The sequence below is a fragment of the Drosophila rhopaloa genome, unplaced genomic scaffold (assembly GCF_018152115.1).
Source record: "Drosophila rhopaloa isolate 14029-0021.01 unplaced genomic scaffold, ASM1815211v1 contig_3, whole genome shotgun sequence".
NCBI classification, from domain to species: Eukaryota; Metazoa; Arthropoda; class Insecta; order Diptera; family Drosophilidae; genus Drosophila; species Drosophila rhopaloa.
The window spans coordinates 10032061-10308469 of NW_025335123.1; the positions used below are offsets into that span (position 1 = coordinate 10032061).

General features: G+C 43.3%; 36 protein-coding genes and 1 long non-coding RNA gene across 56 annotated transcripts; 19 read left to right on the top strand and 18 right to left on the bottom strand.

The window, feature by feature from the left end:
- Positions 1 to 11311: 11311 nt before the first annotated feature.
- LOC108049826 lies at positions 11312 to 12577 on the bottom strand. Its single transcript, XM_017131155.1, has one exon. The coding sequence runs from the start codon at positions 12525 to 12527 to the stop codon at positions 11562 to 11564; it is 966 nt and encodes a 321-aa protein (XP_016986644.1). The 5' UTR covers positions 12528 to 12577; the 3' UTR covers positions 11312 to 11561.
- Positions 12578 to 23902: 11325 nt separating this feature from the next.
- On the bottom strand, positions 23903 to 32096 carry LOC108049825 (cholecystokinin receptor type A). Its single transcript, XM_017131154.1, has 5 exons — positions 31230 to 32096; positions 25071 to 25271; positions 24715 to 25008; positions 24481 to 24655; positions 23903 to 24416 (listed from the first exon to the last, which is right to left on the bottom strand). The coding sequence occupies exons 1-5, from the start codon at positions 31819 to 31821 to the stop codon at positions 23903 to 23905; spliced, it is 1776 nt and encodes a 591-aa protein (XP_016986643.1). The 5' UTR covers positions 31822 to 32096.
- Positions 32097 to 34431: 2335 nt separating this feature from the next.
- LOC108049881 (coactosin-like protein) lies at positions 34432 to 40500 on the top strand. Its single transcript, XM_017131265.2, has 3 exons — positions 34432 to 34794; positions 39854 to 40177; positions 40234 to 40500. Exons 1-3 carry the CDS (start codon positions 34744 to 34746, stop codon positions 40348 to 40350), a joined length of 492 nt encoding a protein of 163 aa, XP_016986754.1. The 5' UTR covers positions 34432 to 34743; the 3' UTR covers positions 40351 to 40500.
- A 308-nt stretch (positions 40501 to 40808) lies between these two features.
- On the bottom strand, positions 40809 to 42904 carry LOC108049877. Its single transcript, XM_017131258.2, has 4 exons — positions 42678 to 42904; positions 42062 to 42612; positions 41202 to 41934; positions 40809 to 41141 (listed from the first exon to the last, which is right to left on the bottom strand). The coding sequence occupies exons 1-4, from the start codon at positions 42755 to 42757 to the stop codon at positions 41060 to 41062; spliced, it is 1446 nt and encodes a 481-aa protein (XP_016986747.1). The 5' UTR covers positions 42758 to 42904; the 3' UTR covers positions 40809 to 41059.
- A 105-nt stretch (positions 42905 to 43009) lies between these two features.
- LOC108049878 (serine/threonine-protein kinase S6KL) lies at positions 43010 to 61546 on the top strand. 3 transcript variants are annotated; one of them, XM_017131259.2, is made up of 9 exons: positions 43010 to 43510; positions 44873 to 44979; positions 45040 to 45256; positions 45319 to 45442; positions 45508 to 45606; positions 45681 to 45839; positions 48283 to 48371; positions 60581 to 60868; positions 60932 to 61546. In XM_017131259.2, exons 1-9 carry the CDS (start codon positions 43298 to 43300, stop codon positions 61037 to 61039), a joined length of 1404 nt encoding a protein of 467 aa, XP_016986748.1. In that variant the 5' UTR covers positions 43010 to 43297; the 3' UTR covers positions 61040 to 61546. The 3 variants fall into 3 exon arrangements, with proteins under 3 accessions (XP_016986748.1, XP_016986749.1, XP_016986750.1); XM_017131260.2 differs by having other exon boundaries at positions 43011 to 43510; positions 44876 to 44979; XM_017131261.2 differs by lacking the exons at positions 48283 to 48371; positions 60581 to 60868; positions 60932 to 61546 and adding an exon at positions 47375 to 48027 and having other exon boundaries at positions 43011 to 43510.
- Positions 45846 to 48027, top strand: LOC108049880 (autophagy-related protein 101). The gene has a single exon (XM_017131264.1). The coding sequence runs from the start codon at positions 46320 to 46322 to the stop codon at positions 46974 to 46976; it is 657 nt and encodes a 218-aa protein (XP_016986753.1). The 5' UTR covers positions 45846 to 46319; the 3' UTR covers positions 46977 to 48027.
- LOC108049879 (protein bangles and beads) lies at positions 49037 to 52406 on the bottom strand. Its single transcript, XM_017131263.2, has 3 exons — positions 52368 to 52406; positions 52108 to 52238; positions 49037 to 51079 (listed from the first exon to the last, which is right to left on the bottom strand). The coding sequence occupies exon 3, from the start codon at positions 51076 to 51078 to the stop codon at positions 49744 to 49746; it is 1335 nt and encodes a 444-aa protein (XP_016986752.1). The 5' UTR covers position 51079; positions 52108 to 52238; positions 52368 to 52406; the 3' UTR covers positions 49037 to 49743.
- Positions 61547 to 62145: 599 nt separating the features above from the next.
- Positions 62146 to 67516, top strand: LOC108049867. 2 transcript variants are annotated; one of them, XM_017131241.1, is made up of 13 exons: positions 62146 to 62641; positions 62712 to 62761; positions 62832 to 63027; positions 63088 to 64081; positions 64155 to 64289; positions 64355 to 64566; positions 64626 to 64697; positions 64771 to 65048; positions 65106 to 65286; positions 65342 to 65590; positions 65648 to 66067; positions 66121 to 66297; positions 66359 to 67516. In XM_017131241.1, the coding sequence occupies exons 1-13, from the start codon at positions 62606 to 62608 to the stop codon at positions 66509 to 66511; spliced, it is 3153 nt and encodes a 1050-aa protein (XP_016986730.1). In that variant the 5' UTR covers positions 62146 to 62605; the 3' UTR covers positions 66512 to 67516. The 2 variants fall into 2 exon arrangements, with proteins under 2 accessions (XP_016986730.1, XP_016986731.1); XM_017131242.1 differs by lacking the exons at positions 65106 to 65286; positions 65342 to 65590; positions 65648 to 66067; positions 66121 to 66297; positions 66359 to 67516 and having other exon boundaries at positions 64626 to 64692; positions 64771 to 64836.
- A 693-nt stretch (positions 67517 to 68209) lies between these two features.
- On the top strand, positions 68210 to 87056 carry LOC108049866. 5 transcript variants are annotated; one of them, XR_001769561.2, is made up of 12 exons: positions 68210 to 68918; positions 75551 to 75823; positions 76229 to 77176; positions 77242 to 77338; positions 78460 to 79375; positions 79433 to 79939; positions 80251 to 80358; positions 81520 to 81798; positions 81859 to 82011; positions 82069 to 83085; positions 83156 to 83352; positions 84602 to 87056. XR_001769561.2 is itself a non-coding variant. In XM_017131238.2 (12 exons), the coding sequence occupies exons 4-12, from the start codon at positions 76556 to 76558 to the stop codon at positions 83214 to 83216; spliced, it is 3759 nt and encodes a 1252-aa protein (XP_016986727.1). In that variant the 5' UTR covers positions 68514 to 68530; positions 68752 to 68918; positions 75551 to 75823; positions 76229 to 76555; the 3' UTR covers positions 83217 to 83521. The 5 variants fall into 5 exon arrangements, 4 of the variants coding, with proteins under 4 accessions (XP_016986725.1, XP_016986729.1, XP_016986727.1 ...); XM_017131238.2 differs by lacking the exon at positions 84602 to 87056 and having other exon boundaries at positions 68514 to 68530; positions 68752 to 68918; positions 83156 to 83521; XM_017131236.2 differs by lacking the exon at positions 84602 to 87056 and having other exon boundaries at positions 83156 to 83521.
- Positions 87057 to 87793: 737 nt separating this feature from the next.
- On the top strand, positions 87794 to 96410 carry LOC108049868 (zinc finger protein 358). The gene is made up of 3 exons (XM_017131244.1): positions 87794 to 88340; positions 88519 to 89111; positions 96310 to 96410. Exons 1-2 carry the CDS (start codon positions 87860 to 87862, stop codon positions 89097 to 89099), a joined length of 1062 nt encoding a protein of 353 aa, XP_016986733.1. The 5' UTR covers positions 87794 to 87859; the 3' UTR covers positions 89100 to 89111; positions 96310 to 96410.
- LOC108049869 (vascular endothelial growth factor C) lies at positions 96374 to 102126 on the top strand. Its single transcript, XM_017131245.2, has 5 exons — positions 96374 to 96658; positions 98888 to 98966; positions 99040 to 99066; positions 99409 to 99899; positions 101452 to 102126. Exons 1-5 carry the CDS (start codon positions 96374 to 96376, stop codon positions 101542 to 101544), a joined length of 975 nt encoding a protein of 324 aa, XP_016986734.1. The 3' UTR covers positions 101545 to 102126.
- A 648-nt stretch (positions 102127 to 102774) lies between these two features.
- On the top strand, positions 102775 to 115740 carry LOC108049882 (nascent polypeptide-associated complex subunit alpha, muscle-specific form). Its single transcript, XM_017131266.2, has 6 exons — positions 102775 to 103181; positions 103627 to 104232; positions 104298 to 105552; positions 109556 to 114847; positions 114910 to 115140; positions 115203 to 115740. The coding sequence occupies exons 1-6, from the start codon at positions 103176 to 103178 to the stop codon at positions 115391 to 115393; spliced, it is 7581 nt and encodes a 2526-aa protein (XP_016986755.1). The 5' UTR covers positions 102775 to 103175; the 3' UTR covers positions 115394 to 115740.
- Positions 105616 to 107803, bottom strand: LOC108049884 (sulfite oxidase, mitochondrial). Its single transcript, XM_017131267.1, has 2 exons — positions 106597 to 107803; positions 105616 to 106534 (listed from the first exon to the last, which is right to left on the bottom strand). Exons 1-2 carry the CDS (start codon positions 107504 to 107506, stop codon positions 105720 to 105722), a joined length of 1725 nt encoding a protein of 574 aa, XP_016986756.1. The 5' UTR covers positions 107507 to 107803; the 3' UTR covers positions 105616 to 105719.
- A 223-nt stretch (positions 115741 to 115963) lies between the features above and the next one.
- On the bottom strand, positions 115964 to 117715 carry LOC108049885 (L-xylulose reductase). Its single transcript, XM_017131268.2, has 2 exons — positions 117306 to 117715; positions 115964 to 116454 (listed from the first exon to the last, which is right to left on the bottom strand). The coding sequence occupies exons 1-2, from the start codon at positions 117611 to 117613 to the stop codon at positions 116034 to 116036; spliced, it is 729 nt and encodes a 242-aa protein (XP_016986757.1). The 5' UTR covers positions 117614 to 117715; the 3' UTR covers positions 115964 to 116033.
- A 901-nt stretch (positions 117716 to 118616) lies between these two features.
- On the top strand, positions 118617 to 120484 carry LOC108049871 (U4/U6.U5 tri-snRNP-associated protein 2). 2 transcript variants are annotated; one of them, XM_017131246.1, is made up of 4 exons: positions 118617 to 118730; positions 118791 to 118844; positions 118908 to 120060; positions 120118 to 120484. In XM_017131246.1, exons 1-4 carry the CDS (start codon positions 118709 to 118711, stop codon positions 120371 to 120373), a joined length of 1485 nt encoding a protein of 494 aa, XP_016986735.1. In that variant the 5' UTR covers positions 118617 to 118708; the 3' UTR covers positions 120374 to 120484. The 2 variants fall into 2 exon arrangements, with proteins under 2 accessions (XP_016986735.1, XP_016986736.1); XM_017131247.1 differs by having other exon boundaries at positions 118623 to 118730; positions 118794 to 118844.
- A 157-nt stretch (positions 120485 to 120641) lies between these two features.
- LOC108049873 lies at positions 120642 to 122351 on the top strand. 2 transcript variants are annotated; one of them, XM_017131251.2, is made up of 3 exons: positions 120643 to 120896; positions 120948 to 121376; positions 121480 to 122351. In XM_017131251.2, exons 1-2 carry the CDS (start codon positions 120744 to 120746, stop codon positions 121347 to 121349), a joined length of 555 nt encoding a protein of 184 aa, XP_016986740.1. In that variant the 5' UTR covers positions 120643 to 120743; the 3' UTR covers positions 121350 to 121376; positions 121480 to 122351. The 2 variants fall into 2 exon arrangements, with proteins under 2 accessions (XP_016986739.1, XP_016986740.1); XM_017131250.2 differs by having other exon boundaries at positions 120642 to 120896; positions 120948 to 122351.
- Positions 122352 to 122404: 53 nt separating this feature from the next.
- LOC108049872 lies at positions 122405 to 125337 on the bottom strand. Its single transcript, XM_017131248.2, has one exon. The coding sequence runs from the start codon at positions 124106 to 124108 to the stop codon at positions 122645 to 122647; it is 1464 nt and encodes a 487-aa protein (XP_016986737.1). The 5' UTR covers positions 124109 to 125337; the 3' UTR covers positions 122405 to 122644.
- LOC108049789 (zinc finger SWIM domain-containing protein 8 homolog) lies at positions 125336 to 138814 on the top strand (the record flags this gene model as incomplete). Its single annotated transcript, XM_017131104.1, has 8 exons — positions 125336 to 125909; positions 131927 to 132169; positions 132230 to 132393; positions 132833 to 133143; positions 133205 to 137926; positions 138008 to 138346; positions 138411 to 138560; positions 138643 to 138814. Coding segments are annotated over 8 exons (6570 nt in total), but the record flags the coding sequence as incomplete, so codon positions are not given.
- Positions 138734 to 139468, top strand: LOC123037949 (midnolin homolog). The gene has a single exon (XM_044460835.1). The coding sequence runs from the start codon at positions 138734 to 138736 to the stop codon at positions 139466 to 139468; it is 735 nt and encodes a 244-aa protein (XP_044316770.1).
- Positions 139469 to 145476: 6008 nt separating this feature from the next.
- On the top strand, positions 145477 to 146866 carry LOC108049933 (actin-related protein 6). Its single transcript, XM_017131338.1, has one exon. The coding sequence runs from the start codon at positions 145602 to 145604 to the stop codon at positions 146796 to 146798; it is 1197 nt and encodes a 398-aa protein (XP_016986827.1). The 5' UTR covers positions 145477 to 145601; the 3' UTR covers positions 146799 to 146866.
- LOC108049934 (iron-sulfur cluster assembly 1 homolog, mitochondrial) lies at positions 146855 to 148368 on the bottom strand. Of its 2 annotated transcripts, none has more exons than XM_017131340.1 (5): positions 148196 to 148368; positions 148051 to 148104; positions 147459 to 147534; positions 147310 to 147384; positions 146855 to 147245 (listed from the first exon to the last, which is right to left on the bottom strand). In XM_017131340.1, the coding sequence occupies exons 1-5, from the start codon at positions 148277 to 148279 to the stop codon at positions 147142 to 147144; spliced, it is 393 nt and encodes a 130-aa protein (XP_016986829.1). In that variant the 5' UTR covers positions 148280 to 148368; the 3' UTR covers positions 146855 to 147141. The 2 variants fall into 2 exon arrangements, with proteins under 2 accessions (XP_016986829.1, XP_016986828.1); XM_017131339.1 differs by having other exon boundaries at positions 147310 to 147387.
- A 242-nt stretch (positions 148369 to 148610) lies between these two features.
- On the top strand, positions 148611 to 149591 carry LOC108049795 (uncharacterized protein C24H6.02c). Its single transcript, XM_017131113.2, has 2 exons — positions 148611 to 148908; positions 149280 to 149591. Exons 1-2 carry the CDS (start codon positions 148696 to 148698, stop codon positions 149589 to 149591), a joined length of 525 nt encoding a protein of 174 aa, XP_016986602.1. The 5' UTR covers positions 148611 to 148695.
- Positions 149592 to 149603: 12 nt separating this feature from the next.
- LOC108049794 lies at positions 149604 to 150828 on the bottom strand. Its single transcript, XM_017131112.2, has one exon. The coding sequence runs from the start codon at positions 150639 to 150641 to the stop codon at positions 149604 to 149606; it is 1038 nt and encodes a 345-aa protein (XP_016986601.1). The 5' UTR covers positions 150642 to 150828.
- A 625-nt stretch (positions 150829 to 151453) lies between these two features.
- Positions 151454 to 171747, bottom strand: LOC108049855 (E3 ubiquitin-protein ligase HUWE1). Of its 6 annotated transcripts, none has more exons than XM_017131201.2 (19): positions 171489 to 171747; positions 169911 to 170415; positions 169052 to 169291; positions 168765 to 168986; positions 168188 to 168459; positions 167612 to 168108; positions 162320 to 167436; positions 159065 to 161897; positions 158514 to 159002; positions 158115 to 158455; positions 156972 to 158048; positions 156762 to 156897; positions 154112 to 156691; positions 153648 to 154049; positions 153348 to 153536; positions 152960 to 153281; positions 152715 to 152880; positions 152457 to 152647; positions 151454 to 152307 (listed from the first exon to the last, which is right to left on the bottom strand). In XM_017131201.2, exons 2-19 carry the CDS (start codon positions 170175 to 170177, stop codon positions 152205 to 152207), a joined length of 15444 nt encoding a protein of 5147 aa, XP_016986690.1. In that variant the 5' UTR covers positions 170178 to 170415; positions 171489 to 171747; the 3' UTR covers positions 151454 to 152204. The 6 variants fall into 6 exon arrangements, with proteins under 6 accessions (XP_016986690.1, XP_016986688.1, XP_016986687.1 ...); XM_017131199.2 differs by having other exon boundaries at positions 159065 to 161915; XM_017131198.1 differs by having other exon boundaries at positions 159065 to 161915; positions 167612 to 168105; positions 169899 to 170415.
- A 400-nt stretch (positions 171748 to 172147) lies between these two features.
- Positions 172148 to 173647, bottom strand: LOC108049817. 2 transcript variants are annotated; one of them, XR_001769557.1, is made up of 3 exons: positions 173232 to 173647; positions 172485 to 173170; positions 172148 to 172430 (listed from the first exon to the last, which is right to left on the bottom strand). XR_001769557.1 is itself a non-coding variant. In XM_017131145.1 (2 exons), the coding sequence occupies exons 1-2, from the start codon at positions 173562 to 173564 to the stop codon at positions 172625 to 172627; spliced, it is 879 nt and encodes a 292-aa protein (XP_016986634.1). In that variant the 5' UTR covers positions 173565 to 173647; the 3' UTR covers positions 172148 to 172624. The 2 variants fall into 2 exon arrangements, 1 of the variants encoding a protein (XP_016986634.1); XM_017131145.1 differs by having other exon boundaries at positions 172148 to 173170.
- Positions 173648 to 174149: 502 nt separating this feature from the next.
- Positions 174150 to 179298, top strand: LOC108049901 (ATP-binding cassette sub-family F member 2). The gene is made up of 5 exons (XM_017131299.2): positions 174150 to 174396; positions 175976 to 176644; positions 176710 to 177215; positions 177279 to 177815; positions 178042 to 179298. The coding sequence occupies exons 2-5, from the start codon at positions 175984 to 175986 to the stop codon at positions 178171 to 178173; spliced, it is 1836 nt and encodes a 611-aa protein (XP_016986788.1). The 5' UTR covers positions 174150 to 174396; positions 175976 to 175983; the 3' UTR covers positions 178174 to 179298.
- Positions 179299 to 179521: 223 nt separating this feature from the next.
- On the bottom strand, positions 179522 to 181931 carry LOC108049902. Its single transcript, XM_017131300.2, has 2 exons — positions 181635 to 181931; positions 179522 to 180639 (listed from the first exon to the last, which is right to left on the bottom strand). Exons 1-2 carry the CDS (start codon positions 181805 to 181807, stop codon positions 179781 to 179783), a joined length of 1032 nt encoding a protein of 343 aa, XP_016986789.1. The 5' UTR covers positions 181808 to 181931; the 3' UTR covers positions 179522 to 179780.
- Positions 181932 to 182544: 613 nt separating this feature from the next.
- On the top strand, positions 182545 to 184912 carry LOC108049920 (CDP-diacylglycerol--inositol 3-phosphatidyltransferase). The gene is made up of 5 exons (XM_017131321.2): positions 182545 to 182757; positions 182992 to 183126; positions 183722 to 183875; positions 183948 to 184099; positions 184167 to 184912. Exons 1-5 carry the CDS (start codon positions 182706 to 182708, stop codon positions 184346 to 184348), a joined length of 675 nt encoding a protein of 224 aa, XP_016986810.1. The 5' UTR covers positions 182545 to 182705; the 3' UTR covers positions 184349 to 184912.
- Positions 184913 to 185143: 231 nt separating this feature from the next.
- LOC108049921 (mitochondrial inner membrane protease subunit 1) lies at positions 185144 to 186659 on the top strand. 2 transcript variants are annotated; one of them, XM_017131322.2, is made up of 3 exons: positions 185156 to 185410; positions 185710 to 185787; positions 185869 to 186659. In XM_017131322.2, exons 1-3 carry the CDS (start codon positions 185312 to 185314, stop codon positions 186277 to 186279), a joined length of 588 nt encoding a protein of 195 aa, XP_016986811.1. In that variant the 5' UTR covers positions 185156 to 185311; the 3' UTR covers positions 186280 to 186659. The 2 variants fall into 2 exon arrangements, with proteins under 2 accessions (XP_016986812.1, XP_016986811.1); XM_017131323.2 differs by lacking the exon at positions 185710 to 185787 and having other exon boundaries at positions 185144 to 185410.
- Positions 186660 to 187360: 701 nt separating this feature from the next.
- LOC108049941 (nudix hydrolase 8) lies at positions 187361 to 190311 on the bottom strand. 2 transcript variants are annotated; one of them, XM_017131350.1, is made up of 4 exons: positions 190175 to 190311; positions 188986 to 189337; positions 188796 to 188917; positions 187361 to 188290 (listed from the first exon to the last, which is right to left on the bottom strand). In XM_017131350.1, exons 2-4 carry the CDS (start codon positions 189162 to 189164, stop codon positions 187617 to 187619), a joined length of 975 nt encoding a protein of 324 aa, XP_016986839.1. In that variant the 5' UTR covers positions 189165 to 189337; positions 190175 to 190311; the 3' UTR covers positions 187361 to 187616. The 2 variants fall into 2 exon arrangements, with proteins under 2 accessions (XP_016986839.1, XP_016986838.1); XM_017131349.1 differs by having other exon boundaries at positions 190163 to 190311.
- An 815-nt stretch (positions 190312 to 191126) lies between these two features.
- LOC108049818 (SRSF protein kinase 1-like) lies at positions 191127 to 196033 on the bottom strand. 2 transcript variants are annotated; one of them, XM_017131148.1, is made up of 5 exons: positions 195905 to 196033; positions 194791 to 195086; positions 193391 to 194645; positions 192562 to 193138; positions 191127 to 191966 (listed from the first exon to the last, which is right to left on the bottom strand). In XM_017131148.1, exons 3-5 carry the CDS (start codon positions 194338 to 194340, stop codon positions 191238 to 191240), a joined length of 2256 nt encoding a protein of 751 aa, XP_016986637.1. In that variant the 5' UTR covers positions 194341 to 194645; positions 194791 to 195086; positions 195905 to 196033; the 3' UTR covers positions 191127 to 191237. The 2 variants fall into 2 exon arrangements, with proteins under 2 accessions (XP_016986637.1, XP_016986636.1); XM_017131147.1 differs by having other exon boundaries at positions 191127 to 191969.
- A 5424-nt stretch (positions 196034 to 201457) lies between these two features.
- On the bottom strand, positions 201458 to 203210 carry LOC108049842. Its single transcript, XR_001769558.2, has 3 exons — positions 203109 to 203210; positions 201794 to 201894; positions 201458 to 201735 (listed from the first exon to the last, which is right to left on the bottom strand). It is a non-coding gene; the product is annotated as an uncharacterized LOC108049842 (long non-coding RNA).
- A 1212-nt stretch (positions 203211 to 204422) lies between these two features.
- On the top strand, positions 204423 to 209984 carry LOC108049937 (protein piccolo-like). Its single transcript, XM_017131343.2, has 4 exons — positions 204423 to 204534; positions 204593 to 206218; positions 206446 to 207576; positions 207643 to 209984. The coding sequence occupies exons 1-4, from the start codon at positions 204496 to 204498 to the stop codon at positions 209881 to 209883; spliced, it is 5037 nt and encodes a 1678-aa protein (XP_016986832.2). The 5' UTR covers positions 204423 to 204495; the 3' UTR covers positions 209884 to 209984.
- An 8414-nt stretch (positions 209985 to 218398) lies between these two features.
- LOC108049790 lies at positions 218399 to 220480 on the bottom strand. The gene is made up of 2 exons (XM_017131105.1): positions 220295 to 220480; positions 218399 to 219667 (listed from the first exon to the last, which is right to left on the bottom strand). The coding sequence occupies exon 2, from the start codon at positions 219599 to 219601 to the stop codon at positions 218399 to 218401; it is 1203 nt and encodes a 400-aa protein (XP_016986594.1). The 5' UTR covers positions 219602 to 219667; positions 220295 to 220480.
- Positions 220481 to 226096: 5616 nt separating this feature from the next.
- LOC108049832 lies at positions 226097 to 229115 on the top strand. Its single transcript, XM_017131163.2, has 2 exons — positions 226097 to 226325; positions 227776 to 229115. Exon 2 carries the CDS (start codon positions 227817 to 227819, stop codon positions 228999 to 229001), a length of 1185 nt encoding a protein of 394 aa, XP_016986652.2. The 5' UTR covers positions 226097 to 226325; positions 227776 to 227816; the 3' UTR covers positions 229002 to 229115.
- A 6324-nt stretch (positions 229116 to 235439) lies between these two features.
- Positions 235440 to 236008, bottom strand: LOC108049841. The gene has a single exon (XM_017131175.1). The coding sequence runs from the start codon at positions 235998 to 236000 to the stop codon at positions 235443 to 235445; it is 558 nt and encodes a 185-aa protein (XP_016986664.1). The 5' UTR covers positions 236001 to 236008; the 3' UTR covers positions 235440 to 235442.
- Positions 236009 to 262771: 26763 nt separating this feature from the next.
- Positions 262772 to 263416, bottom strand: LOC108049836 (transcription elongation factor S-II). The gene has a single exon (XM_017131166.1). It carries the CDS (start codon positions 263369 to 263371, stop codon positions 262880 to 262882), a length of 492 nt encoding a protein of 163 aa, XP_016986655.1. The 5' UTR covers positions 263372 to 263416; the 3' UTR covers positions 262772 to 262879.
- Between the last annotated feature and the right edge of the window lie 12993 nt (positions 263417 to 276409).

Here is a 276409-nt window from a genome sequence, read left to right on the forward strand (position 1 = left end):
GAATTTCCTGAAATCATTTTGTGTTGTTGGATTTGCAAAAAGATTTTTTACCCATAACTTTTTTTACAGAACTCCGATTTCAAAGTGTCATAATTCTAAATGATTGTGGTTTAAGTCTCTAAAAATCTGCGATTTTTCATCATTTTCAACCCCTTTCCAAATTTTCAAAAAAATGGCTTGCAAAAAAGTGACCAAAAACCTAAACTTTAAAGCCCATAACTTTTCCTACAGAAACCAGATTTCAAAGTGGCCTTTAAATGCTTGTGGAGTAATTCTCACAAGTGTTGGGTTTAAATCTTGAGTTAAGCTTTTGGGTGGTTTTGTTGCGATTTTTATGATGGTAATGGTTATTTGGTATATCTTTTAAATAAGGTGGCTTAACTTTCTAATAATATGAAAAAAAATACATTTTTTTGCCTTATAATATGTTTATTACTCGCTAAAGAGGTGATTTTAGTCAGGGAATCACGGTTAAAAGCGTTTTCTATATGTTTATCACAACTTCTGCCGTTGGTGCCCAGTGTGCCCTTTAAGAGGCCCCTCAAAATATGCAGCACCTCCAAGGGAAACCATTCCGTATCTGCCTGTCATGGCTCTTTGCATACACTTAGCATATACTTTTTCGTATCTCCGATGACTCGAAAAACCGCGGACAGAAACTGATCCTGACAGGAAGTTTTGCGTTGTTAGACAGCAGTTGAAACTTCGACAGGCGAGCCAATTTAAGTGTAATTGAACTGCAGAGTGGGCTTTATAGATATTCAACAAGATATAAGCCCGGCATCTTGGGTGGCAACACAGAGACTTAAATGTTTTTTAGGTCACCTATATAACACTTCATATTCAAGATTATTTAAGGAGTGATTTTAAAGCAGATACATGAACAAATGAATATTTTTGGCATAGATTATAGCCAAGCTGGGGATCAGCAAAAACGTAATATTTAAAGCTGCGTTGTCCCCGGAAACCATGTGTACAAAACCCAAACGGAGCGCCAAAAATTGCACCTTTGCAGTTGTTTTCACGTGTTTGCATTCGAAATTAGAAAACTGGTAAACCGCAGACCTGCAGAATTCGCCGTGTTTCGGACATGTGTTGCCCCAGATAAGGTGTCACTCCATTTCCATTGCCAGCGAGGTAAACAAAACTGCCACGGAGCGGTTCCGACTTTTAAGCTCACTTCTAGCCCCTCAAGGAAAACATCCATTCTATGTATTACCTTGGGGAATGGGGATGTGGAGGCAGCCATTAATGACTGAACAGCCTTGTAAGTTCCCCAGCAATGACTGGGCGAAAACAAAGTTTGACAGCAAACATCGAGTTGGCTTAACAAATTCAATTCCATTGGCACAACAAGCATAATTAAATAGAACACGGCGGATGAAGTGGCGAAAGTGGGAGTGGATTCCGGGCGATTCTGCAAGGCTCCCACTCGACGACATCTGTCTCGGATTTGGGCAGCGTTTAATCCGCTTAGCTAACTGGGAATGGCCGATGACGACTGGTGGTAGTGGTTTCTGGAGGCAAATTGCAAAGAAAAACGGGAAAACGGAAAAGTTTTTGGTCATTGACAGACGCATTAAGAGTTAAATTGTCCGCCCAACTCCAATGGCTAATTACACTGCCAACAAGATGTCGCACATCCGCTTCAATCAACGTTTGGCAAATCCCAAATGATTCATGGAGTGGTGTTGAAGCCATCGAATTAGCCGGAGAAAAGAGGTGAAAAAGCTAACACTTATGACAGACTTTAATGGACTTTTTCGGTCTTTTCTTTTTTGGATTGCACCCTGTGAACGTGGCTATTACTTGGGTATTTTTTAAGGGCCAAGACTCAAGGGCATTTGCATGCAAGTCCCGACTAAAAGCTTCATTTCCGACCAGGCTCAAAGGTAAACTCATATCCGCTGCGTTCGTGCGAATTTGCCGCGAATCCAATGGCCAAATCGAAAGAGTTTTGGCCATTTTGAGACGCTTTCGTTACGACTTCTCCTATGTATGCAAGTATGTTTGTATGGTATCTGCCCTTTGCTGTCACTTTTCAACCGCTCCGCCTCTGACGCTCGCATAAATTGGCAAAATTTTAATTTTCCACTAGATTTGCGTGGATTTCCTTGGATTCCTTTCCTTTCGCTTCGCTTTGCTTTGATTTTGCCAGATTTGTTGTGTCTGTGTGTGTATATGTGTGTGTGTGTGTGTTTGGCGAGGGGACAAAAAGGAGGCGTCAAATTTATGACTACATCTCTTTGAGGTTTCTTTTTTTATCTTTTGTTTGCGTTTCGCTCGCTTCATTTGGAAAAACTTGGCTCCGGCTTGCTTTTCCTGGTTGGCATCCCCTTCTATCCCATCCTCGTCCCTGTCAGTGTCCTGTCCCCTCGCCATCCTGCCAAGGGATATCAGCTCTTCCTTTGTATTTCCCAGGCATATGACGGATATTCGTAGCGTCACCGACGACAGTTTGGGTACGGCGATAAAATTGCCAAGCGAGTGATGCCCGATACTCCTATTTTTCCGTCCTGTTTTAAACAAATTTTGAGGTCCAACCCATTGATGCATTCAAGGCATGACAAAAAATATTTGTTAGACAAAATAATCGTATTTGGTCTGCCCTTAAGCTTTACAGCATATTACTCATACGTACTGTTGCCCTTAACCTTTACAGCATATTACTCATACGTACTGTTGCCTCTGATGAAATAATTTATTTTCATTTAGCTGGATTTTGACACTATTTTTAAGAGATTAAATCATTGACAAGCTAAAAAATAAAAATAATTTAACTGGCTTACGTATCGTATGAGTAATTTTTTTTCAAAACTTTTAGGATTAAAATATAAAATTGAAAGCCAATCATCGAATAAGTTTATTGCACACAAGAATCTACCCATTGATGCATTTAAGGCATGACCAAAAATATTTGTTAGACAAAAGATCGTATTTGGTCTGCCCTTTAGCCTTACAAATTATTACTCATACGTACTGTTGCCCTGTAGCTTTACAGCATATTACTCATACGTACTGTTGTCATTGATGAAAAAACTTTTTTTCATTTAGCTGGATTTTGACACTATTTTTAGGAGATTAAATAGTTGACAAGCTTTCAGATTATTGTGCAATGTTTAAACAAATTAAATTAAGAGCTAAACATATTTATTAAAAATATCTTTGAAACTTAAAAATAAAAATATTTATAAATTGTTGAACGCTTTGTTAAGATATATACTTGCACTTAAAACGAAATTGAATTGAAAATTGCAGATTTTCAGAGAATCGAATCACAAGTCTTTAGAGGTATGCCACTTTGAATCGGATTAAATTTGGTGAAGTTCTGGACTCTAGAAGTCCAATTTTGGGTCACTCTATTACATCACATCGGAAAATTAGAAAGAACCAACATGAAAATGGGTCAAAATATTGATAAACGCTAAATTGAAAATTTTGAATGCAGATTTTCCGAGAATCGCATCACAAGTCTTTAGAGGTATGCCACTTTGGAATCGGATTAAATTTGGTGAAGTTATTGATAGAAGTCCAATTTTGGGTCACTCTTTTACAAGACATCGGAAAATTAGAAAAACTAACATGAAAATGGGTCAAAAATTTGATCAACGGTAAATTGAAAAGTTTGAATGCAGATTTTTAGAGAATCGAATCAGAAGTCTTTAGAGGTATGCCACTTTGAAATCGGAAGTCCAAGGGTACACAAAATTAAATATTACAAATTACCATTGAGTAAAAGGTAGCAAGTTATATTATTAAATGTTCACATGCTTTCAAGTGTTTGGTGGGACTACTACCATGGCCAAGGACGATGGATGTCCTTTCTTGGTTGCACACTAATTGCACATTGTGGTGGAAGCAGGAGATGACAAATTACAGAGTGGGCTACTCCGGTCCGATTGAGTTCACCAAATCAATACGCGGCGCAGATTCAATTCGTGATCTTATTTGAAGTGTAGCAATTGAAGCTGGTGACGTGCTGCTCGTCAATTTGATTAATTCCCAGACCTCTGGCAAATGATATGGAAAGCCGCGTGGCAGGGCGATGTGGGTGTTTTTCAACTTGGTCCTGATTTATGGATGTGCTAAAAAAGTCTGAATGCCAAAACTTTTGCCCTGGCAGCCAACTGAGGCGCAAGTATTTTTAGCCGGGCAGGCCAGGGATAATGAGCGGAGTAGGAGGCTGGGGACAAAACAAATTACGGCTGATACCCGTGGCAAGCGTCAAGAGGCATCCATATGCCAAATGGGCTCATTAGAAGCCGGCGAATTCAAATTAAATCGGGGACCCTTGGCAACGAAAGACGAGCCGCACGATGGACACTGTAAGACTTTGGAGGCGCCACAATGAAAAATCCGACACCAAAGACAGACCTTAAATGGGGCTGAGTGATGAGCCATGCCATGCTTCATGGTGTCATTGGGACAGAGGTGGAGGAGGATGAGCCCAGTTGCTCCTAGACAGCATTGCGACAGGTCCCGTCCTGTATGCACTGCCTGGAATCCACCAAACATCCGCTTGAGCATCCTGTCCTTGATCCTGGTCAGTTCGATTCCAGATTTCCCGTTTTCGGGTCAGTGAAGAGCATTGAAAACACCAAACTAGACTTTAAATTAATGTACTTGATACAATTAATAATAATTATGGGTTTCATGCAAAGCCAACCGGAAGTGCTTAATTTCCACGAAAACGTTTATGAATGGGATATGATATTAATCCAGATAATATTACATATTATTTAAAGCATGTTTTTCTCAGAACTTTTGTGTGGCACGAACGGATGCTTTTACAGTTATTCATCTTTTTTCCGAGGCTTCATTGTTCGACTCTCAAAGGTTGTTGAATCCATTATACTAAAGAAATAGTAATTAAAAAAATTATCAAAATGATTTCAACAATTTTCCTGTGAATATTAAATAGTCATCGAGCTGTATTTTTCGCCGAGCAGTTTAACTGCTTCATGAATATTTATGACTTCAACACCTTCTCTTCCTGCCCACCCACTTCCTCACTGGGTAATCAAATACAGATAAATTTAGGACTGTTTGTAAGCACTTTGGCCAATTCGCAGGGGAGGAGCAAGGGGATCCTGCACATCCTGTGCACGCAGCGCGTGTTTGTGCATGCAAATCTACTAAATGCCTTATGTGGTTCGAAACATTGCCTAGTAGGGATAGACGAAGGGGGGGATGTGGAATTGGAGGAGACGGATATCGGATCCCATTGTGCATAAATTGATGCAGCGTTTTATTCCAACTGCTGCAGGAAAGGAGCAGGGGCAGGGGCAGGAGGAGCAGGAGCAGGAGGAGGAGGAGCAGGAGCAGGAGCAGGAGCAGGAGGAGGAGCAGGGGCAGGAGGACTTGCGAGCGCATGTGTGTGCATGGCAAGTAGTTACGACATGCTGACTGACAGGAGCACAAAGGCTTTGGGCAGCAGGATGGCAGAGTGCCAGGATGCCAGGATGAGGGGCAGAAGAGCCAACTACAGCACCCACTGGCAATGAGTATTAATGGGGACGACCGCGACCTCAATGAATAAGGACATAAATGTCCATTAGTGCGGAAAATAACAACTTGCCGGATGTCCAGTTACCAGATTCAGTGACAGACTATTTGTCTTTAAAACCTTTCTTATTTTGGTTTCACATTTTCAATAAATAATGGATATTTTGTGCCATAGAATAGCCGCTTTTTCCCATCGATTAAGTCTAAGAATGTCACAAGATTCCGGTTTCGGAGCCCAAGTGCTTCGTTTGCCTTGCACTTAATTTCCTAATTAATCTGCAGAAGAGGCAACCGGATAAACATTGAGGGCCTTGAGTGGCTTGTGCCAGTGGTAGTCGGTAGTCCGCCTTCAAATGAGTATCCCCCGTGAGTGGAAATGTGGAAATGTATTTAACTTATCCACTTTACCCCATAAAGTCGGGGCGGACTCCCTTCCCAACCGCTGTGTTGTGCCGTGCCACTCTGCGCCACTTACAGACACTCGACAACTTCTGCGGAATAGATCCAGCCGCAGGATCCCCCCCCTCAGAATCCTTAAAGACATTCAATGCGTTTTAAATTCAATGCGCTTTCGGCTTGGGCTCATGCATGTTTAAGCGCTTTTGCCGTGTAATCAACATGTATGGCTTATACTTTTATGCCATTAGGAGCCGCACTCAAGTCCCCCGGAGCGGGAAAGCAGAAGAAAGTCGGGGCGGAGAAAGTCCCCTGGGGGGGTTGGGCTGTAAATTAAATACAAAATAACGTAAAATACACTTGAGGCAGCCGCAAAGTATACGGAGGAAGCACAAGTTATGGGTATGGTGGATGTGCCACCCACTTTTCTGGCACTCCCAAAGCCGCCCTGCGGCCATTGTTCAACGGAGATTTCCTTTTTATTACGCGTAAATGAAAGACATTTGTCGTTGACTGGCGCCCAACTCGGTGGGGGGGCAAATGTCGGAGGTGCCTTCTCCTGGAGGAGATTATCCATCCAGGGCACCCAGAGAAACATGCCGTAATTAGATATTGTTAGTTGGTTTAATTCATAAAAGTATTTGCATTTTAAATTCTAAAATACATTGAGGCTCTAATTTTATAAATTTATTGTTTATTTATATATTCCCTAGCAATGGGGTAAATGCAAAAGGTTATAGTATAGGTTAAAAATGTTAAAAAAAAAAGTTTTTTTTATCTAACTTAAACAAAAATGTATTAAAATTAAAAAACAAATTTAGATTAATTTGTTTCCGCTGTGTTAAATAGGTTTAAAGAAAAACACATGACATTGGTCAGATTAGAGCCTTACCATTAGGATAAAAAGTTTTTTTTTAAATCCTATGCTATGCTAACAGCAGCAGACATTTGTTCTCTGTGTGTACTTTGCATAATGTTTCTAAGGTTCATGGTAAGCTGGGCGATAAAAATCGCCTTACGGCTGGCAGGCGACTCTCCGTCCTTCATGGAGCACCAGACATTGTTGACCAACACGCGAATGATTAACAGGCAATCGAGGCAATCGACGCAATAACGCGGCAACCGAGGTCGAGACGCCTGCGACACCCCATGAAACTATTTTAATGGAACGAGCGTGTTTGCCAGGGGCCCGGAAATGAATAGCACATTTTTGATTTAATTGTTTTTGTGCTATTCGTGGCAGGGGGACGCACACCCCATCATCCATTTCCATTGATTTAAAAAGTTTTACTTGTTCATTCCGATGATTGTTTGTTGCTTTGTTTGTTTGTCTAGTTGTTTATTTGTTGGCCCAGGAGATGGGTATGCGAAACAAAGGAAATGCAACTTCATGGTGAAAGTAAGGGTTATGTTTTATGTTCACTCCAAGGGCTGAGTGTGGCTCCTTCCTAGCTGCCGATGCTGATTCAGGCCCAATTAGTTATAAAAACCCCAACAGAGCGCCCCGGAAACATGATGCCGCAACATGTTGCCACTTGGGGCGTTACCAAGTGAAGAGTTTTTAATGACCGAGATCACAGAAACGGATGCCGGCTGCACGGCAAAAGAGCAAAGTTTACGATGAAAGTTGAATGCACAGAAGTGGAACACCCACCTGGGCAGCAGCACTTAAGTAGTGGCAAGTAGGCTTTCCCTTTTCCCTGGTGTCCACTGTACATGCTGCTGGGCACTTACACCGCCGTTTTCCTTTTGCCATCGTTACTTACTTGTCGACACTTGGCAAGTCTCGAGGCAATGTACCCACTATGCACCCACTCCATCCTGCTTCTCCGACCTGCGTTAAAGCCAGCATTTGGCACCTTCAGAAGACTTACCGGGAACAGGAACAATGGCAGCCACGGGTCGGTGGATGGGGACTAGGCCAGGTCACAGAGACTGCCTGCCAACATATCCGCCGCAATGTGAAATGGAAAGCCGTTTGCGACATCAAAGCCCATCTGAAATGGCTTAGAGCTCATAAATTACCAGTCAAATGGCGGAGCATTTAAATTCAACACGTGCTTCCTCCATTGCCTGCTTATCCACCTGCTATATGGCCATTATTTTGTGCGACTGCCTCCGGTTTCCGTTTCCGCCATGCGAGAAATTCAAAATTGCCTAAGGCCGTCTCCAGAATCGATGCAGAATTGGGGAACGGCAATTAGCGATTCACAACTGCCGAGGACACCGAGTGGATCAATCGATGTGGGTGCGCTTGGATGGATGGGTAGTAGTAGTCCTCACACAGTCGACTGAAGCAAAAGATGCTTGACGATTTAAAAGAGAACTGGCAAAATGTCCACGGCGCAACAGTGCGTATGAGCAATTCCCAAATAGTTTCAGTCTTAAAACACGTGCCATTACCATCAAAGCAGAACCTCCAACCCAAACCTCATTTTTTCCAAAAAGTTCCAATGGCCGACGACAGATGTTTGTATCCCACACTAAGATTGATTTCCAATCGCATTACGAGTACTTAAAGCTGCACCCGAGTGTCTCGGTTTCGACCATCAATGCAAATTACTGTCCAACGGGGTATTCTATAATTGGCATTCCTTTCGATCGATTGCCCACTCCACACCACCTGGCATCACTCATTCCCGGAATCTGATTGCATTGGCATTGGTCCGCTGGTGAAGCGACTGCTCCTTGGAAGCTCCGGCACCAATGAGCAAAGGACGAGCAGCAGGTGGACTTGCTACTGGGACAACATAAGCCCTGCACTTTGCAAATTTCCCATTATCGAGTCAAGAAAATATAAATAAAATATTTAATTTTTTCAATAACTATCTTAAAGAGTCTCACTGAATGAAAATTAAGGGCTACCATTTTTATGAGGGTAAGGTTTTTGAGTCAACTAATTAAAAGGCTTTAAGAATCTTAAAATATAAACAAAATAATATAAAATAAAATAATAAAATATAAATAAAATGGCAATCACCCAAAACGCAATAAGTTATACCATTGTTTGTTATAAAGTGCACTTTATTTAATCAAAAAAGGGGATTCATTTGAGAAGTGCTCACCAAGGTAAAGCGTATTTCTCAATTCAAGTTCAACTTTTTTTCTGAGTGTGTGGCATTGCCTTCAGATCCGATAAAGTGGATTGCAAGCCCATCAACACAAACGGTGATTAATGCGTACTGGCTGACTGTAAATACTTTAAACGTTCTGAAATGAGCCGTCGAGTGCAACGAATCAACAAGGACTCAACAGATGACTGTTGATTTATCGAGTGGGTATTAAATTAATGCAGCTATTTCTGCCATAAGGAATCCCCCATTCTGCTCAGGTAATCAAAATGTTACGGCTCCAGAGCAATTAAAGTCGCAACATGACTGAAAATAGACGGTTGCTGCATTACATTGGTATTCATGAATATCATTTAAATATGCGCCGCACTTCTGGCCCCGTTTTTTTTTTTGGCACATCATTTCCTGTGCTCACTTTTGCCACCGCGATGCCAACTTTTTCTGGTATGCAAATGAATGACATGGCGATGACACGGCAAGTTTAGTGACTGCCGCAGACGAAACAACTACTGTCATCATAAGTATAATGTACATAGTGAGTATCCTCATCCGTGTATCCTTGTCATTCCCATGATTATAGTCATTTCGTCTTCAAATATCTGCGACGGTTGCTCACTTTTGCAGCCATTAACATGCCAGGCACAAGGAAGGAATGAAGTTGACTAGAATATCCGAACTATACATGCCCTGTTGGAAATTAGTTCAAGATACGTTTCAAACTTGTTATTATATATCTGTATATTTCATTTAAATGGCTATGCTTTTAAGCCAAAAGAATTCCAATAAAATCGTATTACACAGCTAGATAGCATATTTTAATGCTATGGATTTTATTTAGCTTTGAACTTGGGTAATCTAACACGATTTCATAGCATTAAGCCATAGCATCTTGACATAAATAAGTTTTTATTTATATATTGTATGGTTATGTAAAATAAAACCTATTTATCGTAAATAAAAATCAAGAACATTTAAATAAAATCAGATTACAATGGATAGATGGCATAATCGTAGAAAGCTTTCTTGATTTGTTATTAATCTTTGCTTTAAACTTGAGCAATTGCATTTAATCACTTCAATCCATAGTACCTAAAATTAGGCTCCTTTAATATAGTAAATATATATCAAATATCTTCGGCTTTGATTGGGTATAACTAACCTGAACGATACCCTGCACTTGATGTATTTTATCAATAGTCTGAAATACCCCACCCTTCCCTGGATATTTACCATAAAGAGGCGGAAATAATAAAATGCAAAAATATTATTTTTTAATTAAGTCGTAATAGCAATGTCTGTTTGGCAGGACGAGGCTAATCGAGGGGGGCCTACGTCTCCGCCCCCGTCTCCGCCTCCGCCCCCACCCCGCCCACTTGCCAAATGCTGGGTGAATGCTAATGACCTTTTCAAAAACCGGGGGATATGGAAATGCCGCTTTTGGAATGGATAGATACGGGATACGGGAATAGGGGGATACGGGAGGCCAGGAAGACAGGCAGGACGTGCTCACAGTTTTCGACAACGCGAACGCAGTTTGCATATTTTCACATCATTTTGCATTTCCTCAAGGACAAACTGGTGCTGCGAGTGGGCGTGGGCGTGGGCGGAAGGACAACCGGCAAATTGCAGGACCATTACACCAGCAAACCGAGAGGAACGACCATCTGCCACAGCAACTACATATTACCCAAAGTGGGCCGTCATCTAAACAGTAATTACTTGTATCGAAGCCGCTTGGCCTGACCGCAAATTTGAGGTCGTTTCCCTTTTGCGGATATTCGTCACTCATTTAATCAATCAATTAATCAAAAGTTATCGGTGGAAAGGCGATTGAAAAGATAAGGGAAACACTTAAGGGGCTTATTGAAGGGAATTAAATTAAATTTTCACGCTAATGAGCATCGCATCTGAGTGGTGAGGGGGGTTGAGGCCTGGGGGGGGGGATTGAGGGATGGGTGTGCGGTTAGGGCTAAACTGTTCCCTAATCCTGCGTAAGTGTGTGTGTGTTCTTTTCGGGGGTAATTTCGTAATTTGTTCTGGCAGCCAGAAACTAATTTCGTCGGTGGTTTTTGGATTTGCGGCAAGAGTTCGCAAGTTCCGCGTTTTGGCACACAGACTTTTCATCATCATCCAGCTTATTCATAAATCATGGCCGGACTCGACGACCCGCTCCCGTATCTTTCCACCTCATTTGGCCAGGCTCAGGAATTAATCAATGTTGAAAGGAGCTCTCGACACGGGATGTCCTTCACATGATTACAGAGGCTGGAGGTCTGCGAGCATCAATAGTAGATTAGATGGAAAAGGTAGATATGTCCCGAGTAAATAATAAATACAACTTTAACAAAGGAAGACTTTGGGTTGCCTTTTTGATTTATGTTCAATTTTCTTGATGGACACAAATGTCAAAATAAACATTGACAGCAGGAAACTGCAATTCTGGATCATATATTATTTGGATAATTTAGTTGTACCTTAAGACCTGAAATGTTTCTCTAATTTCTTGATTTATCAATGAATTGGTTTTGTAGTGGGCTTTTATGGGCCGTCATAGATCTTCCTTTTTGTAAATTGAATAAATGAAGATTCCTAAAAGATATCTGGAGTGGGTTCGCTGGACCGAAAGGAGCGCAAACCGGCTGGCATCTTCTGTCGCTGATCCTGTCCAGGACGACGCGATCGCTGCTCCCTGCGGACACTCCAGTGCAGGCTGTACAGCTCCTCATCCTCCGACTGGTTGTCGTCCTCCAGGACGGAGGCCATCCTCGAGGTCGTCGGCCTCTCGCTGTCCCGATCCCCTTGCAGCTTCTTCTGGGCCAGCTTGGTCTTGGATATGGAGTCGCCGGGAAGGGCCTGCAGTGCCGGCGGTGTCTCGGAAAGGACCTCCAGGGAACTAGCCGAAGTGCTCTGGTCCAGCACCCGATTCTTAACCATGCTCCGTTGCATTTGTGAAATGGACAGACGTGGCATGGTGAACTCGAGAGGCTTCAGCTGTCCCTCCAAGCGCCTCCTCACCATTCCGATGATGCTCGGTCCCGAGCGACGTTCCTCCGGGTTCCCAGCACCGGACTCACGCCTGGCCAGGGACTTCAGCTTGAATCCTGCCAAGAGTTTCGCGTACTTATCAGTTTCTTCCTCGGGTTTTGAATCGGGCTCTGCGTCCCTTTCGGGGGCACTGATATTGGCGTCCAAGAAGGCGAAGCGGTCAACGAAGAAGGGCTTCTTCGGCTCACTTCCCACTCCGGGGGTCATGTCGTACTCGATCCTCTGCAGCTTGTACACATTGAGGTGGTAGCGCATGCTGCGCACCCGGCAGCGTACGAATTCGGCACTCAGGTGGCTGCCCATCTGGGCGGCGATCTTCTCCCAGGCGCTGCGCTTCAGCTCCGCATCCCCGTGCTCCGGCAGCGAGGTGTTCCACAGGCAGGGCTGCTCCTTGTACAGGTCCACCAGTCGCAGGTTGAACTCCTCCTCCTGGCTGGAGGGCAGTGAGGGGGCGGCGGTGCGCATGGCCAATAAGCGGCGCTGCCGTTCGAGACGTCGTGCCTCCATCATTTTGCAGCTGCCTGTTTGTCTTTCTACGGAACGAAGTGGGACGAAGTGAATCCCAGGGCCTCCTGCCCGGGCTGTTTCTATGGGGAAATTATCGAAACCATCTCATAATATTAACTTTGAAAGTCTGTCAGCTGCCACTGTTATTACGAGTGCTTGAAAAGTGCAAATTGGCTGTGGCAGGAACATGGGAGCATGGGAACATGGATGGGAACATGGGCCGCAGGCAAAGTGCAAGAGGTTGGAATGGCATCACTCACATGCTTCAATGCCTCCGCATAATTTGTGCAGCAAAACTAAAGACTCAAAAGACATCAGAATGTGGTAACTGCATAGTTGCCTTGCCCCAGCAGCAGGGGCCAAAAGGAAGTGCGTCTCATGAAAGTTGCAACAAAGGACATGCGTGCCATCCTCGCGGGGGAGTAACGAAAGGACTTGGCACTTGAGTGACAACGAGGCTTCGAAGAAAGCTTGCCAGCGCTGCCAAATAGTCCCTTTTCTGGTACAGATTTCCAGTTGTTTCTTTTCACTTTTCCTACTTTCCCACTTAGCGACATTTTCTTTTGTAAAACTCATCTCCTGGCAATTACGAAACACTGTAAAAAAAATAAGAGCCAATTCGGCTCTTTTATTAATTAATTCTTATTCTTTTACATAAATTAAAATATTTATAATTTTCATTTCCCTTTAATGTTTAATCATAACCAATTTTCAGCATGTAATCTAGTAAAGAATGATTACTTGGCCTCCAAACTTGGAATAGAATTTAATCCAACTTTTCCTAACTTAACTTGAAGTTAAACTCTAACAGGATGTTACGAAAACATGTGTTTTCCCAGCTTAACGCCAAAACTTAACATAAAATTGAGACATCAGTGGGGTAATTAATACAGAATAACACACTCATTGAAGTGTGTGTAATTTTTCCCGCTGGTTACACAGAAACATGCAACACTAGTGAAACTTAATACCTGCCCCAGTCAAATACGTCGACGATTGGCCTTCCTTCGCCCATCGACGTGGGCAGGATCCGTGTCCGGTAAATACCCGATGTCTCCTGGGTGTGAGCCCGGCATTTAATTAATTCCGGGACGCACTGGCTCTTCGACACCCACGGAATGCCAGAGATTGCGGCATTACGATACGCGCCATGTCGTTCGTCAAATGCAAATGCTATGTTCTTTATGGCAAATTTAAATAAGCAAATTGCGTATGTGTGTTTGCCAGTTAAACGCAGAAAAGCCACGGGGAGAACGAACTTATTTAGGGGAATTTCGAAATTTGCAATTGTGCCGCCTAACGAACGTGAGTAATTAGGCCTAATTGGCGTTGGGCCGCGCACGTTTGCATAATTCAACAATGAATATTGGGCAAACAACGCAGTCCGGAAATGGAAGTCAATGAGGCGGGGATTTGATTTGATCGCTTCGCAGAAGGACTCCACTAATTGCACACAGCTGGAAGAAAGTTTGTCGCTTAGCTCACAGAAAAAGTACACCCAGAAAAAGCAGGGCACTTTATCTATACTAGTACTTAAAAAATAATGAAAAAATTGTATAAAAACTAGTTTCCTCTGTTAAGGCGATAAATTATGTAAGCAGAAGTATTTTCCACCAGTGATGGCAAACAGTTGATTGCATTTTTATTAGAAATATACAAAAAGCATCTGTACAAATGTTTAAGGTTAGAAATGAGGCAATGTTTTAAAATCTAAACTTTCTTCGATATTTTTTTTTATTTTTTGTCACTATTGTTTTGAAATCCCCAAAGGGTAACTAAAAGAATGCAGTGAAAAATTGCCTCATCTTTTGAATTGAATGCAATGAAATTCTTTTTTTTTTTTTTTTTTACTGCAATCTGTTCAGTGCCTTCTGAACTTAACCTAGCGTAATTAACGAGAAAGAGTTTTATGGATACATAGTAAACCTTAAATAACGAACTTCTATACTCAAAATATATTGTTGCATTCTTTTAGACATCTTCATAGTTCAGTGGCACTTCCCACGATGTTTTCTGATTATCCGAGTGTATTTGGTCAGTATGAACGTTGGCCTTAATCCCGGAATGAATGCTAGTTTCGACCCAGAAGTTGGGTAATTTGGCAAAGACAGCCTTTGCTGTCGAACTGCGAACATGAGTGATTACTGCAGCTTCCTTTGATGCATGACCTTGACAACTGAATTGGCCACTTGTGGCCGGGCACCACCCACTGTAATTTCTGATGGAATCAGTTAGAGAAACCTGGGAACTCTATTTCTAGATTAGAAAACTCATTGGCCAGAAGAAACCGGACATTGTGCGGCCAATTAGTTACATCAGTTTTAGTTTTTCCATTCAATTCTCATCTGCACATGCGATTTCAATGCAATTTTTGTATTTTGCGCTTGCGACTTCGATAAGCGGATTAAAAGAGCATTTCTTTTGAAGCATTTAATTGCCAAAAACATTTAGACTAATCGTTTGCACAATTTCCGATGGACCAATTCACTTTGTTGACATGGATGATTATGAGCGACCAATTTCCTAATTTATTGGAGCAAATATTATCAGTATACAAATATCTAACAGAGCAAATGGAGCAGTCAGTATTTGCCTTAAAATTTAAAAGGACATTAAGTGCAGAAGGACAATAAGAAAATCGTTTAACATATGATTTTAGAATCGCAATAGAAAAATATTCTCTGACCAAGATAAAAGACATGAAAAGATTAGTTGACAACAGTAAACTAATGGATAAAACTATTAAAGTTCATTGAAAGCCAAAAACTATGCTCCTGTTCATTAGTCTAGTTATTCAACGCAATTAAGTAGCATTTTATTAAGAAATTCATGCTTAGCCTTGACTTTTTTATTAACCGCTGGATAACTTTTACTTCTCTATTTTTGTTTTGTCGACTTTTCAGCTACAACTTTGGCTAATAATTTGACCGCCAGGTTGTGCCCATACTGTCAAGCCCTCGGCTGCCCTTTTTCGTCCTGGAATGCCGAATAGACAAACGAAAATTTAATAAAGTCAGGCCGAAGCAAGTGCCCACCCAGGCCGGTAATTGAGTTTTGATGGTCGAATGTCAGGCGCCTCGTCCGGCCACATCTGTTGCCCCAGCATGTAAATAAGGTCCTGGCCACAAGTAGCCACACAGATTCCCGGCATCCCGTTTGCCTAACGACCACCATTTGTTTCCATCGGGTCGCAATATTCGAGTCATTGTGAGTGGGGGTCCCTTTTGCCCCACACTCCCGAAACGGAGGTCCAAATGCTGCAACACATATTGCGACTCCAATCAGGAGGGAGGCGGAGGAAGGGGCTCCGATCCTGGTAGCTATCCACTGGGCAACACCGATCTCAGTGTGGAAACACGAAGCACATGTACACATGGCAAAAAAAAGTCCAACTTATACAAGCAAAACGATTTAAAATTTAAATTAAATTCAACAAGAGAAAGAAAGAGAGATGTCAATACATTCATAGATATATATATATAAATGGTAAGTTTTCGGATTTTATTAAAACGGGGTCAACATTTAAAAACAGATCGTCCAACTAATTAAGCATAATTTTTTCAGTGTAGCTCCACCATATATGTATAGCATGCCCGGCGAAAGAGGAGGCTTCTGAATTGTTTACTCCCAGCAAATAGCGTTTAAACTAGATGCACTGCAGCGCACGGGATTTGGCTGCCATTGCGAATGCATTTGGGCCAAAAGCGATTTCCCGAGTCAATTGAGTTGTTTCCATTTTCATTGACAGCCCTTGTGGCCGGAGGACAGCCGCTGTGGAAAGATCTGCAGGGTTTACTGGGCAAAAACCAAATGAATACTGATGCACTTAAAAATATAACCAAGTACAAATTTACCTTGAATGGCGGAAAGGACTGAAAGTCCTGTAACCATGGCTTCTAGATTTATTTCAAGAATGAAACATATGAATAATAACAGAAATATAACCACGATTTTAATATTAAGGCGTCTCTAAAGATGAAGCTATTTTTTCTCAGTGGCCATATAAATATTTGCAGTTGCCAACGAGTTTTTCCGGTCGACATGCGTTGCAATTCGACAAATCATTTGTCGGCGAAAAAGGACGAATATCGGGACATAGCGTATCTTGTATTAACAAGAACACTATTTGCGTGGCACCAGTCAAAGACTTTACTTTCCATAATATTTTGGCTCGAATTCATTACTATTCTAGAAACAACAGGATTTGCGGGAGCATTGTCATTTAATATATTTGGTGGCTCTAGTTTTATATATCAGTATCACTAGAATCAAAAATAAATGGATATTTAGCATATATATAATTCCTTTAAATATATAAAAGCTTCAAGCATTGAATTTGACTGCGAGTTCACCGGCAGGTGTTGTTCTATTCTGGAGGAGAAAAAGGTGGGCGGGGAGGGGGTTGATAAGGGATCCAAATCCAAGACAGGAAATCAAATATACCCACAGCTGGCGCCTTAAAAATGAGATAACAAGTTTGTAATTTCGGCATAATTGTGGCCTTTTTGGGGAGGGCAGCCTGCCCATTTCACTTCTTCGAAATTTTGGGGCTGTTGAATTAATAATATTAAAATCAAAATCGCATATTTTTGTCTGTCGCTGACTGCTGCTCTGCACATAATTGCCAAAAAGTTTGTTTTTCTTTCTTTTATGGGGAGTTGAGGGTGGGGGGGTGTGCGATCCCAAAGCAACAAGCTCACACACACGTGCTCACAGCAAGCCAATTAAACGATTGTCTGGCGCAAACAGCGAATTGAGCCGGCAAGCTGATAACCTTGCCACATTCTTGAACATTTGATATTTCACAAAACACGGACACTAAAGTCCGCAACAGCCTTTCATGCAATTCGCCATTTGCCAATTGAAATTTGATTCATAGCCAAGAATATCCAATAAACGAATTCGAATTGATTTTCATTTTGATTGTGTGACTATGATTGTGATTTGGCCGAAGTTTAAACATAACATTTTATTACGAGTTAGACTGTTGGTGTGGTTTTTCCGTCAATTAAAATTGAATAGCTTTAAGTAATGATTTTGTTTTGCATGAATTGAAATGAAATTTCTCATCTTAAATTAAACTATTTTATCGAGTTTGTTGCCTTTAACTGAGAGGTTATTTTCAATTCGCCCGCAAGACATTTAATTTCCATTCCACTGCATTCGGGATCGAAGTCCCTCTCGATTTCATTAAAAACTTTAATGAAACTGTCGCCATCGTCAGCTAGACAAACAAGGCAATAAACATTCCATGACCCCACTTCCAGCTGGTTTTTCTCGACAGTTGTGCTTTTCTTTCTCTGTTGGTCTTGTCGATTCTGCTTCAGTGGAAGAGACAAAGGACACTTTCAGCCGTGGGCAGTAGGCAGAAATATTTATTATACTGTAAATATAATAAATAGAAACCTTTGTGGCAAAATCAAAGTCGACTTCCCCAAGGACATGTGCATACGAATGTGTATGTACGCGTACGACATAAAAGGTATTTTGTTGTTTTTGTGTGGCACATGTTGAATTTGATATGTCATTGTGCGGATTTGCAGGGGATTTACGAAATTAATTGAGGTAAGAGTGTGCCAAATGTGAGGTGACAGTGTCAATCCCTGAATAGTATCTCTTTATGGTCCCAGCAAAGTGAGCAGCATTGAATATAACGACTGCTGAAGGAGCGAAGTAATTAAGAAAACCGCACAATTAAACGCCTTTCCATCCGGCAAAACTGTGGAAGGCCGACAAGCACGGCGCTTACGAGAGTGTGACCCGCAATCCATTTACCCCGGACTCGTGTGGCTGCTTTGTGCGGATCTCATTAAGAATTCAATAAATTTATCAAAAATATTTCCGAAAGAATGCGGTTTTTTGTTGCTTCGCAGCGAGCCACCCGACCATTTGCTCGCAATAAATGAAAATAAATTGTATCCCGCGAACAGCGGGCACCAACAACTCATTTAAGTCCTGCTGCCATGCAGCACAACACATTCGGCATTAAAGTCCTGCCAAGTGAGAAAGAACCAAACGGAAATGGAAATGGAAACCTCCCGGCTCCAGAAAGGAAAACTCTGATGGGAAAGCCGAGCGGAGGACGGAGTGCCAGTGAGAAATATCGGCACGATTTGATTTTGCAGACAATGTTAACGATGATGTTGGTGTCGATGCTGATGGAGATGGTGATGGTTGATGTTGGTGCCCAGGCCCATGATGGTCCTGATGTTGATTTATCGCCATGGTCCCGGTTACACAAAGCATCCGCTGGGTTGTGTCAAATGCCCAAAGCGGCCGAGTCGACAACTTCCCTGGTCAATGTCCCAGGAAGCCGCACATTGGTTCAGCCCCGAAATAAATACATATATATTGTACACATATAAAATCCTAAAAAAAAAAAACCAAACTGCTAAGTTAACACAAATCAGGCCGTATTACCACATCCTCCGTATTCCTTACAATTGCGGATACAGCCCAAATAAAATGTGCGAATAAGTACTGGAGTACACGAGCTCAGTACAACAACTATTACGCTGAGCCTTACCAAAGCGCCTCGGCCAAGTGTGCCGACTTCGTTTGGCCATTTCCGTTTTCGCATCGCTGGTTTTCACTCTTTAGCTGGGCGAAATATATTTTCGGCCAGGCACATAAAAATGTTGTAAAACAAAGCGGTGAACCGGGAAGTGTGTGCTTGTGTGTGTCTTCCGGAAAGAAGCGTCAACTAAATGCCTACAACGTGACATAAGAATGACAAACGGACTTCCATCCCTGCGATAACAAACTTTAGGACTGAACCTTACCAATTGAAGTCATTTCTTAAAGGGGCATGCCTCTATGCCTGTAGTTTTGTTCTTTAAAAGTCTGAAATAGAACCAGAAGACATGACATTAGTTAATCTGACTCTGAATCAAGGAGCTGACCTTGGACTAGCTATAATATAATATATAAAACTAGCCAAGTTATGATTAGCTGAATAAAGGATTTTGTTTCGTTTATTCTGCTTTTAATCTATATTGGATTTTGTTAATGCCCACTTTGTAGGAGCTATTCAAAAAGAGCATAACACAATGTGGTGAAGAAGATCACGTGCCATTTAGCCACATATCCAAAAGTCATGTTCTATAAAAGACATATATAATTATAGTACTTGCACATTTGCCACAGTGCACACTACCTGACGACTTATAAAATGTAATTAATTTGCTTCGTTTGTAGTCATAGGATAAGCCACTTATTAATGTCACTAGTAAAATTTATTAAGTTTGAGCTAAATAAATACTGCTATCTTACCATTACTATTATTGGTTTCTTATCAATGTTCACCGAGTGGTTGCCCAGTTTGAATGTTGCTAGCAAAAAAGGCCAACGGACTTTATTTAAATTGCAGTCACTCGTGTTGCCACAAAACAGAGCATTTCCCTTTGTGGAGCATATGTATCCAAAAGGAGACGGAAACCACCCATCATCCGCCGACCGCCCATTGGACAGCAGCTCAATCTTGGTAAAAATTTGTCGCACTGGAATTTCATTTATTCTGTTGACTTTGACTTTGTTGTGGTTCTGGGCCATCATACCAGCATTCTACCCTGCCCAAAAGCGAGGTGAAACTATTTGAAGTCAGAGGGAGGCAGATGCCAGCCAGACCGGAAGCATCGAAACAGAGTTGGAAACTTTGAATAAATCGCATTACTGGCGCCAAACTTGTGAAAGTTTGATCCAATATTTAGGCCTTATCAAATTATTGACATGAAATATTCATGCCGTTGATAACCAGCTTAAGCCAATATAAATGAGATTCGAATGCTGTTAACTTTATTCTTGGATGGGTTGGAGGACCTCTGCCGTCTGAGATTGTAAATTAAAAACCAATCCCTGGCGTGATCTCTCAAGTGGAAGACCCCCTTACTTTTGGGAAGACGTGTGAAGCGGGATTCGAGTGCACAATCAACAAATGCGAATCAAATTGCATGGACGTCGATGCCCCGAGGAGCAGCCACGGGGCACTTGCTTTGGTCAATCTAGGGAATGTGGTGGAGTGGAGTGGACAACAATTGGGGCTCATCAGGTCCTGCTCCTCGGTCAAAGTCCTGTTTTGCAGGAAAGTTAAACCAATTAATAGCTCGGTTCGTTACATGGAATGGGCAGAAAAGGGCCAGCGATTAGCCGGATGTGGCATCTGTTCCAATTGAATTCCATCATCTGACCCCGCCCGCAGCACTAAAGTTATTCCATTTTATTTTATTGCGTTTATTCTATTTATATTTGCGAATGGCCAGGCATCCGAGGCTGACAATTGTTCTGTTGGTGGTGTCAGCCCAAAGACATTAGGCCGCATTATTTAGGCTTTGGCTTTACATAATCCCCGCTTGTCGCTGTCGCCTTCGCAATGCGCCTTCTCCATCGCCATCGCCATCGCCCCCCAAACGACTGTCAGCTGTGGCTTCTCGGGAGGATTTCGGGATAGGTGAAGGAGGCAGAAATGTGCGTGATGTGTCGGGAAGACAAACACAAACACGTCAATGCCATAAGCAGCCGGGAGCCACCACATCCGGAACAATGAGCCGACAAACAGGCGGACGTGGGACCGCCAGGACCTCCATCCCCCCCCCAACTCCCCCTTTCCATCAGGATAAATTAACAACCCAGATAACGCCATTGAGCGTCTGATGAGAAATACCCGTAAAACTTGATGTCGCCTCATTGCGAGCCGAAATATTAAGTGGGCGTTATTGGGTAAGCAATCAACAGGAGAAGTCTTCAAGTCCTTATGATAAATTCATCGATTTGTGAGCTGCTGCTGTAAGATTTGTTAGACAGAGGTTTATGAATATTCAATAATTTGCCAAGTTCATTTTGGTGCCGTTTCGATTATCCCGTATTTATTTCCTCGACTAGATAAATTGTGGTTGGGGATGGTAATGATGGCTTCGGCCGAACAGTCAGGAAGATAATATCGAATAGGGCCACACAACATCGCTTGACTCCAAGTTTTCATGGCTGTCACTTGTCACTAGTTTAATGTCCACCTCCTCTTTCCCACCCACAACCATTGGCATTGTCCCGAACGCCTGGCGGGGTTTAATCAGCTCTTTATAGTCGAGTATATCGGATCCCCAAGGTCTCGACGAATACCTCCGCCCCGTCGAAAGTGAAATTTGCGTGCGGTTTTGATTGTTTTCTCCTCTTGACCCCGTTGGCCGGTGTCATCATCATCACCTCCATTGCCGTGGGTGGGTTGGCCACTTCCTCTCTGTTTCCTGCTCCCACACGGATCATCAAAACAAGCCGCCGAGCCACTTTACGGACAGCCATGGTGCTTGTCTGTGCCCCAGTCGTATGCCGATTGGCCAAAGGCATTCCACTCGCCATCTAGCCAGGTCAAGAGCGTGTCGTGAATATTTATACGTATTTGATTAGAGTCTCGCAGGAGGAGTGTGGATGGCCGAACATCTGCGAGTTTGATTGGATCAACTCCCAGGATACTGACGGAAAACAGAATTTATCGTTTAACGGACACTATAATTTAGCGAAAGTCGCCTCAACTTGGCCAATGTCGCTTAGAGTGACATGTTATTTCTTTTATTTTTTTGGAGAGTCAAGGCCAGCTCCTCACCTCGAAGTTCCCGGGGCTGAATAATCCTCTGTCAAAACTCAGCGACACTGCCAGTTGCAGTTTGACACTCACACGTCCCTGAGCTCTGAAACTTTCTGCCGTTCTTGCATAAGAAGTCATGAATAAAAGAGGAAGGCAACGGCAAACCCATCATCATCATTGGAGCCTCCACACCCACCACAACACCACCGCAGCGAGAAGTTCTTCTGGTTCGGGGGCGGCATCAGTTGAGATTGGTTCATGTCAAAGTCGCCGCACAAAACTACGAGTCGGCCAAGAAAATAAAATAAATTAAATAAAAGCCAAACTAGACGCGGTCGTCTAACGATGTCAGATGTATCTGGTCAGCAAACAGTGTTGTCCAGGGTAAAGAAAAAGCCGATAAAAGGCGAGGTATCCAACATTCGACTCCTTCGGTTGGGCGTTTATGGGGAGGCGGCTTGATTATAAGGATGTGTCTCGCATGTTTTCCGGGCAGGCGGGCCAGACCAGCCTTTGCCGGAGGATTCGCCATAAATTAAATTACCCAAAAACCCAAAGCAGATTTGCTACGACTCGGCTGGCAACAGCTCGTTTAGGGCCATACATCTTCCGGATCTTCGGGGCCATCCGGATTTCACGAGCGAATGTAGGGGGGGGGGGTGGACTTCCTGGGGGACTTTTCTGCATACGACGGCACTTTGGCCGTCTGTCAGTGCACATTTGCCTTGCCAAAGTTAAAGTTATGTGCACGAATAAAACAAATTGCAGCTTTTCGCTTCGCTTCATTACTCTTCGCCTACGTTTTGGCCAATTTCTTAGCCTGGCTGCCAGCTTTTCGTCGTGAAAAATTGGCCGGAATACCTTTTCGCACGCCTCTGCATAATGGGATATTAATAAGGATCTGTCTTAACGGGGAAAATGAGGATAAGTCCAAAATGGTAACAAGGTTTAGCCTGCAATGCAATTAAAATGGCATAAACAAAATGTTTATATTCCTCTGATTTATGTTAATATATGTGAAGACGAATGGGTTTGGAATTTGATAACAGGATATAATGATATAGATAACTGATTGTGGAATTAAATAAAAAATAATTCCATGGAAAAGTGATGGCTGATGGCAGAAAGTAGTTAAACAAATTAACTACTCATTGACCAATTATTACTAATGAGACATTCTCTTTCTCGAGCCTTCGTACCTGACTCCTGTACAGGACAAAGCGGATTGCCAGTAATTTCACTTAAAAATAATCATTATGACCCTCTTTTTTTTTTATTTTGGTCAGGGTGCAGAGGCGTTGGTCCTTAATTGTCGACTCAGTTGCTGTGTGAGGACTCGGAAAGGCGTCCAACCGAGACCACCTCATGCAGGACAGCTCCATAATGACGAGCGGACATAAGCGGCTTTTGCTCAACTTTACTTGCCGCCCCAGGCTGCAATTAAAATTCACACTCGGGGCCCTATGAAATGTGGGCGAAGGCAGCGGGAAAAGCACGCTGAGTGGAGTGGATGGCACAGCCATGGAGCGAGGTCCAATTAACTTCTGGATACCCGAACCCCGAGGACACTCCAATCTCAACCAGCGAAACTGCATAAGTTTTACTCCGTTTATTTGCGGCAACCTTAGGAAGTTCAATTGAAACACCGATAGACTAGTTTACGAGTACGATCATAATCACAAGTAGGTAAAAAAAATACGAGTGCATGCTCCCCTAAAGCACACCCATCGTCTATGGTACATATTTACAACGATTCCTGGTGATGATCCTGGAGTGAATCGCGGGGGCAGTCCCTTGCAGCTTACAGCTGCGGACTTTCGGTGGCGGCGGCGGTGGCGCCACTGGTGTGCACCACCGAATTGAGGAGATCGTGGCGCGACCTGGTCCGCCAGGTGCCCGTGCCCATGGCCAGGCCGGGATTGAGACTGATGTTGGTGGCGTTCGGATAGGCGACTCCGCCCGGACCCGCCTGGCTGGCGGAGAGTCCTCCAGCGAAGCCACCACCTCCTCCTGCTCCTCCGCCTCCTCCTCCGCGGCGCCAGGGCAGACCCTTGAAGGTGTCCACAAAGGCGCGCCGGAAGCTGGCGTTCATGAAGCAATAGGTGATCGGATTGCAGCAGCTGGAGGAGTAGGCCAGCAGCTGCAGGAAACTGATGGCCGTGTAGTCCACGTACTGGTACATCACCGGGCCAATCAGCATGGTCATCGTGTTGATCACGTACAGTGGCGTCCAGCAGATGAAGAACTCCAGGACCAGGACGAACAGCATCTTGACCACCCGCTTCTTGCTCTCCAGGGTCTTGGCCTCGTTGGATCTGCGGAAGGGAGAAGGGAGTGGCATTGGCAGTCCGGGATCAGGTTGGATCCAGGCTCTCCTACCTGCGAAGGGCTGCATCGTGGACGCGAATGCTCGGCGAGGAGGTCTTGGCCAGCGTCACCGTGGTCGTGGTGGTGGTGGTGATCACAGTTGGAACCGCCGCTCTTGTTGTCGTCAATGTTGTCGTTGTTGAATTCGTAGATCCCTCTGCGTTCCCATTGTTGTTGTTACTACTCTCTGTTTTGGGTAGTGGGTTTAAAAGGAGGAAAGTCCACGGATAATCCCCAGTGACCTACCATTATAGACTGCGGTGGCGGTCAGGACGAGGATGCAGTTGCTGCTGCCGCTTGGGCCCGGAGTGGGTCCACCTCCTCCCCCACTTCCAGCCACTGATCCCGCGGACACCGGAGCCGACTGCTGCAGAATCCGGCCGCTGTCCTTGGCCATGCCCACGTAGAGGGTGCGCGTGATCAGGATGTAGGCCACGCAGAGCACCAGCAGCGGCAGGAGGAGCAGCAGGACGTCCAGCAGGATGGTGTAGAAGAGCTCGTATCCCTGGTCCGGCCAGGTTTCGCGGCACTTGCAGTAGCCTGTGGGTGGAAGACACACATCAATTGGACTCCCAACAAGGGGATGCCCGGGATGTGCTCACCTGGTCGACTGGTGGGTAGCAATTGACTGAAGACCGCTATGGGCGTCATGCACAGGATGCCGCCCAACCAGATGAACCCGATGATCTTGTAGGCGTGGCTGATCGTCTGCCAGGATCGCGAGCGGAGTGGATGGCAGATGGCGTAGTAGCGCTCGCAGGATATGGCCACCAAGGTCCAGGAGGAAACGGCCACCGAGGCAGCTGAAAAGGCACGGGAAAGGGATAAGGGATACAGGATAATATATATACAGAGAGCCTTCAAGGAACTCCACAGCCCCACTACCGACTTGCAGAAATGTGTCGCGACGCTTCGTGTTAAATCGACTTCATTAGAAAGTCCTTTTTGCCCGCACTCGTTGCATTTTAATTACACAATTTGCATATTAAAACCAGACAAGCTCCCACTCCACACTTTCTTTGGATTATTCTTCGCCAGAATGTGGCAAACAGTACACGATGCAATTTGCAGAAACTGCAATTAAACAATTCCCTCGGCACTCTGTTTCTTTCTGCCCAGTCTCCTTTTCGTTTCCTGCCGCCTGCCATATAAACCTATTAGAGGATTCCCTATCAAAAGGAATTTACACCCACACTCTACATTCCCCTGGGTGCGATTTCAACTGACAAGTATCGATGGTATGATACATACACAACTGCGGTTGTATATGGGAATGCGATAAGTTGAATCCTAAAGATAGGTACTCGAAAACGCAGAAAGTTAAACCTCAACAAAGCTAACTTAAGGTTAAAGTTTAAAAGGCTACTATGAAACAAATGTTGTATTTTATTAAGATGGTTTGGAATTTGTTTTTTCTGTATTCGAATGGGAAGTTATTATATTTTTTTAATTAGAAAATGTCCCTCAATATTTAGCTAAAGTCCCCCTTTTACATTTTAACTACAGAGATCACAGCTTTATCTTGGATTTAGTATTCGTATTTGTTAATTAAAAAGTCAAGGTCTGAATTTTAAAAATAAAAATCGTAAAGGGCTTTTGAATATCGGGAAATGAAATTTCATTGAATCCTCTTTTCCACTCAACTAAGGTCCACCCCAAAGTGCCTTGACACGACTGGCTCGCGACGTCGTTGTGCTAACCCCCTGAAATTGCAGTTTACTTTCGATAGACGTCGGTGTGTAAAGCCCTAAGCCAGAAATACCAGGGAAATGCATGCCCAGACTTAAAACAAACACCACCATTTCCATTTGGTTTCTGGTCAACTTTAAGGCTTTTCTGCTAAGCATTTTGATTGATTTGCCGCGAAACGTCTCGCCAACTAAATCATTTCGAGATGCCAATACAATCCGTAAGAGCTTTGCGTGTGCTGGCATACTTTACATACCCCATCACCAGCCCCTTACACAATCCACCACCCCCTCCGCCCCTATTTTGTTCGTAATTCAATTGGCAAATGCAAAACTGACGGCAAATGACGAACCCAAATTGAATTCGATGCCACCCCCGTTTACGTCCAAGCTGTTTTTCTTTTGGCAACTGATTGAATTTGATTTGTGCGGAGAGCGGGCAGCACGCCTTTAAGGCCAAAAAAGGACATGGATGAGGAGGAGAAGCATGAGGAGAAAGATGTAACACGAGAGGACCAGACGTGTTGAGCATATTACGCATACGACACGCAGTCCTCGAGCCCCGCATAAATATGCGACTCTGACAGGCCGGAATTTACAAGCGTCAGTTGGGTGATAAAATTTGATTGCCGCAAATAAAAGGAGCACACTCAGCAAAAAGTAAAGATATACTTCTGTCTTCATTTCTGGTAAGTATTCATTCAATACGTTTTTTCCTTCTTTAACAAAGCCATTTTCCTTATCAAAGAAGAAAAAAGGCTAGAGCTACATGGACTTAACATTGTATTAGTAAATCTTGATATTCTGCGCTTATACCCTCTGACCTATGCACTTCAACCAGCTGCGGAAAAAACTTGACATTAACTCGACAGAAATAAGAACAGATAATTGAAGCTTAGAGAATTTCTCAAAGATAATAATGTAACCAAATTGTCTACTATTTTTCCTTTGAAGAGGCAAAATTCGTAGCTGAGAAACTTAAAAACAGTACACTTTTATACCCTTGCAGAGGGTATTATAATTTCAATCAAAAGTTTGCAACGCAGAGAAGGAGACATTTCCGACCCTATAAAGTATATATGTATATTTTTGATTAAATATTATGGAATTTCGGTTTTCATTAAATTAAAATCGGCCAACAAAATCATATAGCTGCCATAGAAACTATGGCAAAATGCAGCCGAAAATCGACATAGCTTCATTGTTTTTAGTAATATAGATTATATATATATATAATATAGTCGATTTGTAATAACTGCAAGGATTTATAAACTTCCGCTTACCGAAGTCCTTCCTTTGTTGTTAAATATAAATTAAACTTGTATGAGGAAATTGTACACTTTAAGATAAATTTTTTTCGGTGCGCAAGAACATTGACATTAACCACAAAACGACCGCAAAATGTTGCTTTGACCAGGTATTGTAGTGGAGTAAATACACTCGTACGTTTATGGTGCTCTGGCGGAGAAGAGGATTGCGTGTACTTGTCGCTCGAAAGGAAGCTGGTTCAGTGATTATGGCTGCAGGGAATCCACTTTCCTGGATCGCCTGTCGCTCAACTTAGCAGATTGAGTGCTCCACAGATGATGAAACAAATTGCCCAAATCCTCGCACAACAACTGAAATCGCCTAGGTAAATCAAAAACTCTCAGGGTTGTTTCCCAGGCAAGTCCTTAAATTAGTTTTTCGTCATTTCAAATGACTGACAACTAAGTGCGTTCTCTGATGGAGGAGTGACTGGGCGGAAAAAACTTCAGAACCGGTGGTGTCAACAGAGACTTCGACATGTGACATGACCACACTCTAGCCGAAAAGTGAATGCTTGCTCGGATCATGGTGTTTAAATACAAATTTCCCTTGCAAATTGTGCACGCTGTCGGCGAATTCAAAAAGTATGCTTGTATTCATTTCAATATCCATGGTAACAAACAACAAGTTGGGGGCGAAACTCATTTAAATTCAATGATTCGGGCTGCTCTCGAATGCATTCGTTATAATGCTGGGATTTCCAAACGCGAGTTGGGGGGGGAGGGTGTGGTCTTAAATCTTAAAAGCCTGCCAATTGAAAAGTTTGGCGGAAAAACGAAATCAGAGTTTGCCCAAAATTCTATTTAAGTTGAAAGAGAAACAAAGTTGCTAAAACGCCCGTCGCTTCCTTTTTATTGAATTAAGTACTCCAAAGTGGCTAGGTGGTTGGGCGCCAACTTAGCTAAGTTATCCTGGGGGTGAACCCCCCCACCACCACCACCTATCCCATCCCATCCCAATCCCCACATGTCTGGAGCAGAATAAGCCGAGCGAGCATCTCAGTGATATTAATATTGTTTTCAAGTGATTCATTCTGAATCTTTGCCGCTCTGCGGGCCACTTCACGTGCACAAGGCATGCGGGCCCAATGAAAGTTCCTGCCGTAGCCAAATGTGCATTAATTAAAAAACTTCATGCTTTACCAATCCCAAAGGCAGCAGCAAAGTTTTCCTAACAAATCCGTTGAAAGCGACAAAGTTTGGGGCACTACGTTTTGGGCATAGCCATGTCCAAAGGGAGTTTTCTCCTTGGAAACAGTACTCAATCTTTAGCTTGATAACAACAATTAGCAGAGGAGAAAGAGAGCTGGCCGTTGGCTAAAAACTCATCATGCAAATGGGGCACGCTGGCCAGGATTTCAAAGGCCACCACCCCCATTTTTTTCTGCCCAGCAAACACTTAACCCGGACAGGTGGCTTCTGAAAGTCCACTATTTTCGTACATACTATATGTGCGTTTAAACAAGACACTTTTTGCCTTTCATACAATATGTACAGTTTACGCAGCCTAAACCGGATTCCAAGGATAAAAAATAAAAAGAACAACGAGCAGCGGCTGAATTGGTTTTTGCGCTTAACATTAAATTTGACTCCGTGCCCCGGATGAAATGAACGTTGGCCAGCCAGTGTCCTTTTTTGGGGCTCCACCCCCAATCTGAAACAATATGTGCACACCCTGCCGATCGCACTTGAAACAGCAAAAGGTCCTGGCCAAAAGTCGAACTTCAACTCGTTAAAGTATTTTCAGATTTTATTGCTACTGACAACTGTTCCAAAAAGTGCCGTCAACTAAGTTAATCGAAAATCAGGAGAATGAAAGGGAGGAAAATTACATAGTTCTGCAAAAAATAAGGAAAATATTTTAATGGAAAAAAAAAAACTTTTATTCATTTCAAACTCTTATTTAAGAAAGTTAATAGGTTTTGTATCGAAATCTACTATGATTAATTAATTATTATTATTTAAATTTTGTTGGTATATTTTAAAGAATTTATTATTAGTGCTTATAAAATTATCGTTATGAAGCCAATATAATTAAGTTATATTATACTTGATAAATGTTTTTTCTGGAAATCTACAATCATTTTAGTATTTTCTATATTATAAAACACTAAAAATCTGTTAATTAAATAAGCGTTTTGAGGCAATTTTTGCAATATTACACTATATTGTATATATGTATACAAGTAGGCTTAAATTAAAGCAACTTGGTTGAATGTAATTTGGTGAATCATAATTTTTGAAAAGATCAATGGTTGCTAGGCACAAAATGAAAGTATGTGAGGAAGGAAAGCATAATTTAAAAAATAAAAAACTGGCAGCACTGGATGCGGAGCTGACCTTCTGCCGATGGGACATTGTCTTACCAGTCCACCAGGTACGTTGACTCTTAAGCACCGCAATTTGAGAAAAAGTCCGGAACGGTGACGCCCACGCATCGTTTGCGGCCCAATGACTCTCGTTCACTGAGTGCCCCACATGTCCCAAGGGCACTGGGTGCCATTAGGATACTGTGTTGTGTTGTCTTGGGTTGTGTTGTGTACTGTTCCGTTCTGTTATGTTTAACCTGTAATTGCATACCCTTTTTCCGCGACCCCTGTGTCACCGTTGCTGCACGTTGCATGTTCCCCAGTGGGAACACCCACCCCCCCTCCATGGTGGTTATGGAAATGGTTATTTAATTTCCAGTCTGTGACGGGGATTGGGAACAAAAGTATGCAATGCTTTTTGCACACGCACACCCGCCTTAAATTGCGCAGCCAAGTATGCTACATTTTTTGTGTTCCATAGTTGCCTTTCCTATGCGAGATCCATATCCCATCCATCCATTCTGCTCACTCATCCCAGTGAGGAGCAGGATTACATCCAGCTCGCTCGGAACTTTTCGCGTTACGCAATGGTCCACAATTTCTTGTTTGCAGTGCGTAAGTAAAATTTTCGTGGTCCGAAGTCCTAAGATACACACATATATATTATATATATATATATATGTATGTATATATATGAAGAGGCTTTGTTGCTAATGCGTCTTACACATAAACAATGAGGAACTGCCCCGCGGTGTTGAAAGTCCATTTAATTGTCTGTTGCCTCTCAATGACGCCTCCATCTACAAAAAATATCCAGCTGCAAATGTCCTTTTAATCGCGCCAAACTGTGGTCCTGACAAAGTCTTTGATATGAAGTTATGTTATGGCCGTATTCTGCTTTGGCTGCCAAAGAATCATGTCCTGTCCTGTCCGCACTCCGTCTTTAATAAGTCCCAATATTATGATTTGAATTTATGTAGGGAATGAGCGTTTCTAAGCCCGGCAACATGCGACACGCACAAGTTTATACAATAGGCTACCAAAAAAAAAAAGGGGTAACCAGAGGCAATGGAAGCAATGACAATGTGTGCCCACCTCCTCTCCAACTTGTTGTTTCCTCGTGGATTTTATGAGCATTCCCTAGGACAGAGCCAATAAAACGATACACATGCGACGATAATCGTAAAAAATTATTTTAATACTCCCACTTACATGAACCTCCCCAAGAAAAAATAATAAAACAACAAAAACCAGGAGTCCCCCAATTCAGCCATCTACTCACATGCGACATAAAAAGGACTCTCAACTTATGCATTAGTAATTCCAGCTAATTGAAGATAATAATTGGGCCATCTAAGCTAATATTAGGGGGCTCCAGAGGGACTGGCCGTTACATAAGCCAAGCGGTTAGGGAGCCCACAAAACGTTTAACGCTGGCGGGGATTGGGATTACTCACCTTGCGAGAACTGGAAGAGCTTGCAGAGGAACTCGCCGAAGATGAAGTGGCGCAGCAGGGTGCCCACCAGGGTCACCGGCATGCAGAGCACGCCCAGCAGCATGTCCGAGATGGCCAGGTTGAGCAGGAAAACGTTGGTAATGGTGCGCATGCGACGGTTCTGGACCAGAGTGGAGATTACCAGCAGGTTGCCCAGGACCGCGAACAGTAGGATCACACTGTAGCTGGGGATCAGCCAGACGGGCATCTCCGTGGTGCTGGATGCCGCGCTGGAGCCGGAACTCGGACTGGGACTTGGACTTGGACCGTAACTGGAACTGGTGCCGAAGGATACGTAGGCCGCCTCGGTGGCCAGGTCGTTTTCCAGTTGCTGGGTGACCAAGAAGTCGTCGGCGTAGCTAGTGCTATTGCTGCCACTGCCCCCCAAGGAGGCACTGGAGCCATAGCCAGACCCGGTATCGTTGTACGGACCCACGGTGAGGGACACTATGTGACCCGCCGCACTGGGCGCATTGGCATAGTAGTCGAGGAGCGCCCGGTACGCAGCCGCCATGGCCTGGTCGACCTGGTCCCCCTCCTCGTAGTTGAACATCCCGGAATTGGGAACTGGGAACCGGGAACCGGGAGCCGTAACCCCTGGCAATCACTATCCCCTGGTCATATTCCGCGTTGGGTCACCAGAAAAAAAAAAACGAAAAACGACAAGAAAAAAATATATGCACCAAATACAGTCACACAATTACAGTTGAAACGGCGACGCTTGCGCGCAGTCTGGCGGGGATTGCTCCGAGGACTCTGAGGAATCGGGGGACACGAGGAGGCGGCTGGCAGGAGATGGCTCGCCTGCTACCGTTGCGAGGAACGCGTCGTGGGCAACTGACGACTGGCGACTGGCGAGCGCCTCCGCAGCCTTCTGCATTGGGGCATCTGCTGCCCCAACATGTTGCGTGGGCGACGCCGAGCGGCGCAAACTCACCAAACTCGGCAACTTGTGGCCAGCAGCATGTTGCCGGGCAGCTCGCGTGCTCCTGATTGGGACAAATTAGCCAGCGGAGCCACTGCGTCCCAGCCCACGCTCCAGCAAATCATTGAATCAGTCGCATTCCTAAGGCAGTTAAGTCTAAGAAAACAGCAGGCACTCCACTTTCCCCCAGATAACGCGGCTTGCTATTTGCACAAATGTTCTTTGCTAATTCCATGGGCTGCATGTGGGGGTTCATAATTCGCTTTGCAGTTTAACGCTTACCTCCGAAAGTCTCGACTTCTTGTTAGTAATCTTATTGTCCGGTAATCCTTACTCCTCATACCCTTACAGTGTTTTCATTTGTAGTGATTTATTGGTACTTCTGCAAAAATCAACATTAAAAGTTCGATCTTGTTGGTCAATTGTCTTTGAAAAATGTGGTAAACAATTAGGTTTTGATGTCACACGATTTATTCGAATTTTCAATGACGCCTTATAAAATTTTCGAAAAATTGGTTTGCAGAAAAATGTAAACAAAACTGCACTTCCAAGCTCATAACTTGTCTTACAGACATCCGATTTTAATGAGGCATACCTAAATTTGATTGTGGTTAAATTCCCAAAAAATCTGTGTTTCCACTTTTGTTTTTATTTTTGGGTCGATTTTTCATCATTTTAAGCAATTTCCAAATTTTCGAAAAATGGCTTAGCAGAAAAGTGACTTAAATCCAGAACTTCCAAGCCCATAACTTTTCTTACAGACATACGATTTCAAAGTGGCATACTTCAAAATGATTGTGATTTGATTTCCTAAGAATCTGTGTTTTTAGTTTAATTTTTTTTTTTTGGGTCGATTATTCGTCATTTTAATTTTCGAAAAATGGGCTTGCAGAAAAGTTACCTAAAACCTGCACTTCTTAGGCCATAACTTTTCATACAGACATCGGATTTCAAAGTGGCATACCTTAAAATGATTGTGACTCAATTCTCTAAAAATCTGTGTTTCCACATTTTTTTTTATTTTTGGGTCGATTTTTCATCATTTTAAGCAATGTAACCCCTTTCCAAATTTTCGAAAAATGGGTTTACAGAAAAGTTACCTAAGTCCTGCACTTCTTAGCCCATAACTTTTCTTACAGACATCCGATTTCAAAGTGGCATACTTTAAAATGATTGTGACTCAATTCTCTAAAAATCTGTGTTTCCACATTTTTTTTTTATTTTTGGGTCGATTTTTCATCATTTTAAGCAATGTAACCCCTTTCCAAATTTTCGAAAAATGGGTTTGCAGAAAAGTTACCTAAGTCCTGCACTTCTTAGCCCATAACTTTTCTTACAGACATCCGATTTCAAAGTGGCATACTTTAAAATGATTGTGACTCAATTCTCTAAAAATCTGTGTTTCCACATTTTTTTTTTATTTTTGGGTCGATTTTTCATCATTTTAAGCAATGTAACCCCTTTCCAAATTTTCGAAAAATGGGTTTGCAAAAAAGTGACCTAAAACCTTCACTTCTAAACCCATAACTTGTCTTACAGACATCCGATTGCAAAGTGGTATACTTTAAAATGATTGTGGTTAAATTCTCTAAAAATCTTGGCTTCTATTTTTGGGTTTATTTTTCGTATTTGCCGAAAAGTGTCCAAAACTGTATTCTAAGCCCATAACTTTTCTCACAGAAATCCGATTTCAAAGTGGCATACTTTTAAATGACTGTGGTTTAATTCTCGAAAAATCGTCGTTGAAATATTGGTTTTTATTTGTAGGTAAATTGTTCGTAATTTTTATGATGGTGAACCCCTTTCCAAATTTAAAAACAAATGACATTGCAGAAAAGTGTCCAGAGCTAGTGACTTCAGTCTCTAAAAAACTGCGTTTCAGTTGTTCGGTTTTGGTGACCCCTAGCCATGAATTAAAATGATATCATACCCAAATTTCTCTGTGTGTATGCACAAAACACTAGCCAACTATCTGGCTTGTTTTGGTGATCGCGGATACCCTGCACTGAAAATGAAACTGAAAATAAAGCCAAATGCGGCGACGGCGTCGCAGCTCGCCCCCTCTCACTTGCTCCCCATGCAGCTGTCTCTGTCGCGCCCGCTGGATTCTTATCAGCTGCCATGGGGCCTCTGCCCGGCCGCTGCCAGCGCTCCTCCTCTCGCTCGCACCCACGGCGACTGCGCCGCCGACTTCGGCGGTCGGCACTTCGTTGGAGTTGCAGACGCCGGCACCGCCGCATTCGTGAGATACAACTCGTGGTGGTCGGACGAAGTTCAGCGGCTGCTCTGATATCTAGAACTGTGCTGGTTCCGTTTCCCCCCCGTCTTTGTGCTTGTTTTTTTGTTTTTTGGCGTTGTGTATTTTTGTTTCCGTTGTCTTGTCACTTTGCCACTTTGTCACCTCTCCGCCGGACTACTACAACTCCGTTCCCGCCGACAGTCGCAGCAGCCTCTTTCCGATCCGAAGATCTAAGAGCATCCCAGATCCACATCCACACCGACATCCACATCTACATCCAGAACACCGAACTCAGAACCCAGAGCACCAGCATGTCGGACGGCATCGAGGTCGAGCAAATGGTGGAGAGCAAGCCGAGGAGGGTGAGTAGTGGGGTGGGCATGGGTCCTGCTCCAGGGTCCACGAAATGTGTGTGTATACAGGCAGGGGACGACCGAAAATTAAGAATTATAAAAGATTGGATGGGGCAGCCAGAGAGCCACGGAGAGCAGACCAGAGACATCTCTTTGAATGCACACAAATAAAAATGTTATAAGATGGGAAGAACCATTTTTGATTTTGTCTCACATTTAAATATCTACCTTTTTTAAACTGAAAAAAATATTCAAATTCAATTATCGGCAGTGAGATTAAGCTATTATTTCCAACTTAAAACGTATACAAAAAAATTGCAATGACCAGCGGTGGGATTGAACTCAGGCTTTGGGATAATAAATTATCTAGATCACTTTAAACTTAAATAATAATAAAAATTGAAAGACCAGCGATGGGATTGAGCTCGGGCGTTAGCCTCGAAAATGCATCAAAATCATATGGCAACCTTTTTTTCCCTGTGTATAGACAGACTGGAGTTGCTGGAGCCCAGGCGTGTGTGTATCTCTCTCTGGGCATGCGTGAGTGTCTGTAAATAACTCTGACATTGGCTCGCCGGCAACTCCACAAGAACCGGCCCAGAGGAGCAGGGCCAGGGGCGGGGGCACGAGGGGCAGGAGGTGCAGGAGGGACAGGAGGGACAGGAGGGGCTGGGTTTCTCGAGGCATCATCTCAACTTAAAAACTGCGGGGGCGGATGCAGATGCAGATTGCGGGGGCGACTCCGACGCCTTCCACGCACTCGATGCATATCAAGTTCAAGTGCGTTAGTCGGTGCACTTGTTCGCCGACACCATCGATACCCAGCAAAGATGCCCTGTGGTTTATGCGGCCGCTCCGTCTCCCTGGCAAACACGTATACTTTTCCCCAGATTACGGTTGTTTAGCTCGGCCGGCAAATCAGCCAGGGAACTAAGACCGTAATAGGAACGAAGAAAAAAGTTGCAGCGCTTTATCTTTGCGTTTCACCTGATCTGGCAAATTCATGTGACTTTATGTGCACTTCAGTTCGGTTCATAAACCTAATCTCTGGTTATGGGTTAGTCAGAGCTGGTTGGGCAAATAAATAACACCATTGGTTTTGGGGTTTCGTGGGCAGTAGGATTTGAAGTTGGCGAAATAGCAATACAGTGGTTCCACACCCTCGAATGTTGTGCGACAAGCGCTTCCTGGCGCGCCAATTTTGGTCATCCACTCTCCGAGTCGTCGTCACCTTCGGCCGGTATGAATCACGCACTCAGATCCCCCTCCTCCAATCCGAAACTCTCTCCTCTCTCCCCCCTGCTTTTTTTCTTTTTTAAAATCCAGCGACTGGGGCGTGAGCAGCGACAAAACAGTTTGCTCCTTTGTTTCCTGCGTTGTGGAGAGGCGAATCAGAAACAGAAACTGAAACTACAACAAAAAGAATAAAAAATAAAAAATAAAAAGAACACCCGCAGCAGCAGCAGGCATTGACATATCGGCGGTCCCAGACCCGGAGCAAGTACGTCATTGCGACTGCGCCGCGACAACTGGCAATTTGTCACTACATCGTTTTCGTTTTCGTTTATTTTTTTTTAATTTTTTCATTTTAGCCTGTCCAAGGCGAAGCGGTTAATAACCGATTCAAAGCCATTTATTCGTTATTTTCTAATTACCCCTTTTGATTAAAAGGCATCTGTGAGTCAGTCGTCGTTTGCCTGCATCGGGTCACTTTTCCCCTTCAGAACATCCCGCATTATGCAGATACTGTATCTGCTTTATTTCCTCCTTTTGTTGCCCCTGATTCAATCGCATTATTTGGAATTTTTCCTGTCTCTTATCTGAAATTCATTAGTCAACATAAAACAATTTCATTCCACATGTGCAATGTACATAACGAAAACGAATAAAACACGAAGTAAGCAGCAGTGAAGACCAATCGAATGCTCTAACTTTGATGGTTCATACTTCATAATTTCCTTTATTTTCTTTATGAGCTCATTGCATATCGACAATCATAGTTATTTTGACATATTACCGCACGATATTATGATATATTACGCACATCGAAAAAGATAGCGCAATAGCGTAGATAAAGCTGGTTGACTTCTCAATCCTAAGATATTTATTTTGATGTTGACTTTGACTATAAATATGCATTGAATCATTCCTAAGATTATCAATTTGATTTCCTGTGATTTTCTGTTGTATTAACAATAGCTCACTGCAATATTTGTTATGCATTTCGCAGAACTGTGATACCTTCAACAAGGGTATCAACATTTGAGTTACATGGCAAATCAGTTTTGAGCACCTGGCGCGGATTCAGTTTCGTTTTCGTTTGCAATTTTTATTTTAGCAGTAGTAGTATGCTTGGTTACGTTTAGCTGCAGTTTTAGCCATGTTGATGCTCCGTAGCCCCACTCATTGCCAGTATTACAGGCGGCTGATATTGATAGATATTGAAATAAATATATGTATAAGCAGTAAGCAATGCAATGCACTGTATGGATGCACATATGGGCATATATGGCTCATTACGTAGCTATCGGACATGGTCGCATGCCATTTCAGTCGATCGAGCTGCCTGGCAGATGGCTTTCCTGCTGCGAAGGTGGCAAATAAGTTGGATAGAACGCATCGGCTTGGAATATAATTATTTATCATATAATATTTAAAAAAACAAATACGATTTCCTGGCACTGGGCGACTGCTTATCGCTCTTAATATAAATCTCTAGTAGAGTGTGTCATGACACTGGTTTTCCTTGGAACTAGTCCCTTTTAACTATGATGAACAAACCCAATTTCTAATGACTAAGCGCCAACCTCTAGTGGATTTTTATGGTGTGTAAAATTGAAACAGTCAAACGACCGAGCCCCAGAGATTATTGCCAGATTGGGGATGGCTCGATTTACATGACCAAGTGGGTGGGTCCAATAACTTTCCGTAATAAATCAATTTGGAGTAGTGTCTTCCCTTATCAGAAATTGCCCCAACTCCGGAGGAGGGGCTATCCTAGGCCTATCCGGGCGGATCTTTGGGGGTGCAGTCGAGTCCGACGGACTGGTGTGATCTAATTTGTCGTGTTTGTCATTGTGCCAGAGGGAGATAACATATGGCGGTACTGTGTGGTGCGCCCGTTATCGGGCTTATCGGCTGGAAACTTAATTTCAGCTAATTTTAGCCAACAAATTGGCTCACGTACAACGAACAAACGGGCCACAGGAGCACCTACATATCTCCTATCTGATTTTTGGTTTGGGGGGAAATTTTGGGTTTTCACTCAGTCGGTCGGTCATTTGCTGCAACGGTTTCTTCTTCGCCGGCCATCCGCTCTTTTTTATAATTTTTTTTTTGGCACAGTTCGCGTCCGCATCATTTTTGACTAATTAATTCAGAGCCACGAAACGGGAGCTTCCGAGCTGTTACACAGTTCTATGTGTATATAGATATAGATATAGATATAGCCAAGTTCTCACCGAGAGCGATGCGTTGTGAAAGTCGTCGCACGAATCTTCATCTTTGGGTTTAATTGTTTGCCTTTTGATATTTTCGGCAGTCGTCGCTTTTCTAATTGATTTTTCTCACCAGACGCCGTACTCTCCGGTCATTGAACGCATTATGGAGCGGGCTCCAACCCGATCTCTATCTGTATTTCCATCTGTATCTGTATCTGTATTTCTATTTGTATCTCCATCTGAATCTGTATCTGTATCTGTATCTCTGGTCCAGCTTCAATGTCTATTTCTGTTTGTGTTTCGCGGTTCCTGGCTTCAAGCCCCAGTTATGGCAGCATTCTCTTTGTTTGTTGTCATCCCGTTCCGAAACAAAGTCACTTATCAAATCTCTGACCTGCTTTCTGTCGGCTACTGATTGAAAATTGTCACGCCTAAATTGCTTTTAATACAGCGATCCGCTTAAGACAATAAGATGACGAAAGCATTGGGCACTGCACTTCGTGGAAAGAGGGGCGTTCTCCGATCCATCTGTAGGTTCATTATATTGTATCAAGGGCATCGATCCCTCTCCACGCTTTCCAAGTTACAAAGCTGGGCCTAAGCGCTGTATTATCTTTTGTAGACTCTTTGTAGACGAACAGCAAAAGTATTGATGTTTTTCAATGATTGCATTTCTTCATTTCAAACAAAATGCATCTTAATAAAAGTACAAAATAGATAGGGTACTTAATTATAAAAACTGTTTTTAATAAAAGAGCAAGTTAAAAACTATCTTTACTTTTTAGTCGATTGATAGGAATTTGATCATTTATTTCGTTTTCCAAAAATCAGCATTGAATGTTTAAGAACATCTTATAAGCCATTTCAAGTAAATTTAAATATCAATGAAATAGAAAAAAACACTTTCCTGGGTTTTGAACCGGAACCCTCATAATTTTGGGACATGTGCAACGTTACCCTTCCGATATGATTATCAAAAACGTTGGAACAATATAACATGCGGGTATCCATTTGAAATTGATCTTATCATTATAAATCCACAGTAACGAGCCCTTTCCAATCGTGTTAAAAAATATATACTAACTCACTAATTGGGAACGGCTGGGTAGATTTGAATCCAATTTTGTTTCACTTGTTTGTAATTGCCAGAAGGTTTTTACGAAAGAAAATTGTTAGCTTAACATATACTATATGTGAGTTGCTACATTTTTAAAATACTAAAAGCCCAACAAATTGCTTTCCGTGAATCTCTATGTACATAATGCAAGTGGGCGATGCATTGGCGTGCTCTCTTTTTGGCCGTTTTGTGGTTGCCTGACACGGAAACGAATCGAAATGAATTGAATAAAATATAAGATATTAAATCGAAAGCGAAAGCGAAAGCCCCCAGATCGGATCTGACTCATGTATGGAGGCGTCGAGAGCACTTGGCCGCCGGTTGAGTACACAAAACACATTCATGGTCGCTCATTATCGCTGGCCAAGACACGATGGGTGATGGCGATGGTGATTCGCTTGGACGGAGCGAGGCGGACGTGGAACGCTTGACCAGGGCGTCCACTTCCGTCTGGGAGATGGGGATCCTGTTAGCCCTCTTATAACCCATCCACTTCCTTCTCTGCCCGCAGATGCCGCTGGCCACGTCGCTGGAGAAGGACTCGATCCGCGAGGCCTACGAGGATGTGCGCTCTGATCTCACGGACACCGAGTGGGCGGTGTTCAAGTTCGACGGTGCCCAGATCATCGTCCATGGACGCGGCCAGTGCTTCGAGGAGTTCCGGCAGCAGTTCGGGGATTCGGAACGCGCCTTCGGCTACATACGCATCCAGATGGGCGACGAGATGTCCAAGCGCAAGAAGTTCATCTTCCTGACGTGGATCGGCCAGGAGGTGGGCGTCATCCAGCGGGCCAAGATGTCCACGGACAAGGCGCTGATCAAGGATGTGCTGAACGTGAGTAGCTAGAGAATCCATCCGTGGACGTAAGCTAATCCCGTATTCCCTTGCAGAACTTCGCCGTGGAACTGCAGGCAGGCGTGGAGGCCGAGCTGGACATCGAGCTCTTCCGGGAGGCGTTGAATCGCGCCGGCGGTGCCAACTACGGCACGGGCATCCGGGATAACTAAGTGGCCGTCAAGTTACTTTATATAATTTTTTTTTTTGCATCTCTCAACCGCTTACCAAACTGATCCTTTCTCCTTAATTATTATGAATTAATTTTATGAAATTTAAAAACTGTACATTTATGTAATATTATACAAGCAATTGTAACATTACGTCCCTCTCTTACTTACTTTAAATCAATGCTGATTTTGGCACTGGGAAGAATGGTATAAGTAGAAGAAGTGTGAAGGAAAGCACGAATTCCCTTAAGAATGCCTTAACTTAACTTTTTAAATCATTGTCTGTTAAATTTCTAAACCTTCGATTTCGTAAGCGATATTATTCAATATATGCTAGCTTTACGCATAAAAATTCAGTAGATAGAAAACCAGTTCTGCTCGGAAACCCTCAGTTCAGTAGTACAAATTATAGGAAGTTAGTATCCCCCAGAAGATGACATTGTGTCAAATCAAAGAAAACATTTATATTTCTGGATTGTTGTTTTCTTTTCAATTCATTTTGAAGTTGACCGAGGATCATCAACATGGATGGATCACCTCGAAGCAAAAAAAACACATGGTTTTAACTCGCTAGTTTACTAAACAAACGCCGGGTGGACTGATTCGTATGGGTCAAGCGCGCCTAAAGTTTAAATTGTTGGCCTTAATACTAAGGAGATGACGAATAATGTAGCTGGAAAATTGCCTAGTTGCCAGTGTCCGCGGGCAATGCCTAGTGGTCCCGGAATAGCACCGAGTGGAGCGCATCGATGTCCACCTCCACGCCGGACGAGTTGGTGGTCACGGTGCGAGAGCTACGGAAGATAACTTTGTTAAACAGACCCCAGTGGTGACGCTTGGGCAACTGAACTCACCTGGCGGAGTGCGCCGAGCGGTGGGAGGAGTGTGGATTGACCAGCACACAGTGCATTGGCTGGTCATCGAACTCGCGTTGGTGGTACGCATCCACGGCCATTTCAGCATGTTCCAGGGACTTGTAAATGACCTCGGCGGTGCCCGGGCGCACTACATGGGCATCGTACATCGGTCCGATATCGCTAAAGAGCTCGCGTATATCGGCAGTGGTCACGTTAGCATGCAGATTGCTCACCAACAGCCGATACCCGGCCTTGCTGTTCGATGCCCCCAGGGGCAGTGTGGGTGGCGAACGGCGCATAGTCATCGGGTGGGCCATCGAAAGTGCACCACCAGCGCCGCCGCCGCCTCCAACACCACCACCACCTCCTCTGTTCTCGTTGGCATAGATCCCATGAGATACGCGACGATCCGGCTCACCGCCAAACAGACGAGCCCGCAGAGATTCCGGCAAATTGTTGGTGTTTACCATGTTGCGCTGACGGCGCTCAAAGAGCTTCTCGCTAGTGTCCGTGCGCCCAACCACCAGCGGGGTGGGCAGTGATGGACGCTCGATGCGATTGCGGGCCACCTCGTATATGGAAAATGGATCGCTGGCTATGTTGTTCTTGAGCGGAGCCGTAGACATCTCCACATCGTCGTCGCGATTGAGGTCGAAGCCACCAAAGGTGTAGCGCGGCGGCAGTGGCTGGCTGGTGTAGTGGCCAAAGTGCAGGGTGCGCGTGATTTCCTCTGAAAAAAGATAGAGTTGTAAAAGAAGAACTGGTGGAGGCACCGATCAGTTTTGGTCGCTACCAGAGTAGAATTTCGTATCAAAACTACTCCAGTGACCAGAACTGCTCGGAATCTACCGGCTTACCATCTTCGAGGTCCTGCATATTATCATGGTCAACGTAGCCACGTGGACCGAACGGTTTGCCCGGTTGGTTGGGTCTGGAATTGTATTGGCGACGCAGTCCCGTTGGTTTGTGTACAATATCAACGCCCGCAATGCCACCACCACCACCACCTAGACCCACGAGCTCCTCGTCCGAGTCCCACTCCGCCTGGATAGTGCCGCCTGGGCGGTTCGACATGGTGATGGTGCGCTGCCCAAAGTGTCCCATGTGCACCGATCCGCGGGCGTGGCGCGACGTGGGCATTGGCTCCCCGTCGGCACTTGTGGTGGGACCCAGCGGACGACCCTTCTTACGATCCAGAAGCAGCTGGCGGGCATCGAAGCCCGACTCGCGCCTACTCTGGTTGAGTAGATCCCGGGCGTCGGCTATCTTGGCACGTGTTTTCTGGATGATTTTGTTCCGGGCATCGAAGGACCGCTGTGCCGGCGGATCTGACTGGGAGCCACCTCCTCCTCCTGCCTTGAAAGCGGGCTTGTTGAGTACACCGCGCGGCTTAGTGTAGTTGGCATTGCTGCAACGGAAAACGCATGTAGTGCAACGCCATTTTTTGGACGCTCTATTGCTTTTGGGACTTACAACTTCTTGTCAATGGGAGGACGGCCGCCGTGGCCGCGCTTTCGCTCTATGATCTCGTCCAGACTCAGCTCGATGTCCATATTTTCCTTCTTTTACTGAATCGCCCCTTCTGATCAACGCAGTGTGGCTATAAATTCTTATATTTAAGTACGGACTGGAGACTAATTCCTACTCCGTTTGTAACAAAATAAAATTTTACAAGCGCAGGCGTTTTAGTGTTGGAAAAGTAGAAAACTTTAGTGCTTGTTGGGGATGGATGTCTGTACTATCGTGGCAGCCCTGAACGATGACATAACGATAACGATAACATTTGGTGTTATTAAACACTACACTGCTACCTCATTCGCACCCGCCAACAACAACAAAGCGTAACATATCGAACAAGAAAACAGCGGAATAGAGCCAGCTACCAAATATTTATATTAGATTTTTCACTTTCGGCAAAGAAGTGCGCGCTTTTATTGCTTTTATTCACACACGCAGTCAACCACACACACGGTGATTGCGCAATTCCAGTGGATCGAGAGTGTGGTGTGTGGCGGTGCGGTGTGTGTGTGCGTAAACAACAAACAACAAACAGGCGAAACAACGGGAATTGATTGGAACGAGTGGAGCTTTTGATGGGCAACTCGCAACCGCGGAATGCGAGCAGAAGCAGAAGGACATCGCAGTGGCCCCAAGGAGCAGCAGCGCAACTAGGCGCCACCGCCGATCACCAGGAGGAGGCGGAACAGCAGCAGGAGCAACAAATCCCCCCCATTCCAAGCCATTCCCCGCCAGACGAGGAGCAATCGCAGCCGGATCAGCAGCAGCAGCCACTACCAACGCAGCAGGTAAGGAGTAACGAGACATGGGGTGGAGTGGGTGGCGTATATAGGACAGGCTGATAAGGCACCTACATACATTAGTACATATATCGGGGCAATAGTGTTGGCCATGTTTTCCCCTTGTCATCACGAATAAATACTGCGTCATTGGGCGTTAAGTTCGCATTTTCCCCATCCAATTACGACGCGGCTTTTGACCCCTGACACTCCTTCTATCACCCCCCCAAAAAACAGCACGTGTGTGGGCGGTCTTTTCCGCACTTTTCAAATGCGCCGAGTATTTCCGCATTCGCGTACGGGTTTCATAGTTTCATGGCCATGCCAATTGAGCCTCCCGCTGCGCAAATTCTGGCGCCCCGTACATAACACACATTACAAACGAGAGGCGCTATCGAATCCGCCCTCCCGCGTGCTCCTCCAGCATCTGAATCTTTGGGTCGTGTAGCCCACATGGAGATCCAGATCCAAAGAGCTATCATCTGCACATACGCGCGGGTTCCGTGTGCGTGTGTGTAATCATACGGAATGGTGACCCTCAAGCAAAGAAATACTGGGCACAGTCGTGGTCAAAAATATTGGTATAAGTCCCTCAAACAAACAACCACAAATAGAACAAAAAAACTCTAAAACTCAACTTGCAAAACATCTTTTTGAATTAGTGTTATTTGGTTAATATTAGAAATCTTAAAGACTACATATCTACAAATCAACAACAAAAAATACCTGGCTAGAAAATACCTGACTTAGCTTTATCTTACTACCTAAGCAATTTTCAGAAATATGGTTTGTGCTAAATCATTTAAATAATAAAAGTTTATTATTTTCCATAAAATGGTAAACCAGATGTGTATAGAATTCTGCACTTTCTTTTTGAGTAAATTGAAAGAATAGAAAAGAAGTCTCAAAATATTTGTACCTTGCCTGCCACTTTTAGTTGTCACGACTGTATGGGCTGATTTCGATTTGCTCTCTCGCTCTCTTTTGCGATCCGATCCCAGCTGTTCGATCATCGATGGCGTTATTTGTTTGCAAATATTCACAGGCCATAGCGCACGTGTCGTCGCCCAGCGAACATCGCAGATCCGCCTCTACGCCTCCGTAGAAATTCGTAGTCAGATAGATAGACAGATAGATAGTTCTGCGAACTCGTTGGCTGAATTTCCCGGCGAAATCGAGTCGGGTAACCGTCGAAAACGACGCAGGTAAGCCGTAATAAACCGTATTCAGGCCGTTTTGTTGGCTTCGGCCGCTTAGCAGATAGTCCGCTCCGCGTGTTCAGTTTGTAATACACACATATGTGCACACATTCGTTCGCTTGAACAGAAGAACAACACCTATTCCAAGTCCTAATAATCTGCCTTGTTTCAGCAGCTTTCCACTTGGAGTCTTGGCAGCCTAAGCGGGGGACGACTCAATTGGAGCTTCTCCGGGGCCCGGAACTCATTTCGTCACCGGAACAAAGCCACGCGAAAGAGGTATAATTTCGTTAACCTGCTCTTGCATGGCCATTATAAATAAGACTCCGATTTTTGCAGCTTGACCTCGCTTCATGGCTCTCGCAGAAGCAAGACACAGTGGCACCGGCCTCTGACCAACTCAATCTTCAACTCGCACTTCAAGGAGTCCAGCCGGAACGATCTGTACCACATTGAGCATCTGGTGGCCAAAGGAGCCTTCGGCGTGGTCTTTAAGGTGTGCAGTAAAAGCGACAACAGTCTGTGCTACGCCCTGAAAGTGCTAAAGAAATCAAAGGTTGTTAAAAGATAGATTATGCTACTAGCGGGTATTTAGTAACATTTCTATGTTCGTTGCAGCTTATCGAGGACAACAGCGTGCGGCAGATAAAGGACGAGGCAGACATTCAGAAGGTCTGCGGTCATCATCCGTTTATCGTGAAGCAAATTGATCTGTGGCAAAACCGCCACAATCTACATATTCGTACGTTTGAGAGGGAATAATATTGACTATTCCGAATCTTTACTTAACATTTCAATCCTTTGCAGTATCAGAGTACGTACCCAACGGCGAGTTGTTCTCAAAAATAACCCACTTCTCCATTGATCTGGTTCGATTGTACATTGGCGAAATAGCACTTGCTCTGGGTGAGTTGGCACAGGCATTCATTGATAATATTACCAAAACTCACTTTCTCGGTTTGCGTTTTATTTTTGTACAGATTTTCTTCACAACGCCGGTATTATCTATCGCGATGCCAAGCCGGAGAACATCCTGCTAACGCAGCAGTTTCACATAAAGCTTACCGACTTCGGCCTTAGCAAGTGGCTCAAACTGGGGGCCAACACGCGCACCATGTGTGGCACTTTCAAATACATGGGTACGATCTAATCCAACTTAAACATAACAAACACTTAAATAATAGAACTAGCTGTTAAGCGGCGCGCCGATCCATCGCAATCCAAATCGTTCAAAGGCATTTCCAAAAGAAAGCCCAGAAAAGCAACTTAGAAGCAAAGGGAACAGAGCAGTATAGAAAGTAGAGCACACATAACCTCCTCTTAACGCTAGGATACTACCACTTAAGTTATAAAACTATGTACATTTAAAAAGAGAAAGGTTATTTAACTACAAATGCAACTGTGAGCATTGAAAAACAGTAAACTAGAAAGGAAAAGGAAAGATAAATCAGATTAGACTAAAGAGGCATAACAAAGTAGGCAGGTCGGAAAGGGAGCAAGGGAAACCAAAGGAGGAACGGAGTCACAATACCGAACTTACACTGTACATAACCAGATCACACAAACCCAACCCCAAAACCAAATCCATTTTCCATCTCAAGCCGAAAGAAGTTATCGCGATGAACGCGCGTTCGCAGGTCTTCGATCTGACCATGGAGGGTCGTCAGGTGGACGAGGCGGTGGCCACCATCTTTCACACCGTCCTCTTCCACCGCTGCCTGGGCAAGTACATGTACACGGGCGACGCCCAGTACTCGATCGGTACGGTCGGCTACACGGACGTCGATTGCAACTTCATTGACTTCACCTACGTGTGCTGCACTTCGGACAGTCTGACGCACAAGGTGAAGCGGGCCATCAACTCGTTCAGCGAGAAGCTGCGCTCCAACGAAAGCTGCGGCTCCGGCCAGATTAGCCTGGAGTTCTTCGAGAAAAAGAAGAACCGCTGGCCCTTTCCGCAGGAGTCGATCCCGTGGGAGGTGTGGACGGTGCACCTGGACCTGATCAAGCACGAGAACGAGGACGAGCGGCAGCTGTGCCGCGAGAATGTCTCCGATCTCCTAACCGAAAAGGTCATATACATCACCGAGCTGATGAACCGGCACGACTACGTGCCCAAGACGCCCAGCCAGACCGAACTGGACCTGATCTTCGACACATCCTTTCCAGACGTGCAGCCGTATCTGTTTAAGTTCGACTACTCCACTTCGGGCTCGGCTGCTCCGTCCATGGGTAATGCCATGAAAAAGATCATCAAAGAGACGCTCGCAATGTGACGGGCTGGCGGATCGTGATCCTGTCACCACCTTTGTGTGGAAATGCCAATCACTATGCGGCTGTCCAGACATCGAGTTAATTTATTTATGTTTTCTTTTTTTTTGTTTTTCAACCGTTTTTGCATACTGTATGTACTGCAGCTTAGTGTTTCTTGGTCGATTTATTTATCATTTACGAGGGTGATAAGATAAAATACCGAGTAGTCATAAATTTATGGCATGTCCCTGCTGAACTAGAACGTTTTTTATATAGGCTTTTATTTTGTTTTTTCTGCCTTAATACATTTAGTTGTTATTGCTTTAGTTTACAATAGATTTTAGTGACCATCACGAGCATGATATGAGTTACTCCTGGACGTCTTGTCCAACGCAGGATTTAAAGAGTTCATTTATTTCAGGCAAAAGAGCAAGACGACGAGATGTGTAGATAGCCGTGTATAGACAATGGGAGATGCACACAGAGCGCATGGGAGTTCGACATTTTAGGCTACCAATTGAAACCCCACCAAACCTCCCTTGCTCCAGGCCAGCATCAGAGCAGTAGCCTCCATGTGTAACTATGCTAGGTGCGGCATACGCTGAATGCTATCGATTATCCATGCAAAACGTTCAAAACCAAGCTTTGAGCTCCACTAGCAAGCAATTACCTGTCAGCAGAGCAAATATATCGTGTTAATTCTATCCTAATCGCCAGTGTAGATAATGAGAATGATGAAAGCTAAGAAAATATGCGGTGTGTGAGAGAAAAAGGAGAAAACCCATAACGAATTCAGAACCCATCTAATCTTGAGATCGAGGCAAGTAGCGGTGAAGCGGTAGAGATGTATGTATAAAAGATTGTGATTGTACTTGTAGTGCTTAAACGATAGTACCGACTCTATGTATCCATAGAGATCCAATATATAGATGTGTATGTATGTAAATCAATGTTTACCTGTATGTCCAAGCTATAAAAGTAATCGATAAATGTACTTTACGACTTAACTAATATTGTAAAATCGAATTAAGCAGAATAAATCCTTTGAAGCACACGTTCAAAGTAGAAATGTAATTGGCCTTTCGAGCATTATCTCCAATAAACCATCAAATCATTTCGACCAGCCATGTATCGTTCCAAGTTCCCAAGTCGTCCGCCATACAAAAGTATAGATTTGAACTATTTATACTACACCTCCTATCCGTATGTCCGTATCATCCGGATTCGGCCCGCCGAAGCAACCATTCTGAGAATAGTGCCATCACTACTGCCTCTTCACCATTTGTTTGCGGGTGGGTAAAACGTTCTCCCCCTCTCGTCTCGTTTCAGCCCCGGAGATTCTGTGCGGCGAACCTTATGGCCATGCAGTGGACTGGTGGGCCTTGGGCGTTATTGCCTGTCAGATGCTGACGCAGAAGGTAAGCGACCAAAGCCGGTAGTCTAGTCGGTAATTCAATCGGTAATAACCGTTCAGAATGCGAGCATACGCCATCTCGGCACTCGCATTTGATTTCCGACGCTATAGCTAAGTAGATCTGAAACTGGTTTGCACTGCATGTACACTGCATCTATGGGGAATACTCGGTATTGGCCGGTCCACAATGAAGCTCTACATCCAAGCTGGGGTGCCAGAAAATTGGACTAGCCATTCCAGCTGTATAACCAAGTATTGTCCACTCTAGTACTGTCTACTTGGATTTTACATTTAGATTTGTTTGCTTTAGGTTGTTGGCAAAGTCATCTTTCAATGATTTTATGTCCTTTAGTCCGCGAGGGGTTTTCTTTGTTCTTTGTAAAAAAGGTCTCCTGAAAATTGCGAACAACTGGACAAATTTAATCAAAATCGGTCCAACTGCTCTCAATTGCTAAGTTACTATACATTTTTCACAACAGATATATGTAGATTCCTATTTCCAATATTCTGTTTTTCCTGAATATTTTTATATATAGACTATAGACTATTATTATATTAAGTCTTCTGTCTTTTCCGAATCCCCAAGCCGAGATCCCATACCCGTTTAATCGATTTTGCAAGTTATTTTTGGATGATGTGATCCCCAAGAAAGTATTCACACATGCTGAATTTTAGTTTTTCGATTTTTATTTAAGAATTTTCTCAGTCTATATAAAATCATATATACTTCTTCTCATATATACGTTATAACACTATCGTTATTAAATGTAGTTTCATTATGTTAGAACTCAAATAAAAAAAAAGGATTTTCATTTATAATGTATCGAAGGCGATACTCGAGTGCTGGCTTCGTTCAGGGATTATTTAAGAAGGACAGTTGGACAGGCTGGTCTGGGATTGTGAAGGGTTGGGAGTGGGGGGGAGGGGGTTGAGTGGTGTTGATGCGGTTGCAGGGTTGTTGTCTTGCAATGACTAAGATTTAATTAAAATTACATTAATTAAATTATAATTATAAGTATTACTTTATGCCATCTTAGCGGTTTGTCCTGTTTGTGTGTGTTGAATTGTTATGCCTACGCGTGGGTCCCTTTCGATCCACTTGGTTCTATTGTTCCGGGCGCCATCTTCAGCTCCTCCCTTCATATTCATGGTTGTGTCATTTCTGCGTTGTGTCATTTTGTTCTGCTCCATTTACAACTAAGGATACCACTAACTACGATCGTAATATTAAGACGCTGCCAATGCGTAGCAGTGGTGCGATTGCGATGGTCTGGAGGGGTTCTGGTGGTGCCAGTGGTGCTAGTGGTGCTAGTGGTGCTGGTGTTGCTGGTGGGGGAAGGCAAGGCAAGGTGGAAGGTGTAAAGCTCTTACTATCCCTAGTTCTCCTTCGATTCGCTGCTCTCCTCCGACTCCTTGGACTCCGAGGAGTCATCGACCTTGGAGTCGGACTTGTCCGACTTCTCTTCCGACGACTTTTTTGGCTCGGCCGGTTTAGCTTGGGCATTGGGCTCGGCAAGGGTTTCCGGGCTCTTCTGCTCGGCAACTGGTTCTTCATCGATCTTCTTGGCCTCGGGCACGGCAGCGGCTGGCTCCGGAGCTCCGGCTGCCACTGGTGCTGCTGGTGCTGCTGCCTCCTCCGCCTTCTTCTGCTCGGGCAAGGACTTGGCGGCGTTATCGGTGGCTGGCTGCTCCTTCTCCTTCTCCTGCTCCTTGACGGGCTCCGTCACCTTGGTGGCGCCGGCAGGGGCCAGTGGGGCATTGGTCTTCAGGACGGGAGCGGCCTCGGCGACGGTCTCGGTGTTCTTCTGCTGGTCCACGGGCTTGGGGGCCTCACCCGACTTGGCCTGGGCAGCCTGGGCGGCGGGAGAAGCAGCAGCACCAGTAGAACCAACAGCAGGGGCGGACTCAATGGACTTCTTCTCGGGGGCAATCACCTGGATGTTGGTCTCCGACTTGGCCGGCTCCGGGACGGCGGTGGGTGCGGCTTCGGCGGCCTTGGCGGGCTCCTCCGGGGTAGTCTCCTTCTTGGCCTCCTTCTGCTCGATTTCGTTGATCCTCTCCTGGCGGGCGGGCTGCTCGGGGGCGGCTGTCTCCTTGGCGGCGGGCACTTCGGCGGGAATCGCTGGCTCCTCGGCGGACTTGGCGTCAATCTTGGGCTCCTGGGACTTCACCTCGTCGACCACCTGCTTCTGCACCTCGGCATTGGCGGCTGGGGCCTCGGGAGCCAGTTCAATGGCCTTGGTTGCCTGGGGCTGCACCTCGCTGGGCTCCGCCTCCGTGCGGGCCGTCTTCTCCTGCTTCTTCTCGGCTTCCACGGGGATCTCCTGGGCGGCGGGCTTGGCCTCCTCGGGCAGGGTCTTCTTCTCCGGAATGGCTGGGGCGGTCTCTACGTCCGGCGCACTCGACTTGAGCTCCACGCTGGTGATCTCCTTGGCCGGCTCAGTGGTCAGCGGAGCGACGGGAGCGGCGGTCTCTTGAGCGGCGGCGGGAACGGGGGCGGGGACGGCCTTGGCCTCGATCTTGGGCTCCGCCAGCTTCTCCGGCTCGGTCTTCGAGGGGGCGGGCTCGGCGGCCGTGGTCAGCACGGTCTTGGTCAGCAACTCGGCCTTGGAGCCGCTATCCGGCTGGATGGCCACCTCCTCGTCGGGCACTGGCAGCGCCCAAACGCTGGCCAGGCACACGGTGGCCACGAAAAGCAACTGGCACTTCATTCTGCAACGGGACACCAGAACAACAGGATGGACTCGAATTAGTGTGGGAGTGGTGGGATGTGGTGGAACCCATAAAGCAACCTCAACTTGCCGCCTCACAATATGACCCTCACTGAGATTTTCAGCTGGACTTTCTATTCCCGTGGTAATTCCCCAATCATCGTTTCGTCTTCCGCGGAATTACGCTGCGTTTGGCTCTTTTGTAATTCGATTAAATGAAATTCTACCTCTGAATTGAATTGGCTGTCGCCGCAGTTCGTAGACCCTGCGATGCCCGTCCTGGCCTGGCGCCTCCTCCTTTTCTCCCTGCCAAGTGGCCCACATTCGCGGCACTTAATTATTCAAATGTGGCGGCACTTAAACGCTGATGATCACTTAAGTTTTCAGTGGCCAACTCGGTCCATCTGATAACAACGACGGCTCGGCTGACTTGCAAATTTGAGCTCTTGAAACGGCCATCTGGCTATTTCCCTATGCTAATTAATTCGGCCGTTTAATGGCCATCGATAAACCCTAATTTATTTAACACAAGCTTGGACCTAACGGTAACTGGATTCCCAGAATAGAAATATGGGGTTCTTGAGCCCCAAAAATAATAATATCACCATCTACCATCTACATACATGTATATTTATTTAAATCTATGCCTGAGTAACCTATTGTTTTGCTGCCAACTATGTTACTATTGCACTGGCCACATGCATAATTTCGTGGGTGTTACGTAACTTTAGCTGTTGGTCGAGAAGCCGGGTCCCCGAGCCAAGATACGATCTTTATAATTTACGAGCAGCTCTTGTTGGCCAAAAACTGCATTTAGGTCCCGCCAAGACTTGGCAATCGAAACTCGTTAAGAAATGCTGCTGGATTTGCGAAACCCGAACCGGGTGTCTGTTTTGCCCCGGCATTTTGGATGCAGTGTGTCTAAGGGATGGGCCACAGATGCAGATAAGGCAGGCTGGGCCCCTTGTTTTAAGGATATCACCCCGATACCCCAGATACCCAGATACCTTGGCCTTGGCCACCACTCACCTTAGATTGAAGCAGCTAAATCGTCGGTTTAAACAAACTGTATTTGCACTGCGTATCACACAGATACACTTATTGTTATCGTTTTACGCTTTTGGCTTTTTCGGGAATATTCTAGGATTTCGTTTCGCGCCCTGCAACACACGCACAAAGTGAAAAAAAAATGGGGTTTTAAAAAAAAATATGGATATGGAGTCTTATTATTATGGTTATGGTATTCTTAATCCACTGCGCTGCTGGCCTGGCCTGCCGCGTGTTCTCACCGGTCAGTTTCAAGAAACACTTTGAGTGGATGCCAGCGCGCCGGGGCGTTTATATACACTCGGCGCCGGATCACGAACGCCCGATGCCCGACGCCCGACGTCGGCGTCGGCAGAGCGGTATAACCATAGACAGCGTGCTAGGCACGAACGTCGCAGCAACAGCAACAGCAGCAGCAGCAGAATCCGCAGCAGCAACGGCAGCAGCAGAAGCAGAATCCGCAGCAGAGGAATCAGCGGATGGGGAATGCGCGTACGTGAGCGTGCCCCGCAGGATCCCGGGACATGGATATTTTTAGTCAACGCAACGTTCTAAGCCGGCTGACAGAACCCTTTCTCCATAAATAGACAGCAAATTGTTCACAAGCGCTGTCTATTTTTAAAGCGAATGCAATTTGTAAGTCTTCCAGACTTGTGCAGACCGCAGACCCATGGATATCTATTTATAACCCCAACCAAACCAAGAACTGGCCAGGATCGCTGCTGATCGATTGCCATAAGCGTCATTAAACGCAGCACGATTTTCAAATGCAGTTGGAACGATAATATCAGCAATCAGCCAGGGCCAAAGAAAAATGCTTAATTGTGGTTCATTGCAATTGGCGAGGGGGGGTTGAATGAAGGGGGAGGGGATGTGAGTTTGTCGGGGCGGCAGAGGAGTTGGCAAAAAACCGGTATCGACTTGGCCCAGGCCAGGCCAACATGCCTACCTATCTGCTAGTTCCACCACCACCACCACCACCATCACCATCGCCAACGCCAAGAACTTTTGCAATCGATCCAAAGACGGACTTAGCCTGTGCCGAGGACCAGGCCAAGTCCCTCTTCTGCATTCGATCCGGCCGAGGAACATCATTAACATAATCAAAGCAGGGGGTTTCCGATCGTTGATTATCTTAGAATGATAAATGCCTTTGGGCAGAGCCCCCCCCGAACAGGCCTGCAGATTCTTTTTATAGACTGCAACCAGATATACTTCGTAGCACCAAAAGGATAGATATAGCTGCGTGTCCCGTGGAAAGTTCCACTCCCTGCCAGAGATTAGAAATTAGAAATCAGAAATCAGAAAGCAGAAAGCGGTACAAAACGCGGGCGTGGGGGCTATCAATTGTTGTCGCTTACAAAATACACATCCATCGCATTTTCGACTAGTCCCAATTTGGAGCAACTTAGAATGAAACAGTCACCAAGATATTTAAGCAAAAGAAAAGACGATGTGTTTCCAACTAATTTTTGATCATTACCTAAAAAATCAAATAATATCATTTAAGTCCTATCATATTATATCTTAATGTATCAAATACAATAGATTTTTTATTTAATGAATCATTAAAATAGTTTTCATCTGAATAGATATTTACATAAAGTTTTAATCTTAAGAGATCATTTCATATCGGTTTTAATTTAAGAGATCATTTCATATCGGATGACCTCAATATTTCAATTTCATTTTTATGTTTTTTTTAATAGATATTTTATCATATTGAACCTGAACTCATGTCAGTTTTTCTTTGGGTGTACCCATGTACAACCCATGCTCTATAGAAGATACGACTGCGTCGACGTCTCTAAGGTCAGACAATCGTTTAGCGGAAAAGTTCTGGGAGAGCTCTTAGTTAAACGTGCTCTGATTGAATTTGGAAACACTGCGATTGAGAATGGGCATGATACTACTAATGGTTGCGAGATAGTTACGGAGATGAAAAAGATAGGCGAAGGGAAAGCCACTTTAGGTCCGCTGTCGAAAATGTTTGGACGCGACCCATCTGTTTATTTACGACCCGTTTGGGTTCGGTCTTTTTGGTTTTATGGGCCTATGGATTATCGGACTGTTCGGTCTACCTGTTCCGTGTCTATATTTAGGCAGGATCGGTACCGTCGTCGGGTACCTACTTAAGTAAGAACGTGTGCAATTTGTGCAAACCGATAGCCTAAATACCCAGAACCCGAAAACCGTTATGACCCACCACCACCACCAGCAGTCGTTTGCTAATTTTGAAGGTCGATCGACGGCGCTGTAGATCTCGTCACGAAAAATAAATCTCATAATCTTTAGATATTTACGTTTAGTAAAATCATGCATAATTGCAATTATTAAGTTGCTCAATGATTTCCATGGATGAACGGCTGAGAAACAACAACTCAGCCTATGTGAACTATGTGTTCATGGAAAAAGATGACGTATTCTAATGGTTGTGGGGGCTACAGTGCTCCTAAGATAAACCTAACGTCTTTTAAAACCGGATCTTCATTTAATTGCAAATTTCAATTAGTTTCATTGTTTTTTATTTATTTTGAAAAATTCGGCAGCTAAACTCGTCTAAGTCCTTGGATATTTATAGTCCCACTATTTACACACTTAGCAGAAGATCCCCCACTAGCCATTTAATTGCTCGATCTAAAAAAAACCACGCCCTGCTGGAGTGCAACCAAGTTAGAAGAAAACCTGGAGGGACTTGGACCACTGAGTCCCAGCCAAAGTAGGCAATGCCAATAAAACAAATGAGAAAATAAAGATGGTAAGCCGAAACTCGTATACCCTTGCATATGTTAGCAATTTCGATTGTCTATACTTACATTAATTCCCCATTCCTTTTTATCGTTCGATGTATGCCATTAACTTTTAAAATAAATATTTATTTGAATTTCAAACCATCGTTCTTTTGGCAGATGTAAAATAAAATTGAATATACTTTTCCTCTGGCAGGTAAAGTGTATAGAAGGCAACCTTTTAAGGCTAGAGAGGTCCTTAAATAAATGGCTAAGGCAGCTTTAAACCGCATGTCTGAAATGATAATACCCCTTAAACAGGTTTCGGTAGGGCATCCTCAGTAGAAACCTTCATCCAAGCCAATACCCATACCCATACCCATTCCAACGCCAAATCAAATGCAACTTTTTGGCGTTGAGCTGGTCGATGGTGGAAAATTGGCCCGCAAATGGGTTGGGATTGCTTTGAGAGCTGGTCGCCGATCCTCGCGTGTCGCGATCGCAGAGGAGACTTATACTGAATAAACAGGAGAGGGGGGGGGGGGTTGAATGCAGCGACATGGAGGACAAGCAGCACTTGCCTGCTGGGCCAAGTGGTCAGTTAATGGTTGCACTGGTCTGCTCATTTTCTTGCGACATTTTTATGCTCTTGACTTGCATAAATATTTGCGAAGCCCGCAAAAGGGAGCCTCTGGACGTAGATTTTCTGCAGGCTGCACAACTAAAGCAATAAATTTGTGCGCCGCGGACACGACTTCTCGTTGGCTTGCCAACTTGGATGTGGATGTGGATGTGGCTGCAGATGGAGTGGGTTCGGGTTTGGGTTTGGGCTTGGGTTTTGCTTTGGTGCGGGGAATCGCCACGCTATACTGGTCTGCTATCATATAATATAAAATGCACATGCGTTGCAATCAACATTGTCCTGGTCGTCAACACAAAAGCGAAAGGGAGAAGAGCTAGCATAGATCGAGGCAGGAGCATTATCATCATCATTATCATTATCATCCTGAAAGGTAATTACACAGGTCAACATGGGTTTTTTTTTTTGGTATTAAAGTGTTTTCGAGTCTTTGGGAAAGAACAGTTCATTGAAATACACTTTGGTGAACTCACTTTTAGCTGGACTTAGTACCAGAGAAACTTCGAACTTGAGACACCTTGTTGCCCAGTGTTTTCTGCAAAAAACCCAGTGCTGCATGCCGCATCCACGAACGAGCCACATACATACTCGTGCCTCTTTTTGGTCCCAATACCAGTACTAGACCTGCGATCAGCAGTGAAATAGTGAAGCAGCGGCAGCGTCGCCTTTGTACGAGTATCTCATGGATACATAACTCTTTGTTATTGGCCTTGAATGTCCTAAGCACGGAAAAGAGGTCATTGTCGCATAATACGCCGCCTGTCCAGCGCTTGCCAACCGGTGGACAATGACAGTGGCGATTCCAACCCATCCCTTTCCCTTACCCATTCCCATTTTCATTCCCTACTTATTCCCCCGGGGGAACTGCGAAATCTATGCGCACTTTTATCCTCCACCTCGGCGATGTTCGCCTTTTCTGTTTTGAAATTTGTAATTAAAGTAGACACGCATTTTAATGACTGTAATTGAAAAGGGCCCAGCCCATTATGGTCATGTGGTAGCGCGGGTTCTGGAGGCGATCAAAGAAACCTTTAGCTACTTTGGATGTGCATGTGCATCTGCATATATTAAACATGCATTTAAATAAATGGCTTGAAACATATTGATGGCCAGTCGATGGCTGAATAGACTTTGGGCCATCGAATGGATTTGAAGCCAACTCATATTGGCCAGATCCCAGAGCACTTCCTGCCGCGTTTGTTTAGGGGCATAGGGGCTCATCACAAAACCGCAGTGGTCATCTGAAATTATATCTTGCAGATTGTTTTCGGTTTCTTCTACTGCTGCGCACTTTGTTTTGTCAATCTCTTGCTCTTTTCTTTCTTCTTTTTTTTTTATTTGGCTGACTGCGCAAGATGCGATGTACGGTCGATTAAGACAATTATCTCTAGACATTAATTCTAGGAAATATAAAAATAATAATCACTATCAAGTTTTTTGCTCGCACTAAACTTTGTCGCGACGATAATTGGCCAACCATCAAACCATCAAACCATCCAACTGGCGGCTGGAGGAGGTATTCGGTTGATGACCTATGATAGTTCAAACGAAAGATGGATTCCAGCAACCCATGACTGGGCCAGGGCCAACAGAACTCATGATTCTATGGTCTAGTTAGCCAAATCAAACGCAGAAATCAAATCGAAACTATTTGCCTACACAGAGAGAATGAAACGGTGTTCATATTAATATCAAATACTAGTTATAGTTAGGTGTTAATAATTCGGAATTATTTTGGTTTTTGTGAGAAGGTTTTATTGACCTGCTTTTAGAGAATAGGAATGTATAACTCTAAGTCAGGTATTTCCTATATGTTACAAATCAAGTTCAAAGTTTACTCAACACAGAACAGAATGCATTAAAAGACATATTTTGATGCTTGATTAAGCTTGATTTAAGCATTCTAAAATGTCAGATATTTGTACCAGTGCTCTAATAATAATATAAAGTAATTTTAGAACTTGAAACGCCACATAGACAGATATTCATAATAGCAAATATAAGTTGGGAACAATAAAAATTAAAGTAACACCTCTGGATGGGCATTTGAAAGGGATTTGAATTCTTTTGTGTGTTGTTCCGAGTGGAGTGACAGTCCCTTCTGGCGGTCAATCCGGCTCACGTGCCGGCAATTACTATTACCATGCGTCACATTGTCAGCGATAAAACAGATATAATATGGACTGGGCAGAATTGGCCAGCGTCTGCGGGAACCAGAGCAGAATCAGTGGAGCGCTCGTCTCATTTCGCAACTTGTTTTCGAATCAACGAACCAGGAAGGTGGCATGGCCATCGCAGTCGTATTCGCAGTCCCTGTACCGATGATCATTACCTCTTCGCCTCGCTCCGCTCCGCTCCTCCCTTCTCACCACACTCGTCTCTGATTTAATTTAATTTTTCTAAGCACAACCCAAACTGTTTCACTTTGTCAACTTTTCGTTGTTTGTCAGTTGGCGGCCGCAGCCGCATTGATTAAGCTTAATTTGTTGCTCCAAATGCAGGTCAAACCTTTCGAAATCTCTGGGCATTAGGCCAGCCAGCGTTCACTGCATCCTAACCGAGTGGTTTCCCTGTATGGCAGCGATGAACTTTTGCGACTGATATACGCTTTATAATCGTGTGTACTATGTGCTCAGGCAATCACCTTGAATCCGGAATGGATCTAGATGACTAAGGGGCATTCGCTGACATTTCCCGAATGCCACCTGTTCTTTTTTTTTTTTTTTTTGCGCCGCCGTGAAAGTGTCAGTCTACAAGCATGCCACATAAATGCCACATTTTTGGGTCATGCCTGAGAGACACCCACTTCGACAAGCGCAGTGCAAGTTAAGTTCAAGTGCGTGCATTGCTCGGACTCGGACTTGGGCCATCCCCATCCTCAGTCGCATCACCTAGCCCTCCACCACCATCCAAATCCCCATCCCCATCCCCATTCCCATCATCATCCCATCACACATGTACGAGTATTCAAGTGCAGCCGCTGTAATTAGCAGCTAGTCAGTGTCAGTAAGTGGCTTTTACATGACAATTGCGTTTGTCAAATTAGATTTGCATGAATTTTGCTGTTCTATTCAATGGGGAGTTGCTGTGGATTTAGCGACTATATGTGTCTTATCGAAGTGGCCCATACCGTGTTTTCTAACTAAAATTCCAACCATAGAAATCTTTCACGCTTTGACTATGAGGTTTAAGAACCAACCAAAAAACTTTATACCGAAACCAGTGAAAAACCTAGAACATGTCAGAAAACAGTTTAAAAAAATATCTTCTTAATGAGAGATAATCTCGAGACTTCCATGATCTACTTGGATTTTCAAGCGATTTGCTTGTACTTTTCTCGTTTGGTGCTTTGATAAGTATTTGCCCGTCGATCTCCCATATCAGTCCTCCCACTTTCCCGCATTATTCCCATTTGAAAACTAAAAGGAAGAACTAAAAACATACTCGACAAGTGAGAGTGCGAGTATTACAGCACTCTCCATAGCGACAACGACAATAAGTCCAGCATCAGCAACATCAACTCAACAAAAATTGTCTATTTCTATTTTAAAAGTAGTCGGCCGCTAATTGAATCCAATTTGCATGCATTAGCGTTCGTATAGCCGAGCTGAGCTTTGCCGGATTAGTTGAGCAGAGTCGATCTAAGACATAGGCATCCATAATATGGCTCTTATCCAATATCCAAGTTGGGTATCCAGATTTCCGACCGCCATGGATATTTTCGTAATCACTGTAATTGCAGCTCTTTTGCCGACTCATTGCATGCATTGACTGAATTGAAGTGATTCTGATCTCTCTTATGGGGCGCCAAACTAAAAAGTTTATTGTTATGTGATTCTTGAGTATACTATAGTTATTTTTTAGTCATCAGTAACATTGGTCCACAAGAAATATATTATTATATGCAAATATATAGTGCTCATAGCGGAATGCTTAACATTCATTTTTCTAGGCTTAAAGAGCTATGATCAGCTAGGCATACTTATTGGTGACCCCGATTCTTTCATTAGTTTCTCAGAATGGTGACAAATACGTGCCTTTTCTGTTTATATATCGAAACCAGATTGTCCAATATGTAAAAGTTGATGTTTTATTTTTCAAGTTAAGTTATGTTTTGGTGAACCCGAATATTTATTGTTTTGCTGTGCAGATAAGTAACTTGCGTTAATGTTCTACACATACCATCTTAGGTTTTTTAAATATTTAGTATTAGCATTTAATTTATATTAAGCTGGATCTACATGTTAGGTTTTATATTGGGTGCATTTTCGCTACATTTCTTGTCATTTTAATATTGCATTTAAACGTACGAAAAATTGATAAAAATATTATAACCAGCTTTTAATGGCAGAATATACTAACTTTTGTAATCTGATTAAATTAAACCTAAATGGGATAAGATAATGTGAGTAATTGGTATTGCCTTAATTTGGATTCAAAAATATACAAGGCAATTATATTTTAATAATATAATGAATATATTATTTTTGTTTCTTTTGGTGACTTATGAAATCGATAGTTATAGCTATTTTGTACAAGTATTTAAATTACCTTCATCAAGAATTTATAAAGCCCACTGGAAAGTAACTAATATACAAGGGTATACTGGGTGTCGTGTCCAGTTTCTGTTTATTCTAGCTTATTGAGTTCCATGGCAAAAAAACTCAGACCATGTGCGGTTGGCTCTGTCAATGAGCTGACGTTTGTGATTTGCGTATTTGCGTGTTCATGCGTCTGTTCCGAATTGTTTGGTTATTTAGATATGATTCAGGGCGCCACCATTAGCATTGTTCGGTTGGTCGTGTTGTCACCGGACGCTAATTATTATTTTTTAGAATAACTGACATGCGGTGAAAACAAACAGAGGTGGCTCATCGCTTTAATGCCGTGTGTATCCAGGGATTTAATACATGCCAGATGTTTCCGATCTTCGGTCTATTAGTTGTATACCTTTATATTTAGGGATACATTCGCAAGGGGCTTCTTAAACGAAGGTTTGTGACTTGACTATTCACCAGAGCCGCATAAAAGTATACCTTAAAAACCTTATGCCGATGTGAATTCCTACCATTATTCTCTATTTCAGTCCCCCAACATTAAACGCCACCTTCTGCGTCGCCGGGAAAGTCTGGAACCGGAGGACGGCTTGTCCAATGCCCCCTCCTTTGCCCAAATCAATGGTTGTCTGCAGGACAGTGACAGTGACAGCGAGGACTTCCTGCCAGACGAGGTGAAGGACCTCTCCCACGAAGGAAAGGATGTGCTGCGCAAGCTGCTGACCATCGAGCCGCGACAGCGAATCCGGAGTGTGATGGCGCTCCAAAGGATTGCCCTCTACAAGGGCTACAACCTGAGCTCCAAACAGCTGCTTAGCGTGAGTTTCGCTTTCTCAACCCACTAGGATGATAATCCCCTCTACCATTCCAATTCCCTGCAGCTTTCTGCCCAAGACATTATAGCCAGAGATGGAGTCCGCGTATACGAGGACAGACAGTTCGATCAGCTTACCAGCCAGTGTGCAATGAAAGCGTTTCTGGACTTCTAGTCTCCTCGTCAGAAGAGCCAACCAAACAAAATCACAAGAACTTGATGTTCAGCCATATTAAACATGAACGATTTCCACTTATTTTGGTACTATTTAAACTTTATCTTTCCATTAAATTTATTAAAAATATTCCAATTACCAATTTGTTTAAAGACTCTCGACTCGATTAGCTTATGCCTTAAATTTTCAATTTTAAATTTCTCTTGAACAAATTGATTAATAATTGTAAAAAAAAAACTGATAAACTAAATAATGCTCTTTTCCATGGCAACATTACAGTGATACAACTTATATAAATGAATGATAATCGGGTTTTTATAAAAATGTTTATGGTGATTCCAATTTAAAAGCCAACGTTTTTTATTGATCGTTCAGTGTTAATTTTCCATTTATTTATTCGAGCTTGAGAAGTAGTTAAAACAAATACTGTTATTTTAAACGAAACCGCCAAATTAAATGTTGTTATTGTACTTGAAAATAAAATAAATTTTACATTTAATAACATAAGAGAACCTAAATTGGGAATGATTAAAATATGGATTATAACTTTCAAGATAAATTAGTGAAATTTTAGAAGCTGGGAAATAATTTAGGCTTTAAAATTACTTATTACAGTCAATAATCTTCAAAATTGCACATATATTAAAAGCACTTAAGCTGATTTAGACCTTTAGCTTGGGAAGCTTAAATAAATAAATGTCTACTATATCCTTTGCCCTCTAAAGGATTTCGTTAATTGCAAGTGTATTATAAATCAATGTCTATTTGCTTGCTAAGCTCAAAGTTCGGTTATAATGTTCTATTTAGTGATATAAGCTCTATCCAAAGAAGAAACCCAAGTTTTCCGTATCAAATGTTGTGGTGAACTCAGTTACGTCAATGGATAACAGCCAGTGAGTTTCCTGTCCAACGTCATAAGACTCGTGCGTGTTGTTTGGCCAAAGATTCCATGGAAGAGTTAGTGTTCGGACGTGGGTGGCCAATCCACCCACCCACGTACATTTTCCGCTTTTCCCAAAGCTTTTCCGCTGAAGCTTTGTCAGCTGCTGCAAAGCTCGTTGGTTGGACGTCAGGATGTGAGAACAGCCGGAGGAGCGAGAGCGATTCGCAGCGAGCGAGGACTCGGACTCGATTCGGACTCGGACTCGGACTCGGACCTCGACTCGCTGGAATTGGAATCCTTGCAGAGCTGCAGAGCGGCAGAGGAGCGGAGGCAGCAACAGCAGCAACAGCGGCAGCGCAGTTACAGTCATTGGCAACAACAAATACATACACATGCACAACACTCGCACATCGATATCCGTATCCAGAAGAGGTCCTTTCTAGAGGCAGGAAAAAAAGTGGACGCAACTCCTTGTCGGATCGGGTGGAGCATGGAAATTGGTCACTCCTGGTTCACAGCTGGCCCAGTGACTCGCAGGTGCTAGGAAAACATCAGCCGCTCAACAACCCACAAAAGCACACGAACACACACTCACCCACTCACAAACACTCGCCCACTCGGCCAGGATACATGGCTCTACTCGGGATTAGGCAACTACCAGGTCACTGAAAACGGAGGAAGCCATGGCACTGGTGCACACGTTCCTGGGCACCTGGGAGGTGAGTTACTTCCTGACACCCACCCTGTTCTATCTCCACACACACACTCGACCATCTTCCGTGTTCCCAGATTGTGTGCTGCACCTTCGAGGGAAAGCGGGAGCTGTCCGGCTTGGAGGGGTAAGTGGTCATCCCAAAAACATGCAACGCACACACACCTGCTAACCTCCACCCCCACCCCACTTCCTAGCATTAAATTCCGATTGGACGATACCAGCGACATTACCTGGTACAATGACCTGGTCAGTCCGCTGCCCGAGTCCAAAGACTGCGGCTCCTTCTGCGAATCGGCCAGCGTACTCTTCAGTTGCGAGACCTTCGACGTCCATGAGATCAATCCTCGCCTCGTTTTCGGAGCCTTTGCCGGCCACAGCATTGAGTTTAGCGTGAGTATCCTTGAGCGGTAGATCTCCTTCGGGACTCCAATCTGTCTCACCCTTTCGCAGACCAACACGCTAACGCCGACTGATACACTGGTGCTGAGCTGCGAGAACTGGTATGCCGTCGAGTGCAAGCGCCTGCAGGATGGCCAGGCTGCTGGCCAGGAGAAGCAACTGAGCTTCGGCGAGGCCCTGCAGGAGTCCTACTTCAGCGACGTGGTGGTAAAGAGCTCCGGCGGACTGGAGTACGCCCTGCATGCCTCCATACTGCGGCTCAACGGGTTCGATTGCAGCATGTGCGTGAACAGTGCCCCGCCTTCGGCGACCGTTCGTCCGACCAGGACCTGCCACAGTGGCCCAAACACCCCGAATCCGATAAGGATTTCCGTGGCACCGGCCAACGATGACGGCCATGACAAGTCCCTGCCGCGGTTGAATCTCTCGCCCATTTATTTGCAACCGCCCTGTGACTTCCAGGCGATGCCGTCGTCCGGCTTGGGCGTCCAGCGAATGCATCAGTTTAGCAGCAGCTTCAACTGCTTGAGCAATGGCAATGCCGGGGACTCGGAGGCGTCGGTGGTCAGGACCACGAATCTGTTGAGCCTAGAATGTGGCGGTGGCGGGATGTACCGCCTGCCGCCCACCTCGCATTCCGATTCGCATCTGGAAACGTCACAGTCGCATTGCAAGAACATTTTCAACTTTTGCCAGGACCTGATGCTGCAGCCCACACCCACACCCCTGCCACCGACCGCTGGACTGGCCATCTGCAGCATCCGGAGGCCACCGCTGTCGCCGTACCGCGCACGCAGTCCCTCGCCCTTCCCCAGCTCCATGGACACGCCGCCGTCGTCGCCCCTCACGCCCGTCGGCGTCCTGTGCAACCTGCCCACCTTCCTCCTGGGCCCCATCCTACACTGGCTGTACACGGAGTCACTGCTCCCGGACCTCGACGAGGACGTGTGCGAGAAGCTAATCGGCTTTGCCGAATCCCAGCCGTCGCTGACCAAACTAGTGGAGCCGACTCGCAAGTACCTGCGACTATTGAGACTCAAAAAATGTGAGTATTACAGGCCATCAACTGTATTACCTTACTATATAAACTGGCCCAAATCCTTGCCGATAACTTTCAGTTGTGGTCAACGTTACTATGGATCTGCACGGCATTCTCAACAGGGTTATACAGTGCTTAAATCCCGGAAATATTACCCGCGATCCAACGCAGCTCTATGCAACATTTCAGGATGCCTTGCGCGAATGTGCCATTGGTAAGTTCAGTGGGCTGTTTTCAGATTGCAGGACAAGATCTAGATAGGACTAATTATCCCTGCAGGCTGCGCCAAGGTGCTTCAGTTCTGTAACATTTTCATTACGGATGCCACACACATGACGCGATATCAAAAGAACGAAATTGTCAAGTACATACGAACCCGCATCCCAATTTTCATGTCGCAAGTTCAACAGCTGCTACGGAACGTACTGGGAGTCTTTGTCGGTCTAAGTGTCGACGAAAAAGCCGAATTGGTGAATTATCTTGTACCTGAAGTGAGAGCACTCCAGTGATTGTAATGGAATTATGAAAACTGATCTACCTTATCCTACAGATCGAATCAACCTTATTTGTACTGACCGCTGTGATAGAGGAAATCAAAAACTCACTGGAAATCATGTGTAAGGTGAGTTGGGGATAGAATTGTTAAGGGTTTTAGGGGCCTATCACCTGGGTATAAACTACTTCTTAATTTGTAGGACCTGAAGTGTTCCCACTTGGATCTCCCCCTACAAGAACAGCAGGCAGACGATGCGATTGTCATGCAATTGCAGATCTCGGATGGAGGCGAACCCTCGCCACGACCTCGTCGCGGTGCTCCCGTGGGTCTAACGCTCTATGACAATCTCACGGACAAACAGCGCCTGAGTTCGGCGGAGAATGACCTGAAATTCGTTCTCTACATGTACGAAGTGCGAAAAATGCGCGACATCTACGGCCGTATTGTGGCGGCCCTTGAAATAATCAAGGACAAAAAGTGAGTTACTATCGTTTAATCATCGGAGGCCATCATCATTCACTTTTACTCCTGCAGGAGCACCTTCTGCGAAATGGATTTTTTGAGCAAAAGTAGCACAATCAACCAGAACCTCGAACAACTGATCATGGACATTCCCGCTTACATCTTCATAGTGGAGAACCTATCCGATCGACTCGACGACAAATTGGGTTGGAAGGAGTTCAAGTTTTGCTTCAAGCTGGCCACCAGTCAGATAGTAAGTGATTGAGCTATTCGTTATCCTGGATGTTCCTACCGTGTATTACCCACAGAATGGCGTCATTGCAAAACTACTGGATCACAAGGATGCCCTGCGGGATGCTATTAGCCAGATATGTTCGCTGGTGCGAAAACAGGAATTCACTCAGTCCGTAATTGAGCTGGGATTGCTGGAAGGCTCCAGTGGGCTGTCTAGCAATTTAAAAATGGCTGATCACGAGAACAACCTAAATCAGGGGCTTTGCGATAAGGAGGCGATCTATTTGGATCGCAAACAATACTACGATTATAATAGCATTAAGGTAATTTGTTTGTTGCTTAAGCTTGTATCTAACTAACGATTTGCTGTACACCCCAAGTTGAATCTCATTCGCCACCTGTGTGAGCCACCTATTGCGGCCAGTAGCAATCTCTCGAAGAACGCCCTGCGTCTGCTGCACTCCACCCAGCTGGCCGACATGGAGTTCGAGGTGCACACCTTTGCTGCTGGGAAGACAGAGACCGCCAGTGGGGAGTCGGCAGCGAAGGTCCTTCAGGTGCACAGCTTCAAGGCGCATCGGGTGATCGTTGCCGCTCGCTGCGAGTGGTTCAAAAAGGCCCTGATGTCGGGCATGCAGGAGTCCATCAATCGAAAGGTCATCATCACAGACACCTCTCCCGTAATCTTTCGACGCCTGCTCCTCTACCTCTACGGTGCTCCCATCGATCGAACAGTGGGCGCCGAGCAGGTGTGCGAGCTAATGCTCTTGGCAGATCGTTACTCCATAGATGATCTTAAGGTGAGATCGGTACGTTGCAATCAAGCTACAACTAATCTACACAAAACAAACAGGAATTGTGCGAAAACACCCTATACTCTTTAATTGACGAGGAATCCGTGGTCTGCCTTCTGGGCATTGCGGATCGCTATATGGCCACTGCTCTGAAGTCGAAATGTCTTTCTTTTCTCTCGCAACATGCGCAACTGACCAAGTGTGAAATGTTCAAGGAATTGCCCCAGACACTTCAGGTGAGCGTATACTTATGTCGGCTATACCCAACGATATTTGACCACGCTGTTACCCTTTCAGCTAGAGGTTATGGATTTGATACATTGGTTTGGACGTGTCTCAGAGCCGTGGAACGATCGGGGATTCAAGCCGCGCAGCAGCTCGCGCCACAGCCTCAAGAGTCCTTCGAAGCCGCGCTCGCGATCCCGCAAGTCCTCGCCCTCCTACATGTGACGCCGACAAAGCGCCATTGAACACACGAATGCCAACTTCTTGTGATAATTTTAGAAGACTTCGCAATCCAGATCCGGATAAAATAGTCAGTAAGGAGTAGGGGAGAGCATGGTATATAGGACGATAGCTCAGTGAGTTTAGACTTTACAGGGCGAGGAGGAGGTAGTCGAAATCAGTTACAGGAATGACCGGGACTCTGACTCTCGTCTCTGCTTTGGTGAAACGCCACCGGAGCAGAACGACTAACCACAATATCAAGCCAAATAGCAAGAGGCAAACATGACCTGATTTTAATGAGTTTTACTTAGTTCACTAGTAGATAGATAGGAATTCGACGTATAACTTGCATTCAAATTTCTCTATAATTAATTGATTTATGTAGGGAACCTGTTTTCCAAGACCACTGGGTGTTGGGAACCAGTTTGAAAACTTTGATATTGCATCCGGACAACAAAATTACATTTAAAGATCGAATAGATTTAGAAAACGGATAGTAACAAGCAATTGGCAGATACGTTATGTAAATACACAAATGATTAGTATAGAAAGGCTTTTCAAAACCACTCCTTTATTTCGATATTTTTCCTTTTGAGGTCCACTTGTGAGGTAGGTTAGTTGTACACTTGTAGTCTGACCGGTAGGTAGAATTTAGTCCTTTGGAAAAGCCAAAGTGAATAATTGTTTTGTATTGGGCGAACGGAATATTGACAAAATGCATAATACAACAAAATTCGGTACACCGAATATTAAGTGCTACACTATTGTAAAATAACTAGTGTATTTTGACATATAGTGACATATTCAATTTAACATTAGACTATTAACCGCGAGACCTATTCTCATATAGTCTTATGGGTAGGGGACGGATTTGAGGTAACGACAGCAGCGTATTTTTTCATTAAATTTGAAAGCGTATCAAATTAAAAGAATATATGTACAAATATTATGTGTAAATTATATTATTGTACTAATTCAATACATTTCTTGTTGTCTTTTTAAAACATATCACAAAATAACTCTTTTTATTAGATACCAATAATAAAATGTACGTATGTAAGTAACGGAAGTAAAAAAGAAAGTTGTTTGAAAAGTTGAATGCTCCAAATGCGTATTACGGCAAAAGTTTGATTAGAGTAAAGCAACCACCACTAAATTTCCAAATGAAAACAAAAGTTTAAAAACAAAAAAACATTATTTTACTTGGAAATAAAATACGTCCCATAAAAAAACAATTTTTTTTTTGGTATTGACATTATTCAAATTAGTAACGGACAAAGTTTGAAATATGTAATAAATCGCCAGGATTAAAGTAATTCTCATTACTTTGATTTCATTCACTCGCTATAAATTGAAATACAACTTTAGAGATGTGATGAAAATTAGCGAAGTGTCAAAAGCTTATTACGAGTATTACAAATATTTAAATTGCCAACGGTCGATAATAATCTACTTGTACATTCATTAAATGCTCATTTGTAGATGTGATTCACATAAGCAAAAATAATATAAGACACAGTTATTCGGGTGTAACCACTATTTCAGTTACCAACATTCGTGATTATCGCGTTATATTTCATCGCCGGAAATTAATAACGAGTATTGCACTCTATACAATTACAGAAAGTTTTGAGATGCAATAAAAAGGAGCGTTTTCTTTTTGCTGCTATCGCCATTTAAATTTCTAACGACCAAATCTAGGGATATGTAATAACTCGCCAAGAGTAAAGCAGCGAGTACAGAAGTCGCCATAGAGAAGGGCGGGAATTTTCCCCTTCCAGTGGCAAAGTTTGGGCTCCCTTGCTTTCCAGCGGAACGCAGGCACTGGTTTTCCCGACTGCCATGCCATAGGGCTGACCGCAGCTTTTCCAACCAAGTGCGCGCTGGGGAAAACTTGCTCTCTCTCTCTCTCGGCGCCACTCTCTCGTCGGCACTCTCTCGTCACCGCTCGGAAACTAAACTTCTGCTGCTGGCGCAGGAAAATCCATTTTCCATTTTCCTACACGCGGACACTGGCTCAAAGTATCGTGTGCGGCGGACGTCCTTGTCGTGCGTGCCTCGATTGCTCGCACCGACGGTGTTTTTTGAGTTCAGGGAATTGAATTGAGCAACATGGAAACATAACTGGCGAGGCGGAATAACAAGCTAGAATACCTCGAAACTCTTCATTTGCGAACTCGAACCGATATAGAGTGGTAGTGGTGCATTTAAAAGGATGCATTTGCATTTGCTTTTTTTTTCAGTGAGGTTTTTCCTATTTTTTCCATAAATTTCTGTGAGAGTGCTGTGCAACGAACGGGAATACGTAGAAACGATTTTTTTTAGAAAATCGCGAGAGTCCCCGAAGAAGAAGGCCAAAGAACAGAAACGCAAAGGAAAGGCGAAAACGAAGGAAAGGCAGCGCAATAAGGTAGCAAAAAAAATGTATTTGTTTGTGTGCGAACACCGTTAGTTATGCTAACATTGACAGTGAAAATGTGAAAATATGAAGAAAATATGTTGTGCTATCGGTTCTGCGGAAAATACAAAAAGTGCCAAATAATACATTTTCATTTGACCCAGACGCTCCTGTGTGTTTGTGTGTGCACACTAACACACAATATGGTGTGGAGAAGAAGAAGAGAGTTAGAGTTGCGAACCAGCTGCTCGGTGGACGTAAATATTTAATTGCCCACTGGGTATACTTATGTATACATACAGTTGTATAAAAATACGGAAATTTGTGTACATGGTGATTTTGTTTATTGTATATTACTGCAAATCGAATTTCAAAAGGTGTGAGAGTCAAAAAATCAAAAGGAACTTTAGGCCCACTGTAACTTCCAATGTCAAATAACTGTTTTGAGCTAAGTTTTCTCCCTTTGTTGTTGTGCTGGTTGTTGATATTGTTGTTGCACACACACGCTTACCCTCGCAAAATCATCATCAATTACGCCCCCTCCACAAAGTGTGTGTGTGCTATCTTTTGCGCCTATCGAAGCTCTCTCTTCGCCCACACACACACCAGCAAATGGGCACCCGCACTTGCACACACACATCGTCCTCCTGTAGGCCCACTTTCTCTGATACTGTACCGTTTTAGTTTATTAGCTTGTATTCGTATTCCCCTTCGACAGTGGTGTTAGTTGGCCAGAAAGTCTGTAAAAATGAGCGGCGGCATGTTTGCTGACTCGATCTACAGTAGAGCTTCGTAAATGGTACACAAGTATTTCTACGTCAGTTAAAACCCAACAAGCCCCGTTAAGTTTTTAAAAAGACAACTGTTATCGCAGTTTCAGCTCGGAAGAGTTTTAAAAACCCTTTTTAGTTTGGTGTGTTTATTAACTTGATCTAAAGTGGAGTCTAGTTAGGGTGGTTGGGCTTTCGTAAGTTATCAAATACAGTCAAGAATTTTAAGAGACATCTGATATCAAAGGTTTAGTTCGGAGGACATTGTTTAGATTCTTTATTTTTGTAATCCCCTTTATAAGGTCAATTTATTCTAAATTAAATTTCTTTATAACCCAAATATTTGAGAGGACAATTTAACATTAACCCATAGAGATTTTTGATTTCCAGCAATATTCGCGATTTTATTCCCTTATCGATTCTTTTAGCCATGCCTCACTCTGATCCACATCGGCTATTGTTTATCTTTTCTTCTTTGTACGCACGTGAAATATTTTTCAACAGATTCCGAGTTGTGTGAGTACATGATGTGCGTAGTCATAAGTTATAGGAAACAGCCAATTACTCTCTCTTGGTAAAAAAAATGTAGACGCCTAGTCGATCTACGAACTGCTCTTTGGTTTAGATTGGACCCCAGACCAATTCCAAAACATAATAATATATTGAAGGATAAATATTTTTGTGGTAAATTAGCTTTTCTTTTATAGCGATTGAAAATGATGCTTATGAACCACTTAACTATCCTTTCAACTATATAGACCAAATCTATTTGATTGCTCATTCCTATCTAACGATATCTAAGCTGAAAGAGTACAAACAAATTTGCTCCGGGCGGCAAGTACATACCAAATACAAACTTGGAAGTGTTGATGCCCAAGTGTACACTGCACACTGTTATTTTCGCATTTACGGCGTAATTACTCAGCCGGATCATGATGGAAGGCGGCGGAGCGATCGCCACAACGTTCATGTATAGACAGCCGTGTTCAATTAACTAGTGCCCTGCCGCCCATATTATATGACAAGTAGAATTCTGATTGAATCCGTTGTTTATAAACTTGCTCCATAACATTGTCTCACTTTTAAATGACTAATATGTTGCTAATTTAAAGAATTTTGTATACCACGTAAGGTAAACATCAGCATTGAAATTTATTATGATACAATATACATATATATGTGTTCCTACAACTAATTTAAGTCAACTAATTTTTTTGCATAATGGAAATTGTAGCACCGATACGTCTTTAATATAAACAAGAAAGGAATCAAACTTCGGCAAGACGAAGTTTATATACCCTTGCAGTTGTTACAAATCTACTATATTTCGATTTCTATGCCTATATTACAAAAAACAATGAAGCTACATATGTCGATTTTGCGCTGCATTTTGCCATCGTTTCTATGGCAGCTATATGATATTGTTGTCCGATTTTAATTTAATTAAAACCATAACTCCATAATATTTAAATATTACCAATCCCAAAGAACAAAAAGTAATAATTTAAAACAAAAAAGTTATAATTTTTTGGAATACTTTTTTTCGATTGTTCCTATGGGAGCTATATGATATAGTCGCCCGATCCGGCTCGTTCCGACTTATATACTACCTGTAATAGAAAGACATCTTTTGGAAATGTTTCAAGCAGATAACTTTAAAACTGAGGGACTAGTTTGGGTAGAAACGGACAGACAGACATGGCTAGATCGACTCTCCTGGTGATGCTGATCAAGATTATATATAATTTATGGTGTCGGAAATGTCTCCTTCACTGCGTTGCAAACTTTTGACTGAAATTATAATACCTTCTGCAAGGGTATAAAAATATGTAAAAATGGCGGTTAATTGTTAAAATTTTTGTATGAAAAAAAGGCGAAATGCCACACAAAACGTAAAAAAAGTGAAGAAAACAATTAAATGTCAATAAATTCTTTGCAAAGAGTGGGCTCAAAATGTTAAATATTAAACTAAGAACCGTTTATGACATTATAAACGGCGCGAAAAAAGAAAACAGGCTGGAATTACATAGCTCAAATGGCAGACCCGAAAAGCTTTCTCGACGAGATTGTGAAAATTGTTAAAAACAATTGAAGCAAACAAGCCTTCGAAAATTGGAGAGTGATATTCGAACACACTCTCATAATACCGTATGCCATGAGACCCGATATATGTGACAAGAAAGAGTTCTATATAAACATTTTACAAAATGAATTGACCAGAAGTGCCCAACATTTTGGCTTCATTGATCCGGAAAACAGTTTTTGCTGTCAAATACAAGCTGTACCAGGACAATGATCCAAAGCACAAATACCATCTGTGCCGCTTCTTACACCTTATAACACCTTATAACTGTAGAAAAGGTTTTATCCGGATCTCAATCCTATCGAAAATTTGTGGACATTACTTAAGAAAAAGGTGGCAAAATGTCGCCTCAGAAGTTAAAATTGTGTTACCCCTTTTTTTCATTTTGCAAGCATTTAGTTGCCATACTTTATGTCGGTTAGAATAAACACCGAAATCACACAAACAAAACTTTCATATTTAAGATTTTGTAGATATTTCTTTATGTTGTTCTTATTAGAATACAATACAATTTTGTGATATTTCCTTTATAGTATAAAACACAGTTTGCAGTACACAATAAACAAATTGATGCGATGTGGTTACATTTTTGGTACCAGATAAGGGGGCATATCTATTTAATACGGACAGAATTTGGTTATCAAAATAGCACTTGTTAATCTAATTAATATTTAAATGACATAATACGTATACGTAACATCAATTTTACCTGCCAGTATCTGGTCTATATCGAGCTCTATTGTTATCTTGGTAGTTCAGAGATTAACGAATAAATAGCCTAATTAAAGATGCTAATCTTGGGAGCTGCACTCAATCGGTTATTAGGAAAACGTTCTTGCTTAGTTTTGGTGCACTGATGCACTGGGGAGAACAAGGTGGGCGTTGCGATGGCGTCAGTGTTTCGGTGGCCTTGACCAAAGTTATGTGTGGGCAGATTAAATCCTCAAAAGAACGTAAACAATGGGGCATCTTAAAGTAATCCTTTAACAAAGCCCCCTGCTTATGGCAACTCAAGAGCACAGCAGCCAGCTGTAATCGCATCAACTACGCCGTGCGCACTGCACTGCACGGGATGGTAATCAATATCAATGCAAAGATAAGCTCCTACCACAAACCATGGCCATAGGCATCTCCAGTTCTCAGTATTCGGTATTCGGTATTCTAGGCTTCACTGCTAAAGCCGACTAAATGCTTCTTCCGAGTCGATTTGCATCTCATGCCTGTGTGTGCCCCAGACTACAAGAATATGGTACTTTCGCATTGTTAATTCCGACATACCTTGTTTACCCGTTTCTCAAGTTGGTTAAGATGCATGTACATAGGTACTTATACTTATCAGGACATAGGGCTGTAACACCTGGAAAATATATTTGGATGTCTCATAATTATGAATGTGACTTTTTCTCAGGATCATCCAAACATCAGGGAAAGTAAAAATGTTTCGAGGAAATTTCTAAAAGTTCGATTTTTGTTCCTGTGTTATCATAGCTCTTTTTTGAAAGCCTATAACTTTGGATGGTCCTTGGTGAGCTATCTTTCTGCTCCCGTGTGTAGGCCCAATATTTGCTATGCAAAACGTCCAGCTCATTAAGTCTTTGTTTATTTGTTTAGTCAGTTATTAAGAGGTCCACAGGTGTAGGCAGACAAACGAAACGAATATTTGTTTATTGTTTCTGGCAATTTATCATCTGTGGCAACCACTTGAATAAAAGTCTCATTGCTGAATTATAAAGGTCAGATTTTAGACAAAGCAATATGGGGGGGAGGTGGTGGTAGTTGAGAACTTCATTAACAAATAAAACAAAGTAGGAACTGAGAAGTATAGAAAACTCATATAATAATAAAATGTGGACAAAACCGATGTGCAGCAAATTAATAAACTTCTTGTAACTGTGCGAGTATGTAACAGCCGATGAACAAAAAAAGGGGGAAAAAAAAACCTAAGGGCGGCCAAAGAGTCAACAACAACAATAACGAAGGCAGGAAACCTCCCTCGCAAACGGAAACTCATTTGCCAACAGTTTGAAACCAACTTCCGGCCCAGTAACGACGACAACGACAAGGGCAGCCGCCTGGGACAAATGCATGACAAAAGTCACATTTAAAAAGAGAGTAAAACGGGTGACGGGCCTTAGAGGACGTTCCGCGGTTGTGTGAGGTGGCGAACATATATCGGGACCAGCACGAACAAAGCCCAACAAAATCAGCCCTTGCTATCAAAATTAGAACAGCAAATCTGGCCAAATAAATTAAATATAGTTAGGCAAGCTTTGAGCGTAATTCATCTTTACCTCTTTAGATTTATACTCTGGTACTGGTTATTCAAAAAACCCTTTAAATGCCATAATTATAGTCTAAATATCTAGAAATGGGTATTAATTGGGGCATTCAAGACATCCCAGAGGGCATTTATTGGGATTTAAAATATATTACTCATACGTACTGTTGCCCCTGATTAAAAAAAATTTTAATTGAGGTGGCGTAGGTTTATATAATTTAAAAGAAAACAAAATATATTTCTTGATCTCTGTTGTTGACTCTTATTTCAACGAGATCAGATTAGAATGGCGACAAAATTTAATTCGTATGAAACTCTGAGTGGCTACGTGTCGTATGAGTAATTCGCATTTAAATCTTAAAATAAAATTGGTTGGTCTTTGAATAAGTTTGTTGCCTACCAAAATGTACCCCTTGAGAAATTTTTTCTTTTTTTTTTTGGACCACTCTAATGCGCACTTAGTCCAGCCCGCCATTTAGTCCTGTCCGTTGAGTGGTTTGCGTTCGCTAAGTACGCACAGCGAACATCTTACATAATTTAATTAAATCCTTTTTAATTTTTTAGAGGAAGAAACTCTTTGCGTTGTGTGCCTTCTAATGCTTTGCATGTCCGCTTGATTGACAATTTAATGAATCGATGCGAAAACGCGCGGAAAGAGTGCACTATTGATTGGATTTCCCCTGCGGTATTCAAATTGGCTTTAATGTGGAGGAGGTTATTTGTGCTGGGAAGGCTTTTAAAATACTATTTCAAAGTGGTATATAATAACCAATAACCCAATATCCTCCCCACTATTACCTAGTTCTTAGGGGCGTTGTTCATTGCAAATTTATAGTGTCTTATTGGTGTCAAAGCCCTTATTTCTGCCAATTTCAGCCAGTCTTTGTTATTTTTAACTGCTATCATTAAAGGACGCCCGGGCCCAGTAAAGCTGGCACATCGGAGTCGCACGCAAGCGATTCGACTTATTCTTGACTGGAACGGAAAGAGGTCGATAGGGCAAAGTGCGTGTGTTAATGACAAAATGGTTACACAAGTTCGCGGCGGGCACGCATCAACAAATAACGAAAAAGGAAGTTAGCTCTATGAAAGTCTGTGCTTAGATACCCTTGCAGCCTACAGGATATAGTCGTCCGATATTTAACATATTCTCCCAAAGTTGTAAATAAAATTGTTGTTAGCAATAGTGCAAGTGAAGAACATTAAAAACTAATTGCGCTATAATATGTATTAGAATTGTTTCTTTAAAACTGAGTTGGCCAATCGGTATAGAAACAGTCAGACAAAGACTCTTCTGTTTAAGCGTATAAAAATATATATATACATATATACTTTATCTTATTAAATTATAATACTCTTTGCAAGGATGTAACTTAAAAATAAGCTACTTTTTGTTTTTAGGTAGTCTGAAGTAAAATGAATTTGCACTTAAAACTAAATAGTGTTCCTATGACTAAAAACTAGATGTGTAAGAAACGAAAGTGCATTGAAATTGATGAATTTTTGTAATTAGCCTTTTTGAAGGTCTCCACCGGCAGCCGGCACCACGACCTTTAAAAACCTGACGCTGAGAACCCGACACTTGGAGGCCATGAAAGCGTGCTATGTATGGATGGAAGTAAAAGGAGCCCCAATTAATGCAAAGATCAATTCACCATCTTGCCGTGGTTGCTAAAGGAAGCTGGCCGAGCAGAGGGCACTCAAGAAGGGCTTCAGCGGCGTCGTTGGGGGCGTCGCTTTTAACGGAAGGAAGAGGGAAGCCAACCCGACCGAATCATGAAACATTGTAAGTTGGCTGCGATGGTGTGTTAACCAATACACAAGTTTATTTAAGGAGTAAACAAGGCCACGGTTGAAGGTGCTTAAAGAGATGCGTTTAGTTTATGGAAAACTTTCCACCTGTGGGGACATTTTCACTGGAAATGCATAATGAAATTACAGTTTTACAGTAGGTTCAATGAAAACAGTTTTCTAACGTAAATAATTTTGTTTTGATTGAAAAAGTAATGTCAATAAAAACAAATTTCATTTAAAATACAACTTTGTCAATGTTAATAAAATTGAATTTTGCTGCCAGCCATGCGTTTCTTCTTAAAAAAATAATGAAATGTGCTTATGTGCACAACTTTGCCAATATATTTGTTCATTCAAACTCTTTTGCATTTTAATTTGAACTTGAAAATGCTTTCAGCTAATATTTCCATACACAAGGACATGATGGAATTCGGATAAGTGCAACCGAGAACAACGTACAGAATTAGATATAGGACATTTTCAACAAATAATTCATTTAGTGGTTATAATGCGCGTTAAAGATCATGAAGCGAACCGATATTGACAGCCACGGAAGATCGCGTAAATGAAAGCCATCTCTTGGGCAACGCAACTCTGATATATATAGGACACCCACACCAAAAAACCTCTCCCAGCGGAACACCAAGGACCAGGAGGAGGAGAAAGAGGCCGTCGGGCCAGAGACGGCAGCGAAACCGCCGCCGCAGCAGCGGGCACAGCGGTCATGGAACCACCCGGCGGAGTGCCGCCGGACAGGGATAGGCAGCTGGTGCTCCGGAATCAGTCGGCTGCCCTCGTGCCCGTGGTCGTATCCGCACCCACTGCACCGGGGGCCATCACGCCCAGCCCGCAGCCACCGGCACCGCAGGCGTCGTCATCGTCGTCGCTGCTGCCCAGCAAGCCAACTAGTCTGAGTCTTCAGCCGCATGCCGTGCTCCAGGCCATGCAACAATTGTCTCCCTCCGCCGGAGGCAACAACAATGCCACAGTTGCCACGGCCACCAGCAGCAGCAGCGGGAATGCCAACAGCGGCAACAGTCCCGCCCTGGCCTCCACCGCCACGGCCATATCGGCCACCACCCAGGCAGCCACTGCCTTCAGCGGCAGCTCGGTGGGTCACCACCATCCGCAGCACCACCACCAGCATCCGCACCCGCATGCCCCACCACCACAGCTCCAGCAACCGCATCCGACGGCCACTGCAGCGAGCACAGCGCCACAAACCCACCATCACGGCTCCATATCCGGCACTGGCTCTGGCGGCGGACTCATCGGTTCCAGTGGCGGCAGTGGCAACCCGCAGCAGGCCATCGAGAAGCTATCGCGACCCATGGCATTCGACAAGGTGCGTCCTCTGTGATGATCCCCAGTGCTCTGTTTCAGCTACATAACGTATTTGTTTATTCCCAGATGGAAATGCTGGTGCGCGAGATGCAGGATCAGGAACATGGCGTGCCCGTGCGGCAGCAGAAAATGTTCCTCACATCCATACCATACGCGTTTATGGGTACGTTGTCTACTATTTAGTTTTTTTTGAAACCTCCAGGTCGGTTAATGCACATTGTTTACGCTGTGGGTTTAACCTTATTGAGCTGAAAAATCGCGACCTATATTTATACCCTTGCAGAGGGTATTATAATTTCAGTCAAAAGTTTGCAACGCAGTGAAGGAGACATTTCCGACCCTATAAAGTATATATATTCTTGATCAGCATCACCAGGAGAGTCGATCTAGCCATGTCCGTCTGTCCGTCTGTCCGTCCGTCTGTCCGTCCGTCTGTCCGTCTGTCCGTCCGTTTCTACGCAAACTAGTCCCTCAGTTTTAAAGCTATCTGCTTGAAACTTTCCCAAAAGTTGTCTTTCTATTGCAGGTAGTATATAAGTCGGAACGAGCCGGATCGGGCCACTATATCATATAGCTGCCATATAACTGAACGATCGGAAATGCCATATCTTTGGTGTTTTTAAAGTTAGGAAGTTGGGATTTTCTATGGGTTTTATTTTTGGCTAAAAAATCCGACCTGCCAAATTTCATAAGGATCGGACGACTATATCCTATAGCTGCCATATAACTGATTGATCGGAAATGCCATAACATTGGTGTTTGTAAAGTTAGGAGGCTGGGATCTTCTATGGATTTTATATTTGGTTAATCAATCCGACCTACCAAATTTCATAAGGATCGGCCGACTATATCTTATAGCTGCCATATAACTGAACGATTGGAAATTACATAACTTTGTTGTTTTTAAAGTTAGGAAGTTGGGACTTTTTTTAAGTATTAAGAATGCATCATATGAATAATTTTGGAGAATATAATTTATAGAATATTCTGCAAGGGTATATCAACTTCGGCTCCGCCCGAAGTTAGCTTTCCTTTCTTGTTTTTAATTCAAATAACAAGATAAAAAGTTTTTCTCAGTGTAATTTATTTTGTTATTTTTATTAATTTATTTCTCCAAATACGTCTTGCACCAGCACAAAAAAAGTAGTTCGTTTACAATATTGTCTCACAGTCTCTTACACATCAACATAATAGGAATATTGTAAATGATTTTATTTTAAACATATCACATGTATAAGATTAATGGGTTACTTATTGTCTATAACCATTATACCTGGTGTTTAGGATACGATTTAATTGAATGGCTAATGGACCGCTTGCAAATCGAGGAGTCGGAGGCCCTAAACATTGCTAATCAGCTGTGTCTGCACGGCTACTTTTTTCCGGTCAACGACTCAAAAACGCTGACCGTGAAGGATGATTCGTCGCTGTATCGGTTCCAAACGCCCTACTATTGGCCCTGGCAGCACAAGGCGCCCGACAATGTGGAGTACGCCATCTATTTGGCCAAGCGATCGCTGCGCAACAAGCAGCGCCATGCACTGGAGGACTACGAGGCCGAGGCCCTGGCCTCGCTGCACAAGAACCTGAAGGGCAAGTGGGACTTCATCTCGATGCAGGCCGAGGAGCAGGTGCGACTGGCCAAGGAGCGCAAGAAGGGGGACAAGATCGTGGGAGACTCGCAGGAGAGAGCTTACTGGAGAGTTCACCGTCCACCGCCTGGCCAGTTCACTCCGTTGGAGCCCTGTCCAGTGCCTTCGCGCGATCGTCAGGGCCTCAAGCCCAATAAAAAAAAGACTGTCGAAGACATGCAGCGCGACGTTGACTATTTAAGCAAGTCGCTCAATCGGACGCGTATGAAGATGTCGCAGGCCTGCGAGTCGCTCGTTTGCTATTCGGAGACCTTCACCGAATACGACTTCTTTCTGCAGCCGGCATTGCCCTCCAATCCGTGGGTCACCGAGGATATTACATTCTGGCAGCTGAACAACACCTTTGTCGACATTCCCACAGAGAAGCGTGTGAAGCGCTGGGCCATTTCCATTGAGGAGCTCGTCTCCGATCCCACGGGCCTGCAGGAGTTCACGGGCTTCCTGGAGAAGGAGTACTCGCACGAGAACATCCGCTTCTGGATAGCGGTCAATCGCTTGCGCCGATCCGCTCACTCGCAAGTGGCGCGAAAGGTCAACGAAATCTACGAGTGCGTATCATCTCCCATTTTTTCCTTATCCCATCTATATGTTTATATATATTGCAGGGAGTTTTTGAAGCCGGGAGCACCCTGCGAGATAAACATTGACGGCAAGACAATGGAAAGCGTGCTGCGCGGCCTGAAAAATCCATCGCGATTCACCTTTGACTCGGCCTCGGAGCACATATACATGCTGCTGCTGAAGAAGGACTGCTACCCACGATTCATCCGATCCGAGCACTATAAGCGCCTGCTGGACACGGGCATCCAGCCGTCGTACAAGAAGCGGTTTTTTAACTTTGGCGGCGTTAGCGGAGCCAAGAAGAAAATGACAGCCGCCCTGAGCAGCCAGCCGAATCTGGGGGATGCGGCCAAAGGAGCCAGCGGCACTTCCAGTGGCAGCTGCTCCATGATGCAGGCACCACCGCCCGGCAACCTGTCCCGGCGCCGTGGCAGCGATCGTAGTCTCACAGGCTCCGCCCACGAGCTGGCCGTCATCGGGGTGAACAAGGATGCCGGCTCCAAGGTACCGCACTCTCATTCCCAGAGTAATCTCAGCGAAATTCCCTTCAGGTAAGTTCAGATCCTCGCGCAGTAGGAGGTGTTTAAAATGATTTGATATTTTGGAGCGAGCTAATTTTTTTCTGATTTTTCGCAATGTTTGATTTGCCTGAATATTCAAAGTGAAAGAGCCAAGCTATAACATCGTTTTTATTTTCGGTAACAAACGTTTTCGTTTACATTCAACATATCGTATATACAAATTAACTCTTTCACAATGCGCACGAGACATTGAAGCGAAAACAACTTGAAACCCAGTTGAACAATTGATACTCTAACAATTGATTATATCATATATGTCATACGTCACACACGCACTGCAGTAGCGATTCAATTTATCGAGGCGATATGCCCCAGCGCCACATGGCGGTCATGGATGTTGGGATCTATGCGGCCTACGGGAATCGCGAAAGTAGTTTGCAGGCACTTCCGTAAGACATGTTTATTGATTGGTTTTGCGAAACGCTTACCACCTGTACCAAATACAATCTTTCCAATCCTAAAACGTAATGCTAGTGTTTTCTTTCCATTTTTGTTTGTCGTTCGATCTGTGCCCTGGCCCCACCCTTTCCAATATTTGCCTTCTTTTGCCTTCTGTTTCTTCCTTCTTGTCGCCTCTTCCTCCCAATTTAAAAAACAAATGGTTTTAACAAAGATGCTGATTTTGATATTAAAGTAAATAGTTCAATGTTCTATATCCTTAGTAAAACAGGCTTCAATGTAAGCAACAAAATGTATTAAATCGAGCTTTTGAAAAATGATATTAAAAAGCCAGAATGTCCAATTGATGGGGGAATGGGCGACATGAAATTCTTGTGTAAACTTACTTGTTGTGTAACTTCACCGCAAAAACCTTTGTTATAACCGATACTCCGGGCACATTGACAGGAAGACTAGTTCTACTTTTGTATGTATGTTTCGCTTTAATAAATAAATTAAAGAATAATCGTTTAAATGTAGATCAATAGCTCGTCCGACTCTAAAAATGAGACTCCACAATGTTTTATTTACTTGTAATGATTTATTAATATATATTTTAAATCTGAAATGTCGACCAAATGTTATTTAAATAGGATTAAGAATTTCGAGGGATTTCAGTGGCAATTACTACTGACATTCAGCAAACTTTAGCAGTATATTAGCTATTAGCTTTTGAGTTACAAGTCGAGTACCGGGTATCTGAAAGTCGGGCCCTCGACTTTGCCATTCCCACCTGTTGTTTCCTGTCATCTGTCGAGAGAGTTCCTAGTTACCCTCGGATTCTGTATCTCACCACTGTCACTGCTGCGATCCTGTATGCCTCGCCTCTTTTCTTGGCTTTATCAACTGTCTCCGAATATAGTTTCAATCGTTTCTATGCTCGAATGTTTGCTGTTGTTATTTTGTGTGTTCTGTACTATTTCGTCAAAAAAAAAAGGTTACGGATGCTTCTCCCATGCGCCTCTTACCCTTTATCTGTTACCAATTGTACATATGCATATATGTAAGTCTACGTGTTGAACACCAGCATTCCTTTTAACCACCGTCTAAGTGTAAAGATGAATATAGAATACAGAAACTGCCATAATGTCCGTATGTATATTGCCCCGCAGAGAAACGCCGAAGACGAAGACCACCGCCCTCGACACCACGGAGTCCACGTCGTCGTCCACAGCTCTGGTGGTGGCATCGAGCAGCGCCGTCTGCCCGTGGGACGAGCCAGCCGATCCAGTCCCGCCGCCGGCGACGCAGGTGAAGTTATCGGTGTGTCCCTGGGAGGTGGACAGTGCCACGGAGCCGGCAGCGGTGGTGGCGGTGGCGACACCTACTCCGGCCGCAGGAAGATCGTCGAAGATCTCATGTTCCGCCGTGCAGCCACAGCGGTTGAATAGGTAGGGGCGCACCGGAAGCACCGCAAGTTCCGCCAGCAAGTAATTACATTTTATGCGCAGCACTTCCTCGGACAACAGCGACGTAAATGACCGAATGCAGCGGAATTTGGGTATTCGCCATCAAAATACCGTGGACAGTGGTGAAGCAAGCGTAAAGCGTCTGATTCCGAACTTTCCGGAGCAGCGCCGGGCATCAGTCTCATTTACTCCTAGGTAAGTCAGCAGGTTTATTCTACCCTAAAATGCTAACTCTAATGTGTGCCTTTGCAGCCGTACCCCGGATTTCCAGCTAGGACGGACTCCAACGACGACATCCTCGCCCACCGTGGTCACCAGCAGCCCTGCTCCGCTGCAGGCTCGCAGTGCCGTCTACGGTAGTGGCTGTGCCATCGCCAAGGATCCGCCATCGGGCTCTGATGTCGATGCGGAACTGGAGGAGGAGCTCAACAAGTTGTCACTTGGCGGGTCCTCGGCATCGGAGTTGCCGCTCCTGGTAGTACCCACCCCCACGCAGACCCCGCCGCCCATAACCAAGATCACGCCGCCGCCTGGAGAGTGCGAGGATCGGGCGGCGATCGGTTCGACAGAGGCCCTGGATTCCGCCGGGTCAGCACAAGCACAAATCCAGTCGACAGTGGCCACGGTCAAGGAGGTCCAGATCGAGCTGATCGAGCAGGGCAATGGTGTCCATACAGAACCAGGAAGTCCGCCCACCATCAAAGTCCTGGAGCTAGAAGTAATTACGCTCGTATCTTCTGAGTCCGCAGCCGATCCAGGCCAGGATCAAGCACCGACAACAGCAACCACCACCACCACCGAGGATCCCGTGTTGGCGGACGAAACGGAGAAGTTCGTCGAGATGGAACCGCCGATCCTGGACGAGCTTTCACCCACCACCGACGAGTACCAGGAGGGACTGCAGTTTGGTGGCGATACCAAGGACGCGGTCGACGACTTTGACAGCATAGACGTTGGCTACATACCGCCAGCACCCACCCCGGCTCCCTCTATGGCGCCCCTGGCCGAACTGGACGTGGACACGGTGGACGATGAGCCGTGCGAGCCGTGTGAGCCACCACCCATCCGGGAACCGGTGGTCACCTCGACCTCGGCCACGGCAACGCCCACATCCAGCAACGAAGATGCGCGCAAGCGGCGCAAGAAACGAAACTCGGAGAACAAGAAACTTAGCTCGCAGGACGAAAAGGATAAGGAGGCGCGCGAAAGGGCTGGCGGCAGCAGCAGCTTGGATGCTGATCACAATGCGGTGTGTCCCTGGGAAGACGAGTTCGTATAAAGCTATTTCTATAATCGCTCTATTACCTGGCTAAGAAATGTCCCTTCTCCTCCTCCGCAGAAACGTCAGCACCAACGACGGCACCTTCGTGAAGACATACGCCACACTGGGATACTTATGAATAAAGCCAAACCTGTTCAAGACGGTGGTCAACAAGTTGCTGAAAAGGAAGCCATACAAGAAGTAGGGCCTGGGTAGCTAAGTTTATTTTACGGAGTATCTATTATAATACGTACATGCAAACATATTATGTAAATGTAAGTATTCCAATAATCGAGTGTATATGTAAATGTTAAATGCTTCTCATGTTCTTAAAACCACCAAACGAGGCACAGTGGGTTTATTGCTGAAAATTTCAATATAAATTAACAGAAAACGGTCTATGAATGAAACACAAATGAAATATATACTTTATCTACAGACGTACATACTTATTTACAAAACGAAGTGGCTGATGTGGCTAACTAGAATTACAAAACAAATAGCGACAGTGGCAGAGATCATTTAAATGAAATGAAAAATAATGTGTTAAAAATTGAATAAACTCCAGTCAAATACCGCCTTCTGATCAGTTGTAAAACGAAAAATAAACGGAGCTTAGATTCGGCGGCAGACATACTTTAATGTATACAATGTATATGATCTTTCTGCGCATGAAAACCCATTTTCTATAGTTTACTCAAAGCTATATAGACATTTTCAAAGTCTAGACAGTAAAATGCAAGTTATAGCCAAGATTGAGAATAATAGACCCAAAAGTGTGTAATAAAGTTAGGACAAATATTAATTTTGCACAAAATGTCAGCGATAGCAGTGACTTATTCTTCCCAAGAATAGGCATGGTTATCCCAACAAAATTGTGAAAATCAATCCTAAGGGAATTGAGAGGAGCTAGTAAAGGGCGAATTCTTGTTTTGAATACCCAAGTTATTTTCAAGGTTCCTTGAGCTAAAAATACCTGCGATTGGCGGTCGGTAATGAGGACAATACAAACCTATACTATTTAAAATTGTGATGGTGATCTGTTTAAGCACTTATTGCCCTTTGCCAACTCGAAAACCCCTGACATATTCAAATACTAGTACAAAGTGTTAGCCCGGATGTGAATTGGCCCATATATGTTTCCCATGCGGCCGAGTCACCCACTATAAATTTTACCACAAAGTCCCTTGGGTAATTATATGCACAAGTTGCTGCGCAAGTAGGTTTTTTCATCGCTAGCTAATTTGCTTTTGTTTATTTTTTGCTTCAATAATGAAAAGCCGTTTCATTTCACGCGTACATGCCAGAATTCACGAGCCCCAAATATATGTGCAGTGCAAATGAAACACAGTTGGAAATCTCAAATGTTAAAGAGAAATCCCCAAGTCTAGATTTTCCTTAATAAATCCTCAAAAGAACCCCTATGTTATTTAAAACAAAACTGACTTGCGCCAATAACTTGTGCGTTTTAAATTATATGTAAACTGTCCTACGACTACTTAGTAATTTTCTCTATTTGATTAGAAATGTATTTAGCTGTCCGCCCAAACAATCGCAGAAATCGAGCTATGCTGTATAACACTAACAACTTAAAGCCAACATCGATGGGAGTGAATCGTGATGGCCCGCATCTTTATGATCAAATTGCATACTGTTTCATTCGAACGTGTTAACCTTACAAAAAAATGATTAGAAAATCAAATTAAGATGAAATCCTGGTTGTTCGCGACTAATACCTTTATATGAATCGAAAGAAGATATAACTTATCGAAGAACTATTACAATCTAAGTATATTTCTATTTTCATTGTGCATATGAATTAGCTACTTACTGTCAAACCCGTTTTGCTGGTAAACAATCTTTATATGGGATATCTGAATTCTCTTTGTGCTTTCTAACAAAAAACAAAAAAAAAACATTTTTCAACTACTTCAATTAACAAGCAAAACAAAACTGTAAAACGATATGTACCCAATGTACCAAAGAAGAGATTTAAATGCCGAAAACCTAAGCGAATCCAAGTAAATGTTGCATAGATATTACGAAACGAGGGGTACATATAGAGAAATAGGGACGATATGCCGAGTGTAGGGCGTGCGTACAAAATATGTACATGAAACCACCGTTAACTTTGCTTAATGCGAGCCGAGCAATTAAAAAGTTAAAAAAAAATATATAAAAAAATAAAATAAATCAGCAGCAGCAATAGTTCCAAATTGTTGTCAAAATATAATAGCAGCTTTTAGAACAACACCAAAGAAGTTGTAGTAAATGCGGAGGAAAATTGTATTGTTGTTGTTTTTTATGTACATTTACTTTTTTGTATTACCGTTGTTGTAAGTCAAATATGCCAAAAAAAAATAGTTTATTAAGAGTTTACAACAAAATTTAAATGCAGGCAAGATATGAATTACTTTAACGCAAATCGCAAGAAAAAAGTTCCGAATGTTTTGAGTAGTCAATGGTAAATATCTTTTACTTGCTTATACTAAGTGTTCCCATACATATTTATGGGATCCTTGCCGAAACAGAAATCTTGAATAAATAAAACAAAGCGCGGCTGTCGACTTTACTTTTACCGGTACTCAAACAACTACAAATCCAATAAGTTACTGATTTAATTATATCACAAATGGTTTAGCTATTATTAGATCGTATTTAATTGTTACCTGATTTTATGTGTTGAAACTTAGACAATTATAAACTATCCGAGTTAATATGTGGCTTAAAAATTCGATGGCTAAAATTTATGAACGTTTGATGTGCATTTACAAATTTTCTCACCTATCTCGCACATTGAAAAAATTGTCCTAGTGATTAGAATTTTGTCATTCATAATAAGTTTGTAATTTCTAAAATTGAGACTTTAATTCCTTTTTAGTACCTTTGCAGAAATGTTAATAATTTAAAACATATATATTTTTTTTTATATTCATTTAAATCTAAAATAATTTTAGGAAGTTACAAAATTTGTGCCATGAAAAATTTGTTTATAATAGAATTGTTAGTTTCGAAAACCACTTCTTTTTTTATATAAATTAAATTAGAGTATTGAATTTAAATGCTCCTAATTTCCAGGAATATATTTTTAAGATTCAAAATATTGTTCAAAAATGTAAAAAATATTTCTGGTTTGCAAAGTGAACTGGGTTTAATGATGATTTTCTAAAACTTAGGGCGATTTTTGTTTTAATTGCGTCTTGGAATGGTTAATAACATAATTTTAGCCGACAGTGACTGGAATTCTAAACCAAGAACATTGAATGTGTATTTAGTTGAATAATATTTGCTTCTTTGAGTACCGGGTAAACATAGAACTATACATAAAGGGTCCGATGGAATGATTGAGCCGCCACAGCGCCATTTTGATAATAAACAAATAATTCGATAACTAACGTTTAATAAATTACATAAGTACGTACTACTTCACGCGACAGGTGGGTGGCATTTGCCCTACAAATATTTACTTTAATTTCTGGATAATTAGTGCTCATATCACTGATTAGAGAACAGGAATGCGCAAAACAATATGCTTAATACATAAGATTCCAGAGCTTTTAGTAACGCCATGTAAATTCTGGGTCATGAATACAGTTGTGAAGAGTGTAACCGAGGCGTTTGTTATTATGTATTCAAGTCATTTACTATAAGTGTATACAGCTTATACTATTACAAAAGTGTTAAAAACATGAATTATTTTGAGAAAACCAAAAAAAAAGAATATACAACAAAAATGTTAGTCGGTAAAAAAATCAAATGTAAAACAATTTAATGTAGACTGTACCAAAAATTCAAGGAAAATTGAATATCAACACTCCATCACGCAAATAACTAAAAGGAAATTCGCAAATTGAATAGATGTTGATGGGAAAATTATTTGCACAGTGCAGAAAAACGTGTTATAAAATTATTATACTATACAAAAAATATATATTATTGAATTATGCTGATGAAATTAAAAACCATAAAAGTATGTAAAAAAATTCAAATACAAATGATTTAAATGAAGTACAATAAATATTCAAGTGACGAAAATGTACGCGTTGTTCTATTTACTCAAAATGGCATTATTTTCAGGGCGCTTTACGGACTTAAAAGTGGAATACCTCGTCAAAATGTTGATCATTTTTAAGCTTTATTCAATCTTTTACAATTTTAATGAGTTTAAATATCAGAAAAATTGATACAAATTATAAAAGTTAGTTTTCGACTATAAATTCTAAGAATAACAAGATTTAATTTTTCATAACGGAACTATTAAAAAAAAGTTATAAGATCCTAACTAAAGTTTTTTTGTGTTTTAGAGTTTTCCACAATTTTTAAGATAAGTTCAAATCAATTCACAATTAAAAACGAAAATTTACTGGAACTTAAAAGTAAGTTTTAATGCTTTTTAAATGACAATAAAACCAAATAAAATAGATTTACATTTAACTTATTATTCATTCTTTGAATTTTTCCAAGGAAATACGATTTCTGCTTACTAGACCACTGTCAAATGTATGAAAATTGGATATAAAATACCAAAAAATAAACTTCCATTAAAAACGGATTTATTTTCTTTTATTAAAACTTATAGATAATTTGAAAATGTTAAAAAACGAATTAATTTGAATTGATAACGATACGTTAGAGTGACCGCAAATTTATTATTTTGGTATATTTGGTGCCGAATATTTGCATTTTGGTATTTTTCCCCTTACCACCTGATATCGATAAACAGCGAGTTGAGTTTGTTTTGGTAAATTCAATTTAAATTAAATTGAATAATTTGTGCTTGCCATGGAACCGGCCGCCATCCGCCCGAAGCCGTCTGGATCTGGCAACCGCGGAGCCCTGCGGCTGGCGGCCAAGAAGGCGGGACAGAAGCGGATCTACCACTGCGGCGTCTGCTTGGCGGGATTCCCGCGTCATCTGGCCACCAAGCGGCACGAGCAGCAGTGTGAGGCCAAGTTGAGGCGCCTGTTCATCTGCCGGCACTGCCTAACGCTCTACGGCGAGGAATCGCGGCTGGAGCGGCACCGGGAGCGGAAGCACGCGGACGGACAGTTCCTCTGCCTGCAGTGCGCCAAGCGGTACGCCTCCGCCACCTTCCTGTACCGCCATGTGATCAGCTGGCACGGCGAGCAGTCGCTCTTCTACTGCGCCATGTGCGCCGACAACTGCAACGACGTGAAGACCTTCAGCGGGATGCGGGAGCTGCAGGAGCACGCCGAGGAGGTGCACCGCCTGTGCTCCCTGGAGTCCACGGCCAGCGAAACAGGTCGGTCAAGGCAATAGTATGTGGAATATAGCCACACTTATGTTTATATCAAAGATGACATATGTACATAAATATTTAAACTTAATTTCTCAATGGTTTGGGTTTAAAAACTCGATCATGAAGCACAAGAATATACATATGTACTAAATTGTAATACAATACAATACAATCGTTGCAGGCAGCCTGGTCGACGATACCGAAGACCTGGAGATGCTGGAGGAGAACATCGAGGACATCCTACCCAGCATCGACTGGGACGACGACCTCACCTTTGGGTGGCCCATGGACCTGGACAAGGAGTCGTGCATTGCGGATGCCACCAAGCCGAGCGTCTTTGTGTGTCCCTTCTGCGCCAACGGGTTTTCGGGAAGCTTGGGCCTGGTGAGGCACCTGGAGCAGGTTCACGAGCGCAATCCCCTGGACTGCTGCTACTGCGGAAAGAGCCATGGCAGCCGTGAAGCCCTGCGGTCCCACCTGCAGCGAGTCCACGTGCTGTTGCGCGGTCATGTCTGCGACGTTTGCCGGGCGGACTTTGCCACCGCCGATCATCTGAAGAAGCACGTAAATAGCCGGCACCTGGCCCACCGCCCACACGTGTGTCCGACCTGCGGCAAGGGCTTCGCCCAGAGGTGTCACCTCACCCAGCACATGACCACGGACCGGGGCCACGGTCACGGCAACTTCGTCTGTCAGCTCTGCCTGTGGCCCTTCTTTCGGGCCATCGATCTAGAGCGGCACGTCAACGAGAAGCATCCTTAGGAGCATCAAAAGGTCAGACACTCGGGCGGACATTAAAGGTATCTTCGATTCTATAACTGCCAACCTTATAGAGTTAAAGTTACGTTAAGAACAAAATCAACATTTTATATACCTCAATCTCTCAAAGAAAGATCTAAAATTAGGTAAAGTTTGAAAGATCCTCTAAAAAATACTAATTTAAGATGACTGATAATATACAGGGAAAGACATCATATCGGAAAAAAATGGATTAAGAATATAAAATTGATTAGGAATTGATCTGTTTTTGAAGCAATACGAATTTCTCTGATCATGAATGGTAAAATTGAAAGGGTTTTATATGCATTTAAAAATTAATATTTAACTAAGTCTAAATCTATGGTAAATAATAGATTTAATATTTCATTTCAATTCTACTTAGGAATACACTTGAATATTAATCTACAAGAAGGTATAGAAAAATCGGGAAAAATAAGAAATTGGAAAGGTTCATATGCACAAAGGAATTAAAACTAAGCTAGTAAAATTTATAGAACCCAATGGATATTTCTGATGGTAGTATGTGGAATATACATATGTGCCCTGTAAGAGATTTTTCCTAAAACCTATTTTATTAACATATCTGATAGGGTATAGAAAGGTCGGGAACACAAGCCCCACGTGTTAACAGTGGATTTAATCACGTACAGCCGCTGTTAGCTAGCAGCTGATCCGGGCCCACAGCAGCCCCAGATCGGGAGAGCGGTGAGCATAGCGGAGAGCGGGAGAGCGTGGAGCTACGGCGATCGCTACTGCTGTTGTTATTTGGGATCGTGATTGTGATAGGGGCACAGTAACTTGGCCCACACCGACCACACGACAGTTTTGAACGGAACTTGCTGGTGCCTGGATCGCAGTTCGGCCGATCTCCGCGAAGTTAACACTACATATACCGCTCTCGTCGCCGTCGCGCTCAAATATTTATCACAAAATACAAAACATTAATCCGTGCATTTATTTTTTTTTCTTGTTTTTCCGTTGCGTATTAACTGATTTGTGTGCTGGTGATCCCTGTATAAATATATTCAGAATTTTGTTAAGTGATTTCTTGATTTTCAAGCCGTGTTTGCATACAGTAAGTTTTTTTTTGTTAAATTATTTAAACGCGTGCAATAAACACAAATAAGTATCAAAAACGAACAAGCCAGCGACCCTCAAGTTCGGCTAACATTTAAACTAAAACAGCTTTTTGTTATTGTTTATATGTTTTTCCACTTCTGTCCCATTGAAGCCGGGCCTTTAAAAAGCTCTCTATAGCGCATAGCCTCTTGTTATTTTGTTTTGAATAGCTTTCGACCAAAACCAGAACAAAGTTTTATCATTAACAAATGCAAAAAAAAAAAAAAAGTACAATTGCAATTAACGTTTTTTGATGTGACTGTTGAGTTATTTCAGTGGGACTGTGGAAAACCCCCCGTGAAAATGGTTGCGCTTGAGTTCCCTCTACAGATACAATACAAAGTCTAAGCCTGGCTTTAATCGATATTCAAATCAAAATACGTCAAATCGCGTGCGGGATGGGGATTTCTGAATCATTATTGCGTTCGGTAATTAATGCAAGTGAATCTAGCTTACATTACAATATATCAAATTGTTTATGGCCAAAGAATAATGGTCTATCGCTAATAAGGTTCAGCAATATATTGACCTATTAAACGCATTCCTTGTTTTGTTCAATTATTAAACTTGCTTAATATACAATATTCACATTATATTGTGTAGATTTATGATTTTAGGAATTATGTTGTGCTGAAATGAAAGATGTGTGTATTCTGTATTTTTTCAACACTATTGATTATAAAACTTTTTCGGAAAAGTCAGATCTAAACCTAATATTGGAATATTATATAAACAATTATACCAGGTTTTGTTTTGCAAAGCAATCACGTACGACGGCAAGCTCTATAAATTTCTCTACAATTATCAAATCAGAACGTGTTATATATAAACTATATATTAAAGGTATATATTAAAGGGTATAACTAAAAGTAGACTGGATTGAAATGGCAATTAAATTTATAGTTTTCATTTAAATAAATAACATGTAGATCAATACTGGCCCGATCAAGTTTACATTTTTCCAGTACAATTTGAAAATAAATTTGAAACAAATGACTCATTGAAATTGTAAGTCGGTTAATCTTAAACTCACATTCCAAACAGTTCATTAACTTGTTTTTTACTTTGCCTGAATAAAAACCAATGTGATTTAATTAATATGAGATAAGTTCATATTGGTGGAAAATGCAATATTATTTTTAAAAATGTGGCTCATTGTTTTGAATTTTTATTTTCACCTTTGTCAGAAACTTGACTATGTGTTACCTTTAGAAGTAGATAAAGTAAATATTGCAATAAGGTTGTCGGCTTATATTTCGTAAACATTTTGTATATATTTCCTGCTACTGAAAGTTGAAATCAGTTAATCTTTAACTCGCATTCCAGACGGCTCTGTTAACCGATCTCTTTGGGGAGCCTCAAATCCATAATTTATCTTGTAGAACCCATTGCCCTCCTGTCGCCCCAAGTTTAGCCTTCTGTTGTTTGTTGTGATGCTACCCATCAACATCATTCCATGGATGCAGTGGAATTATTATCATGTCTATATTGTAATTGATTTGCCTGAGCGAATGGCCAGACGAGGAGACAAGCTCTGGGCCTCTTTCCTGATCTGCCACGCCCCCGCCACCGTCGCCGCCCCTCTCAGCAGGCTTATCATTAGCGCTCGAGTTTTTCTTTTGTTTTGGAATTCTTTTGCAGGGAGCAATTGCCCGGTCGAGGCACTCCCTTCGTATAATTGAGGACCGCCCAAGTGGAGATCTAAATCCCGAGATGATTCCTTGCGACTCTCGCTTTTTCTTCCTTGAATTTATTTTTCATATCTTTATCGATATATTTGTGTGACGCATCGGATAACAATGCTTCGGAACTGGAAGAATAAAACCCGCTGACACCTGCACAAGCTAAATTAAGATAATTTAGGGCAGTTCTATAGACAGTGTGATACCTAATATGCGTGCTTCAAAACATAATAGTTTAAATAATAGTGTTCTTTTTTTTGTGCGGATTTAACCAGAAGTCATGAACATGTCCTGAATAACTTATTTTTATGAAACTTAATTCTTTTAGAGTAAGATGAAATTTGGTTTTAAATGACTCCTAAATCAATATATTTATCAGGACCTTTTATTAGATTATTTTGTTATATTTATTTTTCGATTAATAACATTGGTTTGCTTTTAAAAAAATTAAGATACCCTTTCTGTTCAATTCGAAATGGATATTACAAACAATCAGAAAGGGTAGTAACAAAAACCTGTCGCTTTCGCAATAAGTATTTATAATTTTAAAACGTGCTGAATTTTGTAATCTGTACGCAGTTAATGTCTCGCGCTCTCTCTGTTCCTCCCTCTGTCCCTGTCTCTTTCTATCGATCTGTACTATATTGGCTGACGAAATGCTTAAGTAGCAACAGACACTGATAAGCGGGTTAAAGAGACCTTCGATATGACAGGTTATGTAATCGCTAGCTTAACAGAAGCACTTGCCACCGATCCTGAAATAACAATATTTTATAAGCTGCTTGAAAACTCTGCTTTATTAATGTATTCGCAAGTTTCTTTTTACAATTTATGATATTTTTAAGATACTTTAACTGACTAAACATGTAATGTGATATCGGCAGAATCAATATCCTATTGTTGAGTATCCTGTCGAAATTTGAACGATTTAATTTAGCGTACTTAGGGAAATAGACTTATGAATAGGGTAATTAGCCAAAATCCCCAAATCTCCCTCTGTTAAGTCTACATCTGTTATTTTGCATTTAAGCTTGTGCAGCAGGCGCCAAAAAAAAAACCAAAACTGAGAGCAGCAACAACAACAGGAAGGCAAAGGAATGTCAAGATGAATCACACAGGTGTGCGTGACACCTGGCAACAGAGAGAAAGATAGAGAGATAGAGAGCCAAACAGTGGGAGAAATACGTAATAATAACAATAAAAGAAACAATAACAACTGTTGGTCTGTCATATCAATCGGCATTTGCTTAACTGTTAAAAAGAGGCAAGAAAAATGGGGAAAAAACAATAACAGAAAGGAACACAATGATAGCAGACGTGAGTGTGGGTGTGTGTTGATTGCACCCAACAAATAAACACTTGTCTGCTCAATACGTATTTATACTCATTACACCTAAAACACAAGTGCAGAATCTTACATAAATTAAAAACCAGCGCAAACTCCTCGGGTCCCGTTACAAGGCGAGCTTAAAGCTATTTTTAACACCATCCGATCTTTCCCTCTTTCTCCCCCTCTTTCTGCTATCTCCCTTCCTGTGTTGTTGTTTGCTCCACTCTCTTTACTTTTCTTTGGGTACCCTTAAAGCACAGAAAGAAATTAATATCAATTTACAATTTATTTGCAACACTTAATATTTAATATCATGTTATAGACCGCGAATTCTTTAGCTCAATTGATTTAACTTATATATTAAGACAAGTTTTTAATGAAATTTTTGTTTTTTTTTCTTTTAATATTTGTTATTATTATTTACAATAAAATAGGCTTCAAAAAGAAGCCTTGGGAAGCCTAAATTCGAAAATAATAGTACCTGGTGACCCCGATTTAGCATTATTCACACCAGGACTTTAGTTTCTTTGTCCTTAACTTTAACTTGCAACCAGGGTTTGCTAACCTTCTGATCCGCAATCAGACCTTTCTTTCCTTGCATCGCCAGTCTTTTTATTTTCTGCTCAATGGGGGAGCACGATTCCTATGTTTACTTTTCCTCTGCTTCCTGATCTTCTATTTTTTGTTTTGCATGAATGAATGAATTGCAAAACGCTGCTGCGTTTTTACTAAGCTGATAAAGCGCCTTGACCAGTAGTAGCCGAAGCTATTCTATATCTGCCACAACAGTTACTGGGGCCTATCACTAGCGCTAGGCGTGCGTTCCGTTATCGACGGCCCAACAACAAATTGAGCAGCTGAAAGGGAAACGCGAACTGACCTATAATAAGAATTTTCATGTTTAAGCAGTACGCAAAAAAGAATAAGAACAGCAGAGAATGAAAAGAATAAAAACAAATAACAAAATAAATTAAATGCCACAGCCACATTGGAGCCTGCACTCAGATTAAAAATTTAACCGTTTGATCAAAGATTTCATGAATTAAAAGCTAGCATTTTAATACGAAATAAGTTTTTCCATAAATAATAATATATGTAAGGTTTGAAACAATCTCTTTTTCTAGGACTGACTTTTATGTTTCAAGTTGAGATAATATCCGCGAATTCTTCAGTTGAGAATGACTCGCCTCTATTTCAATATGTTTATGCTAATCTAAATAACCAAAACGCGAATTTTCTGCTTAAATAATATGATCTCATAACAATTTTCGTGTAATTAGTATGAGTTTTGTTTCAAGTGCATAATCAGTAACTGAAGTTTACTCCCATATGTGCAGGAAATATTAAACTTCGTACGCATTCTGCATACAAAATGAAATACCAAAGGCATATTGAATGCAGACAGGAAATTGGCCAAAGTCTTCGCCCAAAGAATACCCACTCGAAACTCCTTGATTGTCGCCGATTACACAAGAATCCTGTCGCCTTTTGCCGGCTTGGTGGGCGTTAATGGCCACAATTGTGTCTGATTTATGAGTCAGGGCATGGCCATTATAAAAGAAACGGGCAAACAACCGGCGAACAAACGCTTTTCATTCATAGCCAAATGTGGCAGTGGCAGTGCATTGTTTAATACCGTGTAAACATTTTGAAAAGTGGGGCATTTTGGCACACATTTTTAATAGACTTATGATAAGTTTATAGAATTCACGCGATATTTATGATTCATTTCTTGATTATACCAAGCTTTATTAATGCGAATTTTTTATTTAATTTTGAACTAGTCATTTAATGGCCCACAAATCATTACAGAATTAGACATGGCTTCCTCTTAACTTTAAATTTATGAGCCCTTAAGATTGTATAGTCTCAAGTTGTAATAAGTTGTATTCTTTGTTTTAAAAATTTGTTAAATGACTATTAGCCAAGTTACATTGTTGACTTATTTTATAGGTATATTTGTATGGTTTTGATAGTGCCCAAAGGGGTGTTTATCTAGTTGATCATGACTAACGTGTGGCTTCCTGTCCTTACGGCTGTATTGTCATGCAGTCGGCGGACTGATTGTCTCATTGATATGCCTGACGCACCATTTGGTACCCTCGGGCGGTGTATGCTTATGATAAGACTTTTTGTATCAATGTCAAGTTAGCCATAAAGAGTTTTGTTGCCTCGTTGGTCAACATCGCATTCATAACCGATCTGACCCCAATTCGAATGGTAAACGTGCCCGCCCACCTGTCACCTCCACCTGTGCACACCCACACCTACGCCCGCCTGTTTTCTCAGCTCAAAGAATTGACATTGTAAATCGAGAAACCAGAAGAAGAAAAGCAAATTAACCACAGCACAAATAAGATGAAAGCCTAGGAAAACAATACAGATCTCTGACACTGACGTTTTCCCAAATCGCCCTGTAAATCAACTCAAGTCGTAAATCATTCGGAGGGAGTCTTGATAAAAGATACTTTTTCACACTTTTTTAACGCTCGAAAAAAACATTGAAATGCTTTTGGAGTTCTAAAGGGTCCGAAGCCTTCACAAGAGTATGCCTGCTTTTTGAATTATTCAATTCTTAAAAGAATTTCCTAAAAATAAATATATTTTGATTTTAGTTTTTCGGTTTTATTATCAAAAATGCAAACATATATACCTGATAATTTCTCATTTACCAACTTTATGTTCACATCCGCAAATTGTAACTTCCGCTTTTGATAACACACTGCTTGATGAAGAATTTAATGAACAATCATTAATCTTATAATTCTGTGAAATTTTGATAGTTGGAAATTCGTGTGTTCCATTTTATCTATGACTTTTTTCCGAAAACAAAAAATGATTTTAAACATGATGCCGATGAATAAGTACAAAGTTAAAAAGTTATTCCCAGAATATAGAAAAAAAAACTCACAATATTGTGTTCTCGTTAAAATCTATGTATTCCGAGAAAAAATATTTTTCTTATCTTAATATTTAATTGTACATATAACTCAAAGAATAATAGATTTTTAATTAAAAAAAGAAATTAGCAAATTCCTAATGTTTTTTTCTTTCTTTTCAGATTGTAAACCAATTCTGTGACATTTTGTGTAATTGGGAGTCAGTTTATAGAGAACCGCTTGACCATGTCCCGATCCCGAATCCACGAACCTGTGCAGCAGCCCCTGCTCGTCCTGCCGCTGCTGCTCCTCCTCCTGATCGTTGGCAGAGCAGTGGGCGTGGCACACGCATCCTCAGCCAATAGGCTCCCGTCGCAGCGCTTCTTCTACGCTGCCTCCTCCACCTCCTCCTCCTCCTCGCAGACCAAGGTGCGCCTGCTCCGCCAGGCGGACGACCCGAGTACGACGCCGGATGCAGTGGAGGGCAGCTGCTGTCAAGGAGCGGCCGCCGCAGCCGGAAAACCAGTGACGGTAAGAGGAGATAGTTGCCTTTGGTCGATCTTACGATACTGCCTCAGATACTTGAAGCCAATAGTCAACTTATTTTCTGGGACGAAAGATTTGTACAAAAAATGAGATGCAGTTATTAATTTCAATAATAGGGTGATGAGTCTGAGCATTAGTTAAATAATAAAATACATTTTGAAAGAGAAAAATAAAAAAAAGGTTCCTTAAAAAATATATTAATAATAGCAAACACTAAAGCTTAAAAATAAAAATTAACTACCTTTAGTTCCTTTTAAAATTTGATTGGTTACTAACGCAATGTTTTAAAAAGGTACCTTGTTTCAACTACTATTCATTTTCAAATTTTCGATCTTTGGAGAAAAGCCTTTTAAAGTTTGTCTTTTATTTACCAAATAATACCTATAATTTCTGGCGCGATCCCATCTTATGCAGCATCCAGATGGCGCCACTGTGCCGCCTAGAGACATTGCATATTTGGGTCAGCATCATCGCCGTTGTTTTGTTTGCAGTTTGATAAGGCGCAGTCTCACTGCACAACCCCAACTCGTAGCCCGATCCCAGACCCCAATCCCAGACCCCAGAACCCAGACCCCAGACCCCGGCCCCCACCCAAGATCGGGAGCAATTCGTGGACAGTGGCGCCGTTGTCTCAGCCTCTCACGTAGCGAAAAAAGTGGAATCGAAAAAATAGAAGTATATACATACTTGCATTTAATTTGAGGCCAAGAAAACGGGGACAGCTCATACATTAATTTCTAGTGTAGAATAATTCCACCTTTGATTGCAAATTAGTCCTTCTGAACATATCAAGATCCCTTGGAGACATTTTTGTTATGGATAAATAACAATTATAAAGATTATTTCAATTAACTTTCGTGGTCCATTCTTAGACCACGAATATAGTAGCAATTATTTTCTCCCAGTGAATGCCTTTTTTGTGCTTCTGTCTGCGTCTTTGGCATTGATAGCGGTGTTCGCCTTGATTCCAAAACAAATAATTCGCACTACGTTTTTAATTGGGCGTTACTCACCGCCCTCCGCATCCAGCACTTTCTATCCCCATTCCCCACCAGAAGTTTTGTTTGCGTCAGTGCCAAGGTAAATAAAAATGATTTCCTTCGCCGGCGAAGAAAGCTACATATGCGGTGGAAGGGTTTCGGCATTGCGATGGAGTCGTATTGGCTGGGTAAACAAGTGGGGGATCGCTTTGTGGGCACTCGGCAAATAGCTACACAGAAGTCGAAACAATAAGGGATCCGATACCGGATGGCAATTAGTGTTGGGCCAATTGTTATTTCACAGAAATGCGATTTGCTTCCTGGAACAGAAAAATTGTCCAGATTACGTTTATCAGTTGAGAAGCACATGGCGTTTGGAGAAATGGAATTAAGCTTTCTATAGGGAATTATGAGGGGGAATCTATTGTTTCTTTTTTTAATTAAATTTGTCTAACGAAATGTGAAAACAAACAGTTGCACTTTAATTTGAAATATAATTACTCTTTTGGCAATATAAGATTGTTATTCAGCTCCAAATATTAGCGAAACAACGATTATGAGACCGCAAATCTACATATTTTCTTTCAATTTGATATTGAAACATTTTTTTACGAACTGCTAATCTTTTGAAGTTCGTCAAAATCAAGACTGTTGGTTCAAAAACTTTTATACGCGTTCATAAGTTACAGACAGGTTATAATACACCTCAGTTTCTTTCTTTGTGATGATTATAATCACTGGAGTTAAAATATGCCATTTCCTCGGCGATCGTTTGTCATTTGCCCTTGAACTTTCTCCGTTTTGTGACGCAGCTGTTGCTGTTACTATACCCCTGATTCCCCAGATTGAACAATTAACGGCTTTGAGTCGCAAATGTCGCTAATGAATCATGGCCAGAACATGGACATGTGGCTACCGTCACATCTACGTGCAAATTGGCCAAAACCAAATCGACGGCGCCGAGAACTCGGCACGCGGGCACAATCCACTTGCTCCTCTTCCGCTCGGAATGGGATAACCAAATCATTTTCGTATACCGCTAAAATACCTAGGTGACGCACGATGGTGTTGATATATGTACACTTATTTATTCAAACCATTTCTATGCAGTTGACGTTCGTTTTGCCACGGAATTCGGGGGGGAATTCGATCCGTATGTGGAGTAGAGTAGCCTATGACTAAGTTGAAATGAATGTTTTGGTTCGAGCTAATCCATGTTCAATTTGATTAACAGCTTCCAGTGGAAGTGTCTGCTGAGTTGACCAACGTGACCACCGATTACGATGTGTCCGGCGAGATTCCATCCTCCAAAGGTAAGTTGTACGGAAACAAGAAATATTAAATATATTAATTAATTATTTTTCCTTCTATTTTTCTTTTTTGCAGAAAACTTTAAGCGCAGCATCTCAAAATGTAAGAGATTTGCAAGTATTTAAAAGATTAGAATAGTTAGAAAATATGTTCGTGGCCCATGAAAATTTTATATTTATATCTTTAACCTATACAAATCAACAAAGTTGCAACAGCGAATCCTTAATCCTTAATTGTAGGCCAATGCACCAACTTTAAAAACAATTTTTAAATTTTAAATAAGTTTTATTAATTTTTATGAATCATTTCTGTTGCATATTTTTCAGAGTAATTAGTCTTTGCATTTAAAACGAAACAGTAAACGCGAATTCCTTAGCACTTTGATTGTGTTTAAATCATCTCTATTATACATATTTAAACTGATTTCGTTGTGTTTTTCTTCAGCCACCGTGAGGAACGCGACGCCGGCGAGCTGCTCACCGCAACCGACGATCGTGGAGCTGAAGCCGCCGGCGGAGGACGAGGCGAACTTCTACTACTCGCCCAGCTGCACGCGGATCAACCTGTGCAACGGCTGCTGCGCCTCCACGCTGCTCTCCTGCCAGCCGACGGATGTGGAGCAGGTGCAGCTGCGCGTGCGGAAGGTGGACCGGACTGCGACCAGCGGACGGCGGCCGCTCACCATCATCACCGTGGAGCAGCACACGCAGTGCCGCTGCGATTGCCGCACGAAGGAGGAGGACTGCAATGTGTACCAGTCGTATCGCAAGGATCTGTGCCGCTGCGAGTGCCACAACACGGACGCCAGGGACAAGTGCCTGGAGCAGGCCGAGAGCAAGTACTGGGTGGACGACAACTGCACCTGCGTGTGCCGCTACAACCAGAGCTGCACCACCGGCACCGTCTTCGATGAGACGCTGTGCAAGTGCACCGACGTGAGTGGCTCCCGATAGGACTCCACCTCCACCTCCACTCCCCTGAGGTTCCATGGGCAGGCATTGGTTTCGAACTGGTCTGGTCTGGTCGGGGAATCGGTTGTGCTCGTCCTTGGTTGGTTTGCGGTTCGTTCCTGGTGGTGGCTCTCTAGCTTAAGCTTTTCTCCACACACTACCAGCTAGGCAGCACAAGTTCCTAGCGTATTTATGGAATAGTACTTATCTTTTTTTTGACAATTGCTTTGGCGATTCATAAGAATAATTGTTGGTAGAATTGTAGAACCCATTTGTTAGATTAGAATAGTTTATAAAAATGGTGCTTTAAGAAGCCTTGTAAGTATGTATATATTTGGATTATCTAATTTCCTCATGAAGAGAGTAAAATATTTATAATTCCATTTCGATTTGTCCTTTTTATATATATTACATGTTCAATACATTAAATATATATCAATTAATTTAGTTAGTTTCCTTCCCAAAAGTATTATTTTCTAAACTAAAACATCATATCAATACTTACAATTTGATTTTTTGTTCTGTTCCATTAGCTGTACCAAATATTTATAATGACATTATCCAAGAATACACTAAATCTAAATAAGTCGTTGGTATAAAAGTTTACCAGAAAATAATGACAACTTAGTCTTTGTTTTTTATATAGGGGTTAATCAGTCTTGATCAACAGATTACTGATAGTAATACAAAACCAACCCTTGATATTTGAATGTATTTGTATTATTTTATGTATTTAATAACATTTTCTAAAATTTCACCATTATTTTGATGTAGAAGTCATCTGTTAATATAGTTAAATGACTGAATAAATTTCTAAAATTTGGTAAATATAGACTTATTATTGGTTTTTAGCATATTTACATTTTTATAGGCAACTTTAACACTTGTGCTATCAGGATTATCAAGTTACTCTGTTTTGTTTTTATTGATGCAAGTGTTTGAATCTAACTCAGTCTGTTTGTACAACTTATTTGTTTGACCAACTGCTGGAGGCTTATGGACTAAACTAAACAATCCAATCCACACTTTATTTCTTCCACCTAATTTAAGTTTGTCTTCGTCCTATCACTTTTCATATGTTTTTACTTCTGTTTCTTTTGTGTTTCATTTTAGATAAAAAATGTCGAGTATTATTCGTAGAGTCCACAAAATAAAGCATACACCACACATAAATTTATTCGATTGAAAACCTAACTTTTTGTGATATTGTTAAATTACCTTTCTCGAAACTAAAAACTTAAAATTAGCTACTTTTGTTAAGCGATTGGTTACGGATACAAAAGAAAAACAATGTAACATATAGCTGAGTTGAGGCAAAAAAAGGGAGAAGGGAGTTGCATTGTGTGAGTACTTGTCGTGCTTAAATGTTTATTGAACCCGCAAAGAATTATTAATTCTTATATCTGCATGTCTAACCTTCTCTGCAAACTAAAAACACAAATATTTCGATTGCGCCCTTCCCGATTTCCCGCTTAATGATATATATTTTCATCTGAATTAACTGGTTAATTAATGGTTTTTAATTTTTCCTCATTAGCCAGCCGCACCCATCAATGCCTTGGACCGCAAACGCTTTATTGTCCAGGCCGTACAGGTGGACCCCGATAACACCACCCTGTACAGTGTTTGAGGGCTATTGGGACAGCGAGGAGTACGAAGGAGAAACGCCAGCTTCCTAGAGGGGAATTCCCGAGTACTGATACAAAAAACTACCCAAGAATTGCACTAAGCGTGTTGCCCATGTACTTTATAATATTTATAGTTATTGATTAAACCTAGGCTATAACTATTGTCCCCTTAAAACTAACTCACAGTATTTTTCCCTTGCATCTGCGGCACAAAGAAAACGTTGAGGGGTTTCACAGAAGTCTCTGAAGATTTGCTATCGCTTCACAATGTTTCTTAAAATCCAAAATAAAAGTGTACTTTTAAACATATTTTCAAGAGATTTCTGTGCAACGCCAGTTTATTAATTTTTATTAAATTGTTTATGTTACTTTTTAAGCGCCTTCTACTTTGTCGCGGCATTGTACACATTTGTTCATTTCTGCTTCTTTAAGTTTTAAATCATCAAAGAATAATTGTCCACAAATTTAATGCTGTCCAACAATTTGCCGTACTTCATTTGTGCGTAACCATTTTTTTTGTATAAAATGTTAGCCCTAAGTTTACGTAAAATAAAATACAAACAAAGTATTGAATTATTAAACTACTTTAATGTGTTTTTATTGACAGTACTTGGTTTAATGCAAGAATACTTGCTGATAAAGATTGTTGGGGTACAGATTTGGAAGTTTGGGGAATAAAACCTTATACTTATATAAATTATTATTAAAATGTTGTAAATCAAAGATGTAAAAATACACAAAAAATAAATATTTTTACAAATTAGAATAGAATGACTTATATCGAAATGTTTATTGAAAATCTATTTCTCTTCAAAATAAATAAAATATCTTTATTTAAGACCAGCTGCGAGTGTGATTTGAAAGTCCGTTAACTAAATGTTGAAGTCTCAATTATTTTTGATAGCGCCATCTATGACACATGTATCGAAAATCTTCCTTTTTCAAAATAAAAATATCTTTATTTAAGACCAGCAGCAACGTGTGAATTTTGTAGTCTCAATTATTTTTAATAGCGCTAGCTATGAGTCATGTATTGAAACCCTATTTCTTTTCAAAATAAATAATATTTCTTTATATAAGACCAGCAGCAAAAGTGATTTGAAAGTCCGTTAAATTAATTTTGTAGTCTCAATTATTTTTGATAAAGCCATCTAGGAGTCATACTGTAAGATGGTATTTTTCCTTACTGCGAATACGGTTACTCTGGCCAAAACATTCCGCCCACCGATAACTTCCACGTTATCGACAGTCGTCCACCTCTAGCGAAAATTTCATGCGCCAAAAAACGTAAACTAAAGGAGTTTTATTGGAATTGCTGCGATTTCAAGGACACCCATCTGCCCAATGTGCAGCGTTACGCAAAACTGAGACCAGGCCCACCAGATTATTAGAACTGCTGCAGTGCATCCTGCGTACGGCGACGTGGAAAGGAAAACGGAACGTCCACCTTGTGGGTGGTGGTACAGCAGCGCTGGAAGAAGAAGAAGCGGCATCGCTGCAGTCCAGTTAATAAACAAACGCATAGAAAGCCCGAGAACAGGGATTGAATCGGCGGCAGGACAGGATGTCCAGCTGGAAAAAGTGAGAGTGATCTTTGCACTTGAACCTGCAACACAGGAACATCGAGATTAAGATGCAGGTGAGTGGGCGGAACCAAAACAAAACATTGGAAATGACACAACTGCACGTAATTTAATTGATATCCCGTTTTTTTTGGGTAGGATTCTTGGAATGTAACGGCTATAAGATTCCTATTAACTAGTGATTAAACGAAATATTTTATTTTGATAAACATATGTACATATGTAGGTAGCCTAATCCCAGTAGCCATTGGCACAAATGTCCGATTTGAAATATATTTCTCAAAAATCCATTGAAATTTTAAATCTTATTTGTATGAGTTTTCTGGAGTAGTTAGCTTAACACGGAGCTATCACATCATATTAAAATTAATAAAATCAACGCAACAAGATGAAGGTGATTAAAAGAATGGAAAACTTACCATTCGCTCTAGCAAAACTGAAAAAGGACCACTCCATATCGGCAACTGTTAACTAAACCTAAACCCTTACCCTATTTTCCAGCAAATGGACGACCCGCCATTGCTGCCCGTGGGCACGGAGGTGAGTGCCAAGTACAAGGGCGCCTTCTGCGAGGCAAAAGTCAGCAAGGTGGTGCGCAACATCAAGTTGAAGGTGGCCTACAAACAGGGACTGGGCTCCGGCATCGTCTCAGATGACGCCATCAAGGCGCCGACGGGCCAACTGCGCGTGGGTGCCGTGATGGAGGTGCGCCATCCGGATCGCAAGGAGATCGTGGAGGCCACCATCACCAAGATCCAGGACTGCTCGCAGTACACGGTGGTCTTCGACGACGGGGACATCACCACGCTGAGGCGGACAGCCCTGTGCCTGAAGAGCGGCCGTCACTTCAACGAGAGCGAGACGCTGGACCAGTTGCCCCTGACCCATCCGGAGCACTTTGGCAATCCCGTGGTGGGCGGACGCAGGGGCAGGCGGCGCGGGCACCTTAACGAGGACAGCTCCGACGACGACGACGAAAGTGACGCCAAGGAGGTGGTCAACGAGAAGGAGGAGAACATCGGCAAAGTGGTGTGCGTGGAGACAGAGTCCAAGAAGAAGGACAAGGAGAAGTGGTTCCCGGCTCTGGTGGTGGCGCCCACAGCACAGGTAAGTCTACTCGGGATGGCATCAATGAAACACAGACCTGATTTCAATATTTCTTTCCCATCCAGGCCACCGTGCGCATCCGTGTTAAGGACGAGTACCTGGTGCGCTCGTTCAAGGACGGCCGCTACTATACGGTGCCCAAAAAGGAGGCCACCGAGTTCACCCGCGAAGTGGCTAGCAAACAAGATGTGCCTGCTGTGCAGGCGGCACTCGAGTTCCTGGACAGTAGCATCCTGCCGGCCCACTGGGACAGAGACTCGCTGTTCGGCCTCTCGAACATCTCCAGCGATGACGAGGGCGAGATAGACTCGGACTCCTCCGACGACGAGCCGCACGAAGAGAAGGATAGGTTTGTGGCCCAGCTGTACAAATACATGGACGACCGGGGCACGCCGCTGAACAAAGTGCCCTCCATCCAAAGCCGGGACGTGGATCTGTACCGCCTTTTTCGGGCGGTGCAAAAGCGAGGTGGCTACAACCGCGTCACCTCGCAGAACCAGTGGAAGCTAATCGCCATGCGGCTGGGCTTTACGCCCTGCACGGTTAGCGTGATGAATCTGGTGAAGCAGGCGTACAAGAAGTTCCTGCAGCCATACGGCGATTTCCACCGCAAGTTGGGATGCTCCATGCTGATGACCTCGCGCAACTCCAACCGCAGCAAGGGCCGAAGCCTGGTGCGTGCCAACTCGGTGGCCTCGCCCAAGCCCATGGAGACCCAGAAGACGGAAACCATCAGCAAACTGGCCCAGCCCAATCAGACCAATGCGGTGGCTTCAACTTCGACCTCTGCAGCAGCAGCAGCGGCGGCCTCTGCTGCCCCGCCGAGAGCTGTATCCACTGCCTCGCAATCCGCCGCCGAGGAGTCGGGCAACACCAGCGAGTCTAGCGTGGTGGTGGAACCGCCCAAGAAACAAAGGAAGGGCTCAGCGGCCAGCAGTCAGCAGGGCAAGGTCAAGAGTATGGTGGAGAAGTACGAGGAGAAGTCCACCGCAGGACCGAGCACTTCGGCTGCGTCAGCTGCCGGCGGATCGGGAGCCAGCGGGTCTGCAGCCACACCAGCCACTGCGGGAGCACCTTCCACGCTGGCTAGCTCATCCTCAGCCACTTCTGGAAGTTCTGCTCCCATTGCCACTGCTGGAAGCAACAAAGATGCCGAATCAGATCTGCCGCTGGCCAAGATCAAGGCAGCGGCTGCTGCAGCCGCTTCGACCAGGCACAGCATGGAGAAGGAGACCAACATCAGTTCGGGCAGCAGTGCCTCTGCCTCAAGCAAGGCCAATTCCACGGAGATGCAGCGCAGTCGAGATGCCTCGCCATCGGGTAAGTGAAAACAATCGGCAAATAAGGTCAGGGTTAATTGGGATCAGGAAAAACACTTGTGCCTGTGTTGACAGAAATCGATTCTTTATTTGTGTATGAACAATCCTTAAATCCCATGTTTCTAGACAGAAACCTTCATGCTCCTCCATAATATTTAAGTTATTTCTTCAGACAATCTTCACTTTGACCTTGTGATAGGCATTGGCCAAAACACCGCGTAGATTCCAGATGTGCTCGAACTTCTCCGGCTGCACATTGTAAGCCGAGTCGACGGCCTTGGCCCAGATCTCCACGTCTCCGGCCTTCCTTTGGGCCTCGGAAATGGGCAGGCGAGCGGTCCACAGGGACCAGCCGTAGTGCCTGCCATCGGGTATGTCCTCCTGCTCCAGTTCGGCCACGTGCCAGCTCAGACCCTCGTCATTGGTGAGGTCCACCCGCACTATCTTCCTGCCGCCCCCGCTCCACGCATAGCCCCTCACCGTGATGTGTCCCTCGTCGTCGTCCACTTTCACCCTCGATCCCGGCTGGGGCGTGCAGATGGCCGAGGTTACCGGCATGGCCTGGATGGCCTCGGACTTGCCGAAGTCCACCGTGTCCCAGTCCGTGCTGGGGCTGAAGCCCTTGTAGTCGTTCTGCTGCCAGTGCGAGTCCGACTCCTGATCCGCCACTACAATTCGCGTCAGCCACTTCACATTGCGGGCGCCCACTGTGCCGGGTACTATAACCCGGATGGGATAGCCGTGATCTCGGCTCAGCGGCTCGTCGTTCATCTCGTAGGCCAGGATGACATCTCCCCGAGGATCCAGAGCTTTGGAGAGCGGTATGGATGCCCCGTATGGGTGGGAAGTGGGATCCAGGTCGGCGCCTTCGAAGATCACGTGCTTGGCCTCGTCCGGTTGCACGCCCTGCTGCTTGAGGACGTCGCAGAGTCGGGCTCCCGACCACTTGGCATTGCCCACGGCACCGGCGCCCCACGAAAGGCCTGCCGATAAATGGCGATGAGGTTTATGGAAAAGTCAGAGAGATGTGCGCAAACAGACTCACCCTTTACAGCCTTGACTTTGGTCATCTCGGAGCGCCGATTGCCGCCGCACATGATGGCCGCCGTCACCGAGTGTTTGGGCAGGGCCTTGATCCCCTCCAGCGTAAGGGTCTGCTCCTTCCCGCCGACGCCACCACCTCCACCATCGATCTCCAACTCGTAGTCCTCGGGACTGATCACCGGCACTGGCAGGTGGTTGCGCACATAGAACAGCTCGTTGGGCGTGTAGAACTGCTCGGCCAGCAGGCCAATGGGTGGCTCCGCGTTGAAGGGCCTCTTTGAGGCGGGCTTGAGCAGGGCGTGGCGCTGCGGCTCTTGCGACCAGGGCGAGCCCAGCTCATCGTCCACGCTGGTCACCAGTTCACCCTCTAGATTGCCAATGCGGAAGCCCTCCAGCAGCTCCAGAACCTCCAGCGTGTTGTGCTGCTGGTAGATGGCCCAGAAGGGATCAATGGCACTGCCGGCAGCCATCAGAATCTTATCGCCACCCGGGTGATTCTCGGCAAAGTCCGTGACGTCGTAGACGCCCAGGCCGTAGGTGACCCAAATGCGATTCTCGGGGCAGTTGTGCGGCTCCACTTGGTCGGCCCTGTAGGTGGGCAGTTCCTTTCTGAGGGTCACGTGCCAGAGTCGGGCCAGTGCCTCCTGCTCCTCCTCGGTGGGGCCCTTCTGCTCCTCGAGCAGGACATGGTGGTGCCTGTTGGTCAGCCAGTGGAAGCCTAGTGTTAGGCCACCTGCCCAAAAGGCGGCATAGAGCATTTGCTCCGGTCTGCTGCCCGGGGAACTCCACTTATGTTGCTGCTCCTCCCGGTCCCCATTGCTCCTTCCACTGGTGGTCACTAGGAAACGCCGGTGATGCTGGTGCCGCCTCTGGTAGAGCAATCCCGCCCAGCTGCGCCTCAGCAAGCGCATGATTATGTAACCGAGAACTCCGCTGTCGCCGGGAAAACACTCGTTTCGAAATAAGTCCAAACCAATCTCAAGCTCCTCTGCTCTGCTTCTTGCTGCTCCGGCGAATCTGATTTTGTTGATTTATGCGGCCCCCAAGTGATATGTCTTGTATTTGTCCACTGGCGACATTGGCCCCTGCAGCCTCTGCCCCCAAATCAGCGTTGGTTTAATTGATAAGCAATCTTAGAAAGCGCTAATTCGGGTGTTTACCGCCTGTTTGTTGACAACATAACAGACCATATCCCCGATTCGATATTTTTTTCACTCGACAACTCTGTTTGGGTTTGTTTTTAATACCCTAATAGAGAGTACTATCATTTTGTCCAGAAGCCTGTTCCACTAAAAAAGTTCATTAAGTTCTTCAAACTTAACTCACAGACAATTTTAAACTTTCAAACCAACCGAAGTAATGGCATTGCAAAATGTAGTTCTAAACATGAAAAAAAGGAAACGTACCAAAATCTTCAGAAATTCTGGGAAGTTTCTCAGACTTTTTCAAAACCATCAATAATTTGTTCAGATTTCTTGAATACTCCAGTACGAGTTACATTCGTTTTGGTCAAAAGTGTATTACTCTTAAGTAATTTAATAATTATTTGTATCCTAAAATCAGAAAAACAACAAAAAACTGCAAATTCAAAAAAACCTATTTCGTTACATTTCAAAAACATTTGGGACACCTAAAGATTTTAATGCGATTTTCAAACCAACTCTTTTTTAAGTTTTCCTCTTTTGTGGGGGATATTATTTTAGTAGTTGTTTGTTATAAGAATGGTGTTTTCGTAGCTGAGCTAGAATAAATATCGGAATACTGTCGGGAAAATAGTTTTATCTTAACCGAAAAAGTGGACAAAGTTGATATCACTTATTGGTAGGGTATAAAAACTTTGGCTTTCTTCTGTTTTCCTTTTATGTAACCACGCACGAAGTACTCTCACGCCGGCAATAACAACCGCAAGTATCGATACAAGTATCGATACCGCCACAAAAACAGTCGGTCAAGAGTAATTAACTAAATATGCAAGTTAATAAAGGAACTAAGCTCGTTAAAAAACTCAATTCCGTAGATAAAAAGCTCTGACAAAAGCACTTGTTGCTTTGTTTTTTTTGTGTGCCTGATACATACATATTTGTATATTTGATAAGGGAAGGAAATATATTTCTTTCTCTTTCGAATTAGAGGTATTATGTTGAAATGATTATAGATAACAAAAATAAGCAGGAGGAAAAATGTTAGTGGTTGTATAGATACTTTATAAATACCATTTTCAATTTATAACCACCTGTTCATTTTGAACTTTTGCTTGGTCTCTTTTGGGGGAAATGCTAATTAATAAACTAGTCCTCTCTTTTCAACTGGGAAGCTTTTTACAATACTCTATAGTAATATTTGCAGATAATGCTTTTATGTTGTTTAATTTATTATTCTCGTAAGTTGTATACTTCCGTAGCATCTTACCATCTCTTTCGAACCAAGATATCTCAGAAATGTTTATAAATAAAATACAAAAATGCGCAAAAGCTTGTGTAAATAAATATTAATTGCTTCGGGTGATTGTTTCTGTGCTGTTTCTTAAGTTATCATTCATAATAATTCATCCTAAAGTTACACTTCATGTTTAAATACTGATTGTGAAGATAAAGTTTTGACAGTTTTGTAAGAAATTTATGTATTTATCCTCGTACAATGACAAAATCAAATTATATACCATAACTTGGCCTTTATAATAAACTAATACAGTTTTCAATAATTTTAAAATGACTCACATCAGTACAATGGCTAAAAAATTAAAAAGAAAAAAAGATACCTTTGGGTCGCTTTCGTCTTTCTGCAAATTATACTATTAAGATATCGGGGTCGCAGATCATATCATATTAGGGTTACCAAAAATCCTACCTTCTGCCCATCTCGATTTGAATAAAATATAGTTGGAAATGGGGATTATTAAATAGCTCTTCCCAGAATTTAAATAAGCAACCCCAATGACGACTACCCCTTTCTTCTTTCAGTCACTGCACCGCCTCCAACCGCTGCAAGCACATCCGCTCCAGCTGCAGCCGCCCAGCCGGCGTCCACCAAGAAGGAGAAGCACCAGCGGAGCAAGCAAGCGGATCGGGATAAAGAGAAGGACAAGGACAAGGACAAGGAAAAGGATAAAGACAAGGATAAGGATAAGGACAAGGACAAGGATAAGGACAAGGATAAGGACAAAGATAAGGACAAGGATAAGGACAAAGAGAAGGAGAAGGAGAAGGATAAGGAGGAGAAGCAAGCGGGCAGCGGGAAGCGCAAGAAGGAGAAGATTAGCGTGGAGAAGATCGACACGGGCGACTTTGTGGTGGGGATCGGGGACAAACTGAAGGTGAACTACCACGAGAAGAAGTCGCCCAGCTCGCATGGCAGCACATACGAGGCCAAGGTCATCGAGATCAGTGTCCAGCGGGGAGTGCCGATGTACCTGGTCCACTACACCGGCTGGAACAATCGCTACGATGAGTGGGTGCCGCGCGAGAGGATTGCCGAGAACCTGACCAAGGGCTCCAAGCAGAAAACCCGCACCATAAGCACCAGCAGTGCGAACAGCGGTAGTGGAGGCGGCGGAGGAGGTGGCTCCCTTTCGGGACAGGGTTCTCTTCCGCCGGGCGTAACGGATAAGCATCAGTCGGGCAAGGATGGTGGCTCCAAAATACCACCCTCAGCTGGAAATTCCTCTGGACCCGGAGCTCCCCCTGGATCTCTGGGCGGATCCAGTTCCACACCCTCGCTGCTGTCCACTGTTGTGAAGACCCCAACGACGGGAGGAGCCAAGCGGGGACGGGGACGCAGCGACTCCATGCCACCGCGCTCCACCACACCCTCATCGGTGGTGGCCCATTCCGGTCGCACCAAGTCCCCAGCTGCCTCGCAGCCACAACTGCAGCAGCAGATGAAGAAGCGCCCGACGCGCATCGCACTAGGAGCCACCATTTCACGTCGCGTTTCCGATGCCTCGATGGCCTCCGAATCGGATTCGGACTCCGATGAACCAGTGCGGCGTCCAAAGCGACAGAGTGCCAAGGAGAAACCGCAGACGGGCAAGGCCCAGCCGCCGGGAAAGGGGCGCGTGAGCAGCAGGGCCTCCTCGACGGCGCCGGCTCCCCGTCCCAGCGATGATTCCGAGGAGGATGAGGAGGAGGAGGAGGACGAACCGGCGGCGACAAGAGCTGCTCCCTCGAAGCAGCAGCAACAGCAGGCCACCTCTGTGCGGGGATCCCGGGCTGGGGGCAATCGCGCCATGAGCAGTGGCGCCGCTTCCGCCAAGGGACGCGACTATGATCTCAGCGAGATTCGCTCGGAGCTAAAGGGATTTCAGCCGAAGCTTTTGGCGAACGCCGTGACCAACGAGGAGCGCAAGGATGTGACGAAGAAAGAGTCCTCTGTTGAGCCCGTCCTGCAGGACATCAAAAAGGAGCCCAAGCTAGAGTCCTCGGCAAAGAGCAGCTCCACGGAGCTGTCCTCGGAAACCGAGTCCTATGTGGACGAGGACTCGCAGTCCTCCGACTACCGCAAGCAGCCGAAGGCAGCAGGAGCTGGCAAGAAGGAGCCACACGCCACTCCCTCCAAATTACATCACGAGCAAGTGTCCAAACGGGAGCTGTCCGTCAAAGAGGAGCCACTGAAAATAAAACCCAAAACGGAGCCCAAGGAGGAGAACACCAAGAGCAAGCCCTTCCTGTCGGGGGCGGACATCAAACCCACCGCACTGATAGCGCCAGCTAGATTCGGAAATACCACATCCGGTGCCAGCTCTTCCACGGCCAAGTACACATCTGTGATTGTGGAGAAACCCCTGACCATTGGCGGAAAGAAGGCAGCGGAGCAGCATGTGCCCAAAAAGGCAGAGCTGCTTAAGAAGCAATCTGCCGGAGCAGGAGCCCCTGCAGCCAGCTCTTTGCTGGCAAGTCAGGAGTCCAAGAAGTTTGCCGAACCGGTGGCCAGTTTGAAAGTGGAACTACCGGCAGCTTGCTCGCCCTCGTCGTCTTCCTCATCGTCCAGTTCCTTCTGCTCGACTGGATCCGCGGCGAGCTCCAGTTCAGCCACTCGATCCCTGCCGGACATGAGTAAGCTGGAGATCAGCAGTGGCACTGTGCCGGGAACTTCAGCCGCAGCAGCGGCATCCCAGCCAGGCAGTGCCACGCCACTCAGCTCCTCCAGCGTCGCCAAGGAGTCGAAGTACAGCAGCAGTGGAAGCAGTGGAGCTGCGGGATCGGGACTAAGCATGCGAAAGCTGCTTTCCTCGGATGTGTACGAGTTTAAAGACACGGAGCCCTTTGAGTTCGAGAAGCGCATCTCGCCGATGGCCTCAGTGGGCGGAGCTGTGACCGCTGGAGCCGCCGCAGCGGGAGCAGTTGTGGGGGCAGGAGCTGCCTCGGTGATCACAGCAGTGATGCCAACACCAGGAGCCTCCGGATCAGGATCAGCGGGCCCAGCAAGTGCCCCTTCTGCAGCACCAGCGGTGGTCAGCTCGGCGGCCAGGAAGCTGGCAATCAAGGCCTGCGCCATGCATCAGAGTCTGGAGCAGCACCAGCTGCCTCCCGCTGGCCACGATCGTGGCTACGGTGCCATGACCTCCGCACTGACCGCGCCAAAGCTGAAGAAGCGAGGATCTCCACTGAAAGAGTCGGCCTTGGGCCTGGAAAAGCCGAAAATCTATAAGCTGGACAAGGAACAAGTGCAGCAGCCGGTGGAAGCGAAGGCCCAGCCGCTGACGCCTCCCACTTTAAAGGTGCTACAGCCCGCGGGACAAGTGACTCCTTCCACGTCCAATCCAGTGAAGATGCACACGCCACCGGCAGCCGCAGGAGCAGCCGTTGGATCCGCTGTGGGTACGCCCACCACATCGGGTGGCCACTCCCTGCTGTCCTCCGCTCCTCCCAGCCAGCTGGCGCCGCATCATGCCACGCCCTTCGATGCCCTGAGGAAGTCACCCAGTTTTAATCTCAACATCACCGCCCTGAATGAGGAATTGGCACAGACCGTCCAGGAAACCACTAGAGTCCTCACGGACGCACTTCAGCCACCTACAACGCCTGGGCCACCGCCTGCGCCGGCGAGTGCAGCGTTGCCTGCCCCAGTGACACCAGTGATTACGCCCACGCCCACTGCTGTGCCGGCCGCCCCTAGCTGTCCCAGCACACCGCCCACCGGAGCCAACCCAGTGCTGGCCTCGCCCAAGCTGAGCACTCCGCCCCAGGTCACCCAGTCCAGCAAGCAGCCGCCCGCTCCCCACATTGTGGGCAGTCCCTTCATCGAGACCAGGAACGTGTTCGAGCTGAGCACCTCCAACGAGGGCAGCGGCTACAGTTCCGGCGAGTCCAAGGACAACAAGCTGGAGAAGCTGGAGAACGTGAAGATCCTGCTGGCCGGGGCAGCAGGACCCTTTGACCTGGATGCCGGCAGCTACGAGCAGAAGACCAGCTCCATAGCGGACAAGGTGCTGAAGGCCATCAGTCAGAAGAAGGAGGAGGTGGAGAACAGCAAGAGCAAGCCGCCGGTGGAGGCCGTCGCTAAGACTCCGACCAGCGACGAGGTGGTGGTGGCCAGCCCGCCAGCCAAGCTGGACCTAAGCAGCAGTGCCATCAAGCTGGACACCCTTAAGCTGCTGAGCGAGCCACTCAAGATACAAACAGGTCCGCTCCTGGGTGAACTCTATAGACCCGGTCCGGCGACCAGCAGTCCGGAGACCAAGTCCATTCTGGAGTCCTCGCTTCCGGCCAAGAACAGCGAACTGAGCGAGACCATACAGAAGCTGGAGTGCGCCATTCAGCAGCGGAAGACGCCGGTGGGTGGAGCCCTCTCGCTGGCCAGCTCCACGGCGGGAACACCGCCCACCGCCCACACGCCGAACTCCACCGTCACCGCCGGAGCCGGATTCTCGGACGAATCCATGGACAGCACCGACTCCGAGCAGCGCCTGGTCATCGAGGATGTGATTGCGGAGGAGCACACCACCACCACGACGACTGGCGAACAGAAGAGCCCGGGATCCGGACAGGAGGAAGGTCAGACCACCACGGCCACCATGGTGACGGCGGCTACAGCCGAAACTGAGGGCACCAGCAGCAGCACTCCCACGCCCCCGGTCTCCGCCCCCGTAAAATTGGAAGTAGGTGGCAAGGCCCTTCCCGGAATCCAAGCTCCCATTCCGCTCAAGCCATCGGAGGGCAGTTCCTTTGCTGGAAAGCTCACGGCGGTGACTCAGCCCCCTCCGCTGGCCAAGCTCCAGCAGCAGGAAGAGGTGGGTCAGGCGAAGAGCATGAGCAGTTTTGGCATCCCCATCGTGCTGCCCGAGATCCCCGCCTCTGTGGTGGTGGCAACGCCTGCCCTGATGGTGGCCTCCACCGCCGCCGTGATGCGTCACAGTCCCGGCTCCACGCCGAGCTCGCCCGCGCCCGTCCTGATCTCGCCCAAGGCGTACCTGACCGCACCGAAGGTGGGAGAAGTAGGGGGACTACTGCTGAAGGCCTACACGGGAGTGGGCGGAGCGGCGGTGACGGGAGGCGTGGCAGCTGCCGGAGGCGTAATAGCAGCGGCCGGAGGAGCACCCACGGTCATCTCCACCTTCCCCCAACAGCAGCAGCCGGCCAGTGTGCTTCAAGTTGCGTCTGACATCCCTGCCAGCTACATAATAGATGCTGACATCGCCGAAGCCCCCAACAGCAGCTCCCCGGTGGTGGCGCGACCCTTTGTGATGCACGCCGTGAGCAAGGAGCTGTACAATGTCGTGGCACCGGCGGCCAGCTCGCCCCTGATCAGCGATCCGCACAACGAGTCCATCAACTTGCTCTGCGAGGAAACCATACCGGGCAGCCCGGCGCCCAATTACGGTGGCTCTGAGCAGCTGCCCCCCGCCGCGGGCTTGTCCCTGGCCATTGTGGGCATAACGCCTCTGCCGCCGGAAACACCGCCACCCGGAGCCATTTCCGCCATCCAACAGCAGCAGCAGCATCAACAATTGCAAGCCGGGCAGCAGCAGCAGCAGGCGGCCAAGACGGGAGAGGTGAATCCCTCGGCGCCCAACAGTTCGCCAGACTCTGCCAGCCAGGATGAGAGCGGCGAGGAAACGAAAAAGAATGCCGAGCACGAGCTCGAGCACGAGGATTCGGGCGGCCTAGGGGCGCTGAACAAGCGCAAGCGCACCCGGAAACCGCTGCCGATGAGCGCCCAGGCGGCGGCAGCCGTGACCGCTCAGCTGCAGTCGTTGACCAAGAGGCGACGCCAGGTGTCCGGGATGCGCAGCCAGAAGACGACAGCCACCACAGGTACGAGGAGCCCTCTTCCAACCTCATTAACTAGTATTCTAATGGCATCTTGACTTTTCCAGCTGGCTCCGATACCGACGACAATTCGGATAATATAGCGCCAACGGTGGGACAACAGCAGCAGCAGCAACAGCAGCGGCAGAGTGCCCGCCAGCAACTGTTGCCGCAGGACAACGCCCAGCAACAGCAGCAACATCAGCTCATGCAGCAGCAGGCGCAGCTGCAGCAGGGAATCCAGTCCGGCAACCAGTCCGGAGTGCGTCCATGTCCGTACAACTTCCTCGTGGAGCTGGGTGAGTTTACCTCGAAGTGCCTGCTATCTATTCCTTCTCTTATTGCTCTCTTCCTACCTTAGATCCTTCGCTTAGCTCGGACGAGTGCATCACGATCCTGCGCAAGCAGATCCAGGACCTGCGCAAGGCCTACAACACCATCAAGGGCGAATTGGCGATAATCGACCGCCGGCGCAAGAAGCTGCGTCGCCGGGAGCGCGAGAAGAAGCAGCAGCAGCTGCAGAGCCAGCAGCAGGGCAAGATCTGTGCCTAGCTTGGATGCAATCCACATCCAGCGAACAGCGACAACGGCAATTGCAGAGAGGTTGCAAGTGCAAATGCAAATGACTTTGAAGCCGCAGAAGGGAACGAATGAAGTTCGTTGAAAATGAATTACGAAGAGTAGAAATTGTAAATCTATGGACTTTTTTTTTTCCATTACTAGTTTGTAGGCAGAATTCTTTAGGTTTAAGCAAAAAATCGCGTCTGTATATTTACATTTCATAAGATGTATGTATTCTTAAGCAAAAAACGACACTTTATTTGACTTATTTTGGAGATTTGCTAGATTTTGTAAAAGGATAGTAGCAATTTCAATAAAAAAAAGGTTTTAAAAGAGAATTTCAAATTATTTTAACATTTTTCAAAAATTTTAATGGTACATCACAGATCATTATACCACAAGCTTTTCAAAGTAGTACTTTGAGGTCGAATATCTGTATCTCTATTTTTGGCCACTTTTCTGCAAAGTCGGTTTACCAAAAAAGTTTAAATTCTTTGCGATATTTTCGATAACATACATCCAAGTATGTAGAAGTATAGGTCGGCCAAGGATATAAAACAGTTTTTGTGCTGGCTTTATGTTTTACTTTATCGAACTTCCGGATTTCACATTGGAGTTTTAAAATTTATTCTTAGGAAACGGCGTAGCCTCCTTCGAGAAGGATGTGGTGACCGTTCACGAAGCTGGACTTGCTGCTCAGCAGATAACCGGTGGCGTCCACGACCTCCTGCACCTCGCAGAATCGGTTCAGCGGAATGTGGGCCAACAACGGCCCACTCTTGGCGGGATCCGACCAATTGTCGGCGCCCATTTTGGTCAGCACCACGGTCGGATTGACGGAGTTGACACGGATCTTGCGCGGACCCAGCTCCAGGGCCAGTGACTTCGTCAGCGAGTCGAGGGCCGCCTTGGTGGCACTGTAGGCGGTGTGGCCACCAAAGGATCGGGTCGACGCTATCGAGGACACGTTGACGATGGAGGCTCCATCCTTGAGGCGGGGCAGCAGGGCCTGGGTCACACTGAAAACCGCCTTTATGTTCACATCAAAGTGGCTAGAAGAAAATGTATTTGTTTTAATCCACAAGAAAACCGTAATCCTCATCCTAGATACCCGATACTCAGTCTTATACATATATATTCCCAGCATGGAAACTACTCGTCAAAAAACTAATGTTGCAATGGGGGAACTCCAATATTTGGGCTAGTACTTACAATTAAAACTAGGTAAAATACGTTTGGGGGTAGGTCCAATTTTTGGAGGTCAGTTGAAGTTCTAGTTGCCCTGATCGTGATAATCGTTATCAGAATTCATGAATTCGGTGATCATGATCTTCCAAAAACAGCGAAACTTTTTTGATAAGAGCGCCGGTCTGTCAAATGATCAAAGCAACAAGTGGAGGCTCCTAAACACTATCAAATTTTGAAAATAATTTGATTTTAAAAATTCAAATGGATTACAACAAGAAAACGCTTACTACTTTTAAAATTTGTAAGTACGAATTTAAAATTAGCTGATAGGTATTAAAAATAAGCATTTGAACTTGTAGGTGTTTATATTATGTTTTGAATTTTCTTATAAAAATAAAAAATCCAATAAAACAATAACAACGTTTGCAGGGCAATAATTATAAGCAATTTGATAAGATAGCTGTTTTGTTTTGTGTGCTGGCATTTAAAAATTAAACATTTAAAATTTAAATGTATTTATTTTTCTGTGCACTTAAGAATTAAATTTTTTGGGTTTCAAGTCGAGAAAAAATTAATTTAAAATTTAAAATCAAAAGAAGAAAAAAAGGTTTACCATGCAAGCCCAATATATGTAAATTATAGGACAAGTCTTAAAGTGATTTGTGATTTAACTTGGGTCAAGTATCTTGGAGTTCTTGGGAGAATCGCCGCTTACGTATCGAAATCCTGTTCGGTGAGCTCCTCGAACGGCTTGATGATGGCCACGCCCGCGTTGTTGACCAGTCCGTCCAGTTGAGGCACCTTTGCCAGGCCCTCGCGCACCGCCTGCCACCTGCTGAGGTCGAGGAGCAGGGGCTGGATGCGCTCCGGTTTGAAGGCCACCAGCTCCTGGAGCTGCTCCGGCTTTCTGGCCACCGCGATGACGATGGCTCCCGCGGATGCCAGCTGCTTGACTAGGGCCTGGCCAATTCCGGCTCCTGCTCCGGTCACCAAGATCACCTTTCCCGCAAGATCTGCCCACATAGTGATCGCTGCTCTATTTGTAATCGCCTGCCGTGGAAAGTTCCCTTCCGAGTATTTACGCGGAGATCGCAGACAGAACTGAACTGGAAATAGTGTTCACATCTTATCGGGGCAATATCGCCGGCCAGAGCTTTCTCCGGACAACCAGAGATCGGGAGCTTTGGCTCTCTTCACTAGGGCGTTTAAGGTCGTTTCTCGATCGCAGATTTAAAGAAGATCTCCCCTGGAAAGGGGGTGGCGGTGGGTGGCCGTCGGTTTAAAGGCCCCCCAAAGCTGATAAACAATCGTTTATAAATAGAGCCGCCGATAAGCTTCAGATGCCGGATTCGTTGGAGGAGTTCTCAAGCTGAACCTGTTTCTTAATTTATTGGAGACTTTATTATCAATAGGTGGCTGAGCTCTTGATTTGGAAATATTTTTGGAGTTGCAATTATATTTGGAGCTGGAAATATGTAGCAGCCCAAAAGTGTAATCTATTTTTCATTTAAATATAGAAAACCTTTTTGTAATGGTAAAAAACTGTACGTTTAACCTAGTTCTCATTATCACTATCAAGATGGGTGTGAAATTCATTCATACAGATTTCTTTAAACTTAATTTAACCAGTTATGGGTCAAATACAATGGATTTGGTGACAACGTTTGATTATTAAAGCACTTAAATTATATGTTTATCTTGGGCTACACTTCTGAACCCATATCATAATATATTTAGTATTAATCTTAACAAACATTTTCAAAAACCAGAATGGTATGAAAATTACCTGAATTTTTCACTTTTAGCAAAGAAGCGTCGTAATAAGGATAGGGTTTGTATCTTAGGCTTTATTTAACTATGACTTAACGTATTGAAACCGGATTTCGAAGTTTTAAGACGACAAAATAAATGGATTAATTTTAATATAATCTATTCAATTTTAATTGACAGTGGGAACGGCTTCAATATCGCAACCAGACATCGATTCCTCAAGTTATCGATGTGTTGGTCTTGTACAACACTGCCACCGCCTCAAACTTTCCAACAACAAAACAGGCAGTCAACAATTTTATTTTTTTTATAATTAAATGAATTACTGACTTAAGGCGTCTTGAAGAAATGGCGCAAACACAACCACCAGGTAGGTCCTAAGATATTTAATAAATTCGGATTAATTTTAGTGCCTAAAACAACTATTTAGCAGCCAAGCGCGTAAAGCTGGAGAAGAAGCCGGCGAATCTCGTCGAGGATGATGGTAAATATTGTTGATATACTGCGATCTAGAGACAAGGCTACTAATGAGCTTTACCATCGATAGAGACGCCCTCCGTGTTCAATCCGAAGTACAGGGTATGCCCCTACTTGGACACAATTAACCGCAACCTGCTGGACTTTGATTTCGAGAAGCTGTGCTCCATTTCGCTGACTAGGATTAATGTTTATGCGTGTCTGGTTTGTGGCAAGTACTTCCAGGGGCGTGGCACCAACACCCACGCCTACACGCACTCTGTGGGCGAGGCCCATCACGTGTTCCTCAATCTGCACACACTGAGGTTCTACTGCCTGCCGGATAACTATGAGATCATTGACTCCTCGCTGGACGACATCAAATACGTGCTGAATCCCACGTTCACACGCCAAGAGATCAGCAAGTTGGACCAACTGCAACCAAAGCATTCGCGCACTGTGGACGGAGTTCTCTACTTGCCCGGTGTTGTAGGTCTGAACAACATCAAGGCCAACGACTACTGCAATGTGGTGCTGCACGCCCTTTCCCACGTCGGGCCACTTAGGGATTACTTTCTGCGGGAGCAGAGCTATGCGCATGTCAAGCGGCCACCTGGCGATTCCATGTTCACGCTGGTCCAGCGGTTCGGGGAGCTGATGCGCAAAATGTGGAATCCGCGCAACTTTAAAGCGCATGTATCGCCGCACGAGATGCTCCAAGCGGTGGTGCTGTGGTCCAGCAAGCGATTCCAGATCACCGAGCAGGGCGATCCCATCGATTTTCTGTCCTGGTTCCTAAATACACTGCATCGCGCCTTAAAAGGGAATAAGCAGCCGAATTCTTCTATACTCTACAAGATCTTTCTGGGCGAAATGCAGATCTACACGCGCAAAATACCGCCAGTGGAGCTGGACGACACGGCCAAGGCACAGCTGCTGGCCACCGAGGAGTACAAGGACCAAGTGGAGCACACCAATTTCATCTACCTCACCTGCGATCTGCCACCGCCACCGCTGTTTACTGATGAGTTTCGCGAGAACATTATTCCGCAGGTTAATCTTTACCAGTTGCTGGGCAAGTTCAATGGCAGTGCCGAAAAGGAGTACAAGACCTACAAGGACAACTTTATGAAGCGCTTCGAGATCACCCGTCTGCCGCAGTTTATAATTTTGTACATTAAGCGGTTCACCAAGAACACGTTTTTCCTGGAGAAGAATCCCACCATCGTCAACTTCCCCATCAAGTGAGTTTCTCAATGGCAATTGTTATGAATCTTTAATACAAATCGTATGACTTTAAGGAACGTGGACTTTGGAGATATTCTGGGCATGAGGCAGCGCGATAAGGATGTCAAGGACACGAAATATAATCTGGTGGCCAACATCGTGCACGATGGCGATCCCAAAAAGGGCACCTATCGCGCCCACATCCTGCACAAGGCCAACGGCCAGTGGTACGAAATGCAGGACCTGCACGTCACCGAGATCCTGCCTCAGATGATCACGCTCACCGAGTCCTACATCCAAATCTACGAACGCTGTGCGGACTCCTCGTGATCCCCTTGACTTGTAGTTAGTGCTAGCTGTATTTCGATAAACAAATTCTATGATCCGAAAGTAATATATGCCGTAGTCGAGCGAAGCGACTATATGAGTAACATATTACAACTTTTTATGTGTTTCAGTAGCTTAAAGAAAATACTGATTGATTTCTTTGAAATCAGCGGAATTAGGTATTAAATTAGTTTAGTCCACCGCCTTGGTTTATGTTTAAATTCTAAGTCGCAGCATCAGCTGTGATGCAAGATAGCCAGAGATGCGCATGCGTTGTGCCCACTCTATGACCAAGTGGGCGGATTGGGGCCACGACCAGCAAAAAATCGATGCTGTCGCCAGTCGTTGGGTGACAGAGTGTTTGTAAGGAAGCATGTCGGATCAGCCTGATAACAGCACCTACGAGCAGGAGTGCCAGCGCGCGGAGTTGCTGGGTCTCCAGCCGCCAGATCCCGAGGAGTTCGAGCGGAAGCGGCAAGCGAGATTGGAGCACGAGGTGGCCGAACAGGAGGCTGCCGAGGCGGTGGTATGTAGTTTCATTTGCCCATGCGAATCGCCACTGAATTTCACCCTTCAGCTGCTGGAGCAACAAGACGAAAGCCTGGGCAATGTGGGCGGCAAGTTGGGCGAGCTCAACAGCATCCTGTCCAGCACCCAGCAGAAGCTCAATCGCTTTAAGCAAACGGCCTGTGGCAGTTTAACTAATATATTTGCTCGAGCCAGCTCGGGCTCAGTGGATCTTTCAGCGGGCGTGGGGGGATCGGGATCGATGGTCAGCCAGGAGGAGCGTCCGCCTGTCCAAGATCAGCCACAGGCAAAGCCGCCGCCCACGGCCGCCGAGGTAAGCGCCGCCAAGGCGGCCAAGCAAAAGCGCATGGACTCGCAGCTGGACAAGTTGGATGCGCTGATCAATCAGGCGGACAATGCCCAGATCTCCATGAGCGAGCAGACCCAGCAGATGCGACGCTTGGCCAAGTGAACTGCTTTGACCAAAAGCGGATGAAAGGTGATCATTGGCATTTCTAAAACCCGAAACACAAAAGATTAAACCCTAGTTTCCTTTATGAAATGAATGTACGATTCCAACTTTATTAACCCTTACTCTTCAGGTGATTTGCTTCGCCTGATCCTGGCCAGCCTTCTGTCCCCTCTTTGTTTGGATGAACACATGAGTTTCGCTTAAAACTAAACACAAGTTGAGATTACCCAAAGCGTCTTCAATCACATTTATCGAGTGTGCAGACAGTGCGTGTCATAACTGTCCTGTCTGAAGTACCGTCTTTTAGTCCTGGCGCGCACTGCTCTTCTTTACATTCATCCCGTTGACTTTACATACAAATAGGTATTTTTATAGTTTACATCAGAGTTTCAAAAATACAGAGCATTTTTTCGGCTATTTCTTGTCATAGTTAAAAACTGAATTACAAATGTTGACAATAATAGTTTCGTTTAAATATTCTAGGAGTTGAAACGTAGTCAACTCTATTCCTGAAATTATACATATGTAGTTTAAATAATTTTGTTTGTTTTAACCAAACGAGACATAAATGATGTCCTTTATTCACATATATTTTAAATTTTTTTTTGGTAAGTCACATTTTGGAAAACTTTTTTTTCAGTTCTTTGAAAGTATAACAATAAAATTAAATATTTAAATTTTAATTTGAATATATTACACTCCTACTCTCTTTTTTTTTTAATAAGTTTAAACTAAAGTGAACGTGTAAAAAAACGGAAACTATTTTTTGATTAGATGTGCAGTGCGATTCGCAACTGTGAGACCAAGATTGTAACTTCTCAGCCCTGGCCTTACAGTTATGGGACTCACTGTCTTTGTGCTAGCATAAGGAAGCAATGTCCACCACATTGAAATTGTTTATCCAGCTAATACTTGTTGCAAAACGTTTGTTATACTATATCAAAATATATACGGCTAAATCGAGTCAAGTAATAAAATTAAATTTTTCTCCACAAAACAAAAGATTGAGTATCAATAACCACACATTTGGAAGGCTATTAAATTGACTTAAAGAATGGACTACCAACCAATATTATTTAATGCTAGATCAATTCCGCTTGCTTAACTATTGATTCTAACGATTATCTACAACGACCAACGAAACCGAAGGATTCAATTTTAAAATTAAGCAGAGGATTATAAGTAAAGAATAACCAAGTAACCATTAATTCTATCACCTATGTACAACCAACAACGAAAGCAAAGAAAACAGGGATCTAGACTTTTGACTTGCGGAGGGTTATAAACGAGGGGAACTACTTATCCTCCGAAGAAGCGGACGAGATGGAGGTGGACATGTTGAGGCAGGAACGTGGCGGAGTCGGGCAGCGTTTGGGGAGCGTCCGCTTGCCCAGCGAATGAACCGCCGCCTCAGAGTCCGTGTCCGTATCCGAGTACTCGTCGTCGCTTTCGCTAGCATGTCCTGCATCCGTTTCGTACTGATCCTGCTCCTTCTGCTTGTCGTCCATATGGCTTAGCTGATCCAGAAAAACATCCGAGGTAACGGCCACGCCCTCGGGCTGCTCCTCGTTATCATAGAAGAAGTACGTCAGCTGCAGCTGCTCCTCCTCGGAGTTCACGCGCCAGGCGTGCGGAATCAACTGACCGTTGAACTCGAGTCTCTGCTGCAACGCCAGGAACATATCCGGCGAGATCTCCATTTGGGGCAGTGTTTGCTGGGCCTGCCACTTCGCCAGCAGCGGTGGATCGGATCCAAAAACGCCGTAGTATAGTTTGCAGGTGCGGTAGCAGCGCAGCCGGTTTGAATCCGGACGAATCCGACGCAGAACACGGAGCTGCGACTCCACTACGTGCAGGAACATGTACTGTTGCCTCCGGCTGGGCAGCGAGGTGACCAGCAAAGCGCGACTAGTGCTCAAACAGAGCTGGGGCAGGGGCTGTGGCCACAGAGAGTGGAGCACTCGCTTGACTAGCTGCGTCAGCGTAGAGCTCTTGAAGAAGTGACGCCCGGGGGCAGCTGCCGTCGCTCCTTCAGGCAGCCAACGCACTGCATCCGCCCAGAGGCGAGCGGCGGCGCAATTGAACATGGTCTGACCCAAAAAACGCATGCAGCGCTTGCAGTACAAGTGATCCTCGCGATTGAGAACGTGCGGATTATCTTCGTTAAGCCTGATGACCACATAGTTAAGGCCGTAGAAAAGATCTACTTCGCCGGGCACCAAACTGACAGGTTGGGTCTTGCATCCCTGTCCATGATGATTGTGGCAGAAGAATTCGCTTGGATCCACCACGCAGCTGGGAAACTCCCTCAGCCTTCGATAGTTTCTGGCCTCCACCAGTTCCGCCCGGCAGTCGCGGCAGTTGATGGAAATAACCTCATCCTCGTGGCAGGAGAGGAGAAGCGGTGCTAGAGGCACCTCCACCGAGCCACCATCCACGGCATCCAAATCTATCTGGTTGTAGTTGAAGCGGAAGCTTATGTGGCTGCCGCTGACCAGGAAAGTGGACAAGCAGCCAATGTCCATGCCGAAGTGGTCGTGCCGGATGAGCAACAACTCGTCGGAGTCTTCGCTATCGCTATCCGAACTGAAGTCCTCCTGATTCTCCCGCCTTCTCGGTTTCTCGCTGATGTAAACATTGTAGTCCCGGATGACAAGGCGCGTTTCGTGGGTCTGCGAGATCTGGTGGTCGAATCGCAAGAAGGCGACGCCGCTGCGCAGGTTGGGACGCAGCTCGATGCACAGCCCGGTTATGGGCATCTTGTCCTGGCCCGAAATATGCTTTAAAAGATCGGGAAAGCCAGGAAATAAAGCTGGAAATGTTTGCGATTATTTTAGTAAAATCCATCGATTAAACTCGATGTTTAATAGCGCCGTGAGTTTCTATCGATAGCTTCCTTCTGGCAATATCGATAGAATTGAATAACCATCGACTTTGTTTCAGCTCTAGCACTGAAGCAAAGAGTCGACGATGCGATGGGTAAAAACAAAGCCCCGTGTAAAAGTGTCCGAAAACCGTGCGTAGCATCAAACAAATCGTAACTCGGGCAGCAAATTTAAGAGCCGCACTTTTGGAGGCCGCGTGTGCAGTGCCGTTTTAATTGTCGGTAATCGCGAAATCCGCAAAAAAAGGATTTTTTGAAAAACGTTAGCCTTAAACGCATTTCGTTTCGTTCACACACACCAACAAACACACTCGGTCGCAGCAGACAAACACAACGCGCAGCGCATATACACACAAAGAAAAGAAGGCAGTGAAAATCGACAAGCGCACGCATGCACACTCACAGACACACACGCAGGCGAAAAAGTGTTGATATATATCCAATATATTGATGTTGTGTGCAGCGTTGTTGTTGCTGCTAGTGCTGTGTGAGTGAGAGAGGGGTAGAGTAGAGCAAGTGAGAGAGCGCGCAGGATAAAGCGAAGATGAGCCACAAAGCAAAGGAGTGAAAAAATAATTAACGGCGAAGAGAGTGGAAAGGGGAGAGTGGAGGTGGAGAAGAAGAGGAGCAGCAACAACAACAACCTAACAACTACAACTACAAAATTGGCCCTCTCATTTTGGCAGTCGCATCGCCCCATCTCGCTCCCTCTTTCGGTGGGGGATACGGAAAAGTTCACATGCAACAACAACGACAACAAACAATAGTCGCAGTCTACGCGGGCAGAGGCAGCGACACAGGCAGGGGCAGCGACGCACTGAACGTATTTTGTACATATAAACAAAAATAGTTTTTAAACTCAAAAACCTAAAGTTAAAAGTAAAGCACTTAAGCATAAATCTACAGTAAATAAGTAATTAAAACAGCAAGCAAATCAAGCAGAGAGATAGATAAGAGGGACAGAATAGAGGAAAAGAGACAGAAAGGAGAACGCTCAAAAGAAATTCGCCTTTTACACGATTTTAAATTGAGCGTTTTGGCAGAGATCCATTATTATACATCCATCCAAAAAGAGAGGAGAGAGCAAAGAGAGAGAGCGTAACGGAGCAAAAACAAACAAACGGAGGAGCAGCTGAACTCAGGAGCAACTGTAAACACACACAATCTCAGCCTCACGCTGGCGAATCGCAACGGCAGCAACAACAACAGAGGAGGAGGAGGTGGCGACGCTGGGGGCGGGGCAGCTGTGGCCGCTGCTGCCCGAAATAACAACAACAACGCTAACAACAACAACAATGGAGGAGGAGGCGGAGGAACGGCTGCAGTCGGCGCTGGCGCCGAAGGAGCAGGCGCCGGAGGAGCAGCAGCCAACGAATGGAACCCAGAGGAAATTGATCGCTACAGCTTCGACGACTCGATCCGCTTCGAGGAGGACTCCCTGTGCAGCTGGAGCTCCGAGCCCGAATCGCTGTGCAACAACTGGCGCGGCTGGAAGAAGCCCGCTGCGGGCAGCGGTGCTGGCAGCGGCGGTCTGAGCGGCTTGGGAATAGGAGGAGCGGTGGCTGGCGGTAGCACAGGAGCCCCTCCGTTCGGAGCAGGTGCCTCCTCCGGTTCATGTACACCGGGCGGCAGTGCAGCGGCAATGGCCAACACATCCACCTGCGGCAGATATTATGGTGAGTGTCCCCACCATAAAGTGATTGTACTCAGAGCAATAAGTTATGTGATATTACTATTTTTGATGATTGTCCGTACAATAGTGCAATCAGGTTATATCAATTAAAAGAGAATCCTTTGAAAATATCGGAAATTAAGTTTCAGTTATTCAAAACATGAATGAGTTTCACCGATACATGCATAAACATTTGGCTCATATATTACGTTTGTTAGGGAAAGTTGGTTTGCATTGGTATAGTCGTGAGCAAGATACAAAAGTATGAATTATTTTATTGCTCTTCGACACTGTGAGGTTCTGTCGAACCAATTCTAATGCTTGTTAATTGGTTATTTAATTTAAAACTAAAAATTTGTTTGTGGCGTCCAATAATATGTATATATATAAAATAACATTTTGTAAACAGATATGAGAATTCATTCTTAAGGTATCACCCCCAATTTGCAATAGTTCTCGTAAAATGCGACTCTAGGCTGAATATGGCCACGCTGTGCTGTCTGCAATTATACGCGTGACCTTTTCGCTGTTGGTAAATTTTGTAAAATTGGCTTAAGCACAACAACAAGCTGGCTGTAATTGTTGTTGGCCCGTCTGCAATTGTCTTTTTCGTTTCCCCTCCTCTGCTTATCGCGAAAGTCAAAATCACGACTTTAGTTGCCAACGTTTTATTTTTATTCGTTTCTTCCTTTTTACCTTTTTTTGCGTCTCCTTTGTCTTTTTGTGGCTTATTACGTTTGTGTACGGGAGGGCATTGTTTTGGGCCTGCTGAAAGACGTTTTTACACGTTTTCGGTATCCTGTGCGCAGTTGCAGTATTATCATCATGTAATATCTGGATATCTGGTTGCGACTGCGCAGTTCGTCCTCGTCTCTGTCTTCCTCTTTTCTTCGTCATTTGCCCATTCACTGCATTCGTATGCTTCTTTGTTTGCTCGAGTATGAAGGATTGGGGGAGAAAAAGGACTATACTTGGAATGGGCAGCAAAGGACTACGGAGAGGGAAACAGAAGATCCATTATCCATCTTCTTAACTTTCTTCACTAGGGAGCGTTGCCATGTTTCTATTTACATTTCCTGTCTAGAAATCGCAAAAAAAGAATTTAATGTTTTTGTAATCTTAAATATTATTTATGCTGCTCTACTACTTTAAAATTGTTTAAAACTATAAAGCAGATTATTTTTAGGAGTATTTCACTTTTAAATCTAGCTTGAGTTGGTCATGGTAAGAGCCTTATTTGGCGGGGAAATAGCTAGAGTGTTAGCCCTGCGGCTAGCTGTGTGCGCAAAGGCAAAGCCAGCTGCATTTTCATGCTCGAAAGACATAATAACCGCAACAAAAAACTATATAGCCTCAAAACGTTGTCGCTGCTGCCAGCTGAACGATGTCGAAGTCGATGCTGAGGCGTATAGAGCCTCGCTTTGTTGTGTCAAAGAACCTTTTCAAGGATACCACCACAACCTGCCCGAGGGGATGTAATAAAAATAAAGACGACGGCACGGACGAGAGTTCATTATTCCCTTCACACCTTGCAGCTCCTCTGTTTGCACAGGCTCCACAGATATAATACATAGCTGTGCTTACAGTTGGCCGGAAACCCACTGAATTGATTCAGAGTTGTAATTGTTTTATGATTTGATTTCTGCTACTTTTCTGTATATTTTGAGGCAGGAATGTCTTGCAGTAATTTCAAGTTCCGGAAATGGATGGCTTTAAAAATAACATAATTTGTAATCTAACGTCCTGATTAGTGTTTTGTAATAAAATAATTTTATGTAATAAAAGCTTCTGTTTCCGTTTCTGAGTTTACACAGATTTGTAGCATTAACATTGTAAACATTCCATTTTGGTGACCCCGATTTGCCATTATAATTTAATGTGGTATACCTTACAAATTTTGACATAATTCTTTAACTCGGTAAAAAGGTGACCCAGACTTTAGAAGTTTGCGTCAATTCATTCACTACAATTGTTTCTCTTGTTTTAGATTTATTTTTGATCAATTGATCTTATCATTTTAATAAACAGTTATGTCAAAATTTACGAAAAATTTGCAAATATTTGTTTATGACAGGTGATAGAGCTTAATGATCTGAGACAGGACAAGCGAAGAATTTAATGTTTCAACCGTATTCGGCCAAGTTATGATGTGCTAGGTTTGGGTGACCCCGATCCATTTTTATCGAGTCCATAACTCTTGTGTTCAGACCTTAGGAACACCCCAGATAAAGTATGTTCGCAGAGTGGGGCCCCGCATGAACGTGGAACGTCGATGCGATGCGATGCAATGACCCCGAATAAACCGAAACCGTGGAATGGTCACGCTGCAGTGCTGACAATGCAGCTCCACTCTGTGTCCGTGAGAGGTGTGTGTGCATGTATGGTGGTGTGCGGGCAGTGTGTGCGTGCCTTGAGTGGCCGGCGTTGCCATATGTCATCATCTAATTAGTGGGTCGAGGCCCGCTCGGTGTCAATTTCGAATTGAAACCGAACTGAAACTGAAACACCGCACGACCGACCAGCTGAGGCTGAAATAAACCCACCGGCTCGCAATTTTATATTTCACTTTTCGCCGTACATATCAGTTTCATGCACTTCCGCAGCCAAAACAATTGCACCAACATATGCAGCACACACGTGCAGAAATGCTTGTTGGCACTTTGACCCCTTTTTTGCGTAGGTTTATTTTGTTTTTGAGCGAGCTTTTTGTGCCGAACAACCTAAATTTGCCATTGGAAACACGGCGGACAAAGCCAAAAATATGAGGGCGCAGCAAAAAGATAATTTTCAGCATATTATCATTTACAAGGTCTAGAGAGCTTAAGGACTAGATAGTTTATTTTTCATAAAAATGTTATTCCATTTTCTTTCTATGTGCTTGGAAAGTATTTGTGACTCAATTCTATTACATATGTAAGCCTTTTCAATTATCATAAGTATGTGAAAAATGGTCCATTTTTATAATTGAGAAATCTTTTCCCAGGCATTACTGATTGATTTTGATAAATTAATTAGACTCTGTGAGGCACACTAAGTACTTAATACACTTTCGGTTTTAATATGTTACACCACATATAAGTACACATTCACGAACTCAAAACTGATTATTTCCTAGAAATAGGGGGAAGGGGTGTCGTGCACATGGTATGTAAATTGGAACCCCCTGCTGAGACATGTAGCATTTGTACATATGTATACACGACTCCAATCGGAGTTGGGGGTGGTAATGGTAACCGGTGTGACGAATGCATTCGCCGTAGTTCGGCACTTCAGCACCTCCGGCCCTACTTTTGCGAGTTCGTTCAGTAATAACAAAAATAACTGGAGCATGAGACATTGTATTATATATTCTCCTTTTTATTGTTACATGTTTTGTTAGTTGCGATGCATTAAAATTGAAAACAAATTAAAATGCAAACAAAAACTCCGAAAGGGAATGCAAGAGCAAGCCCAGTTCAATCGAAGAGGAAACCAGTTTGAAGGGGAAGCAATAGCCTTGAATCCGCAAACAAAAAAAAACACGAATGTATACACGAATCGGTTATTAAACCTTCTTCAATCAAATCATTCTGACTCATGCGGCCATTCGGAATCGGCTAAGCCCCGTACCTGGAGGCTCAGCCGATTTTTCATCTGACAAATGCATTTAATTGTTTTGTCTTTTTGTACCCCCTTTCCCGATTTCCTCAGCCAAATGGAATGGAAATAACGATCCAGATATATATTTAAAGGCAAATGTTATTTCTCAAAAATAAATTGAAATAGCACTATAAAACATACACTTAAAAGCTAAGGAGTTTAGCTTATATTTTTATCCTCATCTTGGGTACATATCAGTTTGCTTAGAACGATTCACAGCTTACAACACCAAATTAATTAATTCGTAATTCAATTATTCAAAACTATTTTGTTAGCCTCCGCTGTAGCTGTGTGTATGCATGGGGACAGGCATGAGCAATAAGTTAGCGCTTGCGGAAAATGACTTTGAATAAAATGGTGCCAAAGTGTCTGAAAATTAAGTGACGACTGAGCGAGACAGTAGAGTTAGGTGAGGGGGAAACGGAGGGCACAAAGAATGGGAGCAGGCAAACGAGTCGACGAACGAGCGAAAAAAACAAACAAACAAACAAAACAATAAGCTTCGCCGTTCAGTGCTGACGATTTGGCTTGTTTATGGCCACTCCAATTATACTGAAAAGAATTTGTATTTATTTTAAATTTATTACTTATGGAATCTTTTTATCTACACAATATGGAATATTGAATACTTAATTTTTAAATATGCAAAATAAATTGTTGTATGAATACTCTCTTTTCTATCTTAAATACAAAAAATTAACTTTGATTTCATTGATTGGGAAATCGACTTTTTGAGATTAGTAAAGAAATTTTTATAAAGGAAGCCTTTTTAAATTTTTGAAACACTTGTAGTAACTGTGCGGTCTTTTAAAATGCTATCTAAAAAATATCTAACAAACTAATGTAAAAGAAGGAAACCTTTAGTTCTGATCGATACCCAATTAGTTGACTTGGGATCCAGATTGATCGATTATGATTGAAAGTGAAATCTGAGATCTGGTTATGCTCGAGTATTTAACTCGCGTGGGCGAACTTGAACCTTCTGTTGTTTCTTAGCTCTGCATCATCAGCAACACCATATACCATATAATATTGAAGCTTCTTGTTCCTTGTTTTGCTTTGGGGCTCTTGTTTTTGTTTGTTTGTCTTTTGTATTTTGCGTTCTGCTTTTTAAAGGCAATGGGAACAAGACCTTTAAAATTCAGGCCCCCTCTTCCATTGTCATTTGTTTATTTGCATGCCAATTCAGTGGATTTCTGTTTATTTACAACTCAATTGCGCTGCATCACATTGGTTTACGCAGGGAAAAAGTGCGTGGCCAATATATATTCTTATGATTTTTCCAAGACATCACAGAAAGCCGAATAACGCTAGAGTTTATTTTTTTAATTACGCTTGCAGGATGTATTATAATACTGACCGGAAGGTGGAATAAAGCTTTGGTGATTACAGTTTCAATTAAAGCTACAGCTTTATTGGGAGCGATCGTCCCTAACAATTTGGCATTTGTTTTTTAATAATCTCTGTCAAATTTTCGAGTTCAATGTTATACATACATCTTTAATGTCAATCAACCAAACTCGTTCTTAGGATTATAATGTATTTATATGCTAACATAGTCCAATAGCAGCGAAAGAAATATTTACGTTATCTTCATGGGTATGTCAGTATTTCTTTATTATACATATTATGGTACTACATATAACTTGAATATTTATCGACGATACGTGTGATGGTAGTATCAACTTGATATGATTAAGCTTAATTTGTTAGCCTAACTAATTTGCATAGTGAATATGGTGTGGTTGTGCTCATACCTCTGTGTACGACCCTTACAACAACCTCGTTGTTGACCTCTCTTTCGCTGGTTATTGCCCGTTGGCCTCAGAAAAAGTTCTTTAATTAATAAAATGCTCGACATGTGTATCTTGTGTCTGTGTGCATGCATGTGGTTTTTCCTCGCTTTGTTTGTGTTTAATTATGGTGGTAGAAATATGGAATTAGTCATTTGGCAGCTTCTCTAATTAATAAATATTTTCATTGTTTTCCTTTGTTGTGGAGTTTTCAACTGGTTGCCCGGTTAGTTTTATGCTTTATTAAAAAATATAAAAGATTCATGTTATCCATATGCCAATTTTCATAAACATAGCACATTTTCTTAGTTGCTAAACGGAACGGCCCCACTTAAAAGAATTGAGTTTAAAAAGGTCGAGGTCTTGGATTGAATGGATAATAATTTGTTTGTATACAGGCCGATTTAATCATATTCATAAAATGAAGTGAAATTTGTTTGTAGCCTTTACTTGCAATAACAAGAAAGGCAAGCCGAAGTTAATATACTCTTGCAGTTATACAATAACAAATTGTAGAAATTTGACCAATGGCACTTTGTGCATTGTTATATATAGATATGTTCTCTATATTCCTTCGACCTTCTTCCAGAAGTTTCCACATTGGCCGAACTGGCAGCACGTTGTGTGGCCTCCTACATACCGTTCGAGCTGGTGGAGCACGTGTATCCGCCGGTGCCGGAGCAGTTGCAGCTGCGCATTGCTTTCTGGAGCTTTCCGGACAACGAGGAGGACATCCGGTTGTATTCCTGCCTGGCCAACAGTTCAGCAGACGAGTTCAATCGCGGCGACTCGTTGTTTCGGCTGCGAGCTGTCAAGGATCCGCTGCAAATAGGTAAGTTTGAATAATAGGGAATAACTGGATGCTAACCCTAACCTTCTGATCCGCTTGCAGGCTTTCACCTGTCGGCCAGCGTGGTCAGTCAGACGCCACGTGCATACTTCAATGTGGCCGTTACCTTTGACCGTCGTCGCATCTCGTCTTGCAACTGCACCTGCACCTCGTCCGCCTACTGGTGCTCCCACGTGGTCGCCGTTTGTCTGCATCGCATTCATTGCGTAAGTATGGCAGGGTTAAGTGACTAAACGTGATTTTTCTAAACATTAGTATCATAAACTAAATTAAAAGAGCTCATAAGTGATTTTAATCGATCTAACATAGTTAAATTTACACTTTATCAGTTTGAGAATCTGTAATTAGTACCCGAAGTCAATTCTTATATATAACTGAATGAAACGCAATGACCAAGTTAAGAAACAGATCAACTTCGAAACAGTTGCGAAATTTGTTGAGTCATAAAATGATTTGTTTGTATTAAAAATATGCTTATGATCAAAAAGGATAGCTTCTTTTTAAAGGTTTTTGTGAAAGTAAATTCCTTTAATCTTGTTTATATTCAAGTGGATAGTTTGTATATCCAGTTTTTGTGAAAGTAAATTGTCCAACTTGTAACTTACTTTGGCCAGAGACTTAATTTAATCTCATCTTAAATTGCAGCCACAGGAAGTTTGTCTGCGGGCTCCCGTGTCCGAGTCGTTGACCCGGCTGCAACGCGACCAGCTGCAGAAGTTCGCCCAGTATCTGATCAGCGAGCTGCCCCAGCAGATCCTGCCGACAGCCCAGCGGCTCCTGGACGAGCTGCTTAGTGCCCAGCCCACGGCCATTAACACGGTGTGCGGTGCGCCCGATCCAACGGCTGGGGCCTCGATCAACGACCAGACCAGCTGGTACTTGGACGAGAAGACGCTGCATAACAACATTAAACGGATCCTCATTAAGTTCTGTTTGCCCGCCCCGATTGTGTTTAGGTGAGATTTTTTAAATTTCGCATTAACGTAATATATCCTGAACATTCTTTTCCCGTCGCAGCGATGTGAACTATCTGACAAACTCGGCTCCCCCGGCGGCGGCCGAGTGGAGTTCCCTACTGCGACCGCTGCGAGGTCGCGAACCGGAGGGCATGTGGAATCTGCTCTCGATCGTACGCGAGATGTACAGGCGATGCGATCGGAACGCAGTGCGTCTGCTGGAGATCATCACGGAGGAGTGCATGGTCTGCGACCAGATACTGATCTGGTGGTTCCAGACGAAGCTGGCGCTAATGATGGGCTCCCACGGCCATTCGGGCGGCAAGCACTCGAACACGCACTCCAACTCGACGGCTCTGCAGCATGCGTGCAGCTCGCTGTGCGACGAGATCGTGGCCCTGTGGCGGCTGGCAGCGCTCAATCCCGGCCTGGCGCCGGATGAGCGGGACATGCTGCACGCCCAGTTCACGGCCTGGCATCTAAAGATACTTGACAGGGTGGTCAAGAGCCGGATGATGCCGTCGTCCTACACCAACAAGCACCAGCAGAACTCGCGATCCGAGACGGAACTGTTCATAGGGTTCAAGCCGGCCATAGAGGCGTGCTACTTGGACTGGGAGGGCTACCCCATTCCGGGGGTGACGCACACCCACGACACGAATCCCATCTACTACTCGCCGTTCACCTGCTTCAAGCACACGGATCTCAAGGGCGAGTCCAACAATCCCGGCCAGCTGAACGCCACCCAGGCGCTGATGACGAACAACAAGCACTACAATTACTTTAGTGCCTCCAGCGATCATGGCATGCACGCTGGTGTATTCAAGCAGAGATTGGACAGACCCTTTCGGGAGTCGCGATTCTATACGAATCCGGCCGATCTGGAGGGATCAGCTCCAGTGGCTGCCGGAGGATCAGGCAGATTTCCCACGGGATTAGGGGCTGTCGGCGTGGGAGGACTTGGTGCTGGTGTCGTTGGTCAAATAAGCGGAGGAGTAAGTGCCGCTGTTGGAGCAGCCGCCGCCGAAGTGAATCCCGCACAGCAGCAGCTGCCTAGTGGATCGGCTGGAGGCAGTGCCTCTGTGGCAAACTCCAAGGCAGTGGCAGCAGCTGACGGCAATCGTTCGAGTGCCAGCAGCGAAGGATTCTGTGAGAATGACGATTTCGGCGGCGACACCAGCAGCAGTCACAACTACTGCCCACCTGGACAGGCGCTCGTGCCCGGCCAGAAGTCGGCCCTTACGGAATCGGACTCCCAGAGCAGCTTCGATGCAGTGTCGCAGCAGAGCAAGGATGAGCCGGCAGTCGGGGGAGTGGGTGTGCCAGTGGGTGTTGAACAAGCCCTCTCCACCTCGGACACTTCGTCAGCATCCTCGGCCTCCTCATCCGCATCTACGGCGTCGGGAAGCTCCAATAGCTCCACTTCTTCCATGCTAATGGCTGGACAGGAGGCGACTGTTGGAGTGGGTGGTGCAGTGCAGCAAACACCTCGTCGTCTGAGCAAGGATGAATCCTTCAGCAGCAGCAGCGACGAGTTTAACCAAGGAGCAGTGGGTGGATCAGCAGTTGGAGTTGGTGGTGCCGGTGGAAGCGGGTTAGTTGCAGGAGAAGCAGTGGCGGGAGGAGCGGGAGCAACAGCAGGTGGAGATCTCACGCCAGTGCCCAGCACTTCGGCAGCCGCCAGAGCTGCCATGGCCGCCAACTGCTCGGTGCCGGTAATGCCCAGTGTACCTCACCTTGCAACAAGCCCAGCAGGAGGATTGGGAGTGCTGGGACTGGGTGCTTCGGTGGACCAGCCTTGCACATCATCCGTGCACGCAGCCCGAGTTCTAGCCGCTGCAGTTGCCGCCTCCAGCGACAAGCCGCATGTGTTCTCCAATGTCCGACCGACGGAGGACGCCTGGGATATACTGCTGGCCAGAGCCGAGGGTCTACATGCCCACGGTCACGGCGGGGAGGCCTGCATACTGGCCGTACGCCTGGCCGAGCAGATGCTGGCCAATCCGCCCAACCTCCTCCTGGAACTGCCACCCGCACCCAAGCGGAAGGGGAAGAAACAGAACGTGAACCCCATCTCGCATCAGCTGACAGTCGTGGCCTCCGCCACGCTGTCCAAGTGTGCGTTCCTGTGCACCGTGCTGTCGGAGAACTCGGAGCACTACCACATCGGCTTTCGGATATGCTTGTTTGCTTTGGAGATGCCACGACCGCCGGCCAGCACCAAACCGCTGGAGGTGAAGCTGGCCAACCAAGAGGCGGACATACTGGCTCTGCTCAAGCGTTTGCCGCTGGGATCCGCGGAGCTGCAAGTAATTCGAGAGCGAGCGGAGCAACTGCGAAGTGGAACCTTCAAGACACGAGGCGAAGCATTGCTGCCGATTAACTTGGCCACGTTTATCTTCGACGCCCTGGTTACCTTTAGCCCCGGAGCTGGGTCTACGATTGGCCCTGGAGTGGCTTCTTCTAGCGGCGTAGGAGGGGCAGCAAGCAAATCCATGGTCAACGCGGGCTCACGTTTGCTGCTTTACAAGCACAACAGCGATGAAAACCTCGGATTCGATGCTGCAGTGGCAGCTCTGGGATTGAAGGCCAACGTCTCGGAGGCAGAGCATCCGTTGCTGTGTGAAGGTACCCGCCGGCAGCGCGGGGATCTGGCTCTGACCTTGCTGTACCACTACAAGGACGAGCCGCGCAAGATAGCCAAGATCATGGAGAAGCTGCTGGACAGGGACATACACACGCTCCTGAACGCGCCACTCCTGCCCGCATACTACTCGAGCAATCCGCCGGTGAGGACGCCGAGCAATCAGCCAACGCGCAGGGAGGAGCACGAGTACGGCGGCAGCTCCGGGTGCGCCTCGTCCAACTGTAATCCGGTGGCCAATCTGTGTGAGCTTCTGCCGGCGGATTACGGCAGCGTGGGCGGAAACAGCCGGCCACACAGCTCCACAAGTGCCGAACTGGAGCTGAGCATGTGCGCACTGAGCATGGCCAGCAGTGGCAGCCAATCGGGCGGAGGCCAGGGCATTGTGCCCACACCGAATGCGGCGGGAACTACAGGAACACCCAATTCCAGCAGCACTACGGCCAGTGGCAGCCAGAACCCCAATGGCAATCCCAGTGGCAGCGGTGGAGGAGGAAACGGCGGAGGTGGCAACGGCGGTGGCGGTGGCAGCTCCAGTAGTAGCCGGAGCAAGGAGAGCCGCTACAAGGGAAAGAGGGCATACCCCTCGATACCCAACCAGCCGTCGGAGGCGAGTGCCCACTTCATGTTCGAGTTGGCCAAGAATGTGCTGACCAAGGCCGGCGGCAATAGTTCCACATCGCTGTTCACCCAGGCGAGCACCAGCCAGAACCACCATGGACCGCATCGTGCCCTTCACATGTGCGCCTTCCAGCTGGGCCTCTATGCCCTGGGTCTGCACAACTGTGTGAGTCCCAATTGGCTGTCCAGGACGTACTCGTCGCACGTCTCCTGGATCCTGGGGCAGGCGATGGAGATTGGAGCGCCGGCGATCAGTTTTCTGATCGACACTTGGGAGGCGCATCTTACGCCCCCCGAGGCGGCTGGCATGGCGGATCGGGCGTCGCGTGGATGGGACACCAACATGGTTTATCCGGCGGCGGAGCTGGCCCTCTCCGTTCTGCCCCATGCAGCCGCCCTCAATCCCAACGAGATCCAGCGTGCGATCCTTCAGTGCAAGGAGCAGAGCGATCTGATGCTGGAGCGGGCCTGTCTCACCGTGGAGACGGCTGCCAAGGGCGGCGGAGTCTACCCGGAGGTGCTGTTCCAGGTGGCACGCTATTGGTACGAGCTGTACATGCGGAATACGCCGAACAACAGCGAGCACGAGCCGCACGACGACACCATGGACCACTCGGCGGTCAGTCTGAGCGCCTTGATCGAGTCCCAACAGCAGCACGAGCTCCAGCAGCAGCAGCAGCAACAGGCGGTGCAGCAGCAACAGCAGGTGGTGCAGCAGCAGCAGCAACAGGTGGTGCAACAACAACAGCAGCTGGGCATGCCGAATCCCGGGGTGCCGGGCGGAGTTGGTCCTGGACCCGGACTGGCCGTATCCGTGCCCCCGCCGGTAGTTGGCTCTGTGCCGAATCCGCAGGCCCAGTTTCAGCCCGTGGGCGTTGCCTCACTGGCTCCCCTCGGCCTGGCGCCGTACCCGCCGTACAGTTTCTGCCAGGGCCTGTACGCACACCACCACAACCTGAGCTATCCTCCCGGCCAGATGCAAATGTACATCTCGGCGGGACTGCCGCCGCCTCCACAAGGTTACGGCGGTTACCAGCAGGCGCCGCCCCAGCAGCCGCCCAATCAGCAACAACAGCAGCAGGTGGTGCAACAACAAGTGCAGCAGCAGCAGCAGGTGGTGCAACAGCAGGTGCAGCAGCAGCAGCAGGTCCAGATGGCGGGACAAGCGCCACCGGGTCATCCAGGACAGCAAGGACATCCGGGCCAGCCGCCGTCTGGCTTCCAGCAGCAACCACCACCGGGACCGTTCCAGGCGATGCCACCGCAGGCCTACCAGGCAATGCAGGCGGGTCCTCCGGGTCCGCCGATTGGTCCGCCGCAGGGCTACTACGGCCCACCGCCGCCACCGCCTCCGAATGGACCACCGGGCGTGGGTGTGGGAGTCGGAGTGATGCCCATGCGTCAGCATCAACACCAGCACCCCGTGTACCCCTTCATGCAGCAGGCGCCACCACCACCGCAGCAACAGCCGCCGCCTTCGCAGCCACCCGTGCGACAAAGACAACCGCATCAGTTTACGTAAGTGATCCCGACTCCGATCACAATCCAGCTTTAGCTTGGCTTTGCTTTAACAAATTCCTTCTTCTTATTTTTGCGCAGACCCACCCAGCTGCGCTATCTGCTGGCCGCCTACAACGTGGGCATGCTGGCCATGGAAACACTGGCACGCCGCGTTCACGACGACCGGCCGCAGGCAAAGTACGCCCGGAATCCCCCATACGGCGAAGATGTCAAATGGCTGCTGCGGATCAGCAAAAAGCTGGGCACCCAGTATCTGCACCAGTTCTGCATCTGTGCGGTCAACTCTATTGTGAGTCCGTTCGTGCTGCACGACGTGGCCATCGAATCCGCCCACTATCTGGGCAGGAACAACCACCAGCTGGTGATGCAGCACCTACGCTCTGCGCTTACGCCGCTCGTCCAGAAGTGCCAGCAGATGTGAGTACTGTGTGCTTGGACAAATGTATATATCTAATGTGTTTTTTTTTTGCTGGTTTCACAGGTACATCCAGTGCATACACCAGAAGCTGTACCACCTGACTCAGGGCGACTACGAGGAGTTTGCCAGCATTGTGGTGGCGGCCCGCGCAGCCTTCCAGATCACGCCCGAGGGCAGCGCCCAATTCAAGGACTGGCTGCAGTCCATTAAGCGGTAAGCTTTCAGGGAGTTCAAGACAGTTGCAGGTGCATTTTAAAACCAAACAAACCCAACTCTTGCTTTGACCCTTCTGCAGATCCAAATCCTGCAAGAAAGAGCTGTGGACCCAGATTAATACGGCACTGCAGAGCAACTCCAAATGACAAAGACTTGACTCCTGCAATCTGATGACGGCAGTGGCAACAGCAACATTGGCGACGGTGGCGACAGCAGCAGCGACAACTGCCACAGCAGAGTGCAAGTCCACAGCGGCGTCTGGCGGTGGCACCGGCAACAACAACAGCGCTCCCAATCACAACCACATTGGCAGCAGCGTCACCAACGCCACCACCAACAGCAACGGCGGCAACATTAACATCAACATCGGAGAATCTGTGGCCGGACACAACCATCATCATCACCACCATCACCACAGGCATCATCATTTGCTGGAAACGCCGGTCAGCAGCTCTGCGGGACTAGCAGCACAAGAAGCGGGAGCAACAGGAGCAACAATAGCAGTGGCAACAACATCACTTGGCAACCCCCCAGCAACAGCATCAGTAGCTGCAGCTACAGCAGCAGCACTAGCAGCAACCAATGTTGCCGGCTACGAGCGATCGGAGCGCATGGAACGAAGACCACCACTGCTGGGAGCACCACCGCCGCTGTCCGCGATCAGCAACGGCAACGGACGATCGGCGGCAGCGATCGCTTATCACTCGCTAATGCCGAACTACTATCCCAGCACGCGGCAGTTGCATATGCATGGCCATGCCCGAAGTCATGCGCATCCCCCGCAGAACGGGCATCCCCACCCTCACCAGCAACAGCAACCGCACCCGCTACCGCCTCCCCAACAGCATCCACATCCCCATCAGTACCAACTGCAGGCGCTAAGCCACTACCATCAGCAACTTTAACAACGTGTCGCTGGCACTGCCTACCGGCACGGGTGTCCAGCGGCTGGTGCGTCTGCTGCTCCTGCTGCAGCGTCGTCGCTTTGGCGGCCGGAAGAACATGGCGGCGGAGGAGGGGGAGCAAGAGCTGCAGCAGCCAGCGGCAGTTGTGCCTGCAGGCGATGATCCTGCCCCTGCGCAGAAATCCATCACCACCTGGCTCTGGCTTTTGCTGCTGGTGTTGCTGGTGCTGCTTCTGGTCCTGGGCTTACCACTGCTGCTGCTAATGCTCCTCTGATCCCCATCCACAGCCATTCCCCTCCCGAGAACCACCGCACTTAGTTCATGTTAAACATAGTTTTTATTTTTAAAATTGAGTTTTCGTTAGGGTTTTTTTTCGTAATTAATCAAGCCTACATTTATACATAAACGAGCAACTTTTCATCAGTGGTGTGTGTGTGTGTGTGCGTGTGCACTTTTAGACTGAGATATCTGCCAACAGCAACAACACCAACCGACACTCCCACACACACACAACCACCCACGCATACTAACACACCCATAAGCATAGAAGATGGAAAGCTCTGTTTATTTTTCAGAAATGTGTTCAGTTAAACTAACGTATTTATAGACGATCTATCAAATAGTTTTCTACACCTACAGCTATATAAACTCGGACTTATACGTATATGCTTACAACCCCTAACCCTACCTATTATATAATTTAAAGTAATGCCACCTTCTTTCATATAACACCAGTTTCGAAAAACGCAAAAACAACAACCTTCTCTAGTTTAGGCTAACGACTTTTTATTCATTGTTTCTATATATAATTTTTAGTGTTCGGTAAAAAAAGATGATCGATTTATATAACCTTATACATATTTAAAACCTGTGGTTAAGCAATTTTTTAGGATTTTCAAATTTATTTCACCAACAATATCCACCAGACACACGAGCATAATCGATTCAGTGGAAATTCTCGGCTGAGTAGTTTGTTTTTAATATTTAACTAGCTAAAGATCTCAAAAAAAAATCGTTATAATTTTTCAAAAATGTATAAAATGCAAATAGAGAAAATGCATTTGAAAAATTAAACAAAAAAAAACACCGCATGTGGGCAAAGTGGAGTTGGAGAAGTTTGAAAATCGCTTCGAAAATAACTAAAAAGTTACTTTCAAAATGATTTTACTTTGCCATGTCTAAGTTTACGGCCACCGCCCACAAACAGCTGCATCTAAGGGATATATATCTAGGTCTATACAGCTGAATTATAGATAGCAAATATTTGAGACAAACTGCCAGAATTTCCTCAGTTTCGACTGAGGTGAAAATACACTTTTCCCCCGTTTGTCTGTCTCTGTCTTACGAGATGATAACGACAGAGCAAAGACAACCAATCGAACAGATTTCTAGATAATGCAAATCATTATGTTCACACACACACACACAGAAACACACATTTTTTACAATGTATAACTTTAAAAAATAGTTGTTGGTGAAGCAAAAAGTTTTAGCATCAAAGTAGTTTCTATTTTTATATTTTAATTAAACAAAATTTTTGCTTTACAAATTTTGTTTATATTTTAAAACCTTTTTAATTATTTTTTTTAATCCATTAAATTCTTTTTATATTTATACACACAAGTAAAAAAAAAAAACAAAACAAAAAAATATGAACAAAATTTTTTTTTATTATAGACAAATAATGCTGTTTTGAATAAATATGGTTTTTTGGATTTATTTCAAAACGCAAATGAAAAGCGAAAAAAAACGAAACAAAAAACAAAAACACAAAATAAACAATGTTTGTTTTATTTATGTTGGTTTCTTTTCCAGGCCACACTATTGTTTTTGCTGCATTTTGTAAAAATTTAAGTCTTTTAAATTCGGCCTAATTCAATTGATTTTGTACTTATTATTCTTACTAAAATAATTTAATTTAATTTATCCTGACTGTATTTGAATTCTGTTCTTGTTATTATTCTTTGCGGTTATACAACCCAATCCAATCATTTAAATCCAACGCATCCGAACATCATCCTAAATTAAAAACTATAAAAGGAAACTGCCACTTTCTTGAGGATTCAGTAATGTTACATAATTATTACAAATAAATAGTTATACACGATCGCGACCCCCTGAAAATTCCTTGAGAGCAGGCGGCCTAAGGTCCTTTGTATCCGTGGATTGGCTATCGCCTTCGCCGCCGGAACGCCTCAGTCCCCGCTTAAAGGTTGTAAATACGGACGATGTCTTATATAAGTATTGTAATTCCATTGTGTTTTGTATTATTACGAGTAGAGAAACCGAAAGCCGATTACGATACGGATATAAATGAAATTACATGAGAGTCCAGATCGATTCGGATTCGAACTCTGTAAGCAATCGCGTAATTTGTAATCTTTTAGTAGGCAGTGTTTTATACAAAGAAAATACCGAAAATAACTTAATCTATTTATATAGTGAACAATCGCAATCTGTAAATTAAAATTAACAAGATGTTTTTAAATTATATTATAATTGAATTTTTCCGTGAAAAATGAAAAAAAAATTTAGAACAGACGACTTTCTCGCTTTGTTTACCATTAATATCTGTAAAATATCAATATTCCCAATTAGCAAGCAGATCGAAAAATAAATTTGAGAAAATATAATTATAGGAACGAAACCAATAGACAGATAAAGACCATTAACCCATTGACTAGAACCACTCAATAACAATAACGGAAAAGTAAAACGAACAAAGCAAGAACATACGATTTAAAATAATAATAAATGCAAACATAATGTTAACGTAGCCGATTAGCCTTTAGATCACATATAGCGCATATTTTACACAAGCGTAGTGAACCAATTTCCAAACTAAACATAACTCCACGAACCCAAAACACACAGTTCCAGAAATCACCGCCTTTACTATGGCTGTAACCTCTGGTGGCGGACTGGGGAAAATTTGAACTTTAAAGCAATATTTCCTTTGAGAATACCGGCTTAGTGATTCAAAAAACAAAACTAATTTAAAAAAAAAAATTTTATCTAAAGTTAAAAAAAAATTTAATTAAATTAAATAGACCATCTTTGCTTTTGGTATAACTTGTGAATGAGTATAAAATCTCTTCTATATTTTCCTGACTTTTTATTGGTAAATTATAGAAATTATAAATCCCTGCGCAATATTTTTGTGAAAACTAATAATTTAAGAAATCCATCATATCATTTAACTGCCACTGATATGAAAGTTTAAAAAAAAAAGCCTTAAAGTTCCCTATAAAAATTCTTCCCCAGACACAGCTTTCTTAGATATGGTCATAGAATTCCAAACTTCCCCACAAAAATCATCGTAAAAATATCTTTGCACAGAGGCGTGTAAATAGCCAATACACAAGAACACAGAATTCTGGAGCTGATCGGGGTGTCAGCCTGGAAATCAGCTTTCCGTTCCGATCTGCACTATATAGCCACCTCTCGTATATTTACAGATACATATTAAAATTGACGCGGACATAAAATATATTAATCTTAAGTCGAAAATAAAGCATTACCTCATACTTTAAAAACTTATGAAGACAGTTACAAGTAGAAAACTCGAAAATATATAGATTATATACAATATACACGATAAATATAGGGCATTTTTTTGTAGCAAACAAACTTAGGCTTTATGAAATTCTATAATTTATGAAACGAATTCCAGATATGATTTTCTTGTTGTAAGGGAGAGGGAAACGAGGCAAAGAGAAGGTGGAATAAATGACTCTTGGTAGAGTGTCGCCTCCCGGGGAATCCCCATTTCCTGGCCTCGTTCATTTGCTCTTTTCGTTACCCGTGTCTCTTTGTACATTTTTGCACTGTAAAAACTAAAATATTAAATATATAAATATATTGCTTGCTAAAGAAAAGTTTAAAAAAACGAATGGAAATCGCGCAAAAACGTTATTTATATATATGCCTACAGAAACATGCAAAAAAAACTATTATATACAAGAAAATATATACATACACATATAAAAATATATATACAATACTTATTTACATTGCGTATTTTAGCGTTTTATTCGACATCGGAAAATAAAAATAAAAACCAAAACCAATCGTAGAAACGCTACAAAAGTGTTCTTTTTAACAAAAAAAAAAAAATGCGGAAAACGGAAAATAGAAAATTAAATTAACAGAAAATATTTATACATAGAGATGAAGCGGGAAGTTGAAAGCTAAAATATAAACCGATAGGAGGACAGAAAATATTTAATTAAATGACTAATTTTACAAAAGAAATGGACGTTTTTTACCAATCGCTGTAAATATCAAGCAAAAATGTAAAACACTAATATGGCGGGTTTTTGATTTTTTATTTGTTTTGCATTTCAAACTGTCTCCACTATTCGGCCGCAGACCCCAGCCACGCCCCCCGAAAAACTAACACCACTACAATACAAAGCTTTAATTCATTGCCACACACACCACAACACCCACACCCACCCCCACACACACAGCGATGCTAAAGTGCTTTAGAAACTAAAAACAAACTTGAAAACATACACGAAAGTAAATAAATACATTTCTCTTAAGTAAATCTAAAAATTTTTACGAACAGACAAAAAACACAAGAACAGAAACTCTGCCAAAAATAAAGCTAATAAAAACTAAATGAAAAGCAAAAGTAAACCGATATCTTCTCTAAAAATAGCAACAAATTGTAAACATGAAAATAATATGGAACTAACTAATTATACATAAATAATTAAAGGACGAAAAGAAGAGCAGAACGAATAATAAGAATGGAAATTAAAAACAAAGCTTATTTTATATATTCAAACATACAAGAATAAAATAAACAAAATGACCATTAATTAACTAAATTATATATGATCACATTATAAACCGAATATAGTGTATATTAATGATTTTAACCATGTAAAAAAATTGAAACAATCTTTTCGAATTTTAATAATTTTCAAATGGTTTGAAAAACGAGAATCAGCAGCAGCACACAGAGTTAGTGACGAACCGAAGGAAAAAGGTTAGAGCAGCGCATTATTATTAACTAATTTATGTAATATGCAATATATCTACTATATTAAAAAAATACAAATAAATGATCGAGGAAAATTAAAATATACACAGCAAAGGAGAACATAAAATGAACACATTTTAAAACAATGAAAATGAAACGGAAAAAATTACAAAAAAAAAAACACTCAAATAAAAAAGCAGAAGAAAAAGGAAAAAAAAAATATAAGAACAATTAGTTTTTCTCGTTCGCGCATCCAGAGTGAAATCATAATTTTTCCTGTCGGAATTAAGTGATATCTCTGATTCTTCCATATGGGTTAAGTTTCGAAAACATGGTTCTCTTCCATCAGAGTGAATTTTCGCAATAAGGTTTATCCTATAAACTGAACTGAAAATATATATTTTCATAATTGGCAACTTATAGGTTCCTGAACTGAATTATGCTCTATTTTAAAGGATCTCTTAATGATAGTTAATTACAAGATTTCGTAAAAATGGTTTATTTAGCATTTTCTTTTCTTTTTGTAAGTAAGCACTGACCATCTTGCAATCTTCAGGATTTGATCTTCATTTAAGGATTTAATAAGTTGTATTAAGTTGCGTTTTTTTAAGTTCACTAATGAAAAGAGCTAGTTTTTGCAAAAGGAGTAAAATAAAAGATAGCAGTAAAAATTACCATAGGCGAATCTAAATAACGTTATAAAATATAATTGTACCTAAGTGTCTAGTGTTGCATATTTACAGGCTGAAGGGAATTTGAACTTGATGTTTTTAGGTACATAAATATGTTACATGCACCGATAGTACTATCGATAGATATATGCAGCTTAATATCGCAATGACGCAGACCGTTGACAAGACCATATTACTAGGGCAAGAAAACATCTGATTTATGTTATGTAAATTTAAAAATATATTTATTTACCCAAAATGACTTAGTAGCCAAAATTAACAAACCTCCTGCGAGAATTGCGCTAACAAACGATAACTCCGATCAAAAAAACCAAACGGCCATCACCAACTAACAATCGACTCCAACTGCCAGCACTAAAGCGAACTGAATATTTTTGCAAAGGAATTTTGTTGTCATTCTGGAATATGGTATAGAACCGCCTTGAAAAGCACACGAACCACGGAAAGGATGGCCAGCGCAGTGGTGGTGCTGGACAACGGGGCGTACACGGCCAAGGTGGGTCTGGCCAGCCAGGACGAGCCGCAGGTCGTCCCCAACTGCATCATGAAGGCGAAGAGCGAGCGGCGTCGCGCCTTTGTAGGCAATCAGATCGAAGAGTGCCGCGACACCTCGGCGCTATATTACATCCTGGCTTTCCAACGCGGCTACCTGCTCAACTGGGACACCCAGAAGACGGTGTGGGACTACATCTTCAGCAAGGACGGCATCGGCTGTACGCTGGAGAACCGCAACATCGTGATCACCGAGCCGCAGATGAACTTCCAGAGCGTACAGGAGGCGATGCTGGAGATGCTGTTCGAGGAGTACCGGGTGGCTGGTGTGTACAAGACCACCGCCGCTGATCTGGCCGCCTTTAACTATGTTGCCGACAGCGAGGAGCGCACCACAATGCAGTCGCTGAACTGCATCATCATTGACATTGGCTACAGCTTCACGCACATCGTTCCCTTTGTCCTTGGACGACGCGTCCTCGAGGGTATCCGTCGCATCGATATGGGCGGCAAGGCGTTGACCAATCACCTTAAGGAGCTGATATCCTATCGGCACCTAAACGTGATGGACGAGAGCCATGTGGTCAACCAGATCAAGGAGGATGTCTGCTTCGTGGCCGAGGATTTCAAGCAGGCGATGCAAGTGCATCAGTCAGATGAGAAGCGTCGCGAGCTTTCGCTAGACTATGTCCTCCCGGACTTTACCACCGTACGACGGGGCTATGTCCGTGTGCCGGGCAAGCCGCGCGAGGACGAGGAGCAGCAACAGATGGTGCCGCTGTGCAACGAGCGCTTTACCGTGCCCGAACTGCTCTTCAATCCCTCGGACATCGGGGTGCCACAGGTGGGCATCCCGGAGGCAGTAGCCGACTGCCTGAAGGCATGCCCCTGGGAGGCGCATCGCGAACTTCTCCTCAACATCCTTATTGTGGGCGGCAGCGCCCAGTTTCCCGGCTTCCTGCCCCGTCTCAAGCGCGATTTGCGCGCCCTGGTGCCCGACGATCTGGAGGTGTCGCTCATTTGCCCCGAGGATCCGGTTCGCTATGCCTGGTACGGCGGCAAGGAGGTGGCAACCAGTCCCAACTTTGACGAGTTCGTCTACACACGAGATGACTACGACGAGTACGGTTTTCAAGGCATCAATCAGCGGTAGTGAGCATATAGTTTTAGTCTTTTTTCGTACAAAATAAACCTGTTTCAACAGCGATCTTTGGTAGAACATTCTTTGTCTATATATTGAACTAGGGCTAAGAGGACAAACTGCCAGCCTGCGGCCAGGAAGCGGATGGGTCACTTACCTAGCGCTACAACTAAAATTTAACTATAGAACACAACTTAAGATTTACAATTCGTTTGCGAAGTAAAATTTACAAAGGATGCGGTGCTTTTGCCAACACAGAAATGAGATACTAGGTCAGGCCGCGTACTGCATTTAACTTGGTTAATATAGGTTTGCGAGGCGGGTGTCGGCGGATCTCCTCCGGATCTCCATCGGTTTACATGCTGAATGATTCGCCGCAACCGCAGGTGCCCTTGATGTTCGGATTGTTGAACACGAACTCGCTGGACAGCTTCGATTCCACAAAGTCCATCTCGGTGCCTTTAAGGGGATTAGCAATTGGATTAGCTAGGCTACACAATTGTTTGCATTTTGGGGGACTTACCCAGCAGCGAAAGTTGGGCTTTCTTGTCGATAAACACCTTGACGCCATCCTGGATCACCTCCTCGTCCAACTTGTCTGCTGGCAGATGTTAACAAAGAAAGTCTTGGATTAGCTCTACACTGAACAACTCCAAGTGCAGTGGGGCTTACCTTTTTGGCTGGCATAGTCCAGCGTGTAGGAGAGACCATTGCATCCTCGTTGCCGCACGCCCACCTTCAAACCAACCTTTGGGATAACAACAATGAATTATTTTGAACATTATTTTTAATAGGCACCCATTACTAAAGCCTTAAATTAAGTTGAAAAACGTATTAATTCCATATTTCTTAGTCTTTTAATGATTTTGCACTCCAATATCTTGGTCTGGTTTTAAATATTTAAATCATAAACTACGTAAATCTTAAATACGCTAAAAAAAACCCTGCGATAAAACATTCTGTTAACTCAAAAGTAAGAAGAGTATTTATTCTAAGAGCCATAAATGCACTTTTGTGTGTGTGGGAGGTCAAAATTTGCAGAGTCCATCTAGATTAATGTACACTTATAAAGATATAGAAAGCTTAGAACCATAATACAGCGACAATAAAATGCTACTTTCTATTATTTATTTTGGGTGACTTATTTAGGAACCAAATTGCTACAGCAACTAAGTTACCAAAATGCAAGGTAGATCTTAGAAGTCTTATTGGAATGTTGAAGGGCTAACCAATACCCATCTATTGGCTGCCCGGAGTGACTCACCATGTCCGGCTTATCCTGCAGAAGGGTCTTAATGCGCAGCACGGCCGCCGGAGTCTGAAACGGATCGGGGTATTAGGATCACATCGAAGGGACTGTTACTTCATCAGCAGAACGCGCCGATTTCGCCAGGTTGGACACTTCTTACCAGAGTTAGAGCAGCCCGCGTCGGGATCAGTTTGCGACCCTTGACCGCCCGCACCGTCGCCGTTGCCACCACACGTGTCGCCATCGGTTCCTGCGCTTTATATAATTTGTTTTCCCTCGACAATTTCAACAAAAATATTTTGAGTGCTACTACCAGATGGTTCTGACACTACTGTCGATAGTATCACGTGAGATGAAATGAGCTGGAGCTATCGATATGCCGGAATTGATTTTCAAAAATCAACAACATCATTTTAGTTACTAATTTAGTAGGTCGTAAAATGTTAATACGTTAAAAAAAGAGGGCATTATAAAACCATAACTAAAAAATTTTAAAAATTAATCTGATATTTTTTTAAATAAATTAGTGCGTCATTTCATGAATCGATATTGCTTCACAAATGTGGCTCCCGCTTAAAGTGATAGTAGGGAAAAAGCCATCTCTAACCCAACTGTATTTCACGCGATTCGATCAAATTAAATAATATCAATATCTCGAAAATGTGCGCCCTGCGACAAGTGTACAAAATAAGCATTGGAGTGGCAAGAAGCGCACTATTAACCAATATTCGAAAATTGCAACTCGAGGCTTTAAATCACCCACAATTCCAGTTGCAATTTCAACGTTTTGCAACCAAAACACAAACAGCTGTTTTAAGCAGCAACAACAACTTCACGTGCATTTCCCGGAATTTACACTGCAGCAAACCGGTGGTAAGATTTGGAAAAATATAATTTACTTATTCGCCAAAATAAAATAATATATATTTAGTTTATTCAAATTTAAAATTAGGGCTTAAAAAAAGTATTTGTAAATTAAATTAAAAATAAATAACAAAAAAATAAATAACTCTGTTTAAAATATTAATATATAATTATTTAATTTAAAAAAGTGCATTAAGTGTTCTGACATTTTGTTTGTTTTGTCATTATTACATGATTTATACCGCCTAACTGGATTATTACTATGTTTTCCGGTTAAAATCTAAGGTAATCTTTTATATAATGTTTTGTGAGAGGTACAAATAGCTATCATTTATAAGCAACAACAAATCGGAACTTATATATTATTCCTTTACTTTTAGGAAGATGCGGATAAGACGGTGGCTACCAACAGCGTGCCCCTGGCAAAGCTGGAATCCAAGATGCAGCTGATCTACACCTGCAAGGTGTGTCAGACACGAAACATGAAGACCATTTCGAAGGTGGCCTATCAGCGCGGCGTTGTAATCGTGACTTGCGAGGGCTGCTCCAATCATCACCTGATCGCCGACAATCTCAACTGGTTCACGGATCTGGAGGGCAAGCGAAACATCGAGGAGATTTTGGCGGAGAAGGGTGAGAAAGTGGTTCGCCTGTCCGACGGTAACTGCGAATTCCTGCCCAAAAATGATTAAAAGCGTAGTGTGTTAACTGAAAACGTAGGCCACTTTATTGAGCAGCTTCAGGAGCTGGGCCCACGTGTTGGCGGACAGGAGGGCGCGTAGCTGGTGGGCGAACTGTCGGCGACATGGGGATTGTGTGGCCAACATCAGGTGGGTCACATAAGTGGCCTCGTCCACGGGCAGTTGCGCCGCACCCAACGCAGGAGCGTCCGCGCTCATTTGCATCTCATCCAGGTTCATATAGGGCAGGTTTCGGCTCCATTGGCCGATTAGATAGGCAATCAAACTGCCAGCCAGACGCACATGCTCCAGACAGGCCCAGAATCGTACCTCGTTGGGCGGCTTCGAAACGAAAAGATAAATATTGTGCAGGAAACCGGAGCAGGCGGGTGATCCGCCCTCCGTCAGAGTGTCGCAGATCATGTGGCGCAGAAGGTGGCAGTCGAAGTGAATGTCGCTGTCCCTCGATTCTCTAAAGAGGTGCAGCCACACCTGAAAACCCACCAGCCTGAGGGCTCGCTGCAGGGCGATTTCCATGTGCTGTAGGCTGGACAAGCGACCAATCCGTTTCACCAGGCGGCGCATCTGCTGGAGTTCGGGACTGACAAAATCGCCGCTGGCCAGGGCCTCCGATCGCCGGATCTCAGACCAGTCCAGATCACGGATAACACTCCAAGCAGGCTGAATCTCAGCGAAGGTCCGGTGCATCAGGTGGAGTAGCGGCGCATGCGCCTCTCCTTTTTTGGTGTTTACAATGGCCGTGCACAGCTCCCGGATGCATTGCCTCCGTTCCTCCGGAGTGGAGCTCCCCGCGAAAAAGCCATAGGAATCGCATCGATCCGCCAGCGGTTCCCCAAAGCGATCGTAGCATTCAAACAGGTACAGGTAGGCCTTGAGCAGGGATTCTGTTAGGGACTGGCTGAGCGGCAGGTGGCGGTGCTCGGAGCGCATCTCCTCCTGGCAGGAACGAAGCCAAGTAAGCAGCTTAAGGCACTTCGGCGCCACATCCTCCAGACCGGTGCTGCTGGTTAGGGTCAGCTCCTTCCTGATAAACAAATCCATTTGCTATGCATTTGTATAAACATATACCGCACAATCGATAGGACTGATCGTTTACCTTCAATCGTTGATTTCGATTATTTTTGTAGCTGTCGCGATAGTTTAGAATTAGCTGGTCTAACGAAAAATGTATGTATTATGATATTTTATTTATTTATAAATATTAAAAGCATACAATTATCTGACTTAGTAAATACCACAGGATGGTAGGAATAAAAATTAGTAAACAATTTCAAAATATTAAAATTATGAAATAATAAGAAAAAACTTTTAAAATGTCACTCAAATTTAAAACAAATCCAAATACTTAAAAAATAACTATAAAGTGATATGTGAATACATATATATTCAAAAAAGATGGGTTAGTATTGCAAATAAAATTTAATTTTAATAAATCAGAACATAATTTATGTTACATTTTAATTCATATTACAAAATTAACGGAATCTATATCAAAATAAGGGATAATGGAACGAAAGCAAACTTCGATATGACAACGACATAAAACCATCATATTAAAAACAACCAATATTTTAACCAAAATCATTATACCCCGTATAAAAAATATTTTAACAAAAATCCGAAAAAATCAAGCTTGATTATTCGATTTTGTAATGAAAAGTCGAATGTAAGAATGTCATATGTACATCGTTGAATTTGTTATAAAATGTTTTCCTATTTCCGCAAAAAATCATAATGAAGGATTATCATGATTCTATATATATATATATATATGCGAATATCGGTTTAAAAAAATCCCCCAAGGATCGTGTTAAAAATCCATAAGCCCCAAGTAAAGAAGCGACTTCTGAAAATGTATTATGATAAATGAGCTTACTCTTACTTTATTCCACATTCTTTAAGTTACATCTGCGGCTCATTACTCCAAAGGTAAACATAAAATGCATAACATAAGGACTTATTTCTTACATCAAAATACTTTAATCCATTTAATTATTTTGTTTCTTCCCCGTTATCTTCGGTAAATTCACTTAAGTAAACAAGAAACCAAAGTGTATAATCTGTGTGTTTATGTGCATTTGCATTCTATATACTACGTTTAATCCTTTGCTATTCGGTTTCGTGTTTATGTAAATAAAAATTTGTGTTTTCTTTTATATAAATCCTTTTGTTTTAATGAAAATGTGCAAAACGACAGGGATAGATTCCAAAACAATATAATAGGATGAGTTACGCAGACAAATTTAAATCGAATATGCTTGTTTCGCATTTGTATCAGTTGTTTTAGGGTTGTTTTTTTAGGTTTCCTTAGATTTTTTCCGTTTCTTTTGAAAATTTAAGAAAATATATATTGTATATATATAGGCGCGAAAAATTAATAATTAATTCAACATTTTTATATATACTATATAACTATATGTACTGTGTATGCATGCAGTTTCTGTTGCCGCTATCGCACATTTGCAGTGGCTGTTCTGTTCTGTTCAAATCAATTATGCATTTCTCGTCGTGTTGCACGTGTTGCGTTATAGGAATAGTGTTACGTCCATGGGTTGCTGGTTGCTTGGTAGGCCTCGCTGATGCCGTTGCCACTGGGGTTCTTGTTTAGGCGAAGCCAAAGCCCTCGGAGCACTCATGTATGGCCTTTAGCAGGCAGCTCCGCAGTTTGTCGTAAGACTTGTACATGGGCAGATCCAGTTGGTTAAAGCTGGAAAATCAAGGAAAGAAATTGGTCGATTAATTAATTATATGAATGGTTAAAGATCTTGCTTATTTATTTATATTGTAAACAGATATATATAGAAAAAATAAGGCTTAATAATTTAAAATCTGCAATTTTACGTTAGTTGTACTCACCAGGTGTGCGCACAGGGCAAACGATCTGTGGATCGATCGTCCCGGTGGATTTGGAACTTTTGAATGCCGTTCATGCCCTCTAGGGAGCCAAAGCCCTGCAGCGGCACCTTCGAGGTGCCAGTGACGAACTGCAGGAACTTGGCCCGGTCCGCTTGGTCAAAGCTGCGCAATGCTCGCCAGAACCATTGAATCTATCGGATGGAAGAGGCATGGTTTAGAGAGGGATGGCAACAAGAACATATATGGTGAAGGCCTTACCTGGGCCGATTTTGAGGTGTACTTGTGGTACTCGGTGTTCGCCTTTAGATCTTCAATGTCAATATCCGGCAGGCCGGATATGAGAAGTTCCAGTTCCTGTTCGTTGAATATCGAAATTAAATGCTTTGGAATAATGTCGTAGAAGCCCTCGAGGAAAGCGTCCAATCTGGTGCAGGGGAAGAAGAGACAGCGGGAATTTTAATCCATGACATGGTCCAGAACAAAATGCGCGCATGTATACTTACTGCTGTCGAATGGAGCCGCTCATCTTAAGCTGGCACACTAGCTGCACATACTCGAACTTGTTTTCCTCGGTCACGGCGGTGTCGCGTCCGTTTGGCTTGAGATCACGGATCTGGGTGACGCCAAACTCCTGCACCTCTGTGGAGAAGGTCAGCTCGTAGCCCAGAGTGGAGATGTCGTTCTTCATCAGATAGTCGAGACCCTTGTAGAACTCGTAGTCCTGCGACTCCATGTCCGTGTGCTTCACCTGTTTGCCCAGGATGTGCTTGTAAAAGGATCGGGTGAAGTAGCACTCCAGCAGCTTGTTGTCGTGCACAGCCTTGGCTGTTGAGGGCAATTAAGGAGCCATTTAAGAGCTGATGCTGGATAATAATCTATTAAAAGCCTTACCAATTACGCGGCCGACGAACTTAAAGTAGCTCAAGTGATTCGGATTGGCATGGCTGGAGGGATTGATCATGTAGGTGACGCGATCGCCCGGCGATACGCAGAACAAGGCATACATCGGATTGAAGATCTCGCGCGATATGATAACATACCATTCGCGCAACAGGCCGCCAGCGTCCTGGCCTTCCTCATCTGCGGAAAAAGTAAGAAGAAGTATGAGAACAGTACGGTACCAGTACAATTTTTAACTTGTGGCTAACATAACACACACTTAGGATTCGCTGTTATCAGCCAAAAACTCACCCTCGAAGACGATATAGAAGCGGTTCTTCCACTCCTCCGGTCCCAGGCGGTACAAGACGCGGAACGAATCCTCGAAGACGGTTACGCGACGCACACTGACCGTGTGCTCTTCGCGCCGGATGCCCTCATCCAGGCGCTCCAGCTCCGTCTGGAAGTACTTCCGCTTAACGTCAAAGTCCAGGATGCGGGTGTGGTCCACCAGCACGGCAAATGGTCCGTCCGACAGATGAGTGGGTGACTGCCGTAAGATCTGATTAAGCACTGTGCGGTGCTTTTCGGCGAACTGGAGGAACTTCTGGCGGTCCTGCCTCAGCTGCGCCTCGTGAGCGCTCAGTGCTGTGCCGGCGGAGCTGTTGTCCGAAAGCGGTGTGTTTGTTGAGGCATCCTGCATCCGCGGCTCATCTGGTAATGATAAAATTTGCAATTTATTTAATTCAATAGGCGATAAATATGCTTGAACTCACCTTCGAAACTGGCCGAACTAAGGGTATTGGCGCTGCTTGTATCGTCCATCGAGGGACTGTGCTCCTGGACGGACGATGCGGCTGCACCCAGTCCTCCAATTCCACCGCCGGCAGCTGCTCGGAGTCCAGAGCCCACAACTCCGGCAAGGGATCCGCGTCCCGGCTTTTTGGCAACTCCGCGATGCGAGGCGTGGATGAGGAAGAAGGCCTCCACGGTGGGCTGCAGCACCAGGACGGCAAACTCGTCCTTGGACTCCTCCAGCGCAACCAGGCACTCGCTGAGCGTGTGCCACAGAATGTCTAGGCAGAGAATCTGACTCAGTGTGGGCTTGGTAGATTTGCCAGCGGTCGCCGCTGCAGAACTGCCGACTCCCGGAGAAGCCCGAGTCTCGTCGTCATCGTCGTCGTCCTCATCACCATGCAAGGTTTGATTGGTTTCCATGGGCGGAGGAGGCGATATTGTGCTGGCCGATCCTGGAGCCATATCCGAACTGCTACCGTTGGAAGCCCCACCATCGCCCTCAATGTCAATGATGTCGTCGTCGTTGTCGCCGGAAGAACCTGTTATTCCACTGCCAGTGGGCAATCCATTCTGCGCCTCGTACATGTCGCGTACCTGCATGAAGATCTTCAGGGTACGCAGGAAGTATGGCTGGGCGGAGGAGTTGGACATCAGCTTCTTCATCGACGGCAGCTGCAGCTCGCAGGTGGGCTTTGCGTTTTTCGGCGCCGAGATGATAACATGCTCCGCGGTGAAGCGATCCTGCATGATGCCCTCGTGGACGGCCAAGTTGGGCAGCAGACTGGCTCCCGACACCGTCGGTGCATACCCAGTAGATGCTGCTGCCCCAGAAGTGGAGGCGGCCTGCGAGGTGGTGCTGGTCACGCCGTGGTGAATGTTGTACATGCGAATCTCGTTGAGCAGCATCTGTATAGCCTGACGCACCTCCTCGGCCAATCCAAGTATCGCAGCTGTCAAGTACTGGATGAAAATGGCATTGGATGCCTGCGAGCATTGCGTCAGGTTCACAATCAACTTGGCCACGTTGTCCAGGCCCTCGGTGGTGCCGCACTGGTGGGTCAGCACCTCGATGACCAGTTGCAGCTGCGAGAAGTTCTTGGCGTAGATCTTGCGGCGTGGCTTTGATGGCGCCACCGGCAGAGCCACACTCAAAGTGGGCAGTTGGGTACGCTTCACAGCTGCATTGCCGTCACCGGAGGCGGGATTGCCGCTGGCGGGAGTCGCCTGCTCCTCACTGTTGGTGGCCAGGCCGTCACCAATCTCGGATGCATTGGTCTGAGAATTCTCGGCGGATGCCGCTGCCGACGCTCCCGCCACCTGGCCAATGGGTATGAGCGTGGGCATTTGATCGCTGAGCGGCAACTGCTCCTCCTCCTTGGGCAACTCGGTGCTGAGCGAGGCAAGCAGTTTTACCAACATGTCGGTAAGATGGGGCGATCGGCATATCACCTTGTAGGGCAGCATCTCGAGCAACTGGCCGAAGGGCGAGTCAGTGAACGAGAGGAAGTCGGCGGTATTCGTTTGCCATTCCCACGCGGGCTGTGAAGTGAGCGGGAACTGGGCCACATGGGCTAGGCGCACTTGGGTCTGTCGATCGATATTCAGCACAACATCCCAGAAGTTCTTGGCATTGGTCTGATACGGCACAGAGTGCTGATTCAGGCTGCCTGTGGACACCTTGGCACTGGCAGCGGCCTTGGCTGCCGCCGCCTTCGATGTGGAGGGTGCCTCATCCAAAGGCGTTGAGGGTTTCGGTGCAGGGTGATCGTCCAGTATGCCGCGCAGCCGATTGGCCACCTGGTAGCGGCAAAAACGTGAGCGGAAGTCTAAAGTTCCACCTGGTGGTCCGTCATCGGCCAGCCGTCCTGCCAATCCGCCAGCGGCTCCTCCCGCTGTTCCTGCACCAGCGGTGGGAGATGGCATGCCAAACACCGCACTCAATATGCGCCTGGCTTTGACCTCTCGATTATAGGGTACAAAGCTGGACGGATAGTGTTTGGCCAGCACGAACAGCAGATCCAGGCAGTTGCGCACTATCATCTGTGCCGCCTGCGGATTAATGCTGACGCTCCGGGCACTGCCCTCGTACAACCGATTTATCAGAAAGATGTTGCTCTTGTAGCCGAATGCCGCATCCACTCGCAGCTTTAGCCATTCCGGCTTGCCGCCCGCCTGGCCAGCCCCAAAGTTTGCGTTGTCCTCGTTGGTCTTCTGGACGATGCTGATCAGGGCGCTGATGATCCAGTCGCGGGTAGGTTCGTGGTGGCACAGATTGCGGATAACGCGATGCAGTCGCATGCTGTTTACCTTCTGGTCCTCGACGAACAAAAAGAGCAGGAGTGTGGCCAGCGAATCCGGATCGAGCAGAATGTTCTCGTCCTCCATCATCAGGAGAGCCAGTGGTTTTCCCATGGTAGGGGCGTGATGTGCGTGGGCATGGTGATGAACGATCGTTGTGTGCTGGTGATGCTGCGGCTGGGCATTGCCACTCGCGTCGTACCAAATGGAGCTGTGCCAGCGCGCTTCGTCCAGGCTCTGGAGCGTTGTTTGGAAACGGGCTGTTTTTAATGAGGGAAACGTCAAATTGATGAGCTTGCAAATGTATCAAATACAAATACGACCACTTACATAGCGCATTGCTGGGCGGATGAGCGTCCATTCGAGCGCCGTTGCGTGATTCCCAGTCGCGACGCAAAAACTGCGCCTCGGCAGCCAACTCGGGCGGCAAACTGGCTATCTGCGACTCCTCCATGTCGGTGAGTATCTATATTCATAGGGGATTTAAACGTAAAGTTCGCTGCTCATACGAAATATCCACTTTGGAGTTCTTAAACTTACCACTTGGCGCAAGCTTTCGGGCAGGTTCTGGAAGAAGGCGGCAGTGTCTACGGGATCCTCCGGGTTGGCGGTCTGAGCCGCCTGTCGCTGCTGCTCGATACGCTGCTGCATCAGCACCTCCGACTGGATGTTCAGTGGCAGGGCGGCAAGGAACTCGGGGTTGACCTCGACCAGCGAGTCGTGGGCTATTTGAATCGCATTCTGCTGCGCCCGCTGTCGGATGCGCTGCATGCGCAGGTGCTCCTGGATCACCTCCTCGCGCATATCGCTAGGCAGAGCGGCCAGGAAAGAGGGATCCACGCCCTCGGGCACTTCCAGATCGCCGAGAGCGGCCCGCACCTCGGGACTCATGTCCGTTATAGTGGCTGTTGTTCCACTCGTTCCTCCTCCACCAGATGCTGCTCCACCTGCTGCAGAATCTTCTGTTGATAATGGGGTTTGCGTACTAGCTGAGGCAGCTCCTACTCCGCCCGATTCCACTGGCGTCGGCTCAGGTGGGGGAGCCTGTGGAATTGGAGGACCAGATTCGCTGCTTTCTGTGGTTTGATCCGGTTGGTTTGACTCGTTTGCAGCCTCTGTGTTTGCTGCTGCCGCCGCTGGAACATGTGAATCCGCTCTGAATACCGAACCGGGCCAGAAATCGGTAAGCACTAGCGGCTCCGTATCACTGGGATGTGGCGGCAGAGGTGGTGACAGCAGCAGCTGATGCCTCTCGGGTTGCGCCTCCTGCTGCGGCATGTCTAGTATGCCGGGAAGCACATCCACATCAACCTCCAGGGAAGGCGGCAGGGCGAAGTTTCTTTCTGTGCCAACAGCATCCGGTGCGGTAACGTTCAGCTGCTCCAGGTTCGCACTAGATATAGGCGTGGGCATGGAAACAAGCGTCGGAGCTGGCGTGGATCCGGATGCACTGCTGCGTCCGGAAATGGAGCTGTGAGCCTGCACAAGACGCTGCAGACGGGCGGGTAGGTCGCGATTGGGCCGAGCGTTGATTAGCGCCGAACCCGACGTGCGCGATGAGTTTGTGTGTCCGCTGGACCCTTGCAAGCGACTGCGAACAGCCTGGCGATCGGCCAACTGAAGGTGATGAGAAAGTAGTTTTGAATAAGTACTTACAATGTAATAATCTACAAATAAATCTACCTGCAACAGTAGCAGCTCCGCCTCATCAAGACGTGAGTGAGGTCGCGATGGTCTTCCGCTGGACGGCAGGAGTGGCACCGGCGGATGGCGCTGGTGATGGAGTATTGCCACCGGCGCCGACGAAGCGGAGGAGTTCTGCTGTGGCTGTGACTCCGCTCCATCGGCTGGAGTCCCTGTTGTCGAGTTGGTTGACGTGGCTCCTTGGCTATCCTGTTCGTTAGTCAGGTCAATCTCGGCGTAGATGTTGAAGGGCAGCTGACTGTGCTGGCGCAATCCACCGCGTTGGCGGGGCGCACGGGTCGTCGTCTGCGTGTCCAGGGATCCGCTGCCGCTTAGGGACGCTGAAAAAAGTCGATCATATCGATACTTCTATATTGTAACGTTTTGATTAGTACTCACTGTTTGTGGGTATGTAGGGGCTAGTGGTTCCCCCAGTTGTGGCCGCAGCGTCACCAGAGGCACTGGCTCCCGCTGCACTAGTTAAGCTGCTGGCACCAAAGCTTGAGGGGATCAGCACGGGAATCGAGCTGCGTCGGGTGCCTCCCGTGGCAGAGGCGGCCACCGGTGGCACGACCATACTGTTGCTTCCTGATCCCGCGGCTACGGCATTCGCCAGTATACTGGACGCAATTGAGGCATTCGCTGTGGGAGCTGCTGTTGTCGACGCCGCCGTTGAGATGGAGGATGTAGTGGCTCCAGTCGCTGCCGACGCTGATGTTGTGGAGTTTGTGGCCGTCTGGCGGGCGGCTTCCTCCTGTTTACGCTGGTGATGCGCTGTCTTCAGCTCCTTAATGAGATGGGGCAGCAGAAAGTGAGCGGCATATAGACAGACGTCAGTTTGGCTCTCCATGTCCAAAAGAGTGGCCTCCTCCAGCCACCAGTGGAGAGCTGTGATGGGTTGGCGAGAACATTAAGATGTGACTACAAGAGAGAAGCACTAAAATACTCACCATCCTGAGTGAAAGTCTCCATCTGGGTCTCTTCCGTGGGATTCTGATGCGTGGGCATGCATACACAGTACTGCTGGTCCAGATAGAGCAAGCGTCGGCGCACGCCATTCGTGCAGAGCGTTGCGTTCGGATGCTGTCCCGTGGTGCCACCGCTTGCACCGCTTCCAGTGACACCAGCGCCGCCACCAGAGGCAGATCCTCCCCCACTGCCTCCACCACCTGGCACCGATGGCTGTTCGTCCAGGAGATTGCTCATGTTCTGGCCACTGCCGGAGGCACCACCAGTGCGCTCCAGCTGCGACAAGGAGGGCGTGAGGAAGGCGTTCACCTCGCCCCCATTGGCGTTGCCACCAACAGCTCCTCCGCTGCCAGAGGCACCTCCAATGCCAGATCCGCTCGCTCCGCCCGACACTCCAATGAAATTAAAGTCCGGTGCCATCCATGAGCCGGATGAGGGACGCAGGGCGGCGGAGGCGATTGCTCCTATACTGGCCGTTGTTCCGCCCGTCGACGAACCTCTGCCAGAGCCACTGGCCAGTCCAGTGCCGCCCGCACCGCTTCCACTACCACCATTGCCGCCATTGACATCAATGTCTAGTGGCTGGGCTATCGAGCTGTTCATCCGCACGCGGAAACCGACTGGCGGTGTGGGCATTAAGCCGCTGCCCAATCGATCGTATAGATAGGCCTCAGCCTGGGCAGCCGATGGTCCGCCAATCGGATCCACATCAGGATCGCCATCGCCATCACCATCCACGTCTTCGTCTTCATCGTCCAACTCGTCATCGGGATTGGGACGATTGGCTGAGCCATCGCCAGAGGCGTTAACCGCTGCGCTGCGTCGCGGACGATTGTTGGACGATACCAGGGCGAGGGCGATATCTATTTGGTTATCCAGCTCCGCATCCATGACGCTCTGGCTCTCCTCGCGCTCCTCATCGTCGTTGTCTTCATCGTCATCATCGTCGTCGTCCACGTCGTCCTCGTCCTCGTCATCATCATCGTCGTTATCCACATCCGCATCGTTGGACGCCGTCTCCGAGGATTCCGGTTCATAGATGTGATCGAAGACCTCGATAAACTGTCGCGGTCGCTCCTCGTCCACATCGGTCTCGCTGTGCTCATCCACATCCTCATCGGGAGCGTCGTCATCCTCGTCTTCGTCCTCCTCGTTCCGCTCGTCGTTCTCCGTGGAGGCATCTGAATCCGAATCGGAGGTGCTGACTTCGCCCAGCAGCGAGGGGTTCATATCGCGGGCGCCACCCGGAGCTCCAGTGTCCGATGAGGTGGAAGCGCCATCACTGCCGCCGCCGCCGCCGATTCCATTGTCATTCACAACTCCTGTGTTGGACCCGCCGCCGCTGCCATTGGCGCCGCCCACGTCCACATCGGGATTGGTGCGCAGGCGTGGATCTCCGCTACCGGAATTGTTTCCCGAGTTCGCGGAACTAGCTGTGGCGTTGCCTCCGTTTTGTTGTCCGGTTAAGCCGGATCCGACGGCTCCACTACCAGATCCGGCGCCGCCGCTTCGAGAGGCCAGACGTAGTCCCTCGCTCTGCAGGAAGTCGTCCCATAGTTGATCAAAGTTAAGCACTGGTCGCACTGGTCCACCACCGGCCGAGGACTGACCTGCTACCGATGATCCAGAACTCACGGTTGCCGGGGGATCGTTGGTATCGCCGCCATTGCTCCGTTCCTCGACCACGTCGATAACGGCTGCGGTGCCTCCACCTGATCCCGATCCCGACACGCCTCCTCCAACACCGCCCGATCCAGAGCCACCTCCGCTCACTCCAGCGCCCGGGGCGGACGAGTCCTCCGAGTCCACGGCCATCTCGTCCGAGTTGAAAATGAACTCGAAGGCATGACGCCGGTCGGACAGCACATTTCGGATAATGTCGCGCAGCACGTGCTCGCCACCCATCGCATTGGAGCGCTCAACGGCGGCATTGACGGCTGTGCGTGCGGCCAAACGTGGATATAGTCGGCGGTTGATGATGGTCCCGTAGGTGTTGCCCGATCCCGGTCCGGTTCCACTGCCTCCTCCGGCAGCACTGTTCCCGTTCCCGGCACCATTCGCACCGACGCTACCAAAGAGAATCCGCTTAGAGCCAAGCGTGGTGGTGGACACACTGAATCTCAGCAGGATCTCCATGGGTCGTAGGATGGCCGCCAGAGTGCTGAGCGTATTGTGGTTGGACAGATCCTTGTACTGGGCCACCTTCGTCAGATAGGTCATCACCCCCTGGCGGAGGAGAACGCGATACATATTGTTGCGGTGCAAGTGCACCTTGTCGTACAGCATCGGCGATTCAATGAGGTTTGGGAACAGGCTCATCAGCACCTGTAGCCGCGTGTGCTTCTCGGCGGAATCCGGCTGTGCCAGGGCCCGCGCCACCGCCGCGTGCAGCTCCTCTGCCACATGCACCTGGACTCCGGGCTGCTGGTAGCAGTCCGATAGCGAGCACACCAGCACACGGGTCATTGTGCTGACCTCGGGGACATGATGCCGCTGGGTTATTGGCAGGAAGCGGTCGAGCAGCACGCCCAGGAACGTCTGCTGCGGTGCGGAGATCAATGGACTGTCCGCAGGTGTATAAATGTGGGACAAGAGGACCCGCGGGACCAGTGACTGGTATGCCCGGGTCGAATCCGCCAGCAGCTTCAGCAGGGTGGCGCGCGAGATGGTTGGTTTGGCGTGGGTGTGCCCGCTGGTTGGGATGTGCCAGGTGCAGCAGCACGGCTCGAACTTTTCAGCCGCCTGGGCTTGGCCAGCAGCTGCTCCGCCTCCGCCCGAGGATTGTTTCTTGCTGGTCGCGGGAGCTGGGGTCTCCTGAAAGCGGAAATATAACTAATAAAATAATATTTAGTGAAGAGAAGATTTGAAAAGTAAAAGTAGCATTGCTTAGTAAAAGTGAATAGTACTAATGAACCTATTATTCAAGATGGATATGCATCTAAAACAAAACAAATTACGAGAAAGAACGCTGTAACAGAAATGGTCTAGCAATATACATGACCAACTCGTTTATGTTGCACATATAAGAATGGGTTCAGATTCTTATAACGTTCCTAGTTAGCTTTACATAAACAAATAAAACAATTTTTTAAGACAAAGAAATTTGCCTATTAAATTGCTTGATAATAAGTTATACAAATAGATAAGCCTCTGCCATTATTTAATATTATATTATTTATTTATATCTCAATTTATGTAAATGCAAATATCATTAAAGACTAGGGACTAAGACTCACCTCATCATCGTGGCATCCCTGCGCCGTTCCTGGCGGCTGATCCGGCTGCAGCAGCTCGGCAGCGCCCTGGCCGCGATCCAAGGACCCAGTGCCGCCGTAATGCCAGCACGGCTGTACTAGTCCGTGCAGAAGATCCTTGAGCACGGCCACCGATGACTGCACCTGGGGATCGTCCTTGAGGTCATCCTTGGGCGCTGTCGGTGGCGTTGGAGTTTGTGAATGGGGCGTGGCCCCGCCCGCCGCCGCCGTCGGTTGCTGGCCAAACTTGGACTTGACCATGACACGGGCATCGTCCGCCAGCGTCGAGCTGGTCGTGTTAAGCAAGTACTCGCCCTTGAGCATCTCCTTGGCGGCGGCCACGAAGATCTGTGGATTGCGCGAAACCGCCGATGACACCTGGGTGAGCACGTAGATGAGATCGCGATGGCTCACGGGCACGATGCCGGCAGCCCGCATGCCTAGCACCCGTTCCATTGCCTCCTGGAGCACGGGCGGTGCCTCCAGGACGTGGCGCAGTATAATGTTTGCATAGGTGGGGAAGCCCATGAAACTGCAGGCCTGCTGCAGATGCAGCAGCATCCGTACTCCGCCCCGCCGGATGAATACCTGGGCGTTGTCGTAATTCCGCGTCAATCTCGCACAAAGCCGAAGCAACGAAAGCTTCGTCTCATTGAGCATCAAATGCGCCGGCTGTAGTAGGTCCACAATGCTGCCAATGATGCGACCGCAATCGAACTTGCTCAGGCCCACCTGCTCCTCGTTGAGGATGATCTTCTGGGTGCGCTTGGGTATGGGCGGCGAGCTACCTGGCTGGGATTTCACCTTGGCGGCGGCTGCAGCGGCCGCGTTCTTCTGCCGCGACTTGCTGCGCGTGGTCATGGCTGCTGGCGGGGATCCGCCACTGACTCCGGTTGCGTTATCCTCACTGGCTCCCTCTTCGTTGTTGGAATTTCCAGAGTTCTCCTGCTGCTGCTGCTGTTGGCCATCGGTAAAGTTGATCAGCTGGCGCAGGGAAATCAACTCATCGGAATGCACGGTGCCCGAGCCGTCGGGTGAAGTACGGACGACGCGGTTTAGCAGATGCTCAAACTTGTGCAGCGCCATCGGGTTGTGCAGACTGGTGATGGCCTCGCTGAGCTTCAGAGCCGGACAGACTGGCCGATGTGTGCCGGATGCCTCGCTCACCTGTGTCATGCAGTTCAGGCTCACGGTGCAACGCTGGCGGCCAATGTTGATGTGCAGCCAGCGTTCGCCGGCCGCGAACGCATTCCGGATGAGCTCGTTGTTGGCCTCCGAGTAGGCATTCCATTTGCCCGTTGAGGCGTCATACCAGCGCCACACCTCGCTGCTCACTGCACGCATGTTGGCCTTGCGCTGCAGAATGTTGCTGATGCTGTCGATGGCATCGATAAGATCCACCAGATTCTGCACCCAACGCGGTACCGTTGCACGCTGTTGCTGACCAGGAGCAGTCTCACTGGATTGCTCCAGCATCCACTGGCTCATGCAGTCCAGCAGCTTGACCAGCGACACCATGGCATCCTGGGCGGTTATTGCCTCCACCAGAGGCTTATGCAGGTCACTGAAGTTCTCCTCGAGCAGCAGCGTTGATGTCTTGAGACGCACAAATAGCCGGGTGGCCGTCATTCCAGTCAAACATTCCTCCAGGCGGGAGGCCTTCGATCCGGTTGACTTGGCTGGCTCAAACAGCTGCAGTGTGAAGTCCACCCACTGGATGATGTTGCGCACAAAGTTGGTGACAAACACCTGCTTGTTCAGGTGATTGTGGCGTCTGTAAAGCACGGCTATCAAATCCGCAGCACTGTTGACCGTATCCGGTATCGCCTCCATAAACTCGAAGGCCCTCGAGATGGCTTCGTCGCAGAAGCGATCGAAGATCAGCGACGGCATCAGCTTAAGATGCTTATAGTCATAGCTTGAGTTCGCCGAAGCGGACGATTTGCTTTGCGTCGATTCTCCGTCTGCGGGCAGATCCATGTCAATGTCCATTGTGGAGGCAGTTGGTGGTGGCGGCGGCGGAGGAGCAGAGCCGCCCGATTGAGCGCCCGTCGTCGAAAGAGCACTGGCTTCAGGGTTGTTCAGCAGGTAATCGGTGGCCTCCTCGAGGGAGGCATTCGTCCGCAATGCCTCGATCACATGGTAGTGCATGAAGCCCATGTCCGTCAGGGTCTTGATATGATCCGCATTCAGACCATCGTCCGTGCTTCGAATGTACAGATTCTCGAACTTGATCTCCTTCATCCGCGTGTGATAGCGATCCAAGAGGGTCTGATGCGACTTGATTAGATGCTTCAGGATCAGGATCATGGTCTCAAACATACTCGGACCGTAGTTTGGAATCGGCCGACGTGCCCAGATTCTGCGCAGTGCTTGCATGGCCAATTGGTGGATGTGTATTAGGTAGAAAACCGGCTCAAATGGAACCGAATCGGGCAGATAATTTAGCCGGGGACTCATCGTGTACGGGGAGTCCAACATGGCGCGGGGGTTGACCATCTTCTCGAGCAGCTGCAGCCAGGCGTCGAGGAACTCACCAGTGCCCTCTGGACAATCGCGCTTGTCGTCCTCGTGTGCCTGCATAAGGTCCTCCATCGAGGCCCACTGATCGAAGTCGAACTTTTGGGATACATTATCCAGCGACAGCGCCCAATAGAACATCTCAAAGAACGCCTTCAGTCCATTCTCTGCGCAGAATTGCGAAATCATCAGATGGAAAGCGCTACGCTTGTCGTCGAACAGCATCGGGCCAGTGAATCCAACCGAGCAGATGAGGAAGGTGAGCTTAAGCTTCGGCACCGGCTTGGGTAGAATGCTCTCGTGACTAAATCCGTTTACCAGGATCGAGCTGAGGATGCGGGCTATTTCGCGCGCCTCTGGCGTAGGAACTTTGTTGATATTACTGATCAAATCGTTGATGCGACGCTGCCGTGTCTGCGGCGATCCCACCGATAGCTTCACCAACGTGCCTAAAAGTTCTGCAAGCGCTCTTCCCAATCGGGAACTCGCCGCTAGCAGAGACTTGATGTAACGGAACTGCTCCTCGGGCGTGTACTTTGTCCGGAATTCCGCGGCGCGCTCCAGTTTCCTCGAGAGCTCTGCTTCGGTAAGGGGATCCGCGGTGCCAGCTGCCGCCGACATCTGGGCTGCAATCTCATCCCAGATGAGATCCGGATGTTGGGTGGGCTCATCCGAGCAAAGATTCAGCAGAATGGTGCTCTCCCACACCAGTGAGATGTACAGCTGGACGAGTTGCTGCAGCAGTTGAACTCCGGTCTCGCGATTCACGCCCCAGCGCTTGAGAAGAATGGCTCGCATGTCGTTGGAGGCGTTTCGGCAGAGATGCACCAGCATCACCACGTAGCCATGCACGAAGCTCATGTTGTGCAGGATGGGCGTGTACTCGGCGTTGGCGAAGCCGTCCTCCAAGCGCTGGCAACAGACGAGCTCAGCAAGCAAGACACTGCCGCCGGGAAAGGTAAAGTGCTTGATCAGTGGCTTCAGCTGAGCCACAATGTCCGCCAGCTGCTTGAGCGCCACATCCAGCACTTTGGTCTCCTGCGCCTGGCTGAGTATGGCCTTGCAGACATTGGCCACTGCCTGTGAGGTAGTGGAAACTGGCGAATCCACCGGTAGGTTGGGCAGTGACAACAGCTGCAGGATGGGCTTTAGTCCGCCGTGGAGCACAAACTCCCGGCAGTGATCGCCATTCGGACTGTTGCTGAATATCGCCTCGATGAACTTCATCACGTTGAGGATGTAGTCGATTAGTGGTATGGCCTCTCGTTCCGGTGGCGTCACCACTTTAACAGCCTGCGATGTGGCTGCTGGCGCTCCTGCTCCTGAAGCTCCTCCGACTTGTTGTGTCCTGGGTGTTGTGGCTCCTCCACTCTGACCCGGAGTCGTGGGTTGCTGCTGTTGCTGCGAAGCTGAGCTCATTTCGTCATCATCGTCGTCGTCGTCGCCGCTGCTATCGTTCGTATCCGCTGCACCCTGGAGGACCGAAGCAGATCCCCCCGAGCCAGCCACCATGACCATGGGCGAGGGTGTTGACGCCACGTGATGGGCACCGCCATGGCTGCCGGAGCCAGATCCAGAGCCACTGCTCTCCTTGTTCGCGCGCCAGCAAATGAAACTGGGATCGGATCCTAGGCGTACCAACTCATTTAGCAGCCTGACAATCGCCTCTGTGGCATCCGCCCGCAGATAAGGATGATGCTTGATTAGATCATCCATGGCATTGCCCAGATTGGTGGCCGTATCGCCCAGCGGATCAGAGGAGCGGCGTCGCCTCATCGCCACCAGGTAGTCCGGAGAAAGCAGCACCTTCAGGACTTTGTCGAACGGATCGTAGGATAGGAACTCAAACAATCCGCGCTCGTTCAGGCACAAGGCTGAAAATACGTTGGGCAGGGATCCAAGCACTTCCCGGGTGGCTGGTACATCCTTTTGTAGCAGAGCCTTAAGCATCACACTGGTGATGCCCAGATCCTGCAGCGAGGAGAGCAGCGACGGTTCGTTAAACACGTACACGGTAACCACATCGGTGGCCAGGAGAAACAGCGACGGCCCGTAATACTCCGCATTGGCGATAATGTGGCGTAGCGACTGGGTCAGACTCGTCTCCATAATGTTGCGCATGTTGCTGAAGTGGGCATGATCCTGGATGCTCTTTTTCAGGAAGTTTAGCATCGACTTAAGCAGCGCCGCCCGCTGAGTGACGCAGGAAGGCTTCTTCGGCGCAAGGCTGCTCGGCAGCTGCGACGATAGCTCCGCCTTGCGCTCGGCCAGCGGACGGGCGTAGTAACTGTTTGTGGGATACATGATGGTTGGCGGTCGAGCGGCGCTTCCATCTCTATTAATTAATCCTAGGGATCGATCATAGGGTATACCACCAGGTGCTCGACTTACTCCACCACCACCGCCTGCCAGGCGTGCTCCACCAATGTCTAGGAGTCCCGCTCCAGACCCAGCTCCACCACTATGCTCGTGGTAAGCTCTGTATGCGCTGCTACCCGCGCCGCTGACGCCATCACTAGAATTCTCGCGACGCGGCGATCCGCTTCCACTGGCGACGGATGCGTTCTCTCCAGTTCCATCTGTAAAAAGAGAAATAGGAGTTATGTTTGTGTTATTCCGTTTATATTTCCACTCAATTATCATTGTCAATATAATCTTGAAAATAAGGTACGCTAAAGCTTTAGATAATTGAGTTTTAACATTTTTAAATAAAGGTAATATTAATTTCAATCGTTTGAATTTATTAGTCCCCACCTTCCACATCCTCGTCGACCTGGTCTAGCGAGGTGTCCAGCTTGTGGTCGTCGCGCAGCGTGGACTCCTTCAGCGTGATGCCGATATCGGCCAACGCCTTGCAACAGCTCTTGATCTCTTTCTCTAGACGGTCGATGAACACGTTGAGTCCGTTGTTCTGGTGGAAACGTGCGATATCTATGTTGGTGATCAGGTCGATGACCCTCACTGCGCGAGTGACGAAAGTGATGTGCTCGAGGTCAACTCCCGGCCAGCTGATGACGCACAGGAGCGACTGCATCATGCCGCTTTTAACCAGAGCGGAGCCGCCCATCTCGTAGCTGGCCAAGTGGTACAGCAGTGAGAACAGAGAGGTGGCTAGGATGAGCGGGTAGCGTTCGGTGAGTCCGTGGGTGGTCAGATTATCGATGCAGTCGCGGACTAGCAGCGGTAACGTTCCGCCCTGCCGCTCGGCACCTGTGTAGTGGACGATCTTCATCAGACGCGACCCGGCTCTGCTGCACAGAAGTCATGAAAAGGCAAGAAATTATCGGGGGATCTACAATATACACATCTCAGCCACATTCAATTATTTACCTTGGCACATTTGGATTGCGGTCAAAGTGCAGCATCGAGGTGAGTGTGCGCAGCACGGCCGCCCGTATCTCCACCAAGTGTACGTCCTCCTTGTCGATCAGCTCACACAGCTCCTCGCCGAAGCCGGCATACAACACCTTGTCCGTGTTGTCCTGCAGGGCATTGGAGTAGATCAGAATGGAGACGGCCTGAAGACGCGCCTGGACGAACTGAAGGCGCAGTTTGTAGTTGTTGAAGCCTGAGATCAAGCGCACCCGGTGAGCAATGCGCATCTATGGACACAATGGAAATATATCGTGAATTTACAATTATGTTACAACTTAAAAAATATCGTTTAGACAAAGTCTGTGTTCGTTTTGATTCTAGGTTAATCATATATTTCTTTTTCCAAGAAATATTCAATAATTTAGTAATTTTTATTCAAAATTTAGGAAAAACTAAAATCAATTTGTAAGTAGATGGAAAATAGTTTATGCTTTCTTTTGTGCTTCTATTAGAAAAAGGAGTGCTTTTGCAATATTTTTTGAAATGGGATTCAGTCCGCTATATATAAATATTATTAAGTCTTACTACACACCTTGATTGCCTCACTGGGCTTTGAGATCTGTCCGGCAATCGTCTTGATCACCTCGGGAGCTGATGCCGTGTGGCAGAGGTCCATCATATCCGGAATTTCCAGCTGTGCGGCGTGACCGTGCTCGTCCACATAGTCGATGCACAGCTGGTAGAGGAATTCCAGCTTTGGCTCGCCAATGCAGCAGTCCTTGAGCGACAGGCCGTAGTTGGGATCCCCCCAGCGCTAAAACAAAACATAAGTGTTATAGAAAATGGCAACAAAAATGCTTTTCCAATGATATGACCCACCTCGGCTATGTTGAAAAGCTTGACGATCAGTAGCTCCTTCTTTTCGAACGGCAGGCGGGGTATGAAGTTGCTGCGCTTGGAGAACATGTAGAGCAAATTGAGGACGGCCAGGACGATGTCCATGTTCTGAGACGAGAGCAGCACCGTCAAGTGCTCGATGGAATTGTACAAGTGCCGCGAGAACGAGTGCTCGATCAGCAGTGTGGTAAAGTTAAGTACGTGCAGCAGCAGTGTGACATCCTGCGGATAACAAAAGGCATATTTACATTAACTATGAGGCACACAAAATTGTTAAGGCGAAACAAAAACTATTCGCAAAGAATAAGAAATTTAAAACATTTAATAATAGAACTTAGTATTTAAGCTCAGCTATTTTCTTTGAAGAGACTTAAATGAAAATATCCTACTATAATCTGAAGTTTACTTATCTGCGATGTATTTCTAATGAACTTTAAAAGAGTAATATCAATATTTAAGATGTATTAAATTTAAACTGACTTAACATATTAAGATTCAAAATTATATCATAAGAAAATTTTTATTCAATAATAGTTAAACGTTACTTAAACTTTGTGCAGTTAAAAAATTAAAAATATAAGAAAATATGAATACTTGTTACTTCAAAATACGTATGTAAAATCGACTTGTTAGCCTATATTTTAGTCTTTTCCCAAATTAAGAAACTTAAGTGGTTCGAAGGAAAAACTTTAACAAGAGCGAACTCAGTATCAGAAAGTGGTTGGAATTCCTTGAAATCTTAGTGAAAAATATTCTGGGAAGCAATGATATTTAACCGAATTCTAATTTATATCCGTATAATGAGTTCTGGTAAACCGGGGAAACTAACCGTTGTCCTTACCGTTTCCTGGAAGTTGGTGTCGCACTGCAGCACGAACTCGTTGGCGTTGACATGGCGCGAGGCCTCCTCGAGAATCTTGTCGAACCGGTCGAGGATCTCGATCCAGTGGTACAGCTCACACTTGCCGTAGATCCAGACATGGACGGTGTCGAGGAAGTCGAGAAGTTCGGCCCGCGTGCGCCGCTTGGTCAGCTCGTCGATGAGCTCGCGGCACTCGGCCGTCAGCTCCGAGGAGCCCTTCTTCAGCTTCACCGTGTCCACCTTCATCGCGGCAGTTGTTCCTGGAGCTTCTTGAGCAGCAGGTGGCCACCACTGGGCGATGTGGTGGTGGTGGTGCGCCTCCTCCTCCTCCTGCTTATTTTTCTTCCTCTTCCGGTGGCTGGGCGTCGAGTGGGTGGTGTGTGTAGAGTGGGTGGTTTTGTGTCGAAAGGGCGTCGGGCGTCAATTGTTTATAGGTTGGGCATCGAATTGCGGTTTAAACGTATACGTCAGCGTGTTCAATAAACTGCAAGTGCAATTGAATGGGTTAGTTACTGTGGTATAACTATTATGAACATAAAAAAAGTTCAATAACAACACACATGCGTGTGCGGAGCTTTAATTGAGAAATCCGAATTTTCAGTTATCTCTCTCTTGCTCTTTTTTTGCGTATTTTTTACAGCTTAATGGGAGGTGTTGGTGGGTGGTTAACTGCACTTGTCAGCTGAGCCAAGCCAATTGGGCAGCATTTTCCAACTGGCAACAGCGCAAAGAACGGCAAAAACAGCAAGAAAAACAAAAGGGAAACCAAACAGAGCGCGCGCGCATTAACAGACTTTTGTTGTTGCGTTTTGGGCTATATAGAAATTAGGTGTACGACTTGGATTTCCGATTCAATTGTTGTTTTGCACTATTTTTCTTTCACACACAAACACACACACACATGTCAAACGCAACATGTTTGAGCAAAATGTCAAATGAGCGCCAAGCGCAGAAAGGTGCAATGCGGAGAGGGAAAGAAGAGGAGAAAAGGAGTGGAGAGTGAAAAAAAGAGGAGAAGCAGAGGAGAAATGCGTAAGTCAAGGTTGACACAACAACAAAACAGGAGACTGCAGCAAACTCCTTTTCCCCACATACACACACACATCAGAACTACATTCTACTGTATGCGTCTCCATGAAAAACACACTCTTTTTACGCCAATTTTTATTTAATTCACAATAAACAAGTGAAAATGAGCAATGAACTAATGTATGCATGTATGTGCCTGCTTCACCGAATTTTCATTATTGCAGCCACAACAACAACAAAAACTCTCTTCATCTCTCCACTGCACTTAATCTCGCTTTCAGGGCTGTTACGACCAAACATACTCTTTTTTCACACGCGAATTATATAGCGTATATAAAAGTCGAAGAAAAGTACCGTAGCTGTAGTACAACACAAAAAAAAAAAGAAAGAGACCAGCGAAAAGAAATTGCCACAGTCAGAACAGAAACAATGCAGTGGGTGAGAGTTTGTCTGTGTGCGTGCGTATGTGTGTGAGTGTGCTCGAACTGGCGTTTGTGTGCGCTGGGAAATGCGACTGGCGATACTCACAATTATATTTAACTGCAGCATATTGCTGCTATTGTATTTCGGTCTAAAACGTTCTAATTTGGTTAATTCAACAATCTCGGTTTTGTGAAATGAAATTTCCACAGACAAATGCAAGCATAAACAGTGTGACCACGCACCGCAATTGCTCCAATCCACGGCCACGAAGAATTGCAATCGCTTCTGTCTATCGATAGGGGGTCTGTTTTTTCTTAATTTTTTAGCAAACAATTGAAAATTGGTGGAAAAACCTTGTGAATTTTTTTCAGCTGTGACCAAACGAACTCAATATCAAATAAAATCTAAAACGAATCGAAGTTATAAGTCGTAGCCTTGTGATTTTCAAATTAAATTGGCTTTAAGTGAATCGATAGTATGCACATTGGTGGTACTAATAACTATATCTTAACGAAAAAATTAAATTAAAATAAATAATAAAGCTTGCTAAATATTGATAGTTCTACTAATTTCATAGATAACCATTTTCAAATCAAATGTTAATGCGACTTAAGAAATATCGATAGGCTTGGTGTTTTGGCCCTTATTTATTTTTAGTACAATTATTTAATAATATATTTATATAATAATAATAATATATTTATATTTATAATTTTTTGATTGTTTTATTATCTTGAAAATTCATACATTAAAAGGATCGATAGTTTAAATTTAAATATTTCTAATTTTATTTTAAATGACTTATATTTTGAAGAACTGATATTTACAAATGTATTTTATTTATACAGAGGTTTAGCTTTGTATTTAACGAGATATTAAATCGGTTTCCAGAGCATAGTACAAACCTTAAACCTCGATAAACCGATCATTTTAAACAATTTTTCTCCACAATTGTATACGTTTTTACAACATTTTGAAAGAGTTACAGTTCCAGTCACCAGTTTACCCATATCGGTTTCGATTGCTTACAAGGTATATACATTGTTCCTAAAGGTATATTTACATGTTAAACCTAATCGTCAATCATTGGAATAAACTTACCTACAAACACTGAATGACAAACGGGTTGGATATACCCCTGGAAAATGGTCTTATCCAGAGCTTCTTGGCTTTTGTTACCGGGAAAACTGAGCACAAGGACTTTTTAAACTAACGATTTGACTAAAATCTAGGCTTAAGGATTAAAAGGAGTTCTGGAGCTGGGTACTATTGACTTCGGTGCTTTGAAATTGTCCAGTTTCCGCCTCGAACAGCACCTGCTGGATGCGTAACTTAGCCACGGACCGGGAATAAGAGTCCGTTATGGTACGTAACTGGGAAGCAATGCTCTGGCCGAAGATCATTAGTTCATCTTCGCCGGCGGAGTCTAGACCAGGGTTGTACCTCAGTTTCCGATTAGCCGGCGTGGTCGGGAGCTGTTGAGGATGCCCCTGATGTTGCTGCTGCTCTACCACGCAGAGCGAAGAATCATCGATGATTAGCTCGGCGGCCTTGCCACTACGTGGGTTTTCCGTGGCCATGGAAATGATGCAGTTGCTCCCTGCATGCTTGGCATGGTCGGGGCGACACTCCTCCGCCTCGCCATTCTGCTCCTCATCCTCCTCCTCCAGCGCGTCCTCGCTCATACTGATATCTGCTGCGGCAGTGAAGAGCAGTTTGCTCGAGGGCACCAGCGACTCCTCCGTTTTAACCGGCGTTTGGGGGGCATCAGCATGCTTGTTCTTCGACTGCCGGTGGGTTACAGTACAAATTAAAGCATAAGAATTAAAATAAACTACCAAGTCTTACCCTTTTGCAGTGGGAGAGCGAAACGGAGCGCAGGAAGGAGTCGGCCAACTTGAACCAGAACAACTTGGGCTCGTAGCTCCTGCCCAGCTCCTTTTCGCGCATCCAGATGCGAAGCTCCTTCGAATAAACGGTGCGCACGCTCTTGATCTTCAGCTTGATGTCCAGCACAGTCAGCTGCGGGATCTTAAGAGCCCTTATAATCGCCTCGTAGGCTTCCTCCCGGGACATTCGATTCTTGTAGGTGTCCAGCAGAGAGTTGTAGAGGCACGGTTGGAGACGGTACGCCTCCAAAAACTCCTTGATCGGGATCTTTGTGTCGCTCAGCTTCGACATGGCCTCGTAACGGCCGTTTTACGCTCCTACCCACTCAAATTAAATCGCCAATAAACAACACAACTTTTGTTTACCCCAGTTTAGTGTGGCCAGCCGGTAGTGAAGTACCAAGTAGTGAAGACCCCAACTTTTTCCGATAGTTTGTTTGATCTATCGTTTTCAGTTCAAGCTCTACGGAATTTAATGTATTTTATGTAATCTACTTATTTTTATAGTATACATATGATATTTTAGGAACATGGCTTATATCGTATCAGCTTATAATTTTAGTGATATTGTTAAACAAAATTTAGAAATCCACAAATTTAAGTTGCAAGTACTATAATTAATCTTTTAATTTTTTTATTTCTGATTTAACACAGATTATGTAAATACTATGTAAATATTATTAGGTGCTGAATAGAAGTGCGAAGTAGATACAATTCATATTTAGCAGTTACAAACTAGCATCGATAGTATCGTCAGCCATCACTCGGCCAGTGTGCCCGTTGGGTCAGTGTGACCCTGCCGCGATGGCGCCTGAATCCTCCCCCGCTCCGTCCGTTGCGCGCAAAACGCCACCGCCACCACGTGGAGGCTTTCTCCTGTTCTGTTCCGTTCAGTCGTCTCTCTCTTTTTCTACCGAAAACGGTAACAGGCAGCAGGCACTTTTTAGCAGCTGCTCCGTGCGTGCGTGTGTGTGTGCGATCCGACCGATCTGTTCCGTTACGTTCCGTTACCGCTACCCTCCGCGAGCTGCAGGCGTCCTTGCACAGCGTTTAATTATAGGAAAACTACAACTCCTACGCGCGACACTTTCCCGTTCTTAATTACTAGCCAAGTCCACGCCAAGGTGAGTAATTGCACACTGTCATCGTCATCTCGCCGTGGAAAATTCAATAATGTGCGCTGCGCAACACACATGCAATTTCCCGTTTCTGCGAATGAGCCTGTCTGTGTGTTGCTGTTTATGTGTGTGCGTGTTGTAACAGCAAAGTGTGTGTGAGGGAGAGGGGCAAGGGGTGGCAGATCGTGTGCTGCAGTTTTTCCGCGTTTTCCTGCATTTTTCCGCTGCCATTATACGGTTCCCTGTAACCAGGGTGTCCCGCAATGCGCCAGTGAATCATTCATTCATTCAGGTATCCCAGCCGCAGGCGGAAGAAGAATAAGTAAGCCCCTCGGCAACAGAGAGAGAGAGGGGAGTATGTCTGTGTGTGGGCGAGAGGGGCGCGGAGAGAGGCACAGTGGAGCACAGTAAGCACAGTGGAAATTTTTGAGTTTTTGCTGACGCTGTCTAATTTTAAAATTGAGTTCAAATTTTTGTTGAAACAGTTGGAAACACGCCGTGTATGCATGTGGGAGAGAGCGGTTCTGAAATCCAGTCAGGTGGCCTTGAACGTGATCCTGGTTTTCTCGTGCACTGCTGCCCATCGACATAAAGACGGAACACTGCTGCCCCAAAAAGAAAGGGAAATTACGAACTTGACCTTAAATTTAAAAATAAAGAAATGCAGCATTTTAATATAAAGGCCAATGAAGAAATGTAACAATTCGAATTTTCAGTCAAGAATGATTTTAATAACTTATAAAGGGAACAAAACAATGGAACTTTTAGAATATGCATTGTGGAGGCAAATTTTATATTTGCAAAGTTTTTAATTTTCAATCGATTCAAAGCAATTGTGCATGAATATTTAAAAGAGTTGATAAAGTTTGAGGGCCAAGTATAGCTTTTAACACAAAGTGGCGAAATCGCAAATGCCACTTCTTTAGTATGCCTGGATAAGCAAGCATTAAGAGTCTTGAGTTTAAGATAATATTTTTAATTTGTTAGTAAGAAAAAAATAAATTAGAAAATTCACGCATGTTTTTGAATTTCCAGTTATCTGTTCATAATACAACGACAACAGCTTATATCGGCAATACCAAATCTTTCTAGACTCAGGGATCTTTTTTTAATCTTTAATCGGCACCAAACACGAATAAAAAGAACGATAGTGTCTGGGTTTCGTAGATAAGGAAACCACAACATAACTTGGAAACTGTTCCGGTTCTACGACCTTGCAGAAATATCTAACCCTTTTCAGTCACTAGCTCTTTAAAATAAAATATTTTATTCATTTGGCAGGCTAAAATATCTATATATTGTGTTCCGATAAATCTTTAACGTAGCTGTACTTTTATTTAATATATAAATAAAATATATATTTATATTTTTAAACTTTTTAGTTGTATAATTTTGTTTAAGTTCTTTAATAATTCGAAATTTGTAGCACCATAAAATCTAGGGAGTCTGTAGTTTCTATGCTTGTCATGCGGTCCGGCTACACAACAGAATATCGAAAACTTTTGGCAAAGCAAAATAGAAATAGAATCATCCAAAGAGAACAAAATACCAGTAAAGTGATTCGATCTGATTTATCCATTTTCAGCCGAAAGAATGTCATCTGCCGCAAAGAAACGCGACGCGCAGAAAAAGAAGGATGCACGTAACAAGAAGATCCAACAGATACCCTCCACGAAGAAGGCCAATGGCCAGCCGGAGCGCGAACTGACCGAAGAGGAGAAGCTGTGCGCCAAGCTGGAGGAGGAGGCCCGGATCAGTGCGGAGGCCCGATCCTGCACCGGATCGCTGGCGGTGCATCCGCGATCCCGCGACGTCAAGATCGCCAACTTTTCGATCACGTTTTTTGGCTCCGAGCTGCTGCAGGACACCATGCTGGAGTTGAACTGTGGACGTCGCTATGGTCTGATTGGGCTGAACGGATGCGGAAAGTCTTCGCTGCTGGCGGTGCTCGGCGGCAGGGAGGTGCCCATACCGCCGCACATCGACATCTTCCATTTGACGCGTGAAATCCCGGCCAGCTCGAAGAGCGCGTTGCAGTGCGTCATGGAGGTGGACGAGGAGCGCATCAAGCTGGAGAAGCTTGCTGAAGAGCTGGCCATGAGCGAGGAGGATGATGCCCAGGAGCAGCTGATCGACATCTACGAGCGACTGGACGATATGTCCGCCGATTTAGCGGAGGTCAAGGCGGCCCGCATCCTCCACGGTCTCGGCTTCGACAAGGCCATGCAACAGAAACAGGCCAAGGACTTCTCAGGTGGGTAAATCTTCTTTTGCCCCAAGGCGTACTTAACAAATCCTTGTTCCCTTCATGCACTCCAGGTGGTTGGCGGATGCGTATCGCCTTGGCTCGCGCCCTGTTTGTGAAACCCCATCTGCTACTGCTGGACGAACCCACGAATCACTTGGATTTGGACGCTTGCGTGTGGTTGGAGGAGGAGCTGAAGACATATAAGCGCATCTTGGTGCTCATCTCGCACTCGCAGGATTTCCTCAACGGCGTATGCACGAACATTATCCATCACACGAGCAAGCGGCTCAAGTACTACACGGGCAACTATGAGGCTTTTGTGCGCACACGCATGGAACTGCTCGAGAACCAGATGAAGCAGTACAACTGGGAGCAGGACCAGATTTCGCACATGAAGAATTACATTGCCCGCTTCGGTCACGGTTCCGCCAAGCTGGCGCGGCAGGCGCAGTCCAAGGAGAAGACGCTGGCCAAGATGGTCGCCCAGGGTCTCACCGAGAAGGTGTCGGACGACAAGGTTCTCAACTTTTACTTCCCATCGTGCGGGAAGGTGCCGCCACCCGTGATCATGGTGCAGGTTAGTAATTCATCTGAACTGGTTATCCTTCAAGATCATTAACATAAGTAATACTTGCCATAGAACGTTAATTTCCGATACAACGATGAAACACCTTGGATCTACAAGAATCTGGAGTTCGGCATCGATCTGGATACACGTCTCGCTTTGGTCGGACCCAACGGAGCCGGCAAGTCCACGCTGCTAAAGCTGCTGTATGGTGATCTGGTGCCCACCTCTGGCATGATCCGTAAGAACTCGCATCTCCGCATCGCTCGCTACCACCAGCATCTGCACGAGCTGCTCGATTTGGACGCCAGTCCGCTGGAGTACATGATGCGCGCCTTCCCCGACGTCAAGGAGAAGGAGGAGATGCGCAAGATCATTGGTCGCTACGGACTCACCGGTCGCCAGCAGGTCTGTCCGATCCGCCAGTTGTCCGATGGCCAGAGGTGTCGCGTGGTATTCGCCTGGCTGGCTTGGCAGGTGCCGCACCTCCTGCTGCTTGACGAGCCTACCAATCACTTGGACATGGAGACCATCGACGCACTCGCCGACGCGATCAACGATTTTGATGGCGGCATGGTGCTAGTTAGTCACGATTTCCGTCTGATTAATCAGGTAAGCGATAAACAATATATTTCCGTTTAGTTTTCTGTTTAATCTTATTTGTTTAATCAAAACCGAATTAAATTGAAACAAAAACATTATTCGTTTAATATACAACTCATCCCTCAACAAATTTTTTTAAATGTTTGAAGTCTTCGTGATTATGTGAAAAATTAATGAGTTGTTAAAGTTAGCGCAAATGAAGGCTCATTCGTAATCGTTTTTTTTTCGTTTCCAGGTGGCTGAGGAGATTTGGGTGTGCGAGAAGGAGACGGTGACCAAGTGGAAGGGCGGCATCCTGGACTATAAGGATCATCTCAAAAACAAGATCACCTCCGAGAACGAGAAGAAGGCCAAGGCGGGAAAGTAGATGTTATCCGGTAGCCAACGCCCACATACCCGCACACACACAGTCGCGCACCACGCCCCCAAAGCCCCACACCCCCACCCACAAGAACATTCAGGCCACGATCCTTTCACTTCAATAGGCGGCGGGCTAGATCCGGATATTGGGCTGCCCGTTCGCTTTAATTCATACTGTGCAAAATTAGTCTTGAGTTTACACTACGCTATATACAAGTCATGTAAACAGCAATTCGATCTGCAAAATACCGTCAAGAATAAAACTATACCACCCAATCCAACCACAACCAAAACCACACATAACACACCACAACCGTTGAGAACTCAACAAGAATACACAAATTTTAGCTGAATTTTTTTCTTTTTATGTGTCGAGTTAAACTAAATAAAAATTATAAATATATAAATATAAAGTGGACAACAACAACCAGGAACTACAACTTATAAATACAAACCAACCAACTACAAAACTGCTTGTGATCTTGCGCTTATGTAATTTCGTTTAATTCTTCGCTAGGTTTCATATAAACATATATATAAAAATATATTTTATTTTTTGTAATTTATTTACGCCTTAACTATATATTTATATATTAAACAATTTAAACTACAATAACGAAAGTATGTAATTAAAGTTCTGATTAAGCGAGTCGAACCAAAATGTGTGAGAAACGATGTTAAACTGCCCTCCCAAATCCGAACCGTGATTTATTTGCCCGCGGATTCGACAAAGCCAGCGTGTGCGTAGCGATTCAATATTCGATTAAAATTAAAATAATAAAAAAAAGCAGACATAGAAAGGATCAATGGGTATTACATGAAACGTACATATACATATATACATATATGAAAATTTACAAATTACATAAACAAAAAAGATATTATAGGTTATTTAACAAATTGGAATTGTAAACTCCAGCGAAAAACAAAACGTTTTGTATGCAAAAAAAAAAAACAGAAAAATACGAAATAGATTCAATGCGTTATAGATATCTAAACGATTTGAAGCTGAATAATAGTTGTGGCAGCCGAAATGTACCGTATTAATTAGCTAACTAAATTGAAAAATTGCTAAGTTAAAAAAGTTGCTTGACAAGGTAAATAAACAAATTAAATGACCAAATTAACGCAATGATGTCATGGTTCACTTATTGGAAAGGAAAAGCCCCTCAGGGTAATTTTAATAAGGCTTCTTGAAGAGCATTCTTAAAGATATAAATTTGCTTTGAACTCGTACTTAACTACTTTTTTCCATTAAAATGTGGGTTTTTTTTTCATTATTTGTGATTGCGTTAAAAAAAATGGTAGATCAGAAAATTGCTGGCGAATTAAACCATTGAACAAAACTCAATACGTCATCTGAATCTCCATTAGCATTTCTTTATTTATTGTACAATTCTCAAATGTATTTGTTTTAATGTTGTTACATTTCATTGCGTTTCGCACCGTCTCTTTATTGCTGCATTCACCTGGTCTTTTGTTTATTAACGTTTCTATATGCGTGTAGGCACGTTCAAAGGTTAGTTGGTAGACTTGGTTACACTTAAGCGATAGTTACAAGTGCTATTCAGTGGTAATAGTATATAATGTACAGTACGATCTTTAGTCTATAATCTAGTAGCTCCTTGCCAGCTCCACATGCATGACCTTAAGGAGCTGCCTTTCCACCCCACTCAGGTCCCCGAATTCCGCCCCAAAGTCGCGAAGCAGGTGCTTGAGATCGCACATCTTGCGCTCCACCCAGGCACACGTAATCTCCGCCAGCGCATACTGCTGTTGCTCCGGCACAAACACGCCCGGACGCTCTACGGATCCACCGTCGTTTGCAGAGCATGGTCGCGCCTCGAACTGGGCCAGGTTGTAGTAGTACTCGATCAGCTTGATGTGGGCAGGTGACTGGCGTGCAGGCGGCAGGTTCAAATGGACCAGGAGCAGCAGACGCAGCACCTCCACGCGCCGCAACAACTCCCCGTACATCCGAGTCCCGCGCCGCTCGTACACATTATCCACAATGTCGTCGTAGTGCTGCAGGGCACTCCGGAAATCGCCCCGCTGACCACATGTCTCGGCGCTGATTTCCAGGTCATGGATCTGATGTGTGGGCGAGGCGAAGCTGCTGGTGCTGTCCAGCTGGCGCTGCAGTTGCTTCAGCTCGCGGAGAATGGCAGCCTTGAAGACGCATCCGTCCACCGCTCGCTCCGCGGCCCGGTGATAACAGTGGAGGGCGCCCTCCCGGAATTCCGAGTGCCGGGTGCGCAGGTGCAACTGCCCGGATTCGTTGTGTGCTCCAAGGAAGGATCTCGCTGCCCGCAGGTAAGCCTCCGATTCGCGCTGCGGGGCGCCGCCGTAGGACTCGCACTTGGCATAGCCGATGTGGCACATGGCCGCGTACTGTAGGATGCCCGACTCCTCGAAGCTGTAGGCCAGTCGCTGGAAGTCCGCCTGCACATCGCCCACACTGGGCGCAAAGCGTCTGAAGATCGGAGAAACAATGGGGTTCAAATTGTTAATACAATATTTTTAATTTTGTTATATTTCAATATTTAAAAAAGTGTTTTTTGCACTTATCAAATAAAAACATCGTTGGCAATTATGCGTTTTAGGCCTTTAAATGTTATTACTCATATGCACTGTTGCCTTAATTCAATGTTTTTTCTAATATGTTCTTGCGGAATGGTAGTTACTCCTACCATTCCGCAACGCCTAAGCCTTTTAATCAAATGGATGTCAAATAATAATGTATATAATAATATAATAGAAATAATACTATATATAAGGAGTTTTTATTTTAACTTTCCGCCTTTGGCGCATACTATATTTAATGACAGCTAACGTGGGATAATCCCAAACTACTTTTGTATATTTGTTTTAGCCAAGATGAAAAACAGTAAACGAGATAAAAGTCGAAATTGTTGTATCTCTGTAAAGGAATTTAAAACTTGAAAACATATAAAACTAAGATAAAAAATAAACTAGATTAGAGTAGTTAAAAAATACTCAAATGCTTGTAAGCCCTGTTTTGTGTTTTGTGTATGAATGTTTGAATGTTTTGTGTTCAAAGCGGTCTAAAAAAAGGATTATTATTAAAAATAAATCGTTTGAAATGAGGTGAAGTATATAAGCAGTTGATCTTGGCTGTAGGGTTTTTAAAATAATTGCATACAAATTGAGTTCAAAAATGTAATTTTAGTCTGAGAAATATGAATTATAGAAACGGTACTATAATATTTTATTTTGAGTACAAAATTTGAGAAAATAAAAGAATTTATAGCCCATGAAATATAAAACTTATTAAGTAACGACTAACTGTCGTGGACTGAAGTGCTTTCGAATATGATGGAACTAATCATGTACTCCACAACTACTTGTACTTAACCTTTTTTAGTTTCTACTTGTGCGCCCCAACCATGCTCAAAGGCTAATCTCTGGGGGATACATTACAAAATCTATTTATCCTTAGCTACTCACTTGAAGAAGCCGGCTCGCTCGAACTTTTTGATCTTGCTGGAGGCCCTAAGATATTGCTCGATCAGGTTTTTGGGATACTGCTCCAGTTGCTGCTGCTCCGGACCGGGATTTGTTGATCCCATGCCGCTGGAAGATCCACCGCCCACCAGGCTGCCGCCGCGGAGTTTATCCATGCTAGATTATCGGGTCGCGTTAATTGTTCATTATTTTCGCTTTTTTTTGTTATTATTTATTTTATTTTTTGTGGAATTCGTCATGTGCAATGTGACCGTGGCATGGACCGCGGAGCGTAGGAATATACTAGTTAGAAAACGGTGAGTAAAGTGATATTTACACTACCGCACGTTTGCCATACATATTGAAAAGGGCGGCGTTCAGCAGAAGAACATGATCACTGATAGATTGCTGATCTGATGCAACATGATCGGCAAAAGAAAAACGTAAAAATAGTACGCTATATATTCGTGTTTTTGATGCAGCTGCTGGCGTTTATTGATTATTGAAATATCGATTAAATGAACAAAAAAAAAAGAAACGAAGCAGTGAAACGAAAATAAAACACATTAATTTACAGTTAATGCGTTGTAATTTTTAAAAAATAATTTTAAAATGATGCTTTCACGAATGTTGTGCTTAATGCTGTAATGGGTGGGGAACCGTTTTCTTTTTAAAAGAACATCCATTTGAAATACAATTTTTTGTCGCCATGAAACTTTTTTTGTACAAGATTTGTCTTGTACTGAATTTAAAAATTTTTAAATCGGTAACAGGCTCACAGGACAAGAGAGCAAACATAGGCACGGCCAACACATTTATTTTCCATCTCGCATCTGGGGATGTGTGTCAGTGCAAGCAGTCTAAGATCCCCAATCCGGTATATTTTGATATCTTCTACGACGTTTTATGGTATTTATTAACGGTCGCGCTGCGGTCACACCAGATACAGCAAAATTGGTTTGCTCGGTTTTTTTGCTATACTTTTAGCATTTAATTGGATAAAAACAAACCGCCAAGACATCACAACTCGCGATTTGAACTAGAAAACCACAAGACAGCAGCGGACGACACAAAATGGCTATTGCCGAGCATGACAACGTCTTTATCTTCGTGCCAAATTTGATTGGTGAGTTGTTGTTTTTTAAGATCCTGTGGGGTAAACAAATCGTATGATCGATTTATGCGGCGCAGTTATAGCGCTTGGGTGTTCCCTAATTGGATTAATAGGGGATGTTGGCAACCTGTGAAATGCAGGGCGCAAGTTCACCGATATGTGGCGCACCCACCCACCATGAATGCCACCCCGATATTTCCCCGCATATTGATATGTATTCGCCACTGATATATTGACTTTTTCCAGGCTATGCCCGCATCATTCTGGCCCTGATCGCGTTCTGGTTCATGTCCACCAACTATGTGATTGCCGGCTGGTGTTATGTAACCTCCGCCCTACTGGACGCCGTGGATGGACATGCCGCCCGGGCCTTCAACCAAAGTGAGCACTTCACACACGTACCGATTCCCCCCTTAAACCCACAAAAACACACCACTAGCTGTAGCTACATACATCTGTATCTGATTTGTGCGCGCACTTTGGCCGCAACGCACCGCAACACCTGTCTCCCCAATGGTTATCTGCCGATATCTGATTTAAATGGCACGCCCAGAGAGCCCGATATGGTCACGGCTGGATAGCCAATAGATGGGTGACGTGAGCCCACAAAGCGGACAGAAAGCAGGGCTAATATATTCTCTGAAACGTTATATATAGGTACCAATATAGATAATTAACTATCTGAAACGTTATGGCTAAATATCTTCATATCTATGTTGACTATTTAGCTAACTGTCCTATCTATATTGGTTATAATTTTTCAAAGTTCCAATTAGAATATATGGTGCTTAAATATACATAGTATGATATATTAATACTTAGTGAAGTTGAAAAGTCTCTTTACTGCTTAGTCATTAGTCATAGTCCCCCCGAAACGTAGATTATAAGTCTGCACTACAAGAAATATTTCTGAAGTGACGAAGCATATATTTGTTTATTTAATGACTACCAAACCATCTGATTCTCCACCCTGCAGGCACTCGTTTTGGGGCCATGCTGGACCAGTTGACCGACCGGTGCGGCACCACGGGCCTGCTGGTCACCCTGGCATACTTCTATCCCCGGTACATGTTCTGGTTCCAGCTGTCCATTGCAATCGACGTGGCCTGTCATTGGCTCTTCATGCAAACGTAAGTGGAACGCGTTGTCTGGACTTTGAAGGTCTCCTAACTATTGGCATATCTTTGTCTTTTGACGTGCAGGAGCGTTGTGGTTGGACGCAGCTCGCACAAGGTGAACGAGAACTTTGTGATGCGCCTTTATTACCAGAAGGACATCCTCACCTTCATGTGCTGTGTCAATGAGCTGTTCTATGTGTGCTTGTACCTTTTGCATTTCACCTATGGCCCGCTGAGTGAGTATATTTGTCGTAACTTGGACTCTGAAATCTTATCTAATCGGTATTCGCCAACCAACTGCAGTATTCGGCGCCTCGCTCTTCAAGATACTCGCCTTCCTGACGGGTCCCTTTGCCGTGCTCAAGGCTCTGATCTCGGTGATGCACGCCTATTTGGCGGGCATTGATCTGGCTGCTGTGGATGTTCGCGAGCGTCAGGAGAAGCGCCAGAAATCAGAGCCGGTAGCCGGCAAGAAACTGGAGTAAATATGATCCGGACCACGATCTTCCAGCGTCAGTACTCTCAAGGAAAAGTACGAAAGCGAAACAACTCTAGATTCCAAGGAAAATAAAACATGAAAACAAAACTTTGAAGGCGGAAAGCGATCAGATGAAATATGGGCATTAGGCAACCAATTAGGCCGTAGAATAATTTAAATTATTTGTATGCGCTATTGCATGATTGTTGATTTTATTTGTAATTTTAGTTAGACGGTTGGCAAGCTCACCCGACAAATTGTATTTAAATGATTTAAGAATTGAAATTGAAACTCAAGCGATTCGTTCCAGTCGGTAGCTGTTACATATTTATTTGCCTTTAGTTAAACGTAATTTACAATTTCTGTGACGCTTACACCCAATATATATATATATATATTTTACATAAATTCAGGCCGATATATGAATGAGTGTCTATTTCCAGGACTTATCTCACTGATTCGGCTAACACCTCCCCCCAGCAACTCTCTCAATGTAACTAATGTATTTCTAATCGTAAGTGAAAAGAATGTAATTGGAGACCTGCAAGAAATATACGAAAAATGAATGTTAGATGTAGGCGAAAGCCATACACGTATATATGTATGTATATGCCAGGCCTGGCGAACTAAGTCAACATTATCGATGAAAAGTAGGAGTAAATATACGTGGTGTTATGTGCTAAATTGTTGTTTCCCTTGCTATTTTGGCCTCCTTTTTGGCCAATTTCAATTTGAAATTTGCGCTCAAAAATTTATCGTTTTATTGACAATACTTTTTTGTGGGAGCCCTCGTTTGCCGCTCACCTGCTGCCGCAGTGCAGCCCTGAGTTTTACACAACAACATAAACATTCGTGTTCGGCGGAGCATTTTCCGGGACAATAACACCTCTGCCGGACAACTGGAGATGCTCTGATCACGGGCGTATGTGGATGTGGAGCAGCCAACTCCGGAATCGCCAGCTACGTCGTCATGAAGGTCCTTTCCCGACTGGGCAGCCTGGTGCGCTACACGGTCGCCTATGCGGCCATCACCCACTGCACCTTCGAGTACATTGGCGACTTCGTCCTGGTGAGTTATCTTCGATTATGCACTGTACCGGGGTACTGTTATGATCAGGGTTGCCAGTTGGTATCCCAAGTCATCCAGGACAATGTACCTAATGTACCTTGCTTTGCACATATGTCTGATCATCGCTTCTTATCATCTTTGTACCTATCAATGTATGTTGGGTATTTCAGTTAGGTATTTATTGGAAGCAATAATATCCATTGGGCCTACTTTTTATCCTACTTATGGTACTTCCAAGTGACCGAATTAATTACATATGTACATATGTAAATAATAAATTATATAATTGCGTTACACAGTTACATACTATAGCATCGAGTTCCCAACCAAAACCTGTACCTTGTGTGTCTTTCACCCAGCATCTGTCACTTCATCTGGTATGGCATGGTACATGTACCGCTCTTCGGGTACAATATACGGAAGTATTGACCTAGTATCTTCGCTATATCTATTCGCAGTGCAAAGGACCCTCCATGGAACCCACTCTCTACTCGGACAACGTGCTACTCACCGAGCGCCTGTCGAAGCACTGGCGAACCTATCAACCCGGCGACATCGTCATCGCCGTGTCACCCATCAACGCCGGCCAGTTCATCTGCAAGCGAATCGTGGCCGTGTCCGGTGACCAGGTGCTCACCCAAAAGCCGATCCCCATCGAGGCGGAGTACAGCGGGAGCAAGGAAGGTGCCGCCGACAAAAAGAAGCCAGTGATGATCAAGGACTATGTCCCGCGCGGATACGTTTGGATCGAGGGCGACAACAAGGGCAACAGCTCGGATTCGCGTTACTACGGACCCATCCCAGTGGGCCTCATCCGGAGTCGCGTGCTCTGCCGCATCTGGCCAATATCCGAGGTCACTGGTCTCTAGATTGGCCTGTCGTAAATAGTGTTATCTTGTTTTAAATCAATTTGACCAATTCAAGTCGCCTATTTTAATTGAAAATTTTAGTAGATCCCTTGTGTAAGAAATTTTCTTCTCATTTGTGCGATATTTGGCGACCTGTTGGATGTGATTTAAAATAAACTAGAAAATCTTTTAAAAAACTGCCAGAAACATACACAAATATTCATTTATTTATTTACCCAATTCTTAAATTCAATATAATGCCTTTAACATGTTATTTCATAAAAAAATCTTAAATAAATAATTCCGTAAAATTTTAAATTCGTTCCCTGCTATAGGAAGATTTGAAATACTTAAAAAATTGTAAATAAAATATGCAAATAAAATATACAAATGATCATTAATGAAACATTAATTTAATTCGGGCACCTAAATTTTCATTCAAATCTTGTAAGAGGAACGGTACTATTTTTTTTACAGTTTAAAAATACATTGCATTAAACCTTTTTCAGACCTTTTAAAAACAAAAATCAATTCAATGAATTACACTCTACATATTTATGACCCTTATTCGATAGATAACTTGTGAATATACATTTACTTAATTAAGCTTTGTTTATCCTTTGAATTCAGTTGATAGTCAGCAACTCTGCCAAAATACGAGAATTTTGGAAAAAACTGGTTTACAAATAATAAAAACAGCAGACCAAATTAGTCATTTAACAAATAATTGTTCTTAAAATATTGTTTCTAAAACATATAAAATATTTCTTTAATGGTTCTTAAATTAAACATACATTTTGTAAGCTACTTACAATTTATAAACTACTTACATTTTTTATCACAATCTTTTTGACTTTTTAAAATGGAACAAAAATATTTTCTTTAAAAATCTTTTCTTTTTTTATTGTCACCTTAACAGCTACGTCCGAGTTCGGTTGGGTTTGTACTCATTTAATTTTTTGTAAATTTAAATTCGTATGTTTCTCTATTTTAATACGGATAAAAAATACTTATTTAAAACGTAAAATTTAATTAGATTTAATTTTATTTTTAAAATATTTTCTTACCTTTTAGGAACTGTGTGAATAATACCTTGTTTTGCGGTCCAATTTTGAAGTTAAACAAAAACTTCACAAATGATTTAATAGCAATAAAACGTATCCAAAGAAAAAGGTATTTAAAAGTGAGTGATCTTTAATACATATATAAAAAAAGGGTTTATTTAACTACATTATGAACATTTTAATATGCACTTGTGCTGCTGCTGGGTTGGGAAGAAAAAACTAAATAGAAATTGCACTATGAATTTGGCCACTGGACCGTCAAGTCTCACGAATTTCTTTATCCCGCTGCTGCTTCTACTGCTCCCGCCCCACGTAATACAGGTTGTACTTCTTTTTGAGCACCTGGTGGACATCATCGCGACAGGTGATGGTCAGGCCGCGCTTCTGGTAATCCAAAAACGTGCAGACGAACTGCCTGTTTGTCTCGTGCACCTGCGGATGCTGCAGGTACTCCGCGATGGGCATCCACTGGAGTCGCGCTATCTCCCGCTCGCACCGCTTGAAGTCCAAATTGAGGGGCTTCAGGGCGACGACCACGTAGAGATCGGAGCAGCCGAAGGTGCCGCCGTGGGCGTGTCGCAGACTGACCACCGACCGGAACTCTGTGCGGATGCCCGTCTCCTCGGCCACCTCGCGCATCGCTGCATCGATGAGATTCTCCCGCGGCTCCACATAGCCGCCGGGCAGCTTCCAGCTGTTGGGTATCATCGCATACCGATCGGACACCACCAGGACCTCATCCTTGTCGTTAATCACCAGTCCGCCGACCCCCATCAGCGTGTGGGCGTAGGTGGGCAGGTTGTTTGACTCCTGTTCCGGCAACCAGCGGTACATGACCACCACTCCGGTCCGTGCGTGATGGAAATCGAAGCCGTTCTCCGCCAGAATAGGCACCCAATCGGCCTGCTCCTTGTACACCCGGAACCAAATAGCCCGATTCTTATTCAGCGTCCAGAAGTCCAGCGATTCTGGAAAATATTTAAGAAAATTAATGTGAAAATTTAAATAAAAATAACCACAACTTTAATTTGATTTAAATTTAAAATATTTTGATTATTATTTAACTATTTGTAATTTACTCATTAAAATAATAATAAACTCAATATTGAATTAATAACAAGTTTAAAAGGGAATTTGTAAGCTTTTGGTTACGAATTATTAAAAACAATTATTTTAGGACTCAATATCCATAAATGAATTCTAAATAGTAATCTTTTAAACAGATTAAGGTACAAACCGTTTTTATCATCGTTCGTTATTAAACTGTCTTCTTAATTATAGATTGATAAGGTTTTAATAAATTTTTGATAGCAATGAAGTTAAAAAAAATCATTTCTAATCTATTCCTCCTCGACAGTTTAAGTACTAATTTTTGTTTTTCCAACGCAAATAAATAATTGCACACTTAACACTTTAAAAATAAAAACAAACAAGCGCTTAATGGATTATTTTATAAATTATTTGGGAAATTACTTTTCAGTTTGTCCCGGAAGCTGGATTTGTCGACGTTCTCCTCGCGGCCATCAACTGTGACTCCGGCAAAGCGATCCAGCAGTCCGCGAAACACATCCTCCGGCGTTTCCATGACCTTGGAGCTGTGAGATGGAACATGGATCGCTTTCAAGGAAGGTGTATAACTAGGTATTAACAGGCTCATACTTACGCTGGGTATGCTCTTGTAACTTGCCGCAGTGGCTGATGCTGCTCCAGAACCTTTAGTTGGGTTTTAGACGTTGCCGTGGATGAGGGGCGTTTTTGAGCAGTCCGGAGAACCGTCCTCCATGAATTGAACGCCGGCAGGTTTCGAAAGTTTCTGCGAGCCAGAATACCTGTGGCCAACATTAAATATTCGCTCAATTCGACGGAAACGACGTGGATGACGACGGCGGCCGACTTAGTTGGCGTCTCTAGCTCGGAACCGGAGATCTTTCGGCCCGGGAGTGGGCGTGGCGGCTACAATGGCTCTGACAGCTCAATATTTCCACAGTCCGTGACGAAGCCAATCCCCGGGCATGCTGTGTGTGTGAAACGAGGCAAAGGGACAGGTGAAAAAGCGGCATGACTCCAAATATAGATGCAAATGTGATTGGCTGCAAAGCAAGCGGAGGAGCAGGCAGCCACTATCTCTCGCCGGCGCAAGATAAGCGATATGGTATGGTCGGTGTTACGCTCCGATTTTTGTTCCTGACATTTCGAATTTGGCGCTAACGTATCAGTATCAGAAACGTGCGAGAGAGTTGAGCAAAAATGTTACTGAAAAAGTAAAGCCAACGGAATTAAATTGCATTTAATGATGTCTACTAGAAAAGTTACACCATTAAACAAGGGAGAAAAGAAACAATTAAAATGCCTAAAAGGCATTGACCCCTCAGATTACTCTGATCCCTGGTATAAATATTATATACTTTATGTAGTTTCAAGTTGCTAATTTACCGAGTTCCCAAGTCTCTGACCAAAAATGCTATTCCAACAATTTTTCTAAATACCCTATAAGAGTGGATTACTTTTAACCGTTTCGTGAAACTGTGACTTGTGCCCAGAGTAACGGACCGTTACGGTCACTGTCACAGTCACCGTTTGGCGCTCATCTCTAGCACAACCTTGAGCGGCAATCCAAGGTGCGTGTGGGTGGCGGGTGGTTTTGGGGTCGTTTCAATTGTTTCCGCATGGGTTCTGTGTATGTTTATCAGCTGAGTAGCTGCTGTTATCAACGCGCCAGACAATTTATACGCGCTTTACATAACAAACAACGCCAAACACAGCGAAATCAGTCAAATCGTATCGAATGACATTTTTAATGCTATCTAGGCTAGCAAAGCTATAGATTTGCTGAAACTCACTAGAAAACCCACTGGTTAATGGTGTCACTGAGCGGTTTCTGTCCAGTTTCAGACGACTAATTAATAGATCCAGCCATGGACTTTGGCATAAACAAGCGAACAAAACAGCGCGCGATTTCAATTCGCTTACACTTCCGCTAGCACGTTAGTTTCTAGGGATGGGACAAAAGTCAATCAGCTGTTTCGCCAGTGGTGACAGCTGGGCCTTTTCCCCCTAAAAAGCTATTTGACCTTTTAATAGCTTTTACTACACAGAACAAAAATTATACTATATGATGATATTTTTATGATGATTTTCTGCATCATTTTGTGCCAAATATTGTTTTAAAGCGTTTACTATATAGATACAAGATAATGTATTAGATGTATTATGATCTTGTTTATGATTTGCTTAATAATTTGTTGACTTATTTATTCGACGTGAACGATTAGTCTACATAACATTAATATAATATCCAAATAGCTCATAAAGTATCAAAAAGATATGTTACATATGTTACTTACAATGTAATTATCAATTTTACATGTGAATATTTATTCTACATTAAGTACAAATATATGTGTAAATGTAATTTAATTGTTAAACCTAAAAAAAAACACATTTGAAACCATTTAACTAAAAACTTAAGAGCTGTTATTAAGGGTATGGTTAACCATTTGCTATTTATGCAAAAGTTAACAAAAGATGTACAGAACACTGTTTTTTACAAGAAATCGAATCTAATATTTCTGACTACATGTTGAATCTATTTGAATCTACTTAATTTAATTTAAAGATTATTTTAAACTTAATGAACTTACAAAAGTGTGTGCTCTTAGTGTTTCCAACATTTTATTGAGCTTTCTATGTATTATTCTATGTTAAGTTGTAAAAATGGTTATGAGCTGGTCTACAGCTTGGAAATACATTTTTAAACAAATTATCCAACGATTTAACCAATTCCTAAAACGCGTGTTGCTACTGCAGGCGCACTTTATTAGAATTTGAAATGTCTACCTACATTAGTCAGCACATTTATATATGATATACTATTAGATCGGGGCGATCTACAACCGGATGGAGGCAATGAAGCCTTTATGCCTCGCTTTCCCCGGGGAAGATCATGGTGACCCTCGGATCGGGGGTTCCCGGGCGTGTCTCGTTTCCGCCGGCCTCCATGCGCTCCTGATTGTGATCCCCAGGGCGATCCGGATCCCGAAGCGAGTCCTCGTCGCCATCCAAACGCAGCCAACGGTGAAGCATGGCGTCCAGGGCGGAGACGCGCTTGGACGGATCTGTTTGCAGCATTGGCTCCAGAAAGGACACGAACTCCTTGGCGTCCTGGCGCGCCCATCCGTGTTGAGTGATCAGGACAGTAACCAGCGAACGTGACTGCAAGTGGGTGATATTGCGCAGCTGGCCATTGGGCTTGAAGATCTCCGACGAGTACTCGCCGTGCTCGATCAGCTCGCGAGGGATGGGTCCACAGGTCTCAATGATGTTGGCAATGTGCACCTCATCCTGGCCTGCCCTGCCGCGTGCCACCAGGGGATCGAACAGATAGCCGCCGGTGGCCAGCTCCCAAAACAGGCAGGCGGCACTCCAGATGTCGGCCGTCTCATTGTATCCGGCGCCCAGGATCACCTCCACCGCCCGGTACTCGCGCGTCTGGATGTCGTCGGTGAAGTGGTGGTGGAACCAGCAGCCATTGCCCATGTCCGCAATCTTCACCTTCAGGTTACAATGCTGGGTGGCTGGGTCCTTGGGGGAAATCATGCCCAAGTTGGTTGCTTTGTTGTGTTCCTTGTGGTGTTCTATCTTAACCTGCTGGGAAACGGAACATATTTTTATATAAAACTGACTGTTTGATGTGTTATAACCCTTGGGATTCTCAGGAGTTGAAACTCGTTATACATGTATAATAATAAACATTATTATAATAAGAAAAATAATATACATGTATTTCAAAGTGATTCCAAATTAAAAAAATATATATATCTTTAAAAAATTATTTTTTTTCAATCAGAACATTTTTAAATATTTCAATAATGTATTCTCCAAAAAAGAAAATTGTTCCTATTTTTTTTTTTAACATTTTCATTAAATGTTTTGATTGACGGAAAGCGGAAATGAAAAATTTTTTTTTTTCAATTCAGAACATTTTTAAATATTTTAAACATGTATTCTGCAAAATAGAAAATGGTTCCCATTTCTTTTTTTGAAAACATGTTCATAAAATGTTCTGATTGACGGAAACCGGAAATTAAAATACCTAATAATAATAAAAGCATCAAAAAGTATGCTACAATATAGGTTGACTACAGAAATGGGAAGGATAAGTGCCGGAAGGCGAAAATTCCACAGACCCCTAGAGACTTCCCCACAGTATTTTATAAAGATTTGTTGTAACTTAGCATACTGAGTTGGGTCCTTTCTTCCGTGTCCCATATGGGTGCTTCCTGACGCCCCTCAGCTTCCTGCCCAGCTGTTGGCGAGTCCGCTCCGCCAGATCCGATTCCGTGGCCCTCACCTGGACATACCGCATAAACTGCTCCGGACTGTTGAACAGGAGCCGCAGGGCGGCGGATGTGCCAACCAGCTTCTGGCCTGGATTCGTGGCCGACTGATCCGTATTCGGTTGACGGCGGCGTGGCGATCTCTTCTGGGAATTGCCGGGACCGGGCATATCGCCCACCCGTTCGACCGTGGCCCTACTCTCCATCTCCAACTGGCGCAAGTCGCTATCCTCGAGGATGACCAGGCCGTCGAAGGAGAAGGGCATGAAGGGCAGCTTGCCGGTGACGCCCTGGGCGGCGGTGGTCGGCAGCAGGAGGCCGCGAGCCGCCAGACTCAGCAGATCCTCGATGGCCCGCTGGCGCAGCCACTGGCGGTGCTGCTGGAAGAAGGTGACGCTCAGCTTGGCCCGCGCCCGCATCCTCTTCTTTGCCGTTTTGGTCAGCTTGGCATCGCCATTGTCTTGGTTCTGGTCACCACGTCTGCGGAAGGCCAAAAAATGTGTTAGAAATATACTAGCAGTATGAATTTCCGAAAAAAATAAATATGACTCCGCCAGAGGGCGCCAGCAATTATATTCACGAAGCGAGCTCTAATGGCAAAAGCGCCATCTGTTGTGAAGCACATTCAAAGAGGCTTTAATTTTAACTCTTCGAGTAACGGTTTTAATAATATGCAATATTAATTGTAACTAATTTCTCAATTGTAAGGTTAGTTTTGGTTGTGGTACGAACCTTGGTCTGTTCAGCTGGGGCTGGGCCTGGATTGCCAGGAAGTCGGAGGTCGCCTGGTTGGCTAGACCCCGGACGGCCACATCGTCGGCCACCACCAGCACGTTCTCTGGCTTCAGGTCGGTGTGTATAATCCGGCACTGGGTGTGCAGGAAGCACAGGCCCTCCAGGACCTGCAGGGCTATCTGCTTGATGTTCTCGAGGGGCAGGCCCCGGTAGCGCGATCTCTGGATGAGGGTGAGCAGATTGTCGCCGAGCACCTCGAACACCAGACAGAGGTGGGTGCCGTGCAGGCCGCTAATGTAGAAGTGATCCAGGAACTCGACGAGACGGTCCCTCAACGGATGCCAATCGGAATCGGCCACGGAGCGGAGCAGGCGGATCTCATCGCGGGCGGTTTCCGTGAAGTGCTCCGCCGACTTGACCACCTTGATTGCACAATAGCGCTCCAAGCGAGTGTCGAAGCACAGCCAGACGGTGGAGAAGTGGCCCCAGCCCAGCTTGTGGATGGCATGGTAGCGATTCTGGAAGATGTCGCCCACGGACACCGGATGATAGCCACCCACCCGGTACTCCGCCGAGTTCTCCTCCATCCCGTTGTTCTGGCTGCAGTTGGACATCTCCGCCTCCTGCTCCTCTATGGGAGTTGGATCCGATTGGAACACTAGCACCGACTCCTCCGATTCCGGATAGCGGTCTATCTTCGACGAGTGTATCCTGGGCGTCAGATCCTCATCCGATTGGTCCTCGGAGCTCACGTACCGATCCCCCCTGATGCGGTAGACGCTCTGCAACTGGCGATCCAGTTCCCTCAGATTCTCATCCATCGTCCGGTAGAGCTCCTGGGGCGATAACTCATCCTCATCCGACTGCACCTGGGACTTCACCTGCTTCTGCACCTGCACCTCCAAATCGTCCGCCGTTATAAAGGGTATGTCCATCTGGTCTGACATTGAAACTGGAATAGGGAGCTCCAAAGAGGACTCTCGGGTGCCAGTGGAATTTGAATTTACATCAGTGTTTGAGTTTCACCAAGGGACTCCGATTGGTGAAGGAATCCTTGATATGAGGAGTTGTTTTCTTATGAGATGAGCCAAAGTAAAGTACGCCAAGAGGCACGACTGTCAATAGTAACAATCTTTATAACAATTTTTTTTGACAATCTCGGAACAGGAAAAGTATCGGACCAATTTATTGTTATCGATTAACAATAAGGTGGTAGTATTAGCTTTTTCATAAGCAGTGTATAAGCGATATCCTAATGAGTGAGGAAAATAATTATTATTATGATGGGCCAAGAAAAGACACTCACAGTCACAAAATGTGTTATTATTGTATCGTATCCTTGGTTAATGGGTTTCTGTTTTTTGGTTATATGATCATTAAACTAAATTGAAACTCACATTTGCAATTACTCCTTGCTTCTTAGATGGTTTCTCAAGATAACCAGTGGATGAGATGTTCTTGTGCCGTTTTGCTTGCCTTTCAAAAAAATATATATGTTTGTATATTCTCTAGGCAAAACGGTTTCTTGACTGAAGCAGCAAATGTCCTTCTTGCTTGTTGGTTCAATATTTATTTTCCTAGTTTTTGTTTTGAGAATTTTTTAGAGCTGTTCGAATGTTGCCGTTAAAATATTTTCTGATTGACTTCCGACTCAAAAAAGCAGGTCTCTCTACAACAATTTTCGCAGGGCTTACTGTGATGAAGGAACAGTAACGACAGTTAGTCAAAAGCTACTCAATTGGTATACATATTTCAAAAACAGAAACTGTTTTCAAGAAATACCAAACAAATTAATCAAATGTCTTGATTATTATTTAGTGTCCTTATTTATTTATTTAGTATCAATTCTGAATAAAATCTATTTTTATAAGACTATTCTATGCTCTAGTTTGTAACATATAACTATAAGTAATATTCAGTTGTAAATAAAATATAAGTATAACTATTGGGCTTGAAGCTGGGCATGAATGGTATTTAGAAATTATATATCTGAATTAATACCTCCTAAACTTATACATTTTTCTTAAATTAGTTGAGACTCTTCTATAGGTTTTAATTTATATGGTCATGTCCCTAGTTTTTACAATTAAACATTTTTTTTGTTGTGCCCAGTTGTGCCCAGTTTGGCCCATTTCTCTTTTTTTCCCAAATCGAAATAGTTGTGCAATTGAGGGCGAATCCTTTGTGCGAGTTTAGTGATTCGGAAAAGGCTATTTAGAGCAACAAAGCGCCAGTAACCAGGAATCAGGAACCAGTTACCAGTTGCCAGTTTACAGCGCGATTGAAGGGATTATAAAGGATCGTAAATCTGTTGCAAAATGCACATTGGCCAGAGTCAGCATGGGGGATGCCCTTGTTCCATATACTCAGGTGCTTCAAGTTGGACAACAATAGCTCCCATTGAGTCGCACTCGTTTTTTTTTATTATGTTTGTATTTTGATTGCCGGCTTAGCAATTTTTTGTTCACAATTTTTTGGGGGAGAAATTCCCAAAAAAAGTTAAAAACTTACCCCTCTCTAGCGGGCGAATTTCCGAATATTTGCTCAGTTGTTTAAACAAATTTTCCGCTTAGGGTTGCTGGAACGACCTCCTGTTTGCACACAATGGATTTCCATGCGCTGGCTTAAGTGAAAATGCCATGTCAAATATTTATTAAAAAATCTATGGCTGGTTGGGGACACATTTTCCACCGCTGGCTTATCGAAAACTTCAACTTCGAACTCGATGGAAAAAATCGAGGTTTTTGGGTTTCTAGGTTCCCAGGCGCGTCGTTCTTATTCAACCCTTTTTTGCGCGCACCCGGAAAATTCTTGTTTGTAATTAGGGAGTTTTCCTTATCATTTTCCAAATGCCTTCGGCATTCGGCATTGTTTCTCCTCCAATTAAGCGTAATTTCAAGTGTCCCGTTCCTGTATTTGTCCAAAACAATTTCAAAACAAGAAGAAAAGGCGACGTCGCGTTTTGAATTTCACTCTCATAACTGGTTGGGCTCCTAATGAACTGTTTATATGCAGACAATGGTTGGAAATTGAAATAAATTAACGTCGATTTTCCCGTTTTAAGTCGGTGGGTGTGCCATCGGCAGCTGAAGGGATTACGTTTTTTTTATTCGTGTGTAAGCTCAACTGAAAGTCAGGTAATGAGCAACGCAAAAGGCAATTTTTGGTGTTTTTTTTTGAAGGAGTGATAAGCGGAAAATTAACTATTATTAATCCATTTGCACACCCCTTTAGCCATCCTTTTTTCATTTGAACATCAACGGGAAAAACTTTAAAAATGTACAAAAATAGATTTTAACCACTTTTTTTTACTTCGATTAAATGTTTCAATTCGTCATAAACAAGCTGAAACTGATCACAAATATTTATTCATTATAGGGATGCTGAGAATATTTACTAAATTCTTGTATTTGCTAGTTTAATAGTTTTGTATTCTATTTTTTTTGATATCGAGTATACACGAGTAAAATTAGTCCTGAATCCTCAATTACAATTATTATACATGTTCATATTTTTAAAAGCCCTAATGCCATTTTCCCATTGCAGCATCATTCGAAGGATCATGAAAGTTTGAATAAGGATATGCGAGAAATATTTTTGGTGCCCACTGATGTGTGCCTAAATAACTTACAAGTAATAAAAATCCGCTGTGGGCATGGGTTGCGCGCTGTTTTCTTAATTAATTTCCCGTGTTTTTCCACGGGCTTGAAAGGGCCCATCTTGATTGCCGGCAGCATCCGAGGGGTCGAAGGGTCAGAGGGTCAAACGGGGATTGCCGGATCGGATGCTGGACTGGGATGCCGAAAAAGGGTTGCGCGAATGCCCTAATCCAATTACCGCGATTGACCGCGTAGTCGCACGTAATGCTGTACATTTAAAATATATCTTTCAGCTTAAAAGGAAAGTAATTGTTTTGGACCAAAATGGTTTAAAAACTCGTATCTCAATAACATTATTTTAATCAAACTGATACAAATAGATAAGATGTTGTATACCTTTCGTATTTATTCTAAATATACCTTTATTTAATAAATTGTTGTTTAAGAGTACTTAAATACTGTTGGCTTACTTAACTCTTTTTTAATTGCTGTTGTTTTCACATGTGTTATGATCAGATTAAGAATGGAGATGCCCTTTTGTGAATGTTCGATATGAATGTTCGTTGAAGAGTTAAGAATGGAGATGCCTTTTTGTGAACGTTCAATATGAATATTCTGCATTTAAATGTTGTTGGCATACTGTGCTGGGATCAAGTATATTATTTTTGATCAATCGTCGGAGGTTCTTCGTCTAGTCCTTCTTGCGGGGAATCACAAACAGATGGAGACGCAGACAGCTGTCCTTTGGGTGTTGCCTCCGAAGGAGATTTTTCACTTTTCCATTGTTGCGACGCTTCCTTTTTGTCAATGTGCAGTTACGTATATTGCCGACTTGTCCCCGTTTTTTTCCTTTTCCAACTTCTTCCCTTCTGTCCCCCGATTTCCCATTCTTTAGATTTGATTTTTTTCGCCAGTGTCTGGCATGTGCCGCTCCATTGTGTGCCAATTGGCAGAGCAGCTGCTCCTCTCCTTTTGTTGTCCCTCGAGTCATTGTCGAAATCCTGCAAAATGCGCCAATTACGTTGCTCATTATCTTCGAACTTCGAGAAGGAGTTGGTAGTGGAACTGGATCAGGATTACCATTCCCTCAGCTGCCGAACTTTGTCTTCTCTGAGCTTCCTTTACTGTTTCATACCTAAAATAATCTGAATTATATAAAAGATTATTACTGTTTAAGTCAAGGGCACCGCTGCTTATTAAGAATTATTTCTAAACATGCACACTTGAATTAAATTAAAGTGTTATTAAATTGGGATTATCAACACTTTAAATGTGTTTACATTAATATTCAAAATGGTTAAATTTTTTAATGATCAATGGTTAAAAAATATTAGTTTATTATGACCAATGCCAATTTAGTACTATCGTTAAATATACATACCACTCCAGCTTGTTTTAAAAGACATTAAAGTTCACCAGCTGCGATGCAGTACAAATTGGATTATTCTCTGTGATGATTTTCTATTACTATAGATACTTGGGCCATTAAAAAATGCAACCATTTAATGCAGTTCGCATCCTGAGTATTTTATCGTTGTGGGAATCTCGTGGGTTGATTTTCATCGGGAATCACTGGGATCATTCATCACGCCATTCAGCGGCAGGATATGCCTCAGGATATGACACTGCATAAACTGTCCAGCGTTCGGCGATCGTTACACAAACCGCATCCTGCGGAGATCCTGCCGAACAAAACGCCATTGTCCAACTGGCTGATGCTCCAGAAAACGCATCGAATGCGAATCCCGGCCAGGATGTGCAGCTGTCCGGCGGGAAGTCATCATCGCACGGTGATTGTGTCACCGAAGGACCGCAAAGTTCGCGCCCATGTCGCGGCCGCTATAATCCTTTAACTGTCACGAAGCCAAAACAAACAACGCCGGCGGGTCCGGTGAACCGAGTGACCTCTTCATTACACGGCGACAATCTTGGCGGGTCACCGGAACATGAAAGGGCGGTTCAGCGGGTCGGAAAATTATGCAACACGACGCGGGATTAGCGCAGCGAAAATATGCCACAGTCCTGATTTCCGAGTCCTGATTCCAGATTCATGATTCCTGATTCCTGGTTTCCGACCTCGATTCCCAAGCCGACCAACTGACCCCTGCGCTTGTTTTTATTGCCTTGCGTCGGACAATTGATTTTGTGACATAAATTTGGTGTAAACAGCTTTGGTCAGCAGCTTTGCTACCTGGGAAGAAAAATAGAGTTGTCAATGACAATGGACATAAATCAGTGCCCCGTCTCTGAGGATCTTACAATGGTCCGGTGATAGATGGGCCTTACATAATGATAATCCATAATAATTACATCTATCAATGTGTTTACAAAGCATTCGAGTACATTTTTTCCAGTTCCAGATTCGCACTCTCTATAACGATGGAAAGTAATATCTATAGGCTCAAATTTAATTGTTTATTTTAAAATATGGTACTTACATTGTCTCCAACGGGAGATTGCGCAAATCACTATTATTTGTTGAATTCTTAGGGAATTTTTACCAAAATATGACCGGAGGGTCATATTTATTTGTCATACTCGAGTAAAATCCAAAAACTAAATGGTTTATTAAATAAGGAAAATATATGTTAATTTTTTTTTTGTATTCAGAATACAGAATTATTATTTTTAACGATACACAATCTACATTTTAGATACGGTTTATATTCCTTTTCTTTAAAGAATAAATGTAAATTAAATTTTATCTAATTTATAATCGGATCACCTTTATAATAATTTTCTTTTCCACATAATTATAAAATGTAATTTACATTTATTCTTTGGAGAAAAGCCGTATCTAAAATGTGGATTAACAAAATAAATTTGAAAGTATAAATTTAAGATTAAAAAAACAGAAAATCAATTAAAGTACCATATTTTTCCGTTATTTCGCTGTTTCCGAATCTTTTCCTCGTTCAGAAGATCTCCAATGGCAACGACCAGTGACAACTTTCGTAATTATGCAAGGACCTGGCTTCCTGACTTCCTGGCTAGAAAAACATGCCACAAATGCATTAGAACGCGCTCGGTATGCAAACATATAATTGAAAACTGTCAACGTCTGACAAATTTCCAGTCGTAAAACCTGGCGGGTAACCCTAAATTAACCCCACACAATGTCAAGGGCATGCACCAAAAATATAAAACCAAAAATATATGGGAAAAGCGAACCGGGGGCGGGACGAACGCATTTCCAGAAGCCATAAAGTTGTGATCGACAGCCAGTCGGCCAGCAGGTCCTTGGTCCTTGGTCCTTGGCCCTGAGTCCTTGGGCCGTGTTAATGTGTGAGGCGCGTGGGTTATTCTATCGCTGGGGTGGTTTGCTCCCGAACGGTGGCTTGCAATTTGCCGATATGATCTGGCGGTGTCGTTTTGACAGTTTATCATTATGCCGGCGCGATCCTTGACCCTGGTGGTGGTGGGTCATCCGGTCGGTCGGTCATTGGTCATTACAATGTAAACATTTTGCGTTTTGTATTTAATTGATTTTCTGCACCGACCCAGGTTGCCAGGTTCCTTCATTAGCCGGGGGGTCTCCAGATTACTCCTGCGATAGCAGTGGCATGATTAATGCCTCTAAACAAAGAAAATACAATTTTTAGTCTGATATTTGCATTTAAATATTCACTGGCAATTTAATTTTTAGGGATATGCTTTTAATTCCTCTATAGATTAGTGGAAACATTAGCGGCTAAGAATAAGAAATGTTATTTAAAACCTTTTTGGGCTATAATAGAAAATGAAAGGTGTAATATTCTGGAAATCATTATAAGTCTGTTTTCTATTTTATTTTAATTATGTGCTTTTTTGAAACAAGGAAAATGGCATGTTTTCTGTTAAGGATTCGAGATCGCGTTGCTTCTTATAACGAAATATACCCAATATCGATCATCAGACTTTTTCTGCCCACTGATTTTGGCTCTTTCTCACGTCTTCCTTCCGAGATCCTTTGTGTTTCCTTTTCGCTGAACACGGCGCGCCAAAAAATTCGCACACTCTCCTCAGAATTATTATTTGGAAAACATGCGCAATGCGCACACACATAAATCTCAATCTGTCTGAAAATGTGAAATCGAAAATGAAATCATTGTGCCAAAATCAAAATTTAACCGCAAATTAGGCAATAAACAATGGCTAAAGCGGTCATGGGTTAATACGTTTAGCATCAGCAGACAACCGCCGGGGTCACAACCACCGCGCCGAGGTAGGATCGAAAGGGTTAAGCGATGGGTTGATGGGTTAGGGGTTGCGATAACGAAATCACCATTTTAAACGTGCGAAAAACTGCAGTGATCTCTGTTTGTGCTCCAGTTTTTGCCTGCTGGTGTGCAAAAGGCCCTTTCGCTATTCGCAAGAGATCCGCAATTAAATGACAGCAGTTTTAAAATGTTGCGGATCCGATGTGCGCCATTTTAGGCCTCCTCCAAAAATGTAATTTACAATTTCGTATTCCAAAAACATGGAGTAGGAACTAGTTTATTATATTCCAATTAAAGCATCCTATAGTTTAATAAGAGAAGTGGAACTGAGATCATATTAAAAATAAATCGTCGAAGATGTCCACAACTCTGGGATTTAAGAATCAATCAGAACTCTCACTATCACTAGAGCTCGAGTCGGTGTCGCTCTCGGACTCCGACTCGGTTTCGGTCTCGGGCAACATGTCATGAACCTCCGGATCGGCGGCCATTTCTTCGTTTTCGAAATCGATTGATTGATCCCAGACTCGTAAGTAAACCATGGCTAAATGGAAATATAGGCATACATTAGCAACTATTTAGTGTTGGTCTACAAGGCTTACCGTAAATAGTACGCAGAACATTTATAAATAAATCCATCACGAAATCAACAGCTTTTACAGCAGAATAAATAAGGGTTTGCATTCTTCTTCGAATTGGGAATCTAAAATTAAAATTTAGAACAAACATTTATTTTGAGTTACCTCTTATTTTAAAAAATATTAAAATATGAATTTATTAGAATATCAAGACTTTTTCTGCCCATTTAGGTAGTCTACATAAATGATAAGAACAAATCTAAAAGTCCTTAAAATCAATCAAATTTTCTATTGAGTTTAATTGGAATCATAAGGTTTTTGAGACATCCCCGAAGAATATTTTTTCCAACATGCATATGAAGTAAAGAAATTAGTCCTCTTCGTATTTATAATATTTAACAAATGTTATAGGATCTTTGAATTTTCTGATTTGTATAAAAAAGTGGTGGATCTGTGAAATTTATTTTCGGGAAGACCGAAGAAAAATGCAGTTTTTAGTCAAACAAACATTTACCGAGTCGATCCACCTTCGCACGCCATATGGAGGCATTTAGTTCCTTGACTAAAGGTCGGTCACTTGCCATAATTGGGTTTGGGTTTTGGGTCGCAATTAGCGACGCCTGCGCCTGGACACAGGACATAAGACATAGGACATTTTAAAGGTCACCGAACGTTCGCAGGACCCCGAAGAAAAATGGAAAAGGAAAATCCCGCTAGTGCCGCGGGCTAATCAATTACGCAACCTTAAGAAAACGTCGCAGAGGGTTCTCGCCCGATAAACTTTTACATTTTATTCACATTTAATTGCAGCCATGCATTAATTTCGGAACCTGATCGCTGTCAAACGTTTGACAAACTTGCCGGGGTGACATGTGATGTGAGGAGGTTGGGACGGATTGGAGGGAATGGATGGGGTCGGCCTGGATGGGATTCCGTTCCCGTTTGGGAATGTAATTTGCATTTTAACCCTTTTCTTTGTCTAATAATGCAAGTCACGACGTCTTCGCCGCCTTGCGGTCACGGCGTCGTCTCGCTCGCACCCGCTTTGGCGTGCTCGTGTCATCTCTCTCGCACCATCGCGCTGCTGTTTAGTTTGCGCAGGAGATTTATGGAGAATTGCTTCGTTTTTTGGGTTGATTTCCACGGGAATTGATTGCATTGCATTCCCGAATTTCACCGCACTTTATTTGGGTAATTTTCTTTACAATTAAATATGCAAATGCGCGATAAACGTTTATTTTTAAGGCGTTTGTTTTTTGTCATTTGCGCGAGAGTATTAAATAACGACCAGAAATGGTCGTAAAATAACGACCAGAAAAGGCAATATATTTTCACTTACCCAAAATAATAAAGCTCGTTTCAGATTTCTTTGACTTCGACTCTTCGAATGGATCAAGATGAAAGAATACAGAAATATGACAACCTGCTTAACGGTGTTGAAAAAAGCACTTTTTCTTAAAATAGTGTTGCCACTTGGCTAACAAAAAAGGAGTCACTACACGAGCAGTTATTGTGCTTAAGAAATATGGAGTCCTCACTATCACTCTAAATATATATTAATATTTTAAGAATTATAAACAGGCAGACCTTGGGCCTAGCAACTTTTCTGAGGCCAAAACTCAAATTAATTTTAAGTATCAGCGATACATAAAACATTTTAAAGTTTCAACTTTAAAAAGTTTCCACACGAAATATTTTTTAAATTATACATACATGTAAATCACTCGTAGATTTTGAATGATAATACCAAAAGTAAAGATTCCTTCAAAATAATTTTAAAAGTTTCCTTAATTTTTATTTTTAATGCAAAAAAAGGTGCACACAAGAAAATACTACGGTTAAGGGGACCCCCCCCCATTTCGGTTTCAAAAAATCGATTTTTTTATTTAATTCAAACCTATAACTATTCAAGAATGTTCCTTCAAAATTTCAAGTGGAAATTTCAAAAACTTTTGAAGATATAGCCGATTTATGGTGGAAGCCTCAGGCGACGGCGAGAGCTTCTCAAAATTTTAAACGCGTTTTTCTCGAAACAGTATTTTTATGACTGGCGTATTTTAATACGTTTTTCTATGCATATATAGCTATAGCATGAACTAGGATAAATCAAATCGGTGCAGATCTTCTTTACTTTTTACCTTGATTTGTGGCTGAAAAGAAGGCGATTTTCAAAAAAAAATGTTCAAAGGTCAGCAGTTCTGTAATTTTTTGTCCGAATTTAAAAATCCTAGTTCATGCTATAGCCATACATATACTCTTCCTAATCCCGTTGGAATTTTTGGTTTCAGATGTTCCAGTGAGCTTTAATCCACTACGCCGACGAAAAGAAAGGGTTTTTTCATGACAAAAAACAAAAAAAAAAAGTTATGTTACATTTTTTCTTATTATTTAAGTCTTCAATTAAATGAATGCAAAGTTGCAAGCCTAAAAAATAATATATGTACATTTTCCAGCCCATTGAAAATCGTCAAAATTTGAAATCGTGGGGGGGCCCTTAAGTGTTTCCTTAAGAAAATTTTAAACAGTCCCCACTATTTGTGAAGTTTTTCCAATTTTTATCGGAGTAGGCGATAGGGTGCGTATAATGCATAAAAGCTAACTGCGCCGATAAAAATGCGCGGCGTTGCCACCTGACTTTCCACGTGACTTTCTAAATCGCCTGTCACTTCCTTTTCTTATTTGGCTGCGCTTGCGCAAGGTTCTGTTCAGAAGAGAGCTCCTGATAAATGGCAGAAAACATGTATAACCCGCAGCCAAACTCAAGCGTAAATATCCTAACGATTGTTTAGTTTCAAGTAGAAAACGAAGGCGATTAAATTTCAGGTAATCAATAACTATCAGCAAGATTTACAAGAATTCTCCTACGGGGATGCGCGTTACCAACGGGAACGCGACCCAAGATTGCGAGCCTGGAACGGTAACAGGCGTGCCACGCCCACTCGACGCCCGTGGATTCCGTACCCGAGGAATACTCCTCACCATCAGCGTGTCTTTTCCATGCCCACGCCAAACCCGTCCCAGTACTCCCCACCGAACTCATTGGCATACACTCCAACGAACCCACCGGCGTCCTCCCTGCCGTACACCCCTCCCCACTCGACGTCGGACTCTTCGGCGTACTGCCCAGCCCCACTTAAACCCGTTCATTTCGGCACCACGCCGGGATACTACTATCACGGCTGCTGGTACAATTCCGAACTACCTCGTGCCATGCCCACTGATCCGCAGCAGGTCGCCCAGCAACCAGCGATGTATATGATGACACAGCAACAACCGCCACTTCAACCCGTGGCCAGAGATCCTAATGGTTATATTGTGACCCAGCAGCCATCTCAACCCGTGCCAAGAGCCCCCCAACAACCGGAGATATATTTGATCAATGAGCAACAACCCCACCTCGTTGCTGGAGATCCTAATGGCTATATGGTGACCCAACAGCCACCTCAGCCTATGGCCAGAGCTCCCCAACAGCAGGAGATATATTTGATGAATGAGCAACAATCCCAACCCAGAGAGGGTTTTATGGTGAACCAGCAGCCACCTCAGCCAGTGGCCAAAGCTCCCCAACAACCGGAGCTCTATTTGATGACTGAGCAACAACTCCAACCCGTTGCCAGAGATCCTAATGGTTATATTGTGACCCAGCAGCCATCTCAACCCGTGCCAAGAGCCCCCCAACAGCCCGAGATATATTTGATGAATGAGCAACAACCCCAACTCGTTGCTGGAGATCCTAATGGTTATATGGTGACCCAACAGCCACCTCAGCCTGTGGCCAGAGCTCCCCAACAGCAGGAGATATATTTGATGAATGAGCAACAATCCCAACCCAGAGATGGTTTTATGGTGAACCAGCAGCCTCCTCAGCCTGTGGTCAGAGCCTTTAAACAACCGGAGATCTATGTGACGATTCAGCACAAACCACAAGGTTATCCTCATGATTATATGGTGAACCAGCAGTCACCTCAACCTGTGGCCACAGCCTCCAAACAACCGGAGATCTATGTGACGATTCAGCACAAACCACAAGTTGATCCTCATGGTTATATTGTGACCCAGCAGACACCTCAACCCGTAGCCAGAGCCTGCCAACAACCGGAGCTCTATTCGACGATTGAGCAACAACCCCGACGCGATGCCAGAGATCCCATTGGTTATATGGTGACCCAGCAGCCACCTCAACCTGTGGCCAGAGCTCCCCAACAACCGGAATATTTGATGACTGAGCAGCCACCTCAACCAGTGATCTATTTGATGACGAATAAACCGCAGGTGCAGGCACCGCCTGCTCCCTCAGAGATCCGTCCCGAAGTCCAGTTGCCACCGGTGTCTGAGATCTTGTTGGCACCCTCAGTTTCGGTCACTACAACCGGCGACAAGCTTATAATTGATTTTAAACAACAGTATTCATATCGTTCAGTGCCTGAGAACCGTGATCCTGTTGGAGACGTAAGTTTACTTAACTTAGAACTTAAAAACATTTGAAAATATTAGAACACCCTTAAACAGATGTTTTAATATTTATGACAAAATATTCAAAAGCAGAAACAATTTTTTTCTAATTGAGTTTAAGTATTAAGATTATTATTAACGGTTTTTTTTACATTGTAAAAGTGATAAATATGTATTTATATTCGATTCCACATTCTTTAACTTATAAAACAACTTTTTTTTAGCGCGTAATTCGCAGTCAATTTCCATGTCATCAATCACGTCTGAACCATTGCTTGGGTCATCATAAAAACGAAACAGAGAATGTTGAAACTTCAGATCATTCATCAATTGCCATGACAGGACTACCCGCACCAGAACCTATACAGCCCGAAATGGTACAGCAACCTGCCAATATGATTCAGGATCCCAATTTGTCCTTAAACACGGAGGAATTGGAAACGGGTCCAACTGAAGTTGGCAATCAGTCTGGCAATTTGACTGTGACTCAGGTGGAAGTCGGTCAAATGCAAGTTATGCAGGAGGAACACTCTGACACTACGGCTCCACATTTATCCTTGATGCACCAGGAACGGCCTACGATTTTAAACTTAAGCGACCAAAATGCGACTTTTGAAATGGAGCATCAAGTTGATACAGTTCACCAGGATCTTAATCAGGAAGCCACTCTGGAGATTTCAGAGTCGGCCATGGTTATAATGAAGGAACCGTTGAATAACAGTGCTCCACTGCCCGATCAGATGATGGAGCCATCTATCACTGCTGCTATTCCGGGCTCAATTGAACAGGCACATATTAATTGTTCTGTATCGGAGCAAAATGCACAGTTGCATATTACCCATTCGCTGCCAGAGAGTATTCCGCCATTAGAGGTTACTGCTGTTCTTTCCGATCCGACTAAGGCACAAGTTATTGCAGCTGTTCCGGAGGCTATCGAAAAATCGCAAATTAGTGATCTCAAATCGGAGCAGGTTCCAAAAACACTCGTCCCTCAGATATCTCAGTCAAATATTACTGAGCCTCTGGCAGAGAAGATCCCACAGCCAATAAAGCTTTCTACTGCAGCTCTTCTAGATCCGCAACAACAGGCACAAATCATCGCACCTACTCCGGAACCCATCGAGAAAGGCCATACTCTAGCTTCCAAGTCGCAGAAGATTCCAAAAGCACATGCCTTGCAGATATCACAGTTGATTATTAATGAGCATGTGGCGGAGAAAATCCCTCAACCAACTATCCCAGCATCCTCTTTGGAACCGATTAAGCAGGCCAACATTACTACAAACCTTTCAAAAAATATCCAAAAGTCGGTACAGATGCCAAAAGCGTATAGTACTCCATCGCCAAAGAAAAACGTGAGCCATAGAATCCAATCCCAGGTAAAACAAAGCATTTAAAATAATTTCTTGTATTATTTCCAGGAGCCAGTGGTCCACGTTCCTCAATGGCCGCCTTTGGGCAGCCGTCTACGAACGAAGGTAACCCCAAAGCAGGGACCTGTACCACCAGGAAATAGCTTTCAGAAACAGGAATCAACGGATCATTTGTTGAAGTACATGCACCACTCGCATGAAAACAGGATGAGCCAGCCAACGATGGTACCGAAAATACCTCCAACCGATGCAAAGCGCAACGTTCTTCAACAAAAAAACGATGTGAATTCTGAAAAACAAGGTATAAAGGAAAAATCACAAAAGCCCAATATAGCCAAAACTGAGTTACAATCGCCAAAGAGTTCCCAATCGAATCCAGAAGCTTTTAGTAGCACCCAGCAGGACAAACAGCCTTTAATCAGTTTAGCAAATAATTCTTCGAAGTCATCCCCACTAGGAAAAAAAAAGGTTACTGCTCCACAAAGTCACCTACCATTAAATTCTCAACATAAATACAAGGAGCCAGGGACAGATGCAATGCTTCGGGTGTCAAATATGTTTGAGCTTCTGGATGAGCCGGAGGTTAACATCAAGTACAACTTACAGGAAGATGGTCTGAATGAAAATGTGGATCTACAGAGGGCTACCAAGTCCAAGAAAATGAAGAGGCGCCTCAAAAAAGAGGATACAGACCGAAAGAATCTACTTAAAGCCAAAAAAAAGGCAGCCAAAGAAATGGCAGACAAAGAAAGGGAAGCCAAAGAAAATAAAGCCAAAGAAAATAAAGCCAAAGAAAATAAAGCCAAAGAAAATAAAGCCCAGGAAAATAAAGCCAAGGAAAATAAAGCAGAAGAAAATAAAGCCAAAGAAAGGGAAGCCAAAGACTTAAATTCATCTATACCAAAGTCCGACAAACGAAATCCAAAAGACCAACAACCAAAAGCTTCAAAGCTGGAAAATATAAAGCCCGAAGACCTGCAACCCAAAGTCCAAAAGGCAGATGAACTAAAGCTTGAAAACCCGAAACCAAAAGATCAAAAGGTCGCCCCTGACCAAAAACCAGAAGAACCAAAGCCCTCAAGTTCTAAGCAACCACCATCAAAAGAAACCCTCAAAAAATATTCGAAAATTACTAGCCAGGGCGAGTTGATAAAGAACACAGGAACACATTTAGTACTTCACGAAAATGTCGGTAGAAAGTTAGTACCTGAACCTGCTGGACCGCCCTCTCCGCCTAGTCCTCCCCAGCCTAGACCTGGTGCCCCCCCACCTAACCCACAACCTGCACCTGCTGCCAATCCAGAGCTGATGGAACCCAGAAGGAAAACACCAAGCCCTAGGTCTAACGAGCTGCAATCCCTACCAAATTCAAAATGTAGCAAGTTCATTTCGGCGGTTCGTGAAGCCGGAGCTGTGCAAAACAGGACTAATTCGAACAAGAGGGAATTATTTGAAAATAGAAAGGCAGCTAAAAATACGCATACCCCAATTTTATATCTGCGGCCCAATATTCCAGCTGCGAATGACCAAGCGCAAAATCAAGTTAAACAGGCGGATACTGCCAAAGAATTGTTGCAGACAGCGAAGTCAAACCTAAATAGAGAAAGCCCAGTTCTCCGCCTTCGAAATCCATCTCCAGTTGAAGGCCCATCAGAACCGGATGTTGGATCCCAAGATCAGGTACTAACGGAAAAATCTGAGAAATCGGAAGAATCAGATAAATTGGTCAAATCAGATCAATCGGACAAATTAGAAAAATCGGAGAAATCAGATAAATTGGAGAAATCAGATAACTCGGACAAGGTAAAGGACAATAACACCCCATTTATATTCAACCCTACCGCAACCTATTGCATTGGGAGTAGCCTGGGAGGTAGACTTCAAGATGTTGCTAACCCAATACCAATTGTTTTCAAACTGCCTGATTTTGAGTCCAACGAAAGTAAGCTTTGGCAGTCAAACAATGGATTTCGCGAAATGTTTAGTGCGCAAGTCAATACTTGTCCGCCAACTGGTGAAGGTGCTCAAATTAATACTCCTCTAGAAAGTACTCCTCCATTTACTGGTGAAGGTGCTCAAGTCAATACTCCTTTACCAAGTGGTGGAGCCAAACTAAAATCGGTCTCTGAGGCAAAACGGCGTCGTGCGTTAAAAAGGGATTTTTGGAGAAAGGGACCACCGTGCATTGAAAGGTTTATCCCATACCTTCGTTTACAAGCCAGCCTTGCACCTACACGGGCAGTGCAGAGCAATAAATTCAACCCACCTAACAAAATTCACGAAAAATGAATAGGTTTCACTTGTATTAAAGGGTACTGAGTTGCAAAAGCCTTAAAATAACCAAGTTATAGCAAATATGATCTTCAAGTAATACTTGTGATAAGTTTGATACCTAGCCATTGTTTTTTTTTAATAAAATGTGTCATACATTTTTTTTAAAACCCATTGGTCTAATTTTCATGGAAAATTGAATTTTAAAAACATTTATAGATCTCAACTAATAAAAATCTTTGATAACTATAACCGTTCTATTTATCCTTACAAATAATTCCTGCTGGTCCCAAAAATGTATCGCTCAAAACTTGGTTTTGAATATGGGAATTTACAGGATTTCTTTCAGCCGGAACCTGTGAATTTCCACAACTAGGATTAGGTAAGATAATGCACCCTGTGAACTGCTTTATGATCTTATTCCGTTTTGCATAGATCTCTTCCAGATCCGATCCACCTTTATCCAAGACGAATGCCAATTTGTATGCTTCTTACGCTCGAGACTTAGCCACAGTTTGGACTAATTAAGTGTCGAAAAGATTACCAACGCCTACCCGGAGTGTGTTGTGATTTACGATTTGAGCGTCGGAGTACCTGTGCTACCTGTCTGCAGCTCCTCATTAGCATTAGCCGACGGCCGGAGGAACAGGAGGAGGTGACACCTAATGCGCCTGAGTCCCGATGAGCGCGTGTGCCATTCATCGAGTCGCCTCCATTCATCTCCATTCACATGTGCGTATTCTGCTGATCTCCTATTCTAATTTCTAAATCCTGTTTTTCTTTCCGACTGTGTGGAACTCATTTGGCTTAGCCGTCTGTGGCAATTGCTTTCGTATTGCAGTCGAATACTGCAACTTGTCTTGTCCCCAGATCGACATCCTTTCGCCGTTGCACAATGCCTTCGGGATCTGCTGCAGCTGCTCAGGTCTGGTGTGGGTGCCTGCTCCCAAACATTTGCATCTGGCTTAGGAGGACGACCCTAAGACGTTCTAAGCCAAATGGATAGGCGCATTGTGTTTACTTGTGTGTCTATGCAACCAGCTGTCCCTCGTGATTGACAACGCCCGGAGAACAAACCATTTCGCATTACAAAAGCTCCTATCTGTAACCTAAAATCGGAATTATAATTTAAACTCACTTCACTAATTCTGGTGTAATAAGATGTAGATAACAATATACAACTCAAAATTGATTAATTTTAGATTAATTTATATTAAGCATTGCTTTAGATTTAAATTTAGCTTAGATTTTATTTTGTAGATCAACATTTTAATATAATTATCAATGGTTTTTAATAAAATGTTACTCCTAACTAAATTCATCATTTAGAGTTAACTACTTTTTAATCCTCGACTAAATTGAATAACATTTTAAAACTAAAATATTCTTAACAATATGTAACGCTTTAATTAATAGTATTTATTTGGTTCTTGATAATATAATTAAAATAACAAAATCTTCTGTAACCTTTCTTCATCATAAGTTCGAAATTAGTTTTGGCCAATGTTACTAAAAATCTGTAATACAAGTAGTTTTGTTGAATTACTCTACATTTGTGGAACTATGATTGTGGTTTTCATGAAGAGGGTCTTTAATTCTGGCCCTCATTTCCACTTTTTTTCGAGCCGCTTCCGTAATATCTTCATTTGCCATGGGCAAACTTGGCAATGCGCTTGTCAGCTGCACGTGGCCACGTGGTCACCTCAATTTGGGCCCATCAAACGGGCGACTAACTCGTCTAATTGGCCCGCTTTCCATCTCCACTTGGCCGTCGAAGTGCCTATCGTAATTGGATCTGGCTTTTGCTTTTCTGACTGCGTCATGTCACATGTTGTACTCGGTAGGGAAAAGGACTCACGCGTATCGATGTCCCCGCGGACAGCGTTCATGTCGCTGTTGTGATCCCGCGACCCTCGAACAATTTATTGCTCAATTTATATTTGCTTAGACTGCCAATAGTTCAATAATTCATAAACGCGCGAAGCTATCGTGTGTCCTGGGAATTTGCATAAACATGATTTGCATAAGGCAGCTGCCTTCTGGGAGTAGGCATCTCCATCTCCATCGCCATCCAGCGATCCTGCCTCCTTGGCGCGGCAAAAGGTGTGATCGCATGTAATGGCAGTGCCTGTGACTCTACCTGGACTTTCCTTGCATACCTTTCCACCTTTCCACTCCACTCCACTCCGCTCCGATCTGTTGTTGTTTTCCATCCGTTGTTTTGATATGTAAGTTGATATATGATATTTGATTTTTTGGAGAGACTTTTGGGTGTTGCCGGGGTCTCAACTTCAATTACGGCAAATGGCAAGCACGAAGCTGGTTAGGCGTAGTCATGCGTTTCCACATTTTCCAATGTTTTATGAAACTCTTGATGCATTTGCATTTAGCCGAATAGTTTAGTTGAAGGTTCCTTAATCTTATAAGGCTTATACTATCTATGATCTTTTAAAAATAGAAAAACATAGTTTTTTTTTAATCAACTTACAACTTACATATTTTTATCACATGGTTAAAATATATCAAAAGGAAAACTTTGTATTATGTTATAACTAGTTAGTTACATTTTTTTATCAAAGCAATGCCAGTATTATCAGTAAATACAATTTGATTGACACTTGTAAAGTAAGAAACAAGGTCCTAAAAAATAGTGTTTAAGATTTCGGGTTCATTATATTATGAAAAGATAGGAACTCAGGGTTGAAATATCTGTCTGCAAGGGTGTATGCTAAGTTTCCTGGTCCTTTCTTGTTTTTTAATATATTTCTTTCTTTTTTACTTTTTGCATAGTCACAGCTGCCGCTGCTGTCGGAATTTGGAATTCAATGCAAAATAGTCGAAGCCGAGCGACTCTTAGTCGCGCCTGTCAAGTCCATATGGCCGGCAGGGCAGTGCAGCGAGGATCGTTCTAGCGGAACACACGCTACTTTACCTACCTGTACAGGACGCACTCCCTAAGCCCAATACCCAACACCCGATACCCCATTCAAGTCGCACAAAAAACGCGACCTTTGCTGAAGTGCGTTTGTAAATTTGTTTGCCAAATCAGTTGGAGAGTGCGCGCGCGAAAAAAAGGAAGGATCCCATCATTTGGCATTTGTCACCCTCCGCGGATCACCCTTTTCTTATCGACGCGACGCCTTTGCGTTTTTCATTTTGCATTTCCCCCCGAATTTCCTTTCATTAGTGCAATGCGGAAAATTGCAAATGATTCAATTCTAATCCGCTGGCGCGTCTTGTCTCATTTAAATTTTTGCGCACTTCAAGTGAACAGACTCTCACGAATCGGGGCACAAAGGGTTTCGGATTCAAGGATGATTTTGTCACATCCCGGAGACTTCTGTCAAGTGAGCCGCACTTAATGAAATATCAAAGGGAAGATCGCAACAAAGATTGCCGAATAAGATCGCTCAAAGTTTCGCACAAGATCTCTGGGTTCTCGGCTCCTGTGCCGGCACAATTGTTATAATAATATTTTCAATGACATGACAGTCCCATAGATTTGCATTAATGATATGCGACCCGGCGCAGCCCGATGATGTGCAACATTTGTTCGTCCTGCCCCTAAGAAGGGAAAGGGTTGCCCTTGTTCCGTTCCTGTCGGAATCTTGATGGGTTTCTCAATTTTTTTTGCTTTTTATTTTCCTAGAACCCGCTGGAAGTGTTGGGTTCCGTGAGGAATATTGGCAATTATGGCAGTCGCCCAGACGATGATGCATGGCGATATTATGCAGAGCATATGCAAAGCAGGGGGAGTCTAATCCAGATCTAAGAACCCGAAAGATTGATTATGTCGAGGGGCCTGCGACTAGGTTAGGCGCTTCCGCACTGAATATTTATGGAAATATCCGAAATCTTCTTTCCTGGCCACACTCTTTTGGGATTGCTTGAGTTTAGATCTTCGACAGAAACAAAATTGATTGATTATTTCCATGGCTTCGCAGGGTTATGCTGAAATTAGGATTTTTCTTTGGCCTTCCTTCACAGTAAGCATATTTTGGATAGATAAGTATTCCCACACTTTTTTTATCTGTCACATATATCTTTAGCTTCTATGGCTCGTCTAGAAAAGTAGATCCCATTAATTGCATGCCTCTTTTTTTTGGCTTGTCATTATATAATATAATATAAGCAATTTAAAATTGATGAAATTTAGTTTATTTAAAAAAAAAATCAAGTCTAGTTGTCCTTGAGTTATAAGAAATTATGAAATTTTCAATTATTTCTAATCATATTAAAAATTAAAGTAAAAACTTTATATAATATAGGGAAAACATTTCCTACTTTGATATTTATTTCAGGGACTTTTTTCAGCTGAACACATTAATTAAAGTTATCTTATATCAGGAGAACTAAATTTACATTCTTTGCTTATTTATTTTTATCGACTTCTTGGGATATTATTCAATATTATTAGATCGTGCAACCCCCTTTTATGGACTTTCCCATCGACTTGGTCTAGATTTTCAGCTGTGACCGCAGGCCAAGGACCTCGAGGTCGATCCTTTGGGCCTGGCCACTTGTCGTGACCTTTACACCTGCCGTTGACCGAGTGTGCTTGATAATGTGCGGTTTGGCAGCCCAAATAACATGTTTTGTGCGGCATAATTGGACGACAAAAACGAGGATGAGTCGAAAAGTCAAGGGCGGCTGCAGCAGCAGCACCAGGAACTTCAAGGATCTACAGCAACTGAAGGACATTGCCCTGTCCAACAGGTGAAATTTGGTGTTGCGAGGGATACGGCTTGTTAGAACCTCGCTAGAAATTTTCCGACTGCTCGTTTCTCGGTCACATTTAGTGTTGCTCGACTCCACCTACTATTCCACAACACTTAAAGAAAAGAAAGGCATAAATGTAAGCCTAGGTTTTTTATAAATTTTATAATTCCACTTCCTATTAGATTGATCAAAATTAAAAACCACTTTCTACCAAATATCCAAAGAATAATTTGTTTATATTGAGCTAATATTAATTTTATAAATATTGTATATTCCAAGTATCGTATTTAAAAAGTACAAGATGCATTACCTATTATTTTAAAAACAAAACTAAACTGACAAACTTTTGGAAAAATGAAAATGCCATTAGAACTACATATTTAATTTTATAACACAAAGTTCTCTAAAACTATAACACTTTGGTTGTAAATAATAGTTTAAATGATAGAAGGCTGTTATGCTGCAAATATAATTTACATATTCCATGAAGAAAAACATGTATAATAAATATTTGTATTTTATAGATGGAAGACATCACTGATGACCAGTTTCGGCAATATTTTGCCTCTGCGCTGAAGGGCACCCGCAGGACCCAGCAACATAACTGTTAAACGCTAAATGTCCTTTGTCCTGTTTTTGCACATGTTGACACATTCGCACACGTCGACGCTGGCGAGTGACGTTGACTTCCTGCCAGGACATGCAGGAAAGGAGCCGGGAAAACTGCAGCTCAACCCGCCCTCAGGTCCTCTCTGCTCTGGTCCTCCAGGACCTCTGGGTCCTCCGCCTTTCCGTGCTGTTTTTGCAACTGTTCGCGCCGATCATCGATCAGATCGCCAGGCGATAATGGAGGAGGCACGCGTGCGTGGCCAGCGGATCTCAAGCGGGCAATGGCAACGACAACGACAACGACAATGGCAACAAAGTGCGGGTCGAAAGGTGCGTTAAATATTGTCAATCGGCGGTTCGGTAGTCTCTCTCTCCCCAAATCCCACTCCATTTTCCGATCCCTAAACACCGATACAATACAATACAATACCCCGGCGACTTTTGTCACTGTCCAAAATTAAGCGGGTGCCTGTGCAATGGTGTTTCCATTTTCGCCACTCGAGAAACGTTTAAATCGCAATTAGAGTTTGGAGTGTGCCCTCTTTTAATGGCCGATTTTTCACAATTTTCTCAATTTTCCAAAATCGGTTTCGGATTGAGTTCAGATCGTCGGATTTCATTGTTCTCTCTCTATTAAAGTGTCCACAACATGGGCAACATTTTAATTACAAATGTTGGGAACTGACTTTGATTTGGGATTTTCGGATAAACGTTGTTTTCGGATAAAGTATTTTTTGTTCTTATAATTTATAAAATATAAAAATGAAAGGGGTAGTAAATGTTGTCTGCGAAATGTTGTAGTAGTCTAGTCTAGTCAAAAAAATCGTTTAATTTGAAATATGTTCTGTACTGCGAGTTCCCACATACAAATAATAGAAATGCATATAACTTTTAGAAGCCACAATGGTTACTAGTCTTACATAAACCTAAGAAGTGTAGCTTAAATTAAAAACTAATGTTTTTTTCACCTTTTCAGATCGGTTACGGAACCTTGCCTCAACTAACACTCCACTCATTACTCGGCAACCATCCGAAACCAGAAGATAGTGAAGATCCCGAGGTTCCCAACAAGAGTGCACTTCCGGATTTCGGAATACGTAAGTATCCGTTTCACTTTCAATCAAAACGAAATTAGAGGAATGCATGTTTAATGAGACGGCCAGTCCGAAACTGGACTGGGAGAATCTAGAGCGGGAACAATGGAGTTTCGGGAGCGATCATTAGCCGGACGGACAGGAACCAGATAATAACAATAATAATAATGGGCAACTGCCCAAAACAGCGCGGTGGAAAAGTGAAGAAAAGCGAGAGTGAGAGTAATAAAAAAAAGCAGCGACATCGACAGCGGCGTTAACCTTCCTTTTTGGGAAATCAAAAGTTCAGGACGCGGACGAGGGTTTGACAAGGGACCTGCCCTGATTTCGGCGGGTTACATGGATCCTTTATCCAGGCTGCTTGACCGCTCGACCGCTCGACCTCTTGCGATCGCGGCAATAAAGAAAGTTCGTCGTTTGGCGAACATCTTGCCACTCCGGGTATCACGTAATAAAGTATTTTACTTTGTTTTGCCTGTCACGGCGCACAATGTAGGCCGCACGAGATGATGATGGTCAACCCGTCATCTGCATATGAGCGTTTCACGCTCGGCTGAACATTGCCATGGGAAGTTCCTTCCAGGCGGATACGTGTTAACGCTTTTGGCTTAACCCACTCCTTTCGTCCTAGGGGTTGGACAAAATGTTATGACAGCTCATTTAACGCCGCGTCTGGAGAGTGGAATGTGGATTGGCGACCCATCGATCGGGTGACATCCATCTGGCCAGTCGGCTAATGAGGCTCCTTGGGGAGCTGTGGAAATGGGCTGGGTTCTATCTCCGCCCTGCAGGAAGTCTGCATACTTGTTTGCAGCTTATCCCTATTTCCTAATGAGCTCTAGTCGCTAGTTTTCCTAGAATCCTGGAAATAACTTACAATAAGCAGTCTTGTAAGTTTACTACATTTCTTGTCTCTAGCTCTGCAGGCGGTCATCTTATTAGGCGAATTTAAGTTACTTTTTTGGTTGTTTAATATGTAAAGATTAGAACCAGTTTACTCTTTTCTAGAAATGTGTTTTCTGTGGGAAAACATTTGTAAAATGTGAAAGCAATTAAGATGGTTTGATTTTTGTTATCCTAACACAAATAATTCATGTTTTAAAAAACTTTATTCTTAGAGTTTAAGTCCCGCGAGGAAACATTATTTCAAGGAAAATGTATTTGGTCAAAGAGTAAACCGAGATATATATATTTTCGAAAATTAAATTAAAAAATAAATGAATAAAAAAAATATGTAAACTAATATTTTAATATTTAGATTATTTAATAATAATAATTTATAAAAGAGAATATGATAATATTTTTTTAATTTTCCTCAGGTCTAAACTAGTATATACATCTTAAACTGTTTACTCATAAGTTTTTTCTTAATACTTTCCGCTTAAGAATATTTTCGACAGTACATATCTTTATCTCTAAGCGTTATGCTTGATATTTACCAACATAATAACTCTCGATTGTATCACAGAATCATTAAGCATTTTTATTTCACAAAGTCATTACTATAATTTTATGACATTTTTATGAAGTAGCTTCCTCGGAAACCCGAAGCAAATCCCGGTTTCCAGAAGAGGTCACTTTGTCACTTCCTCGTCTAAGATCCCAGATCCGAGTTGGAGTTAAATGCACGTTAAAAACACCTACTGAGTTAGTTTCGGCTACCTGTTCGCTATTTCCAGGTAGAGTTTATCGTGTTAGATGCCACATCTCCTGGCTGTTCACCCACCGGATTCGTGGGCATTTGAGCAGTAAATAATAATTCCTTGCCACAATTGTCGCACAACCCCTTTGGCCCTCATTAGAGTCCAAGTTGGAATCCCCTATAGCTCGCTATCAGAGCATTAAAACGCTCATTACCCCGATCGCTGTGGGAAAGAAGGCCACTTGGGCCCTCCGAAGAATTGCTTTCCACGCTCCGCTGAGCTTCGAGAGGTGTTTTGCATAAACTGCTGGTTCCTTGTGGTTTCCTCCGAATTATGGCAGCCCCGTTCAGCCCCCCTCCACTGAGTCAAGGTTAGTTTTGCATTAAAAAATGATTTATTCCGACAAAAAAACACTCTTATGACTATGAAAAAAAATGCTTGTAAAAAAAATAGGAATATCCTTGGGGATTAGCTGTGGTCCGCCAGGGAGAAGCTAAGGCGTCTCTTGGTGGCGTCTCTGGCCTGTGCCTGCAGCCACATGGCGTCCAGCTGGCAGGCGGCCTCCAGCTCCTCGCCACCCAATCCTCGGGTCAGCCGGCAGTGCTCCTCCTCCAGTTCACAGTCGCTGGTGGAGTTGTGGCCACTGTCCGGACTGATGTGAGGGATCTTCTGGGAGGGCACTGCCCCGGATCCGGATCCGGATCCGGATTCCGACCTGGCCGCGGCCAGCAGCTTCTGCGCCGACTGCCTGACGCTGGAGGAGATCTTGGTGGTGATCTTGCGCTTGCGCCGCACCACCCGCTGCCTGCGGAGCTGCAGGGAGTGCCGCTTGCCCTGGGATTGGATGGCGTTGGAGGGCAGTGGAAAAGGCAGCGGGGAGCGCACCTCCCGCTCCTCGAAGCCATCGGCTGGCAGGGAGTCCCTCCGCGAGGGCGACTTCCAGTACTCGCACAGATCGCTGGCCGGATCGAAGGCGGGGCGGTAGGTGGGCGAGTGGGTCTGGGCCTGGGCCTGTGCCTGGTTGTGGCTGCTCCGGAGCACCTGCTGCCTGTGCCGCTGGCGCAGATGCTGCCTGGGCTGGCGGAGGTGCTGCCGGGCATTGGTGCCTGGCTTGCGGTTGCTCTCCAGGATGGCATCGATCATGCGCTCCAGGGTCACATCCCCCATCTGGCTGGAGCTGAGTGTGGTCTGTTCGGGGGCAGCAGGAGCAGGATGCGGATGCGGATGAGGCAGTGGCTTCTGCTCCAGGTAGCGTGGCTTCTCGAAGTAGCTGTCCGGGATGCCCACGCCTCGCAGGGCGATCAGGGAGCCAGGGATGACGGTGGCGTTGGGCGAGTACTCCGCCTCGAAGGTGGGCAGGGTGCAGGCGAACTTGAGGGGGGCTGCTGCTCCGGGCACACCAGTGGCTCCGCCCGACGGCGGGGTGGCCAGGATGTTGCTCAGATCCTTGAGCAGCGGCGTGCGTGTGTTGAGGGTCAAGGAGCAGGCGGGAAGCGGAGTGGAGGTCAGCTGGTTCTCCTTGCCGTGGGCCAGGCCAAGGGACTTCCTCTTCAGCTTGCCCCGCAGGGCGTGGAACTCGCTGTAACTGGAGCCCACCACCTCGCTGGTGGCCATCCCCTCATCCTTCGCCAAGTACGAGGGTCGTGGCTGGTTGACGGCCCACTTGAGCATCTTCTTTGTCTGGGTCGACTCCGATTCCGACTCCTTGCCTTTTGGTTTTTGGTTTTGTAGTGGGTGCTGCAAGGAAAAAGAGCAAAGGGAGATTGTTATTTCTGGTTCTCGCATTCCAGAACTTGACTTTTTGAAAAAGCAAACAAAAAAAGGGCAGCAGCAAAGTTGCCGGGTGAGTTTTCGGCAATTTTGGCGCGCTTTTTCCGCGATATGTACATATATATGTATATATTGATATGGCAAAATCAGCCAAGCAGCAAAAATGAAATCAAAAACGAAATCAACCACTCCTCACGAGCAATTAACTGGACCACGGGCAGCCTTCGGCTGGACCTTAATAATTTAATTGACTTTCAACTTGATATGGTCAATTACAATATTTTTATGCATTTTTAAAGATTTTTACTTTATGCTTCACTGAGTCCCAAAAAGTCACTACTTATCCTTAAAATTGTACTCTTATGTTGGGTTTTAATGTATTTACATTTCAATCGTCCAATTATTTGGCCATAGCTTTAAAAAAAACTTATAATTTTCATACTTGAATGAGTGCCGAAAAAGCACTTATGTTCTTTTTAAAAACTTTTAATTGCCATACATGAATGAATTTTTTAAGTAACCCGAAAATCAGAGATATTTTCAGATTTGCATAGAGATTTTTTTAGTTTTCATCTTTCAATCACTTGAATTTACCTTTTTCAGTAGGTTTTCGTTTGAGGCACTGATATGTGTTGTAACAGCAAAAAAATTGGGTTCACAGATATATTTTGCGAATATATATTTTTCGGCAATTATATAGTGCACAACTTGACGGAATTTCTTTAAGTGTTGCGCTTGGCCCGTCGCGTTTTTCTGGGAGATCGACTGTGCGTTCCCTTCGCCGTTCGCTGGTTGAATGACTGTCGATTCAACCCGCAGAACCCTAAGCTGCCCAAGGTGAGACATGGTTACACCGGAGAGGAGAGCGGGAGAGCCCTGAAGAGACCGGGAGAGCGGACATGTTGCGCATGTGCGGACGGCAGGAGAGAGCAACAGTGCCAGTTGAACGGGTAGACTGCTCAACCAGCATTCAACCATTGAAAGTGGGTGGCGGGAGAAGTCCTGTTTGGTGTCCTTCTTATAGAATTTTTAGAATAAATCCTTAAAAATCCCACAAAAACCATTGAACATATGAATTAAACAATTAATGATATTTATTTATAAGCGTATTATTTTTATAAATTCTTGGTAATTAAATGATAAATCAGTAAATACTTTATATTTAAATTTTACATGAAAGTAATTCGAAGTTGTGTTAAAGACTGTGGCATTTTAAAACAATTTCACATTGAATTTAAAGAAATTTTTGTTCAAAATCTTTAAAAGGTACTAAAAATGTTGCTAGCGGTTCGAAACTATTCCTAATAATGTTTAAACATTTGAAGAAGGGAGGCGTAAAATAAAACATAATATGAAGAAGAAACTGAACCGATTCTTTTTCCAGAGAACCATTATGCAGTACAAATTGGAACACAATTCCTTATCAATTTCATAGTTCAGCATACGCTACGCTTTAATCTACATTAACTTATCTTTATAATCAGTTTTTATAACCATTTACCGATCGATTTACGATCTGGCAACAGCTGTGCGAATCTTCTTTGATCGTGAGATTTTTTAATGGCCATCGGTGATGATCAGTTGGCCAAGTTCAGCTATGAGAAAGAGATGGTGATACCGAGAGTGCAAGGGGGACGGAGCATAGCTGGCCAGCTGTTCCCATCGCCGCTTACGCCACAAAACATAATTTTCAATTACCTTTCTCGCAGCGTGTGGCTCCTTTCACCTTGGTTTCCTCACTATACCCTGTTTCTTACGATCTTAGGGTATACTCGGTTCCGGAAGAAGTAGGGAGCAGGAAGTTCAAAATAATATTATACCTATACATATGTGTTCTTAATCAGAAGCTGAAAAAGAAAAGGTTTAATAATGCTGAAGATATTTAGGTAGTCAGTTTTTATCAAGTTTTAATAAGTATATTTAATATTAATTATAAAACTAACACTTTATGGTTAACAATTTGTGGTCATTGCTTTTTGATAAATGTTGTCCAAAATTTGAATTTTAATTTATAAAAACAAGTTAAATCCAAAATTTTATAACAGGTTAACTTACCAACTTACTTATATCATATATTTCAAAATAATTTTGGCCAATATTTCTACTTAAAGTGCTACTAATAGGTAGTGAATATCAATATACTGTATATAACCCTAAATTAAATGACTTAAGTCCTGTTAGTCCCGGGTATCTTACAGTCGTAATTATTTGATATACCAATTCTTCCTGTTTTTTTCATTCCTTCTTTTTTGATTTTCGCCAAGAAAAGGACAACACACAAGCAGCGGCACAGGAACTTGGGCATTGTACAATTTTGGCCCATTGTTTATGGGACAAGCTGAGGAGCGACTGCGCTGCTTCGAGAAAAATGTTGTGGAAAATTGTGCAATTGTTTTGCAATTTATTGGTTAAAGGGCTCCGTCTCCGGCTCCTTCCACTTTCGATCCTGTTTTCTCCCCTCGTATTTATTTTCGCAGCCGCCGAGTGTCCGTTTTAGAAAACGAGAATTAAATCTCTCCGGCGAAAGAAGCCGTACATCTGCCCATCTTTATTATTTGTTTTTCGATATTGCTGCCCAATTTATTTGACAGTTTTGTGCAAAAACTAAACACATTTTTTGTTCAGTCTTTAGATAGGAAGTTGATTGAAGCAGGTCCTGCGGAGATTTCCTATGTCCCTACAGTTCCGGACCACCGAGTGGGACTTAATTTATGGCTCCTGCTGGCACAATTAAAGATGTTCAAGTGATGTGAGTTCATCAGGACCACCCCCATTAGGATTTTAACTCATCAGTCCCATGGGAATGCCTGTAAGACAGGACATCTTTATAAGGCAGATTCTTCGAGGCTTTGCTTCTTGTCAATTATTTTGTTGGATTTCTTATAAATAATTTGGTAAATAAGAAATAACATTAACATTTGTATTCACATCTTAAAAATGTGTAATATTAATATAATATTTTCATTTTGCTTATTTATGTAGTGAATTACTTTTTTTATTGACGAAGGTCTTAGCTCTATTTTAATGAGCTTATTAAATGTTATTTAGTGAAAAGCTTAGAACAAAGGCCAATGATCTTTTACCAAGTGTTATGCAGCTTAGTTTATTAGTTAACTTATTTGAAGAGTTATAGACTTTTGTGAGATCTCCCAAGGTATATCTTTTGTTTAGACAAATCACTTCAGCTCAAGAAAGACCTCGAACAAATTTGGATTCCCGATATTCTTTCCCACAACCGTTTATTCAAATAAATCTCAAACCTTCGTTTCGCAAAATTGGCATTCGAAAGGCGCTTTCCGAGACCAAATTGATATAGGCCCTAATTTGCCGTCCCATTGAGGGGAAAAATGGAAATTAAGGTGCCCAGTGCCGATCAGCTGCCCGGCAATGTCGAGTGACCAACGATAAATCTCGGGAAAAAATGAAGCAAATTGAAATAAATCAATAATATTGGGCGAGGACCGTGGAAGATGGCCAGCAGCTGCAGTGCCTGCCTTAAGATGTTCCATCTTCCCAATAATCCGTGCCGTGCCAGTCCTTTGAATCAAAGGCAATTTTACGCATTGGTCACTGGCCGAAGGGCGAAGGATAATGCCGAGCGCAGAAATCGAAGAGAGAGGGTGACAAGGAAGATAAATTAGGGCAGGAGGAGCCCCTCGCCGCTCCTTTCGATTTGTTTTTCTCCTATCCAGTTCCTCCTCCAGCCCTGCCGCTAATAAATTGCCCAACAATTGTGCAATTTTTCAAAGATGGACCTTGACGCAAAGACTTCACGCTCGGATTTGCTACCGTTTTCCTTTCGCATTTGTTTCTTTTCCAATCGCTTTTCCAATCAATGGTGTTTTCTGCTACACGTAAAGAAAATGTTGCAAGTCTTTAAACTCGAGAGTGTGAATTCTATTGAATATTGAATATGAACTATTGAATATATTATACAGTTCTGATAAAAAATTAGTAATGACTTCAAAACGACAACCACATTATGGATATTAGTGATTCTGAAGAGGAATATATATTACAATTGGTATGTGAAAAATATGATATTATTTTGATAATGTAACCACAATGATGCTATAAATTAATCTATTTATCTTGTCTTACTCATAAAATAAATAAAGATTTTGCTCTACTTTATTGCATTTCATTTTTAAAAGTGAGGCTTTTGATTAGCCTTTATGATTACAAACATATCAAATAATGCATACGGTTTTCTTCGCTGTGCAGGATGGCTGTTGTTTTGCCGCCCCATCCCGCTCGTCATCGCAAGGAAAAACGTGCGGCGGCAAGGACATCTAGATAAAGTGGAAAGTAGGTAGGGGAAAGGAGTCGGGGCGGGGGGAAGTAATCTTGAATCACACGCCGCACACTGATAGCGCCAGGACGCAGGACCTCAGCGCAAGGAAATGGAAGGAACCTCAGGACCCACAATCCTTGGCCGGACAGCTGTTCGGGGATTAGCACAGCTAGCCTTCTAGAGCTCCTTCGCCTTCTCCTTCTCCCTCTCCCTCACCTTTGCTTTCTCCCATTACTTTCTCCTTCGGGGCGCGCAAAATTATTAAAACCTGGCCCTGAATTATGGGCCATAATTTAGAATTCCAACGAGCTCCCTGCGAGCAGAGTATTTGTATTTGCTCAGAGCTTCCCTCTGACTCCTTCGTCCTTATATTTTTCTGCCTGCTCGATAAGGCTGGCGGGCAAAAGGGGGTGGGGTGTTCACAGGACCCAGATCCTTTGATTGATTTGGGATCGCTGTGAAAAGCTGGCATCCATTGACAGGCAGGCATTTCAAGGACCTGAGGCTCCTCGATCGGGTTATTTGCCCAGGATCATGCGAAATCCCAAGAAAGGTTCTGCAGATCAATAGGTGATGCAGAACATAGCGAATAATTGGATCTGGGCCAAGGAAGAACTAAATGAAAAGGGCTATCAAAGCGAGTGAAGGCAATGTATTGTTCAAGCTGACACTATTGTGCGCACTCTTAATATCGGTTTATCTTAACAGACATTTCGTAGCTTTCATTTCGTTAAACTTTTAAGTTTTGTTGAATTGAATGAATCAAAATTGATATATGTATTAGCATAAATAAAAAATCAGTTGATTAATATAACAAAGTCTTATTGCACTTTAGTCTCAACTCTCTAGGTCGCATTTTAGACAAATTTTTATAAAAAATGAAAAAGTTTGTCAAAAAATAACATATTTCTAAACATTAGCTTAGGTCCCGAGCTACATAAAACAGACAGTTAGAAAAAAGCTTTTAAGCATTTTTTAAATAATAAAATCCTGGAAAGTAATGGTCAAATGTTGAAGTGACTTAACTCGTTGAACTTGTTATACAATATCCAACCGATTGGATCACACAGCTGCAATTCAATTAATAAATTGAACCATGACCTAAATTTGTCACAAGATGTGTACAAAAATGCAAATAATATTTAAGACAGCACCTTTGGCACAAATCAAAGTAAAATCTCAATTGACTTTTTCATTTTGGGAGCGATCAATTTTCGAATATGTATATCAATCCCACAAATATCCAGATATCCCAAAGGCAATTCCCTTGCGAGCCATTAAGAATATAAGAATAATATATGCTGATCGTTAACGGGGCATTTGTCAAACATTATTCGATGGAAATTCGAACTTGACAAATGCCAAGTGAAATGACATGAGAGATGTAATGGAATGCAAAGCGTTCGATTTCAATTTCAACCCGATCGCGCCGGGGGGGCGGGACGAGTTGATATTCCAGGGGTAGTGGCAGTGGGTTTTCAAGTTCAGTCCAAGGGAATGTCCTCCCGAAATCCTCTAGAAATTCCTCTGCACACAAAAAGGGAAAAAAAGAGAGAGAGTTTACAGCAATCTTACCTTCAATATTGAAAGGTGCTACCGAAAAGGTGGTGGTTCAACCGCTACACAGTAAATTAAATGTAATTTTTGTTTGGAAAACGTTCAAAAAATGGCTCATAAAAGGTCCGTCAAAAAAGGTTTTTTTGAAGAACTCAATCTAAAGAAAAGGAAAAAGTGGAACTAAAATTGTTTTGTTCTTTCTATAAATTTATATAATCTAAAGGGATTTTATCAAGTCACTTCATTATTGCAGTATTCAAAATAAAAGTGTGTTCAAAACTCACAGCTGGATTAACATATGCCGCCAAAATAAGTGGTAATTATGAAAACTTTAAGTTACGAAATTAATTTGGCCCGTATTTTCTCGAACAACCTTAGATTCTTAGTTTGAGTCATTGGAATGGTAGCAAAAATAATCATAAAGATTTTTTTACAGTGGCTTAAGAGAGGGTGAGCCGCCGAGAGCGAGAAATGTTAAAGTGGTTCGGAAAGGTGAGCACGCAACGTTGCGTGCAAGGGGAGAATCAGTCACTTTTCGTCTGTTGCCACGACAGGACGTGTTTTTCTCTGCGATCGCGAAAAGTTTAATTTCCCAAAATTTATAATTTTGATTTGCCACACTCAGCTTGTTACTACGCTTTTTTTTTAACGTGCAAAAAATCCAAAATTTATACAATTTGTTGACTGTGAAAAAAAACAATTACTGTACTACAACTATACTTTGGATACACAATAAGATCGCGGAAAATTCGCAACCAAAAAATACAAAAAAAGGTAAAGATAAGTGAAGTGCATAATATGGAATATAAAAACACGTGTGCATGTTTTTCGGCTAAATGTAAATTAAAAATGCATTAAAGCAGAAGTGTCTGGGAAGCGGAGTTTAATGAAAAACACCCCATTAAAAATCGCATGAAAATACATAAATTGTGCGCGTGCGATTTTGGCTTTGGGTGTATACTATGGGTAGTAGGAAATGGGTAATGGGTAATGGGTTTTCGAACTCCTTGTTCCCGGCCAAGTGCTCGAGTGCTCTTCAGACCAAAACGAGAGCGGCGGCTGCAAAATGCGCAAAAATGCTAGCACGCATCCCAAAAACCTTCCAATCCCCCGTTTCCCCCGCATCGGATCATCCACTCGAGTGGCCGGAGATCGACACCACTGGCGGATGGGGCAGAGGAATAGGAATGGGACTAGAGTGTGCCAGCACCACCATTTTGCTTTGACCCACACGGGAAAAAAATCTCTTCCAGTCAGTTAACTATGTTACCATTCAATTCCTTTTATTGAAATTATAAATAATTGTAATTATACAGCATTTATAATTTATGTTGAAAAAAAGGTTTTTTTTAAAGGTTTTTGTATAATTTCAATAAAAGGAATCCAACTTTTATTGAAATTATACAAAAACCTTAAAAAAAAAACCTTTTTTTTTAATCGTTTAGAAAACTTTAGCAATTGTAATTTATTTTCTGTTACTACATTTTTTTGGTAGCTTTCTATATATAATACATGTCTTAAATATAATATTCGGAGGTTTTAAAATTGAATTTCTTATTGATCTTGTTGTAATGACTGGCTATTTTTATTCGATAATTAAGCTATTTCCATTTTAGTCAGTATTCCATATCTATATTAGAATAGCCATATATGAACATCCAGTTGAATTAACATTAAACATATTTGGTTAGAATTGTGTATGCTAAAAAGTTCGTTTGGATTTTGGTTTATGAAAGGAGCAAATATATGCCAAATAAAAGCCCAAAATGCAGGGCTAATTTGGGTGGTATTTTCTCCCTGTGCCGAAGTACCACCCGAGCATACGAGACCAAGTTCGAGGCAGGACCTTGGGCTCAATCGCAGCTGGAGGGCAGTGGCAGTAGTAGTGGCAATGGCATTGCAGTGCAGTGCGATGGGAAAGCGAGAAACCGGAGACCCAGAAATCCGCGAAGCTTTAGCGCGCTTTTCCTTTGTTCCCGGGCTCTTTGTGCCTGCCCAATTGTTCGCAAGGACGAGCGGAACCAGAAACTCCTTGCCATTCAGCTGTGCAAATCCTTGCCGAAATCCCAAGGAAACCCCTGCAACGAAACTCGTTTCTCGACAAGTTAGTCGGGTTTTCGCTCCTTTATTTATTTTAAGTTTTTTGTATTTCATATTCCCTGTCCCCTTCAATTTTTGCAAATAGACAATCGCTAACTAGCCCTATCTTTTCGCCACTTTCCAGAACTCTTCGAATCGCAGGAGCGACAGACAGCAGCTGGCAAGATGCTCAAGTGGGCTGTCAACCAGCCGCGAAACTCGTATTTGGCCAAGGAGCTGGTCCTGGGAATGGGAACAGGATCGGAGGCAGGATCGCTGGACCCGAAGTCCGAGGTGGTGGGCTCCAGCTACAGCGAGTTCCACGCCCTGCGGGGCAAGCTCAAGAGGAAGTCCCTCGGCCTGGCCCATGGCAAGGAGAACCAGCTGACCTCCACGCCGCTTCCCGCCTGCTCCTTGACCCTCAACACCCGCACGCCGCTGCTCAAGGATCTGAGCAACATCCTGGCCACCCCGCCGTCGGGCGGAGCCACTGGTGTGCCCGGAGCAGCAGCCCCCCTCAAGTTCGCCTGCACCCTGCCCACCTTCGAGGCGGAGTACTCGCCCAACGCCACCGTCATCCCTGGCTCCCTGATCGCCCTGCGAGGCGTGGGCATCCCGGACAGCTACTTCGAGAAGCCACGCTACCTGGAGCAGAAGCCACTGCCTCATCCGCACCCGCATCCTGCTCCTGCTGCCCCCGAACAGACCACACTCAGCTCCAGCCAGATGGGGGATGTGACCCTGGAGCGCATGATCGATGCCATCCTGGAGAGCAACCGCAAGCCAGGCACCAATGCCCGGCAGCACCTCCGCCAGCCCAGGCAGCATCTGCGCCAGCGGCACAGGCAGCAGGTGCTCCGGAGCAGCCACAACCAGGCACAGGCCCAGGCCCAGACCCACTCGCCCACCTACCGTCCCGCCTTCGATCCGGCCAGCGATCTGTGCGAGTACTGGAAGTCGCCCTCGCGGAGGGACTCCCTGCCAGCCGATGGCTTCGAGGAGCGGGAGGTGCGCTCCCCGCTGCCTTTTCCACTGCCCTCCAACGCCATCCAATCCCAGGGCAAGCGGCACTCCCTGCAGCTCCGCAGGCAGCGGGTGGTGCGGCGCAAGCGCAAGATCACCACCAAGATCTCCTCCAGCGTCAGGCAGTCGGCGCAGAAGCTGCTGGCCGCGGCCAGGTCCGGATCCGGAGTGCCCAGCCATCGGTCTGCCCAGAAGAGGCGCCACATCAGCCCGGACAGCGGCCACAACTCCACCAGCGACTTCGAGGAGGAGCTGGTGGCCATGGGATCCTGTGGCGGACTGACGGAGGCGGTCACCAAGAGACGGCTCAGCTTCTCCTTCGCCGAGGATCTGTTCGTGGAGAAGTGACCCCGCGGGGCGTCTCTTTTTATGTTACTTTTTGACTACTGTTTGGTTACAATTAAATCATTTTTTTTTGTGTGGCTAAAAGCACAGCATTTGCCTTGGAATCCTTATGTTGAAAAAGATCCTATAACTATCTAAGAATCCTTTTTTTTTAATAAAACACTGATTTAAAAAACAAGCCCTTTTTCTAATTTTTTTTGGGAAATGGGAACTTCAAAACTACTTTCCTCACAAAGTTAAGATGCCAAAAATCGCCTTAAATATAAAAACATATGTACATAAAGATGATTTATGCTTAAATTTGTATAAGCAAAGCAATTTAATAGTTCACTTTTTTAAAGGGACTCGGAAGGTATTAACATATTATCTTATAAACGGCAGACGTTCCTGCCACACAAAAAAAACTGGATCCTTGTTAGCGTTAGATAAGTACAACCATTAATTAGGGATAAACAGCGTTTTTTGTGGGGATTACTTGGCAATAAATGTTGGCCAGCTATGCGGCAAACTGGATTCTCACGGAGACCAGTTCCGCGTTCCGCCCATGAATTCATCATCGTGACTGGGACATTGGCGAACTCCGACTGAATGGTAGGATACAGGATACAGGATACGGGATAGGGTATGCCGCGTAGGGTACACCCCCACCCTCGATTGCAGTATAAATGTTGCGGCATATCCTGTGCCTCCTTTACACGGCACTTATCACGCACCTGTGCACCACCAAAACCAAATGGCGAACCACCAACGACAAACGACAGGCTACAAAACGGTTGGCATTTGCATAAATTTGCATAGAATCGACCGAATTCTACGGTCTTGGGTTCCTTTTCGGTATGCATTGAATGTTTAGGCCAGGATTCGAGGTCCTTGTTAACTGTACTCGAGATCTACGAGTGCAACCCACCGAACCATAACTACACGGAAAAAAAGTTTATAGATTTACGGCAATCAGAAACTAATTGATCTGCAATTAAAAACAGTCTAATAGATTACTATTTTAGTCCATCAGTTGTTGTGTTTGAACAAAAAAAGATATAGCATTTACAAAAGCAAATATAAAGTAAGTAAATTAAATAATAATCATTCCAACAGTAGCTGCAATTTTCTCCCAGTGCATTAGAGAACTGTGACTCTGCGACTAAGCGACCCATAACTAAGTTATGCCAGTTATATGTCTGCCGATCATGAGGGGGCGGAGATACAAATTCAGTCTGATCCTGCACAGCCAGATGGCAAGGATATGGAGTACAAAATGGGACCATACATTGCTATAAGCTGTATGGGAGTTTCATATTCAATCAAATTAAAAATGCTTCTTGCTAAATAAAATATGTGAAACAATAATTAACTTTTAAGGAAAGATGTAAGATGATTGTGGCTTTTTATACCCTTGCAGAGGGTATTATAATTTTGGTCAAAAGTGTGCAACGCAGTGAAGGAGACATCTCCGACCCTATAAAGTATATATATTCTTGATCAGGATCACCTCCTGAGTTGATATAGCCATGTCCGTCTGTCCGTCTGTCCGTCTGTCCGTCTGTCTGTTTCTACGCAAACTAGTCTCTCAGTTTTAAAGCTATCGGATTGAAACTTTGCACACACCCTTCTTTCCTTTGCACGCAGTATATAAGTCGGAACGGCCGGGATCGGCCGACTATATCCTATAGCTGCCATATAACTGATTGATCGGAAATGCCATAACTTTGGTGTTTGTAAAGTTAGAAAGTTGGGATTTTCTATGGGTTTTATATTTGGCCAATCAATCCGACCTACCAAATTTCATAAGGATCGGCCGACTATATCCTATAGCTGCCATATAACTGATTGATCGGAAATGCCATAACTTTGGTGTTTGTAAAGTTAGAAAATTGGGATTTTCTATGGATTTTATTTTTGGCCAATCAATCCGACCTACCAAATTTCATAAGGATCGGCCGACTATATCCTATAGCTGCCATATAACTGATTGATCGGAAATGCCATAACTTTGGTGTTTGTAAAGTTAGGAAGTTGGGATTTTCTATGGATTTTATTTTTGGCCAATCAATCCGACCTACCAAATTTCATAAGGATCGGCCGACTATATCCTATAGCTTCCATATAACTGATTGATCGGAAATGCCATAACTTTGGTGTTTGTAAAGTTAGAAAATTGGGATTTTCTATGGATTTTATTTTTGGCCAATCAATCCGACCTACCAAATTTCATAAGGATCGGCCGACTATATCCTATAGCTGCCATATAACTGATTGATCGGAAATGCCATAACTTTGGTGTTTGTAAAGTTAGGAAGTTGGGATTTTCTATGGATTTTATTTTTGGCCAATCAATCCGACCTACCAAATTTCATAAGGATCGGCCGACTATATCCTATAGCTGCCATATAACTGAACGATTGGAAATGCCATAACTTTGTTGTTGTTAAAGTTAGGAAGTTCGGATTTTTTATGAGTATTAAGAATGCATCATATGAATAATTTTGGAGAATATAATTTACAGAGTATTCTGCAAGGGTATATCAACTTCGGCTCCGCCCGAAGTTAGCTTTCCTTTCTTGTTAATCTATAAATTTGAATTTAAATGATGTCCTTTTTTTCTCAGCATTTTTTGTTTGTAGCTTTAAGATTATAAATAACAAGAAAGGAAGTAAAATTCGTCAAGCCGAAGTTTATATACCCTTGCAGTTATTACAAAACATTCCGATTTCTATGCCTATATTAATAATAATAATTGTTTTCCGATTTTGACAAAACTATATCTCAAAGGAATATTTTGATAAACAGAAAATCAGCAAAATAAAAGTTTCATTTTCCTATGGGAGCTATATGATATAGATGTCCGATCTTAATTTAATTAAAACCGAAATTTCATAGTATTTAAATATTACCAAATCCCAAAAAACAAAAAAAAAATTAAAAACAAAAATTGATAAGAAATGTTATGCCATTTTTACCTAATGAGCTGAGATGCGGTTTCAGTTATCAAAATAAGGGCTTTCATTATGAATTCTACCATGAAGTATATATAAATATTTTAGGTATGTGAGTGGGCTGTTGCTTTTGGCGTTGTTAGATATCTATTAAATGCCTTTAGGTAAATACCTTTGGACCCTGGCCATTGTTTTGTCCCGTTCCTGTTCATGGTCCTTGTTTTCGCTCCTGTCGCAGATCGGATGCGATGCATTGATCCATTGTTGGACTGCTACTGCTGCCTCCGCTTTTCATTTGCTCTGCTCAATTGAGTCCAACCAGCTGCCCGAGAAACTGAATCCCGAACCGAGCTCGAGTGGAGGTGGAGGTGGAGGTGTACTCTGATTTGCCGGCCTCCCTCTCTCTTGCCAAATGTCACATAAGAACAGGATCAGGATCAAGATCTCGGGCAGGAGCAGGCGCAGGCGCAAAAACACCTTTTCGAAAAGTGCGCCAAAAGGGAAGACGCGAGAATACCGAGCACGAGTCAACTGCAAACACAAAAGGACGAATGGGAATGGGAATGGGAATCGGAATAAGGATAAGGACAAGGAGCAGGCCCAAGAAAAAGGACACAAAATCGCATCGTGGCATGCGTCGGCGGATGAGGAGGGCGACAGCTGTCGTCGCGAACACCAACGCAATTATACACTGAAATACATTGCACTTTGACTTATTTTTCAGTGGAAAACCAGATTAAACTGGATAAAAAGTAAATTCAAATAAGCATCAAAAATACATATATGATATTGTTATATTGTCCCTAACAAATAAAAGAGCTATAATTGATATTTAAATTAAGCTCTTAATGTGAAGAAGGAAAGCAAGTGTTTTAAATCCAAAACAAATCCAGGAATGGGAACTAAATATTGGATTTAAATAGAATTTAAAGTTTTTCATGTTTTTTGTCCTATCTAAATTTGGTTAAGATATCAGGTGACATTTATACTTTTAATGATGTAAAACTTATGACTACAAATAAAAAAAATATTTTAATCAATTTAATATTTGTCAATTTAAAAATGGATATATTTTTTTAAATATTTAAAATAAATTATTTTAATCAATTACAAATTTGTTAAATTAAAAATGGATATATTTAAAAATATTTATCGAAACGATAATTATGCTCTTGCTAAGTTATTAGATTGAAACAATCAAAATGTAACACTTAATCGCGAGTATCACCTTATATTTATTTCAGTGCAGACAGCGTTTAGCGGGGGAGAGTGCCGGGGTATCAGGATCTAAGGAGGCAAGGCTAAATAGAAGCAGAAAAATAAGTTGAAGGAGTTCAACTCAAGTGCTGCCACATGTTGCCGTTGTAAATTGGACAACAATTGGCGGCCTAATAGGGTTAAGTGCCGGAAATTGACGGAACCAAAAGTGGCAAAGCTGCGAGTTTGCGCGATCTATTTGCCACTTCTAAAACACTCTTCCCAGCTACCGAATATTAAACTGGTATGTTGACTTTTGTGACCTAATATTACGTGTATAATCAATAACTTTATATTATTTTATTTAAGAAGAACATAAGACTCCTGCTACATTATTTTACCGACTTTAAATTAAAATATTTTGAATAGAAATTGTACTAATTTCAAAGTATTTTAAGTAAGTCTCGAGTTTTCAATTTCATTTGTAAACGAAAACCTATCCCATATTCATGTTTCAGAGATTTACACTCTGGACCCTTTGTGATATTGTTGAATTTGCAGTGTTAATGAAATAAAATGAGCTCTAATGGAGTGAAATCGAAAGATCTCCATCTCTGGAGAGTGCCCAAAACTGATAACGATCATTAGCGAAGCTGTGAGACGACAAGGTTCAAGATGCCGAGCGAACTCAATCAATGTCAGGGGAAGAGCTATATGATATAGGATATAAGGCATAGAGGCGGGGAAATAAAGCGGAATGAGTCGCAACTGTCAATAAATGGAGCACACTGGAGGGGAAGAGTCCTGCGAGGGACAGGACTCTAATCCCATATGACGTGAGCAATAAGTAATAGGTGGAAGTGGCCCAAAACCAGATCAGATCAGGGGAGGATCGGCGCGGAAATTGCCAACTATTTGTATTTGTCAAAGGCTCTGATTTCACGGCTGTAAGAAAATTCAGGTCCTGGACGATTAATCAATGTGACGTGAGTGCCTCTCTCTCTCTCTCTCTCTCTTCCTCTCTCCCTCTTTTAAGGACAACATCTTGAGTTGGTTTGCGCGCCAAACGAATGTCCTGACAGTGCTTTAAAATGTTTTCGGTCGAGCGCAGATATTTAAGTCATCTTGGATCCTAATTCAGACTCAACTACTCGCACTTTCTTCGAGGGATGCGAGAGGTCAGGATTCAGGATTCAGGACTCAGGAGTCGGGAGTCGGGGCACACCGCAGGATCAAACAATCCAATCGATTTGCATAGCCCGGCAGCCAAAGGGTTGTGTCCTCGATCTCCAGATCTCTAGATTGCGATACCGATTGCTTATGTAAATGTTGTTTGCCCGACAAACTTTGGCTCTCGGCACAATGCCAAATGCAAACTAATAGATACATTTTTATCGCCGTCCATCCGGGGGTAATTAGGAATCTTTACGGTCAGCCGAAAGGATCAGAGAGGTTGAGGATGCTGCCGCCTGAGCTCAAGGATATCAGGACCGAATGGAGTGCGAATGGAGGGGGCTGGTCCTTCGGTAAGCACTTAAGCCAATTTGAAGTGAACTGAACTTTTGCGGCTTTGTTTATCTTGTGGCTTAGACTTGCGCCTCGAGCCGGAATTTTAATTGCTCTACTATCATTGGTCAAATTAAGGTGTGTTCCTTTTTCTTTTTGGTAAGCCCGTGGCCGATTTGGAAAACTCTTGAAAAATTATCCATCTGGAAAATATAGCAATACTTTTATAAAATAGCATTGGCAGTAAAAGTTATTAGGAACAAATCCAAATATGTTGGAAAAATATATATATATATTTTATATATTTATACAAGTTATATTATATATATTTTGTTAGCAAGGTGAACAAGGCCAAGAAAGGCTAGAAAAGTGTTAATTGAAGAGTATATAATAATTAGTTTTGAAATATTTCGACTGCATATATGTATGTACATTACATTCACCACGAATATATTTTTAGTATTTACGAAAACCTCTACGCAATCCAACACAACTTTTTCGTATTAAAATAATTATATGAGAAACCCAAAACCATATGTGTTAAAAAGGTTATTTAACAAAGAACCAAAAGTAATTCTAATAATTACTAAATGCAGAAACGATACAATTTAATTACCAAATATACCTCCAAGTTTCCTTTGCTTCTGGTCATAGAATCTTCCTTTAGAATCCTTGTTTCGATTTCAAATACACGCAAAACACTGTGGTCTAAAATAATTGGATGTTATTTTATAAATTCAGTTGGATGCCAGTGACATTTAAAAGGCACATGCAATTTTTAAAAATATAAAATAAATGCAGTCTCTGGTTACGACTTGGAAATGAATGTGTCCTTATCTGATGTGGATGTCTTCCAGGTGGGCAGATGATGCGGTGTTGTTGGCGGACTGGGAAAGAGGGTCGCGTCCATGGAAAGGAAGAGCTCCAGGCCCAGGTCCCACATCCAGTGGTCGGAACACCATTGCCTGCCCATCTCCTCGTCGAGGTCGAAGCCGGGCTCCAGGCGGTCCACCACGTGGAATAGTTTCTCCTCCACGTCGAAGGCCAGACCGCAATCCGAGTTCGGCACGGGCTTCATCTGCCGCACCTGCGTGGTCGATGAAGGTGGCGTGAAGAAGACGTCGCGCATGAACTCCATCTCCCGGAAGTGGCGCCATCGCCTTCTGCCCAGGCGACGCAGCTCGGCGCGATAGTTGCCCCGCAGCCCGTTCCACTTGCGCCGGCACTCGTCCACGCTGCACTGCATCACCTTGGCCACGTCCAGCCAGCCGAGGTGCATTTGCACGCGCCGGCTGGAGAAGTTGATCCGGGTGTCCCAGATGGCAGGATGCCGGGCAATCTCCTTTAGGAGACGGCTCTTGTCCATCACGACGGGCTGTGATTGGCCGAAAAGTTCGGATGGCATCGCTATCGCCAAAGCTCTAGGTCCATCTCTAGGTGCGACTCCTCCTGGTTCCGGGTTCCGGGTTGTCCATTTCGATTCTCCATACTTCCAAGTTTTATTTATTTAATTATGTGTTCAAATTGTGATATATATTGTCTTTTGATTCTAGTATATATTCATTCATGGAAAGTAGATTCCGGGAGTTGAATTTAATTCGATTCTTTTTTAATGATGTTATCGATATTTATTTGGCAAAAGTGCTGCCAATAACAATCGCATTTTGAATCGAGTGCTACCAAGAAGTTCAATGACTTAAGCTTAATTTCATTATTTTCCATAATGTAACTATAACTATTTATTGCAGGGATTTACATTTTACTTTCTTATGATTTTGAGGATTTGCGGTGAGAATTGCGTTAAAAAGAGGTTTCAGTAGCCCCCCAGAATATATTATTTTCTAATTACGCATATAAACTGAAACATAGCACTTCAATAAAAACAAACAAAATGCTTTCTAATTAGTTTCCCTTAGTTCCCTAAAGTATTGTTATTTTCCACATAAAGAATCCTCACTCCTTGAAATCCCGCAGGATAACTATTGTCTACACTCAATGTTTGTCCACAAAAGATGGATCGTAAAATGTGTAAAAAGTTTCGAATTATATGTGTGCTTAATGAATTGTTTGTATCCTAAATCCAGGTCGTAAAACACCAGAAATTTCTTGGGCCTGCCTGTAGCGAATAAAAGTGCAGTAAAAGTGCACTTAAATGTACTGATCTATTGTTTGCCAGCGACGACTTCAGGGATTTAGCATTTACGAGCGGGATGGAAATTTTTATGATCGCACTTCATTCGTCCCGTTGCCAGAGCGACTTTATCAAAATGCCATTAGAATCGGAAACCTTCGGGGCGTGTGGCAGCGGGAGAAAGGACTATTGTGATTAGCCCGTGATCGGCAACAGGATCGCATCCTGGCGGAGTCATAAAATTGCACCTTGGCACCGCGGCAGCTGATGATGCGGGTCCCTGTCCCACCTAATTTCCCATTTCCATTTCCCACTTCCCATGTCATTGTCCTTGTGCAATCGCTAGGACATGTGCGAAATCCCGTTCTCGATCTCGATCCCAAAACCCATTCCGAAATATGTACATCGGCATATCGGAAATTAGCGTATTCGCCGGCGAAATTAGCCGCTGATTATGCTGGTCTGCGGTGCAAGGATGCAAATGTCCTGCGTCAGGAGTGCTGGTATTCAACCTGTCTGGGCTCAAATTATGGGGGTACGAATGTACAGTGTCTGTACACTGGCCAAAACATGAGATTTAACAATTTCTGTAAGTGTTGGTTTTCTATAAAACAAAGGAAGCTTTCATACATTTGTTGTACTTAAATTGTTGATGCTGAATTATTTCTTGCTTTCATATATGGCATAATATAACACTGATAAACATTTTTTGTTAATCAAGAATCTTTGAGGATTTAATTTTTCCAATATAATTTATGTTGTCAATTATATTTAAATATTAAAAAAACTAAAGTCGTGCTATGGTTTTATAGAGATCTTAAGGATTTAATTTAGCTTATTTTATAAACAAGGTTTTAATCAGTGTATTGTTGGAATTGATTTACTATAACTTGTGAGAAACTGCTTTTTTAAATGTTTGTTTTTCCAATAAAAATAAGTAACCAATAGAGAAGCTAGTTTTTGAGCAGTGTAAACTATAACTATAAATATTAGTTCGTTTTCGTAAAGGGGATCAAGTGAGTGTTTTCGGGTCTGTTATCCTGTATCCTGTTGTCCCGAGGCACCTGTCTTCATTAGTTGGCTGTCATTTCCTCGACTCGTTCGATAAGCAATCAATAGAGCGCGAGGGAGACGGGTAGCCTGCTCTGGAAAGAGACGGAGAGTAGGCCACTTACAGGTGCAAATGTTTGTTGCTTGCTCCAATTTGTTTGGCGGCCTGTTCACCAGTCTCCATTTGGCCTTTGCATATTGATGAGGCCCAATTTATGGCTCCCAACTCACCTGCCGATCGGCAGCCGAAGAAAACCGACTGGCGAGTGGAAAGTTGAAAGGCTTAAATGGCCACATGCCGGGCAGATCAAATCGGAGATGGAAGCCGGAAAAAACAATACGGTAGCGGGGAAAATGCGAGGGAAATGCTTTCTCGACAATCGACAGGTAGTCCATTAGTTGAAAAAGACCACATAGGAGGAAAATACTTATCTCAAATGGGGATATATATTTATAACCATTTATATATTTAAAAGTTCCTCTTAAGATTTCTTAACATTTATTTTCAAAATATATCAAATTATTATAGACCACAATATATACACCCAGAGAATTGCATTTATTTATTTTTATTTAGTATTTTTTTTTTAAAACATGATTGCCTTTCAAGGATTTTCTTAATACTTTTTCTTTTAACATACGATGAAATCTAAAAGCCTCTTTAATCCGCCTTTAACAGAAGTCATTTATTATTCGGGTATGAGCATTAATAGTGGCAAATAAAAATCGACCGGTCGCTTCTAATTTTGGATATCTAACGTGGTTACATCATTTGGTCATTTGTTATCCTCGAAGGATAACCACCCTCCTGCTCCGGATTCCCAGCTCTCGCTCCTCAGCTCTCGATTCTCAGCTCTCAGTTCTCAGTTCTCAGTTCTCAGTTCTGGTTCTAGGTCCTCCGCATACCTGACTCGACTGTTAATCCTGGCGCAGGATTCCTCCGCTGTCCTGTGTCGAATGCGAACCAGTTTTCCGCTTCGCTGCAACTGACGCATAAATTGCGGCACTTTCCATCCGTTCCATTTGCCGGTGGGACAGGACGAAACAGGACTCTTTTGTTTCTGCACCGGAGAAAAATATCTATATACTAGATGTTTTTGTTAAATAACATTACAAAAATGGTTAAAAAGATATTATAATATGACATCTCTAATTTAAATTTATATTTATACACTAAATTCATTTTATTTTTTATTTAATTAACTTAAAAAAGTAATTTATTTTTTGTTTTGATTAAATCATTAACATTAGTTTACCATCTTTAATTGTTAAACATATATTATTATATTATTAAGTTAAACGAAATGCTTTTAAGTTGAATAAATAACAAAAGGAAATTTAATTAGTTCTCAGTTTTATAATTTATATATTCAGATTTAATTGGTTTTTTTTTATTATCAGGTATTTATTAATGTAACTATTCTTATTGTATTCTTATTGTTTATCAGGTGTCTTACTTAAAACTTTACTATTTTAATTATGTTTGTCTGTATACTTTTTAGAAAACACAAGTATGGTGGAAATTTCTCAAAGTGTAGGGTTTCCAGTTGATTTTTCCTTAGCCAACATTTGCGCTCGCCAAGAAGCGCTCTTAGCTTCCCTATTCAAATTGTTTGAACTGGCAATGCGGCACGGTGATTTTTCATTTTCCCGGCCGAGTATTAAAGATCGGTCATTGGGATGGGGTAGAATTAGAAGTAGAAGTAGAAGTAGAAAGCCGGCCACATCGATCAGTTTTCCGGCGATTCTGCGCCGTACGGCACCTGTTTTTCCTTCTGCCCGCGATTTTTCCACAGCACCAGCAGGTGCCAGCGAGTTTTCCCCCGCCGACAATGACATTTACATATTACTATGTGGCGCGTGGCTCCAGGTTGCAGGATGCAGGACACAGGAGCAGCCTGCTGTTCGGGATCCCGATCTTGATCCCCGCATGACAATGCTAAGTGGAGATCCCCCCCCCACCATCGCCTGTCGTCGACCCTCATCAAACAAGTCGATTTTATGTTTCCTTTTCGAATTTTTCACGCTGCATTTTCCGCTGCTGCCACTGCTGATGCTGACCAGCGGGAAACTCAGGCAAGGGTTGCTAATGTCCGAGTTTTCCCCTTTCCATCTTCATTCTCATTCTCATTTCCACATCCACTTCCATTTCCTCAAGACATTGCCCGATGGCACGCGCTTTGGTCAGTTGGTCAGCGATTGTTTTCCACCCTTTGACAACGGTGTTGTGACAACGGAAAACGGACAATGGAAAATGGGAAACGGAAAATGGCCAGTGGAAATGCAATTTGAGTCCTAGACAATTAAGACCAAACCGCGATATGACAGCCCGCGATCGCCTCAAACTTGTTGATTGTTTATTCAAATATTGAAAGGGTTTAAAGGTGAAACAATATTTTAGCTTTCAACTACAATCGAATTGAATGCAGGTTTTTGTTAGTTGAAACCTTTTATTTTACTACTTTTAATGTGATATTAATGCAAATATACATCGGTAGTCTTTTATTGGTTATTCCTTTAATTGAAAATATCCTTAAACCTTTATTTCCAATAAAACTCCTTGCTATTCATACGAATTTGGTTAAGTCACTCTGGAGTAGCCAAATGCCTAAATCTGAAGGAGACTTTTAGGCAGCTGCTCAAGGAAGTGATCTTTTCAGGTTCCAGAAAGGATTTCCGAGTTCCGATTTCCGATTTCCGCTGCACGGGCAATTAGTTAATTAAGCGCAACTTCAAGTGTCCCACTTCGAAATATATCACACGAGAATCGCTCCTTGTTGACATTTCTGCAGCATCATCCAGACAATTTGCATATTTAATTGAAGAATCCTATGCGCCCAAAAAGGGGAAAACTTAATTTTTTTTTTTTAATAAAAACTACCAAAATGTCAAGCGAAATTTTTGGAAGGCAGAGACGGAGGAAAAGGAGGAAGAAATCGAATTAAAAAGCGCAGAAGTTTGAGGCGCTGGAGAATCTCTGGCTGGTGACGAGCGAGTGGAAACCCCGCGGCGGCCATCAGGGAAAAGGGTTAAATGCAAATGAGCACGGTTCCTCCAAAAGAGAGCTGAAGAAAAAAAACTGGGCGATCCGGGAACAGGACACACGGACCTTGGACTCGATCCAACCCCCGAATCCCGGGCAGTTGTCAACCGCGCTTGACAGATCTCCTGGCCCGAAACTGGATTTTTGGCATTGAGGTTCCTTGATTCCCGGATTTCTTGGCACTGCCAACAAATTAATTTTCCTTCAACTTGATTTGGGACTACGCACTACCCCTTCCCTTAAGAACACATATATGCACTTATGCCATCTGGAAGTGGCCTTGGTTGTCTTTTAAAAAAATAATTCCATGATGTCCTGCAATGGAAATTTAAAATTCAAAGGGCGATGCATAAACATATAACAAACGTGAATTATTAACTTATGTTACGTTAACCATATTAATATGTCCACTGTTTGTATACACTCTTTAGTCTTAACAATAATCTTTTACCAATAATATAGAATTTTCTTAAGACTTTCTTAACTGCAAAGGCTATATACTTTAGCTATATTGATTTATACTTTATCAGATAGAAGTTAATACTATATTTAAATGAAACAAATTATTTTCTGTTTGTATTACTTGTAAGCATCATTTTTAGCTGAAAACTGAAATTTCACTTGAATTTGATGTGTCAATTATATATTCCATATCTTTGTACATTTAAATATTCTAGTAAATTAAAAAATCAGATTCTTATAGAATATAAAAATATAAAAATATGTCATCTATTTGTATTTTACTTGTAAGAATCATTTTTAAGTTAGAAACTGAAATTTAACTTTTAATTGATGATGTCAATAATATATTCCATATCTTGGTATATTAAAATATTCTAGTTAATTAAAAATCTGATTCTTATAGAATATAAATGTTAACGATTTTTGTTTTACTTGTAAGAGTCTGCTTTTAGTTAAAAACGGAAATTTTACTTTTAATTGATGTCAATAATATATTTCATATCTCTGAACATTCAAATTAAATCTAATCTAGTTAATTAAAAAACTGATTCTTATAAAATATAAAAATATGTCAAGGATTTTAATAGAAGCGTATGTTTGACAGGCATTTTTTCCAGTGTCGCTCAAACAATGTTCTTTTCTTGAAATCAGCTTTCCCGATCCCGCGAAGCTCTGTAATTGTATTAATCAAAACAAAAACAGCAACACGCAAAGGGGGGCCGCCCCTTTCCCTAGTGCCGAATAGCGAATTCCGATCCCGATCCGGATCCGGATCCGGATTGTAACGCCCATCGCGGCGTCGTGTCGATAATTTAGAAATTAAATGTAGTTCGCCGAACTGTGAACCGAGGAAAGGGAATGGAAAAGAAAGAAATGCCGCAAACACACAAATCAAATCTAATCAAGCAAAGAAAGCGCACTTTCCCAAGGACGAAAACGAAAGAAGGAGAAGGAGAGGGAGACGAGGGTGAAGGCAAGGGGTAGCAGTCCAACCCCCACCACTCGGGCAAAAAAAGGATCACCCCTCCGAAGGACGAAAAAAACACCAAGGAATTGGTCTAGTTTTTTGTTCTTTCCTTGTCGCAACTGCAATTACATTTCATTTTCGGGATTTCAATTTCGATTTCGATTTCGCTTTCGCCTTTTTCGTTTGGACCCAGGACTCACGCCACATCCGCGGACGGGGTGTCCTTTTGCCATGGGTGTCAGGATCTGTCCGACTGCCATTATTGTTATTGTTGTTCCTGGCCGCCCGTCTGTCGGGCCTTGTAATTATTTAGTTTACTTTTTTTGCTCCTTGCTCCTTGCAGCCTCCTGGTTTTTTTTCTTTGATTGCATCGGCAAATCAACTCAGTGGCTCGGAAACTTTCAATTTCACGCTTAGTTTTTCTCTGGAATTAAAGAACAATGCCAACAGGATATACGTTTACTCCAATGGCGGAATGGTGAGATCCTAGGATGCCAAAGTACTTACATCCATTTAAAGTTTTGGGTAATACAAACTTTAGCACAACATGTTACTTATAGTATATTAGAAGTTCAAATGAAGTATGACAGGAGTAGAATTTGTCATACAACCAAATTAAAACTCAAAATATAAATTTTTTGTATATTCTTTACTGTCACAATTTAATGACCTGTAAATAAAACTTTGCCTTAAGTTAGTTTTAACTTACTTGACCGCATTACAACCTTCAATTATACCATAACTTTTTAATAAAACCAACATCAATGAAGTACTTTGAAATTAAATAATTTCAAAATAAAATATGGATAAGTCAGTATGTATAAATCAATAAATGTTAAAATAAGACAATTACCGAAATTGTGTTCTACAAATTTTGCCTAAAATTCTACCAAATTGGTTTTTTTAATAAAATTGAAAAGAATGAAAAACAGAATCGTATTTAATTTAAATTTTGTTTTCCATATTTAACCAACTTTCGTTTAGTATTAAATTTCAACAACAAATGGGAATACATGATCGGCACTTGGTACCCACGTCAATCTCATTTTCCCTGCAGAGTAATGAGGCAATTTAAATGCTAATACTTTGCCCGACAAAATATCAAATTATAATCCTTCGATGCGCTGGAGGGTTGGGATTTATAATTATGAACTATGAATATGAATTGTGAATTAGTTTGGAATTGGCTTTCAGCTTTTATCATTCAAATCGAAGTCGCCTAATAAGATTGCAGTCTAATAGGTACACAAAAAAAAATAAGATCACTTTAAACTTAACAGAAATGCCATAACTTTGGTGTTTGCAAAGTAAGAAGGTTGGGATTTTCTATGGGTTTTATTCGGCCGACTATATTCTATATAATTAATTCTATGACCGTTACTGCCCGTTACTGCTCTCCCTTGCATTATAAAAGAGGCTGAAAAGGGTAGATATGTCAAATGCATTACATGAATAATTTTAGAAAATATATATTTATATCTAATTTTCCGAAAATTAGGTTAAAATTTTGATCTCCGGTTAAAATTTTGATCTCCGTTAAATTTTCAATTTAACGTTGATCAAAATTTTAACCCATTTTCATGTCAATTATTTCTAATTTTCCGATGTGTTGTAATACAGTGACTCAAAATTTGACTTTGAGGGTCCATAACTTCACCAAATTTAATCCGATTCCAAAGTGGCATACCTCTAAAGACTTGTGATTCGATTCTCTAAAAATCTGCATTCAAAATTTTTAATTTAGCGTTCATCAAATTTTTGACACATTTTCATGTCAATTATTTCTAATTTTCCGATGACTTGTAAAAGAGAGACTTAAAATTTGCTTCATTTCTTGTTTTTGATGAGCCATTTTTTAATATTCCTTACCTACTAAACTAAGCACTCTGGGCTTAATTAAAGGTTATTTTAAAGCTTATTCTGTTGAACAAATCAATTGGATAAAATCGTAACTCAAGCAGAAAAAATACATTTATGCGTACAAAAATGATTCTATCAGTTATTCAATTTTTAAATAAAGTTTATTCAGAGTTCAATGGCATATTTAATGTTCCAGCGGAGTCCGTTAAAGTCAGTTTTTGGAAAGTTTGTTTTCCTCGTTGGTTGTCACACCTAAACAAACAAAAGCTGCAGCCACCACCGGAATACTGGATGCAGGCCACACAATGGGATCGGGGGCACCACCGCTAAGCTGCTGGACCTGCTGGCCGCGGATGACCGCGCAACCGCGTGTGCCGAGGTCAAAGGGCACGCTGCCCTCCGCATTCGCATCCGCATCCGCATCCGCAATCGCAACTCCATCCACAGCCGCAGCTGACTTTCCCGTTGCCAAACAATGGAAAACGCCTGACCGTTCTTTGTTTTCCCATTTTTTAATAAATTAAACAAATAGTGGAAAATGAGCGCGCGCGCGTTTTTCATATTTTCTGTTTGCTTTTCGATAATTTCCAATGCGCACACGCTCCCCGAGAAGTAAAAAATGACAAACGATGTCGCTAAGCCGCGACAATACGAGGCTATTAGGGTAATAATTTGTGGGATTAGAGGGACAATTTAGCGGACCTGGAGTCGGGAGTCAGTTGGGGTGGACCCAACACACAGGCTTTTAGGAGAGACCGAATAGAGCGACTTCAGGTTTATGGGCTGTTTTGACTCGAAAAATGTATTTTATTCCTTGACCACATGGATTTATAAAATAACAAGAAAGGAAGCAAACTTCGGCAAGCCGCAGATTATATACCCTTGCAGCTGGTATACAAAAACTGGATACCCTATATTTCAACATCGATGACTAAAAGAAATTAAGCTAGGTCATTTTCCGATTCATTTTTCGATCGTTCCTATATGGACTTAGAGTTGCAGGTTTTTGTTCATTTTGCAAAGCCATTGAAGGTAAATAAACCACAATAATTTTAAGGTATACCACTTTGCAATCGGATGCCTATAAGAAAAGTTATGGGCTTCGAAGTGAAGGATTTAGGTAACTTTTCTGCAAACCCATTTTTCCAAAATTTGGAAAGGGGTTACATTGCTTAAAATGATGAAAAATCGACCCAAAAATATAAAAAAAATGTGGAAACACAGATTTTTAGAGAATTTGGCCACAATCATTTTAAAGTATACCACTTTGAAATCGGATGTCTGTAAGAAAAGTTATGGGCTAAGAACTGCAGGTTTTAGGTAACTTTTCTGCAAACCCATTTTTTGGAAAATTTGGAAAGGGGTTACATTGCTTAAAATGATGAAAAATCGACCCAAAAATATAAAAAAAAGTGGAAACACAGATTTTTAGAGAATTTGGCCACAATCATTTTAAAGTATACCACTTTGAAATCGGATGTCTGTAGAAAAGTTATGGGCTAAGAACTGCAGGTTTTAGGTAACTTTTCTGCAAACCCATTTTTTGGAAAATTTGGAAAGGGGTTACATTGCTTAAAATGATGAAAAATCGACCCAAAAATATAAAAAAAATGTGGAAACACAGATTTTTAGAGAATTTGGCCACAATCATTTTAAAGTATGCCACTTTGAAATCGGATGTCTGTAGAAAAGTTATGGGCTAAGAACTGCAGGTTTTAGGTAACTTTTCTGCAAACCCATTTTTCGAAAATTTGGAAAGGGGTTACATTGCTTAAAATGATGAAAAATCGACCCAAAAATATAAAAAAAATGTGGAAACACAGATTTTTAGAGAATTTGGCTACAATCATTTTAAAGTATGTCACTTTGCAATCGGATGTCTGTAAGAAAAGTTATGGGCTTCGAAGTGAAGGATTTAGGTAACTTTTCTGCAAACCCATTTTTCCAAAATTTGGAAAAATGATGAAAAATCGACCCAAAAATATAAAAAAAAATGTGGAAACACAGATTTTTAGAGAATTTGGCCACAATCATTTTAAAGTATACCACTTTGAAATCGAATGTCTGTAAGAAAAGTTATGGGCTTCGAAGTGAAGGATTTAGCTAACTTTTCTGCAAACCCATTTTTCCAAAATTTGGAAAGGGGTTACATTGCTTAAAATGATGAAAAATCGACCCAAAAATATAAAAAAAATGTGGAAACACAGATTTTTAGAGAATTTGGCTACAATCATTTTAAAGTATGTCACTTTGCAATCGGATGTCTGTAAGAAAAGTTATGGGCTTCGAAGTGAAGGATTTAGGTAACTTTTCTGCAAACCCATTTTTCCAAAATTTGGAAAAATGATGAAAAATCGACCCAAAAATATAAAAAAAAATGTGGAAACACAGATTTTTAGAGAATTTGGCCACAATCATTTTAAAGTATACCACTTTGAAATCGGATGTCTGTAAGAAAAGTTATGGGCTAAGAACTGCAGGTTTTAGGTAACTTTTCTGCAAACCCATTTTTCCAAAATTTGGAAAGGGGTTACATTGCTTAAAATGATGAAAAATCGACCCAAAAATATAAAAAAAATGTGGAAACACAGATTTTTAGAGAATTTGGCCACAATCATTTTAAAGTATACCACTTTGAAATCGGATGTCTGTAAGAAAAGTTATGGGCTAAGAACTGCAGGTTTTAGGTAACTTTTCTGCAAACCCATTTTTCCAAAATTTGGAAAGGGGTTACATTGCTTAAAATGATGAAAAATCGACCCAAAAATATAAAAAAAATGTGGAAACACAGATTTTTAGAGAATTTGGCCACAATCATTTTAAAGTATACCACTTTGAAATCGGATGTCTGTAAGAAAAGTTATGGGCTAAGAACTGCAGGTTTTAGGTAACTTTTCTGCAAACCCATTTTTTAGAAAATTTGGAAAGGGGTTACATTGCTTAAAATGATGAAAAATCGACCCAAAAATATAAAAAAAATGTGGAAACACAGATTTTTAGAGAATTTGGCCACAATCATTTTAAAGTATACCACTTTGAAATCGGATGTCTGTAAGAAAAGTTATGGGCTAAGAACTGCAGGTTTTAGGTAACTTTTCTGCAAACCCATTTTTCCAAAATTTGGAAAGGGGTTACATTGCTTAAAATGATGAAAAATCGACCCAAAAATATAAAAAAAATGTGGAAACACAGATTTTTAGAGAATTTGGCCACAATCATTTTAAAGTATACCACTTTGAAATCGAATGTCTGTAAGAAAAGTTATGGGCTTCGAAGTGAAGGATTTAGCTAACTTTTCTGCAAACCCATTTTTCCAAAATTTGGAAAGGGGTTACATTGCTTAAAATGATGAAAAATCGACCCAAAAATATAAAAAAAATGTGGAAACACAGATTTTTAGAGAATTTGGCCACAATCATTTTAAAGTATACCACTTTGAAATCGGATGTCTGTAAGAAAAGTTATGGGCTAAGAACTGCAGGTTTTAGGTAACTTTTCTGCAAACCCATTTTTCCAAAATTTGGAAAGGGGTTACATTGCTTAAAATGATGAAAAATCGACCCAAAAATATAAAAAAAATGTGGAAACACAGATTTTTAGAGAATTTGGCCACAATCATTTTAAAGTATACCACTTTGAAATCGGATGTCTGTAAGAAAAGTTATGGGCTAAGAACTGCAGGTTTTAGGTAACTTTTCTGCAAACCCATTTTTCCAAAATTTGGAAAGGGGTTACATTGCTTAAAATGATGAAAAATCGACCCAAAAATATAAAAAAAAATGTGGAAACACAGATTTTTAGAGAATTTGGCCACAATCATTTTAAAGTATACCACTTTGAAATCGGATGTCTGTAAGAAAAGTTATGGGCTAAGAACTGCAGGTTTTAGGTAACTTTTCTGCAAACCCATTTTTTGGAAAATTTGGAAAGGGGTTACATTGCTTAAAATGATGAAAAATCGACCCAAAAATATAAAAAAAAGTGGAAACACAGATTTTTAGAGAATTTGGCCACAATCATTTTAAAGTATACCACTTTGAAATCGGATGTCTGTAAGAAAAGTTATGGGCTAAGAACTGCAGGTTTTAGGTAACTTTTCTGCAAACCCATTTTTTGAAAAATTTGGAAAGGGGTTACATTGCTTAAAATGATGAAAAATCGACCCAAAAATATAAAAAAAGTGGAAACACAGATTTTTAGAGAATTTGGCCACAATCATTTTAAAGTATACCACTTTGAAATCGGATGTCTGTAGAAAAGTTATGGGCTAAGAACTGCAGGTTTTAGGTAACTTTTCTGCAAACCCATTTTTTGGAAAATTTGGAAAGGGGTTACATTGCTTAAAATGATGAAAAATCGACCCAAAAAAAAAAAAAAGTGGAAACACAGATTTTTAGAGAATTTGGCCACAATCATTTTAAAGTATGCCACTTTGCAATCGGATGTCTGTAAGAAAAGTTATGGGCTAACCAGTGCAGGTTTTTGGTCTTCTTACTGCAAAGCCATTTTTCGAAAATTTAGAAAGGGATTGCATTGTAAAAATGACAAAAAATCGACCTAAAAAAACAAATAAAGATAAAAGGCAGAGCTTGAGGGAGTTGATCCACGATCATTTAATATCTTTATTCATTGGCAAGCAATAACAATGAAACTGGTGCTTAGTGGTTACTTGAGATTAGAATCATAAGTTCATAAAAGGACATTGAAAGCTGCATTGACCAGCGAATTTATTTGTTGCTGTTTAGTCTTGCATTTCCGTTGGCTCAGCGGGTACTGGTGCTTGGTCCTTTTCGTCCTTCGGCCCCTTGGTGCGAACTACTTGCCTTTGCGGTTTTGGGAAATTATTGTGAATTATGACATATTAAGATTTACGGTCCGGGGAGAGAGTAAATCGCCGGGGCGAGGGGTTAAAGCGATTGCCAAAATGTGCGAGCACAGGAGGCGACCGCAGGATGCTGCTCCTTGGTGTTTGGTCCTGGCTCCTTAGCGCTTCGTCCTTGTATTGCCGGAGTGCCCGAGAGCCTGATCGGGTTTCAGGCGATCGCACAATGGGCGCTCCGTGACTTACAGCTGTTCGCAAAGGAGGGAATCCTCGTCCTCGTCCTCGTCCTTAAACTCGACTCCTGTATCATCCTGGGCCGCGGGCAACGCGACGAACACGGCATTATTATTTCATATTTTGATTTATTGTTTTGCTTATTGTTTTGCCACACATTCAGCACGTTGGCGCCGTAATTTTTGGCAAATGCCTTTACCTTCACCACCGCCTTATCCTTTTGTTTATTCGTCCTGCGGTCTTTGGGTTTTCGCAGCCGATTTATGTTAATTTTTGCCCAACTTAAATTTCCTGTCGTGTTTTATTTGTTTTGCCCAGTGGCAGACAAAAGATGGCAATAATTTATAATTCCAGTAGCTTGATAAGATAGATTTATGGAGTCTACAATTGTAGATATAAAAATGTTTAAAGAAAATTAGATTATTAAAATAATATATAACACAAAGTAATAAGGTTAATTCACAAGAATCTGCAATTGATACATATTTTATGTTTTTCATCACAATATTTTGGTTTTATTACCTTTGCTTAAGAATAACAATTTCCTTTTTGGAGATTACAACTTAAATATTTACAGATTTTGGCTTATAATTTATTTATTTGTATTATTGTATAATATTAAATAATCAAAGAAAATTTAGAAATAAAAACTTGGTTCAAAGCCCACATTTTGTGTATTAAATTAAATTAAATTTGAAAAATATATTTTATTACTTAGTTCGAATTTCAACAGCTGGGTTTCGCCATGTGCAATTGTTGGCGACACCTGGTGTTAAGAATTTATACTTCGTATAAGTATCGCTCAAAATAAATATGTTAAATGTCATGTAAAATGGTGGTCGTATAAATTAGAGGTAGGTGGCGCTCAAAATAAATATATTGGATGTCAAGTAAAATAAATACTTTTGACGTCAAGTAAAATTGAGTACATCCATGTGAAAAACTGTTACAAAACTTGGATGGTTTTAATTAAAATTTAATAAATAATCAACTCGACTTTAGCGTTCTTATATTTTTGTAAAAGAAACCACTGACAATAAAATAATACTAAACTTAATAAATATTATTTTATTTTAATATTTTAAATACAATCAAGTTTTATAAAGGGCTTTTACAATGTGTTTTAGTAATGACGCTATGGCGTAATAGAGTTTTAATAATTAATATTTCATTTTGGCATATAAAATCCGCCGGATATGCCCATTAAAAGTTTACCTTGAGTTCAAATTCTTGATTCATTTCCCTTAAATTTAGCCCGAAAATCATAAGACTGCGTGCGTGTTAGCAACAGTCACAGATTTATATTTGAAATTATTCGGAATAAACGAAAGCAATGGCTTATTGAATAGCGATAATTGAAGAGCATTATTTTTATTTGGACTACTCATTTGGCGAGTGTTTCAATATTGATTGATTTTATGAGCCCCCAAATGAGGTCTAAGTGCCGAGTGGGATGTTGATCGATGTTGGCTGAAAATATTGCAGGCACTGCGAGAAAAGCGAGTAAATAAGATCGCATATTATTAGAATATGATTTTAATTTTTCTGTAGTTTTATTTTTATGTTTTTCTTAGTCTCCTTTATCTCCTTTGACTTTTTTCGAACATAAGCTGAAATGGGAAATGGAACTCTACTTGCGATCTCTGGTTTTTCCCCCCGTGTGGCATTTTCCAGATCGATCCGATTGTTTAGAAAATTCACAGCAATTGCTCACCAGCGGGGATCTTATCCAGAGATCTCCACTAACTGCATGACATCATTTCCAGCCTGCGCCGTCGGCATTGTGAATGAAATCCATCGCATGAATGACCTAATAAACACAACAATGAGCGTTGAACAATGAATCAACGGCAGTGAATTTTCCACAATTGGGAAATGGCAGTCCAATCAATTGCCATCCCCGAATACGAATGCCATCCAGAGCATTGCATTTCACCAGAATCAGACGCGGTGTCGCCAGCACCACCCACTGGCACCCTGCACCACCCTCTGCCACCCTCTGCCACCCTGCACCACCCTGCACCACCCTGCACCACCCCCACCACCCTGTGCCATCCTGCTCCACTGAGTCCCAGTCTCAATTAGCCGCTCGGCATCGAGTGACGTTGAGGAGCCTATGTTAATTAATCAATGGAAAATGCCGTTTCACTCTTAATCACTCTTAAACGGGCGCACATAAGGCACCACCCACCCACCGCTACTCACCCACCACCGCACCACACCACCCACTATTATCCCACTCAACTTAGTTTGGTTTAATTTAAATCGCAAGGAAAGGAAGTCGGCAACTTATAGTTTCTTTCTAGGAGGAAAAATGTTAAATCATCAGAGTGATGCGTAGCTTGGTGATTTGGAATTTAAGATTAACAAGTATAGTACCAATAATATAGACCTGTGGTTTATCATTAGTATTACTATATGACGTGGGGTTGTAAAACAATCAATTAAAGTAAACCTTCATGTTTAACTAAAACATTCATTTTATGATTGAAACATGTAAAAATATATCTAAATACATCTGTAATATCTAAAATACAAAATAAATATTTTTAGAACTTATTCTGAATCGAAATCTATTATTCAAAATCATGGGTCACACGATTTGTTTTATTGAAAATAGATTGTAAATTTATTTTTATACATTTGTGGAATACAGTAGAATTAATGAATAAATGCAACATACATTGGAATTTATTCACTGTAAAATAAAATTAAAAGTATATTGTAGGCCTACAACTATTATTTATTACTATTTGTAATTTTTAATATTAAGGGATGTTATATTTGATTTAATTGGTGCAAATGAATGATCACTTTCGACATCTTCCCCGTCTCACTTACATCACCTTCAACCACAAAGCCATCAATTGGCGATTCCCATTTGCAGCACCTATTTACCAATTCACTCCCATTGCTGCTTTTTGGTTAATTAGCCAATGTTTATTTGTTAATTGGCTCTTGGCGGCGGCCTACGCGGCCATCGCTGTCGATAATTTCGGGGGATACAACGGTTTCAGGCAGATTACTCATACGCCGCGTCGTCCACTTGCTGTTACAAACGTGTAAAAGCGCCGGCGGCGAAACGAGTTTCCCCCCTGATCCCCCCGATCCCCAGCTCTTTTTATGCTTTTTTGATGATGTGTGATATATGGACACGCAATGAAAAGGCAACAATTATTATGCAAATGCGACGTTTTGTTTTATGAGCCATAAAAAAAGAGGCAAGGCAGCAAACATTGTGTGTGCGATTTGCAAATAGAAATGGCAGGCAAATTAATTGAAGCTAATTACAACGAGGATGAGGAGAGCTGGAGGATTGGGGGACTGGAGGATTGGGAGGCCAAGATTACGATTACGCCAGCATGGAATGGACCACACGTGCTGGCGATGCTGGCGATGCACCCGGAAGATGATGCCGCAGATTTGCGGCCCTCGCCAGCATTTCATCGTTGATGAAAGCAAGTTGCAACAATAAATGCAGTTTCATTGGAGTTAATCAGCCAAGGCAGTCGCTGAACTCGCCTCCAGTTGAATGGAGTACAGTCGAACCTCTGTAGTATGCAATTGTGACCACCAGTTGGAGTTGATAAAGCAGTGCATAAGTGTTCAAATAAATAAGTGTTAAAATAGCAAATATATTAATCAAAATTGTTTATTTATCAAGATTTAAAGAGAATTATGTTTCTTTAACACAAATTACCAGCTGGTAACATTAAAGTTCAATAACAATAGAATACAAAATTGGAATTTTAAAGGTTACAGGATTTAACTGCCTTCTTTTATTTCTTACGATTATAGGATATATTTTAGGATAAATTAGATTCGTATACCCATTATTAAGTTTGTGCAAGCAAACTCTATTAAATTTAGTTAAAACTGTATTAGACCCCTGTTAATTTAAACTAAACTCGAAATAAACTATTTATAAAGTTCGAGTTATCAGTGTGACATTGAAAAACTTATAATTTAAGAAACTTAAAAACATGATGTTTGGGTTATAATACATTCAAATATTTACATCTCCTAGCTAGGAATGTTAAGTTAGTGTAACTTTTAGCCAACTATGAAATATTTGAGAAAGTTCTAGTTACGGAAGTCGGTCTGTGGAAAATAAATTAGCAAATGGAGTGAAGCGTGAGCAAGGAAGATGGCGCAAAGGAGAAAGCGGGGGTGAAGGGAGGGACTTGTGGCAGGGTCAACTTGTGGCAAGTGTCTTCTGGTTCGGTTGCCGACCATTTGATTGGAATTTATAGCTGCCCGGTTGCGTATTTATGCTCTTGTCGAAGCGGGACAAGCTGCACCACTCCACCACCCCCACAGCACCACCCTGCACCACCCTGCACCACCCTGCACCACCACCCTGCACCACCAGGCAACTGCACCAAGATGAGACGGACCGATAATGACATTTGTGGCGCATCTTCGCCAGCCACTTGAGCTGCATTGTCTGCCTGCCTCTGGCATTTGAATCGCAATTGGAATTGAAATGACTTTGTTGCAATGTCGTTTTCGAGCGGTGCCAATAAATAAACTCACATTTCAGCTGAAGAACAATGGATGAGGAGCACGAGATATACATAGATCCCCCAAGACAGCCGATAAATAGACGATCGAAGTGACTTGGGAGTCACCAAATAAACAAGATACTCATTTTCGTTACTCATTAATGGCACTGAAAGGTTTACAAAAATAAGCTTCGATTTTTGTAACACTAAAAAAACTAATCTACCTATACTTCCATATAAAAATGGTGTGGAAAATATATATAAATAGTAATTAATTAAGAACGGACATACCAATTCTGGAAACATTTTGGAATAACTTATTGAAAAATTGTAGTTTTAAAGCTATCACTTTGTAAAATGAGATTTAAAATGAGATATCTTTTTAGGATTCTGCTAATAAAAAGTGTATTTGTAACACATTTTTGGACAACGATTAAAAATGCTATATTCCTTACCCATTGATTACTCAACGATTTGTTAACCGATTTGAACTGGTTCTGTCAGTCGATCGCCTGAATGAAAATTCCATAGTGCGCAACCCGAAAAAGTTTTATTGGCCCCTGAGTGCCAATAATAAATTCTATAAATATGCAAATATGCAGTGGGCCAAACGATGCCAATGGCCTTAAGTGGTTCGCCACCACCACTGAGCCACCCACCGCCACCCACTGCCACCCACCGCATTTCGATCTTGGTCTTTCCGCTTTTCCACTTTTCCACTTTTCCAGTGGCTCCTCGACTTTATTTAGTCGAAAGACTTATTCACTTTTCCACTTTTCGACCGCTGATTGGCAGCGTACGTGCGCTTTTCCCATTGTGGCAATTACAAAATAGGCGAAAAGGAAAAGAACTGCCGGCAGCTGCAGCATTTGGCCGAGTGCCGATTGGCCATAATTTATGCACCGCTGCAAATATGCGCGCCCGGCGACGATCACTCCAATCCAATATCCAATACCTTCCCATGCCATCCAATCCAATCCAATCCAATACCAACCCATCCGATACGATCGATCCGAGGGGCCATCATCGAACCCCTGCCAAACTATCGATCACCGCAAGAGCTGGCCAACCCGAAGAAATGTCAAATAAATAAAGCGAACAGGCCATAAAAATGGATGACACAGGAGCAGCCAAATCGAGCGGAGGTGCAAATGTGGGCACTTTAATGAAAACAATAAATCTTCATCACTTTCAAGTGAATCGAAACGAATCGAATCGAATCGAAATGCAAAGCAATCGAATGAAAATGCCGGTGCAAAGTCCAGGGGCGTGGTCATTAATACAGAGGGTGATTTATTTTCATATATATATATAATATATATATTCATATGAGTGCCAGTCATAAGTTTGGATCTTTACTATTCTAAACAATCCCTTAGAAATAACCTTGTTTCTAACAAAACTTCAACTTGCAGTATTTTAGTTCGGTGTGGGCTTACCTTTAGTTCTAATTTTAAATGTTAATAGTTTTTTAAATTTTTTAAATTTTTTAAATTCTTTAAAATTTACTTATGTAGCATGGGTAGTCAGGTCATTAAATAAGTGGGTTCTTTCATAGTTTTAAATTACATTGCGGGGTTCCTTCTTGGTCCAAATTGACCCCCTTTTTTAAGGCCAACTAAGCACCTGATCGCGTTGATAATTTATTGAGATAGAAATGCACTTGTAAATTTACACAGACCGAAGCTCGTCAATTTATGGAGCTCTCGCCACCCGCTGCTTCCTGTCCCGCCTCCCGGGGCAAAAATTGAAACGGAAGCGCAAATTTTGATTAATTGAAATGAGAACACAAAGCAACAAACAAACAGGGGGAGAGACAAGGGAGGGGAGGGGGAGCGGCACTCGCGTAATTGGCCAGGGGTGGGTGTGTCCATGTCCACCACCGATCCACCGATCTGGCGATCAGCGATCCACCGATCTGGCAATCCAACGACCCACCATTGGCGTCATCGCCACTGACGCATAGAAAAATGTGGAATGGAAGGAGGAGGAATGGAGGCGGCCAATGGCTCTTCTGTTCGATTTTCTAGTTGTCAGCCAACGATTATGCAATTTATTTTCATAAGTGCGGGCAGCAAAACACAGCCAAGTGAAACCCCATTACCCACCACCCACCACTTATCCGCCACCCACAGCCATTGCCACCCACCCAAGGTCGCAACTTAATGCAAATTTATCGATACCCATTCGAACATTAATCGCCACGATCGTTTGTCAATCAAGGAAAATGACGAGAATTCCCGATCCCGATCCCGATCCCCAAATGCCGTCCATCCAAGACACTTGAGTTATGCACCGATCGTTCCCGATGTTTCGCGATGAGATCACTCAATGAAAGACTTCCGGCAAGGTGGATAGATGGCCAAGTGCTGCTCTTTTCTGGCATTCACTATAATCTATTGGCTTCCGCCTTGGTCTCAGCTCTTCTGATCGTTTATTAAAGGTGATCGGTGGTCTTTACTTGTGATCCTCTAATTTAGAAGGCTGAAATTGCATCACTCGTACCTCTTAAAACAATTTATTATTAAACACTATTGTCTAGGTGAATTTATATCAACTTTAAACCAAGAAAGTATATCTTAATTTGGTATTTATTTATGAAATTATTTACAATAGACTAATACTTAAAAAACACAGTGCATTGAATAATAGGTAGAAATTGAACACACCAATTCCTAAAAAATAAAAAGTTAGATCTATTTATGATTCTATGACACAAAAAGGTGTTTACTTGGAATCAGATGTTCGGAATATAATATTTTCTCCCATTTAATCCAAGGTCTGATAATGCATCGTTAGAAAGAAAAAGAGGTAGAAAAAAGGAAATGCAATTTTAGGCCATAATACAGCTATTTAAGACCACATTTCATAAAGGCCGATGATCGATAATCGATCGTTGAGTGCTCAAGTTGCACAGGTCAACATTGTAATCCACATTCCAGAGATCGCAGCTATTCCAAGTATTCCCGTGGTGCTTGTGGGCCCGGAGGGGGGACTGGCTGGAGGGGCGGGGGCGGGGAGACGGGGGCGTGGCCACACGTGATTTACATGTTTTAACCGGCTAATTTGTTGATACAAATGCGGGTGTGTCCACAGCACGCGCCCACAAATTCACGGTTGGAGATTGAAATGGAAATGGAAACCAGTGAGGGGGTGAGGGTGTAAGGGGGGTGAGGGGGGTCTTGGACGGAGATCGGAGGCATTGGCGACAATTGGCATTCACCGTCGCAATTAATCATCATCACCGTCCGATTGACAATCGAACCACAAATAAATCAAAATCAAAACCATAAAAAACGAATGCGGCGTTGGCATTAAACTGCACTTCAACAAATTGTAGCATATTTATACCCTTGCAGAGGGTATTATAATTTTGGTCAAAAGTGTGCAACGCAGTGAAGGAGACATCTCCGACCCTATAAAGTATATATATTCTTGATCAGGATCACCTCCTGAGTTGATATAGCCATGTCCGTCTGTCCGTCTGTCCGTCTGTCCGTCTGTCTGTTTCTACGCAAACTAGTCTCTCAGTTTTAAAGCTATCGGATTGAAACTTTGCACACACCCTTCTTTCCTTTGCACGCAGTATATAAGTCGGAACGGCCGGGATCGGCCGACTATATCCTATAGCTGCCATATAACTGATTGATCGGAAATGCCATAACTTTCGTGTTTGTAAAGTTAGGAAGTTGGGATTTTCTATGGGTTTTATATTTGGCCAATCAATCCGACCTACCAAATTTCATAAGGATCGGCCGACTATATCCTATAGCTGCCATATAACTGATTGATCGGAAATGCCATAACTTTGGTGTTTGTAAAGTTAGAAAGTTGGGATTTTCTATGGGTTTTATATTTGGCCAATCAATCCGACCTACCAAATTTCATAAGGATCGGCCGACTATATCCTATAGCTGCCATATAACTGATTGATCGGAAATGCCATAACTTTGGTGTTTGTAAAGTTAGAAAGTTGGGATTTTCTATGGGTTTTATATTTGGCCAATCAATCCGACCCACCAAATTTCATAAGGATCGGCCGACTATATCCTATAGCTGCCATATAACTGATTGATCGGAAATGCCATAACTTTGGTGTTTGTTAGGTTAGGAAGTTGGGATTTTCTATGGATTTTATTTTTGGCCAATCAATCCGACCTACCAAATTTCATAAGGATCGGCCGACTATATCCTATAGCTGCCATATAACTGATTGATCGGAAATGCCATAACTTTGGTGTTTGTAAAGTTAGGAAGTTGGGATTTTCTATGGATTTTATTTTTGGCCAATCAATCCGACCTATCAAATTTCATAAGGATCGGCCGACTATATCCTATAGCTGCCATATAACTGAACGATTGGAAATGCCATAACTTTGTTGTTGTTAAAGTTAGGAAGTTCGGATTTTTTATGAGTATTAAGAATGCATCATATGAATAATTTTGGAGAATATAATTTACAGAGTATTCTGCAAGGGTATATCAACTTCGGCTCCGCCCGAAGTTAGCTTTCCTTTCTTGTTTTATGTTTTATTTGCATAAAAAATTAATAAATAAATTAATATAAAATATTTCTCTATAAGCAGATTAAATTACCAATAGTTAGTTTTCTCTGTTTTGCATATTAGAGTATTTTTTTGCATCCATTTGAATTGTTTAAGTCTTTGGTTGAATTGTTGATTTTTAAATATGTAGGTATATTTTATATACATAAAAATAAATTTCCATTTTTTGTATGCTTTCCAGTGCAAATTAGTCGATATACAATATTTCATAAGACTATTTATCTGTTTGGTGTATGAGGTTATAAACATTAAACAACCTTAAAAAAGACAACACTTTTTATTCTTTAGCTTTGAAGTGTTTAGTTCTTTTTCTGAGTCGAAATAATTAGCTACCAAGTTGACTTACTATTAATTCATACCGACTCATCATGATTTTGAATGCAGTTCTTGGAATTGGTCGAGTGTATTTCCCAATCAACGGCACAATTCATCGCGAATTCAAGCGCACGCGGGCGAATCAATCAATGGCGAATAGTTCGGAATCGAGGGGTTGAGATGGTGCTGATTCTACGACCCAGCAGTTCCCGGGAAGGTGCTGTCGTAATCCCGAGTCCTGAACGGTGTGCAAGGGGCAAGTGCAAGCCAAGTCCTGCCACCAGATGACGCACGATGTGGCCGGAAAAACCCACCAAACCCGGCCACAGTTCCCAAAACCCGAACATCGCAACACACAGGCACAATGGCCCGATTGTTTGCCCAGGAATGGGACAAGAACGTGGACGAGGAGGACCCACGATGATCTAGAATCGGCGGACGGAGCATTCTCACGCACCCGTGGCCATATGGGTTCGTCCGATCGGAAATTCCCAGGTCAGGTAGTCTGGGTAGTCTGGTACTCTGGATGTGGATGCCAGGTTGCAACGCCCGCCAAGAAGCCAATTTAAATAAGCAGCATAAACAAAAGCGACAGCGTTTTATGATCCCGATCCGCGATCCCTTTCGGGATCCTTGCACAAGGATTCAGGTACCAAGGATGCAAGGATGCACTGCACTGCAGAGATATGATATATGCCGGCAATGATGCGCCAACCGCACAGGTTCGTCCTGCCGACGGACTTTCCCGGGCTTTTCCCACGCACCCGCGGCCTCATCTGCGCCCCTTTTATGAGGCTGCATCTGTTTTCGCACCTCGGTGGGTTGTGCATATATGGTGGGAATTTCCGCCCGCCCCTCCTACCTGTTATAACCCCTGCACCACTGCACCCACGAACCCCTGAACTCCGCAATCCGCGGATCAGGTCGAACTCTGTTGGCGATTCTCGGGCGGATTCACTGGGATTCACTGCCCGAAAGTGGCTGGCCGTAATAAAAGTATAATAATCAATTATGCCATGTCGCGAAAGTATTCGCTTTATGATCAACCGATACCCCTGATTGACTTTGGTTTGTCTCTCTTAATCCCAAATTAAAGGAAAATCACTTATATATATAACTTATATAATTTTATGATTACTCCCCAAAAAACATTTCTTAAATTATAGACATTGATCTACATATTTATGTACATTGATATTTTTATAGTACTGTTTTATAGCCTTAAATGCTAATTACGCAAATATGACCTCGTTTACTAATATTTAAGTTCTTTAGATCCGATTTGTGAATGTCATGCTTAAGTTCTTGCTTTTAATTTGTCAGAGAAAGTCAAAATTTTTAGCTTCAAAATCCAATCGATTAAGGATTTTTTGACAAGTTTACCGATATATTTAATTTCGACTTTCAAACTTAATTTTCCAGGATTGTATGGAATGTATGTATGATCAACTCTATAGCGAATTCTACAAGAAATGACATTTAACCTATTTCCCAGGACTTCGACTAAAAAATCGATTTGATTTTTTCTGATTTTTGGCCAAGAAATTTTTCTTGATATTAAATTGCAAATTTTAAGACGAATTCAACGAGGTTTCACTTTCCAACATTAGACCACTATTTTCCAGGGTTTTGATAAAAAAAAATGAACCTGAGTTGACTTTTTAAGGCTTTTCGCCGTATATCTAACTTCGCTAAAATAAGACTCTCAGGTAATGCCTATTTTGTGCAGCAGAACAATATTGTTTTGGAAAATGTTGCGTTTTTACCTACTTTTGCATTTTTTATAAGGGATTACATCGTGATTTTTTTTGAGAAAGTTGGCCAGAAAAAAAAGCCTAACAAATCTGTTGTCGATTGCCAACTAACTAATTTGTACTAAAAAATTGCCACTAGCTTAGTCAGATCAACCCTAACATGATTAGTGGTAAATGTGGCAGAAACAGCAACTAAACCTAACATTAAATTAAGGTTGAAATATAATGTATGTTTTAAGAATACACATATCAGTAAAGAACTTTCTCTCTTTAATGGACCTTATCCTTAGCATATTTATGTGCTTTTGCATATCTTGTGATTGATGAGGTGCAATGTTTTTCGCCAGTTGTAGGAGATCGCGAATTGATGGCTTTGCCTAATCCCCAAGATCTCCTATTTGATGTCGGCGACGGGACTTGTTCAGTTGATCTTCCCAATCCGAGCAATTTATATTTTATAGACCACTTGCATCTCTTTGAACTGATCTGGTTTTGGGCGATGGCATTTTATGATCGATACCCGGTCCATGTCCATTTCAATTTGTATGTCCATGTCGATGTCGATGTCGATGTCGGTGCCAATCATCCATTTGTGTTCGGTTGCTAATGCCTTAAAGCCAAAATCCATTTCGTCGTTTGGCCATATAATCCAACATCGAACATCGAATATGGCACTTGAAAGCACCGCGCGTCTGCATGCCAATCCGAAGACCCCTTTAAAGACCCCCCCCTCTCCCTACTCCCCCTCAATTTTCCGAAGACCCCCTCCCCCGAATTTTCCACCACCTTTGTGATCGCACTTGTCGCTGGCGCCGGCGCCTTCAGGGTCGTCAATTTTGAGCGACATTTCAAACTGGTGGCTAAAAACACAACGGCCAACAACAACCAAACCAAAAGTAAAAAAAAAAATTAAATAAAATAAAATAAAAGGGGAAAAAAGCAACCGAAACCGAAAAACAAATAAGCGATTTTGTTTGGGAAAATTGATCGGCGCCAGACGGGCATTAAACGAAAAGAAACCGAAAGGAAGGAAGCCTGGGAAAGGCGCATTTCCACTTTGTTTATTCGGGCTCTGAGCTCTTTTTAATGGTTTTTTTTTTTGGCCAAATGGCCGAATGGCCAATTAATGCGATTTACTTGATTCACTTTTGCATTTTGCGCTGCGTTTACGACGGCGGATATTAATTAATTTGGCTGGAGCCCACCTAAAGGCAATCTCATTCGGCATTTCCATTTCATACGCATTCCCATTCTGAGTTCAAATCCAAATCTGAATCCAAATCCCAATTCCCCAATTCCATTACGAATGCCATCCAATCCGAGTCAATGCCATTAATGTGGCCATAAACCAAATGTTTAACGTCTATAATTTGTCTGCACTGTGGAACGGCCCACGCTCTATATATTCCATATATATACATATACATATATTCCAAATCCCATCCGATCTCACCCACTCCGCGATCATCCTACCGGATGATTCATTAAAGTCTAAAGAGCTAACTAATAGTCGAAAATTTCATTAAATTCTCGCCTTTCGTTTTTTATACAAGCACATATTTATGAATGTTTATAAAACAGAAATTTCTTTCTTCTCGGTATTGACTGTTTTCCAAGGCGAACAAAGAAGGCGAACTGCTTGATGGAGCAGTGGTCGAACCGGTGATACCCTCTAAAACATTAAGATACCCCTCTAAACAAGTTACAGTACTGAACTTTAAATGAATACCAACTATCTCTATCATTACTAATTTAAAATTATTTCAAAAGCTTAAGCCTGTAAACAATATCTCCTTTAAATATGTTTCTGTACTGAACTTTAAACTTTTATCAACTATCACTAATAATTGCCAATAATATTATAAAGTCATTAGAAGATTAAATATCATAGGGGTCTTTATGATAACGTGCTACCTGATTTGTCATTTAATTTGTATCATTTGTTATTTAATGTAGTATTAATTAAGATATTAATTCTATTGAGTTTCCAATATTTTTTAAAGGGGCCAATATTTTTTAAGTGGGACTCCCATTTTCATGATTTTTAAAAACTATCTCTATCAATATTAATTTAAAAAAATTACTTCAAAAGCTTAAGCCTTTAAACAATATTTCTTTTAAATAGGTTTCTGTACTGAACTTTAAACTTTTATCAACTATGTTGATGGTTTCCTCTTGGTATCACTAATAATTGCCAATAATATTATTATATAAAGTGATTAGAAGATCAACGATGTTATTTAATTTACTAGGAGATATTAAGATTCTATTGAGTTTCGAATATTTTTTAAAGGGGGCCAAAGGGGTTTTCTTTCAATTTAATGTGGGTCTCACATTTTCATGAATTTTAAAAACCATTGGAAAGTGATTAAAAAATCGAAGCTTTGCCTAGCTGTCAGTTTTTATTGAATTGAGTTGGAGATGTGAGATCCAGTGGGTTTCCGCTGCGAGTGTGTACTTTTGTAAGGTGGATATCAAGGTCGAGGTGGCAATCGCCTTCCTCCAAGCGTCCTTGCAATCTGGGTCCATCTCGATGCCTAGGTCTTCCATCGGTTGCCGCACTCGTCGCACATGACGAAGGTGACCATGGGCTCGCCGCCATCCTGGGTGTGCACCTGGATGCAGTTGCGCTTCTTGCAGCGCGGACACTTGAACAGGTCCGTCTTGGTGCCCTGGGGCATCTCGGCCATCTGGGCCTGGTTGATCGCCTCCTGGACGAACTTCTCGCGCATCCGCCGCAGGTCATCGCTGGCCATCTCCTCCGGCGACATCCTGGCCAGCTTCTCCGCGGAGAGGAGGCCACGCAGGAAGCGGTCGCGCAGGCCGGGATTCTTGGGATCCCGCAGGTTGGAGAGGCGCGACCGGATGCGGTTCTTGTACTTCACGTCCGAGTTGCTCAGCTCCTCGTAGATGGCCTCCTCCAGCTGGACGGCCTTGTCCTCCGGATCGCCGCTCCCCTCCGGCAGGTCGCCCATCCGCAGTGCGGATGTCAGCATTTCGCGGCACTTCAGGCGCACCTCAAAGGTCATGGCTGTGAAAACGGGGCCTTGATTTACGCAACTCTGTAGTCACACTTCCTAAAATTGTGAAAAGTACGGGAATGAATAATCGATTGAAACACAAATGTGCACTACCACACAAATGTCAACCACTGCAAAAAAAAAAGATTGAGAGTCCAGCTCTTAATTGGTGTAAGTATTTACAAAACCGAATGTTTTCAAGGCTCAAATGACGACACACAAAATAATTCATTGGGTCTGGCTTACAGTTGTAATTAGTAAAAATCAATAAGAAAATTTCAATCCCTTTTTTTTCTACATTTAAATCTCTTGACCCAAGAAAATGTTGTCAAGCCGATTAATATTAAAAATATAAATATTGAAGATTTGTAGTATGTGTACAAAAAGCCACATTATTGGCAAATTGGAACGTGTTTAGTAATTATACCTTTGATTTTCATAGTTTCAACACACAAAAAACAAATAATATTTAAATTTAACTTGGAAAGTGGCAGCTTATAAATAAAACTGTATGTTTTGAAAACTGAATGGATGGAGAGTTAATAAGTATGTAAATAAAAATATATAAGATAATAAATATATATAATTGCACTTTAAGAAAAAGAATACCAAAAGTTGTATTAATAATTCTGGATTATCAATATATCCTTAAGCTTTATAAATAATAAATGGAATGAAACGAGTTTTTATAAATTCCATTTATACCTTTATTATTTTCCAAAGTTAATTCGTAAAATAAAAATGACAATTAAAAGGGGCAACATTAGGTCCACAGATCCAACAATCGCCATTCCATGACACCCATGGTGTGTCCTAATGGATGATGGGTGCAAAAAATAGGCACTGAAAGGAAAACAAAACTGAAATTGAAATTGAAATGAAATGAGATTTCCCATATAGTCTATATGTTTGTGTTTGTCGTTCCGCTTTCTTTGTGGGCTGATGCCTTTTGATTTCGCTAATCGTCTACAACAACCAGCGCGGGATGATCTAATTATTGACGCACGAATCCCACAGAAACACCAACAACACCGAAAAAAAAAGAAATTGAAAATTGAAAATGGAAAATGGAAAACGGAAAACTGAAATATTGAAAAGGCAAACAACAGCGGCAAGGCAGCCACAAAGAGCTAAACGAGCGAAATTGAAAGCGAAATCGAATTTAAAATCATTATCCAAGTCATTAGCTCTTTAGCAAGTCGTTGTTCTTTTTATTGTTGCCGGATACAAATCGGCTAATGTACTTATCCCCCCGCGATTCGTCCCACTGTGCGCGTTTTCCCAGCGTTTTAAAACGCCTCCGCCGCCGACCTTCAACTGTTAAACTTGACGACCTCACACAACGCACCCAGCACCCAGCAGCCAAGATACAAATGTATCTATCAATGGTCCATCGAATTGGTTCATGGCCGAGTGTTGGCCTTGGCGGCCTTTTGTCTTTCGGCCGCCGAAATCACTGATTCGGTAAACAAGCCCCAGAACAATGGGAAAAGCTTGAACTTATGGCCGAAAGATTCGAGGAAGGGAAATAAAGACTCCAATCGTTTGGGGGAATACCCTCAATATTACAAGAAAATTACAGAAGATTTAGACTTTAGGTAGTAAAACAATCAGAAAGATTAGGAACATTCTGTTTAACCTAATTTTAATGAAAAGGCGCAGCAGAAAATTCTAAAATATATGTGTATAAATCAAAATTTAGCATTTCAAGTGTTTTATATAAACTTAAAGTGTAATTTAAGGGCAACATTTAGGCGTTTTGCTCTTGAAAGAGTATCTTGCATCTAAAGAAATTGTATCCACTTTGTGTTAAAAATGCGAATTTTCAATTTAATCAAAAATAACATAAGATTTAATGCAACAAAAGTAGGTAAGCTGAAATATGATTAAAATATTTGTTTACTAAGAACAAAAGTCATATGTAAAATAGAAAGAATTGAATTCTCCACTCATTTGATCCTAATTTTAATATCCCCACTGCTAACTGCATAATATAGTTACACCATTTAAGAATTATGAGCTTCCAAGTTATTTTTCAGTAATTTACATACATCGATTTGAATTTGGAAATTATTGCAGACGAGTTGCCCTTTTGGAATCGATGGATGGACGTTTAATGGACGTTTCCCATCCGCGAAGTGCAGTTACATTTGCTGCCTATTTGTCTCCCGCTTAAACCTGCCCGGCCCCGCCCCCTGCCACGCCCCCCGCCCGCTACGCCCCTGGCGTGGCCTTCTTTCACCTTGGCTACGTGATGCCATGGCGTGATCGTGTAACAATGCGAGTGATTAGTACGCGCCGGCGTTCAAAATGCGCAATCCGCCGATGGCAGCGAACTTTACCTTTTTTCGTTGTTGCAGCCGCAGTGTGGAATACCGCTTATCGACCTATTACTTGGCCATGTCTGGATCCAGGGACACTATGTCACTCGACAGGCCAATGGATTTGATGATTTTTCATTGGCAAAAAACACCCTTCGTTTCTTAACTTGCCCTAAATAATGAATTATCCCAACGTTTCTAAAGAGGAATACATTATATTTAACATAATGAATGGTTTTGTGACCTTTATATTCGGTAGTTAAAAATTTAGCACTTTTTGAAAGTCAAACAAACCATTGTCCAAGAACATGAACAGGGCTTGATTACCTTTTTGAAGTTTCCGCTTCTGGTACGCAATAATTCCCAAGAGGTTTTAGCTTCGCAGTGGTGGTCAGCCTTTAACCGGCGAGTTCTAATGGAATTATATGTATGTTATTGCTAGGATTTGATCAGCATGAATTCCTATTAAATGCTTATACTATAAAGATCTGTATATATTGAAATTTTATTGCGCAATCGACTATACAGGGTACTGGCTGGTTGAATCGGCCATGTCCGACGTTAAATTTGTTGTATTTTGCAGCTTTTGCAGTGGCCTTTGTTACTGCTGTCTGACTGACTGTCTGTCCGCTGTTTTCAGCTCTCTGGTCGTCGGTCGTCGGTCGATTCGAGGCATTGCAGCATGCGCGCATGCGCCGTGCACTGCAACTGGCGGCCGAGTGAAATGATTTAGTGTGATTTATCTGCGAATTCCTTCTTTCAATCTCTTCTCACGCCACGGATCGGTTCGGGAAGGGCCTCTGGCCCCGAGGAGGATCCGATCCAGTGGTGATCCACGGGTGATCCAGGGGGGCAGGAACGTGGAGCATGGGGCATGGGGCATGGAGCTGGAGACCCGGGCAAAGCCCTGCTAAATGCGGCGTGGCCACGCCCCCGTGTGTCGAGTCTGTGGCGGAAGGTGTTATAAAAGCGATAATAAAAAATTATAAGCTATGCCCCATAAATCGGCATTTAATAGTTGAAATTTACACTGAATTGACAGTGGCTCGCAAAAGTCTGCGACGGAGTGTGCAGAAATACTAAATTATCGCAGGCAGTTCAGGTAGGTCTCCCCGTACATCCAAATCTATATCCAGATCCAGATTCGGATTCAGATCCACCCGCAGTCGAGGATCTGGCGGGGATCGGAGTAACCATTCCTACGATCCGCTGCCGAGGGCAATCGACGCGATTTATGATGCATCATTATAACAATTTTTATTATGGTTGTATTTTGAAACGCACGCCAGCGAAATCATCTTCATTTATGAGTATATGCAAATACTCTGCTCAGCTCTTAAAGTTTTACAAGAACGATAGCATGTTGGTTCCTATAAAAAACAAATGCATTCTATAAATACATTTGATTGAGTCTATCTATAGTTATTCAATAAACTACTTCCCCTATTAACAGGCACCATATATCTTATCTTATCTTTGAAAATAAAACGAACGCCCTCAACTCAATGCAATGACATAATTTTATTATTGCCAACTACATTCGTTTGAATAACGATTATTTTATTAATGGCGACAAGCCAAAATAAATAACAAACGCAACTGATTGATGAATTAATTAAATCATTAGCATAAATCAAATTAAAACCCTGTTTTGTTAAGTTGTGCAGCTTGTGGGTTTCTGATAATAAATGTGTGTTAAAAATATAATACTCTACGACCTCGGGCTTACTGAAAAGTTCTTAATGTGCCTATATAAATATAAATAGCTTACACTATTATTATTGTAATTATTCCTTAAAGGGCAAAGTCAAAAGAAAACGCATTTTTTGTTGATTGCAACTACTATTATACTGACTTATTAAAAATCAACTTTAAATAAGAAGGTAAAACAAATGGTTTTTTAAGGTAGAAACAAACTGTTGTGGAAGTCAAGTTGTTCATAAAAAAGTAAAACAAATAGTCCTATTTCAATAAGTTAGGTTGTCTATGAAATATGTCTATAAAACATTAGCCTTAAAAAATATTTCACATTACCTTTAAAGTGAGGGCATAGTGGTGAGTTAATTGCTGCCAAAATAATACCGGTACTGAAATAAAAAAATATTGTAAGAAAAGATCAAAGAAAGGTTATGCTTGTCGTACTAAAATCAAAGTTCCTTGAGTTTGTCATCATTATCTCTGTAAGATCAGCCCGAAATGATAGCAATCCAAGTTCTTTGGTAACTAATTACAAAGAGTACTTTATGACCATCATCCTACGGTTTCGACATGCACTGTACGCGATGAGATATGGTTTCGTCTTCGTTTTGGGGTAGATCTTATCAGTTGGTTCCGATTCAAGACTGAGTGGGGAGGGGAAGGGGGGGATGGAGGGAGGGGGGTTCCAGTCTTTTGGCCATTTTATCTGGCACACTCATACGCTCCGATCATCGTAATCATCCTCATTACAGCTGATAATGCCCACAACAACTTTATCTGATTCGTGTTGCAATTCTGACCTCGCCTCAGTATTCCGCTCCACGTTGTCTTTAATTTCCCTGTTTTTTTTTTATGTTTTATTTCCCTTTTTTTTTGGCTCCAATGAACGTCTCCATATTGTTGGGAAAATTTAAAATAAAACACATTCCGAGGTTTGTTCGGTTATCGGGACCTGTTGTTTATCTTGTTTATGGCTGACCATCAAAGTCTTAACACATTTGGGGTCTGTTTGTTCTTGATTTGTCTTATTTGCCCGGGTCTTATTATTTCTTGTATAATTTCTGTGTTGATCGCAATTACACATATGTAGCCGCGTTTTGTGGGAGTTCGTTTCGAGTGTCAATTAGCGGGGCATTCGCTAATAGAGTACTTAGTGACGATTACCGATGGATGTTGATGTGGCTGTGGATGTTGATGTGGATGTGGCTGTGGATGTGGCTGTGACCATGGATGTAGATGCATTTAAGGCCCAGTTAATCGCAGTGGGCCCAGTGACATGATCGGCGGGTTCTGGGTGCCACACGGACCCCCTTTTGTTGTGTCAGACAGACGGACTGCTGGCACACACAAAGTGGAGTGCATGTTGCTGGATGTATTAAAATTCCAACAATTAGGGAACATTTCACATGCCTTTCTAATAGCCAACAACGTGCTTGGCAACCCAGAGGGATCGCTGGATCGCTGGATCGGATCGGTGGATGGGTGGCGTGGTGTTTTGTGCACTCAGATGCAACAAGTTGATAGCCGGAGCTAGTCAAACCGCTTTGCTGCTCACTCACTATGCAATTTCGCATAGCAGCAACATCAGCAGCAACAACAGCAACATCAGAAGCAGCAACAACAGCAACAGCAGCAACATCAGCAACATCAGAAGCAGCAACATCAGCAGTGAAAAAAGGAGCAACTGCGGCAACAAAGGAACAGCAACTGGAAGCAGAACAACAGCATGTTGGCATGTCAGTAATCTTGTACTAGTCGACTTGGAGAAGTTCCAGATGCACTGAGACAAACCGGGGTGACATCAGTTTCCTGCCTCAAAAGGAAATTAGAAGCATGACTGGTAGAATTTTATTCAAATCGGTTGAAACAGATTAAACATTCCGTTTAATGTGTTTTAATACAATGTAGTTGGTATTACCAACATACAATCTTACTTCATTTGTTTAACCATAAAAATAGTCATGCCCAAATCAGTTTAAATACCAAACATTGAAATGTGAAGAAAATTCAGTTTATTTTGTTGTTAAATTAAATTTTAAGCATTTTACAAAATGTACAATTGGTTACTTAGTCTGAATTTAATTTTTGTCACATTAGTGCAACAAAATAGTATTTTTAATAACAAATGCACATTTTATAATAAGTGAAATATATATATACATAAAATATAGTAGTATCTACTGCCTAAATATATATATCTTGAATCGACAATATGACCAATTTAAGCGATTTTGTTTCAAGTGAAAATGGATGCAGCAAGTCATTTGGGGTTGGAGAAAGCAAAAGCAAAAGCAAAAGCAAAAGTGGCAACAAAAGCAAGTCAAGTTGCAAGTCGGGCTGGTGGACTCTCATCGATCCAGAGATCGAGATCCCTGTCGCAAAGTCCCCGGCCGAGATATCGATCTCGATCTCGATCTCGATTCCTATGCCTATTCCAATTCCGAATCCAAATCCGAATCCGAATCGTTCGCCATTGGACGTGACTTGCCACTTCCGTTTCCAGTTTGCCACGCACCGAATGGCATTGAATTGAATTGAGTCCAATTCGATTGAAAACGAAATCCGATTTGTGGCATTCGGAGCGTCGTCGATCCATCAATTACTTTCGCACTCTGGCACAAAGATCTTTGGTTCCTTCGTCGCGTCTCCTGCGATCTGCGACCTCCTGCCTCATCCCGACCTCCTCCTTGTTGTGTCACGCACCGGATTAGCCACAGGCAACACCCTGCGGCGCGATCGCACCCACACGCCTGTACGTGATCGGTACAGTGAGCACGCACCGAGTGACAGCGGATGAGCTGGCGATCAATAGAATGTTCTGCGCAAATACAGGGTGTCTTCTCACTGGGCAGCCCAATAAATTGTATAACTTGTTTAATAAATACAACTTTTTATTAGGACATTTTTAACAGCTAAACAAAAAATGTCCTTTTTGAATTTTTACTAATTTTATTAATTATAATAATAACTCTTATTTAAAAAATGCTTCAAAAACATTATTGATTTATTGGAAACAAATTGATAGTAACTTGGACTTCAAGATATTCCTCACAATTTTTTTAATTTAGAAGATACTTTTATCTGGTGGAATGCAAATTAAAATATTTTTGTTTTAAATAATGCCTTAAATGCAAATAAATTGTTTTGTTTAATATTTGGTGGTTATTCATTGGCTTAACTTTAAAGGTTGCTTTGGCTTAAATTAAAGTTATTTTAATTTTCATACATTTGAATCAAGATTTTGTCGTGCGCTTATCACTCCCATTTCCATTCCCATTCCGAGTCCCAATCCCTGTCCCTGATGTCTCCGTGTCTCCATGTCTCCATGTCTCCATGCCTCCATGTTTCCATGTTTCCATGCTGGCAACTAGACATTTTGGGACGTGGCCAGCGAAGTGACGCGAAGGTGGCCAGAGTCACAGTCAAAGGCAAAGCAAAGCAAAAGCAAAAGCAAAAAGCCACTAAGCACTAAGCACCGACACCATATAGCATATAGCAAATGGCATATGGCATATGGCATATAGCATATAGCAACCACCGACATCGGCCCTCGCACGTTCCACGCTCCATTGACAGAAAACAAATTTGCATTTGCCAGCCAGTCAGTCCGCATAGAACAGTGCACTCAGAGAAAAACGTATGCGAAATGGAGAAACATAGGTTTTTTTCATTCTAGTAGTGCTTTCTGCATGGTTTATATTAAATAGATATTTCCCAAATTAAAACAGCTATGCTTTAATTTTACTAAACATAAAATAATAAAATAGATTTTTGGTCATCAGTATTATGATATTATATCAGTGAAAAACCACAAGGTATTTTATGTTTTGTCCAGCAATTATTCATAACTTGTTTTAGAATTTAGTTGATTGTATCTTTTGTTTGACGAATAATATGGCAAGCCGAAGTTGTAATACCCTTCGTAAATTAATGGCGAAAATACGCTTTAGGTTATAGACAACCTAAGGTTGTATAAAACCAACATACACAGCGATATATTTCTTAAGGCAGTTACAAGATATAGAGGTCCGATCCGCACAGTCTACGCATATAAAAAGACGATAATTGTAATTCTGATCAAGAATGCATTGCAAACGTCTAACCAAATTATAGTACGCTCTACAAGGGTATATAAAATAATCACCTGCTTCGTATAAAATTGAATTAATTTTGACCAAAAATCTAAATAATTTAATCAGCAAACTGATATCTTTGATGAATTCCAGACTTAATATTAGTTGCATAAGATTATTTATTAAATTAAATTAATTAATTAAGATTAAAATTAATATTTTGTAAAATTTTCTATTTTTTTTCTGTGTACTTGACAACAATTGAAACAAATCAAAGAATGGAAAACTACAGGGTGGGAGAGAAGTCCAAAGGGGAATGTTCCAAAGCATTTCGCAGATTAATCATAGACTAAGAATCCCATTAGCAAAGGTCGAAAACAATTCGCAAATTATTTGCGTTAAGCTGAAGATTATATGCTAGAAATTAAAAACGCGCTGAGTCAAACGTGAGAATGGCAACATAAATCTTAAGCAATGAATATATGGGGGTTTTAAAAAGATTTGATATATAAATCCCTCGCCAGCTTATTACTCATATAAACATTTTCATTTTCATGTTTTTAAAATTGCAATATATTCTTTGATATTTAATTAAGAGCAGACAAGAATTCTACACAATTTAGAAACTATTTCAAGATAATTTTTTTTTGTCCTAGCACAAACATGTGTCAGATTTGGTTAAAAGCGTTGGAAACTACGTAAACTGAATATGTGGCGAGCAGAACTTGTTCTAACCAGAAAACACTTTGCTGTTGGCGACTTTAAATAATAAGCCCAAAATATGATTTCCCTATTGCGGCTCAAGCTAAACATTACCATTGCATTACGTATACGGCATGGTGCACTCAAATATTACGCATACGCCGCGTATTACCGATCAGTGAACTAGAATAAGAGAAAGACACATAAATAATTGGCCAACAATTTGCGCTGTCTGCGCACACTGATTTCACTGATTGGGCCATCTTCCTCAGCTTTTATAACGTTTTGCCTTTCGTCTTTTTTTCAGTTTCAGTTTCTGGTTCTGGTTCGGTTTTGCTTTGCTTAGCTGTGTTTTGTTTTGTTTTGTTTAATTTTGCATTTGGTTTCAGCCCTGTTATCTCGGCGATATATCTGCGACCGGTGGCCGGTGGTCGGTGGTAGGAGATCGGAGATCGGTGGTCGGTATCTGGCTGAGATGCTCACTGTGCCGTCTGGCCGGCAGTGCCATTGTCTTAATTATCTGCGGATTTCGTACCCATGCCGTGACTATCTATTGCCGCCGCCGTGGCTTGACTCATCGCCATCATCACCTCGATTCGCATCTAGCCACGTCCTCGTCCGCATCCGCATCCTCGTCCTCATCCTCATCCCATCCCCATCCCCATCCTCGTCATGCCCATTCCTCGTTCGCATTCGCATTCCCATTCCCAGCACCATTATCATCACACCGCTAGAATAAAAGATCATCTTTTGGGATTGGTATCACAAGTTTTAATCATTTTTACTTACATAACCACCTTTTGAGCAGTTATTCTAATAGTATATAAAATGATTCTTCTTAAAGTACACACACTTTTTAAATGCTTATTTTAAAATCGAATGTTTTTATCTCAACATTTTCTCTTTAATTTTTCAGTATTTTCTTTAAATTGTCCAAAATAATATATATTAATTTACTTGAATAAGTAATATAGTAATAATAAATATTATTAATAATATATATTAGTAATTTGCCATTTTCCAGAGTTTTAAAAAAGTAATATTTATTTTATTTGGAATCGATTTAAGAAATCTACATATTTACCAATTAAATTTACTCATTCAAAAGCAGTAAAGAAAACTTTAAAGTACTCAATGGGTATTAATTGACAATTTTGTAAGAACATTTTCTTTTATAAATATTTTAACTGACATTTCCCCCTTTTTTGAGTTTGACTAATTACTGCAGTATTTTCATACCACTTTGTCTTTGATTCTTTCCTGAACATTGAATCATACCCTGTTCGATATTAAACGTTATTATTTTCAAAATGATTTGAAGTGTTTGAAAAATGTTTACTGTGCAGTGGAAAAAGGCAGAGGCTACACAATCAACGTCACCGTCTCGCTTCTATTTTTCTCTGGCAAGATCACGCGCCTCTATGCGATCGCTGATAAAATTCTATTTTTTAGCCTCGTCGCTCGTCTGCGTTTTGTGTTTTGTGTTTTGAATTTTGTTTGTATTTTTTGTGTTTTTTGGGACAACATTGCCGCTGGTCTACGGTTATAAATATTTGCATTTGCTTAGATTGCATTAATATGATGGATTGACATCACATGGCCAGGTCGATTTATGGGATCACGGCAGTCGATGGGCCAGGTAATACTGTATCTGCCACTATATACTGTACTGTATATCTGCCCAAATATCTGCCCAAATATCTGCCCATATATATGTATACGCCCCGCCCCGCACGTGCCCCTGACTTTATGATCGCGTGCTGTTTGTTTGTTTTCTTCCTCTTGTTCCTCTTGCTCCTCTTCTTCCTCTGCTTCCTATTGTTCCTCTTGTTCCGCTTGCTCCTCTTCTTCCTCTTGTTCCTCTTGCTCCTCTTCTTCCTCTTCTTCCTCTTGTTCATCTTGTTCCTCTTCTTCCTCTTGTTCCCCTTCTTCCTATTCTTCCCCTTGTTCCTCTTCTTCCTCTGCTTCCTCTTCTTCCTCTCGTTCCTCTTGTTCCGCCTGTTTGCCCACCTTGCCAACTCGTTTGCTCTAGAGATGCCACCCCCTTCCCCTCCCCACCCCTCGCTCAGGCCCCGCCCCCTTACGACCAACGCCCCTGCGAAAGGCACTAATTGCCGCCGCATTTGCAGCTGATTTGGCGCTAAGCGAAAGCGAGCTGCCAGGCAAATATTTATGGGGTCATTCCCGTCTCGTGTCAGAAATTCTAATATCTACGGCCCTGAAAATTCTGCGGTCCAATAAATATTATGGGTGGTAATCTAGTCCATTTTACTAATTGTTTACCATTTCCAAGCTGCTAAATCGCTAAATCTAACGATTAGGTGTTCTTCAAAGCAATACACAAATTTGTATATTGTATTGATTCTTTTGTAGTATTGTGAATTATGCATAAACTGCTTTAAAATATTATAAACAATAATAAAACAATTCCAGTGTATAATTAAATTGGGTGCCATCACGAGATATGCTTAAAATGATTATATATTATTGCTATTTAATTATTTTTGTTTTAAATTTTTAATACGATTTTAATAATAAAATAGAATTTTCTGTAAGCTCCAAACTTAATATGTCTTTTAAGTATTCGAGTTGAACTGCATTGATTATTGTCTAACTTAAAAGCTTAAATACTCTGATTTAAGGATATGTCTTTGGGCAATTGTTATAAAAGTTAGTTATAAAGATACATGCATTTGATTAGGTTTGATTTCCAGTTGACTGGGGCGAATCCATTCGCGAAATCCGTCTCAAAATAAGCATGTAAGCCAAACATTGGCCAATTTCGGGGGAAATCTCTGGGTGGCTGGCAAACCCTTTCGAGCTTCTCGCCGATTTCCATCACGTTGGCCCTCGATTGTTTAGAAAAAGTCGGGACTTGGGACTGCAACGCCGAATCGTGACAGAATATGAATTGAAAGGGAAACCAGATTGTTTGTGGGCCGGCTTGCTCCATTGTACGAATACGAATGCTAGTTTGATTATGAGTATGAGTATGAGTGCAAGTATTAGTATATCCATATGGACGGATCTTTGTACATATTTACACACATTCCAAGCCGGTGAAAATGTTCTACAACTTTGGCGAGCGGCTATTTTTAGCCGCACAGCACTTAGCAAGTAACTCGCAGTTACGAAAATAAATAACTTGGCCAACAGTTGGATGTAGTATGGCATTTGTTTTCGCTCCGACGTATTTTGATGGATCATTTCACAGTGACGTCAGCCAATGTTGTTTGTTTGTTGCATCCAAATCGCAAATATTCGGAATATTTGCAAATTTTGGCAGGCTCGAGTTTCAAATCGAAAATTCAAGCGTCATCGCCATCGACATTGCCATTTCCTTTTCCACACCCAAGGCGTCGTGGGCTGACCTAGGTTAGTGTTCACTGTACTTGCGAGGGTGAGGCCACACGCCTCACTGATCCGCGGGGGAGGGGGTGGTTGGGTGGGGCACGGCTTGGATTTGGATCCCAAAGCTTCTGTTTCTGCCTTCTGCTTGAAGTCACCGAAAGCACTCCAAATACTTACCTGCACAGCGAGAAAATACCCTAGGAAAATGTAGTTCACTTGGGCTTTTTTCTCTTTTACAAAATCTCCGGGCACTGAAAAAATATACAAATAAAATATGATACTATGTCGCCATACAACGCTGTACTATTAAACTGGTCAATAGGGATCTGTACTATTTTTGAAAAGAGCTCCAGTGAAAATACATAACTATGTGAGAATTTTAACTATATTTTTTTGAATAAAAATAATAGCTTTAAATTTATGTTTGTTGTGGAATACTAAGGTGGAAACAAAAAAGTTAACTATTAATCATTTTTAAATTATAGATAATACTGAAAACATATTTTTTTTATTTATTAATTGAGAAACGCAGTAAATGGTTCGGTACATTAGATAGTTACAAATTATGAAAATCGACAACGAGATACGAATTAAAAACAATATTATAAATCCAAAGACATAAATTCGAACTATTTTAAGTCGGCAAATATGTATACTTGCTAAATAAATATTTATTTTTGGTTACTTAAAAGAAAATAAAACTGCATATTGGATCTTCGAATAAAACAGATAGAAATGCTATCCGAAAATAAAAACTGAAAATATGTTGTGGTTTCTTAAAAAATATTAATCGTTGGATTTTTTTTTAAATTGTTCGCTTGTCAAAACAAATAACTTGAATGTCCATTTTCTACTCATTGTGGTAATCTAAAAGTAGGTTTCAACCTGGAAAATGGCATAAA

Bases quoted from the DNA above. Each gene is read 5' to 3' on its own strand.
- LOC108049826 (XM_017131155.1), bottom strand. From the start codon at position 12,527: ATGATGGAGGCACGACGTCTCGAACGGCAGCGCCGCTTATTGGCCATG.
- LOC108049825 (XM_017131154.1), bottom strand. From the start codon at position 31,821: ATGTTCAACTACGAGGAGGGGGACCAGGTCGACCAGGCCATGGCGGCT. The intron at 25,009-25,070 runs GTGAGCACATCC...TTCCACCCACAG, and splicing joins GCTACCCACCAGTCGACCAG to GCTACTGCAAGTGCCGCGAA. The intron at 24,417-24,480 runs GTAGGAGAGCCT...TCCCTTCCGCAG, and splicing joins CACGATGCAGCCCTTCGCAG to ATCCAACGAGGCCAAGACCC.
- LOC108049881 (XM_017131265.2), top strand. From the start codon at position 34,744: ATGTCGGACGGCATCGAGGTCGAGCAAATGGTGGAGAGCAAGCCGAGG. The intron at 34,795-39,853 runs GTGAGTAGTGGG...CTCTGCCCGCAG, and splicing joins TGGAGAGCAAGCCGAGGAGG to ATGCCGCTGGCCACGTCGCT. The intron at 40,178-40,233 runs GTGAGTAGCTAG...ATTCCCTTGCAG, and splicing joins TGATCAAGGATGTGCTGAAC to AACTTCGCCGTGGAACTGCA.
- LOC108049877 (XM_017131258.2), bottom strand. From the start codon at position 42,757: ATGGACATCGAGCTGAGTCTGGACGAGATCATAGAGCGAAAGCGCGGC. The intron at 41,935-42,061 runs GTAAGCCGGTAG...ATCTTTTTTCAG, and splicing joins TATGCAGGACCTCGAAGATG to AGGAAATCACGCGCACCCTG. The intron at 41,142-41,201 runs GTGAGTTCAGTT...TATCTTCCGTAG, and splicing joins CGCTCGGCGCACTCCGCCAG to CTCTCGCACCGTGACCACCA.
- LOC108049878 (XM_017131259.2), top strand. From the start codon at position 43,298: ATGGGCAACTCGCAACCGCGGAATGCGAGCAGAAGCAGAAGGACATCG. The intron at 43,511-44,872 runs GTAAGGAGTAAC...GCCTTGTTTCAG, and splicing joins AGCCACTACCAACGCAGCAG to CAGCTTTCCACTTGGAGTCT. The intron at 45,257-45,318 runs GTTGTTAAAAGA...TGTTCGTTGCAG, and splicing joins AAGTGCTAAAGAAATCAAAG to CTTATCGAGGACAACAGCGT.
- LOC108049880 (XM_017131264.1), top strand. From the start codon at position 46,320: ATGAACGCGCGTTCGCAGGTCTTCGATCTGACCATGGAGGGTCGTCAG.
- LOC108049879 (XM_017131263.2), bottom strand. From the start codon at position 51,078: ATGAAGTGCCAGTTGCTTTTCGTGGCCACCGTGTGCCTGGCCAGCGTT.
- LOC108049867 (XM_017131241.1), top strand. From the start codon at position 62,606: ATGGCACTGGTGCACACGTTCCTGGGCACCTGGGAG. The intron at 64,082-64,154 runs GTGAGTATTACA...GATAACTTTCAG, and splicing joins ACTATTGAGACTCAAAAAAT to TTGTGGTCAACGTTACTATG. The intron at 65,049-65,105 runs GTGAGTTACTAT...TTACTCCTGCAG, and splicing joins GAAATAATCAAGGACAAAAA to GAGCACCTTCTGCGAAATGG.
- LOC108049866 (XM_017131236.2), top strand. From the start codon at position 76,556: ATGGAACCACCCGGCGGAGTGCCGCCGGACAGGGATAGGCAGCTGGTG. The intron at 77,177-77,241 runs GTGCGTCCTCTG...GTTTATTCCCAG, and splicing joins GACCCATGGCATTCGACAAG to ATGGAAATGCTGGTGCGCGA. The intron at 79,940-80,250 runs GTAAGTTCAGAT...CACGCACTGCAG, and splicing joins CTCAGCGAAATTCCCTTCAG to TAGCGATTCAATTTATCGAG.
- LOC108049868 (XM_017131244.1), top strand. From the start codon at position 87,860: ATGGAACCGGCCGCCATCCGCCCGAAGCCGTCTGGATCTGGCAACCGC. The intron at 88,341-88,518 runs GTCGGTCAAGGC...CAATCGTTGCAG, and splicing joins GTCCACGGCCAGCGAAACAG to GCAGCCTGGTCGACGATACC.
- LOC108049869 (XM_017131245.2), top strand. From the start codon at position 96,374: ATGTCCCGATCCCGAATCCACGAACCTGTGCAGCAGCCCCTGCTCGTC. The intron at 98,967-99,039 runs GTAAGTTGTACG...TCTTTTTTGCAG, and splicing joins CGAGATTCCATCCTCCAAAG to AAAACTTTAAGCGCAGCATC. The intron at 99,067-99,408 runs GTAAGAGATTTG...GTTTTTCTTCAG, and splicing joins TAAGCGCAGCATCTCAAAAT to CCACCGTGAGGAACGCGACG.
- LOC108049882 (XM_017131266.2), top strand. The intron at 104,233-104,297 runs GTAAGTCTACTC...TTTCCCATCCAG, and splicing joins TGGTGGCGCCCACAGCACAG to GCCACCGTGCGCATCCGTGT. The intron at 105,553-109,555 runs GTAAGTGAAAAC...TTCTTCTTTCAG, and splicing joins TCGAGATGCCTCGCCATCGG to TCACTGCACCGCCTCCAACC.
- LOC108049884 (XM_017131267.1), bottom strand. From the start codon at position 107,506: ATGCGCTTGCTGAGGCGCAGCTGGGCGGGATTGCTCTACCAGAGGCGG. The intron at 106,535-106,596 runs GTGAGTCTGTTT...ATTTATCGGCAG, and splicing joins CAAAGTCAAGGCTGTAAAGG to GCCTTTCGTGGGGCGCCGGT.
- LOC108049885 (XM_017131268.2), bottom strand. From the start codon at position 117,613: ATGTGGGCAGATCTTGCGGGAAAGGTGATCTTGGTGACCGGAGCAGGA. The intron at 116,455-117,305 runs GTAAGCGGCGAT...ATTTTCTTCTAG, and splicing joins ACCGAACAGGATTTCGATAC to CCACTTTGATGTGAACATAA.
- LOC108049871 (XM_017131246.1), top strand. From the start codon at position 118,709: ATGGCGCAAACACAACCACCAG. The intron at 118,731-118,790 runs GTAGGTCCTAAG...ACAACTATTTAG, and splicing joins GGCGCAAACACAACCACCAG to CAGCCAAGCGCGTAAAGCTG. The intron at 118,845-118,907 runs GTAAATATTGTT...TACCATCGATAG, and splicing joins GAATCTCGTCGAGGATGATG to AGACGCCCTCCGTGTTCAAT.
- LOC108049873 (XM_017131250.2), top strand. From the start codon at position 120,744: ATGTCGGATCAGCCTGATAACAGCACCTACGAGCAGGAGTGCCAGCGC. The intron at 120,897-120,947 runs GTATGTAGTTTC...TTCACCCTTCAG, and splicing joins AGGAGGCTGCCGAGGCGGTG to CTGCTGGAGCAACAAGACGA.
- LOC108049872 (XM_017131248.2), bottom strand. From the start codon at position 124,108: ATGCCCATAACCGGGCTGTGCATCGAGCTGCGTCCCAACCTGCGCAGC.
- LOC123037949 (XM_044460835.1), top strand. From the start codon at position 138,734: ATGACGGCAGTGGCAACAGCAACATTGGCGACGGTGGCGACAGCAGCA.
- LOC108049933 (XM_017131338.1), top strand. From the start codon at position 145,602: ATGGCCAGCGCAGTGGTGGTGCTGGACAACGGGGCGTACACGGCCAAG.
- LOC108049934 (XM_017131339.1), bottom strand. From the start codon at position 148,279: ATGGCGACACGTGTGGTGGCAACGGCGACGGTGCGGGCGGTCAAGGGT. The intron at 148,105-148,195 runs GTAAGAAGTGTC...GATCCGTTTCAG, and splicing joins CGCGGGCTGCTCTAACTCTG to ACTCCGGCGGCCGTGCTGCG. The intron at 147,388-147,458 runs GTAAGCCCCACT...AACATCTGCCAG, and splicing joins GGACTATGCCAGCCAAAAAG to CAGACAAGTTGGACGAGGAG.
- LOC108049795 (XM_017131113.2), top strand. From the start codon at position 148,696: ATGTGCGCCCTGCGACAAGTGTACAAAATAAGCATTGGAGTGGCAAGA. The intron at 148,909-149,279 runs GTAAGATTTGGA...CTTTACTTTTAG, and splicing joins TACACTGCAGCAAACCGGTG to GAAGATGCGGATAAGACGGT.
- LOC108049794 (XM_017131112.2), bottom strand. From the start codon at position 150,641: ATGGATTTGTTTATCAGGAAGGAGCTGACCCTAACCAGCAGCACCGGT.
- LOC108049855 (XM_017131196.2), bottom strand. From the start codon at position 170,177: ATGAAGGTGGACACGGTGAAGCTGAAGAAGGGCTCCTCGGAGCTGACG. The intron at 161,916-162,319 runs GTGAGTCTTAGT...TTATTTTATTAG, and splicing joins AGGGATGCCACGATGATGAG to TTATATTTCCGCTTTCAGGA. The intron at 152,308-152,456 runs GTGAGTACAACT...TTGATTTTCCAG, and splicing joins TTGCCCTGTGCGCACACCTG to CTTTAACCAACTGGATCTGC.
- LOC108049817 (XM_017131145.1), bottom strand. From the start codon at position 173,564: ATGTCGAAGCTGAGCGACACAAAGATCCCGATCAAGGAGTTTTTGGAG. The intron at 173,171-173,231 runs GTAAGACTTGGT...ACCCACCGGCAG, and splicing joins CGCTCTCCCACTGCAAAAGG to TCGAAGAACAAGCATGCTGA.
- LOC108049901 (XM_017131299.2), top strand. From the start codon at position 175,984: ATGTCATCTGCCGCAAAGAAACGCGACGCGCAGAAAAAGAAGGATGCA. The intron at 176,645-176,709 runs GTGGGTAAATCT...CATGCACTCCAG, and splicing joins ACAGGCCAAGGACTTCTCAG to GTGGTTGGCGGATGCGTATC. The intron at 177,216-177,278 runs GTTAGTAATTCA...TACTTGCCATAG, and splicing joins CACCCGTGATCATGGTGCAG to AACGTTAATTTCCGATACAA.
- LOC108049902 (XM_017131300.2), bottom strand. From the start codon at position 181,807: ATGGATAAACTCCGCGGCGGCAGCCTGGTGGGCGGTGGATCTTCCAGC. The intron at 180,640-181,634 runs GTGAGTAGCTAA...TCCGATCTTCAG, and splicing joins GAGCGAGCCGGCTTCTTCAA to ACGCTTTGCGCCCAGTGTGG.
- LOC108049920 (XM_017131321.2), top strand. From the start codon at position 182,706: ATGGCTATTGCCGAGCATGACAACGTCTTTATCTTCGTGCCAAATTTG. The intron at 183,127-183,721 runs GTGAGCACTTCA...TCCACCCTGCAG, and splicing joins CGCCCGGGCCTTCAACCAAA to GCACTCGTTTTGGGGCCATG. The intron at 183,876-183,947 runs GTAAGTGGAACG...TTTGACGTGCAG, and splicing joins CATTGGCTCTTCATGCAAAC to GAGCGTTGTGGTTGGACGCA.
- LOC108049921 (XM_017131322.2), top strand. From the start codon at position 185,312: ATGAAGGTCCTTTCCCGACTGGGCAGCCTGGTGCGCTACACGGTCGCC. The intron at 185,411-185,709 runs GTGAGTTATCTT...TGCGTTACACAG, and splicing joins ACATTGGCGACTTCGTCCTG to TTACATACTATAGCATCGAG. The intron at 185,788-185,868 runs GTATGGCATGGT...ATCTATTCGCAG, and splicing joins AGCATCTGTCACTTCATCTG to TGCAAAGGACCCTCCATGGA.
- LOC108049941 (XM_017131350.1), bottom strand. From the start codon at position 189,164: ATGTTGGCCACAGGTATTCTGGCTCGCAGAAACTTTCGAAACCTGCCG. The intron at 188,918-188,985 runs GTAAGTATGAGC...TCCATCTCACAG, and splicing joins GTTACAAGAGCATACCCAGC to CTCCAAGGTCATGGAAACGC. The intron at 188,291-188,795 runs GTAATTTCCCAA...AATATTTTCCAG, and splicing joins CTTCCGGGACAAACTGAAAA to AATCGCTGGACTTCTGGACG.
- LOC108049818 (XM_017131147.1), bottom strand. From the start codon at position 194,340: ATGTCAGACCAGATGGACATACCCTTTATAACGGCGGACGATTTGGAG. The intron at 193,139-193,390 runs GTTCGTACCACA...GGCCTTCCGCAG, and splicing joins CCCCAGCTGAACAGACCAAG to ACGTGGTGACCAGAACCAAG. The intron at 191,970-192,561 runs GTATGCTAAGTT...TCCGTTTCCCAG, and splicing joins GGAAGAAAGGACCCAACTCA to CAGGTTAAGATAGAACACCA.
- LOC108049937 (XM_017131343.2), top strand. From the start codon at position 204,496: ATGGCAGAAAACATGTATAACCCGCAGCCAAACTCAAGC. The intron at 204,535-204,592 runs GTAAATATCCTA...ATTAAATTTCAG, and splicing joins ACCCGCAGCCAAACTCAAGC to GTAATCAATAACTATCAGCA. The intron at 206,219-206,445 runs GTAAGTTTACTT...ACTTTTTTTTAG, and splicing joins ACCGTGATCCTGTTGGAGAC to CGCGTAATTCGCAGTCAATT.
- LOC108049790 (XM_017131105.1), bottom strand. From the start codon at position 219,601: ATGCTCAAGTGGGCCGTCAACCAGCCACGACCCTCGTACTTGGCGAAG.
- LOC108049832 (XM_017131163.2), top strand. From the start codon at position 227,817: ATGCTCAAGTGGGCTGTCAACCAGCCGCGAAACTCGTATTTGGCCAAG.
- LOC108049841 (XM_017131175.1), bottom strand. From the start codon at position 236,000: ATGGACAAGAGCCGTCTCCTAAAGGAGATTGCCCGGCATCCTGCCATC.
- LOC108049836 (XM_017131166.1), bottom strand. From the start codon at position 263,371: ATGACCTTTGAGGTGCGCCTGAAGTGCCGCGAAATGCTGACATCCGCA.